This window comes from Dendropsophus ebraccatus, chromosome 8, assembly GCF_027789765.1.
Source record: "Dendropsophus ebraccatus isolate aDenEbr1 chromosome 8, aDenEbr1.pat, whole genome shotgun sequence".
NCBI classification, from domain to species: domain Eukaryota; kingdom Metazoa; phylum Chordata; class Amphibia; order Anura; family Hylidae; genus Dendropsophus; species Dendropsophus ebraccatus.
Window position 1 is genome coordinate 55,512,269 of NC_091461.1, and position 288,358 is coordinate 55,800,626.

The 288,358-nt window shown below is 42.7% G+C and overlaps 4 protein-coding genes across 6 annotated transcripts; 2 read left to right on the forward strand and 2 right to left on the reverse strand.

Moving 5' to 3' along the window:
- The first annotated feature begins 2,663 nt into the window (after positions 1-2,663).
- Positions 2,664-18,431, forward strand: DNAJC12 (DnaJ heat shock protein family (Hsp40) member C12). Its single transcript, XM_069980411.1, has 5 exons — positions 2,664-2,807; positions 6,340-6,418; positions 8,578-8,717; positions 16,143-16,332; positions 18,000-18,431. Exons 1-5 carry the CDS (start codon positions 2,727-2,729, stop codon positions 18,092-18,094), a joined length of 585 nt encoding a protein of 194 aa, XP_069836512.1. The 5' UTR covers positions 2,664-2,726; the 3' UTR covers positions 18,095-18,431.
- Positions 18,432-24,455: 6,024 nt separating this feature from the next.
- Positions 24,456-77,801, reverse strand: HERC4 (HECT and RLD domain containing E3 ubiquitin protein ligase 4). Of its 3 annotated transcripts, none has more exons than XM_069980412.1 (25): positions 77,449-77,801; positions 68,942-69,239; positions 66,484-66,643; positions 64,886-64,962; positions 64,261-64,482; positions 62,847-62,938; positions 61,932-62,062; positions 60,814-60,974; positions 60,644-60,720; positions 59,650-59,774; positions 58,792-58,851; positions 58,153-58,264; positions 56,623-56,812; positions 56,336-56,508; positions 56,041-56,160; positions 51,483-51,506; positions 48,244-48,342; positions 44,763-44,930; positions 44,534-44,677; positions 39,139-39,305; positions 36,975-37,041; positions 35,348-35,430; positions 33,317-33,500; positions 27,866-27,968; positions 24,456-24,961 (listed from the first exon to the last, which is right to left on the reverse strand). In XM_069980412.1, exons 2-25 carry the CDS (start codon positions 69,165-69,167, stop codon positions 24,753-24,755), a joined length of 3,174 nt encoding a protein of 1,057 aa, XP_069836513.1. In that variant the 5' UTR covers positions 69,168-69,239; positions 77,449-77,801; the 3' UTR covers positions 24,456-24,752. The 3 variants fall into 3 exon arrangements, with proteins under 3 accessions (XP_069836513.1, XP_069836514.1, XP_069836515.1); XM_069980413.1 differs by having other exon boundaries at positions 77,436-77,801; XM_069980414.1 differs by lacking the exon at positions 51,483-51,506 and having other exon boundaries at positions 77,449-77,797.
- Positions 77,802-103,995: 26,194 nt separating this feature from the next.
- MYPN (myopalladin) lies at positions 103,996-220,743 on the forward strand. Its single transcript, XM_069980415.1, has 21 exons — positions 103,996-104,014; positions 114,909-115,013; positions 164,713-165,657; positions 188,712-188,887; positions 189,977-190,028; positions 192,184-192,292; positions 194,685-194,750; positions 195,003-195,144; positions 197,894-197,917; positions 198,573-198,689; positions 200,476-200,833; positions 205,397-205,912; positions 208,129-208,258; positions 209,760-209,993; positions 210,628-210,777; positions 212,570-212,652; positions 212,932-213,058; positions 214,105-214,312; positions 214,469-214,634; positions 218,708-218,841; positions 220,053-220,743. Exons 3-21 carry the CDS (start codon positions 164,714-164,716, stop codon positions 220,217-220,219), a joined length of 3,903 nt encoding a protein of 1,300 aa, XP_069836516.1. The 5' UTR covers positions 103,996-104,014; positions 114,909-115,013; position 164,713; the 3' UTR covers positions 220,220-220,743.
- Positions 220,744-225,462: 4,719 nt separating this feature from the next.
- On the reverse strand, positions 225,463-225,771 carry ATOH7 (atonal bHLH transcription factor 7). Its single transcript, XM_069981844.1, has one exon. The coding sequence runs from the start codon at positions 225,769-225,771 to the stop codon at positions 225,463-225,465; it is 309 nt and encodes a 102-aa protein (XP_069837945.1).
- Between the last annotated feature and the right edge of the window lie 62,587 nt (positions 225,772-288,358).

The window sequence follows — 288,358 nt, forward strand, 5'->3', positions numbered from 1 at the left end:
TAGTAGAGTTGATGGTTGTACTGAGGTAGTAGAGAGGGGGGTGCCGTGAGATCCGCAAACCAATTAGTAATGTGCTCTGTTTTTGAACTTTCCTATAGTCTTCACACTACCTTATGCCCACTAGCTTTGGCTGAACCATACTGATGGGTGACACAGGCCCCAGACCCTGTTACCTGGGATGAGCGGAATGGTTAGGGTTTCCTAAGTACATCCGCGCTGCGAGATGGAGTTCATCGACTTTTAGTAACTTTGCTCCACCCGGATCAGTTCCTAGCTCTTTGGCTCTTTTGAGGAGACTGTCCTGCACTGTAGTGACTCCTAGTCCTTGGCGTCGGTTGAAGTTATCTGTAGGCTAGTCCTCTCCTGAAGGGCTCAGCAGCGCATCATAAAGCTTGTTTGGTGCTTCACGAAAGAGGTTTGTAAGAGCTGACTGTTCTGCATCCTACCCATGCGGGGTACTGACTAAGAACTCTCACCAACTTGGAGGCTCCTCCCCTTCCCATCCAACATGTGTGTAAAGTGTGCTGCGGTTGCGTGGAAAGAGTGCAAAGAGCTTCTGGACCTTAGTTATACCATACAGTGACATCTAGTTGTCATCTTTGGTAATACAACTGCTATAAGTAGACCACAAACAGTACAAAAAGTACAGACTTTTACGAGTGGGACACCACACTTGTGGTCACAAGAGGCAGTCTGGCCCCCAGCTGAGCTCCCTGGGGGTGTCCCGGGTATTCCCAGCAGCGCACGCACCAGAGAGCTCAGAGTGCACTGCAGCCGGGACTTCCGGCACAGGAAGCACGTGTTAGAGACACTTCCTGTGCCGGAAGTACCAGCGCCAGTGCACATTGAGCGCTCTGGTACCTGCGCTGCCGGGAATCCCCAGGACACCACTATGGAATGAATCAGCAGGGGAAGAAGAGAAGAGAACCATGATGGGGAACGAGCTGTTAGGTGAGTTTGTCCTTTTTATCTGCTTTGCACAACAGAGGGGCGATCTATAAGGGGGACAACACAGGGGGCCATCTATAGGGTTCAGGAGATTCAGAATAAGAGGGAGTGGATCCTGGTCCTTATGGTTATTTTATTAAGCTCCCTTTACTCAATACACGGTCGTAAACCTAAGACACTGCAGCATTAGGAGAAGACCTAAAAGGTTGGCTTGGCTTTGGTAGGCCTGTAGTCACAACCCCCCACCACCACACCCCCGTCGTCTCTCTTTCAGTCTCCTATCAGTAGATATGGCAAGAGTCATATAGTCAATTAGAGAGTCAGGTGTGGGGTAACTAACCAGAGAGTCCTTAATGGCATCTGACAATCCCCGACGTAACAAAGTAAACCGGCCATCCTGTCACTGCGCACCAATGACGGAATTCAGAGCAGAGCAGTACTCCTCCGCAGTACGGCGGCCTTGCTGGATGGACAGAATGCGAGATTCTGCCACTGCTGCACGATTCAGGTCATCATTGGAGTTTCATTCAGGGGCCTCAGGAGGGAGGGACAAGGCCCAATGCTGAGGAAAGCCCTGAGGGAGGGAAACAATAACTGCAACTCTCTCAGCGTCTAAGGTGAAGGGATTAAAGTGAAAATAGAGGTTGCAGGATTCTTGGAAGATTCGAAACCTATTGGGGTTTCCCTCAAATCTGTCTGGCAGGAGCATCTTAGGTTTGTGTTGAACTTCCTGGACAGGAGCAATGACTGGGGTTTGTGTCATTGATGACTGGAAAGTTGTCTGGATAAGTGTGTTTACGGGATTAGGCACGTGGGGCGCCACACCAGTGATACCCTTGAGCTAAGTAGACACCTCATCAAGGCAGTCGGTGACTGATGATTTGGTATTCATGCCTAACCACCGTGAGAGTCTGCGGTAAGGGCCTGAAGGCACTGACACCCGCCCCCCCTGTTCCTGCCTGCTTACCAAAACTGTCCTGTGTGGCAGCGGATAACTGGGCTAAAGTCTCTTGCTTGAACAGGTGCAAACACAAAACATGGACAAGGCCTATGAGCTTAACTAATTTGGTTAAAGAAGAAATCCAAGCGGCTAAAATCTTCCTATACTGCAGAGGACGCTAAGGAGGAAGGTAATTTTCTTACCTTTATCTTTGGCGCCATTTCCGTGCCATTAGCAGTTAATTCTTTATGCTAATTAGGCTTAGGTGCACTGGAGGGGGTAGTCCCGCCCAAGTACACCAAAACACCTAATTAGCATAAAGAATAAACAGCTAATAGCACGGAAACAATGCAGAGTATGAAAGTAAGAAACTTACCTTCATCCTCAATTGCCTGTGCACTATAGAGATGTACTGTATCAGAAGATGACATTTTTCTAACCTACTGACAGTTTCCCTTTAAGATTTTATTTATTTTTTTCCATCACAGGTCACAGTGTCATAGTGAAATCACATTGTGTGCTTTCAGGAGCTTATGGTGTGCTGGTTATTAGCAGTCAATGACCTCGGCATGGTACAGCATGATGATACAAACCAGCTTCATCTCATGTTGTACACAAGCAGACGTAATCAGCTGTTTTGTTTTGTGTTTTTTTTTTTTTGTTAACTATAACTCCCAGACTGCTTTGCAAATACATCAGCCTCTCCCCCTTCCAAGTGCCAATAGCAAGCAACAAGTGTGGAGCTGCCCATCTAACATAAAGGCTGGTGGAGTTCCCTGTATCATTATAAAGTGAAGAGAAGCAGAGCTGGGTGTATGCTGTCCATCCTGTCACACAGATGGAGTCTATTCTGAATAGCACTGAAGAGATTGTGGGGGAGGATTATTACACACTGCTGGGCTGTGATGAGCTCTCCACGGTCAGTGTCCATCTTATCTATTCTGCTGCATACATCTAGCCGCTCTGCATGATAATTGTTCATAATAGGAGGATATTATTATTATTATTATTATTATTATTATGGTGTAAGCCTGGACCATGTTTGCATATGTAAATATGGGTTTACAAAGCAAGCTCTAATGTGGTTGTGTATACTGTAATCCATAGTATTTGTGATGTTGCATACACTTTTATGATATATTTATCCACGCAGAAAGCCAAAGTAACCATATAACAACTGGAAGGTAGGAAGAAACAAACAATGCCCACTGAGCAAACACCATATGTATTTATTATAAATTCTGAGTATGCATTGGCACATTCTGCATGTTTTTCTGAAGAACAGAACAGATGTTCATTGGTCCAAAATGGTATCAATATCACAGTAGAAAGAGAGATTGTTTTATTATAAAGATTACTGCAAATAATATATTTATGGTAAATGTATTTCAGAGACATCCCACAAACCATCTAGTTACAGAATACAAAGTATTTTCCCTGTTCATGTACAATGTAAATGATGTGTTCTATGTAAATAATCGCATATGTATCATGGCAAGAAGAGGCAGTAATAATAGTAAGAGCATAATGGAGGTAAAAACATGTATTGTGGTTTATGTTGTTTGCCGTGTGTGGAGGAGAACTGAATATTTCTTCTTCTTTAATGTATACACCCCTCAATCGCAAATGACAATTTAAGGACTGTTTTCAAAACTTTATGGGGATGTACAGTTTTATGTAAAGATGAAAGGGATATTCTCATCTGCAGTCATTATAACATAGCTAGGACCCCCAGCTTATTTTGCTCCAGCTTCAGGGGGGTGATGTCTGGGCATGCATGTATTTCTTTCTGTTGAATTGTTTAAGTTCTGGAAAGAGAAAAGCTTGCAATAATTGGTTCTTTCTATATCTCCCATAGACTTTCATAGTGAAAGGTGCCACATGCAGGTATAAGCCCTTAATTTTAGCCCTTTAATTCAAGTCAATGTGGAGAAAACTTGCTACCCATCTAATAAACCTCATAGCTAAAGGTTTGCTACAATTGTAAGCCCTTTTGGCCAGTGATGGGCAGCCCCAGTCAGAGAGCGCCTTACTGTATACAACATGCCTTATTAACATTATAGAAAAGCAGCACACATCCCAGTTCACAGCAATGACTTCAAGCCCCATTTTTTTTTTTTTGTTGCAAAACTGGAATAAGAGCCATCCAGGAATTGGGTTTAGAGCTTTCCTTCAATCCGTTCTATCTTTCTATTCCCAGATTTTAAACATAGCAAGTATTACTCTACAGATTAATGTGGCACGACACTATGAAAAAGTCCTCGCTATTTGGTTACAATGTCTTCTACAGGAAGTGGATGATTCATTGGTCTGATTAGTATGATCACAGGAGCTATGCTAGCATCATGTTACATCCTCCTCACAATAAACAAGAGTCCAATTGAGAAAGATTTATGGTAACTGGAAAAAGAACATTGAAGTGAGCGGTGACCTGATAGGTCGGCATTCGCTTGCTCCTGCTGATCGCCCCGTGTAATAGGGGCTTTACTGGCTATACCCATATAGTTTTTGGCTACATTTTGTCAGTATTTTTTATAAAGCCCTATTAAAATCATGTCTGTGGCCTTGTCTGCACAATGGTTGAACCGTGTAATCTAGGAGGTCAGCCCCCCTTTTTGGAATTTAATAAAGCTCTAATATACAAGGTAACGATGAAGGTTGTGAATCCCACTGATTGACTCCTTATCAAATCACTTAAAGCGAATGTACCACATCATGGTATTATGTTTTTCATACAACCTTATTAACGCTGCAGCACCAGCCTGTCTGGTCCTTTTGTTAATCTTTGTTATCTGGTTCCCGATATTTTCACAGTTTTATACATATGATATTGTGGTCTTTGGTTGCACTGGAGGCGGGTATAGAGCCTCCAGTGCATAGCTATGTCCGCCCCTGGTGACACACTCATTCTGTATTCCTCCAGCCCCGGCTTCTGTGTTAGCTGCCACCCCAGTTCTGTGCGTCATCTTGCGCTGCCTATGAACTCCGTCATTAAAGAAGTTGACACATAGGCTGAGGGAACACAGAAGGTGCCCATCACCAGGAGGCGGACATAGCTATGCACTAAAGGCTCTGGGCTTCTTACCTCCAGTGCACCAGAAGACCACATTAGCATATTTTTAAAGCAGCGAATATATTGGGAATGGGGTCACTGATTAACATAAGGACAAGACAGGAATATGGAAAACTTAACATATGCATTGATGTGGTACATTCGCTTTAAGGCTATGTTCACACTATGTATAAGTACGGCCGTTGGTGCCATCGGCAACAACGGCCGTACTTTATGCGCCTGTGAACACTGCCTATTGATCTATGGGAACCCAGCTGGTGCACATCGTATACGCTTCGGCCGGGATCCCATACGCCGCCGCAAACAACTGACATGTCAGTTTTCTGCGGCCGGCATTCAGTGAATTCCGGCCACAGAAAGACCTGTCAGTTACACAGTGAAGCGAGCGGCTCCGGCCGCTCGCTTCACTGTGGGCTATGGGAAGCTCTGATGCGGGCGTGCGCTGATGCGCCCGCATCAGAGCTCAGCGGCCGAAAAGGTCATCCGGCCGGACGGAACGGCCGGTCTAATACGTAGTGTGAACATAGCCTAAGGAAGTAAGTTACTATGTTTTCCATAAATAGTTCACAGTCCCCTTTCATGTGGCTACATTTTTATATGGGTTATAAGAGGACTTGTCCCTACTTCTGGGAATAATATCTCTAGATGTAGGTTCTTACCCCTTTTCACTAGCAAAGTTATATTACCTATAAAATCTATGCAATGAGTCTTCTTTATTCATGTTATATTTAGAAAATTTACAATATGGCACATAATATACTTTCAGGTATCTGACACGATTCCTAAGGTAAATCTAGACTGTAACATGGTTCCTAATAAAGGGGTTCTATGTTTAAATACCCTATCAATAAAATATGAGTTAATAAACTGGGTTGGTGGAGAGATTTGGTCTTGTGGTGAATTGTGTTCTTACATCATTACGTTTTATTACTATGTCATATGCTGTAAATAGCTTTATAATAAGAGTGGTTGATAATTTATATACGTCAGGCTTTTTAAAAAGGCTCTGTAATAAAAATGACTCACTAAAAAAGATGAAGGATCAGAAGAATAGTGTTGAAACGCAGATCCTGGCAATGTGGTACTTCCGTCTATGTGCCTCCATCTATCATCCCCAGTGTTGACATTGGTTATTAATTCTGCAGCTTTAAACTTTACACTTGTTATCGGGTAGGTAACAGTGACTAAGGGAAAACAGGGCTCTCATAACAAAAGACTCGGAGGAGGAAGATGAATCATGACAGGCTCCTGCTGCTCTAGGGCAACAGTAAGCCAATGTCGGAAAGTGTAAGGCTCGCTCTTATTTGAATAGTCAGGAAGACGGTTATTTATATAGAGAGACGTCACAAGCAATTGACTGTGTATGTTTTTCCATCAGGTTGAACAAATTATGGCAGAATATAAAGTCAGAGCCCTCGAGTGTCATCCTGACAAACATCTTGGCAACCAAAAAGCAGGTATTTCATTATGTAATTGTTCTAACATAAAGTGCTAGTATTGTCTATATGTCAGGAACCAGACAGCAGGACAATACAAGACAGTGAGCCCTAAGCTTAGCCCCGCCCACTGTCCTCTACCTATTTGCCACAATCCGCCCTAAGATGGCGGCGAGCAACTGGGCGGCGGTCCCTGCACTGGCTAGGTGGGACACAAAGACAAGACAGACAGACAAAACACAATAAAGAATAGTCCACAGTCCGGGTCACAACAATCGGGCAACACGGTACAGAATCACAATCCAAAAGCAAGGTCAATAAACAGGCAATATGGTCAGGGGCAGGCAGCTAGCAGGGATGGTCAGAAATAGGCTAGGTTCACACTGCGTTTTCAGCATCCGTTTAACGCATCCGTTTTTTGCAAAAAACGCATGAAAAACGGATTGCAAAAAACGGATTCATTTGTGTGCATCCGTTTTTCCATTGACTTCCATTATAAAAAAAAACGGATCCGTTTTTTTTGACGGACCAAAAAACGTTGCTGACCCTATTTTTCTGGACGTTAAAAAAAACGGATCCGTTAAACGGATGCTGAAAACGCAGTGTGAACCTAGCCATACAGGCAAAGGGGTCAGAATAAACAGAGCAAGAGAAACAGAACCAGGCAGAGACAAGCTCAATATCCGGCAGTGAGAGGCAGGCTGGCAGACACTATATAGGAGACCAGAGGTCCAGTGCAGGAGCTGATTGGACCAGACCCCTAATCTCCTCAGAACACCTGGGGCAAGAGCAACCTGACTGGCAGAGAGAACAGTCTATCAGACTAGCTAACCAGCATCAGAGTTAACTCCGGAGTGGCCAGGAGTATCTCAGGCAAAGCGGGTGTGGCTGAACAAACACAGAAGGAAATAGAGCAGTGTTCAGACAAGGTTCAGGACACTGCACAAACATACAAAAAAACTGAATATCAGCGCCATCTCAGGCGCGCAGCACGAGCCAAGGGGCGCACGGAGTTCGGCACAGGCACATTCATGACACTATAGTAACCAACTCACTCCTGCTCGGAAACAGATTGGGAGCTCTATGGAATTGTCATGCTGGTATTCTAACAAAGAGCCCCATGAAAATAGCCCATTGCTGTTATGAACAGTAGGGATAATGAAGGCAACAGACTGCTTGGTATGAGGGGGAGGATGTAGAGAATTCTAGTTGGGTACCACTGCCTTATTTACAATTGTTCCCTTTGTGACATCCTGCCCTTCAAGGAACACATGTGGAACAGTTGAATTCACTAATAATCCCTTTGGAGTGCCAGTCAAGACTGACAGAGAGCTTGTACTATCTGCCTATGAGGCCAAAAGGAAAGCTTGTCATTTAGCAACCCTGGCTTTCTGAAGCAGGACTCTACAGGGACTCTCCAGCACTTTTCTTCCTCCAAGATCAGCACTGTAGGGGAACATTTGACTAGACATTACATGGATGCCATAATCTATGTAACAACACTGCACAACCAGGCTTTATCTTTAGCAGTCACCTTCCCTTATTTCTAATAATGGCTCTCCGTACTCGGAAACCCCCAGGATTTATGGTAGGGCAGAATAGTGGGACCAGTTGGCAGTCAGGAAAGACATTCGGACAAGCTTATATCGAATTCCAGAAGCAACTCCCCAATAGATGTCAGGGTCCAATAGAAGTAGTAGTAGTAGTAGTAGTAGTAGGGTAGTAGTTTTGGAGGATGGCTCAAATAAAGTGTAAAAACACCACAGGATAACATAGACTGAAGGTAATATCTGACCACAGGACACGAAAACTTGGTGGAAGCCTGCCTATTACGCCCATATCCTCAATCCACATAGTCAGGAGAACACAAAGATAGCACAGGGTGGGATTGCACTAACCAAATCAAAATAATGAGGCTTGTAGCTAGACCTTTACATAGACCAAAGCATCGCCAGAAACCAGGTACAACAAACCCTGGCACAGAACACACTGCAAGAAAAATAAACCCTGCTGCCAGGAAAAATGATATGCCAGGAACGGTCCTGCCATGCGTAACAATCTAAATGGAACCGGCCCACATGACATATATAAAGAGTCAATATTTCCTTCCATAGCATTCCCAATTTGCAGTCTGATTATAAAGATATGCGGAATCACTACCTATAATTATTATCTTGTAGTTGAAGAGTTTCAGAGACTTCAACAAGCCAAAGACACCCTAACCAACGAGGAAAGTCGAGCACAGTATGACTATTGGAGACGGAGTAAAATTATGATTCCATTTTCACAATGGGAAGCCTTGAGTGATACATTAAAAATGGTAAGTCAGCTTAAATATGGGAAGAACATAATATGGAGAGCATTAAGGAAAATTATAGTAAATTAAAGCAGGGAGCCAGGAAAGAGGATGGCGTGACTTAACCACAAATTTAATGTTTATGTGATGCAATGCTGTACGGGGTTTCTTTCAAAAACATGTTTGTAAAAACTTTTACTTCTCACGTGATGGCTAACAATGACATTCTATGGGGGAGGGGGAAGCATTCCAGCAGCACATGTGTTTGTTGTCAATGCAGAATTAGCTGTTTCACAATTATTTGTTTGGATTACATGGTTTCAGTATCCAGAGTCTTTGAACATTGCCAGTAAACATTTCCCAATCAAGGCTTTGTAGTACTCTACACAGGGGTTGTTGATTTACAATAACCTTTACTGCTTCACCTCTTCTAGACTGTGTCTTTCAAACTTTTACCTGTTATACCCAGGAATATATATATATATATATATATATATATATATATATATATATATATATATATATATATATATACACACATCTACTTTCTTGCAAAAACAGCACCACAGTTGGTTGTTAGTGGTATTACAATTAAACTCAATTTACTTCAATAGAACTGAGCTGCAAACCCACACCCATACTGAGGACATGAGTGGTGCTGTTTGTGGAAGACAGCGGACGTGTTTTTCTCAGCCAGGATAACCTCTTTAACACTGATTACAGCTCTTTTGTACAGCATAGGCTATATAGGGACTTAGTGATTCTGACTTGCAGCACTGAGGTCCTGGATTCAAATCCAACCAAGGGCAACATCTTTATGGAGTTTGTTTTAGACTGTGGACGGAAGCCCCTGGCAAAAAAACATGAAGAATGTACACACTAGTATCTTAATTGGCATCCTATAAAAGTAAATTGACCATAGAGAAAGACAGAATGTGTCTGAGGGTAAATTCACACGGGCGGATCCGCCGGGAGTCTCATGCACCGTGGAGTCTCAAATCCGCAGCTAATCCGCAGCTAATCCGCAATACACGTAGTAGTAATAATAATAATAATAATAATAATAATAATAATACGTGTATTGCAGATTAGCTGCAGATTTTGTGCGTGAGACTCCCGGCGGATCCGCCCGTGTGAATTTACCCTGAAGGTTGAATTTACACTGAACGATTATCGCTCAAAATTTTCGTGATAACGATCGCATTTGAGCGATAATGGGCTTGTGTAAACACAGCGATTGATCAAGCGACAAGTGAGAAATCGTGATCTTTCAAGAAGTTCTCAAATCGTTGTTGATCGTTCACTAAAAATTCGCACATTGCTTTGTCTAAACAGTCTTTCAACGATTCACCCTATTTGTGTGATGGGCTGAAGCAATATTAAAACGATCGCAATAACGATTTTTCCAAACGATGTATCGTTCCATTTTAACGCTGATCATTATAAAAAAGCACATCGTTATTTTGAAATTGTTAATTGGGCGATTGGGCGAATTATCGCTCCGTGTAAACGGACCATGAGATAGGGAAATTGGATTGTGGGGATAGGGAAAAGAGGCAAGTTCTGTACAGCACTGCAGAATTGTTGCCACTATATAAGCAACAAGGATAAAAATAAGTACTGGTTTTCATTAGGGACAGCAAAGCTGTGGTGCCTCGAATGTATAATTATATACTGATGCTATAGTTCACTGCAGAGGAAGCTATTTGGAATAATCATTATGAGAGAACTGGAGAACCCAGAGGAAAGAACACTAAACCCCCTCCTTGCAGATGTTTCCTTTTGGTTTTATGCAAACTAATGGTTCCATTGCTGCAAGCAAGCAGTCCAAAATGTTCAGCTTTAAGGGTTAACATTATTATGTATTGGCCAAACAACAGAAATCAAGATTAAGTAGTTTACTATTACTTCATTCTAAAGTGTTATTGCCATCTTATACACTTGTGGCATGTTCACAGGATATACCATAATGCAGGATAGGTGCAAGTCCAACTCTGTTTGCCAATCATGTGCCACCTCCTCCACATATTACCATTACAGTCTATAGGATTTACAGAAAGAGATGCACAGCCTTCGCTCTTTATTAAATTTAAAGGGGTTGGACAGTTTTTAGTAAAATTGTTTAGTGCACAGTCAGGGGCGTAGCTAGGATTCATGGGGCCCCATAGCAAAAAACTGTATGGGTCCCCATAAATCCTGTTCGCACATATACACACATTGACGCACATATACACACACAGAGGCACCATTAACATATATACAGATACGCCACTGACATACACACATATATACGCTGTAATGTGATTACACTAGTGCTGATGTATACACCATGAATAGACTGTACACAGGGAAATCATCTGATTGTAATAAGAAAATGCTGCAGATATTAATGGTGGGTTCTTTTATTAGAGCCCAGCATTAATAGAAGCTGCTGCAGAACATCTTTGGGAGCAAACACACACATATACACCAGTGCTACAGACATTGCTGACATACACACACACATATACACCAGTGCTACAGACATTGCTGACATACACACACACATATACACCAGTGCTACAGACATTGCTGACATACACACACATATATATATAGCCACAGATACATACACATACTGACATATAAATATATACACAGATACATATATACACTCACTGACATATACATATACCCACAGATACATATATACACACACTGACACACATACACAGCACTTACAGCTCCCAGGCTTCCCCCTCCTCCTCCTGTAGTCTGGGCAGATCTTCACATAGGTATTGAGGACCTTTGGGTCATGTGACCCAAAGTTCCTTCATCCCTCTCCTGTGCCGTCTGGCAGGTCCTTCTCCTCTGTTCAGCCCGCTCACCCTGCACTACAGTGAGGGGGCTGAACAGTGCAGTGGGGGTCCCTCTTCCTCTCTGGACCCCTGGGGGAGTGGGGTACCTACCATGAAGGCAGGGCAGGCTTCCTCGGGGCCCCTTCATGCAGGGGCCCCATAGCAGTCGCCTTCCCTGCCTTCACTGTAGCTACGCCACTGTGCACAGTATTAGTAAGTGTACTCAATGCACTTACAGAGAGCAGCTCCCTGTGTACCTCATATAGCTTATATCAGACTCCCCTCCTCCAGACTGGCCTGCCCTGCTCTTTGGTGATTCTGTCTATAAGATGGCTGACATGGAGGAGCATGTGACTAGGCCCCGCCCTCCAGTGTCCTCCTTAGGCATATACAGGCTAGTGGCGGACACTGGGGGTGGGGCATGGTCTCCATGTCGGCCATCTTATGGACAGAATCACCACAGTGCAGGACAACACAGCCGGGAGGAGGGGAGTCTAGTTTTAGCTCTAGGGAGGTGCAGTGAGTACAGTTAATAATTAAGAAATTACACTCATTGACACTACAACTCCCAGCAGAGACTGGAGAGACCTTCTGTGACTTAGTCCATATGGTCACAACCATCCACATTGGTGTTGATATAACAATAGTCCCCTTGGTAATGTAGTAAAAAGAAAGGATTTCCAGTGGCACTCATCCAGGTGAGTAATGCTGGAAACCCTTTCTTTTTACTACAAATACACTAACGAATACTGCACACTGGACAATATTACTATAAATTGGCCAACTCCTTTAAGTAGAAACAGCCACATAGAGTCGAAGAACAGTGCCACAAAATGTAGGACACACACCTATCATGCATTTTGGCATATCCTGTAAGATATCCATTTAAAAATATATGGAATTATCGTGCTCAGAGGTGGTTTACCTGTGTATCAAAACTGGCTTCATGAAACATGCCGCAAACAAATGAAAGGAAATTAGTTGAACTAAGTCCATATCCTTTTCTTGATCAAATACAGGAAAAAAATTAGGGAATCATCTTGGAATTAGCATTTTAAAAAATATAAGCAAAAGAGAAAATGCTTACCGACCTTGCAAGGCTAAGGCCTTGTTTAACTGACATAAATAGTCCTAACTGTCCACTGAAAAATGGAAAGGATCATAAAACTCCTTGAAATCAAATCGAATCAAATATGGAGTATGATAAAAAATGTTGGTTGTTGTCGGCTGTGAGTGTAAGTGCAGGTATACAAAAGTGGAATGGTTATACAAGGAAAACATACAGGTAGACCAGGAAAAAGATAAAAAAAATCAGTATAGAAACTTTAAAGAGACTCTGTAAGTAGATTTATGCTGTCCTATCTCAGGGTGGCATAAACTAATGACAGAGAAGCTGAACAGAATGATGTATCACTTACATTGTTCTGTGCAGCTGATCCACAGATATTTTACTGAATAAAATGGACAATAAGTAGTCCTCTCCATTATGTGCATGAACCCAGTAGTCCTCAATATTCATGAGTAGCAAAAAACTAAGTGCACTAGCTGCTGATTGGCAGTTATCTATCCATGCTGTGTATAGGCAGTCAACTGTCAATCAGCAGCTGGAGGGCGGGGGGAGAGGTGTGGCAAGAATCCTATTCTCCTGCATATTAGGAAAACAGCTGAACAGAATGATGTAATTAATACACCTATCTGTTCAACATTTCTGTCACTAGTTTATGCTTCCCTCATTTAAGGTGGCATAAACCTAGTGACAGATTCCCTTTAAAGAGATATGCCTTGAAAATAGAAAATATAGAACAAATAAAAAACCAAATCATCTGAATTAAATAATACCTACACATAAGAATGCAAAGTTACAGCAGGCTAAATTTGTGTCTGGTATAATTTTAATGAAATGTGTAAAGAAGATGCCTGATGAAAACCATTTCCCCACTCATTTATAATATGGGATTAACTGTTAGCTAAAGAACTGGGGACACGGCAATTGTTACCTCTATATTTAATGTACAATGTTAGAGAAATTTTCTCATTCCATCAATAGAATATGGTTATTCTTTTTTTTTAGGATGATAATCAATTTTTAGACGGATTTAAGCATGTTTTTTTCTTCAGAGAAGGCTTATCTACTAAGTTACATGACCAGCAATCAGTCTAAATACAATTTATGATAATTATTTATAGGTCTATATTCTGCAAAGCTGATCTGTCAAGTCGTCTCTTCAAAAAAGCTTGATGTAAAATATTGTTAGCATCAGTGATCTCACCTTCCAAAATAATTAAAGGGGTTATCCAGCGCTACAAAAACATGGCCACTTTCCCCCTACTGTTGTCTCCAGTTTGGGTGTGGTTTTGAAACTCAGTTCCATTGAAGTAAATGGAGCTTAACTGCAAACTGCACCTGAACTGGAGACAACAGTAGGGGGAAAAGTGGCCATGTTTTTGTAGCGCTGGATAACACCTTTTAGGATATCAAATGAGCCCACAGAGGTGCAACAAAGTAGTAATTTTGTTGATGATTCCATTTTTTTTTTTTTTTAACTCTATTGATCTGGAAAACCATTTGTTCTTATTTGTGTTTGAGGGATGTTTCATGAGGCCAGAATGTTCACCTGTTAAACAAATATTAATATATTAAACAAGTATAAGCTAGAAAATCAACAAAAAAAACACGGATAATAATTGTGGGGAATTCAATCATTTTGCCAGGCGTTGTAAAAACATTGATGAAGGAGTAGAAGTACATGACTGCTAGGTAAATGGATAGTTTTACAGAAATCATTAAAGGGAACCAATCAGCAGCATTGTGCGGATATGGTTCCCAGCAGATCTACTGTGCAGCTCCCTGAGGCTACCAGCCGCATCTGCAGCAGTAGCTTTATATCAGGGAAAAGTTGTTTTGCTGCAACGCGCAAGGCCAGGAGAGGGGCGGCAACTAGTCATCTGGGCAGGGAACCGCCTGTAACTAGTCATGGCTCCCTGTCTGTCAGCACGCTCTGCGGAGATGATTGACAGGCAGAGAGGTTACTGACTGGTCTCTCTGCCACCTGTCAATCATTCCAGCAAAGTGTGCTGACAGGCAGGGAGCTGTCAGCCAAGCAGCCAGCTCCCCACCCTGATGACTAGTTGCCGCCCCTCTCCCGCCCTAGCGCGTTGCAAAAAAACAACATTTCCCCAATGTAACGCTACCGCTGAAGAGGCAGCTGGTAGCCTTGGGGAGATGCACAGTAGATCTATACTGTGCAACTGGGAACCATGTCCGCACAATCATACTGCTTGGTTCCCTTTAAAATGCACCTGTCACAATCTTTAATTTTTTTTAAAGAAATCAACAGGAGTTGTGATTGCAAGCAGTTTTGCAATAACTATTATACATATGGCCAAACTGTGGTCCATGTTCCCTCTGTGCCGATATTTGGTATTTTATCTAAAATAAAAACAAAACAGGAAGTCACAGTCAATTGTGAGCTCACACAAGGAAAGACACCTAATCATCATCTAGGTGGTTTATCAGCTAAGGGCAATTAAATTAGGATAATTATAATATATTTATATTATCAGCTCTGCATGCTTACCAGGGGACAATGCTCTTTAGTTTGCAACAATCAGTCAGTATAATGTCACTGCGTGCTTATATAAGTTTATGTGCTCTATGACAAGAGAGCTGACCATACAATGCGAGTACCCCCAGGATTTTCTGCTACTAAAAGTGAATCTGCAGCAGCTGTACACATGCACAGTGAAAGGAGCAATTAGTGGCCATATGTATAACGTTGGTTTAAACATAGAAAACTATAGCGTGTATAGCAAAACTGCTTGCAATTACAACCCCTGTTAATTTCTTAAAAAAAGAAATGTCACAACCTCTAATATAGAAGCCTGAACACCCAAACACAAACATTTAACAAATTTTATGACAAATCAATTATATTTGTATCTGAAAACCAATGGCTAAAAATTTATCAAAATATAAAGTACATCTCTAAATCAGGGATTCACCGGATTATACAACATAATAAAGTACATAGGTTATATTACACACCGCTCTTTTTGTCTAAAATCAACTATAGTAATGCTAAGTTTACACAGAGTGATAATTGGCCCGATCGTACGATTAACGATTTCAAAGTAACAATTTTTTTTTATAACGATCAGCGTTTAGATGGAACGATATATCGTACAGAAAATTCGTTTTGCGATCGCTTAAGCCTATCTCACACATAGCTAGAATCAGTGAACGACTGTTTACACGGAGCGAATTTTTTGCGAACGACGAACGACGATTTAAGAACATGTTAAAAGATCAAGATGAACGATTTATCGATCGTTCGCCGCGTTTACACGTGCGATTATCGTTCGAATTCGATCGTTATCGCGAAAATTCGCCCGATAATCATTCCGTGTAAACGTAGCATAAAGTGAAGGAATGCCCAAGATGCGGTAGTTCATTGGCTGGTTTCCTTCATATGATGGATGTGTCAGGGGCTGTGGGTTTAAAAATAATGAAGTTGTATTGGCCATCATGTTGCGATGGTTATTGCGATGGGAATTTTTTATAATGTTATTGGAAAATTTAAATAAACTACTTAAAAATAAATTATATTTGTAGTCAATGCATTGGGCTGTAAAGAACAAAAAGGAAGCAATGCTGGAGGCCCCAGATAAATCTTCAGCTGAAACACATGATGACATTTCATTTAACTCGGAAGAAAAGAAAAAACAGATCAGTGATGAAAACATGGATCTACTAAAGAAAACACAAGATGATATTGATTTTCTGTCGCCCAAAAGTCCAGAAGGTAACAACACAATTATATAAAGGGTTCAATCGATGTGGTCTTTAAACTGAGGCTTGACTTGTGAAAAGTCTGTCTTAAATGTCAGGCTTTAGACTTGAATGACTACTGCTCTATAACATGTCTGTCAGGTGAAAATGGGAGTTCTGCTGCTTTGTAGTAGTAATTCAGCTACTAGCAGAACAACAGTATGAGATCTGATGCAGATGTATGAACATAGTAAAAGACTGGCTGGTCTAACCTAGTAAGAAAATGATGCTACTGCCCATCATATTCTAGTTATTATGGGTTTACAAGTGTTTCCCTTCCTTCTCCATTGCTAATATAACCACAGCATTCATGTAGACAGTAAATTCCTAAAAATCATGGATTCTATAATGATAAACCAAGAGCATAGAGAATATCTCTATTGTCATGTACATGAAAAATAAACAGTTAAACGATTATCCTACTGCTGTGGTAGAGCAGTATCTAAGAACAAGCTGAGTACTGGGCATAGATGTCACTGTGACCTCCCACCATATATAGCTGGCAATGTCCACCTTTGCGACCATTATTTCTAGTATATCCAAAAGCAAAAATTTAGCTTTTTCCCCCCAATAGTCTGATAAGAAACATTTTATTTTGGGTATATGGCTCCTACTGTATTCATAGACCCATGTGTTTCCACGGTAACAGACTACTACCGAACCCTGTGTAGTCTGATCCTGACATTATACTCTCCTGCATCCATCAGTCCCTTACTTCTTTCTAACCTACAAAATGTACTTCCAACTTTGGTTGTAAAGTTGTACTTTATACTTTAATATGATCTGTCAGCACCATATAAACCAAAAGCACCTCTGGTTTGTTTACTAGTAGTTTTGAGCAAAGAGGCTGAACTGTCCAGGATTGGTAAAGTCCTCATATCCTGAATGCTCTGCATTTGACTCCCCATGGCTGCAGAGGTTGGATCCAGCCCTAGGTAGTCATAGAATGTATCCATCTATTCTCCATCTATAATGAAACCAAGCAAGACTTTCCACCATTGCTCTTACTACATATTCTCACAGTTGAACTTTATACTGAGGCTTGAGACTGGAGTTCAGAGATGTAAAGTTTCATTATAGGTAGAGATGAGTGAATATACAGTAAAAACTAAGCAAAGCGCTTCTTCCCTATCAGTATTCTGCTCATCTTGCTGCGGCGCTTTGAAGTGTGCTCCGCTCCATGCCGCTCCTTCCCAGGTGCTGAAAAAAAAATGGATCCCGTCCTGGGAAACTGGGATAAGATTTCCAGGACGGAATCCATCTTTTCCAAGCACCTGGGAAGTAGCGACACAGAACGGAGCACACTTCAAAGTGCCGCATTAGGAGTACTGCCCCATCATCAGCCCGCTCCTTCTAATGATAACCAATGGAGCGGGAGGGCCGGATGATGCAGCAGTGCTTCTAACAGTGCACCTGAGCAAAGATTATTCCGACTGACAGTGCAGGACAGGCACCAAAGAGGTAGGTAACACACAAACCTTGCTCCTAAGTGTCCCGGCACTATAAGGGGCTATCAGCAGGCTAGATTCATCTAACCTGCTTATAGTTCCCCTTTAATATAATTACAGAATATTGAATTTGTGATGCATACTGTATATGTGCACTACCGTAGCAATTTCTTCTTTTATCATTTGATTATAGGGAACCCGGATATGACATCCTGTCTCCTGCGCTTCCGCTGGTCAGCTGAGGCTCCCTCGGATCTCCTTAGGAAATTCAGAAATTATGAAATCTAGATCTCAATACTCAATGTATTTCATTTTACATCTCTGTTAGAATGTGTACCTGTCTTATTGTAAGTTATATAAACGCTCTATGATCTGTTGTAAATTTAAACAGAAGGAAAACATTTCTACACATGAACATGTCCTATGTGCATAGACGTGTCTGCCGAGTGCACTCGTAATAACAAACACTGGTGGAGAGAGGGGGGTTTGTGTCTGCGCTGCTCTTAGAATCCAACACTTATCAGGTTATTGTAGTGTTCTTTTACTTTATGAGGCCATGTTCACACATTGTCTTTTTAATAAAATAAAGGTTATTTGATACTGAAAATAACAGCCATTATTTTCAGTCTTCAACAATTACATTGAAGTTTATAGAAACAACAGCCACTAGTTCACACAACAGCAGGAATAGTGGCCGTCGTTTGCAGTGGCCGTCAAATTAATGTTCAGGACATTTTCTTGGCAGCCATTGAGCAAACAACGCCCATTATTTTAAGTTGTTCACACTGAGATTTTTCTTTGCTGTCCTTTCACCGTCTTTTCAACAAAATTCAAAGGACTTTTCAAAACAGCCACACCCAAAAGGGTGTTAAACGCGGCCATCATTCATCCTAAACGTAAATAATGTGCCAACGGCATACCAAGTATTTTAAATAACGGCAGATTTTTGTTACTCAAATTGGCCGCTGAAAATCGTTGTGTGAACATGGCCTTAAGATGCACAGAAAAAATTCCAATTAAAAAAAGTGTAATTCTCCAAAATGGATTTTCAAGCAAGGCAAGTCTATATCAGAAGGCATAAATGGGTGTTGTGCTCATGTCAGTGGTAACACTTTCCAGTCCCTTAAAGTAACTCTGTACCCACAATCTGACCCCCCCCCCCCCCCAAACCGCTTGTACCTTCGAATAGCTGCTTTTAATCCAAGATCTTTCCTGGGGTCCAGGTGATGCAGTTATTGTCCTTAAAAACAACTTTTAAACTTGCAGCCCTGTGCCAAACGGCCGTGGCCTAGAGTATTTGTGGAGGGATGGAGAGGTTGTGCCAGCCTAATGCATACACTTTCTAGGCCACAGCCATTTGGCACAGGGCTGCAAGTTTAAAGGTTGTTTTTTAGTACAATAACTGCATCACCTGCCGAACGGACCCCAGGGCAGATCTTGGATTAAAAGCAGCTATCCAAAGGTACAAGCGGTTTGGGGAGGTCAGATTGTGGGTACAGAGTCGCTTTAACCCTCATACTGTAATGTTGTTGCCCATGAAGTGCTTTTTTTTTATTTCTGAGTTCAACAAGTGCACTTATAAGGTACAGGCCACATTTAATGTTTTAGCCCTGGGGTACAGGGAGGAATTTTGTATTGCTATTTGATTTTACCTAGTAAATTTAATCTGCAATCTCCAAGATTGCATATAATTTATTGGATGGCTACAGTAACTTGATAATAGCACTACAAAAAGTCTTAAAGTGTCACCTAATTGCATTCCACTTTATCTTGTAAAATTGTAATTTTAACTGGAAAAATGGATGATGGAAAGCATAAATGTATGTATAAAAAATTAAAGCAAATATATAATTCTGTCATTTCCTCTAAGAAAACACTCCAGGCAAAACTGAAAATCCAATCAGCCCCTGATTTGAGACATTAAAGCGGCTATGTATCCACCAACCCACCCTGCCAAACTGCTTGTACCATCTGTTGGATGAGAGTAAATCCTTACCTGTTGTGTAGGCTCCTGGTGCCTTGGTTAAAGCAAAAAATTATCTTTTAATCTGCAGCACTATGTCAAACTGGTGTGGCCTAGAGTGTATAAAATGTGTTTTAGAAAGTAGAGGCGTCGCACACCTGGGGCAAACACTTTAGGCCACAACAGTATAACACAGCACTGCAGATTAAGGGTATATTCACACGAACGGTCTCGCAGCGAGATTCTCGCTGCGAGTCCGGCAGGTCCTGGCAGTTCCCACAAACTATATACTCGCTGCGGTCTGAACGACCGCAGCGAGTATGTAATTCTACTGCCCTTAACCCTTTCTGCTCCCGGCCGGCTCCCCCGCTGTAAGCATACATTACCTCTCCTCGCTGCACGGGTCCGACGTCCTGCTCTCCCGTCCGACTAATCAGTGGCTGCGGCTGGGCAACACACTGATTGGCCAGGCGGAAGAGCAGGACGTCGGACCCGTGCAGCGAGGACAGGTAATGTATGCTTACAGCGGGGGAGCCGGCCGGGAGCAGAAAGGGTTAAGGGCGGCAGAATTACATACTCGCTGCGGTCGTTCAGACCACAGCGAGTATATAGTTTGTGGGAATTGCCAGGACCTGCCGGAATCGCAGTGAGATTCTCCGTTCGTGTGAATATACCCTAAAAGATTATTTTTTGCTCTAACCAAGGCACCAGGTGCATTTTAAAAGGCACAACAGGTAAGGATTTACTCTCATCAAATGGTTGATACTAACGCTTTGGTGGATGCAGAGTCACTTTAAGGGGAATCTCTCTGCTCCATATCAGACAGGCGCACATAGCTGCTAGAAGGTAAATAAAACAAAATGATATCAGTTTCTTTGCTTTTGGTGGTTTTCGCAGCGCACATTTCTCTATATAATCAGCAAGAGGTGTCCAGCGGTGTCCATGCATGTTTATAGGGAATGTTGTATGGACAGCTGTATACACATTACAGTACTATAGAAGTTAATATAATAAAATGGCGCTGCCTAGATATCTACCAGTCAGGCAGATTACCTCCCTCAGTTGGTCTAAAATGGGGCTCGGCTGATGTTAGAATTAGTAAATGGGTAAATTGCTCGGTGTCGATTCAGTTTCGCCAAGAGTGTTACAGTCATACTCGCTGCGAAGGACTGGAAGTTCATAATTTCTCACCAAATGGTAATCCTTGTTATATTATGTAAATATGGATTGTTTAACATGTATATGTATTTATGGTTAGTGTGTTGTCTATGTGCATTACTTTCTAATAAAGAAATTGGCAAGTAAAAGTGTGTGTTCATTACTATATATAAAAGTCTTTCAGATAAGCATGGTTATGTCCTGACCTGCATCTATTGGGTATCTATGACATACAGTATGTGGATATGCTCCATATGGCCACATGGTAATAACACGGCTTTATTGCGTATACCTGCTGCCAGCTCTGGCTACAAGAAGCAGTGTAGCCAGTAAATCCATTTTTCCATATATAAGCTTTCAATTTCTATGAGATAAAACTGTAAGCTGATGACTGGAAAGTTCCCCAATGTTTTCACCGCCTTTCCTCTAAGTGCAAGGCATGCTGGGCAATGTTTATCAACTGCTAGAGATATTTTATCTAGACAATAAAGGCTTCTTATAGGACAACTAAAGCAACAGTGAATTTACGGCAAGAAGGGTTTTGTACCCGACACAAGCATAATCCTGGCAAGATGTGGACCATTAAAATAACCCTATCTGATTGCAGAGTTTAATATCCGCAGTAGTTCTAATGCTACAGAGCTGATGGCTCATGAAGAAAAATGTTCTCTCATTGATAAGATCTTTTCAATTTAGCCCTTATCAATCTAATGGGTTTTTCTTCTTGCTATGACATCATTCATCAAAAAGGAGCGTGTGGTGTGATGGATTTTGGGTGGATAACGGATTCCGCTATGCCTTGTGCCTTACACTACATTCTTCTTTGCCATCTTAGTTACATCAATCCATTATAATGTAAAGGTATCCTCCATTTTATTTATTGTTCCTCCATAACCTGCTTTGCTTCCTTCTCTCTAATTCCATACCCCTCTCTGTCCGCTACACTTCCAGTCTCAATACTTCCTATAGGTGACTTTTTTCCTTCACTATAGCCTTTACATCTCTCATAAACCATAATTGTTTCTTCTTGCTTTTACTTTTGCTAGTTTCTCATACAATCTAGTTGCCTTTAATGTGGCTTTTTTTTTTTTGTACTGCCCACTGAACGCTCACCCCCAATGTTTTATCCCACTTTCTTAATTCATTATTTAAACACTCCAGACACCTGGTCCCTGTTAGTAAATACTAACTCTACAATGTTCTTAAGAAACTGCCCCTGTAACGGCTTCTTTTACATTCTTGCTTATGCATATGAAAAATGAATATCCATAACTACAATGTCCCCCTTTAATGACATTTTGGTAATTTCATCCACCAAGATGTTATAATAGTTCTCAGTTTGCCCTGGAGGCCTATAGATAACACCTATTCTAATAACAGACCCCTCTTTCATCTGGGGAAAAAATTAATAGAAATGACCATAAAGTAGAGTTTTTGAAAGTAAATATAACTTCATAACCGCTTTTAATTAGTAATCAAAACAAAATAGTTATAAATTCCCATCTTGTCTCTCCCCTCTGCTGTCTTTATTCACCTTCATTTAAATTGAGCTCGGCAGCAGTAGAGCTCCCTCTGGTGGTTTTCACCACCACAACACCATCAGATTCCAGATGCCTTCTACACACTGCTGCCAGTGTAATACTTTTCTATATGACCCTGCTTTTGGACAGGGTGGAAAGGAAGACAAAGCAAGAAGGTACATGCTATAAGAAGGGTGATTTTCTATCTATTTATTATTTCAGTAATCAGTTTATCATTCAGTAATGTTCAATCTTTATACATGTACAATGTACATGTAAAATGTCAGCACTGTGGAATATGCTATATATCTATATACCTATAGATTGTTATTATTCCTCAATTTGTGGTTCTCCAGGTCTGCAGCATGTTGGAGACTACAGGCATAGAAATGTCTAGCTGAAGACTGCATATTACGTGATTTTAATCCTTTACCTTTTAGGTTTTCATCAGCTCAGAGTATACGGTAAATCTTTTTTTCAAAAGTACTGCAGAGTATTCGTGACAACTGCTAGTCATTGATAACTGCTTAAAGGAGTTGCCAATCTATTAAAAATCATCTGAATAATTAAAGTGGGTGACACGGTTTAGGGTCCTTTTACATTAAAAGATTTGTCGACTACAGGGGCAGCCACAAACTAGCACCAGTTCGGGAGACCAGCACTCGTTTGCAGTGCTTTAAATAGTTTGTACAGCCATGGAAACTGACAGCATGGATATGTATATGTCTATGCGGGCAGTTTCCAGATCACAAGCAGTGTATACTTACCTTCTGTAATGTAGTATAGAGACAGATGCCAACACTACCAAAAAAAAGCTGAATGTGAACACAGGCCAATGAAGGTATGTAATGCAGTACAATATTCATAGGGGGTGCATAAGGCAGAGCAGTAGATGGAACATCCAGAAATAGAGGAAATAGTCCAGCACTCACCGATATACAGGTATTTGTAGTTTATTTCAGGTAAAAAAAAAAAACACACAGAGGGGTAGAGCAAAGGCGGCCGTCCCAGGCAAGGAACCCGCACCTCTGCTCCATTTTTTACACCTCCCTGTGTTGTTTGTAGTTTATTTCAGCTCAAACACCACAGGGAGGGGTAAAAATGGAGCAGAGGTACGGGTGCCTTGCCTGGGACGGCCGCCCTTGCTCTACCCCTCTGTGTGTTTTTTTTTTTACCTGAAATAAACTACAAATACCTGTATATCGGTGAGTGCTAGACTATTTCCTCTATTGCTGCATACTTACCCTTCTGTGCTGCATGACTGTACTGACTCTCCCGTCCTGTATTTTCATATATTAATATATTAACGTTTGGTATGGATGGGTTGGTAAAAATATGATCAAAAACCTACTTGACAAACCATCCTTACAGAAGATAATGACCAGGAGTAACAGTGCAAATATCACTCAGGCCGTAGGACAGTGAGTAAATGCATGTAGCCAGCCTCCAGTCAAATGACTAGGGGCAGGATAGTGTCACATAATTAAGACCTGGGTAGAGGTGGTTTAGCTGAAACTATTTAAATGGGTTGTCTAGGTTTAATAAAACATGGCTGCTTTCTTCCAGAATCAGCACCTCTCCCGTGCTCACACTGGGTGTGGTTTTGCAGCTCGGTTCCACTGAAGTAAATAGAGCAGAATTGTAATACCACAGACAACCTGAGGACAGGGTTGATGTATTTGCAAGAAAGTAGCTGTGCTTTTTTAAAAATCCTGGATAATCCCTTCAAAAGCAGTTCTTGGCACTGCTGGACATTAGTAGGGGGTCTGTATTTTGTGTAACTTTTGTTGTGTACATTTTTGTAACTTTAAATGATAGGTACCCTTTAAATAAACTTCTGACATGTCATAGTGACGTGTTAGAAGATTGCACCAGTCAGGGTCCGGGTGCGGAGACCCCCGCCCATGGACTTTTTAACTAATTCTAGTCCTTCATGTGTAGAGGCTTTTTCATGATCTACAGATTACACATAAAACAAATTTTAAACACAAAAATATACTTCAAATACTAAAGTAAAAACTTTGATTTATTTTCACAGAATTTTTTTTACAATGTGTTGGTAGTGTAATATACAATACAGACGTAATGAGCTGAAATACACTTGGAGAGAAAATTCAATGCTGTGTCCACTGAATTCCCAATTCATTTTAGGAATAAAGAAACCGATGGTTATATACAAGATGCTTTGCACAGCCTGTATACAGGTCTTTTGTCTGCAAAAAAACATATATTAACTCTTAATATCATCTTTGCATGGCTCAGGTACTCAATGCTGCAAAGTAAAGTGGATGTAAAAGGAAAAGCTTTATGCAAGGCTGAATCCTTGATAATGGTCAATAGCCTGTATTAGTTTTTCTTGTAGTGTCTCTTTGCTGGAGTATTTTGGGAGATCCAAGAGATTGAAACACGTGTGGGCAACAGGTAGGAAAGCTTCACCTCCACCTGTCGGCTGGATTATGAGTTTTAAACTTTTCATTCCAAGGATAGGTATCCGGTCACTACCAGTCAAAAACACTGCAAAGAAACCAAATGATACATGACGACATAGTAGAAAAATTGTAGGCAATCTGGTATATTACTGAAAGACTTTTATATACAGAGGTATAATTCATTAAAAGGGGTTAAATCTTGGAGAAGCTGTGAACCCTGTCAATGCTATGAATTAAGTAGATCTAAGCTCTAGTGAAATGTTCAGAAAACTTGCAACCTGTGCTGAAGACATCTCTTTTAGGGTAAATTCACACGGGCGAATGCGCCAGGAGTCTCACGCACGAAATCCGCAATACATGTATTATTCTTATTATTATTAATTATTAATTAATTAATTATTGCGGATTAGCTGCGGATTTCATGCGTGAGACTCCCGGCGGATCCGCCCGTGTGAATTTCCCCTTAATGGTGCCATAAAACCATACATAAGAGAAACAGATTGCTAAACTCAGGGAGAACAGCCAAATGACAAGACTGCCGGCTGCTAATGAAAGCGCTCAATGCAGTGAAGTCCTAGGTGCATTGCCCCCTGGGAAACATGAGTATGCAAAAGAGGAGTCCGTGGAGCCTCATTGAAGAGTCTCAAAACACAGGACTAGCCAGATATCCCTCCGGGAAGGACCCAGCCAAGTGGCAGCTCCTATTAGGAAACCACCAAATCCACCATATTAAGTGGCCCTATAAGTCAGTGTAATGACAAGGGATAAACCAAGGCTAGGTCACCATCCACAGACAGCTGTTTCGGGGTGTTGCCCCTCATCAGTGTGGAGCAGGATTCTGGCTAGGTGGGAGCAATGCCTAGTAGAGCCATAAGAGAAACAGATTGCTGAACTCAGGGAGAACAGCCAAATGACAAGACTGCCGGCTGCTAATGAAAGCGCTCAATGCAGTGAAGTCCTAGGTGCATTGCCCCCATACATGCACTCGGGGCTGGACTGAAAGCACCTTAGCAGCCCACATAAATAAATATGCCACTGGTAGCCTAGAAAAATGACTGTTGGGTGCCAGTGGGTTTTCATGGCAGCTGAGGACCTTCTAAAGGCCCCCCAAGCCTGCCACTATCATGTTACAAATATAAATGGCAAATGGAGTGCCAGTGAGCAGATGATTATTTACACCCTGCACGATGGCAAATGTTTAAGTATGGTGATCAAATGTGGTTTAGGCAGACCTAATAAAACCAACAAAAATGCCAAACCACTGTACTTGTAAATTCCTATGGAAAGACTTTATTAAATATCATAACATATAAATCAGAATGCCTATGTTAAAACAATGCAATGGATGAAAACCACAACTACTGAAGGAGACAATGAGACTTGACAGATCACACCAAACTGCATAAACAGTGTACAGGGGTACCTTGGTTTAAGAGCGTTTTTTTTTAAGAGCTCACAGTTTTTCAAAATTGTCACTTGGTTTAAGAGCATTGCTTTGGTTTAAGAGCTCCCTGAACTGGGTGAGAGCGTGAGTAGAGGGACATGGCCTGAACAGGGTGGTCTACAGCCCTGTACTCTGACCCAGGAAGCCTTCCTCACCTTCCAACTCATAGCAGATCCACTTCAGGCTGGGACTTACATCAGGGAACAGGACTGTGAAGGTAATCTTTGCATAGCTGTAACCCCTCCCTCCCCGGACAGAGTGCTGCTATACTGTGCCCACATCTGCCCTGCTCACTCCTTCATGCTCCCTGCAGTCTTTGTCAGCCCTTGTGTTTCCCATCCTCTCCATTACTGTACAGTAACTTATAATATCACATATTCTGCTGTTTCTGAATGTTTGTTTCATTTGTTTTACATGTTATTCAGAATAATTAATTATTTTTGGGGTGTGGAACCAATTGTCTGCATTTCTATGATTTCTTATGGGAAAATGTGCTTTGGTTTAAGAGTGGATTTGGATTACAAGCACAGTCCAGGAACGAATTATGCTCGTAATCCAAGGCCCCACTGTACAATCACAGTGAATTGAATAAAATATAGTGTTAAAGTGCAATGCTCTAACACCAAACGATAGGCTAAGGCAGTGCTTCTCAAACTGTGAGGCGCCCCCTAGTTGTTGGTGAGGCCCAGCTGGGGAGCCAGTTTTCACAAAAGCAACTATGATCTGCACAGTCCTCCAAAATCTCCATTTTAGCAACATTATTTATTTTGTACTTGCTTTATCATTATATAGAGCTTGGGAGACGGGTGAAAGGTAGCCCTAGCATTCTTTTCAGCTTTTAAATGGACTTTCAACACAGATGGCGAGACCCTGGCATCCTCTTGGTCAGTCTGCTGAGGCCCAGGCATTGCCTTGGTCTGTTGGGTGAGGCTCCAGTAGAAATAGTTTGAGAATCACTGGGCTAAGGTCTAGATGGAATCATTCATACATACATACATAGTAAATATAGATGAGCAAACCCGAGCGTGCTGCATTTGATTACCGGTGGCTGAAGTAGTTGGATGCAGCCCTAGGGAGTCCTGGAAAACATGGATACAGCAGGACTACATCCAACTTCCACAGGCACCTGTAATCAAATGGCCCACGCTTGGGTTTGGGCGAACCGCAGCGTGCTAAAGGTTCGCTCATCTGTTAATAGTAAATAGTAATCGTAAAGCGCAAAGTCACAAGCAATGATAGAACTATCGCATCACTGCAGAGCGCAGAATGAATATTCATTAGAAGGGGCGGGCCAGCTGGGGTGGATAAGTGCACTTAGAGCGGCAGCCAGCCCCTAGTGCACAAAAATGTCTCATTAACATTTTAAATGAACTACTAATAGAAATTTGTATTACAGTGCTCTGTGCGTTATAGGGACATAACAGCAGGTTAGATGCTTATTTTCCCCTTTATTCCCTCAGTGAGCTTCTAGTCCATCTTATATAGACAATAAAGGCACGAGCTGCTCTTCACAGCTCTTCAGCAGCTACATTAAATACTACTTACATAAAAACTGTTTCTTCTTTTCAAGAGGTAATTCATGGAAAACCTCCCAAAATAGTTTTATGGTAGGATGATCTGCCCAGTACTCTCCTTTATATTCCGTATGCTAAACAAAACACAAGTAGAATACAGTAGAGTTAGTGTGCAATCATATTATATAGCAATATACCTGCTTATATGCAGTTATCTAATAACATTCACAGTGTACACATAAACCATATATAAAATATAGCAGGAGAGAGATGAATGGATCTAATATTCTATGACATATATCGTAAACTATTTACAACAGCAGGTTAGAAGAGTCTAATGTGCTGGATTTTTTCCCCACAGCACAGAGGATGGTGAGGATGGAGGTAATGTTCTTACTTTCATCCTCAGCACAGATTAAGCTAAATCTTCACAGGTTGAGTGCTATTTAGCCACATGAAAAAAGTCAAACTTGTGAATGGAGGATGATTGTGGCAGAGAGCTCTGACTCTAACCAACTCAGATGATGTGGAGGACATTCCCCTGGATGGGAAGGAACAACTTTAGCCTGAAAGAGGGAAATTGATATAGAATTGCAGGAAGAACCGTCCGTTGACACCAGATGAATATGATAGGCACCAAAAGGGCTTCCATTAAAGGGGTAGTGCGGCAGTAAAGAATTAATGACAGAATAACACACATTACAAAGTTATACAACTTTGTAATGTATGTTATGTCTGTGAATGGCCCCTTTCCCCGTGTCCCACCACCCCCACCCGTGTACCCGGAAGTGTGGTGCGCTATACATACCTGTCAAGTGCCGACTCGTCTCCGAACTTCAGTCTGCGATGTCGTCTTTAGACGGCCGGGCCGAATCTCTCCGAGCATCCTGAGTGCCGTCCGCGCTCTTTAGCGTCATCGGCTGCTCAGCTGCGATTGGCTGAGCATAACTGTGCTCAGCCAATCGCGGCTGAGCATCTGATCACGCTGAAGAGGGCGGCCGTCACTCAGGACGCTCGGAAGGATTCGGCCCGGCCGTCTAAAGACGACATTGCAGACTGAAGATCGGAGACGAGTCGGCACGTGACAGGTATGTATAGCGCACTACACTTCCAGCTACACGGGTGGGGGTGGTGGGGCACGGGGAAGGGGGCCATTCACAGACATAACATACATTACAAAGTTGTATAACTTTGTAATGTGTGTTATTCTGTCATTAATTCTTTACCGCCGCACTACCCCTTTAAGAAGCCACACAGTAAAATAAGTCATGCAAACTCTAAACAGGACATGGCAGTATGACTCAAGCACAGGCTATAGTTCATAAGAAGTTCAGTAGAAGTTGTGGGGAAATAAGGAAATCCAGAAAGACAGCCACTCTCAGATGTTAAAAAAAGACAACATCTATGTGAGTAATACCTTAAAGGACAGAGTGAATTTCCATTTTTGCACTTTTTTCCTCCTCATGTTATAAAGTTCATCCATGCCTTTATTTTTTCATCTATAGACCCATATGACCATTCTGTATTTGAATGTATTTATTTTATTGTTTTTTGTTTTTTTCTAAATGGGAAAATGGGGTGATTTGAACTTTTAATATTGGATGGGATTTTTTTTTAAATAAATATATTAACCCCTTCACGTCAGTAATCTGTATATATACGTTCCTACTGCACATACCCAGTGCAGTAGGAATGTGTGTGTGTGTGTGTGTGTGTACATATATAATATATATATATATATATATATATATATATATATATATATATATATGTTCCTGACTTCAGGTGCTGAAGGATAATGAAGATAATGAGAGGCAGCTGCCTCTCATTAACCCCTTAAATGTTGCGATCCATAGCGATAGCGGCGTTTAAGGTACGCTTATACCGAAGTGCGGGGGTAAGTCACTTACCTCCGTCCTGTCGGATCGCCCATTCATGTATAAAGTCTGCTCTCAGGCATAGATCGACAATAACACTGATCTATGCTATGGCATAGCATAGATCAGTATATGCAATCTAATGATTACATGTTTTACTGTAAAATAGAAGTGTAATAAAAAAAAAGGAGAGGTTTTTAAAAGTATTTAAAAAAATCCTTATAAACCCCCCTCCCAATAAAGGTTTAAAATACCCCCTTGCCCATTTTAAAACTAAAAATATAAATAAAATAAACATATCATGTATCGTAGTAGCGTGCAGAATTGTACGATCTATTAAAATATAACATTATTGTTCCCGCACGGTGAACAGCGTAAACGAAAAATGAAAAAGAAAAAAAACAAAAAAACACCAAGACTGCTATGTATAAGAAAGAAAATTATAAAAAGCAATCAAAATTTTTCTGTTAGGCCCCCTTCATACGCCCGGAAAAACCACCCGGATTTCCTATCAGGAAATCCGGACGGATTTCCGGACACATAGACTTTCATTGGACACGGACACCCTTCCGGAATTTTCCGGAGGGCTGTCCGTTCCGGAAAATAGGACCGGATTTTTTAGAACCGGTCCTATTTTCGTCCGGAAATCCGGCCCGGACGCCCCCATAGGAGTCTATGGGAGCGCCCGGGCCCCGGACGCTTTCCTGATGCACATCAGGAAAGCGTCCGGAGTTCCACTCACCTTCCGCCTCTGCTCCTGCTGCCTCTTCATCCGCAGGTACCCCCGGCAGCCACTCGCGGCACCCAGCGCGCCCCCCCCCCCCCCCCCCCGCGGCCACTCGCGGCACCCCCGCACCCCCCCCCCCCCCCCCGCGGCCACTCGCAGCACCCCCTTGCGACCACTTGCGGCACCCCCGCACCCCCCCCATCCCCACCCCCCCGGCGGCCAGGAGACCAGGACAGGTGAGATTAAAACTCCCATCATGCCCTGCTGACAGGTCATGATGGGAGTTGTACTTCTGCAGCCTGTGGCCATCCAGGTGGCAGAAGTACAACTCCCACCATGCCTTGCTGACAGGTCATGATGGGAGTTGTACTTCTGCAACCTGGATGGCCACAGGCTGCAGAGGTACAACTCCCATCATGTACTGCAACCTGGGTGACCACAGACTGCAGAAGTACAACTTCCATCATGACCTGTCAGCCAAGCATGATGGGAGTTGTAATTCTGCAAGCTATGACCATCCAGTTTGCAGAAATACATCTCTGATCGTGTCCTATTTTTTTTCTCATCAGGAAATCCTGAAGGTTTTTCCTGATGGTTTCCTGATGGTAAAAACGGATTACTGTCAGGAAATCCTGATACTATCCTGATGACATTTAAGGCCTCCTGATCAGGATTTCCTGACAGTAAAAACTGACACGGATGTGTGAATGGGGCCTTACACCATTATGATATTAATAAAAACTAGAGATCATGGCGCAAAAAAATGACACCTTAACCAGCCCTGTAGGTGGAAAAATTAAAGCGCTATGGCTCTTAGAAGGTGAGGAGGAAGATTGTATTAATTTGACTCGAACATCGGTGCATCAATGGGCTCTGTCTTGTAGGGGTTAAAGGACAACTCCAGCGATTTAACGGCTTAAGGAAATTCCGTTTTTGCACTTTGCTTTTTCCCTCCTCGTGTTTAAAAGGCCATAGCGCTTGCATTTTTTTTTTTTTTTAACTACAGACCCATGACGCCTATTTTTTGTTAAACCAACTGTACTTTCCAATGACAGATTTCATTTCTCCATAAAATATGCTTCGAAACTGAAAGAAAATTATTTGCAAGCCTTTTTCATTTTTTGGGGGGGTGGGTGGAGGGCTTGTGTTTGCCCCAGTAATCTATTTTTTGGACATTATGTCACCTACTTTTTTGTGCACATGCAGTGTTTTTTTCAGCACTGTGCACAATAGTCATTTATGTAATGCATACCCATTTTAAGTTTGGTGTCAGAGTCATGAGACCCATTATCCTCAGTGCATACAGCGGAACCTCATGAGACGCAGCTGTGCCATGTACGTGGCATTGTGGATCCCTAGAAATACCAGGCCATTTTAAACAAGAATATGATACCTTCTGTTGATAAATTAAACCTTAGTTATTAATGGACTTTCCAGCAAGACAGTGGTCCCAAACACATGCACCCCTGCATCATGAAGTGTCGCAGGTGCACTGATGCAGCAGAGCTCAACGCTCTTTGCTCCGGGCACTGCTTCACAATGCAACAGTGCATGTGCAGGATTGGTATGGTGAAGGGGTCATAATCGTGCTGAAATGAACAGAGGCAGAGAAAGAAGCGCCAACAGGTATTGCAGGCCTAAGGCACGGCAATCCTGCCTCTTTACCCTGCCACAACAATAAAAGTTGTTTTTTTTGTAACCACCAGCAACATTTATGAAAACTGCAACACACTACTTTTTTATGAGCTACACAAAAGTACCAGTGGTTTGGGGTGGGTTATGGGGGGAAAGGTTGTTGTGGCACAGATTTGTTTAATAATTTATTTTCCATCATAAGACTTTACATGGAAGTACCCAAGATTTTGAAGTGATAGGTGGCATTTTCAAATGGTATCATGTGTTTCCTGATATATGGGTCCAATTTCAATACAAACAGCTTGAAAAATAAGGGGGCATTTACATGTTCCGTGATTACAGTCCATGCATAGAAGATGTGCTATAAACCTGAACCAAGGATCTCTCAGCATCATGTATCATGCTGGGAGCTCTGAATCAGTGTAAATCTTCAGGCTACTGATGCCGAGATGCTCCTTACTCCATTCCATAGCACATCATTTATATTTATGGACCATGCATGGTAGTGGGAATACTTAAATGGGACCTGTCGGGAGGAAAACAGGGGTCTAAATAAGCCCAGCACAATCTCCAGTGCATGGAACGAATACCAGACCAGGAATGTAGAAGGGCAATAATGAGGCTGCATGACCGCTATCTGCTCTTTTGTGTGAGGAGGAACAGGAGGAGCACTATAAAATAACCAATAACCAAACAGTTAAAAACAATAAGGATGGCAAGAGAGCCTGAAGTCCTCTAGTGGGATCTCTGCTAACGGCCCAGCACCATGTAGCTTGATTGGTAATCATCAGAGAACACCAGAATTGACAGGTTCGCCATTGGCGTTCCTCCTTGTCTACAGAGATGACAACAAGGTCACAAAGAGCATGTGACAGACATGAAAGAGTCTGGAGATGGTATTGTTAAGTAAAAGTCCTGCGAGGGGGAAAAAAAAAAAAAAAAATCACCTGCAGGAAGGGGCTTCAGAAACATAATAAAGAATGTATACTTACCAGTCTCCATGCCATCCCAACGCCGCTCTCACAACTTTGACAGCTGCAGGATGTCATTTTCTCCCGGCTTCCTGCTACCCCACAGCACCGGCTCCTGCAACGTCACAACCCGGCTGATGGATTGCCCACTCAGCCAGTCAATATCAGAAAGTGGTGAGGCAGCGCTGCAGGGCACTGGGATGACACACCTTTTATATCAGAAATCTGTAACTCTCACAATTATATACTGTAAAGCAAGTCTGTTTACTAACCTTCTCCAGTTCCTTCCAGTCATAATTTGTGTTGCCGATAACCATGGCCTGCAGCTCATTCGGTTGGAAGAGCTCTAGGACACGGCCTCCACACACCTTGTGAAAGCCTGCATAAAACGCATTAAATAAGGAAGCCACTGAATTATTGAAGACGTAGTCCACATAGCAGTCAACAAATTCTTGCCTGTAAATCAAAACAAAGCCATGAGCACAACAAAAAGCCACCCAACTTTATCTAAATTTCATTATGAGCATTTTGTCTCAAAGTACGAATTCACTGGTGGCCTTCAATGAATGACATCTGACCTCATCTCTCAATGTCCGTGATATCAGATACACGTCTATAGAATTATGAGTGGCATTTTTATATCAGTCATACTTTACACCCAGTCTTTTCTCAGGTTGTGTGCGCTATTACATCTCAGCTCCACATTCACTTCAGTAGAATAGAGCTGAAATATCAGAATCGGAGCAAAAAAGTTAGGAGAACTACTGCCCCTCCAAGCACCAATTCAGGCCTGCCGATGGAGAGCTCTGCCCCACCACCTCCTGGCCAGCCCACTCCTCTAATGATTATCAATAGATAATGAAAATCACATAAATATAGTGCTTATTAATATAGCAATGATTATAAACTACAAGCATGTATAATGATTACATTTGCAGTTAAAGTGCTATTTTTGTCTGTATAGCAATAGCTAACACTTCCAAAGAAATCTAGAATTTTCCATGTTAACAATTTAGCCAAGAAAAATATTACTTTCACAACAAACGTTCTATTTTCATTGATGACTAGACACGGAACAAAGTTCTGTAAGGGGATGATTGCTACATATGTGCTGAAGCCAGTGAGCTCAGGGAATGGACAACCCTGGATATTTGCTATAATAACAGCTATGACTATAAGGTGAAGGTCTCTGGCATTCAGACATGCTCATTAATAAACAAAGGCTATTTGTTCACACCGGTATATATAGATCTGTCATCAGTTCTTTGCATTATGACACTGAAGGGTTTGCCTGGCTATCTGAATCTTTTTATATCTTGAAGGCCTGGAATGTTAGCATTGCTGGCATATCTGTCAGCTGTGACCTCTCTATCCTTGACAAGTACATTCATTTTGGAAAAGTGACATCACTGGTAAGTTTAAGTTCTCAGTTCACAGTGGGAGAAGAATAATTTACTTTTTCTTTCATCACAAAAAGAAACGGTCAAATGATATTTGGAGCTGAACATGGGGCTTAAAATGGTCACAAATCTGATCTCTCCTCCTTAAAAGATCAGGTTGCCTTAGATACTCAAGCAGGCCAAGTTCTATACACGAGCCCTACTAAATAAAATAAGGTTTGTGCATGTAACCCGGGCAGCGTGGGATGTTATGTTTTCACATAACAATTATACTCTCCATTGCACGCATTGATGGCCAAAAAGCCAAATAGGATGCTGACGTATGTATGCATGGAGAGGCACAGGCACCACTGATTTAAATGGCCTGAATGTAGTCAGCTAGTGACTATGTTCAAGTCATTTTTCGACCATATATGAGATATGTCTCAGACTCAAAGCATGGATTGAGGCTGTCAGGCAAAAATCATATACCCTCAGAAAATGACCCGAACGTAGTCACTAGCAACCATGTTTGGGAAACTTAAATCAATAGGGCCTGTGCACAATACTGATTTCAGGGTTTTTCCTCTGCTCCTTCTGCATCCCCGTGGTCTGCATATGGTATTGTAGCATGTGTATACTGTGAACATACAACCCAAGCTATTATATACCATAGTACATATTCTGGAAAAAAATGGATCATCTCTTATTTATTTAAGAGCTTATTGTGCTGAAACCTCCAGATGTCATGTATCATACTAAGCAACCATGGGACAGGAGCCAAGTTATACCGCAGTATTAGCTCTTTGTAAACAACTACATATTAAGATCACATGTACAATTTAAGGATGCTATTTCCTTAATTTAGGGAAAGACATGGAGCAATACTAGGCTAAGTAGTGTAATCACTCACAGAGAACTTACTTGTTTTTCAGATTTACAGATGTCTCTGTACCATTAGGAATTAGTTCCCTGACTTCGGTAGTTCCAAAATTATCCACTGTAACCTGTTTAGAAGAGAGGAAAAGTCCATTGGGAAAAATTAGTTGAGTAAATGAGGTGGAGGATATTACCCTATTCTTAAAGCGCCTCTGTACCCACAATCTGAACCCCCTCAAACCGCTTGTACCGTCAGATAGCTGCTTTAATCAAAGATCTGTCATGGGGTGCAAAAGGCGGTGCAAGCCTAGGGCACAGACACTCTAGGCCTCGCCAATTTGACACAGGGCTGCAAGTTTAAAAGTTGTTTTTTAGGACAATAACTGCATCACCTGCCAAACGGACCCCAGAACAGATCTTGATGTTACCCCAGCAGCTATCTGATGTTACAAGCGGTTTGAGGGGGTTCAGATTGTGGGTACAGAGTCACCTTAAAGCATAGCAGTAAAGATTACATTTTAAAGGGGTTTATGATTTTATTGGCCAGGGAGCAATTTACTTTTACTAACCACTATTAGAAATGAATAGTGGTACTTATACCACCTAGCTTAGCCTGCCATACTTTATCTCCAATGTAAAATAAAGCACAAAAGTAGTGCATTTTGCCCAAAGCAACCAATCACAGCTCAACTCTCATTTTACAACAGCTGGTTAAAGTATGAAAGAAGAGCTATGGACTGACTTCTATGGGCAAAATACACCAGATTTAATTTCACACATATAATATTGAAGTATAGAGTCTGTGCTGCATATTAACTTCCAACATGTTTCTCTGTGACCTGTGAAAGATGGGCCATAGATCAGAGAAAAGAAAGGTTTTGACAGAATCAATGGGGGCTGCTGAAAACTGGATACATTTTTTTTTTCAGAGCCGATCCGCTTGGCAGCTCATGGGGTTCTGAATGGAAGTTGATCAGTAATGTGAGCTTGTTAAAAAGCCAACAACCCCCCCCCCCCCCTCAAAACACAGCATTAAAAAATGCTGGTATTTTAAAAACCACGCTGATCTGCAAGCTGTTATTCCAGTGCTTCCTTACTGATTTCCGACAGCCATCGGGGTCCTGCAGAACCTCCAGCTGCAACATCACATACCCGACTGATATTGGTAACTGAGGCGGGACACGGCTACAGTCAATGACTGCCTAAGCGGGCAATCCATCAGCTGGGCCATGACGTTGCAGACTGAGGAGCCGGGACCTTGACATATGTGGAACCTAGACAAAAATTACTTATGGCAGCTGTCGAGACCCAAGAGCAGTGATATGGGGGCACGGGGACTGGTAAGTATACATTGTATATTATGATCCTGCACCCCTGCCTGTCATTTGTTAGTTTTATGCGACTTCTTAGGTTTCTCTGTTTCATCTGCAGTACAGAGAAAAGTACCTGTTTATTTCAACACGTTCACAAAATGTAGCACCTGTTTCAGTGTTGATACACTAAAAATTTCAATCAGTTTCAGTTTTGAGTAGAATATCAGACACACAAAAGCTAAAGTCTGTACAGAAGAATGATAAATTAGATCCTTTTAAAGTGACAAGACTCTGGCTCCAGGACGACTTGGTGGCAGCTAAATATGTTATCAATGACATTTCCAAGAGCAGACACATACTGTAAAATTGAGACAGAATGTCTCTTCAATGTCATCTTCCATGTAGTCCAGCAGCTGTTGCATACTCCTGAAAGACAACAAGATGTCTCATTGGTTTTAATACACCACATCTTTATAGTGAATTAAATTTTGTGAATGTACTTCTACCTTTTGCATTTCACCTCTGGACCCCACAGAACCATCAACACTTGTCTCATACCTTCACAAACAAACGCTGTCACCCCTCTCTAAAGGCCTCTAGACAACTGTGCCCTCTGCCTTCTCTTCCTTTACACACAGCCCCTGCTAATATGTCCCCCCACCTCCTCCCTTAACTCTACAATGCTCTTGCTACCTCATACCCCTACTGTAGCTCCGACTATTTTGTGTACTTGTCCCCTATCCCCCGAACTCTCACAGAGCTTCCGAATGATCTTACATAATACAGTATTCTGGTCTGCCTTGGAGTCTTTATTAGTTTAAGCATCTGACCTAAAGTGAATTAATTTTGGGATCTAAACTGGGGTTTGGTTGCAACCAGTGGCGGTCTTTGGCACCAAGCACCCCAAGCGATCGCTTGGGGCCCCCAACATCCAGGGGGGCCCCCACGCCCCGCTCTTGTGCTCAAGACCGCTGGACAGGGCCGCTGCCCCGCTCGCTGCTGCCATCTGAACTGTAACTATGAGCACTTGTAATGAGCGCTCATAGTTACATGCAGTAGCACTGACAGGGCGGGAGACATTGGCTCCCTTCCTGTCAGTCACTCTTGTGGCCGCAGGAACAGTTTTCCCTGTGGTCACAAGTGGCATCACTGGAGCATCGGCGCCAGGACAAGGGGAGTGCGGCCTCTTGTGATCGCAGGGAAAACCCTTCCTGCGGCCACAAGAGTGAAGAGGAGACGCCCGGACCCAGGTGAGTATAAGTGTTTGTTTTATTGTGTTATATACTATATGGGAGGGGGAGCACACAGGGGTCTGTTTAACTGGGGGAGCGCACATCGGGGGTCTATATAAATGGGGGGAGCACACAGGGGGGCTATATAACAGGGGGAGCACACAGGGGGGCTATAGACTAATGGGACTTCACAGAGGGGTCTATATACTACTGGGGGCAGCACACAGGGGGTCTATATACTACTTGGGGCATCAGAATGGGGTCTATATACAACTTGGAGAGCACACAGGAGGTCTATATCCAAGTGGGGGAGCACACAGGGGGGCTATATACTACCGGGGGAGCACACAGGGGGCAATATACTACTGGTGGGGCACACAGGGGGTCTATATACTACTTGTGAGGCACACAGGTGGTCTATATATAACTGGGGGAGCACACAGGGGTCTGTATACTACTGGGGCAGCACACAAGGGGTCTATATAATACTGGTGGGGCACACAGGGGGTCTATATACTACTGGGGGAACCACACAGGGGGTTTATATACTACTGGAGGAGCACACAGGGGTCTATATCCAAGTGGGGGAGCACACAGGAGGTCTATATCCAAGTGGGGGAGCACACAGGAGGTCTATATCCAAGTGGGGGAGCACACAGGGGGGCTAAATACCACTGAGGGAGCACACAGGGGGGCTATATACTAGTGGGGGAGCACACAGGGGGTATATACAACTGGGGGCAGCACACAGGGGGTCTATATACAACTGGGGCAGCACACAGGGGTCTATATACTACTGGGGGAAGCAAACAAGGGGTATATACTACTGGGGGCAGGACACAAGGGGTATATACTATTGGGGGCAGCACAGAAGGAGTATATATTACTGGCGGTAGCGCACAAGGGGTATATACTACTGGGGGCAACACACAGCGGTCTATTGTTTTGGAACGCGTGTCGAGGGGGGGCCCCAGACATAACTTTGCTTGGGGCCCCAGAAATGCCAAGACCGCCCCTGGTTGCAACTCTGCCCCTATTCTATATTTTGTACCCACTGGGCTGTACTTCAGGTTGTGATCATATTACTTGATGCAACATACAATATACAACACAACAGAGAGGAAGCCAGCAGAGCTTGTAGTGTTCTCTATCCATACTACAGACTGTCAAAGTGTTTGTATGACACACTTACAACTATGCACAGCAATAAATGTGTTCAGCAGATAGCTCCCAGGGAACGTACTGCCCATCACAGCTCAATTTTGAAGGATAAAAATTAATGTTCATTTACCTGCCAACTTCTGGCATCAGCTCCTTCAAATCATCCAAAGTAGGCTTTTTCTTCAAAAGTTTCTTATATAGAGCCAAAGGGAAGTGAAGATCAACAATTGTAAAATTGTAAATTGCTAAGCCACAAATCACACCAATGAGATGGAACAAATCGCTGTCTTCAAAGGTCTGAAAAAAAAAAAAATCAAAAACGGATTATGCAACAGGAAACATAGAATGGGGAGCTCAGGTCTGTGGGTAGAAAACGACTGTAAAGCAAAGAAAAAGAAGTTGCAGACTGGAGCAGTGGAGTGGCACTGATACAACTTTTTGGCTCGGAACGGAATGAAAAACTTTTTTTCACGTTTACAGCGGCAGTGTCCACATACATAGGTTCTGAGGCATAATATGACTAAGGGTCCTATTACGACTAACGATAAGGGATCGCAAAAAAGATTGTTTATCGTTAACCTGAAATCGTTCACCATATTACACAGAATGATGGTCGTTAGTTACGGTAGTTACTCTAATCGTTTATTCCTTCTGATCTCAGGAAAACAATGGGCAATGTGCTATTACACAGAACGATTAGTGAAAAAATGCGGAACGATGAACGATAATTTTACGTTCAGATCTAAATCGACGATCAACAACATACGAACGATTTTACGATTGTTGCCTGCAATTACACAGAACGATTATCGTTAAAATTCGAATTATAATTTTCCACACGATAATCGCCCATGTAATAGGGCCCTAATAGAAAACGTGGTGGTATGCTTGGCTGGAGATGCATTTAGGACATCACCAATTCCCTTTAACCTTTTTTTCTATAAATAATTTTAAATCCTATTGAATGGTGTACTCAAGCCCTGCTCTTGTCTCTTTCTCCATTTGGCTGCCCACAGAATGTCTGGGCACCCTCCTATTTACCAAAATAATGAAGATTAAGGGTGAGCTGATGAAATGGTCTTTACATAAGGTAAAAATGTCATGGGTTGAAAGTGTCACGGTCGTTATAACTTTCAAAATCTAAATCAATAGTAGATGTGATATAAAGCAAGTTTTTCATTAACAGTTTTTTTTTGTTAACATGGAAAACACAGCACTTCCTGTTTTCTGAGGCCCCCTTCACACGTCCGGAAAATCTGTCCGGATTTCCTATCAGGAAATCCGGACGGATTTCCGGACTCATAGGCTAACATTAGACACGGACACCCTTCCAGATTTTTCCGGAAGGGTGTCCGTTCCGGAAAATAGGACCGGATTTTTTAGATCCTGTCCTATTTTCGTCCGGAAATCCGGCACGGACGCCCCCATAGAAGTCTATGGGAGCGCCGGAATCACGGGCATTTTCCTGATGTATATCAGGAAAGTGCCCGTGATTCCGGAATGGTAGAGAGCCAGGACCTCACCACGGGGCCGACCACCAGCACTGCACACTGTGCCCGGTACGACAGGGCTGGCCGGCCAGAGTGCGGTGCAGCCCGCCCACCCACTCGCCCGACCGCCCCTCTGGTACTACAGGGCTGAGTGCGGTGCAGCCCGCCCGCTCGCTCCGCTCCATCCCCCCCGCCCCCCATCCCCCCCCCCGGAAACTCACCACCGGCCCGCCGCATGCTCCGCACCTCAGACCGCTGCCGCCGCCCGGATCTCTGCACTGCACTCTGCCCGGACCTCAACCTCGCTGCCCGGACAGAGCAGGATCCAGGACAGGTGAGATTACCCCCTTAGGACTACTACTCCCACCATGCTCTGATGGTGTTGCCAGGCCATGATGGGAGTTGTAGTTCTGCAGCCTGTGGTCATCCAGGTTGCAGAAGTACAACTCCCATCATGGCTCTGCTGGCAGGCCATGATGGGAGTTGTAGTTCTGCAGCCTGTGGCCATCCAGGTACACTAGGGGCTGTGTGGGTACCTGTGATTTATGTTGGCATACTAGACCATCTCATCAGGAAATCCTGAAGGTTTTTCCTGATGGTTTCCTGATGGTAAAAACGGATTACTGTCAGGAAATCCTGATACTTTCCTGATGACATTTGAGGTCTCCTGATCAGGATTTCCTGACAGTAAAAACTGACACGGACGTGTGAATGGGGCCTGACTGTTTCCTGTTGGTTTTTGTCAGAAAACAGGAAGTCCCGTGTTTCCCAGGCCATCTGAGTGCTCACAGAGAGAAGGCAGTCATGTGACTGACGGACCCATTGAGCCGTGACTCTCTGTACTGGTCGGAATTGTGTTCTGGACCTGGATTTCTGGTAAGTTCAGCTTTGTTTTACAGCATGATAACAACAACAAAATAATGAATGTAAATTGCAAACTTGCTTTATTTTACATCTATTGTTGATTTAAACTTTGAAAGTTAGAATGACAGTGACACTTTAAAGCCTCTGTAATCTAGCAGAAAGACAGCCAAGGACCCCAAAGAGAAGATAGAAGTGACTTCTAACTGCTTTAGTCTTCTCTTTTGCCTACATAGCAACATAACAATAGTCTTGACTGGACTGACAAAGCTGCATGCTGCTGCATCACCTGTGTAGCTTATTGTCAATTTTATTCCAATCACAATACTGAAGCAAACAATGCAATAAAAACCCTGTATCTGTAGTTCAAATAAGTGGTTTCATTTGAGAAATCTTTCACACTTGGAGAGTCAGAAATTGGTTGTAAGGGGAGGTGGGAAGAAATCAGTCCCAAAGAATAGTTTAAAATGTACCTGGCATCATAAAAACCTTTTGACATGTCATAGGGACACGTCAAAAGCTTTGATCGGACCGGTTCTGAGTGTTCAGACCAATACCGATTGTGAGAATGAGCTGGGAGATGACCCCAGTCCTCCCCCGTCTCAGTGTCACGTGATGAGTCAGACTTCTAATACAAGTCTATGGAGCCCGACTCTTTTTCTGGCATAGAACGGTGAGCAGACCACACTGCAGTGCTGTCCTCTCCCGCTTGTTGTTACGATTGATAAAGGTCTAAACATTTAGAACAGGATAAATCAAAACTTTTTACATTTCTCTATGACATATCAAATTTTTTTTATGATGAACACTTAAAAGGGGAACTCCAGGTAGAGGTTAAAAAAAAAATAAAGCATAAAGCATTACTTACCTATCTATTCCATTTTTTGAAACTACAAAAAATCCATTTGTTTTGTTCGGTTTTGTGTTTCTGCACTTCCTGGTTTATCAGTTGTACACAGTACTACAGGTTCCAGAATGCAATGCTTTCCCTCAGCTGTTCATCACAGTCCTCCACCCTGCCTATTCCCCGCCCAAAGCTGTGGCAGAACATCTAGGCTGTGTTCACACATTGCAGTTTCATTGTGTTACTGAATTAATTGCAGTAATTTATGATTTCATTGTGGTCCCACCGACACAGCACACTGTATACTCTACCTGTAACACCACACAGCACCCTGTATACTCTACCTGTAACACCACACAGCACCCTGTATTCTCTACCTGTAGCACCACACAGCACACTGTATCCTCTACCTGTAGCACCACACAGCACACTGTATTCTCTACCTGTAACACCACACAGCACTCTGTATCCTCTACCTGTAGCACCACACAGCACACTGTATTCTCTACCTGTAACACCACACAGCACCCTGTATTCTCTACCTGTAACACCACACAGCACCCTGTATCCTCTACCTGTAGCACCACACAGCACGCTGTATCCTCTGCCTGTAACACCACACAGCACGCTGTATCCTCTACCTGTAGCACCACACAGCACGCTGTATTCTCTGCCTGTAACACCACACAGCACCCTGTATCCTCTACCTGTAACACCACACAGCACGCTGTATTCTCTACCTGCAACACCACACAGCACACTGTATTCTCTACCTGTAACACCACACAGCACACTGTATTCTCTACCTATAACACCACACAGCATGATGTATTCTCTACCTGTAACACCACACAGCACGCTGTATTCTCTACCTGTAATACCCCCCAGCACACTGTATTCTCTACCTGTAACACCACACTGTATTCTCTACCTGTAACACCACACAGCACCCTGTATCCTCTACCTGTAGCACCACACAGCACGCTGTATTCTCTGCCTGTAACACCACACAGCACGCTGTATCCTCTACCTGTAGCAACACACAGCACGCTGTATTCTCTGCCTGTAACACCACACAGCACCCTGTATCCTCTACCTGTAACACCACACAGCACACTGTATTCTCTACCTGTAACACCACACAGCACCCTGTATCCTCTACCTGTAACACCACACAGCACCCTGTATTCTCTACCTGTAACAACACACAGCACGATGTATTCTCTACCTGTAACACCACACAGCACGCTGTATTCTCTACCTGTAACACCACACAGCACCCTGTATTCTCTACCTGTAACACCAAACAGCATGATGTATTCTCTACCTGTAACACCACACAGCACGCTGTATTCTCTACCTGTAATACCCCCCAGCACGTTGTATTCTCTACCTGTAACACCACACAGCGCACTGTATTCTCTACCGGTAACACCACAAAGCATGCTGTATTCCCTACCTGTAAACACCACACAACGCTGTATTCTCTACCTGTAACGCTGATATTGGAATAAACTAAAGAACTTTTTGAATTTTTTTTTCTTTCCATTTCCACGCACATATTATGATCAAGCATCAGTTATCTTTGAAGTTGAGCCCCACAATAAAGCTCTGATCCTCTCTGCCGTTTAGCATCATTTACTTATGTTACTGCATAATTTTTGTGAACACGCTGCAGTCCTGCAATGACACTCCAACATGTGTGAACACAGCCCTAATTTCACTGCACACTTCTGCACAATTAGTGCAGCACATGCTTCTGGCATGTCAGAGATGGTGAATTACTCAGGAAATTGGGGAATCCAGCAAAGCCTCCTGTGACATCATGCTCTGCCCCGTCTGCATCATCAGCCTGTGCTCAGCAAACACACACACAATGTGTGACAGAGGTATAGAAGATTTGTCTCCTAAGGGGGGAGGAGCAAAAGGAGCAGGAGACTATGTGGATTAGCACAGGGGCCATTTTTTTCACTTCCTTGATTTCTATCAGTTACCAGTGTGGCAGAACCATACAGACACGGTAATACATTGTATAGACACATATATTTAACTTTTAATGTACTTTTAATAGAAAACAAGTTTTTCTTATGTTGCTCATAGGCAAAGGGTATGTGGCATGTAGTAGTATATAGTATGGTGGATAGTATAGTATCTGTGGCTTAGAGGTTGGTGTACTTCATATTAGACGTCGATGGGTAGATCTGGAACATTTTGCAGCTTCCAGAGTATGTATGTATCAGATGAGGCATTGTTTTACACGCAATTACGTTATATATGATCTTTTCAGAGTGCAGAGAGCACTAAAAAAAAAAAAAAAAGAAATCACATACCTGATCTGAAAACCAAATGAGTCTGGATTCCTCATAGAAACGGAACATTCCATACTTTGGATCTAGAAGTTCTCTCATTATGAGCAAGAAAAACTCCTTACGTACTCCACCAGCATCAACAGCTTCTTCTCCCACAAAAATAACCTGCCAGTGTCAGAATTAAGTACAATATTATTCAGTAGAAAGCATAAAGCTCGACTGTGCAAAAAAGGTTGTGTTCACACGTTACCTTCAAAGGTTTCTTGTAATCAATGTTTTTAGTTTTCCGTAAAACTTCCATAGCATCCCCCACAATGTTATCTCTGCGTACGATTAAAATAAGGCAAGGATCCACTGATTCAACCACTGGGAGAAACATGGATGAAAAATTCTGTCTGTTGGCTTGATCGACTGCCATCTAAAAAAAAAATATAGTGTGTGTTAAAGGTCATATAATAAATATTGTAATACAATACACATCAATGACAGTATTCCTATGTCAGAAAATAATATTTTTATAACGCTTTATTCCCTTCAGCAGCTTCACTGTACTATATACTTGTATGTTCAAGGTGCTGTGGAACATACTGATCAGCCATAACATTAAAACCACTGACATGTGAAGTAAATGAAAAACATTCATTTCTCTGTTACACTGGCATAATGGCAGGTGTATTAGGCAACAAGTGAACAGTAATTCCTAGTAGTTGATGTACTGGAAGCAGAAAAGAAGTGTAAGAATCAGAGTGACTCTGACAAAGGTGATACTGTGATGCCAGATGACAAGGCTTTTCAGACGCTGCAGGTCTTGTAGGTAATTCCTCATTTGCGGTGGTTAGTACCTACCAAACAGCAGGACAACCGATGACAGGGTCATGGGCACCCAAGGCTTAATGATGCACATAGGGAATTGTCTGGTCAGACAATACAGAACAGCTGAAGTAGCAGTTACAAAAAGTCAAATATATGCAAAACTGGTACAGATAGAAAACACAAATTACAGTGCAAGAATTAACTTTCCCACAGCCCCAGGAAAATTAAAAAAAAGTATAGGAGTCAAAATAGGGCAATATTAAAAACATGTTTAGATAACATGTTGGTTTTACTATAAATGAATGACGAAAAACAAACAAAAAAAAAACCTCTACCCCAAATTTGAAAAATATTACTAGACAAATAATCTTTGTTTCACATGTTTTATAGAAAAATGAAAAGTGTGACTAGAAAGTAAAATTGGTCCTGTAAAAAAAACAAAAAACACAAGTAGTCCTTATTTGGGTCTGTAAAGGAAAAAAATAAAAGTTATTATAAAAAAAAAAAAAAAAGGCTATATTCCCACACAGTATTTCTGTTTAGTATTTTGGTCACAATTTTTCAACCAAAACCAGGAGTGGATTGAAAACACAGCAAGGCTAAGTTCAAACACTCATGAAATTGTGGGCGGCTGCTATTTAAAGGGAACCTGTCACCCCCGGTGCCAGGGTGACAGGCTCCCGACCCCCCGTTAGAGCACCTTATACGTACCTGATACCGCCAGGTCCCGCTTCTTGATTCGGTGGGGTGACGGAGATATCAGCGCCTGAAGCCCGGTGTGCGCGCTCCTGAGATGAGTCCCACACTCATAGAGAATGAGGGAGCGTCGGACTCACCATAACTGGGGGGGGGGGGGGGGGCAGGAGCCTGTCACCCCGGCACGGGGGGTGACAGGTCCTCTTTAATGATGAAATTGTGGTGGGCTGCCATTTAATGCCAAATAATTATTGTTTAAAAACAGTTACAATTACTTAAACCCCTTAGCGACCCATGACGTATCTGGTACATCATGGTGCCACGGGGAGTGTTCAGCCGGTCTGCAGCCGGGCAGTGCCTCTATTAGCCGGCGCGGGTCCCGTTGCCGCGCCGGCTAATTAAGCACTTCAATGCAGCTGTGAAACCTGACAGCAGCATTGAAGTGCTTTACACTTCACAACCCTGGAGTCTAGTGGGACAGATCTCCCCCCGCGATGCGATCGCGGGGGGGAGATCTGTTCTTCTGGCTGGCCCGGGCCTCAGCGTTGCAATGATGTTGATCCCGGCTCGGCAATAGATTGCTGTGGCCTGCAGCAGGTCAAAGCAATCTATGACGGATCTAATCGATTTTTGCTGTGTATATACACAGCATTGATCTCTATGAGAGATCAGTGCTATGTATATACAAGTCCCCCAGGGGGACTTCTAGTTTATGTAAAAAAAAAGTGTTTTTATTAATAAAAAATCCCCTCCCCTAATAAAAGTCCCATTTTATAAATATAAATTAATAAATAAACAAAAAAACAAACATGTTTGGTATCGCCGCGCACGTAATCGCCCGAACTATTAATCACATTCCTGATCTCGTACGGTAAACGGCGTCAGCGCAAAAAATCCCAAAATGCAAAATTGCGCATTTTTGGTTGCATCAAATCCAGAAAAAATGTAATAAAAAGTGATCAAAAAGTCGTATATGCGCAATCAAGGTACCGATAGAAAGATCACATTATGGCGCAAAAAATGACACATCAGACCAAAGGATAAAAGCGCTATAAGCCTGGGAATAGAGCGATTTTAAGGAACATATATTTGTTAACAATGGTTAGAATTTTTTAAAAGCCATCACATCATATAAAAGTTATACATGTTACATACCATTGTAATCGTAACAACTTGAGAAACATGCATAACAAGTCAGTTTAACCATAGGGCGAACGGCGTAAATGCAAAACTCCCCGAAATCAAAACAAATGTGTGTTGTTTTTTTATTTGACAGCACAAATGATATTTTTTCCGGTTTTGCAGCATATTTTATGGAAAAATAATGCCTGTCATTGCAAAGTAAAATGGGTTTCGCAAAAAATAAGCACTCATATAAGTCTCTACATGAAAAAATGCAAGCGCTATGGACTTTTAAACATAAAATGGAAAAGGCAAAAGCGCAAAAACGACAATTGGCTTTGACCTTAAGGGGTTAAAAACAGACATTGCTTTGAAATAACGACCATAAATTGCAGCCATTCACTAAATAGTGTGTGAACATAGCCTGTGTTTTTAATACACTCCTGGTTTGGTTGAAAAATACTGACCAAGACACTGAGCAAAAATACTGTGTAGGAACATGGCTTTAAAGGACAACTCCGGCAATTTGCTTTTTTAGCTTATTTAACACACATTACAAAGTTATATAACTTTAATAAGCTATCTGGCCCAGTTCCCCTCTCTTTTGTCCAAAAACAGCACCACACCTGATCTCAGGTTGTGTATGGTATTGCAACTCTGCTTTATTCACTTCAATGGAACTAAGCCATAATACCACTGACAAACTGAGGACAAGAGAGGAAAGATTTCAGCAAGAAGCAGCTATGTTTTCCTAATCCTGGATCACCTCTTTAAATTCTAGGGATAACTTGGCTTTTGTTCATGCACTGTGGCTATTCACTCAATAAAAGACATGAACAATACAGCTGTATGTGTAATTAGTTTAGTTGCATTGTGTTTGAATATATTTGTGACTTGGATAATGATCAGACCACATTTACAATCATTAAAGAAGTAATTCTAACAGGTTTACTTACTTTTTCTTGGAACTGTATGTGTACATAATATGCATATACACACACACGCGCTACCAACCATATACATATATACAGCTTCTTTATAATACATATAAACAGCATCATTATAGTATACATATACACAACATCATGTCTGCAGCTTACCTGCATCTGGATAACGGCATCTGTCTGTAGCAGAGTTGTCTTAGCTGGTGCATCAAAAACAAATGGATAAGTACAAATTGTGAGCGAACCATCTGGCCCCTGTGCAACAGAAAGGAAGGCATGCTATAAAAATTAAATGTGTGTCCATCACGTCTGCAAATATCCAGAACCATTTATTTGAAGTTCTTTCCTGGGAATATCATGCACACATGCAGCTGTGTCACAGTGGTTTTCAGTAGTATTTTCAGTTACCATGTTATTTACCCCCCACAGGTTTTAGAGGCGAAAGGAAGTTTCTTTCATTTGTTTTATGTTTTGGTGTAATTTTGTTAAAGAGGTATTCTGCTGAAACTGGTGCAGAGCATAAGAAACATATGTTATATAGGAGGCTTGGTGAACTTGGGGTAAGACTACAGTCCTTAATGCACTGACCGCCCACCTCTCCTAACGAAAGTTCATCCAGCGCTTTGCAGTAATGAGCATACAGAAGGATTGAACTGCAGAGCAATGCAGAATCTGTGGACCAAGGTCTATAGTACCGCCCCCAGTGCACCAAAAGCCTGATTACCACCTTCACAAACCAGAGCATTTCAGGAAAGTGATGCAGAGAATGAAGGTAAGAAAACTACCTTTCTCAGCCTCTTCTTTCCTATGGGAACGTAACAGCAGTTTAGATCTTTGTAATCCGCTGTTAGTTTCCCTTTAGGCTGCGTTCACACTACGCATATTTCAGTCAGTATATGCATATTTCAGTCAGTATATTTCAGTCAGTAGATGCAGTCCGGCTCCAAATGGTAAAATCTTTTCTTTATTGTATCATTTAAAAACTGTACAAGACAGTATCTTAAACTCCAACGCGTTTCGGAAAAGCTTCCTTAATCATGGCATACAAAATAGTAAAAAACACATTTATACACATATCCCAATAAAGGTAAAAGGGGAGGAAACAAAGAAAAGAAACAGGAAAAGGCAATGCTCAATGCCAAACACCTGTGAAAACATACACATGAGATGGCACACATAAAAACCAGAGATGGATGGATAGTATGAGTGGAAATAATGCATAATGCATGAAAACGGTTAACGCAGCATGTGAATACATTCCAGAGTACATTTTGAAAAAACAGACAGGGAGCAACAGAGAAAAAGGCTGGAAATAACTTGTTAAATAGAAAGAAACGCAAGCATATACAGGAACTTGTATAAAGGTCATAAAAGTAATTAGTAGATAAAAGCCAAATCATTTTTCATGTTAAGACCTAGTGGTGAACGGCAGTCCAATTCTAAAATCCAGAAAGCTTCCCGTAGTCTGACCTGATGTAGCCAATCCCCACCCCTTTGTGGTCTGTTAACCCTCTCGATACCGCATACCGAGAGAGATGACACATCTCCCCCATGTCGCTCAACAAAGTGTCTTGAAAGGCCAGACGTGGGGCGATGGAATGTCATGCTTGCGTTTCTTTCTATTTAACAAGTTATTTCCAGCCTTTTTCTCTGTTGCTCCCTGTCTGTTTGTTTTTTCAAAATGTACTCTGGAATGTATTCACATGCTGCGTTAACCGTTTTCATGCATCATGCGTTATTTCCACTCATACTATCCATCCATCTCTGGTTTTTATGTGTGCCATCTCATGTGTATGTTTTCACAGATGTTTGGCATTGAGCATTGCCTTTTCCTGTTTCTTTTCTTTGTTTCCTCCCCTTTCACCTTTATTGGGATATGTGTATTAAATAGATGTGTTTTTTACTATTTTGTATGCCATGATTAAGGAAGCTTTTCCGAAACGCGTTGGTGTTTAAGATACTGTCTTGTACAGTTTTTAAATGATACAATAAAGAAAATATATTTTACCATTTGGAGCCGGACTGCATCTACTTGTATTCAATATATGCATCGGGAGTCGCCCGACTCAAGTCTCCGGGCTTCATGGTGGTTGGTGCTTAAACTCATGGACTAAGGGTGAGCTGATATTATCCTTCTTTTTTGCATATTTCAGTCAGTATTGTGGTCCTCATATTGCAACCAAAACCAAGAGTGGATTAAAAACACAGAAAGGCTCTGTTCACACAATGTTGAAATTGAGTGGATGGCTGCCATTTAATGGTAAATATTTGCTGTTATTTTAGAACAACGGCTGTTATATTGAAATAATGGCAGTTATTTACCGTTATATGGTGGCCATCCACTCAATTTCAACATTGTGTAAAACAGATCCTTTCTGTGTTTTTAATCCACTCCTGGTTTTGGTTGCAATACTGACTGAAATATACTGACATATATACGTAGTGTGAACCCAGCCTCAATGTGATTGCGTTATGCCCTCTCTGGGTTTGCTTTGTTGTCTAGCATTGATGCACCATAAAGAATTTCCCAGTTAAATCTCATCACTCTCTGATCTGTGTCTACTTTTCTATTGTTAGTGCTGCTTATTTTGGCTTAGGCTATCTCACTGTCCTGCCAATCCATCATAACTCATTTCTTAAAATATTTTATGCCAGCCTGGAATAAAACCTGTGCCAAGATCAAGTAGAAAAGTAAAGCCAAATATTACAAGTGACAAGTTACAATTTTCTTTTAATCACTTGATATCATTTAACTCTTGACCCCGCTTTTAATTGAAATTAAATGAGGAAATGACACAATGTTGAATATTACTTAAAGGAGAAGTCCAACGAAAGTATTGTATTGCCCCCCAAAAGTTATACAAATCCCCAATATACACTTATTACGGGAAATGCACATAAAGTGCTTTTTTACCCTGCACTTATTACTGCATCGAGGCTTCACTTCCTGGATAACATGGTGATGTGACGATCCGACTCCCAGAGCTGTGCGGGCTGTGGCTGCTGGAGAGGATGATGGCAGAGGGATGCTCAGTGTCCCTCCAGTGCCCTGCGTCCCTCAGTGTCCCCCTGCCATCATCCTCTCCAGCAGCCACAGCCCGCACAGCTCTGGGAGTCAGATCGTGACATCACCATGTTATACAGTAGTAAGTGCAGGGAAAAAGCACTTTATCTGCATTTCCCGTAATAAGTATATATTGGGGATTTGTATAACTTTTGGGGGGCAATACATACTTTAATAAAAACTTTTGCCGGACTTATCCTTTAAGAATAATATATGCACCACATGTTTGTAAATGGAGTGAATTTCCCTCTGACACAAGATGATGTTGGGAACGCCAGTTTAGGTTGTATGAATATGGCAGGGGAAACAAATGAGAAATTCCTAGTCTTACCTCAGGTAATCCCTGGTTTACGTCCTAAGAGAATGCAGTAGGGGGAAAGTGCTCATTAGTACCTGAACTCCCAACAAATCTTGCACATAAGCTTCAACTATTTAAAGCCACAAAATTCCTAATTTCTTATTAAGGAATTTATAAAGTTCACTTTATTATCTGCATTTAAAATATCATTGATAACCTTGTTAAATAAATTATACCATATCGATTACATACATTGTAGATACAAAGCATTACAGATAGATCTGTGCATGAGAAATTCCAACACTGACTTGGAATGTACATTTATGCAATGAAGGATCAGTGAATTAGCAAAACATACTTTCTAAAATGGTATATTCCCATATGGGGTAGTAATATCCTAGCCACAGGATAAAAGAGCGATGGGTGGGGGGGGGTCAACTATCTGTCAACTGCTGTGATCTTGAGTATGGGAACCCTGAAAACCCCACTTAAATGGAGCTGCGGGCATGCATGCATACCGCCTCTCAATTCATTCAATATAGGGCCACTGAAGAGTCAAATGCAACTACTCCAGATGGGAATACCCCTTTAAGTGGAGAAACATTTTAATGTTTATAACTGAACAAACTGAATTGTATTGCTACCTAATATGTAAAATCTAATAGATGGACCCGTTCACACAGAGTAAAACAGCAGAAATTACGAGCGGAACTCACACCACAGACTCCGCTCAGAATCCAGCCTGCCTCACTGTCTTAATGTGAAGTCTAGCTCTCCGCTCAAAGAATTAACAAGTCAATTCTTTAAGTGGACAGTGGCGGAGAGCGGAGACGCACAGCTCCCATGAGGCTCTCCCCTCTTACTGACAATGTTTCTAATAACAGCTACCTAAATCCCCCACTAGTCCAAGGAATATGGTAGTGGTGTTATAACTTACTGTCTTCAAATAGAAAACAGATCTGCTCATGACACAAAGCTCTTCTGTTACCATTCTTACTGGTTACTACTACCTGTGCACTCACTGTGAAAATGATTCTTTTATTCTTATACGTGCTCCATGAACACGGATGCCGTGTAGCTGGCGGGGGCGCCTTGTGCAAGATGATTAAACGTGTGACAGCTGTTTCGCAACAAAATGCTTCTACTGACCCCACTATATAGTGTGACTGGGGCACGCATGCGCTGTACTATAAAGAAATGATAGTGGATTAAAAACATAATTAACCCCTTAGCGACCCATGACGTATCTGATACGTCATGGTGCCGCTCGGGGTGTTCAGAGCGGGGTCCCGCCGGGACCCCGCTCTGAACGGCGCTCATCCCGGCTGACACGTGCAGCCGGGCAGTGCCTCTATTAGCCGGCGCGGGTCCCGTTGCCGCGCCGGCTAATTAAGCCTCTAAGTGCAGCTGTCAAACCTGACAGCTGCACTTAGAGGCTCAGGTAAACACATCCCTGGTGTCTAGTGGGTCGGATCTCCCCCCCGCGATGCGATCGTTCTTCTGCCCGTGCCGGGCCTCAGCGTTGGAATGACGCTGATCCCGGCTCGGCAATAGATTGCTATGGCCTGCAGCAGGCCATAGTAATCTATGACCGATCTAATCGATCTTTGCTGTGTATATACACAGCATTGATCTCTATGAGATATCAGTGCTGTCTATATACAAGTCCCCCAGGGGGGCTTCTAGTTACAGTGTAAAAAAAAAAGTAAAAAAAGTGTTTATTAATAAAAAATCCCCTCCCCTAATAAAAGTCCAAATCACCCCCTTTTCCCATTTTATAAATATAAATTAATAAATAAATAAACATATTTAGTATCGCCGCGCGCGTAATCGCCCGAACTATTAATTAATCACATTCCTGATCTCGCACGGTAAACGGCGTCAGCGCAAAAAAATTCCAAAGTGCAAAATTGCGCATTTTTGGTCGCATCAAATCCAGAAAAAATGTAATAAAAAACGATCAAAAAGTCGTATATGCGCAATCAAGGTACCGATAGAAAGAACACATCATGGCGCAAAAACTGACACCTCACACAGCCCCATAGACCAAAGGATAAAAGCGCTATAAGCCTGGGAATGGAGCGATTTTAAGGAACGTATATTTGTTAACAATGGTTAGAATTTTTTACAGGCCATCCGATACAATATAAGTTATACATGTTATATATCATAGTAATAACGACTTGAGGAACATGCATAACAAGTCAGTTTTACCATAGGACGGATGGCGTAAATGCAAAACTCCCCGAAATCAAAACAAATTCGTTTTTTTTTCAATTTGACAGCGCAAATGATTTTTTTTCCGGTTTCGCAGCAGATGTTATGGAAAAATAATGCCTGTCATTGCAAAGTACAATTGGTTTCGCAAAAAATAAGCGCTCATATACGTCTCTAGGTGAAAAAATGCACGCGCTATGGACTTTTAAACTTAAAATGGAATAAGCAAAAGCGCAAAAACGAAAATAGGCTTTGACCTTAAGGGGTTAAAAACAAATCACCATTATACAATGCAGTCATTTAGAGGAACATTTTAAGATCTATTTTATCATTCATGCCTGAGGCCCCTTGTGCGTTAGTGGCTATAATAAACTTAGCTTCTTCTTGCAGAAGGACTTTGTTATTGTCTCTATCACTGTTCAGATGGACTCGCTTGAATCCCATAAAACGCAGGACTTTTACATCTCCCTTATGTTCCTCTTGGACATATTTAATTAGTCTAGGTGCTCCTTTGCCTGTCCTGATCGAGCGGATGTGCTCGCTGAATCTCACATTCATAGGACGTATGGTCTTCCCCACGTAATACAGACCACATTCGCATACAATAGCATAGACCGTGTACTTAGTGCGGCAGCAGATCGTATCTCGAATATCGAACTGCACTCCTCCCAGGTTTACTGTTTTACAAGGAAGCATGTGGCTACACCATCTACAACTTCCGCATTTAAAATTACCTTAAGGGGCACATTTATTCAGCCAACTTGACCTATTGTCATCAATAAATTTACTATGTACCAAAGCGTCCTTGAGATTCTGACAGCGTCTGAAGGCTACTATGGGTCTTTCCGGGAGACATGCTGCAAGTACAGGATCCGCTCGAACCATGTCCCAATTTTTATGGATCGCTTTTTTAGCTTTCTCCGCCATGGGGCTATATTGAAAAGAAAAAACTAAAAAGCGATCCATAAAAATTGGGACATGGTTCGAGCGGATCCTGTACTTGCAGCATGTCTCCCGGAAAGACCCATAGTAGCCTTCAGACGCTGTCAGAATCTCAAGGACGCTTTGGTACATAGTAAATTTAATGATGACAATAGGTCAAGTTGGCTGAATAAATGTGCCCCTAAAGGTAATTTTAAATGCGGAAGTTGTAGATGGTGTAGCCACATGCTTCCTTGTAAAACAGTAAACCTGGGAGGAGTGCAGTTCGATATTCGAGATACGATCTGCTGCCGCACTAAGTACACGGTCTATGCTATTGTATGCGAATGTGGTCTGTATTACGTGGGGAAGACCATACGTCCTATGAATGTGAGATTCAGCGGATATTCAGCGAGCACATCCGCTCGATCAGGACAAGCAAAGGAGCACCTAGACTAATTAAATATGTCCAAGAGGAACATAAGGGAGATGTAAAAGTCCTGCGTTTTATGGGATTCAAGCGAGTCCATCTGAACAGTGATAGAGACAATAACAAAGTCCTTCTGCAAGAAGAAGCTAAGTTTATTATAGCCACTAACTCACAAGGGTCCTCAGGCATGAATGATAAAATAGATCTTAAAATGTTCCTCTAAATGACTGCATTGAATAATGATTTGTTTTTAATTATGTTTTTAATCCACTATCATTTCTTTATAGTACAGCGCATGCGTGCCCCAGTCACACTATATAGTGGGGTCACGTGTACGCTGACGTACAGTCAGTAGAAGCATTTTGTTGCGAAACAGCTGTCACTCGTTTAATCATCTTGCACAAGGCGCCCCCGCCAGCTACACGGCATCCGTGTTCATGTTGCACGTATAAGAATAAAATAATCATTTTCACGGTGAGTGCCCTCTGAATTTCCTTTCTATTTATGCATTGAATAGACAGTGTCTATTGCTATATAGAGTGAGCACCCCGTTGCACCTGGTAAACCCTGTTTGGCATTTTTAATAGAGTAGTGCCGGTCTCTCTTTCTATATGAGTTTTTTAATACTACCTGTTGCCTGTGTTAAACAGTTTCCCTCCTAAATAAGAGATGGAGAAGGGAAAGTCAGGGAGCAATGGAGATAAGTAGGTGATATGCCCAGCACTACAGGGAGGTGTTTAGACAAAATCACAGGCAGCAATTTAATAGGTCAGACAAAAACTTTTCGGGTAACTACCTATAGGAGGCGTCAGAGACACATTTTGATTCTTAAGGAGAACTTTTATACAAGTAAGAGAAAAACATCAAGAACATTGTAATGTAACTTTACGGTAGACGGACATACAAAAACACTATAGACAGTACATCAGTGACTAGTACCATTTGCACAAAATGGTTTAAGATCAGAAACAAATTAAAATTGAGAATATGTGAACCACTTACAGTCAGCTAGTCCTAACTTACCATACAAAGTGCCCGTTGTTGGATCCAAGCCACATAGTCATTACGGATATCAATGTAGTCTTGTATTTCATGTATGTAGAACTTATCATAAGGTATAATTTGTCCTGATCTTTCATTTACCTAAAAGAGGTAGGATGATCTCTTAATGTTTAAGATTTTAGAGAACCCATTAGCTTTGCTAGACGTTTTTAGCATGATAATGAACAGTATATCCATCACTTTCACAAACCACGTGTGTGTATGCACATAAAGATCTGGAATATGTGGAAGTTTTACCATATAATTGCATACACACCCTATGCAGACTCTCCAAAACCTTCAGGGCTGTATTCAGGAAGGTGTTAAAAATCCTTCTTTCCGTATGAGGAATTCCAATTTTAGAAAATTTTAATAGATGCAACACAACATCTTTAAAAAGCTGTACTAGCCGCATGAACACTGGATTCTCAAGGGTAGACCACCAGTTCTCTATTAGATAGAAGAGGTAGAAGCATTAGTTTTCATTTCTTCCTCCTTCCCTAAAAGCTATTACAAGGACCATGTAAATAATCTCTTTAACAGCAAAAACACAGTCACACTCACCTAGTACCCTCAATGGAGCCTTATCAAGGTTAACAATTGCAGTCCCAAAAGGAATTGCTAAAGAAGAAAAGTTGTTTGGATCTGACATAAGAGGGACCTCTGGTAGTGTGAGGTACAGTCTCAAAGCCTCAATGTCAGGTGGGGAACTTGGTAGTTTTGGTATGAGATTCTTTTCCAAACTAGCAGCCACCTAAATGCAAAAATACTAGACTGAGATTAAAATCAAGTCTTTATAAACTAAAGGAAAGTTGATTGCATTGAAACTTGGGCCAGAACTCGAAAAACAATAACAGAAATTTGAGCATCCAGACAAACGATCTTAAAGTGGCACTGCACATATACCTTTGTTAGGCAGGTCAGGGGCTTTTTTTTATATATAAAACTACTTTCAACAATATATTTTAGCACAGCACAAAAGAGACAGCCCAGGAACAGGAGTTTTCCTGCTCCTCGGTTCCTTGCCCTTATAAAAGACCCTTGGTCTCATTATTAGGGTCACAACCAATCTTCAAGTGTATGCTGTGTCTCCTTGTTAGAATGAAGTAGCAGTCAAGCATGCACACTGCAGCTGTTTATTCAGTTCCCATAGGAACACTGCAGAAATGCTGGCGGTCATTCACCATCATAAAAGCATGATAACATACTAAACTGCATAAAATTATGGAAATTGTAAACATACCAAAAGCGTACAGCTGTTATGTTGAGTGCACATACCCTATCCATATTCACATATCCTATCATTTGGAGTAGGAGGAACGCTATTCCTTAAAATACATAACTGATGCAGAACCTCTTAATACCAAGGGGGACTTCATAGTCATTATTAAACCAAAAACAAGTCTATCGTAACATCAAGTTTTCAACTGCCATAACTTTACTTTTATCTGTCAATGGAGCCACACAATGGCTTGTTTGCTGCTTTCTTCTGGCCACTTATTGGCTAAATATGACACATTGTATAACTGTTTTAGAGGAAGGTGGCTCTCTTTGCAGTAATCCTTTACTGCAGTTAACAGAGAAGAATCCAAATGTGAAGAGAACCCCCCCCCCCATCATAAGGAAACATGAGCAGTTAGGTCCAATAGGGTAACCCATCTACGTTCATAGGCTACTGTCCTCTTTATGTGTGAGTTTTATTTTTCACAGTTATGGGGATGATAGCCCATCGATGGTTATGTTTATATAGTAAAATATAAAGCCTCAAATAATGTCTCAGTAACACCTGAAAAGATACAATTCAGTCTAAAGTTTCCTCTATCTTTCCCCCCTTTTAATACCTCACAGATGTTCTAAAGCTTGAGGAAAACAGGGGCAATAGTGACCGGAAGTTGATCCACCCTAATCAGTTGTGATAGTTGTGTTAGAATAAGTAGCAACTAAAGTCTACTGAGACGTGTGTCCACAGAGGAGGAGATATTCTAGCAGCGCTGATTGATTGACTTACAGCAACTAATGGTTTAACACTGTGCAAATAAAAAAAAATGCTGGTGTAACTCTGTATACATACCATAACAATAACTTCAAGCTTACCTGCTGAACTGTATTGGGCTGGGCCGATTCCAAAAGCTTGTGAAACAGGAGTCTAGCAGCATTCATATCTATCCCTGAGAACTTGGCACTTGTGCGGTAATGATCATCATTGCTACAAAGTCACAAAAACAACAATGTAATAATAATAATAATAATAATTAATGTCCTCAAGCAAGTCAGAGAGAACAAGAATTAGTGAAACTTACAAAAGTTTGAATGTCTGGATACAACAGAAGCAGAGAAGTCATCATATACTCACTAACCGCATTACTCCCTTTTCTAAGGGTCTACTCCCACAAATTCAACCAGCATAGCTTTGGGGGTGACCACAATGGCAAAGTAACACTAAAGTGATGCAGACAGTAGTGTTCCTAATATGGCTAACCAAATCAGCTTAAAATATCTCATATCAAACACATAATGAGAAGAGGTGGTAAATAGCAGCCTATATTAGAACACAGGCTATAGTCTTGCATGCATACATTTTGCTATTTATTTTACATTTATGCATACATAATTCTTAATAAAGAAAATGTTGGGTTTATCATCTTGTCGGTGGTGGTACCATTCATTACAAATCACTCTTCATAGAGATGAGAAGCAGAAATATTTACAAAACTAAGTTGGTGCAATACTTACCTGGTCGAGAGAAAACTTCCATTTATACAAGCGGCAGATGAGAAGACTTTGTCAATTTCACTATTGAAACAAAAAGAAAACATACACCTATCAAGAACCTCTGAGGGGTTAGGCTGACTCAGATACCAAAAGTATTATTTTCTATGGGATCCTATTTGTGTTGTATGATTCCCTCTTGTTCTAACTTGCATAAATTTGTCTTCGTCTAGTTGCACAGACTGATTTATTTTTCTACATTTCCCCCTTAAAAAAAGTAGTCAATTACAGACTTATGGTGCACAAAAGGTGTTTCTATGTAATACCTTTGCTAGTACATTGACTGCTTGCTTGCTTGAAGTGACTCTGTACCCACTGTGCAGCTCCACCCCCCACCCACCCCCAATCTACTTATACCTTTGTGTTTCTGGTAGACTTTTTAAAAATGGTGGTGGTGCTTTTGTGAGGCTGAAAATCCAACTATTATTGGGGTCTAGCTGTGTCAAAGAAGCGGGGCTTAGAGCGCTCGTGATGTGGGGTTGCTCTCTGCTCCCCCTGGATTCCTGTTCCAACCCCAGGCCGACGGCACAGTGTAAGCTGTCACTGTGCATGCTCCACTGTTCTTCCCCAGGGCACATCTGCAGTGACGTTGTTGGTCCCATTTTGCTTCAGTGGTGTGTCCTCCTTGCGCCACCCCTGCCCCATGGGCCTGCACCGCCTCTCCTCTGCCTGTCGCCGCCTCCCTAACACCCCCCCCCCCCACACCTCCCCTAAGCTTAGGAATAAGCAAGATCAAATTAACAATTGTTCTACCCATCATAAATTATAAAATATCACAAAATAAAGGATAAATGAGTTGTATTTATTGGGCGTTTTGCTTACTTCACTATATCTAATGGAAGCCTTCCTGAAGAGAAATTCAGCCATCTTTGTATAAGCTCCTCATTTATGGTCCATATATGTCTGGAATGATTGCAGTTTCTGAAGTCATCTGGTAGGACTTGGTTCTAAAAATTAGAAATGCCACTGTTTAAAATGTAATTCATACTTCAGGTATATTTGTCAAAACAAAAGGGTAGGTTATACCTAGAAATGAATACAAGAAAATATCTATTTGGCAGTCTGCAGGAACTTACAGGGGTTGGCCACTTAATAGTAAAATAGTTCAGTATATAGTATTAGTAGGTGTACTCACTGTACATACTGACAGCAGCTCCCCGTGTACCTCATAAGAGCCAATATCAGACTCCCCTTCACTAGGCTGTGCTGTCCTGCTCTGTTATGTTTCTGCCCATAAGATGGCTGACATGGAGGAACATGTGACCATGCCCCCCCCCCAGTGTCCTCCATAGACATATCCAGGCTCAGTGGTGGACACTGGGGGGGCGGAGCATGGTCACATGTTCCTACATGTCAAGACATTTTATGGACAGGAACACCACAGAGCAGGGCAGCACAGCCTGGAGGAGATGAGTCTGATTTTAGCTCTATGAGGTACACAGGGAGCTGCTGTCAGTATATACAGTGAGTATACTTAATGTACACTGAACTATTTTACTATAAAGTGGCCAACCCCTTTAAGATACGTAATACAACAGACTCATGGAAATCTAGTAGAAACAAAGGGAAAAGGGAGGCTTGGCTGTTCATCATGTTTTGGTTAGGGTGTCTGAATATGATAGAATATTAAAACTAAAGAGTTTAATTCAAAAGGTTAGAAAAGTGTCTGAATGGTGGTGGTCCCACTGTTATGACACTCTTTTGATACATATTTTTAACTATCCTGTTGGGATTAACATTGGAGTTTAGCTGGTTAAATAAGAAAATTCTAGATAATTTAAAGAAAGTAATGACCGCCTACTGTGTTTTTGATTACCTGTACATTAAAGTAATTTGCAAAGCTTTGATCTCCGCCAGAGAAAATTTTCCTCACACAGTAGGACTCTTCTATTCCTAGAATACAATACACAATCTGCCATCAATACATGTATAATTATTTAAGCGACCAACACAAAAGAGGTATAAACCAACAAAATAACCACTTACTGTCAGGATGCTGGGAATATTCACTGTGGGATATCAGGTTTCCTTTCACAGTAAAAGGACTTTTTCTATTACACGTTGACCCAGTTCCTAGTTGTCCATTGCCACCAAGTCCAAATGAGTATATACGGCCTGACGAAGGAACAAAGGCTAGTGTGTGTTGTCTAGAGACACACAAAAAAATCTATACGTTAGAAAAAATTCTGTAACTAAAGATTTCATTGTAAATAGTAGTGCCCTATTACACAGAGTGATAATCTATGTGATCGGCACATATTTACAAAGCCTTCACAAGGCATGATCACTTGTGCAGCAGGGCCATACTCACCTACCACCAATACCCCACTATTCCCCATTGTTGAGCACTTCCTGTCTGTGTCTCAACTGATAGGAAATGACACTATTAAATCACCAGCTAAAGGGGGGAGGCAGGGTCACCATTACATCCTGCGATTGGCTAAGGAGACATAATCTGTGTGTCAAGACACAAAAAGAAAACGCTCACCAGTGGGGACTGACCTCATTAGAATGGCAGTCAGTGCTAAGGTGGGGAGGCAGGTGAGTACCAGTTTTTATTTTTAACCCCCATCATGAGTCCTTTACAGACAACACTTTTGAAAGCTTTGAAAGCTTAAAAGGGGTACTCTGGCCGGGACCCCTTTTCTGGCAATGCCTGGAGAGGGGGTGGATGAAAACAATTATCCATTTACCTACCTGGCTCCAGTGCTGTCGCTTGCATTCCGCCACTCCAGTCCCCTGATGTCTGCTCGCTTCCTGGTCTGAAACTGTACTTGAGATGTGATGTGGCAGGCCCCCTCAGCCTCTGCTGCTGAATGGCTAAGCAGGTCTGCCACGTCACATCTCAAGTCCAGTCTAAGACCAGGAAATGGCTGGGCACCGCAGCAGAAGAATGTGGGCGGCAGTGCTGCAGCCAGAAAGGTGAGTGGTGGTGTTGTTTTCACACTCACCCTCTTTGGGCATTGCTGAAAAAGGGGTTCCGGACAGAGTTCTCCTTTAACTAAGGTACTGAATATATAAAAAGTTATTGCATCTCACACGTACAAAAAAGTCTAAAATGTGTCAGCAACACTATAAACTAAAAGTACTAATTAAACATTCACCTTCCACAAGCGATTTGTGTGACAAGGTTTCCCATAAGTTCAAACACTTTCCTGGGGTTGACTTCATGGTTTGTAGAATTGTGACCAAGTTGTCCATATCCTCCAGCTCCAAAAGTAAAAACTCCTCCTTCCTAAGGAGACCAGAAAACATAATTATAAAGTAAAGCTGCATTCATCTCATCTGAAAGGGCTGGAGTGGATTTTCTTCTTTGCTGCAGCAATTAAAGAGAATTTCATTTTTATCAAGTAGGTTTATAGGGAATCTGTCAGCACCCGGGATCCTCCTGAGGCGCACAGCTCCTGTGTCATGTAATACAGGGGAGGGACGTGAATACAGGGGAGGAAACAGGGAAATGGGGGAGGGGCAGAATCATGACAAAAAGGAGGAGGGGAGGAAGCATAAAAGGATAAAAGAGGAGGAGGGAGACAAAAGCCCCTATTACACGGGGCAATGTAAAGGAGAAAACGAACACTGTCAGCGCTCACTTGCTCCTCGTTCCCACTCGCTGCTGGCGCTATTATACGCGTCAGCAGCAAGCGGGTAAGAGCCAGGGTGGCTGTGGGGAGCTGCAGGGGTGGGGGCTAGGGTCTAGCGATCATCCAGGCAGCCCATAGAGGAAAGCAGGAATCTGCTGCCGTTGCTCCTATTCCACGGAGCGACAGAAGCAGATCATTGCTATCTTAGTAGTTTGTCTTTCAATATCGTTCATGTCGGCTGATCGTTGTCTATTACATGAGGTTATCGCCGTAACGGCCAATAATCGTTTTGTATAATAGTGCCTTAAGGGTCATTTTTAAACAATTACCGATGAGTACAACAGGGCTGCTTTTGTTTTTGTTTTGTTTTTTAATATGGCCTGGGCGGAATATCCTTTAACTGCAACAAATACAGTTCACCTTAGTATGTTTCTTTACCTTTGTTAGTGCAGCAGTATGATCTTCACCACAGCAGATATGTACAATTTTCTGACTACGTAATGATTTAAGCAGACACGGACTATATCTGTCTGTAAATAAAAAGAGCAATGAGAGACAACCGAAGCACTGATTACACACTAAAAATAGTGATACACAGTTAACCCCTTAATGACCAAAAACTGGGGGGGTTTTTATTGTCACCTTCCAAGTGCCATAACATTTTCATTCTTTAGTCAACATACCTTTATGACAGCTTATTATTGCCAGGCAAATTATACTTTCTATCGGCACCATTTTAAGGCATTTATGACTTTTTCCGGAGACAAAATTAACAAAATACATCAAGTCTGGTCTCGTAATAAAATTATATTTTTCAAAACTTCAAATTTTTACATTTTATTAGTCCTACAAAGGGACTTTAATGAACTACATTGTACTACCAGTATGGTACGGTATATTAAAAGTGTCAACATAACATTGACAAGCAACCTAACTGGAGTTGCCGAAGCCAAAACAGAGTAGGCACGAATACATGGCGTACCTGGGGACCTTCAGAAGGCCCCCTGCTGCTGTAGAAATTCATCCGCACCCCAGTAATTGCATCACCACGGTGCTTATGTGGTGACAAGAGCCCAGAAACCACTTAAATGCCACAATCACAATTTGACCAAAGCATCTAAGGGGTTAAACTACAAAGGTCTCACTGCTCTTGATATATAGAGCAGGGGCCCTGTCATGCAACATCCAAATTTCTGTGATATTCTGCACAGACAACCAGTGCCAGGCTACTTTTGCCCCACATACAAAAGACGTATTTGGTAATTTAGGGGATAAAATTAAGCTCCAAAATTCCAATCCGAAGGTTTAAGATATTTTTATGAGGACATGGCACATCCATGAGTTTTGTCCATCTGCTTAACTCTGGTGTGGTGCGGCGGACATTGTTGCTGCAGAGAGGTGTCTGTGGGGTGGTGGGGCCCAGAGCAAAGAGGGCTAGGTCTAGCGGCAGTGCTGTCGCTGGACCACTAGGTTGCTACCTCAGTGGGCACTTTTGTTGATAATGGTCACTGCCCAGCACTACATCATTTAAGTAAGGACCCACACAAATTAGGAACCATAAAGTGGTGTGTGGGCTGTAATTAAAATGTACCTGGCTTCAAATGTCAGTATTAATAGTGATGAGAAGCAGAGGATCAGTGTTTAGCATGAGGTGTTCTTTTCTCTTCATGGAATTACTTAAAGGAGAAGTCCAGCGAATTTTTATTAGAGTATTGTACTGCCCCCCAAAATTTGTATAACTTTTAGGGGACAATACAATAATAAAAATTTTCAGACTTCTCCTTTAAGCAAGGTATTTTTTTTTTTAATCAACCCTACGTACAAATGTACAAAAAAAAAAAATCATTCTTACCAGTTTCATCATTAAGACCAAGTTGTCCAAATTTGTTCCGACCCCAACCAAAAACTGCTCCTGATGGCGTCAAAGCAAAGCTATGTCCTCCCCCTGAGGCAATCTGGTAAAAGGGAATCCCGGAGAGTGACTTCAATCGTCTGGGTGTTGTCTCTTTCTTAAATTCACAGCCTAGTCCAAGCTGGCCATATCTGTTGTCTCCCCAAACAAAAATTTCACTTTCTGTGGAATAAAACAAAAAGGGAGAAAATATAATTTCATTTTTTTCCAGTCCGGAGTAGTCTGGAAGCAGCCAAATGGGCCGTTTTATTCAATGTACGCAACATCCATTAGGGGTTAAAGGGAGCACCTCTTGGGAGTTATGGGAACAGTGTAGATACACACACTGCTACACCGATCATGCAACTGCCATCAACGTGAATGGGAGTTATCCACACTGCGAAAAACAGCTTTTGGATACTTAAGGTCCCAAGATAGCTGGGGCTGCTGGTAGGAGGCTGTATTCAGAGAATTAGGATGAGGTTATGATTGTGTAGTACATGTAAATATCTGAGGCACAAGAAACCATAATAATCTAACATTAATTACAGTGCACAAAAACCTTTTACTACTATTAAGATCTTACCTCTGGTGAGGGAAACTGAGTGCATATGACCACAGGCTACTTGCACAATCTGCACATCAGATAAACTCTTTATATTTCTGGGGGGAAAAAAGATTAAATAAATCTATATTAACAAATAAAATGCTATGTATAAAGTAAAACGCATTGTCATGAAATTATTGTGTAGGATATACTGTACATCACTGTGCAGAAACTGAGCTTGTGTAGAAGACAAATTACTATGATCAGACATTGAGAAATGGTGCCTCCCCAACTGTGACTAACAAGACATGTCCCGACACACCCGTACCTGTGTGAATAGGCCAGAGCTGCAGTCACAATTGTGGCTCAGTATCTACACAGAATCTACACAGCCAGTATCTACACAGCCAAATACAGCAGCAGCACAGGTAAATAGAAAACAAAATAAAAAGAATAAAGATGTAGTGCTCGCCTCACCAAACCGGACCCAGGTTTGTATCAATCCAGAGAATGCAGCAACAGAAAGCACTTCAAATCAAAGGAGTGCTGTCTGTTGCTGCATTCTCTACCCAGAACTTGCTATGCACCTAGTGCTGTACAGTGGTCTGAAGTTGGACAATGAGGGGCAATGAGTCTCAACCTCAATCCAAACATTCAGTAAGACTACAACACTCTTTATGCAGTATATACTCACACAAAAAACTTCAGCGCCAATACAGGCAATTGGACGTTATGATAAAGGTCCATGGATTTTTTTAAGAAATTTACAGGGGATTTTGTTGGGGAGCTGTGTGTGATATCAGCCTTAGTGATCATGGTCCCCCTGCACACTGCCATGTTTAGTCTGTGAAATATGGTCCATATTATCGCCACGTTTCACAAACTAAACGGATCCCTGTAAATGGGACTCTCTGTATTATAATGAGTTATGATGCAGTGAGCTCCAAAGAGGCCATAGTATCACGTGACTGATAACAAAAAGCTGTGTCTTAGTAGGGTGTTACGCTGAACATTTAAGAGCTCACAGCGTCATGATTCATGCAGTGAGAGCCATTCACATGGATACACTCAGTCTCAAATACAGAATACGGAACAAGTTACACGTACTGCACATGGCAGTTTGCATGGAACCTTAAAGGGGTATTCCCCCCAAGAGGTAAAAAAATGTAATACAAAAAATGTGTCCTGCGGGTGAGTGATGGACACAGCCCTGAGGCTCTGGACACAGGGAGTGAGCTGTAGGCTGGGGGTGACCGGGTGGCTGCTTTTAGTTAGCTGCGCTGATCACTGTCTCCCTCTGTAACAGCAGCCACCCCATCAGTGTTCTCAGTCACTTCACTGTGCTGGGACTGAGGACACGTGATGCCGTCTCGGAGGGTCGGGGCCAGGAGCAGGGAGCGTGTCTGGTTGGACTGAGAGCTGATGATTCTATGCAATCCGTGGGGGTGAATGCAGCTGGATAACAGCAACACTGTGCAGAATCCATAATAACTGTATATTGGAAAGATGGAAAGCTACGGGTGGGCAATGTATTTATGCAAAAATAATTTTGGCGAGAATACCCCTTTAATCACATACATCAAGAAAGCAGAAACAGTATATTTACGTACGTATTAAATGATCTTGAAAGTCATTACCTTGGTACTCTGACCCATTCTTCTATTACTGAGAAACCTAGCTGTCCATCTTTAGCCAGACCCCAAGAAAACAATTGACCTTTGTCGTTTAGAGCAAGTGTGTGGGCTTCTCCGCATGAGACAGCAACAATATTCTGAGCATCAAGGGCTCCAACTTGCTCTGGAAAACAGGTGAAGGCATCCGTCACACACAGGAATCTCAGTGTCTCGTCCAACATGTTAGGACAATACATTTTGCTGTAAATCTCTTAAAGCCATGTTCACATAACATACTGTGAATACACTGGGTCTACCAGCCAGAGGAGCTGTAAATACAAGCATACTTACTGTAAAGGAAAGTACAGCAGAGTCTGTCCCATGGAAGCCATGCATGTACATTGAACACATACAAAATATCACTGTACTGATTTCAGCAACCTGCTCTATTGAAGCTAAAAGGACATGGTGTTTAAAAGAGTGCTATGGCAAAAAAAACTCTGCTGTTCTTTCCCTTAAAGGGGCAAGTTTAACTAAATAAACTTTTAACATGTCAAAAAATCATTTCAAAAGTTTTGATCAGTCGGGGCCTAAATGTTTTCAGACCGGGACAGATCAGAAGAACGAGCCGGGAGAAGTCCACACTCTCCTGGCTCTGTGTCACATTGGAAGAGGGCCGCATAATGCAAGTCTATGGGGTACATCTCTCACACTGACACAGAGTACGGGGGAGTGGGGGGGAGAAAGTTGTTGTTTTTTTTTGTTTTTTTATTGAAATAAACACTAAATTTTGAAATTGTTACATGGTCCAGCCTGTGGCACTCCACTAGTGACTTCTTACACATTAGAAATCGTCCAAAGCAGAACCAGGGCTGAACAAATCCCAGGAGGGATACAGCCAAAGTTCCTAGACATTTGCTACAAGTGTCTCATTTGTCTTCTTTTCTAACCTTTGCCATGAATGTTGTTACTGCAAGGCCACTAAAAGCTACAACTCTTCAAATGTATGTTATTCTGTCTATCCCTGCTTTTAAAAAATGCCATCCCTTTATATCCAATTTTCTTAACCCTGATCAGTAACATAAGGAAATAAAAGAGAACCGTTCCTGAGCTTATCACATGAGAACAAGAGCCGAGAGTTTCCAGCAGATAAGGGGAAGTCAAGAAAAAGTCTACTGTACAACTAACTACTGAGCAACGGTTTGACTACTCTGCAACTTGGTTGTCTGGGGTGATGCCATCAATTGTGAAGTAATATTCCTACACAATCAAACAATCCACCGCTGTGAGAACTAATATAAGATTAGCAAGTGACAATCTGCCAGATCAGTGCTCCCTTACATAGCCAATTATATGGCTCAACTAGCCCTTGCTTTTATAGAAAATAATAAAGTTTATCTTAAGTCATCATGCTCCCCGATGTTCTCCTGCCTGTTTCCTGCTGACCAGAGCCACCTCTGACGCTTTTAAACCCATCTCTGAAGTGACAGGCTGCTCAGCCAATCACTGACCAAGAAAGGACAGCGCCACGGCCAGTGATTAGCTGAACGGCCTGTCACTTTAGAGACGGGTGTAAAAGCTTCAGCTATGGCTTTGGTCAATAGGGAAAAGGCAGGAGGACACCGTCGACTATGCACCTTCTACAACATGGAGCGACGCGTGGTCGGCACCCAAAGTGCTGAAAGACAAGGATCAGCTGATGATCAGTTCCTTAGCTGATAGTTGTCTTTATTACATGAGGCGATATCTGCCTAATTACACAATTGCTCTGTGTAATAGAGCCCTTAGATGACCCAAGCACATCTGTAAAACCGATCTCTTTGATCACAGCTCATATACATTGCTTTTACAAGGCTCAAGCCGTCCTCCACATACCCTCTATTACATGGGGTAATATGCAGACAGCAGCTGATGTTTTCTCAGTGGATCAAAGTTACTCCATCAGCGGTTGATCTTTGGCCATATTACACAGGAAGATGTTGCCCTGGTAAGCCAATAACTGCCCCATGTAATAGGGCCCATAGGGTTATAGGCGTTTCTGGGAAACTGTGAAAAGGTAACACAAAAGGGGGTACATTTACATGTATTGGATCTGACACTGTGTAAACTAATTTAAATGAACAGCTGAACACAGCATACGATCTGCAGTGTATACAGTATGTGTAACATATCCTATTAGCTAAAGTGATAAATTTTGGTGTTCCTCATAACCCCTCTAAAATGGAATAGTAATTTTGTGATATTATCTATGGCGGCTCTTTTGCAGGAGATATCCAAAAACAAAAAGGTTTTGGAATCACATCATCAACTCTTTCAGTACATGTCTGTAATGGACCTTTGCACTTGTAGCATTCTGCCTGAAGCACAGCGAAAATAGGCCTGTCACTATACGTTACCATTGTCGGCTTCAACAGAAAAGAAGAAATAGTTTCCGAATTGCTTACAAATCCTATAAACAGTGTACAGTAATACAGGTCCTTACCTGGCTTTTTTCTGCCTTTGTCATGACCTAGCTGCCCTAGATCATTACACCCACACGTGTAGACAGTCCCATCATCCAGGACAAAAACAGTATGTCTGCTTCCACACCCAACATCCCGCACAAGTTTGTTGGAGAAGAAGTCACATCTTCTGGGCTCTACAACGATTTCTTCATCAATTCCACCTAGTCCCAGCTGCCCGAAGGAAGCATTGCCCCAGCACAACATGATGGTTGGGATTCAGCGATATTCCAGGACCGCAGAACGACGAGCGGCTTTTACTGCTAGGACATTGGAGGGCTGCAAAAACAGAATCAGGTTAATAACAAAAATAAATTAATCATCAGTATGTAGTAATAGGAACTTGACAAATAAGCCAGCTACTGAGAAGCACAATGTTCTGGGAAATGTTACTTGCATGACAGCTCTTTTAGTCAGTAAGTTTTTCAGAACGTGACATAAATATGTGCTGGCACAAAGTGTCTAAATGCAGACATGTATCACCACAGGCCCACACGACCATATAAACTATCCATTGTACAGGGCCTATATAGCGAGCTCTATCCATTGTACAGGGCCTATATAGTGAGCTCTTACTCTACCCTGTGCCAATCGATTATTGTTTGAAAGTTGCGGCATTGCATAGTATTATATCCAGGTATTGTTTATTGTAATCACTCAGAAAGGAACCACACAAATATATAGGGGCCCTCTGTACTGCTGTACAAGCTTCATGTATTGCAATGTACTTAGACTCACACACTGCTGCTTCTAAGCCAAGAGTCTTGCTTTTGTTGCAACAGTTTCCTCTAATAGTCTGAACTGAAGCAATTCCCCGCCGGACATTGATCTGTCATTTCTCACATAGAATTCCATAACTATGATAAAAGAAGTAACCTCATTGTCAATAAACAATATTATACAGTACTGGCGTGTCTGATGTCACTTAGTAACACTTAACCCCAGGTGTGAGGTTCTCACATGACAGGTCAAGGTACACAAGCATGTGATGTTACTCCAGCAGATGATACTGTAGTCTACAAGGTCACACAATATGTTTATAAATATCCCATGTATGTACATCTCTCTCATATGATACAACGTTCTGCAGGGATTGTAACGTTATTCCAATGTGACCACTCCATCCAATAAACAGGATTGTGTTGATGCAAGGAAACCCCCCCGCTGCCCTCCTTTCAGCTGCATAGAGGCTCTAGTTATGGCAGCCCGCATCGACTGAACGTGAGGAGGAAGGAAGGAGAACCCTGGTGCACTGCATGGCTTTCTGCTCCCTACATTAAAGGATACACACCACCATAAGGAGTGTTCCGATTCAACTAAATGGGCTTAGAAGGTGGTGACTCAGAATTCCTGCCACTGCCCCGATTTAAAGCTACGATGGGAAGGGGAATTCTCATAAATGCCTAATACATTATATTTCCTCACTTTAATCACTAGAAAACATATCCTGGCATAGTAAAAGTAAGCATATATAACACACTATATTCTCAAGATACTGGCCATGTATTATTCATTCTTTAGGACATGGGATATGGTGGTAAGAGATATGGAAAGCGATATGGATAAGGGTAAGGAAAGGGATATGGTGGTAAATGGAGAAAGTGAAAGAATAAGGGGAATACTGCACTAGCTCTGCCAGAAAACAGTGGGGTATAAGAGGTCGGCCATGGACAAACAACAGAGCGAGGTGGAGTACAGATTGTGAGACCGAGACTTGTGGTCATAATATGGATGCAAAAAAGCATGACGCAAGATAGGGAGAATGCAGTCAATAGGTAGATGCATGGCAGGGGATCCAGCAGCTCAGGAATATGACAAGCCCCTGTCTCTCAGCATTCTATACAGTGTATGTATACCCAGAGTACAGAATATTCATACATAAGAGACTGCTGAAACCAGGGTGGCAGTCACCCTGTCTTCTACGAAACAACTGGTGATAACCCATTTATTCTTCCTTGGAAGGCCTAAGGAGGAACACATTTAGTTACTTTCAATATGTAACAAGAAGCTTTTTTTTTTTTTTTTTTTTTACTCTCCCTTTCAATGCAGCAATGTACTGATGTGCCCCTAAGGACTTCCCTGGTGTCATGTACATATCATAAACAGCGGCATAAAGAATAGTTTTGCTTTCACTTATCTTTCTGTTTCAGTTTCCCAGCCATTTGCAAATACATTTGCAAAAATAACCTGGATGACGAATTATCAACAATGGGAGGGAAAGACAACAATGGGAGACAAGTCTGCTGAATAAATGCATTTGCAAATATATTTAACTTGAGGAGCCTTAGAAGTATAAATTTATTAATTGAGATGGGAATACCCCTTTAAATGCCCAAACACAGTCGACTAGTGACTATTTATAGGCCATTTCCCGCACATGTATGTTTGTGGTCTGCCACACTTTTCAGTCCCACTAAACAAATTTATAAATGTGGTAAATGACCCATAAGTCGTCTTTAGTCAACCATGTTAGAGCCATCGCTGAATGGGTCCACTGCCAGTGTACATTGGCATACCTTTTTGACAGATACCAATAACGTGAAGTGAACCCAGCCTTACACTAGAGGCTGACAATCCCTCCTGACCACCTCTTGTTCACAGCAGAGGGTTTGCTGCCTTGTATAACGGTGGCGGCATAATTCTTTCTCCCATCCTGAACGGCTCACAAGTTATGTTCAGAAACAGCGACTCTGACCCCCAGCTCCATTATAAGGAGCTGGGGGTCATATGGCATCACATAGCCACAATGTTCATGAGAACAAAGCTATTGCTACACAGATACATTGTATACTGTCCTAAGGCATGGGTCTCCAAACTGCGGCCCTCATGCCTGGATAGCTAAAGCTTTGGATTTGGCTGTCCAGGCATGATGGGAAATGTAGTTTTGCAACAGCTGGAGGGCCGCAGTTTGGAGACCAATGTCCTAGGGAATACAGGCAGCCTCCCCTATTATACTGTCCTGAGGAATACAGGCAGCCTCCCCTATTATACTGTCCTGAGGAATACAGGCAGCCTCCCCTATTATACTGTCCTGAAGAATACAGGCAGCCTCCCTTATTATACTGTCCTGAGGAATACTGGCAGCCTCCCTTATTATACTATCCTAAGGAATACAGGCAGCCTCCCCTATTATACTGTCCTAACGAATACAGGCAGCCTCCCCTATTATACTGTCCTGAGGAATACTGGCAGCCTCCCCTATTACACTGTCCTGAGGAATACAGGCAGCCTCCCCTATTATACTGTCCTAAGGAATACAGGCAGCCTCCCCTATTATACTGTCCTAAGGAATACTGGCAGCCTCCCCTATTACACTGTCCTGAGGAATACTGGCAGCCTCCCCTATTATAATGTCCTAAGGAATACTGGCAGCCTCCCCTATTACACTGTCCTGAGGAATACTGGCAGCCTCCCCTATTATACTATCCTAAGGAATACAGGCAGCCTCCCCTATTATACTGTCCTGAGGAATACAGGCAGCCTCCCCTATTATACTGTCCTGAGGAATACAGGCAGCCTCCCCTATTATACTGTCCTGAGGAATACAGGCAGCCTCCCCTATTATACTGTCCTGAGGAATACAGGCAGCCTCCCCTATTATACTGTCCTAACGAATACAGGCAGCCTCCCCTATTATACTGTCCTGAGGAATACAGGCAGCCTCCCCTATTATACTGTCCTGAGGAATACAGGCAGCCTCCCCTATTATACTGACCTGAGGAATACAGGCAGCCTCCCCTATTATACTGTCCTGAGGAATACTGGCAGCCTCCCCTATTATACTGACCTGAGGAATACAGGCAGCCTTCCCTATTATACTGTCCTGAGGAATACAGGCAGCCTCCCCTATTATACTGTCCTGAGGAATACAGGCAGCCTCCCCTATTATACTGTCCTGAGGAATACAGGCAGCCTCCCCTATTATACTGTCCTAAGGAATACAGGCAGCCTCCCCTATTATACTGTCCTGAGGAATACTGGCAGCCTCCCCTATTATACTGTCCTGAGGAATACTGGCAGCCTCCCCTATTATACTATCCTAAGGAATACTGGCAGCCTCCCCTATTATACTGTCCTGAGGAATACAGGCAGCCTCCCCTATTATACTGTCCTGAGGAATACAGGCAGCCTCCCCTATTATACTGTCCTGAGGAATACTGGCAGCCTCCCCTATTATACTATCCTAAGGAATACAGGCAGCCTCCCCTATTATACTGTCCTAAGGAATACAGGCAGCCTCCCCTATTATACTGTCCTGAGGAATACTGGCAGCCTCCCCTATTATACTGTCCTGAGGAATACTGGCAGCCTCCCCTATTATACTGTCCTGAGGAATACAGGCAGCCTCCCCTATTATACTGTCCTGAGGAATACTGGCAGCCTCCCCTATTATACTATCCTAAGGAATACAGGCAGCCTCCCCTATTATACTGTCCTGAGGAATACTGGCAGCCTCCCCTATTATACTGTCCTGAGGAATACTGGCAGCCTCCCCTATTATACTGTCCTGAGGAATACAGGCAGCCTCCCCTATTATACTGTCCTGAGGAATACAGGCAGCCTCCCCTATTATACTGTCCTGAGGAATACTGACAGCCTCCCCTATTATACTGTCCTAACGAATACAGGCAGCCTCCCCTATTATACTATCCTGAGGAATACTGTCAGCCTCCCCTATTATACTATCCTGAGGAATACAGGCAGCCTCCCCTATTATACTGTCCTAACGAATACAAGCAGCCTCCCCTATTATACTGTCCTGAGGAATACAGGCAGCCTCCCCTATTATACTGTCCTGAGGAATACAGGCAGCCTCCCCTATTATACTGTCCTGAGGAATACAGGCAGCCTCCCCTATTATACTGTCCTGAGGAATACAGGCAGCCTCCCCTATTATACTGTCCTGAGGAATACAGGCAGCCTCCCCTATTATACTGTCCTAAGGAATACAGGCAGCCTCCCCTATTATACTGTCCTGAGGAATACAGGCAGCCTTCCCTATTATACTGTCCTAAGGAATACAGGCAGCCTTCCCTATTATACTGTCCTAAGGAATACAGGCAGCCTCCCCTATTATACTGTCCTAACGAATACAGGCAGCCTCCCCTATTATACTGTCCTGAGGAATACAGGCAGCCTCCCCTATTATACTGTCCTGAGGAATACAGGCAGCCTCCCCTATTATACTGTCCTGAGGAATACAGGCAGCCTCCCCTATTATACTGTCCTGAGGAATACAGGCAGCCTCCCCTATTATACTGTCCTGAGGAATACAGGCAGCCTCCCCTATTATACTGTCCTAAGGAATACAGGCAGCCTCCCCTATTATACTGTCCTGAGGAATACAGACAGCCTCCCCTATTATACTGACCTGAGGAATACAGGCAGCCTCCCCTATTATACTGTCCTAAGGAATACAGGCAGCCTCCCCTATTACACTGTCCTGAGGAATACAGGCAGCCTCCCCTATTACACTGTCCTGAGGAATACTGGCAGCCTCCCCTATTATACTGTCCTGAGGAATACAGGCAGCCTCCCCTATTATACTATCCTAAGGAATACAGGCCGCCTCCCCTATTATACTGTCCTAAGGAATACAGGCAGCCTCCCCTATTATACTGTCCTAAGGAATACAGGCAGCCTCCCCTATTATACTGTCCTGAGGAATACAGGCAGCCTCCCCTATTATACTATCCTAAGGAATACTGGCAGCCTCCCTTATTATACTATCCTAAGGAATACAGGCAGCCTCCCTTATTATACTATCCTAAGGAATACAGGCAGCCTCCCCTATTATACTGTCCTAAGGAATACAGGCAGCCTCCCCTATTATACTGTCCTAACGAATACAGGCAGCCTCCCCTATTATACTATCCTGAGGAATACTGGCAGCCTCCCTTATTATACTGTCCTGAGGAATACAGGCAGCCTCCCCTATTATACTGACCTGAGGAATACAGGCAGCCTCCCCTATTATACTGTCCTGAGGAATACAGGCAGCCTCCCCTATTATACTATCCTAAGGAATACTGGCAGCCTCCCTTATTATACTATCCTAAGGAATACAGGCAGCCTCCCCTATTATACTGACCTAAGGAATACAGGCAGCCTCCCCTATTATACTGTCCTGAGGAATACAGGCAGCCTCCCCTATTATACTGTCCTAACAAATACAGGCAGCCTCCCCTATTATACTATCCTGAGGAATACTGGCAGCCTCCCTTATTATACTGTCCTGAGGAATACAGGCAGCCTCCCCTATTATACTGACCTGAGGAATACAGGCAGCCTCCCCTATTATACTGTCCTGAGGAATACAGGCAGCCTCCCCTATTATACTATCCTGAGGAATACAGGCAGCCTCCCCTATTATACTATCCTAAGGAATACAGGCAGCCTCCCCTATTATACTGTCCTAACGAATACAGGCAGCCTCCCCTATTATACTGACCTGAGGAATACAGGCAGCCTCCCCTATTATACTGTCCTGAGGAATACAGGCAGCCTCCCTTATTATACTATCCTAAGGAATACTGACAGCCTCCCCTATTATACTGTCCTAAGGAATACAGGCAGCCTCCCCTATTATACTGTCCTAAGGAATACTGGCAGCCTCCCCTATTATACTGTCCTAACGAATACAGGCAGCCTCCCCTATTATGCTGTCCTAAGGAATACAGGCAGCCTCCCCTATTATACTGTCCTAACGAATACAGGCAGCCTCCCCTATTATACTGTCCTAAGGAATACAGGCAGCCTCCCCTATTATACTGTCCTAACGAATACAGGCAGCCTCCCCTATTATACTGTCCTGAGGAATACAGGCAGCCTCCCCTATTATACTGTCCTAACGAATACAGGCAGCCTCCCCTATTATACTGACCTGAGGAATACAGGCAGCCTCCCCTATTATACTGTCCTGAGGAATACAGGCAGCCTCCCCTATTATACTATCCTAAGGAATACAGGCAGCCTCCCCTATTATACTATCCTAAGGAATACAGGCAGCCTCCCCTATTATACTATCCTAAGGAATACAGGCAGCCTCCCCTATTATACTGTCCTGAGGAATACAGGCAGCCTCCCCTATTATACTGTCCTGAGGAATACAGGCAGCCTCCCCTATTATACTGTCCTGAGGAATACAGGCAGCCTCCCCTATTATACTGTCCTGAGGAATACAGGCAGCCTCCCCTATTATACTGTCCTAAGGAATACAGGCAGCCTCCCCTATTATACTGTCCTGAGGAATACAGGCAGCCTCCCCTATTATACTATCCTAAGGAATACAGGCAGCCTCCCCTATTATACTGTCCTGAGGAATACAGGCAGCCTCCCCTATTATACTGTCCTGAGGAATACAGGCAGCCTCCCCTATTATACTATCCTAAGGAATACAGGCAGCCTCCCTTATTATACTGTCCTGAGGAATACAGGCAGCCTCCCCTATTATACTGTCCTGAGGAATACAGGCAGCCTCCCCTATTATACTGTCCTAAGGAATACTGGCAGCCTCCCCTATTATAATGAACTGGTTTAATTGTACGGTGAAAACACATAAGCGTCCGTCTACAAAAACAGACTCCCACCTATGCCAAGGGTGTTGGGTGGGTCGCTCTTCTTCAGCGATTCACGGTAAACAACAGTTCCATGCAATGAAGGAGTCCGTCAGTATTTGATGGTGGTCAGAACAGTATGACCTGCTGGTGACACCGCTCACCAGTATACAGCGACACCGCTCACCAGTATACAGCGACACCGCTCACCAGTATACAGCGACACCGCTCACCAGTATACAGCGACACCGCTCACCAGTATACAGCGACACCGCTCACCAGTATACAGCGACACCGCTCACCAGTATACAGCTACACCGCTCACCAGTATACAGCGACACCGCTCACCAGTATACAGCGACACCCCTCACCAGTACGTAGCGACAACGCTCACCAGTATATAGAGCCACCCCTCACCAGTATACAGCGACAGCCCTGACCAGTATATAGTGACACCCCTCACCAGTACTGTACATGGAGACCCCTTACAGTGGGCTGTGTATGTGACAGCAGGGAGCGCTCACCAGTACGTAGCGACAACGCTCACCAGTATACAGCGACACCCCTCACCAGTATACAGCGACACCCCTCACCAGTATACAGCGACACCCCTCACCAGTATACAGCGACACCCCTCACCAGTATATAGAGCCACCCCTCACCAGTATATAGAGCCACCCCTCACCAGTACTGTATATGGAGCCCCCTTCTTCAGTGGGCTGTGTATGTGACAGCAGGGAGCGCCCTGCAGCCTCCCGTTATATATAGTATAAGCAGTGTGGGCACAGGGATGACAGGCAGACAGGCCCGGGGCAGCTGCTGTCACTCTCTGTCACTCATGTGTCCACAATAACAATTAGTCAGCAGCACACGCTCCCAGCTCTGCTACATCCACCGCCCGGCACATACACACACTCACCGCCACTACTCACCCGAATCCTCCACGCTCACACACTCCGGGCGGCTCAGTGACGTATAAGGTGCGCGCGGTGACCGGAGGGGAGGGGGTGGAACATTCCAGGGAGTTCTGGGTTACCGGGAGGGGGAGCCTGAGCACCGAGAGGCCTGACGTGCGTATGACGTCATCGGCGCTGCTGGAAACTACCCGAAGGTTCCCGGCTGAGTCCGGTAGTCATGGAGCTCGTCGTGTGTTGTCGGCGGAGGCTGCTGGGAACTGTGAGGAGGGGAGGAGGCTGTTCTGTCACCACAGTAAACATTAGGAAACCTCTGCCCACACAAGTTTGTGGTGGACTTCATGTTCCGGCTCCTTACTGTTTCATCCCCTTGAAGCTGAAGTGCCGGCTGAGAGACTGTGCACACTAGAGTCCCGGCTTATAGAGTGCCGGCTAACAGACTGTGCACACTAGAGTCCCGGCTTATAGAGTGCCGGCTGAGAGACTGTGCACACTAGAGTCCCGGCTTATAGAGTGCCGGCTGAGAGACTGTGCACACTAGAGTCCCGGCTTATAGAGTGCCGGCTGAGAGACTGTGCACATTAGAGTGCCGGCTAAAAGACTGTGCACACTAGAGTCCCGGCTAACAGACTGTGCACACTAGAGTCCCGGCTAACAGACTGTGCACACTAGAGTCCCGGCTTATAGAGTGCCGGCTGAGAGACTGTGCACACTAGAGTCCCGGCTTATAGAGTGTCGGCTGAGAGACTGTGCACACTAGAGTCCCGGCTTATAGAGTGTGCACACTAGAGTCCCGGCTTATAGAGTGCCGGCTAACAGACTGTGCACACTAGAGTCCCGGCTTATAGAGTGCCGGCTAACAGACTGTGCACACTAGAGTCCCGGCTGAGAGACTGTGCACACTAGAGTCCCGGCTTATAGAGTGTCGGCTAACAGACTGTGCACATTAGAGTGCCGGCTTATAGAGTGTCGGCTAACAGACTGCGCACACTAGAGTCCCAGCTTTCGGCTAGTGGCCACTTAGGGTGCCTTACAAAGAGAGATTTATCTGACCGTTTTTGAAGCCAAAGCCAGGAACAGACTTTAAACAGAGAACAGGCCATAAAGTAAAGACTGAGATGAATCTGTCAGATAAATCTGTGTAAAGGCCCCCTAAGAGACTGTTCATACCAGAGCCACAGCTTATAGAGTGGCGGGTAAGTGTCTGTTCACACTAAAGTCACAGCTCATAGAGTGGCAGCTAAAGGACTGTTCACACTAGAGCAGTGCTTCTCAAACTGTGAGGCGCCCCCTAGTTGTTGGTGAGGCCCAGCTGGGGAGCCAGTTTTCACAAAAGTAACTATGGTCTGCGCAGTCCTTTTGCTGCTTGCAAAAACCTCCATTGTAGGCTAGGTTCACACTGCTTTTTTACAATCTTTTTTTTTTTTTTTTAAATGGATGTTTTTGTGTGCATCCGTTTTGATACGTTTTTCCATTGTAAAAAAAGGATCAAAACTGATCCGTTTTTTTTTGACGGACACAAAAAGGTAGCTGACGCTACTTTTGAGTCCATTGAAAAAAACGGATCCGTTTTGATCCGTTTTTTTTTTTTACAATCGAAGTCAATGGAAAAACGGATCAAAACGCATGCACACAAATGCACCCGTTTTTTTCATCCCTTTCATCCATTTTTTTGCAAAAAAACGATTACAAAAACGCTGTGGGAACCTAGCCTTAGCAACATTGTTTTATTTAGTACTTGCTTTATTAGTATTATAGAGCTTGGGAGATGGGTGGAAGACAGCCCTAGCATTATTTTTAGCTTTTAAATGGACTTTCACCACAGATGGCGAGGCCCAGGCACCCTCTTGGTCAGTCTGCTGAGGCCCAGGCATTGCCTTGGTCTGTTGGGTGAGGCTCCAGTAGAAAAAGTTTAAGAAGCACTGCTCTAGGGTCACGGCTTATAGCGTGGAGACTAAAGGACTGTTCACACTGGAGTCATAGCTTATGGCCGCTATTACATATTGAACTTACAGAGATATCAGCAGTTTAGGTGCACATAGTGTATTGTTCACACTCTGTGATGACTTCTTCCCATATAGTATTTTTTTTTGTTGCCCTATTTTTTAGTCATGTCTGTATAAATGTACCATTACTATCACAGTATACCAGTTAGAGATGAGTGAATCTATGTGTAGATTCGGGTTGTATTTACAGATTCGGGAGGGAGGATTCTGGAGCGGCATTTGGAAGCAGGTTAGACTGGGTTAACACTGTGTTTTCAGCATACGTTTAACGGATCCGTTTTTTTAACAGTCAAAAAACTAGTGTCAGCAACGTTTTTGTGTCCGTCAAAAAAAATGGAAGTCAATGGAAAAACGGATCAAAACGGATGCACACAAATGCATCTGTTTTTGCAATCCGTTTTTCATTTGTTTTTTGCAAAAAATGGATTGCAAAAACGCATTGTGAACGCAGCCTTAGCAGACTTTGTCCTGCACTTGTCCAGGAGGGTTAGGAGCTAGGGGGTATGCTTATTCTCTGTCTACGTGATGTTATCCAGTGCTGGAAGCCACGACTGTACTGTAACTAGGGCTTATTTTTGGAGTAGGGCTTATATTTCAAGTCTTCTCCATAAACCCTGCCAAATCAAGCTAGAACTTATTTTTAGAGAAATGGTAGCTTTTGGTGCAACCTAAAAAATGGGGGGGGGGGGAGATGTGGTTAAAATGGCAGCCAGAATAGTGGCGGTGCCCCCCAGTGTGACGATATCCCCTCCTCTCTATGACCAGGCCCTGTTAATTCTAATGGAGGTGTGTCACACTGGGGTGCACCAGGCCTTTATTTGCGGCTGCATAATTAATAGAGATGAGCGAACCTGGAGCATGCTCGAGTCGATCCGAGCCCGAACTTTTGGCATTTGATTAGCGGTGGCTGCTGAAGTTGGATAAAGCCCTAAGGCTATGTGGAAATCATGGATATAGTCATTGGCTGTATCAATGTTTTCCAGACAACCTTAGAGCTTTATCCAAGTTCAGCAGCCCCCGCTAATCAAATACCGAACAATCGGGTTCGGATGGACTCGAACCTGAACCCGGTTCGCTCATCTCTAATAATTAACAAGGCGGTCACATTCCCATAGTGGGAACATAGCCTAAACTTGATGTAGGGACCCTGAGTATGACACTGTATTACTTTTCTTTTTAGATGCCATATATCTGATTAAAGGGAGGCTAAGCAGGTTAGAGTACTCTGTTATGTTTTCTTAGGGCCAGGGGTGCTGAGAATGAAAGTAATTTTCTTATCTTCACCCTCAGCGCTGTTGTCAAATCTTCTGTTTTATTGATATGTAAATTAAGCCGAGTGTTGTCACTGCAGAGCTCCTCCTTAGTGTTCTTGAGGAGGCAGCAGGCAAGCAGGGTGGATCGGGGCACCAAGGGCTGTATATATGCCCTCTCCCTTACTATCTCAGAAAATATACTTCTGAGAGGTGGGAATATAGCAAGTGACTGCCAGGAGGAGAAGGGTTGAGCCAGATTGCTTGAAGGTTCACGCTAGTGTACTGACACAGCCACGCGGCTGTGTCAGTACACTAGCGTGAACTTTTAAACAGTATTGGAGCTCCCAACATCATAATTAATCGTGATACTGGGAGCGCCGAGGTCCAGTCCGCAGGACACCGTGCACAGACCTGTTTCTTCTGACATGTGTATTAGCCCTAAGGCCACTGAAGAGACATACAGAAACATTTGATAACTGTGCTGACTTGTGGTAAAATCACGTTGATCAAATAGGATTTTCCACTTATTGCCCTTTCCCCTATGAAAGCCGTGTCTTGTGACAAACCTTCTACCTACGTGATTATCATATGATCTGCAATGTGTGTGTGCAATCTGTGATAAAGCTGTATGTTATATACCTGTATAACCTTTCCGCTGACACTGTATAAACTTTATTTGCTGTATCCATAAAGTCCCTTATAGTGAGTGTCACATGAAAAGCGCAGTCAGATCTGCAAATATCTGGTTATATTATAATAGGGGGCGTTGGGGGGTAGAGCAGACTCACAGGGGACGTCTCCTTTGATATGAGGTGTCACTTTCCCTTTTCCTCTCCATCCAGCCCAGGCCTCCATGATGATTCTTCCAGCTACAGTTCATCTCTTCAAAACCTGAGAGACAATTATCTTAGGCTCTGCGCTTTTCCTTTAACTTCCTCCCTTTTTTCCTACCTATAGGGACCCGTACAGTAGTAATTCTGCTATTTGGTGTCATGCGCAGTAAAGTGAGTAGGTATGTGGGTTGCCCCCATATAATAAAAATATCCCCTTCTATGACCCTCCCATATAGTAATAATTCCCCCTGCTATGCACCCCTCCATAGTAATAATCCCCCTGCTATGCATCAACCACCACCCATAGTAATTGTGTATAGCCCTCCTAGTAATAATGCCTCCTGTTTTGTACAGCCCCCCTTTGTAATATTGTCCCCTGCTGTATACCCCCTCATACCAGTAATATTGCCCCCTGCTGTATACAGCCCCCACCCATAGCAATAAAGCCCCCTGCTGTATACAGCCCCCACTTACAGTAATAATGCCCCAAAACAAACAAACACGTGATACATGATACTCACCTATTGCAGGAAAGCAGCAGGACCCTCCATCTGGTTCCAGTGTCTGTCACCTGGACAGAAGTGGTGTATTCTTTCCAGTGTGACACAGTGCTCTCTGCTGCCACCTCTGTCCAGGTCAAGAACTGTCCAGAGCAGTAACAAATTCCTGTTCTGTATTCCTTTCCATTACCTGTTCTGTTTGTCATTTATAAAATGTGTTACTTATCCTTTATACTAAGGATTTTCATATAGTTCTTTTATCCCCCCCCCCCCCCCCTGTACAACACTGTTTTTTTTTATGTACGAAAATATTGTATGACGTGACATGCTCTATTCTTCTTACTATGTCATCACTTGTCTTCTTATGTTACAATCTCCATGAAATTTTTCTTGATTAGATGTACACCATTCTTAATGTACCGAATTAATGCTTGTACAGTTATAACAAAAAAAAAACCTTTAATAAAATATCTTTAAAAAAAAAAAAAAAAACCTCTCCTGCTCTCCTGACTGGAAAGAATATACAACTTCCTGCAGAACGTACAGCAGCTGATAAGTACTGGAAGCCGAGATTTTTTAATTGAAGTAAATGTCAAATCTCTGGCACCAGTGAATTTGAAAGAAAAACATTTTTGGTGAACAACCCCTTTTATGATAATCGTAAGATCTACAAGCAGATGTACACCAGAACACCTACTGTAGCTTAAAGGAGAAGTCCAGCCAAAATTTATTTTTTATATGTTATTACTGATGGAAAGTTATATAATTTTCTAATGTACATTAATTATGGGAAATGCTCATATACTGCTATTTCCCTTAATTTAGTGTATCAGGAAGTGTTAGAATTATCTCTGAAGCAGTGACGTCACGACGAAAGGTGTAATTCCTATGGAGTGTCCAGCAGGGGGCGCACTATATATAGAAGTCAATGAGTACCATTCTATATATAGTGCGCCCCTGCTGGACACTCCATTGGAATTACAATGGATGTGTATGTAAATGTAGTATACAGTGTTTTTGATTGAATACATTTATGAAATACTTCCATAAATGTAAGCAATCAGTACATAACAGTAAGCCCGCCGAATCGCCGCCGTCCGCCGCTACCGAACGCACGCCGCTCTGGACTACTGAACTACTACTCTCCCCACCTGCTCATAGCATGCACAGGTGATGGGAGAGTAGTAGCTGGGTTATATCTCCGAGATCGCCGCCGCCGATGCCGCGCAGGGGAGCCGCTCATCACTTCAGCCATCAGCCCCCTCCTGCTGCTTCCTTACTCTCTGAGATATAATCCGACTACTACTCTCCCATCACCTGCGCATGCTATGAGCAGGTGGGGAGAGTAGTAGTTCGCCACCGCCGCCGCTGATGCTGCTGTGCAGGGGAGCCGCTAATCACTGCAGCCATCATCCCCCTCCGCTCCCCCTCCTGCTGCTTTCTTACACTCCTTCCTTCCTGATGGCTGACTCCCCGCCCGGCCGCCGGCACGTGTGATCGGAGAGCGGCAGCCGGGCGGGGAGTCAGCCATCAGGAAGGAAGGAGTGTAGGAAGCAGCAGGAGGGGGGAGCGGAGGGGGATGATAGTTGCAGTGCAGTTGCGGCTCCCCTGCACAGCAGCATCAGCGGCGGCGAACTACTACTCTCCCCACCTGCTCATAGCATGCGCAGGTGATGGGAGAGTAGTAGTCGGATTATATCTCAGAGAGTAAGGAAGCAGCAGGAGGGGGCTGATGGCTGAAGTGATGAGCGGCTCCCCTGCGCGGCATCGGCGGCGGCGATCTCGGAGATATAACCCGGCTACTACTCTCCCATCACCTGTGCATGCTATGAGCAGGTGGGGAGAGTAGTAGTTCAGTAGTCCAGAGCGGCGGGCAGGCGGCGGCGATTCGGCGGGCTTACTGTTATGTACTGATTGCTTACATTTATGGAAGTATTTCATAAATGTATTCAATCAAAAACACTGTATACTACATTTACATACACATCCATTGTAATTCCAATAGAGTGTCCAGCAGGGGCGCACTATATATAGAAGTCAATGGTACTCATTGACTTCTATATATAGTGCGCCCCCTGCTGGACACTCCATAGGAATTACACCTTTCGTCGTGACGTCACTGCTTCAGAGATAATTCTAACACTTCCTGATATACTGCTATTTCCCTTAATTTAGTGTATGAGCATTTCCCATAATTAATGTACATTAGAAAATTATATAACTTTCCATCAGTAATAAAATATAAAAAATAAATTTTGGCCGGACTTCTCCTTTAAAATCCTATTCTAGGTATGTCAAACAAACTATGATTTCCTTTACTGATGGCATACAGTGGGATTATCATCTGTATGGCCTTTAGAGTAAATAAACATATTCCTTGCGGTATACTGGATACTGTTATAAGGACTTGCTTAGTCTACTGCAATATTCCATATTGTTTATTTGTTTCCCAGTATACTGACATTTATCTTTCCCAAAGATCACTCTTTTGGCCTCTGTTGGGTTGAATGTACAACAAATCTTAGAAATGTATGAATATATTAACCCTTTTAAGACAGAGCCCTTTGATGCACAAAAGTCTGGGTCAAAATAATGCAATGCTCCTCCCCGCCTTCTAAGAGCCATAGCGCTTTTATTTTTCCACCTACAGGTCTGGTCAGGGTGTAATTTTTTTGCGCCATGATCTCTAGTGTTTATTAATATCATTTTGGAGTAACAGAAAAATGTTGATCGCTTTCTATTAATTTTTTTGTAATGTATAATTTTAAAAAAATCAGCAATCCTGCTGCGTTTTTTTTTCTGTTTCCGTGTACGCTGTTCACTGTGCGGGAACAATAATGGTACATTTTAATAGATCGGACAATTCTGCATGCTACGATATGTAATATGTTTATTTATTTTATTGGGAGGGGGTTTATAAGGTTTTTTTTAACACTTTTAAAAACTTTTTTATTACAATTTTTTTTTACACTTTTATTCACTGTAAAATATGCAATCAGTAGATTGTATATACTGATCTATGCTATGCCATAGCATAGCATAGATCAGTGTTATCGGCAGTCTATGTATAGAGCCTGCCTGAGAGCAGACTCTACACATAGATCGCCGATCCAACAGGACTGAGGTAAGAAGCTTACCCCCGCCTGTCTGCACATGCGATCAGGACCCGCACAGCACGGCTGCAGGGGTCCCAATCACTCAGTGACAGATGCTTGATCTGTCACTGAGCACCTTAAATGCAGCGATTGCTGTAGATCGCTGTGTTTAAAGAGTCACTGTCGTATTTTTTTTTTTTTTGCAGAAATCAATAGTCCAGGCGATTTTAAGAAACTTTGTAATTGGGTTTATTAGCCAAATCTGCCATTATCTGCATGTAAAAAGCCTTTTCCCAGGTCCCCCCCTCCTTCCTCTTTTTCATCCACTCTGAAAAATCTGAAAATTGTGACTTGTTGCAGGAGTCGTCCCCTGTCTGCTCTAGGGAGAGGGGAGGGGGGAGGAGGAAGGAGGGAGTTAGCCGGCAGCAGAAAGCAGATAACAGAGGATTACAGGCACTGAGCTGGGTGACAGCTGTAATCCGAGCTCAGACAGGTCACTGGTGACTGTCACAGGAGATATCCCTTGAGGGATTTGTAGATTAACTCTTTGTTGTCCTGTTTTGGTCTTTTCTTTAGCTCTCTCCATAGGAGAACAATGAAGACAGGGGGGAGAGCTTCAAACTGCTTTTTCATGATAAAAATGCATTTTTCGGATAATAAACCCAATTACAAAGTTTCTTAAAATCGCCTGGACTATTGATTTCTGCAAAAAAAAATTCACGACAGTGACACTTTAAGGCGTTAATGAGTCTCAGGGACAAAGATGTGAGCGGGATCGCTATCTCTGCAGCCCCCGTCAGTGTAGGAACGTATATATACATAGTACTGACGTGAAGGGGTTAACTGGATGTTACCGATTTGGTAGGGTCTCTGTTTTCTAACCATGCCTAGACAGTGACAGGCTGTGTAGGGACATAACCCTTTGAATTGCTTACATGTTTGTTGGGAGCATTTCTCTGTGTACACAAACACGATGTAAACACTGCCTTCGTAATATGTTTTTCCTTAGAGCACCTTTCCTGCAGCCAGTCATTGCATGATCAGGTCCTCTGAGGCTGAAACTGAGACATGAAACAGGAGAAAAATCACTCAGGCCAAGTTATGTGGATACAACATATCTTCTCACAAATACATGGGGTACATATGGTTGACTAACTTTTTGGGGGGTTTTGGGGATGTGAATTAAAAAAACCTGCAAACAGGTTTTCTATTTTTTTTTTTTTGTAATGTATGTTAATTGTTTATGGATAAGATAACTTGTAGGGGTAGACATTTATCACATATCCTGCGGTGTCAGTGACCTAAACCTAGGTATTGAGTAAAGATTAATGAACTTTTCAAAAGTATTATTTGGCAGGTTCACCTAACTTAAAGGGGCTCTGTACCCACAATCTGTCCCCCCCAAACCACTTGTACCTTCAGATAGCTGCTTTTAATCCAAGATCTGTCTTGGGGTCCGTTAGGCAGGTGATGCAGTTATTGTCCTAAAAAACAACTTTTAAACTCTCAGCCCTGTGCCAAACTGCTGTGGCCTAGAGTATCTGTGCCCTAACTTTGCACCACCCCTCCGTCTCTCCTCCCCACCCTCTTCATCATTAGAAATGCCACCGGCAGGATTTTTCCTATTCCTCTGCAGTGAACACTGCACAGGTGCCTTAACGATCCAGCCCATGTGCAGTGTTTACACAGCTGATAAATAGAAGAAAATCTGCCTGGGGCATTCCTAATGATGAGGAGGGCGGGGAGGAGGGACAGAGAGGTTGTGCCAGCCTAATGTATAGTCACTCTAGGCCACGCCAGTTTGGCACAGGGCTGCAACCCCAGGACAGACCTTGGATTTAAAACCGGCTATCTGAAGGTACAAGCGGTTTGGGATGGACAGATTGTGGGTACAGAGTTCGGTGGCGAACCGAACTTTAACAAACTGCACTAAAACTGTTTTACTATGGCTTGTAAAAGCCGCTAATTTTACTTACCTCTACTTGCTCCCTTGAAGTCCGTCTTCAGTGACAGTCCGCTCAGCCAATCAAAACCACCATATTAAGTGGTCTTTTCAGTCAATATCCAACTCAATTATGAGTCTGATGATATGACCAGGGACATACCAAGGCCAGGTATCCATCCACAGACAGTTGTTTCGGCGTTTTGCCTCTCATCAGTGTGGGGCAGGATTCTGGCTAGGTGACCTAGTAGACCACAAAGTTTTAAATGGTATTGTACTTAAGGGGTTAAAATATGTAAGAAAATACCTTTGGGGCATCTATTTGTATAAGCATTTCTTATGTGAGCACACACATTCTGGTTGACCAGCATCATGTAACCCTATTTCACATCATTTGGGTGAATTTGCTTTATCCTGTTTTTAGTTTTTCATATATTTATCCAGTTTTAGAGTATAGTATATTTATGTGAAACACAGGGAGTAATGCATCATTTGTATACCTAGGGTAGCGCTTTTTTTTGTTTGGTGTGATCTGGATCTATAATTTAGAAACTAGATTTGCATTTCCAGGGAAATACATAGTGCTTGAAAAGAGCGCCCTTTACCAGTGACTTCCCTTTAAGAGAAACTTTGACCCAAGGTCCCGTCCCTTTAAGAGCCACATGGGTCCCATCCCTTTAAGAGCGACCTGGGTCCCTTTAAGAGCGACCTGGGTCCCTTTAAGAGCAACCTTGGGTCCCTTTAAGAGCGGCTTGGGTCCCTTTAAGAGCAACCTGGGTCCCGTCCTTTTAAGGGCGACATGGGTCCCTTTAAGAGCGGCCCTGCTACTTATAATGGTAAAGATCATTGCTCGGTTACCATGACAATCTTACTCATGTCAGTGAGACAAAATCGTTAAGGACCTTCCATATATTACATCTTCTGTTGGCCAATAATGGACATGTGACTGTGTGAATGTTGTGATACATTGCCTGACAGGACCTTAGAGTTCCTATTGGCTGCTATATTTCAGCTATTTGCATATATGCTGTGATTGTTAGCGGTTAGAGTGTGGTCATTATTTCCAATGAGCCATCATTTTCTATGGGAAATTCGGGGTCTTTAAACGGAAAGGAAACGGAAGAAGAATACGGATTACAATATAGTGCTTTTCAAGCACTATAATAAAAGGCAAAATATGGGTGGACGACCACAGTGTGGGAATACAACAATGGTACATCCATTGTTTTCTCATAAAAAAAAAAATGTCTTGCCTTCACTGTGTTGTTGGTGTTACCAGTATGAAACACTCTAAATCAGTACATTTGCAAATCATGTAGATATGACTGCAGTTTTTTTTTCTTCACAGTTCATTACATATTACAGGTTTGATATCGCTGTTCTGACACAAGTTCTGTCATTTTCTATTAAATCACCCAATGTTTTTTTCTCTATAGTAATGTTAAGATGCAGTAAAGCTGTATGACAGACACAAACACATGTTACCATGATCTCATGAAATATGATAGTCAGTTTTGTTAACCTTTTCTATTCAGTTCAGATGTTTTTCTGATTAGTCAGATTGAGCAGTGCATATCAGATACAACCACCTGTTACAGAAAATGCAAGCACAAGTTGGCACGGGCTGAGGCTGAAACGTAGACCTCCCAATTTATACAAGCTGTAATGTCCTACAGATCCCTTCAGTTGTGTAATGTGGGGTTTCCTTACATACTGCTCTTTACCACACATTCAGAACAATTAGTAGATGTATGCCAGTGTTTTTTAAAAAAAATTTCAAATCACCTGAAGCTTTGCTTGCTTTACTGTAGGTGGCATTGCAATTTTATTAAAGCTTACTGGGCAGCACCTGACAGCAGGTGGCAGTCCAATTCACCCATTTTTATCTATTGTGTGCAGAAATATAGGTTTCTAAGTAGTAAGTAATTTCTATTAGATAAACAGTTCAGAATAATTATTGGCATGGGTATAATCATATCCATAGTAGATACTACAGGGTCTAGAGAATAAAAGGGTTGTCCGGGCTGGGCACTTAATGTATGCCTAGGGAGGGGGTGATGAAAAAATTACACTAACACAGCAGGGATTGCACTCAGTAAACCCCTCTGCACCTCCCCATTTTCTTCTGGCTCCAGTGATGACGTGTTGATGTTACAGTACATCTTGTAAACCAGGGAACTTTGACATTGGAGTATCTGTAACCTCTATGTGCTTAATGTGTGTTTACTAGAGAACTTTTTAAAAGGTTGGTTTGGCAGGTTTGCATACTTTGCCGTAAAGTTTGGGTTCCTCTAACGTTAGCACGCCTACGTTCTTGCTGTGCCGCTCATGCGCAGTACAGCGGGTCCGGTCTGCGCCGTACTGCGCACGTGCAGAAACCCTCAAACTCATTGCTGGAGATCCGGCAATGAGTTCGAGGCTATTTTGCACCTGCGCAGTACGGCGCAGACCGGACCCGCTGTACTGCGCATGAGCGGCACAGCAAGAACGTAGGCGTGCTAACGTTAGAGACAGCGCGCCTCCGATGACGCCGCCACAATTATGCAGGCTAACAACGCCCAGGGACGGTGACTACTTGCCCGCAGCTCCCCGCCCAGAGGACTACTTGGGGGTAATTTACATACAGGGCGCCGAGTTTATAAAGTACGTTTTTGGCTTGTACATTGCAGGGACGGGGGGTATAAAAGCGTGTTTGGGAAGTGTGCTGGGTGCTGCTACAGCACATTCCCATAGCTTTACATGCGTTTTTTAAGTGATTGGTTCCCTTTAAAGCGAATGTAACAACAATACATCGCTTTTCTGTTTTGACCATTAATTCAGGGATGCCTTGCCGCAGTCCTTTTTTTGAACCATTGCCCCATTCCTGCACACAGCGCTGGTCTGTAGCCAATCAACGGCCTGGCCTGAAGCACTGGGGGCGGGCCGGACCCACCCCTCTGTGACGCAGCTTCCTTAGAATCAATGGAGAAGCATTATGGAGGGGACAGGGTTTCCTCCCGCAAGGGGTGGACCAGCCTGCCTTCAGTAATTCTACCCCAGACTGCTTTTAAAAAATTAATTTTTTTTTTTTAACTAAATGTGTTTAAAATGGCTCTATTACTATCCTATAACACTTTTATTTTTTGGTCTATGGGGTTGTGTGCTCCATGATCTGTACTTTCTATCGGTACATCGCTTGCGTATATGCGACTTTTGGATCACTTTTTATTACAATTTTTATGGATTTTACAAAAAAATCTGCAATTTTGAACTCTCCCTCCGTGCCATAGGCTCCATTCTATGCTCGGGCAGATTCCGCTGTCTGCTTAAAGGATTGACATGTCAATTCTTTTGCCGAACAGTGCAATCCGCCCGAGCAGAGACAGGCAGAGAGGCAAGTGGGAGCAGCCAGGAGTGTGACTGTTCAGAGTGGGGTCACGGCACAACCCCTCTCTAAAAAAACCCCTACCCACAGCAGGACGTACATTTACGTTCTTCTGCGGGAAGAGGTTAAAGAGAGTTCCTATTTGACAAAAGCCCATCCTACTTTATAGGTTATGTATATTTTGGTATTTATGCCTATTGCAGTATATTTATCAATATTCACCTTTGTCCCACCCCAGTCACTGGCAAAATGAGCAATCCATCAGCCTGGTACGTAACAGCTAGAGGAGCTTCAGGAGACCAGCAGTTGTGAGCGAAACCCAGAAGTGGGGCATGGAGATTTTTAAGATTGGTTATTATGTTTCCACACACCCCTGACTTCCTGTAATGTTTTAGTTTCCATATGTACCCAGCGGCCATTTTGAAGGTACTCCATAGAAAAAAAACTGTAGCCCATTGTACTTCATGTTCAAGTAAAGTTACTAAGTTAAATCTTAATAGCTCATCTCCCTGTTGCCTGATTTCTGCTGCACCTAACCAATACAGAGGACATCCCTGTAATCACAATATTAGGGAGTTGGCCCCAGGGTAAACTACAAGAACCATATCACCAACTGCTAGGTGCAGCTCCCCTTTAACCTCTGTGGCAGATCTCAGTAGAAAGAATTATAAGAACTGGCCTGTGACAAGACTTTATTATTGCTTCAACTTACTCTCACCTTATTAACAGGGTTAACCCCACCCAGGAGACCTGTGGACGTTGGTGGATCACCAGTGTACAATGAGTCATTGCTCTACTAGGTGAGATTAATCCTAAAACAACTGTCAGGTGTCAGATGGCCTTAAAAACGTATCAGCCACTAGAATGTGTCATTGTCAATTACGCTTATTCTGCTGCCAGACACGGTATTAGAAATGGCCACCTTACATAACCTGGCATGTTACTAACAGGGTTAATTTCACCCAGGAGAGCTATGGAAATCGGTGGATCATTGACGTAAAGTAACTCATTGTACGCCAGTGATTCATTGCTGTCCACAGCTCTCCTGGGTGAAGTTAATCCTTTGAGACATCTGCCGGGTTATGTCATGTGGCCTATTCTAGAAAAACGTGTTTAGCGGCAGAATAAGTGTCATTGACAATCACCGCTGTCCCTGACACCTACTCAACCTTCTATAACCCTCTCTAACTATGTCTCTACCTATCTCTCTTTAGCTAGTGTAAATGTATGTGTTCAGTTTCCCGAAGCTGACCAAAATATACGGTGAAAGAAAAAGTGTGATGTTTCAAGGGGTGGCTTGCAGCCGTCTTCCCAGCTGCAAGGGATTTTGGATAACCCCTGCACCCTGGATTTTGATGTAATGTACAGTGTGCAGCCACCATCTTTTGACTGGGTTTGTACAAACTTTGCAAAAAGTTTAGTTCGGTTGCAGACTGAACTTTTTTGCTAAATTGGTAACTAATCTAGTTTCAGGAAGTTTGGTTTGCCCATTATTAATATTAATGCACAATTTACCTAGTGCAAGAAGGTATGTAAAATGAGCCTAATAGTGAATTTAAAGGGGTTTTGCGGCGTAAAGCATTATTTCACTAAATAACACACATTACAAAGTTATACAACTTTGTAATGTGTGTTATTTAAGTAAATGTCCCCCCCCCCTTACGCTAGCCCTGGAAGTGGGATGCTGTATACTTACGGAATCACTGTCGACCCGTGACAATCACGTCATCTTCAGGAGTCCGGCCGGACTGCTCCAGCCCTCCCTCATGCCGGCCCCCCTCCAGCGCGTCATCAGCTGCTCAGCCGCGTTTGGGTCAAGAGTGATTCCGTGAGTATACAGCATGGAGAAGGGGGCCATTCATTGTATAACTCATTGTAATGTGTGTTATTTAGTGAAATAATGCTTTACATCGCACTACCTCTTTAAGATAAATAACCAAACTGAATATTTACAGTATACGTGATATATTGCTATATATGTGTATATATACACTCACCGGCCACTTTATTAGGTACACCATGCTAGTAACGGGTTGGACCCCCTTTTGCCTTCAGAACTGCCTCAATTCTTCGTGGCATAGATTCAACAAGGTGCTGGAAGCATTCCTCAGAGATTTTGGTCCATATTGACATGATGGCATCACACAGTTGTCGCAGATTTGTCGGCTGCACATCCATGATGCGAATCTCCCGTTCCACCACATCCCAAAGATGCTTTATTGGATTGAGATCTGGTGACTGTGGAGGCCATTTCAGTACAGTGAACTCATTGTCATGTTCAAGAAACCAGTCTGAGATGATTCTAGCTTTATGACATGGCGCATTACATGGTCATTACATGGTCAGCAACAATACTCAGGTAGGCTGTGGCGTTGCAACGATGCTCAATTGGTACCAAGGGGCCCAAAGAGTGCCAAGAAAATATTCCCCACACCATGACACCACCACCACCAGCCTGAACCGTTGATACAAGGCAGGATGGATCCATGCTTTCATGTTGTTGACGCCAAATTCTGACCCTACCATCCAAATGTCGCAGCAGAAATCGAGACTCATCAGACCAGGCAACGTTTTTCCAATCTTCTACTGTCCAATTTCGATGAGCTTGTGCAAATTGTAGCCTCAGTTTCCTGTTCTTAGCTGAAAGGAGTGGCACCCGGTGTGGTCTTCTACTGCTGTAGCCCATCTGCCTCAAAGTTCGACGTACTGTGCGTTCAGAGATGCTCTTCTGCCTACCTTGGTTGTAACGGTTGGCTATTTGAGTCACTGTTGCCTTTCTATCAGCTCGAACCAGTCTGCCCATTCTCCTCTGACCTCTGGCATCAACAAGGCATTTCCGCCCACAGAACTGCCGCTCACTGGATGTTTTTTCTTTTTCGGACCATTCTCTGTAAACCCTAGAGATAGTTGTGCGTGAAAATCCCAGTAGATCAGCAGTTTCTGAAATACTCAGACCAGCCCTTCTGGCACCAACATCCATGCCACGTTCAAAGGCACTCAAATCACCTTTCTTCCCCATACTGATGCTCGGTTTGAACTGCAGGAGATTGTCTTGACCATATCTACATGCCTAAATGCACTGAGTTGCCGCCATGTGATTGGCTGATTAAAAATTAAGTGGTAACGTGCAGTTGGACAGGTGTACCTAATAAAGTGGCCGGTGAGTGTGTATATACATATATATATATATATATATATATATATATATATATATATATATATTATAGCCAGATATCCCTCCAGAGAAGGAAGCCTGTTGCCAAGGGGTGCCTCCTGGGGAGAACACCAAACCCCCCTGATATGTACCCCCTTAAGTCCCATTCTCTTGCTAGTATTGCAACATAAGACAAGGGATTACCAAAACCAGGCATCCATCCACAGACAGCTGTTTTGTGGTGTTTGCCCCTTGTGAGTGTGAAGTAGGATTCTGGCTAACAGGGGCAATAAAAAATAGACCATATACCTTAGACAAATCTAACCTGCTGATAGCCCCTTATTGCACAGGAGATGCACATTGCACAACCTCTGCGCTGTTCCCGTCATTTACTCCTCTGTTCAATAAAACCGTTTGGCGCACTGCCCACTCCATTGATAATCATTAAAAGGGGAGGGACGACCAGGGGCGGATTGGCTCTATGGGGGCCAGGCAGTGCTTCACATGGTCTTACCGGACCAAGGAGTAAAGGACTAACTGCATGGGAACAGCACAAAGGATGAAAGTAGGACACATACCTCCATCCTTGGCCCCACCTGCGCATTACAGAGATAGCAGGTTACATTCACTTAACCTGCTGATAGTTCCCCTTTAATTACCTATACTGATGAACCATTAATGGATTCTCAACGTTAGCGTCCCGTGTCGTCGTAATGTTGATGGAATCACGTCTTTAGCATCAGTGTTTAAGTAATCTGTAAGTATGTGTAAGTATACAGCGGCAATATTGATATACTGCTATGGAGTTTCCATGTGGATACCAATAAATGGAAATAAAAATTGTTTATATAGGTCCAAATAATCTATTCCTAGAGCATTTGTACTTGAGGTGCGGAGATGCTTTGTCCGCTAGCACTCCACAATACCTCTAGCATGCTATACTGGTTTCCCAGTCCTGAGTGATGTCACCCTGTTCAGCTATAGATCTTCATGTGGGGCAAAAAACACTTAATGCATTTCGGTGAAAGCTGGTCTCCTTTTTATAGTTGTGGCACATACAGTTGCCATCTTACAAATATCCAGATGTTATTAATTTCTTAGAATTTTGAATTCTTTTTCTATTTTATCGCCACCCTAATGATTTGTAGGTAAATGTCCATGTCCGTGCACAGTATTATTAAAATAAATTGGGATGTATATTGGGTCCATTCCCATGTATTATATCATGTTCACTTTATGTGCTGGCTATTTTGTTCATTATTTTCATAGTTTTTCTAATAGGATACAGGGTTCTCATGATACACCTAGCAGAAATTAGATCTAGGGCTAGTGTCACATCCTATCCTAGAGTTTTTCTTGGGAATAGAATTTATTGTTTTATCACTTAAATAATGTCTGACAGCAGTAAGAGCCAACGTGGGGCACCCTGCTGCCACCAATGTGTATGTGAAACTGCAGAGCTTCCCATGCCCTGGCTGTTGCTCACCCACTCTGCTCAAACACTGTAGTGCTCACAGCGCTAGTTACAGAGAGCCTCCTGTGCAGCCTAATTTGGGCCAGGCAATCCCTGCTTGCAGTTGCTATAGTGTAGAGTAGACAGTGCTTCTCAATGCCAGTCCTCATGGCCCACCAACAGGTCATGTTTTGAGGATTCCCTTAGCATTTTTCAGGTGATAAGGTGATATAATAATCACAGCTGTTATGAGACTTTTTATGGGATATCCTCAAAACAGGACTTGTTGCTGGACCATGAGGACTGGAATTGAGAAGCACTAGTGACAGAGGGCCTTTCCCAGTGTATTGGGCAAATGCATCTCAATAAATTAGAATATCATCCAAAAGTTTTTTCCAGTAATTTAATTCAAAGAGTGAAACACCTATATTATATAGAGTCATTACAAACAGAGTGATCTTATTCGAGTGCCGAACAAAACTTCACAGGAAATTTTTGTTTCAATACCGAAGTGTTAGAACACTAAGGTGTTTAGGAACTGAGGTATTACTATATTACAAACAGAGCAAACTTTTTCTAGTGTTTATTTCTGTTAATGTTGATGATTATGGCTTACAGCCAATAAAAACCCCAAATTCATTATCAGAAAATTAGAATAAAACACCTGTAAAAGCTTCCGAAGAATTTAAAAAGGTCCCTTAGTCCATTCCAGTAGGCGACACAAATATGGGGAAGACTTGACAGATGTCCAGAAGGCAGTCATTGACACGTTACACAAGGAGAGTAAAGGCCCTATTTCACGGAACGATTATCGTTCGTGATCGGCCGATATCGGCCGCTACGGACGATAATCGTCCAGTGGAATAGAGTGCAACGATCAGCCGACATCGTTCATGTCGGCTGTTCGATGCAGTCGCTTGTTTTTCAACATGTTGAAAAACAAGCGACTGATATAGCAGCGATCTGCTGCCGTCGCTCCGTTGAATAGGAGCGTCGGCAGCAGACGCTGCTGTATCCTATGGGCTGCCCGGACGATCAGCGATCCCCCGGGCAGCCCCCCCCTCAGCTCCCCGCCGCCCCCTCCCGCACTCACCCGCTCGCTGCAGCCGCGTCGAATAGCGGCGGCAGCGAGCAGGGAACGAGGAGCAAACGAGCGCTGAGAGCACTCGTTTGCTCCTCTAAACGACCCGTGGAATAGGGGCATAAGCCCTGAGAGGTCATTACTAAAGAATCTGGCTGTTCACAGAGTGATGTTTCAATGCATATTAATAAAAAGTTGAGTAGAAAGAGAAGTGTGGTATAAAAAGGTGCTCAAGCAACTGAGATAGCACAGCCTTGATAGGATTGTAAAGAAAAGGCCATTCAAAAATTTGAGGGAGATTGCCAAGGAGTGGACTGCTGTTGTTGTCAGTGCTTCAAGAGCCACCACACACAGACGTATCCTGGACAAATGTCGCATTCCATGTGTCAAGCCACTCATGAACAGTAGACAACACTTGAAGAGAGAAAGAACTGGACTGTTGCTCAGTGGTCAAAGGTTATGTTTTCAGATGAAAGTAAATTTTGCATTTCATTTGGAAATCAAGGTTCTAGAGTCTGGAGGAAGAGTGGAGAGGCACACAATCTAAGCTGCTTCAGGTCTGGTGTGAAGCTTCCACAATCATTGATGATTTGGGGAGCCATGTCATCTGCTGGGGTAGGTCCACAGTGTTTTATCAAGACAAAGTCGATGCAGCCGTCTACCAGGAAATATTAGAGCACTTCATGCTTCCCTTTGCCAGCAAGCTTTCAGGACATAGGATTTTCATTTTACAGTAGGATTTGGCAACTGTCCACACTGTCAAAAGTACCAATACCTGGTTTAATAACCACACTATCACTGTGCTTGATTGGCCAGCAAACTCACCTGACCTCCTCTGTATTGTCAAGAGGAAGATGAAAGACACCAGACCCAACAATGTGGACAAGCTGAAGGCTGCTATCAAAGCAAAACGGGCTTCCATAACACCAGTGCAAAAGGAGCCTGATCAAGTATTGAAGGCATTTACTGGACATACTTTTTATTTGGCCAACATTTCTGGGTAAATTTTTTTTTTAACATTTGGTCCTATATAATCTAATTTTCTGAGATAATGAACTTTGGGTTTTCTTGGCTGCAAGCCATAATTATCAACATTAATATAAATAAATACTAAAAAAAGTTCACTCTGTTTGTAATACAGTAATACCTTGGTGTTTAACCCCTTAACGACATCGGGCGTAAACTTACGCCCTCGCGCCCTGGTACTTAGCGCATCAGGGCGTAAATTTATAAATCATAGCAGGCCATCATAGCTTCTCGGCACGGGGGGTGGTTAACACCCCCCGTGCTTACGATCGCCGCTATAGGCTGATCAATTCAGATCAGCCAATATCGGCGATCGGAACCTTTCCGGGTCATCGGTGACCCGGAAAAAAATGGCGGTCGGTGCTGTCCGAGGACGGCACCGACCGCCATTACTGTAAAAAGTAATGGTGGTCACCGTGCCACCGGCCCGATCACCGTGAACGGCCGGCCGGCCGTTCACGGCGATCGGGCCGGTGGCACGGCGATCAGAGTCCAGCAAAATAATAAATACCTGCCCTGGACCCCTCAGCTAGGTAGCGGAGGGGTCCAGAGCAGGTATTTGTACATTACTCACCTGTCCCGGGCTCCTGATTGGCGTCTTCCGGGTTCGCGGCGTCCTCCGTCATTCCGTTCGGTCTTCGGGTCTTTCCGCCGTTCCCCGTCGTCTTCTTTCGGCTATTTTCGGCTCCAGCCTCGTCATTTTCCGGATTTTGCGCTCTGCTGCCCCCTAGCGGCTGATATGTGTAATACACTTATCAGCAGCTACAGGGATATTTTTTTTTTCCCAAATTTTTTTTTCTTCTATTTTCCGCACCCTATCGCCGCTGAGTGTTGATCAGCATCGCACGAAAGTGCGCTGCTAATCAGCAACTCCTCCTTTTTGGCGTAGGGTGTTTTTTTTCTATATTCTACTGCCACGGTCTGCTGATAAGTGCCGCACATAAGTGCGGCATTTATCAGCAACTCCTCTGTTGGCGTAGGTTTTTTTTTTATACTTACTGTAAAAAAAACACGTAAAAAACACTACATTACACCACACTACATTGAATAAAGTTTGACACTACACCACTACATGCCCCATATACTAGTCCCCATATAAAGATGGCCCCCAGGGTGTTTTCGGTGTCAGAGGGATACGTTATTATTGCCTCCGACACCGAAACAGCCAGTGAGGATGAATGGGGGGTCCTTCTTTCCTCCATTCATCCTCATCATCCTCATCATCCAGTGACATGTCTGGGGGGTAGCGTAGCGTACGCTGCCCCCCAGACACGTCTTTTCCGCCAGTACCGTCCCAATAAGAGATCACGGTATGGCGTGAAATTCTACAAACTGTGTGAGCGTACCTCTGGGTACTCTTACAGATTTAGGGTACGTGCACACTGCGGAATGGCGAAGGATAACCCTTTGTGCATTCCGCAGCTTGCACCAGCCGGCGGACTGATGCGGGCGCATGTCTCCACCCGTGTCATAGACTCCATTCTATGCACGGGCGGAATCCGTCGTCCGTCCAAAGAATGAACACGTTGGACGGAGAGCGGAATCTGCCCGTGCATAGAATGGAGTCTATGACACGGACGGAGACGTGCGCCTGCATCACTCCGCCAGCAGGTGCCAACTGTGGAATGCACGAAGGGTTATCTGTCGCGATTCCGCAGTGTGCACGTACCCTTAAGAGTGTATGTAGAAAGGGACACCCAAATCCAGCCCCCAGATGCCCCCACAATGCCCCCCCCCCCATCCTCGGAACAAGTGGAAAGATCGTCCGGGACCTGATCTTCCCACTGCTGGATAAAGGTCACCACCTGTACGGGGATAACTTTTATACCAGCACCCCCTCTTCTGGTCCCTCGCTGCCCGAGCTACTGTAGCTTGCGGCACGATCCGAACATATCAGAAGCAGTAATAAAGCCCTAATATTTAGCAGCCATGGAGCGGACCCAGCGCTTCTGGATATGAAGGACCCCGTATCGCACCAGGACAACATTTTCCAGGTGACGTCCCCCACACTGGAGAAAGGGAGACCCCAGAAGAAGTGCAGAGTGTGGCGTAACAGGGGGATCAGGAAGGACACCATTTTCCCATGTGACACCTGTCCTGATCCCCCCGGCCTCTGCATACTGGATCGCTTCAAGGCGCACCACACGTCACTGGGGTTCTACATTATCTAAATTCTGTCCCTTACTCCTATTTCAGGGGTCACGTTGATCCAGGGATTATTCTGATCGCCATTATGGAGTCGGGAAGGAATTTTTCCCCTGTGATGAGGCTACTGTCGTCTGCCTCACAAGGGTTTTTTGCCTTCCTCTGGATCAACACAGGTTGAATTTGATGGACACCTGTCATTTCCAACCTTATAAACTAATAATTGGCCTAATACCCCCAAATAAATTAGAATTGTCCCTTTTCCCCAGCTAAATAGGTATGGCCGCCATTCCCATTAGAGGATGCCATGATGCAATTACAGAGCCTCTGTGCGGCCAGGACAGTAGAAACCCCCCACAAGTGACCCCATTCTGGAAACTACACCCCATAAGGAATCTAACAAGGGGGGCAGCGGGGATATGGCCCCCTGGTGACGGCCACATTTGGGACGTGAAAATGAAAAAAATTGTATTTTTTATTTTCTCGGCACATGTTCTACGTAAGTGCCTGTCACCAGTGGGGTCCATATCCTCACTGCACCCCTTGTTAGATTCCTTATGGGGTGTAGTTTCCAGAATGGGGTCACTTGTCGGGGGTTTCTACTGACCTGGCAGCACAGGAGCTTTGTAATTGCGACATGGCCTCCATCCTCCATTCCAGCCTCTAAATGGTGCTCTGTCCCTTTGGTGGCTTGCCCTGTGCCCATATGGCACATTATGCCCACATATGGGGTATTTTCGTAATCAGGGGAAACTACCCTACACGTTTTGTGTTAATTTTCTTTTTTAACCCCTTGTGGAAATGGAAAAAATCAAGGCTAGACCAACATTTAGTGTAATTTTTGTAAAATTTTTACTCTAAATCATTAATCTTGTCATGATTTTTTCATTTTCACAAGGGGCTAAAAGATAAAAAAAAACACTAAATGTGTAGAGCAATTTTCCCTGAGTACGGAAATACCCAACATGTGGACATAAAGCGCCATGCGGGTGCAGGTTAAGCCTCCGAAGGGGAGGAGCGCCATTTCGTTTTTGAAGGCTGGATTTGGATGGAATGGATTTTAAGGGGCCATGTTGCATTCAAAAGGCCTCTGTGTTGCCAAGACAGTTGAAACCCCCCACAAGTGACCCCATTATGGAAACTACACCCCTCAAGGAATGTAACAAGGGGTGTAGTGAGCATATGGACCCCACTGGTGACGGGCACAAATGTGGAACAATGTGGCGTGAAAATGAAATATTACATTTTTTACACTATAATGTTGGTTTAGCCTTGAATTTATAATTTTCACAAGGGGTTAAAAGAGAAAAAAACACACAATATGTGTAGAGCAATTTCCCCCGAGTCCGTAAATACCCCACATGTGGACATAAAGCGCCATGTGGGCGCAGGGCAAGCCTCCGAAGGGAAGGAGCGCCATTTGGATTTTGGAGGTTGGATTTGGCTAGAATGGATGATGAACGCCATGTCGCATTTACAGAGCCCTCGTGCTGCCAAAACACTGGAAACCCCCCACAAGTGACCCCATTCTGGAAACTGCACCCCTCAAGGAATCTAACAAGGGGTGCAGTGAGGATATGGACCCCTTGATGACGGGCACATTTGTGCCATGAAAGTGAAAAAATGAAATTTTTTACTTTTACGTCACATTGTTCCACATTTGTGCCCGTCACCAGTGGGGTCCATATGCTCACTGTGCCCCTTGTTAGATTCCTTGAGGGGTGTAGTTTCCAGAATGGGGTCACTTGTGGGGGGTTTCCAGTGTCTTGGCAGCACGAGGGCTCTGTAAATGCGACATGGCCCTTGAAATCCTTTCCAGTGAAATTCAGCTTCCAAAAGCCAATTGGCGCTCCTTCCCTTTGGAGGCTCGTCCTGCGCCCGCTTGGCACTTTATCGCCACATGTGGGGTATTTCTGTACTCGGGAGAAACTGCGCTACACATTTTGTGTCTTTTTTTTCCTCTTATCCCTTTAAGAAAATGAAAAATTGAAGGCTAGAACAACGTTTTAGTGTAAAAAATAAATTTTTCTTTTTTCACGCCATATTGTTCGGAAAATCTGTGAAGCACCTGTGGGGTCCAAATGCTCACCGCACCCCTTGTTACATTCCTTGAGGGGTGTAGTTTTCTAAATGGTGTCCCTTTAGGGGTGTTTTTTAGGTTTTGGCACCCCAGAGCCTCTGCCAACCTGAAGTGGTACAGTCAGAAATGACCAAATATAACGGAGGCGTTGAAATTCACTAGGCGCTCCTTTGTATCTGAGGCTTGTGGTTGCGTCAAATAGCGCAATAGGGTCACATATGGGGTATTTCTATAAACTGCAGAAACAGGGCAATAATTATTGGGGTGCATTTCTCTGGTAATAGGTTTATAATTATGAAAAATATTGGATTACAATAAAATCTCTGCACAGAAAATTTAAATTTTCAAATTTCTTACACACTTAGCTTTTATTTCTGTGACTCCCCTAAAGGGTTAAAACACTTTCTGGATATGCTTTTGCAGAGTGTGGGGGGTGCAGTTTCTGAAATGGTGTGCTTTGTGGGGCTTTCTAACGTACAGGCCCCTCAAATACACTTTAAACCTGAACAGGTCCCTAAAAATATCTGATTTTGAAATTTTACTGAAAATTTGGAAATTTGCTGTTAATGTTTTAAGCTTCCTATTGTCTAAAAAAAATTAAAGATCGTTTAATAAATGCCGCCAACATAAAGTAGACATGTTGCTAATGCTATTTAATATATAATTTATGTGGTATAACCACTTTCTGTATACGCAAAGAAGTTTCAAAGTTGGAAAAATGCAGTTTTTCACATTTTTTCACATTATTTGGGTTTTTTTCATAAAGATTTGTTATGATTATCGACTCCAATTTACCAGAAATGTAAAGTACAATATGTCACGAGAAAACAATCTCAGAATCATCCGGATAGGTAAAAGCATCCCGAAGTTATTAATGAATAAAGTGACACTGGTCATATTCATAAAATTTGTCTCTGTCATTAAGGCCATTTCAGGCTCTGTCCTTAAGGGGTTAAACACTATGGTATTCAAACAAAGTTTCCCTGTGAAGTTCTGTTCGGTATCCCAACAAACTCAGGGGAGATAACTGTCAGCTGAACCATTGGTCAACTAACAGTAATTGAGGTGTTCGGGAACAGGAGCAGGGATTCCCATCATGATGACAGAAATCCCTGCTCTGTGTTCCCGGCAACAGAGAGAGAAGCAGGAGCGGGCGGCTGCTTCTCTCAGCTGCGGGGGACACCCTGTAAAGAAGTGGTGATACCTCTCAATATGATGGGAATCCCTACTTTTTTACAAGGTGTTCCCCCGCAGCTGAGAAAAGAAGGAGTGGCAAATCGATTTGCTATTGCCCCAACTATCAAGAATCCTACTCCACACTGACGAGGGGCAAAACCCCCGAAACGGCTGTCTGTGGATGGAAGCCTGCCTTGGCAAGCCCTTGTCATGATCGCAATACTCGCACCTTGAGTTAGACATTGACAATAAGGGGCCACCCTGGTGTTTCCCTATTTATGTTCCGATACTCGCAACCGAGTGGGACTTAAGGGGCTATTTATCAGGGTGGTGTGGTGCTCTCCCCATCATGGAGGCACCCCGTGGCAACAGGCTAGAGATATCTGGCTATCCATTGTTTTGAGACTCGCAACCGAGTCTCCACGGACTCCTGTTTTGCATATTTAAATTTTGGGGGGCATCAGTGGAGACTCTTGATTGAGTACTTCTTTGGAATTTTTTTCACTGTTCTCCTTGAGTTCAGTGATAACTCTCTGCCTACTATGCATTACACAAGGGTTTCCTCAGGATCTATCGTTCCTCCTTGATATGTACATGTTACTCTTTTGTTTCGTCCCTTACCATTTGTTCTATGCATGCCGTTTGTCTGTGCTTGTCGCTGCTTACATTTATTGTTTAAATATTTAGTTTATTGGTCAAAGAAGTTACGTATTCCTATGTTGTGTGTAGGGTTCTTATTCCATTGTGGGGTTTTTTGTGTTTTCTCCTCTTTTGCATTTTTTCAGTTATTTTTCGTTTAGTGTTATTACTCTTTGAAAAAAAATCAATTTTTACATTCCAGTAAGATGCCTTCTCTCTTTTTGGTATGACCCTAAGTCATGACCCTATAGCGTGGGATTATAATTATTGTGGGAGTTCTTATGTTTTTTTGCGTTCTATATATATTTTTTTTAATCTTGACTTTATACATTTACTTATTTTATAATTATTATTTTTTTTAACCTTATTTTGAGATGTCTTTTTTTCCTCAAACTTTGATTTCTCTGTCTCTCCAACAAAGAATCTGAGTTTGGGATAACTTCATAAGACTTACATTTGTTTCATTTAAATTCTCCCTTGTCTTACTCATAGAACCAGGAGCCTCTGCCTAAATTTGTCTAAATCTCTACATGTAGGCTATGTACACAGCCTCTACAAGTGGTGTGTACTCTTCAGCTCTTGGCATGACATTATGTTTTTTTTCCATTGCGGGATGAGGAGGGCACCTATAATTAGCATGCTAAAACGGCAAAAAAAAGAAAGCAGCCATTGCTGTCCTGACAGAGAAAGGCACGAGACCAAGGACCATGAAAGAGAGAGGAAGTGCAGATGGTGGATGACTAGTGTGACACTGTTTGGTAAGATGACATTTTGTATTAATAATAGGGGCTTACATATGAGATCTGCATTATTCAGCATTTACTCATACTCCAAAATGTGAGTTTTGTTGTTTGATTCTTATATTAACATCCATGTTATCTGCATAAAACTATTTCTAGAAACTTTAGCTAAGCTGTTCTTTGAAGTGAGGGAAGGACTGTGAGCCTGCATAACGTCTCTGTGCTATGTATGTTTCATATGGGTGTTAATGTCCCCCTCTGAGAACTCTTTGTAAGGCTTAAAGAATATTCTCATAAGATATATGTAAATGATTTCATTTATGCTTTGTGCAATACACACACACACACACAAATAAATATATGTATATGTATGACAGCCATGTCATTATAAACTGAAAGGTCATACCAATACATGCTTATAATACTCACTTACACATAGTTTCTTATCTTAAACCATAATATGTTGCATTATATTACAAAAAACACAGAAAACTGTAATGGGATTAATAATTCTAGATGAAACCTTGAGAGTATGTATATTGTTTATAGTTATAGGTTATGGGTGGAACGTTTTCTGTGCTAGTCTTCTTATATAATGTGATCTGTGGTATTTTTGTGAATCTGCTATGATCCGTCATAGCTCCATGGAACATGCATGAAAAGTTTCAGCATGCTGCATACTGTATGTATTTAGAAAAGTTGCTTTGGGTGAATAATGTGCATTGCTAACAAGGGATCAAAGGAAATGAATAGAGTTATTTTTGTAGCCCAGCAGTCTCCCTCCCCCTTGACACAAATGTTTACTGTGGTGAGGGCATCCATATGGCACACCTTCTAGTGTTTCTGTACAGAGAATTCTGTCAACTGTTAATCCACAGCAACACTTCATTTATCGCATTGGAGTGCAAGAGAGATGATTCAGATTTTATGTAATGCAAGTTGTCAGATACAGTGACAGCTTTTGCATTGGCTTGTGCATGCTTTCTTACAGGGTTCATCAAATTAAACTAGTCATTCTACAATTTTACTATTGAAACTTTGATATGTAATGGTTGATATTATATATTGCAAGCTATCTACAGTAATCTACAACTTTTTTATGTGTGACACATCATCCTGATGCCTAGCAATTTTGGTTATTCAATAATGACTGATAAATTAAAATAAAACTCCAGCAGCAGCTAAAAATACAGCTGATTGGTGTGAAGGCCCCCATCCTAGCCCTCAAATCTTACATATGTGGTGCCCACTAAAATTCTCGGCTGTTAAGCCTGACTTTATGGTGAGGTTCACGTGCTTTTCATAGCCCACCCATGTAGGAAGTGATAGTAACGTGTGCCTGTGTAATGTGCCTTTCCAACCACTACCTGGGACCTGAGTGTGCAGATATGCATCAGGGGCACACTGACAGAAGATTTACATGGATTTCCCCAATTGGCAGAGACCATCTAAGCAAGACCATGAAGCTCATCACAACAAGCAATAGCTTTATTCTCAGCATTTTCAATAATAAGTCTGTTAAACCCCAAAATAGAATTTTTTTTTATTGCAAAGATATGTTTCTTGTAGAATAATGCGTGTCACATCTTTTGAATTCATCATCAAAAGCAATAAAAATGGTAGAATGAGGAGCGATCTCATATGTTTATCCAACCTTTATATTAAATCAGTGCAGAAATGCCACCATAGATTATACTCACTCAGTGGAGGGGAGATATCCCGTCTTCCCCCAGTGGCCGGGATCACTCGTAGTTTTACTTGCAGTTTCCTTACTTAGCTACGTCCACCCGACTCCTCATTTGTAAGACCTTACGCTGTGTAGCCCGATGTGCGATCACTGCCTTATCCTTTCTTGTGATGTCAGGTAGGACTATACGTGAATTGTATACTTTGATATTAAAAAAAATATTTACATAAAGGACATAAATAAAATTGTTATTTTCTATATTAAAGTATATAATTTACGTATAGTCCTACCTGACGTCCCAAGAAAGGATAAGGCAGTGATCGCACAGCGGGCTACACAGTGGGAGGTCTTACCAATGAGGAGTCGGGCAGGCACAGCTGACTAAGGAAACTGTTTTCCCTGCAAGTAAAACTACGAGTGATCATGGCCATGTGGGGGAGACGGGATATCTCCCCTCCGCTGAGTGAGTATAATCTATGATGGCATTTCTGCACTGATTTGATATAAAGGTTGGATAAAGATATGAGATCGCTCCCCATTTTTTCTTTTTTTTGCTTTTGATGTCTAATACCGGAGCGGTGGACTCTCCAGAGGGTGAAGCGAGCCTGACCGCTCTCTCTTACCATTACGGGTGTTGCTTTGCTAGTGAGTGGTGAGGCGTCACCACTCACCAATTGCAATTGTTTTTTAAACTTTTGTTTCTCTCATCTCAAGGACAACACCGCTCCCAGAGTACGTTTTTTTGTTTTTTGTCTCACTGATCTTTAAATTTGTACCATTAAATATTTACACCTTAATTGGCTTCTTAGATTTTCAATAATGTATTAATGTGTAACACCCTTACTCATGTCTGCAGTAGCAAAACAGTTAAACTGTGTGGCCCTTGTTTAGGGTTTAGTGGTGTACTGACTAGAGCAACAAACTATGATATTCGATCACAATAACATAGGTCTATTTTGGCTCACCCTTCTATTGCTGAAAAGTAGTGTTTCCTGGCAGCCCTAGGGTGGCATCCAACTTCTACAGCGTTTGGGTTTGGAGAACGATGCTGAACCTGAACACTTTGACAGATACACTACCCAGAAGTTTCTGACAATGGCTCTAGTTCAGAAGCAGTGGATGTGAAAATAAGGTAACTGCAGCTTGAGTGGCTCATAACCCTTCATGACCTAGTTTCTGTACAGTTCTAAAGCTCTTGGTGGTAATTATGTAATGTGATCATGAGAAGTGACATCACTGTGGATTATATATCACTATGAACATACTTTTACATATAGGTCATGGCCAAGTGCAACAGAGTTGGCAATTAAAATATACTAATAAGTTGTCACTTTAAGAAAGTGCACCATATATAAATATATTATTTATTATTTACCTATAGAAACTTTTCACATTGTCACTGAGACAATTGTCAATTAACAGTGTAGTTAGCAATGAGATTAGCAAAATTGAGAACATTAACCACTAAAAGTATAAGTATCTATCGTATACATTTGGCACACAGGGGTATTCCTGTTTCAGAATATTGTAGAGATTGTACTTGCTTGAGCATGATTCACCCTAGACAGGAAGCTGTGTAGTTCCTTTGTTTTCACTATTGTCTTTAGCGCTCTGGTTTCTCCCTCTCTTTTGAGACAACACATAATCCTCTGCTCTCTCAGTAGACATGGCCGGATCTTGTTTCTGATCTCTAGCCCCAGCACCTGAGTCCTGTCAACACCTCTGACCAACCTTTACAGCCTACATCTCCTCATGATATATATCTTTATTGGAATATTTAGGGAAAAATTAAATGTGTTTACAGCATGCTGCCATGTGTTAAATGATGCCACAGACAGGAGAGTAAATAGGGAATTAACACAATGGGGGGGATTAATGAAGACCGGCGTACAAGTATGCGGGTCTTATATCAAGCACCGCCCCCTTTTCCCCAGCAGGATTCGCTAAGAAGCGCACGTCTCTGAGTGAATCCGCCCGGTGCACTAAATCTACACCTGCTTCCAGCAGGTGTAGATCTGGGCCATGATTTTCGCCTGCGAGCATGCGTAAATTATGATAAATGAGGCGCGGTAGGAGGCCAAGCCTCCTCCCTGCCTTGTCACGCCCCCCAAGCTCCCCCAGCCCGCCTATCGGGCGAGCCAGGCATACAACAGGCGTACGCCAGGGAGAAGGGGCTAATCTGCACCTTCTTCCTGGCATAGGCCTCGGGCAGACCTTTTGTAAATGTCTGCCAATGAGTTTATTGCTCAGGTGGCAGATTTGCTGGGGAGGCAGATTTTATAGAGTGGCCATAAACTATACTGTGTGCTACACACCAATGACTTCATTGACCCCATGACCTGCAAATAATAGGCGCACACAGATGTAGAATCAAGGAAGTCAGAACTGCAAACACTTTCCAGGTATTGTTATATGGTCCAGACATCACTACACTAAAAGTGATCAATGCCCCTTTATATGGTGCACAAGGTGCAATGGTAGTATGACCATGAATAAGACCACCACATATACATGAGTAGTCAAAATGCATTGACTTGTGTACATTATTAGTTAAGTGCTGAATTATTCACACACTGGTAGAATTCCCTTTTCCTTTTTTTGGTATTCCTTCTAGACAATCAAGTAGTTTATATATGCATGTTAAGATGCTCATACATAAGGGATTTCAGATGTTTTTTTTTCTGTAAGTTGTTATCTTTGCAATCTAGTTTATTTATGCTTGATGATCTGGTGTCTATCATTATAGATCTAGTGGTTTAAACTCAGTGTTTTTGTGCTAGAAATCCACTGGACATCCTGGATAGTTTGACATTGACTACGTACCTGTCATAATGTTTCCTCACTTAGGGTGGGTTCATACTGAGGAATTCTCGCGGATAATGTCCGTGGAGTTCCGCAGTATGTCGGCGCGCATTTCCGCAGGCTCCATAGACACCATTCTATGGGCCAGCGTATTCCGCTATTCGCCGAAAGAAGTGACACCGCCACGGAATCCCGCCGTTCTCAATGTGCTGCTTTGAGTGAATAAGAGGGCATGCGCTTCTCCGCTGCTGCCACTCTCCGCTCAAAGAAATGGTATGTTGCTTCTTTGAGAGAGGAGCCCGTGGAGCCTCATTGAAGAGTCTCAAAACACAGGACTAGCCAGATATTCCTCCGGGAAGGACCCAGCCGAGGGGCAGCTCCTGTTAGGAAACCACCAAATCCACCATATTAAGTGGCCCTATAAGTCAGTGTAATGACAAGGGATAAACCAAGGCTAGGTAACCATCCACATACAGCTGTTTCAGGGTGTTGCCCCTCATCAGTGTGGAGCAGGATTCTGGCTACGTGGGAGCAATGCCTAGTAGAGCCATAAGAGAAACATATTGCTGAATTTAGGGAGACCAGCCAAATGACAACACTGCCGGCTGCTAGTGAAAGCGCTCAATGCAGTGAAGTCCTAGGTGCATTGCCCCCTGGGAAACATGAGTATGCAAAAGAGGAGCCCGTGGAGCCTCATTGAAGAGTCTCAAAACACAGGACCAGCCAGATTCCCAAAGGCTCCACGGGCTCCTCTTTTGCATACTCATGTTTCCCAGGGGGCAATGCACCTAGGACTTCACTGCATTGAGCGCTTTCACTAGCAGCCGGCAGTGTTGTCGTTTGGCTGGTCTCCCTGAGTTCAGCAATCTGTTTCTCTTATGGCTTCTTTGAGAGGAGAGCAGCAGCAGAGGAGGAGCGCGCGCCCTCACATTCACTCAAAGCAGCACACTGAGCACGGTGGGATTCCGACGTTCTTGCTCAGTGTAAACAGGGCCAAACAATGAACCCATTCATTCTTCAGGCGAAAATCGGATTCCGCGTGGAATCCAAATGGAATTCTGGACGGAAATTTCCACTTTGTGCACAGAGAGATGGAATTCCCATTTTGCTTTAGGGAAAAAAGCAATGTTGCATTTACACGTGTGGAATGCTGCCCGCTTTGCAGCAGAATCCGTGAGAATTGCTCAGTGTGGACATACCCTTAATCAACATGGAGTCGCTCCTGCCACTGGATGTTGAGACAATAATGGGTGCAATCAAAAAGGGTCAGAGTGTTGAATCAGAATAGGCCTTGAGAACGGAACCTGGGTGGCTGTATCTATAGTTACCAAAAACTTTGTCAGCAAGCAACTGCACACCGATTGGGTTAGGAAACATTATGACAGGTATAGTTTAACTTTTGTTTATTACTTGTATCCTAAACAACATACACTTTTATTCAATATTTCCAATAGGATGGCATAATATTTTAGGCATGTGCTGACCATGTGGAGGGCAGCAAGCAGCCAATGATAGCTTCCTCCTCCCAGCTGTCAGCACTTTACACTGATACAAGGATCCATCTGCAAGTGCATTTCTTAACAAAAATGCACAACATTTCTACTGATTATTAAATGTTTTATTATATGTATAAAATTATTTTAACATGTATTAAATCTCTATTTGAAGTTTGACTATAAATGAAATCATATTTTCTTATATAAAAAATGTACAAAATATTAGTTAAATTTGGAAAATATGTATACAAAACGTTGCTGCAGTAAATTACAGTATATTACAGGAGTTCTCCAGTGTAAGGCTATGTTCACACTACGTAAAAGTACAGCCGTTGTTGCCAATAACCCCGAAACAACTGTCTACAGATGGGTAATTTTTACTTTTGAAGAGATGTTTGGCTTGGCATATATTCTAAGACTTCTTTATATATAGATGCTTATAGAAGTGCAATAAGGACATATATGAAGCACAAATAAGAAGGATAAAATAGGGGGGACTGTTCAAAAGAAAATTCAATGCAATGATATCCCACAGCATTTGTTCAAGAGATCTTTCAAGCTGTGTGTGGGTGAATACTTTCAGAGGAGACAAAAGTGGTTGGTGGTAACTAGAGAGTTACCAAGGTCTAGACTGTAATGGACTGGCAGCTTCATGGTCATCTGATCACAATGGGGCCACCCACAGAATGTGTTTTTCTGTTTCATTGCATTAACACTTTTAACCCCGTTAACACATTATGGCTATGTCATAGTGCCATTAAGGGCATACAGAGAGGGATCACAAAGCAAGCCCCCTCTGTACCTTGAAACTGATATTAGCCAGCATGAACCAATCGGGATCATAGTAACATAGTAACATAGTAACATAGTAAATAAGGTTGAAAGAAGACAAGAGTCCATCAGGTTCAACCTAGGAGAATCCTACTGTGTTGATCTAGGAAGGCGAAAAACCCCTATGGGGCAGAAGACAACCGCCCCACCACATGGAGAAACTCCCCCCCTCCCCCCCCCTCCCCCCCCCCCCCCCCGACTGCAATGGCAACCAGAACAATACCCGGATCAACGTATCACCAGAAATCTAATGCCCATAACTTGTTATATTATATTGTTCAAGAAAAGTATCAAGTCCTCCCTTGAACTTATTTAATGAATCGGCCATGACAACATCATGTGGCAGAGAGTTCCACAGTCTTACCACTCGCACAGTAAAGAACCCGCGTCGATGCTGATGATGAAATCTTCTTTCCTCTAGACGTAGAGGATGCCCCCTTGTCATTGTTACAGACCTAGGAGTAAAAAGACCACTACAAAGATCTCTGTACTGTCCATTCATATATTTGTACATTGTGATCAGATCGCCCCTAAGACGTCTTTTTTCTAGCGTAAATAACCCCAAGCTTGATAACCTGTCTTGGTACTGTAACCCACCCATTCCCTTAATGACCTTTGTTGCCCTCCTCTGCACCCGCTCCAGTTCACCTATGTCCTTCTTATATACCGGTGCCCAAAACTGTACACAGTATTCCATATGTGGTCTGACCAGTGATTTATAAAGAGGCAAAACTATGTTCTCATCTTTAGCATCTATACCTCTTTTGATGCACCCCATTATTTTATTAGCCTTGGCAGCTGCTGCCTGGCACTGATCACTAAAGTTGAGTTTACTGTCCACCAATACCCCCAGGTCCTTTTCGGAAGTACTTTTACCCAGTGTTTTATTATTTAGCACATAACTGTACTTATTATTTCTATGGCCCAAATGCATAACCTTACATTTATCCACATTAAACTTCATTTGCCATTTCTCCGCCCAAGCCTCTAGCTTCTCCAAATCCCTCTGTAATATGATATTATCCTCCTCTGTACTGATTACTTTACCCAGTTTAGTATCATCTGCAAAAATGGAGATTCTACTCTGTAGCCCCTCTACAAGATCATTAATAAAAATATTAAAAAGAAGTGGACCCAACACTGACCCCTGTGGTACCCCACTAGTAACTAAAACCCAATCTGAATATTTTCCATCAATGACCACCCTCTGTTTTCTATCACACAACCAGTTACTTACCCATTTGCATACGTTTTCCCCGAGTCCCAGCATCCTCATTTTGTAGACCAACCTTTCATGCGGCACAGTATCAAATGCCTTTGAAAAGTCGTCCTTGTCGGCTAATTGACAGCGGCTTTTAAATGACTTGTTAATCCCATCCCTGGTGGTACACACAATTCGATCAAGGGCGTGTGGGGGGGGGGGGTGATCTACAAATTACTGTTAAAAAAAATTAATAAATGAAAAATCCCCCCCAAATATTAAAAGTTTAAAACCCCACCCCACGCATCACGTCGAGAAAAGTTTGAATATAAATTGATCAAAAAGTCAACGTATATGCAAGCAAGCTACAAATAAAAAGTACAGATCAGGTTCTCCTGATGAAATGAGCGAAACATACGTCAGGCTGTCTGTGCTGGAGAGTGGTAAGATGTCAGTGTGGTAGGTGGTGTTCACCCACTTCCTTTTGTGTTTGGTTTTTGCTTTTTATTCCTTCTGATCAAATTTGGGCTTGTATTTATTTTTTGCTGGGCAAATTAATGGGTTTATTTTGTTCCACTATATACACTTGTGATTACTGCCCTGTGTGTTGGCCCAGCACATAAGGAGGTCATTCTATGTACATTTATAGCTTGTGTCTTACACAGGGTCTTCCCCTTTAGATTGTTAATTTATATACTTATGGTGCGTTTACACAGGCAGATTTATCTGACCAATTTTGGAAGCCAAGTCAGGAATGGACTTGAAAAGACAGGGAATCTCAGTCTTTCCTTTATGACCTGCACCCTGTTAATAGTCTGTTCATGGCTTTGGCTTCAAAAATCTTTCAGATAAATCTCTCTGTGTAAACGCACCATTAGTTTGCTTAATTTAGTCACATCTCATGGTTGTAATTATGCCATTTATCATTGGTCCAAATAAAGAAATATATGCTTCATTCATTTATTAGTTCTGCAATTTTTTCTTTGGTTGGTGTTTGTAAAAGAGTAGTCTCACACATCCGTCTGCTTGGACCTCCAACTACTAACTCCCATCATCCTCCTACCAGGAACTAACTCCTCCTCTAGGGGCTAAACTAAACCCCCGTATGAATAATGGGGCTGAGTGTGTGTGAGAGAGAAGAAAAGAGATAGGACAGAAAAGAGCAAGCACCGCAGATTGGTCAGCATATAATACATGGTACACAACAATTAACCCTTTGACCCTTTACAGCCGTGCAACAGGTTAAATAGAACAGTAGTGACATCTAGTGGGTAAAACACTATACTACATCTCCCACTTGTAAACCTGAGGGAGTGACTTACTAAGGTGCCATGACAGCACCCAGTGGTGGTACACCATATATATATAGCTATATATATATATATATATATATATATATATGCCACAAGGCGAACTGCGTAAATAAATTTCTCTTGGTTTTGCAGCATATTTTACAGAAAAAGTAAGTATCTAATTGCAAAGTACAATTGCTGTCGCAAAGTATAAGGGTTCATATGGGTCTGTTGGTGAAAAAATACAATGGCCTTTTAAACACAAGGAGGAAAAACAAAAATGCAAAGCCAAAAAGTAGCTGAGGAGGGAAGGGGTTAATAAAATAGGATAATGTATTCTGTGCACCTGTTCAGTAAGTGAAAACAAAAAGATTTCAGAGGTCAGGCCATAAATCTGAATTTACGGCCTGGTGTAAACTATTCTTATAAATGTTTCCTATCTGGTGTACAGTATTTATTTGAATATTCCATCAAACCTAAAGCAAGTAAAGTGGCAACCCTTCTTTCTTACCCTATTTAGTATAATTTCTATTTAAGCTTAGATTCTCTAATCAGAGAACTATGGAGGTATTCCCTGCAGTGCCAGAGGTATTCCGGTGTCGTCACTGACATTGAGATGGTTCCCATGTGACGCCTGTATGAATCAGAGCTCCCCATATAATTACATCTACTCCAGTGATAGCTAGACACATTTCCTAGTGGTGTGTGGGATCTACTGGTAAATGTATGTCATGTAAGTGTCACATTAATCAGTAAATACCTTCTCTGTAAACCTGTGAATGACTTCAGCATCCATAAATATTTTTCTGTATATAAAGTATAACTAATTGAGAACATGCAGCTGTCCATATTCAACACTGGGATTCTCTATCTGTGAGTGAAAGGGCATTTGTTAGGATCAGGTACATGTCATATTTATGATAAATTCCCATATACTTGACTTGCTTATAGTTGTCATCAAGTGTTCCAAAGTATAAATGTGCTAAGAACGATCTGACGTCAGTTTTATGCATCAATGTAGATGTCATTTTAATCAATGGATCAATAAAAGTTAAAGTTTTATCGATTGGTGCTGAAGCCTTTGAATTTTTTTTTTCCAGATTCTCAACTAGTACTTATACTCTTTATCACTCCTTATAGTTTTCCAATTTGTACATAAAAAAATGTTCAATGTCTGTAATTGTTGGACAACTTGTCCACAAGAAATAAAACTTTTGTTTGACAAGCCTCACATGGGTGGTGTGTTCTGTAAAGTGACAGTTCAGTTATCAGACACTTGTAACCACTGGAGGTACATAAGTAAGATTCCTTCTGAGTTCCACAAGCAGAGACCTTGAAAACTGATAAGATTTGATACCATATTATGTGCTGCATTATGAGCAGAAACAGGACACATTCACACAGCTGTTGTATAAAGCCACTGGGTGGACTATCATCTTTTCCCATACTGTGTCCATAATAAATGAAACATTTCCTGTCCCTTTTAATGAGTTTTTTCCCTTTATCAATGAAAAGGTTTGCAAGGCACCAAATAAATGATAATGTGCGTGATTCTCAAGAATATTTATTTTCAGAAAAATACTTTTCATTTATTGCCCCACAAGCCTATACTATGTGAATAGGCCTACTGAATGGATATTCTAATTTGACTAATTTGTTTTTTCTTTTTTATTAACATATAGAAAGAAGTTGTCATTGATCTGCTTGTCATTCCTTTGGAAAACTGATTTCTTGACAGATTGTGTTACAAGAGGACTACAGTTCTTCTTCCATACACCATCCCTATGGTAAATGTTTTTCCTCACTCATATCACAAATGTCGTTTCACTGTCTAACATGTTTTGTAACAGTCGTCAGAATCTTAAAGCTTATATATTGTTTTTTATGTTTATGGACTGTAATTTGCCATCATGTTTTAATAATACACTAGGGCCCCATGCACAGAGATGTATTATAGCTCTGTACCAGCTCTGAATTATATGGAGTCATAATATGGCAGCCGTAGCAGTGTGCCTCTATTCCTCTGTGTACCCTATGATTTTATACACACATTTATTCTGCTGTATATTTATGGATTAAAAAAATCAAGGCAAACTTGTTTGGTTGTCAAATTGCAAACTGTTGTCCACCAATGCATTGCTTCTGTGAAAGACCAGCACAGTATTTTGGTGTCATATGGAGGTACAGGGAGTACCTATGGTTTTCTAGCCTGCTGCTGTAACGGTCTTTACAACTTACTTCGTATGGGTTTATATTAATAAATATGTAGCCCTAATCCAGGGCTACAAGGGCACACATAACCTATCCAAACAGTACTTCCTGCAGGACATACAGCAGCTGATAAGTACTGGAAGACTAGAGATTTTTTTATAGAAGTCATTTACAAATCTGTATAACTTAAAAAAAAGTTATCTGACCCAAGTTGTTTTGAAATTATTATTTTTTTCTTTAAAGCAGATGTTACATAAAACTTAAAAATCATGCATTACACATGTTAAAGAAGTATTCCTACATCATTAGAACATGGCTTCCCAGCCACTCTGGCCTGTTTGTGGTGGCCAGGAAGCTGGAAACTGAGTTGGCTGTCCTACACAACTTAGTGTTTTAGTCATGTTTTAACTATGTGTGAAGAAATCGGAAAAAACAGGGCGTTTTTTGCAAAAGCTGGTCATATGTAATAAGCATGTTCATTATTTGGACGGTTGTTTTAATTTACAGGGGTTATTGTGTACTGTGTGTACACTGTCGTCTAATTTCCCATTGGCTTCAATAGAGCACATGATTAAATTGAAAATGCGGCCGTATTTTTACCTCAGAAATTACAGGTGTATTTTACCTTTATTTCATGGTGTGTGAACATAGCCTGAAGATCTGGTGTTTATTTTCCCAGAATCATAATATTACCTATTTTGTTTCTGTTTATTACATTGTAAGTACAGTAAAACCTCGGTTCCCAAACACCTCGGAGTTCGAACAATTCGGTTTTCGAACTAAATTTTCCCCTGAAGTTTTGCTCGGTATCCGAACAAAACCAGGGGGATAACTGTCAGCTGAACTGATGTTCAGCTGACAGTTAGAGGTGTTCAGGAACAGTGAGAGGCAGGAGCGGGCGGCTATTGAAACTTGCCGCCGTGTTCCTGCTCCAATCAGCTGCGGGGGACACCCTGTAAAGAAGTGGGGAATCCCATCATAATGATGGGATTCCCCACTTCTTTACAGGGTGTCCCCGGCAGCTGAGAGGAGCAGGAGCACGGCGGCAAGTTTAAATAGTCGCCCGCTCCTGCCTCTCACTGTTGCAGGGGATGTGGAGTGTTTTTGCACTCTGTGGGCCGGGTGCTCTGCACCTGACCCATGGAGTGTAAAAACCAATTAATCACATTTACATTGTTCCCTATGGGAACTTACAGCTCGGTTCTCGAACTGCTCGGTTCTGGAACAGCCTTCCAGAACCAATTATGTTCGAAAACCGAGGTATCACTGTAGTAGTGTGGACTTACAAGCAAAGCTTTTGCTTGCATCTTGTGTCCATCCCCATATTATGAAATAAAAAATCTAAGTGAAGTTAGTAATAAGCAAGATATTTAAATGTGACACAATGGATTCAGAGCAATCTGGGTGTGGCTTAAAGGGACATAAAAAAAGAAAGGGGTCTGAATGACCATTCGGTACAATACCGATCATTGATTTAAGAAGGGACTGTAGAAGACGCCTTTTTTCCTGTAGTAGTCACTACAGTAGTCTATAGCAGTGCTTCTCAATTCCAGTCCTCAGGCCTCACCAACAGGTCATGTTTTGAGGATTTCCTTAGTATGTCACAGGTGATATAATTATACTCAGGGCTTCAGGTATTATCACAGGTTATCTTTGTATGGGATAACCTCAAAACATGACCTATTGGTGAGGCCTGAGGACTGGAATTGAGAAGCACTGGTCTATAGCAACCCACACATTTTTCAGCCATTACTTCTACCAGAAATAGCTTCTACCAAGGATGCCACAGCTGTTGTAATCAGCTTGTTGCTCTTAGTTCCTGATTGAATTAGGGAAGTTTTCCACCAAGCGGAACAATATTGAGGCACTGGGGCATAGAAATAGAATATTTGTAGCACAGAAAATTTGTCGGCGAAAAAGTGTCTGGGTCTCTGTATGGATATTTTGTTAAGGTCCATGCATACCCCAGGAAAATGTACCCAGATTTCAGAAAATTTGGATACATTTCTGGACCTACAAGGCTCTATTAGGCATGGACATCTTTCAGGATTTTTCTTGAAAGGTGTTCCTCCTGGAAAATAGGTCAAGAAATTATAATAGCTGTTGAGCCCTATTTTCCCCCTTGGTCTGAACATAGTCAGTGAGTGACAATGTGCATGTCATTTTCCGCAAATATACGCAATTTAACTTGACCCAAGTGTAGTGACAAGCAGGCACTCTCAGTAAAATAAAAGCAAAAACGACAGTAAACTAGATTTGGGGGGGGGGGAGCTGTATTTTGAATCTAATAATTTTCTTCATTAAAGTCTAAAGAAAAACACACATTTGTGGACACATTGTTAGGCTATGTGCACACTTAGTATGCACATAGCCTTAAAAAAGATCATCCCGGCTGGCTGGATGCAGCACCGGCCGGATGATCTTTAGTGCCACAGAGTTCTGATGCGAGGTCACCCGTGCGCGCCCACATCAGAACTCATCACTGTACACTAGTATTCACTGAGAGGGTTTTCTGCAGCCGCTAAAACTGACATGTCAGTTTTCTACGGCGCCGCTAGGGATCCCGGCCGGAGTGTATACCATGTGCATACACTCCAGACGTGATTCCCTCGGCCTGCAACACAACGTAAGTTCCGTACCAATCATGGCCCTTGCAATAACGGCCGTGATTATTACAGAACTTACGTTGTGTAAACATGGCCTAAAACATATATATATATATGTGCACAGACTGACATTTTTCATACACTTTAATGCGCATTATAATTATTAGATTCAAAATAGAGCTGCATTTTATATCTAACTGTTGTAATTTGCTTTTATTTGTGTGAACATAGCCATAAACTGTGTCATTAACTGTCTTAATTTAAGACCAGTGTACGAGTATGCCGGTCTTAATAAATCCTCCTTAGGATTTCAATAATTAGGGTCCATTTACACAGAAAGATTATCTGGGATCTGGGATGGATTTGAAAAGAGGAGAAATCTCAATCTTTCCTTTATGACATGATCTCTGTTTATAGTCATAGAACATGTTAAAAGATCAAAATGAACGATTGATCGATCGTTCGCCGCGTTTACACGTACGATTATCGTTTGAATTCGATTGTTATCGCGAAAATTCGCCCGATAATCGTTCCGTGTAAACGTAGCATTAGACTGATATGTAGACACAAAAGGTAACAATTATCAACACAATATAATCTAAAAGTCAGCAAAATGTAAAGTGCTAAACAATCCAGGTTTTGCATTAAATCAATCCTTTTGAATGTTAGGCAAATCACATTTTGCAGACAATCTTTCTTAGGCAATCCTGGCTGTATCTAGTGATCGGTGGGGGTCTCAGCACTTTGTCTAGATAGATAGATAGATAGATATTCCACAAGAAGGATATGACTGCAGCACTCTCAAGTCGTGTAAAACGGTGATTTATTAGCTCATGGATACACTCAGTAGCAACGTTTCAGATCCATCCATAGGATATGACTGCAGCACTCTCGAATCGTGTAAAACGGTGATTTATTAGCTCATGGATACACTCAGTAGCAACGTTTCAGATCCATCCATAGGATCCTTTTTTCACTCACTTGCTTGAAAAAGGATCCTATGGATGGATCTGAAACGTTGCTACTGAGTGTATCCATGAGCTAATAAATCACCGTTTTACACGACTTGAGAGTGCTGCAGTCATATCCTTCTTGTGGAATATCTACATTACACCAGTGGACCGAGGTGGGACAGCTGGCACCCGATTTATAGCCTTACCAGAGTGCTGCGGTCTTATTTTGTATATAGATAGATAGATAGATAGATAGGAGATAGATAGATACTGTTTTAGAGAATGATCTGGCCCTTGACACCTCACTACCTTTAAAGATTTCTCCAAGGGTTTTTTTGTGCCGACATAATTTTGTGGCCTTTACTATGACATTTGCATACTATAGCCACTTATATTAATTGACTAGCCCTCCCTTTATATTTGCAAAATAATATCTGTAATATCTATTTTTTAGGGTCAGGAAATTTCTCATGAAAAAGAAGCTAGAGATGAGTGAGTTATTTTTCTTTATTTAACAATAACACAAGTCCTCTAAGGGACCCAAGCATGACATGTTTCACTATTCTAAAAACATATTAATATATTAATATATAGAAAACACTTTATATTCAGAATCCATACATCATGCCTACCACTATTTGAAATCATTTTCTGTCCACTGTTTGTAAAGCTCCAAAAGAAGCTTTCTGAGAAATTAACAGTTGGGACAGTTCAACTGTTAATCAAAATTTATACTCTGGTTGGTTTGATATATGTTTGCAGAGGATTTTGATGTACCATTAAAGGAGAAGTCCAGCGAATGTTTTCATTTAAGTATTGTATTGCCCCCAAAAGTTACATAAATCACTAATATACACTTATTACGGGAAATGCTTATAAAGTGCTTTTTTTCCCTGCACTTACTACTGCATCAAGGCTTCACTTCCTGGATAACATGGTGATGTCACGATCCGACTCCCAGAGCTGTGCGGGCTGTGGCTGCTGGAGAGGATGATGGCAGGAGGACACTGAGGAGGGACACAGGGCACTGGAGGGACACTGAGCATCCCTCTGCCATCATCCTCTCCAGCAGCCGCAGCCCGCACAGCTCTGGGAGTCGGTTCGTGACATCACCATTTTATCCAGCAAGTGAAGCCTTGATGCAGTAGTAAGTGCAGGGGGGAAAAAATACTTTATAAGCATTTCCCGTAATAAGTGTATATTGGTGATTTGTATAACTTTTGGGGGGGGCAATACAATACTTTGAATAAAAATATTCGCTGGACTTCTCTTTTAAGCACAATATTATAACACTGATTTTTACATACTTATAGGTCATTTACTTTATCTGCTTTCTTTTGGGCCCTCCGGGGAACAGCTTTTAACTCATAGGCCATGTTCACACAGCGTATGAAACCGTCCATTCTTTTACCCGGCTGTGTCACAGAACAGCCTGTGTCAGAGAAGATCATCCCGGCCGATACTGCAGTCCCAATTCACCATAGCACACAATGGAGAGTGCGTCCGGAGCTGCACTCTTTATTGTGTGAAATGACATGTCTGTGCAGCCGCTATTCAATGAATAGCAGCCGCACAAAACTGACATGTCAGTTTTCCATGCGGCCGGTTCTATGTGAGTGAATGGAATCCTGGCCGGAGCGTATACTGTGTGTATACACTCGGACGGGATTCCATTCATTCACATACAACGTATCTTTTGCATAAATCAAGGCCGTTGCAAATTGCAACAATGGCTGTGATTTTTGCAAAAGATACCTTGCGTAAACATGGCCATAGACTGTAAGCTCTTTTGAACAGGGCTCTCACTTTGTTTGACTTCTTAATTTGTTTCTTATAATTTCTGTCAGCGTCAGGCATGGCAACAGGCAGTCTAACAAGACACGGACAGTGAGCCCTAAGCTGACCCCACCCACTGTCCCTGCCTACTTGCCACAAGACAGTTCTAGGCGACTGGGGAGAACCATGGTGACAGTCTCTTTACTCAATAGAGTGAAACACAGAACAGGGACATACAAACAATAAATCCAAAGTCAACAATCCAGTTCGGTAACCGCGGACAGCAAAAATACAAAATCGGCAGACAAGTCGGGTAAACGAGAAAGGGCAATAAGTCAGGGCAAGCTGCAAACAGGATAGCCAGGTAACAGGCAAAGATTAGAGAAACACACAGCAGATAACAGAGGCAGTTTGCTTAGCCTAGATTGCTCTAATAGCGAGCGACTTGCTGCTGGCCATGCTGACTATTTATGAGGACCAGGACCCATTGGACTGGCGCTCAGATCCACAAAGACCCTGACTGGCAGAGGCATCTGTCAGTCAAAGGAAACACCACACTGCTCAGCTGCAGGAATCAAGCTAGCAGAGAGCAGAGTAATTCTTGCATTTCCAGGAGGCTGAGAGGCAAAGCGGGTGGGGCTGAACAAATAAAGACCAGGTTCAGTGCCTTCTGTGCCACACAACCCGAACTGAGGAGAGCAAAGGCACATTCCTGGCAAATTCTGTAACTTTTCTGAAAATGGCAACAGAAGTGCATCTGAATATCTGGTAATAAAAAAGTCTCACTTCATCAGAAGTGTCAACCAACCAATATGGTAACAGATCCTTTTCGTTGGGGGTTACAAAGTTCCCTGACTCCCTGCCATTACATTTCTTTGCTTCTACTTTGTTCTGGCACTTGCTAGACTTGGGGGCCTGCACAGCCACTTGGGGTCTGCAAAGACCTCTGCACAGTCACATTTATAGCACTTGTCACATGCTCCTCCCCACCGTTCTTCCCACAATGGACAAGACACTCTAACCTTCATCCAAATGGCTAAGCCATGCTGGCCGCTAGGCCTATTTTCAGGTCATAGCACTTTCTCCAAGCATCTAATGCAGTTTCACTGCACAGGCTCCTTTTCTGGTGCCAAAACATTAAACTATATCTAGTTTCTTTCGTTCTGCCCCAGCGGTGTTGCAATTCTGCTTTCAACACTACAATGCTCACACGCATATTGGCATCTTTCTGGGTCAATGCTGAGACCCACTCCTGCAAGTGGACAGCTGTGTGTGTAAAAGGACCCTTAGTCTATGGGATCCATTTAAGATGCAGACACTGAGCTGGGAGAGGACTGCACGGTAGTTTGGTTGTCTCCCTTCTCGTTCTATTGATCATTCAGGCCCTGACAATAAAAATTTTTGACTTGTCAAAAGTTTTTTCTATAATGCCCCCTGTAGTTAGTGAACAAACAACTATAGCCATCAAGGCTGGGAAGGAAACAGAATAAAATCAGGAGGAAGCAACTAGAAGGACTTAACTTAAAGAATACTTGTCAGTAAGAAAAACTTTTGACATGTTACAGGGACATTCCAAAGTTTTTTATTGGTCCAGGTCTCACTGCTGAGACCCCCACTGATCAGGAGAACAAGCAAGAAGATGTGCATGGTAGTGCCTTTCTTTTCTAAACTCTCAATCATCTTCATCCAGCAGCCTCATAGGCTGGTGCTACTTGAACTGAGATCCGCAGCAGATCACCATAGACGCCGCCGCAGTCGGTGCGACCGCAGTGACTATGTAGAGATCTTCTGCCTCTGCTCGATCCGGGCGCTAGGAGGAGGCTGCTGCTGTGCTCCCCCCAGGCACCCCTCCCCTGCCGGATCCAACCCCGCGCTTCCCGTGCTCCCCCCAGTCATCTCCCTCTCCCTCTTTGCTGCTTCTCACTCCCCCCCCCCCCCCCCCCGGAGCCATGCGAGCGACTCTGCGAGGGTAACCATAGCAACCCAGACGCTTCCCAGTGTGTCTGGGTTGCTATGAATTGTAATGATCTGCACTGAGACAGGGACCTGATCATTTGAATGATCTGTCAGTGTAATACTGACAGATCATTTAATATGTTATGCTTTACAGCACAGATCATGTGCTGTATTGCAATATATATGTGAAAAGTGAAAGTAAAAAAAAAAAAAAAAGCATCAAAACACACACATACATAAATAATTAAAATAAATAAATTAATTAAATACATACATACATAATAAATAAATAACTATAAATTAAATAAATATACACATTCCCCTCTCCCCTCTTTTTAATGATCCTCTATAAATAAGATACATATATTTGGTATCAGCGCGTCCGTAATGACCCCGTCTATTAACTTGTTACATTAATTATTCCACCCGATTAACACCATTAAAAATAAATAAAAAAAACTAACCAAAATGACATTTTTTTTGTTAATTCCGCCCCATAAAAAATATAGAAAAAATCAAAACGTCACATGTACCCAAAAGGTGTACCACTAAAAATGTCAGCTTATGCTGCAAAAAAAAGCCCTCACATAACTCTATTTGCGAAAAAATTAAAATATCACTGCTCTTACATTATACAAATATGCCAAAGAACACTGCAGAGACACCATCACGTGTCTCGACGTCAGTGAACTAGCCAGACCTTCCTCTGGGAAGGAACAACCAAGCCAAGGAATATCTCTCAAATTAAGGAAACCACCTAAGCAAGGTATCCACAGACAGCTGTTTCGGGGGGGGGGGGGGGGGCAAAAACCCTTAAACGGCTGTCTGTGGATGGATACCTTGCTTAGGTGGTTTCCTTAATTGGAGACATTCCTTGGCTTGGTTGTTCCTTCCCAGAGGAAGGTCTGGCTAGTTCACTGACGTCGAGACACGTGATGGTGTCTCTGCAGTGTTCTTTGGCATATTTGATTTCCCAGGGGGCAATGTTATAGAGTACACTGACGTTGAGACACGTCATGGTGTCTCTGCGGTGTTTTGGTTGATCTCCCTGAGATCAACCAACGTCCTTTTGCATGCACTTACTAGTCATTGCTCCCACTAGCCAGAAACCTACTCCACACTGATGAGGGGCAAAAACCCCAAAACAGCTGTCTTTGGATGGATACCTTGCTGAGGTGGTTTCCTTAATTGGAGACATTCTTTGGCTTGGTTGTTCCTTCCCGGAGGAAGGTCTGGCTAGTTCACTGACGTCGAGACATGTGATGGTGTCTCTGCAGTGTTCTTTTGCATATTTGAATTCCCAGGGGGCAATGTTCTAGAATACACTGACGTTGAGACACGTGATGGTGTCTCTGCGGTGTTTTGGTTAATCTCCCTGAGGTCAACCAGCGTCCTTTTGCTTACGTTATACAAGACACAAACAGTTTTTATAGTATAAATGCCATAAACTATAACAAAAGCTATATAACATGGATATCGCTGTAATTGTACCGACCTGACGAATAACGATAACATGTCAAACAGCGTACAAAAAAGGATTAACCCTTTGAGGACCAAGCCCAAAATGACCCAGTGGACCGCGCAAATTTTGATCATTGCGCTTTCGTTTTTCCCTCCTCCCCTTCTAAGAGCTCCAGCACTCTCAGTTTTCTATCTACAGGCCATGTAAGTGCTTGTTTTTTACAGGAATAGTTGTACTTTGTAATGGTGTCATTCACTTTACCATAACATGTATGATGGAATTCCAAATATATTATTTATGAAGATATAAATAGGTGAAATCGTAAAAAAGAATGCAATATGGTAACGTTTGGGGGTTTCCTGTGTCTACGTAATGCAGTATATGGTAACAGCGACATGACACTATTATTCTATAGGTCAGCCCGAACACAACCATATGCAGATTACACAGATTCTCTAATGTTATATATGTATTTTTTTTATGAAATCCTTTTTTTTGGCAATTAAATATTAATAAAATGGGCCTATTGTGACGCTTATAACGGTTTTATTTTTTCACCTACGGGGCTGTATGGGGTGTCATTTTTTCCGCCATGATCTCTAGTTTTTATTAATACCATATTTGTGAAGATCGGACGTTTTGATCACTTTTTATTGATTTTTTTTAATATATAATGTAACATAAAATCGGTAATCCGCGCACTTTTTCCCCTCTTTTCGTGTACGCCGTTTACCGTTCGCAATAACGCTTATTATATTTTAATAGATCGGACAATTACGCACGCTACGGTATATTATATGTTTATCTATTTATTTATTTTTATATGTTTTATTTATATAATGGGAAAGGGGGGTGATTTAGACTTTTATTGGGGGAGGGGTTTTGGGGTAGTGTGTTGGTGTTTTGAACTTTTTTTTTTTACACTTTTGAAGTCCCTTTGGGGGACTTTTACATCCAGTACTTTGATTTTTACACTGATGAATGCTATGCCATAGGCATAGCATTGATCAGTGTTATCGGCGCTCTGCTCATTGAGCCTGCCTGTGCAGGCTTAGGGCAGCAGATCGCCGATCGGACCGCACGGAGGCAGGTGAGAGACCTCCGGCAGTCCGTTTCAACGATCGGGACCCCCGCAGTCACACTGCGGGGGTCCCGATCGGTAAGTGACAGGGGACTCCCCCGGTCACTTACACTTAAACGCCGCGGTCGCGGCGTTTAAGGGGTTAATGACACGCGGCAGCGCGATCGCTGCAGCGTGTCATTACCGGTGAGGTCTCGGCTGCTGATTGCAGCCGGCCCCCACCTGCTATGAAGCGCGCTCCGCTCCGGAGCGCGCTTCATAGCGGGAAAAAACACCCAGGACGTAAGGTTACGTCATGGGTCGTCTGGGGACAGACTTCCATGACGTAACCCTACGTCCAGGGTCGTCTAGGGGTTAAAAACAGCTGCTAAATTGTGTTTTTTATTCGTGCCACCTCATAAAAAAATTAATTAAAAAATGATCAGGGTGTCATATGTCCCCCCTGAATGGTGCCAATGGAAACGTCAACTTGTCTTGCTAAAATATTTTGGCACTGCAAGGCCTCTGTGACATGGTATAATGGCTAAAAAAAAACTGAAATAAAAAAAAGGCTATGTCATGTTTGCGGCCTGTGGTTGAGTCAGGTGATGCACTGCGGCCACATATGGGGGATTTCTAGAAACATTGGAATAAGCAGAATAAATATTGAGTTCCATTTCTCAGTTATTATTTGCTATGTTACAGGAAAAAAATGGATTAAAATGGAATATCTGCCAAAAAAATGAAAATGTTAAATTTCCCCTCCAACTTGCTTAAATTTCTGTGAAACACCTAAAGGGTCAATAAACTTATCAAATGCTACTTTGAATACTTTGAGTGGTGCAGTTTTTACACTGAAGAGATTTATGGGGGTAACTAACATACAGGCCCCACAAATTCACTTCAAAACTGGACTGGTCCCTAAAAAAAAATCTGAATTTGAAATTTTCCTGAAAATTTGAAAAATCGCTGCAAAATTTCAAAGCCCTCTAACATTCTAACAAGTAAAAGGACGTTCACCAAATGACGTCACCATAAAGCAGACATGTTGTAGATGTTGCAGTAATAATTAGTTCATGTGGAATAACTATCTTTTTTAGGAATAGAGAGTTTTGAACATGAAGAAACGTCAATTTTTCAAATTTTTGCATTAATGTATTTTTTACAAAAAAACTACTGCGTGTATCAACCAAAGTATACCACAAACATAAAGAGGAATATGTCACGAAAAAACTATCTCAGAATAACTGCAATAGTTAAAAGCATCGCAGAGTTATCACTACATAAAGAGAAACAGGTCAGATTTGAAAACTAGGCCCTGGTCATTAGGGCCAAAACTAGGCAATGGTCATTAAGGCTGCGGAGGAAAGGGGTTAAAATAAATGTCAAACCACGTCATTAAACCCAATGTGGTTCAAACTTGTAGGGCTACTTTAACCCCTTCCCAGCCTTACAAGTTTAAATCTTTGCCTTATGTTTTCTTCCTCCTCACCTTCTAACAGCATAATGTTTTTATATTTTTTCACAGACACGTTAAAGGGACAACCTGTATTTTTTTTACTGCCTGCCTGTAGTTTACCATATAACAGAACAGAACAAAAGAAATGTTGCAAAATTTAAAAAATAATAATAATAATAATAACATGCTGTTTATTCTGGGTATGTTACAACAAAACCAAATTTATTTAGCATCACTATAAAATAAAATAAGAAATGACCCCTATGACTTTTGTATCTTAATGTTTACAGCCCATTTTATGTGAACTGTAGTCTTTATCAATACCTCACGTTTAGAGATGAACTTTTAATCACTTTTTAGTTTTTTATATTTTTTTTCTGGTTTGCAATGTGACCAAATAACATTTTTCCAGCATTTCAGCATTTTTTCTTTTCATTTACACAGTTGACTGTGCATTATTGATCCCATAACATTATATTTAAATATCTTGGACAATGGCACATGCAAATTTTACAAATCTGACTTTTGTCATTGTAGACATCAGATAGCACTCCTGTATGTCATGAGTCAGGAAGGGATTAAAGATGGATGTGTCGAAATGCTTAAGGTGGGAATACCTTTTTAAATATAGAAGTTATATTAACATATGTTAACACATATATAATAATAATAATAATAAATATTGTACCCAAGCAAACATGTCACTGTAATTTTGAAGGATAGGAGTGTAGAGGGAGAACACACTGTTTCGGGAGAGCTTGTTTACAAGGCAGTAAAGTTCCTGTTGCTGCTGAGGAATGGAAATAGGAGCTCTGAAAGATTGCACTTAGCACAAAGGATTCCCACAGAGCTGTCTTGTCTCACTGATCGCATTATTACTTTAAAGACTGTGTGGTAGAAGGTACATGGTAAATCATGCTAAAGTGTCAGGATTGCCCCATCGTCTATATGTAATACTACATATCCCTACAGCAGCTGTCTTAGCGTAAATGTCTGTCTGGCTGCAATTTTCTCTGGTGAAGTCAACTGAGGGTCCTTGTACATACACTCACAACTATTAGCTATGAGGCAACATTTACATATAATGTATGATATACCATAATAATATTATCATACTGTGACTTAAAGAAAAATGTGAAGTCAGGAAATACGCTTTTCTTTGAATCAAGTTTTTAATTAATTTTCCTGTTAATTTTCCAGCATAGTCCTCCTTATAGTCACTGGCAGGTATGCAGTGAGAGGTGACAAAAGTGTTAAAATAAGATAGGATCTTCACAATAGCTGACGGTCAGTGCTCAGCCTGCCTCTTCCTGTAGAATGACGTATGCACGGGTCACAGAGTATGCCTAGAAACCTCTTCCATTTATGCGAATAGGCTCTGCTCCAGATGTCCATGGGGCTTGTTTTAAAATATATATCTAAATGCTGTTAAAACAGCTCAGGCAAGATGGCTCCCCCTATAAAAAATGTACTAAAATTTAATTAAAAAATAAAGCTATCAGAAAATAAAAAATATAAAGATTAAACTTTTAGGCTCTAAGGAGTAAAAAAAACACATTGTAATCATACTATTATAAAAGACCAAATATTAACCCCATACCAACACAATTTATTTGTACCATAACATAAAGTAATCATATGATGAATTATCTATATTACCAAGAGTCAGAATACAGTAATGATCCGGTGCAGTTGGAGACAGGATAAACCCAGTTGATGCTTTCTATGATTGTAGTCATTTGCTATTCCTGTCTTGGCCATCTAACTTAAACTGGCATGAATACTGCAGAGTTTGCTGCCAAGATACTTTGCCGTTGTCCATTAAAGCAACTCATGACAGCCTCATAATTTTTGGATCCGCTGGAATTCTGATTGTTGGGACCTCCACCAACTGTCAGGATGGGTGTCTATTGACCCCTCTCTCTAGTTTAATATTTGCAGGAGCCACAGTGTTGCAATCTGTTGGGCCAGTATTATCAATGTTATCAATCTCTTTGGGTCAGTATTTCCATTACTGCTCATTGACTTTATTGCGGATCGTTGTATAAATACAGGGTAATTGTGATGGAACTCTGCTCCATGCGTACAGAGCGGGGCCGCGACGGCCGCGCTCTGAACCGCCACGGTCCCGGGTGCAGCTCGTAGCCCAGGACCGCGACTATTAACGGGCACGGTCCGATCGCCGTGCCCGCTAATAAAGTAATTGGATGCAGCTGTCAAAGTTGACAGCTGCATCCGATACCTTGATGCAGCCGTTCCCTTGATGCAGCCGTTCCCTGGTGTCTAGTGGGGAGGATCGCTCCTCTGGGACGTTGCCTGGGACGATGGCGCTGTTCCCGGCTCGGCACTCAATTGCTTCCGGCTGCAGCAGCCGGAAGCAATCGATGTGTCTATCTCATCGATCTATGCTGCATATCTATGCAGCATAGATCTTAATGAGAGATTAGTGTACTTATACTAGAAATCCCCCAGGGGGGCTTCTAGTATAAGTGTAAAAGTAAAAATAAAAGTGTTATTATTAATAAAAAGCCCCCTCCCCTAATAAAAGTCAGAATCACCCAAAGTGCAAAATTGCGCATTTTGGTCGCATCAAATCCAGAAAAATTGTAATAAAAAGCGATCAAAAAGTCACTTATGCGCAATCCAGGTACCGATAGAAAGAACACATCATGTCGCAAAAAATTATACCTGACACAGCCCCATAGACCAAAGGATAAAAGCGCTATAAGCCTGGGAATAGAGCGATTTTTAGGAACATATATTTGTTAACAATGGTTTAAATTTTTTACAGGCCATCAGATAAAAGAAAAGTTATACATGTTATATATCATTTTAATCATAACGACTTGAGGAACATATACAAGTTTTACCCCAGGGCGAACAGCGTAAAAACGAAAAAAAAAACCCCATAAAAGAAATGCGATTTTTTTTTCACTTTCACCGCACTTTGAATTTTTTTCTGGTTTCACAGTGTACTTAATAAGAAAATTCAGCCATTGCAAAGTACAATTAGTGGCGCAAAAACTAAGGGCTCATGTGGGTTTCTAGGTGAAAAAATGCAAGTGCTATGGCCTTTTAAGCACAAGGAGGAAAAAACGAAAACGCAAAAATTGAAATTGACAGGGTCCTCTAAGGGTTAAAGTGAGTGATGCCATTAATTGTACTGAAGATTGGTGGTGGCATTAGTTGTGTTGAGGTGTTGGCGTTGTCAGCTGAGCCCCCCACTGAATAGCTTCCTGGTGGGTTAACCCTTTACATGCTGTTTTCAGATAATGACTGTGTGCTGCCTTATGTTGATGGGCTCAAAAAAAAAGTTTATAAAATAAATTGTGATTTTAAACAAATCCCCCCCATCCCCTAAAAAAATATCTATACATTTTCTGTTGAAAATGAAGTGATTTACATACTGTATATGTTAAAAATCACATAGGCTAACAGATGGATGGACCATTTAAAGATTTACTATTATTTGTAAAAAACAAACAAAAAAAAAACAAAACATGTTATCAGTAACACCTGCTGCTATCCTGATCAAGATCTTAAAGTAGAAATGTCCTGTGTTGCCCATAGCAACCAATCACAACTCAGCGTTCAAATATTCAGTTCTGGTAACCTGAAGTCACCTGAAAGTGCAAGTGTGCTTTAATGTTCAGTCAACATTTATTCAGAACTGAAGCTGTGACATATTTAGCCTTCTTTTAACATTTCCTATATAAAGGGGATCTTAAAGCGGTAGTGCGGCGCTAAGAAATTATTCACAAAATAACACACGTTACAAAGTTATACAACTTTGTAATGTATGTTATGTATGTGAATGGCCCCCTTCCCGTGTCCCACCACCCCCGCCCGTGTACCCGGAAGTGTGGTGCAGTATACATACCTGATCCGTGTCGACCCACCCCGTCTGTAATCTTGTCAAAGTCGGCTGGCTTCGGGAAGCCAGCCGACCCCCTCCTGCCGTCCCTCATGCCCCCCCCCCTCTGCCACGTCATAACTGTGCTCAGCCACGATTGGCGGGTCGGCTGGCCTCCCAACAATGACGTCTTTGACAAGATTACAGACGGGGTCAGGTATGTATTCTGCACCACACTTCCGGGTACACGGACGTGGTCGGGGAACACTGGAAGGGGGCGATTCATATACATAACATACATTACAAAGTTATATAACTTTGTAATGTGTGTTATTTTGTGAATAATTTCTTAGCGCCGCATTACCCCTTTAATTTTTTTTTAACCTGACTCTCGTGATGTTTGTTATATCATTTAGATTTCTGTTCTTAACAAGTGTTTATTATATACATATAAGAACTAACTTTGTGCTATGTTTTTATAATAGCTAATATGTTGTTTCTTGTTTTCATGTTTACAGTAGAATTGTTTATTCTATTGCATGGCGCCTTTATACTTACTTTTTAACAACATTTGACATTTGACATTTGACATTGCTAGTTTGCCCCCTGCTGGTAAAACTTTAGTGGCTCTTCCATTTTGATTTTGTTTGAACATCTAGGAGGCATTTTCTTTCGCAATCTCCTCTGTGACTGACAGCCTTACCTGTATTATTTTGCATACAGAGATACTGTATCTGTCAGTCACTGCCCACTGGACTCATAAACCCAGAATGAGCAGACATGTAGACCAATAAATTCAAAGTACAGTGGTGCCTTGGATTACGAGCATAATCCAAATCCACTCTTAAACCAAAGCAAATTTTCCCATAAGAAATCATAGAAATGCAGACAATTGGTTCCACACCCCAAAATTAAGGATCTATTATTCTAAATAACATGTAAAACAAATGAAACAAACATTCAGAAACAGCAGAATATGTGATATTATAAGTTACTGTCCAGTAATGGAGAGGATGGGAAACACAAGGACTGACAGAGACTGCAGGGAGCATGAAGGAATGAGCAGGACAGGTGTGAGCACATACATGCAGCATTCTCTGTCTGGGGAGAGAGGGGTTACAGCTATGGAGAGATTACCTCCACAGTCCTGTCCCCTGATGCAAGCCCCAGCCTGAGGTGGATCTGCCATGATTTGGAAGGTGAGGGAGACTTCCTGGGTCAGAGTATGGTGCTGTAGACCCCGCTATGCAGACCATGCCCCTCCTCCACTCGCCCTCCCACCCAGTACAGGGAGCTCTTAAACCAAAGCAATGCTCTTAAACCAAGTCACAATTTAGAAAAACTGTGAGCTCTTAAACCAAAATGCTCTTAAACCAAGTTACTCTTAAACCAAGGTACCACTGTATATTGAATCTTTTCACTCTGTTGGCTAACATATGACTACTTAATTAATTATTCAGTATTGTCACATTGAATTTGACTTTTTGGGGCCTTATTGATACTCATTGTGTGGATTTGTTTTTGTTACCACATTTGTTGCCAACAGTAAGGAGAGGTCGCATGTTCCCCTCCCCCCCAAAAAAAACAGCGGGGGGTGCGGGAACCTAATACACAATGTATACTTCCCATTTCTGTACTCTTGCTGCGCTGCTTACCGATTTCTGACAGCCGCCAGCCTCCGGAAGCTCCTGCTGCTGCAACATCACATGCCCCATTGATGGATTGCCCACTCAGCCAATCAGTGACTGGGGAGGGACACCACTGCAGTCATTAAGTGGCTAAACAGGCAATCCATAAGCAGGACTGTGACATTTAAGGAGCCAGGTACGTGACATATCCGGATGCAGGATAAAAAATGGCTGCAGTGTCAGATGCACAATTCACCACAGAAGAAGTTACCCTAAGGGTCAGGCCATAAAAGTGGTCGGCTACAGGCATCTAAGATGCAGCCATTGGCTGCCACATTGGCTGCATTGGCCTTTAAAGTGTGTGATTTTTAAAGGCCTTGTTCCTGAGAGAGCTAATAAGTACATTTATTTGAGAATAATAGATTTTCACTAGTTAGTTATCTCTTCGGCATGAACCATACAGTGATCGATCATGTGGGCTGGCCACTTGATTCATCATGCCTCCTAAAGGTACTACAAAAAAGTGCCAATCTCGCTGATCAGCACTAGTTTGCGGCCTTGTACAGCTGAAGACCGAGTAATGTAAAATGAAATGACCCATAGTTTCTTTATTTTATCTTCCAGTATTTTGATATAAGTCAAACACAGACAATGGAGGCCCAACCACAGCCTCCTCTTTAGGTGGTATGGTCAGGCTGGAATGGCACATTTTTCTAGCGGTACTTCTCTGGCAACAAATAAGGATAGTATTCAGCTCACCTCTAATATAAGGCCCAGGCTTGACGGTCTTCACTGGTGCACTGTAATTTGTGATGATATTTTGGTTTGAACGCTTCACTAATCATACAACAAAGGAGAAGTTTCTTGATTGTCATTAATCGCATCTTTTGTGCTGACATAATAATCATTGGTAATTGTTAACAAAGATAAAGTGGTCATCTGCGAAACGCGCTTCGGAGTGTGCCAGGGGAACAGCAATATGGGTAAGACATGATAACTTATGCTATTTGTTTATGATACATGACTTTTTGGGGCTGGCGGCAATTTTATGTGTGATGTTTACAGGTTCCATTTGTGTCTAGTGAATTGTTAGTATATGCACTTATGCTCTTATAAATACAGACTTATTGGGACCTCTGTTTTTTTAACTGTTAGTTATCCGATGCCCTTTTAGTGTCACAATACATTTGTGTATGCAATCCATTTTTCAAGTAGTCTTATGACCCATATTTATTCTTATCCCCTGGACCAATGTACTGTTATCATTTTTTCCCCTCATTTTTTTATGTATGATATTTCTGCTTTACATGATTTTATTAATAAAGTAATTTTTGAGTTAAGGAAAGTAAGCTCAAGTGGTGTTTTTTGGTAAATTTTGTTAACAAATCTTTTAGTGTAAACAGTTGAAGTTTTGTAGCAATTTATCTTTTTGTGTAAATGTCTGTTGTTCAAAACAACAAATTATCGCTTCTCATTTGCTAAACATTCACTTTCACAATTGATCTGTACATGTAAAGGACCCTAAGGATCCAAAATAATATTGTGTGTAAGCTCCTCTGCAATGGTATATTCCTGCTGATCCGCACTGCTGATACATGGAGGCAGCCAGCAGTACTGGCTTCAATTGGGAGAGTGGTGCACCCTATGCAGTCAGACAGGTTGAATGCTGAAAATGTTATGTTTGTCAGCGAAAATTGAGTTTTCTGCTCTCAATTATAGTCTGTTGACTCCTTGCTATGTGTAACCAACCTCCTGATCAGAGCCGAATATACCACGAGGCAAGATGAAGATTATGCAGGCCTTGAGGCAGCGGACACCCTTGCACAGTCAGCACTTATGCATATATGATATATATGACCACTCATATAGTGCAGAGAGTTCAGCAATAGACTGATGTTTCTGCTCCTGTACACACATTCTGAGGCACACTACTCTAATAGTGTGCTGTACATTGAAATATGTGTTCTGAAGCAAGGACTCAAGTCTAAGGCCTTATTCACATTTCTATAGTGCAGCCCATAATTGCAGACCCGCAGTGGCAGACCGCTTAACGGATGTGCATCCATAGTGCTTCGCAATTCACTGAACACTTCATAGAAGATAGTGCTCCGTGCTGCAATTGCAGGTCCAAGGACCTGTCCTTTTTTTTTTTTTTTTGCAGCACAGATCATGGCTCCATACACACACATGGATGTGTAAACAGGAACATTGAAATGCATTGGCCCTATGTTCTGTTGCAATTGCAGACAGAACTAAGAATGTGTGAATGAGGCCTAATTTCTTGTTCTTATACTATACCTGGCAGAGCCACTGTCATCTGTGTGTGTGTCCTTAAGATTTTCACCTCAGGCAGCAAAGAATCCGCTGTGTCCGTCTGCAGAAGCCAATGAGCACCATTTTCAGTGCCTTCAAAAAGCACTATCAATCGCCCTGCTGGGCTGCACAAATGATCACTGCATCGTACAGCCATTTAAATATATTGCTGTCAGCCACACATCCCTGTGTGCGTTTTCCCGCTCTTCGTCTGATTGCTGACACTTTTACACAGGCAGATTATCGGCTGAAAGAGTATTTCTAGCAAAGCTTTGTACCAACAATTGGCTCATGTAAAAGGCTCCTAAGAGTCAGCAGTACCCAAAATAGAAGTCAGCAGCTAAAATGGTATCAATTAGGCAAAAAGAAAATCCACAGTGCTTAGTTTCTGAATGCTGAAGTTATAACCCACACCTAAATTTGTGGTTTGATGTGCTGTGTCCAAGCATTTAGCACAGTTCATAAAACATTGGATGTTCGCATCAGCACCTGCTTTATGTTCTTTTGGCCATGTTGATAGGTGCTATCCATTTCTTTTTCACTAGATAGTAGTAAGTATGGCATGTTGAGCCACTGGGTACGCACAGTCAGAAACACTTGCTAGTGTGCTTGGCTGAAACAGTGATCTGCAATAATGTGCTTCTCTAACCCTCCCTGAAACTTGAGTACATTCCAGATTCATGGCAGGCAGAGCCCTTCTGGCTGTCAGCAAAATTCTTAAGTGCCATTACCTGAATTCAGCCTCCTCATGCTTATCTCAGCTTCTTGAAGGTGTGGGTGTCTCACAATTCTTATCAAGATTCTTCATACTCATTTGTTATTGGAAGTGAGCAATCATGAATGCAGGTTGAACTCAATTCTCCCTGACTTTACATCATACCAAATTTTAAAGGCTGTCCATCACTTTGAAAAAATTTCTGACATGTCAGAAATTCTGATCGATGGCGCTTTGGGTGCTGAGACCCCCACACATCACTAAAAAGTATGGGCTTAAGCACTCAGCAGAGTTTTTCAAAGTGAAAGGTACACTTTAATATGTTGAGCTGTGAGTACACACTGTCAAATTCTGCGATTTTGTCATAGCATCTCTACATATCTTAAAAGCTTTTCATATTTACTAAAACATACCTCTAAGGCTGGGTTCACACTACGTATATTTCAGTCAGTATTGTGGTCCTCATATTGCAACCAAAACCAGGAGTGGATTAAAACACAGAAAGGCTCGGTTCACACAATGTTGAGTGGATGGCCGCCATTTAATGGCAAATATTTGCTGTTTTTTTTAAAACAACGGCCGTTATATTGAAATAATGGCCGTTATTTACTGTTATATGGCGGCCATCCACTCAATTTCACCATTGTGTGAACAGATCCTTTCCATGTTTTTAATCCACTCCTGGTTTTGGTTGCAACATGAGGACCACAATACTGACTGAAATATACATAATGTGAACCCAGCCTTAATCAGATGTTTAAGACAGGCAAATGTACAAACACCAGAAGTTCCACCTAGTACATTGCACAAAGTTTTCAATGATTATCAGTAGAGATGAGCGAAGCTTGCTTTATTTAGCTTTGTACAAAGCAGAAGCATTGGTTTTGAATCCCGTTGTCTTCTCGCTCCGTGGAGAAGGTGGAGCCAGCCTTCTCCACGGAGCGGGAAGACAATGGGATTCAAAACCAATGCTTGTACTTTGTACAAAGTGAAACAAAATGGGAATCGCTCATTTCTAATTTTCAGGTCCTAAATCATTTTACTTGGATCTGTGAAAACCGAGGTGCAGACTCAAATAAGGAGTATAAACATTTTTTATATATTTACTTTACTTTTATTAGTAAAAACACAAAAAAACAAAAGCATGTATAATTACTTTTATTAGTAAAAACACAAAAAACAAAAGCATGTAAACACATAAAATTTGGAAAATCAGTCATATGTAATATATATAAATAAAATCATAAAAGAGAGAGAGAAGAGAGCTTCTTCATTGACTAGTATATGTTTAACTTCTGTATATTCAAAACAGATTATATGATGCATATTGTAATGCAAGATGAGATAAGTAATGCTCTATGGCTTCCATCTTTACTTTGAGAAAGCAGATTCTCACATGGAGCACAGTCAGTGGCGTACCGGCCATGGAGAGCTGCTGCAGCTATAGGTCAGGCAGGGGGACTCAATCAAGGGCGAATGACTCCAACATTGATCGATAATGGGTGTGGTTTAGGCAACTGCCTTGGGCCCAATAATCCTTGGGGGGGGGGGGGGCGATGGCTGTCTAAACTGCCCAGTTTATCATCTCCTTTGGCACCACCTTCCACTGTATGAGCACACACATATAGTTGAAAGCTGTCAGTGTAGGCTGCAGGTAGTGTCATATCTGCTGCCTACACTGATAGCAGACCATGCCCTCCATCCTGACACAGTGTAGCCTCCAATGACATCCTCCATTTGGATCACATTGTGCTGCAGCAGCCTGGATGTCCTGCTTCTTCCACCTGTGAGTGCTCTTCTCACACAATAAAGAGCAGGGAATCATAGGCTGCTACCAGAGGGAAGTCTAGGCTTCTGGGGGCTCAAGGAGCGGCAACCGTTACATGGTGAATTAGGGCTCCCACCTATTATAGAAACTCCTCTCTTCCCTCCCCTTCTCATTTAGTTAGTCTGGTGACAGGCAGGAGAGTAATGGCCCTATTCCACGGAACGATTATCGTTCGTTTTCGGACGATATCGACCGCTACGGACGATAATCGTTCCGTGGAATAGAGTGCAACGATCAGCCGACATCGTTCATGTCGGCTGATCGTTGCAGTCGCTTGTTTTTCAACATGTTGAAAAACAAGCGACTGATATAGCAGCGATCTGCTGCCGTCGCTCCGTTGAATAGGAGCATTGGCAGCAGACGCTGCTATATCCTATGGGCTGCCCGGACGATCAGCGATCCCCCGGGCAGCCCCCCCGCAGCTCCCCGCCGCCCCTCCCGCACACACCCGCTCGCTGCAGCCGCGTTGAATAGCGGCGGCAGCGCGCGGGGAACGAGGAGCAAACGAGCGCTAATAGCGCTCGTTTGCTCCTCTAAAACGACCCGTGGAATAGGGCCATTAGGGCCCTATTCCACCGGACGATTATCGTTCAGATTATCGTTAAATCGTTAATCGTTTGGTTGAAATGCAGTAACGATTAACGACCGAACGAGAAATCGTTGATCGCTTTATAAGACCTGGACCTATTTTTATCGTTGCTCGTTCGCAAAACGTTCGCAAATCGTTCGCATTGAATAAGACATCGTTCGGTCGTTCGCAATAGATACGAACGCAATAGCGAAGAAATACGGAAGAAGAAACGATCGCAATTACGATCATAAGTAACGATTATCGTTCCATGGAAATGAGTGAACGTTTTCAGGTCTTTCGCAATAGCGGTCGTTTGAGATCGTTAATCGTTAACGATTATGCTAACGATAATCGTCCGGTGGAATAGGGCCCTAATGCCCCTATTCCACGAGTCGTTTGAAGGAGCAAACGAGCGCTATTAGCTATGAGTGCAGGAGGGGCGGCGGGGAGCTGCTGGGGGGGCTGCCCGGGGGATCGCTGATCGTCCGGGCAGCCCATAGGATACAGCAGCGCCTGCTGCCGATGCTCCTATTCAACGGAGCGACGGCAGCAGATTGCTGCTATATCAGTCGCTTGTTTTTCAACATGTTGAAAAACAAGCGACTGCAACGATCAGCCGACATGAACAATGTCGGCTGATCGTTGCACTCTATTCCACGGGACGAATATCGTTCGTAGCGGTCGATATCGGCCGAATACGAACGATATTGCTCCTCTAAACAACCCGTGGAATAGGGCCTTAAGTGTCATTTTGTCTGTTAGAGGCTGGTGCCGTCACTTGCCAGACGCCACCCTAGCCACTGGCTCCCTAGTGCCAAATATGGCCCTAATTCTTGGGTGATTATATTTGGATATATTTTATAGAGGTGTGATGGGTGTTGGAAAAATGCAGAGCCTAAGATCATTTTATGTGAGATTCTGCAGAAATAGGTCACGGGCAGGAATGGAAAGAGAACGATTCTGATCAGAGAAAACCTGTGAATCAGTGGATGTAACTGAACAGTAATTGTTTATATACCCTGTAGTGCTGGTTTATAATGCTATAGCATATATATAGGAGAATATTGGTCTCTGTACAGTGGATGTATTCTGTAATAGTATGACGGTATTATTCAGTCACAATTTGATGGTAATTAGATATGAGCGAACCTCGAGCATGCTCGACTCCATACTCCCCTGACCACAGTAGTGAGAGTTGTAGGTTGACATACTGAACCCACTGTAAAATGTATGCTCTAAGAATAAGCAACAAACTTCCCCTCAGCACACAACTGTCTGTATTAAAAAATATCTATCTATCTAACAAGATCTTGTATAAGCTTTACATTTATGGAAGAATTTGGTTATTGTTTTACTTTGCCTCAAGGATTCTACCTGATCCTTTCTCATCACATATTATAATTGGGAAAGTGAGGACTAAAGGTTTAAACCATTTTTTTTTTTTTTAACTACAGTTAACTACTAAGAGTATTGCATGTACAGCCTGCAGAACATGACCCCCCCCTTGCCCATTTCCTGCTCTCTACATTCACAGATGAAGGTCACTATCTAGTGGTATGGAGATGTGCCAGTGGGTGTGGACCTACTCTTGTATATCTCAACAAAAGACTGATGATGTTACAGTTCTATAAATCATATCACATGTCTGAACCTAGGGAATGGCATTAAGGACAGACAAGGTATTTCTAGACAAGTTATTTTGAAAAAGGTTTTCATTAGCATGCTTGAGTCCATCCGAACCAGAGCAGTTGGGATTTGATTAGCTGGGGCTGCTGAACTTGGATAAAGCTCTAAGGTTGTCTGGAAAACATGGATACAGCCAATGACTATATCCATGTTTTACACATAGCCTTAGGGCTTTATCTAACTTCAGCAGCCACCACTAATCAAATGCCGAATGCCGGGGTTAGGATGAACTCGAGCATGCTCGAGGTTCACTCATCTCTAATTTTCAACCATTATTCATTAAGAATACATTTAACCTTAAAGCAACTCTGTACCCACAATCTCACCCCCAGACCTTCGGATAACTGCTTTTAATCCAAGATCTGTCCTGGGGTCCGTTCAGCAGGTGATGCAGTTATTGTTCTAAAAAACTACTTCTAAACTTGCAGCGCTGTGTCAAATTGGCGTGGCCTAGAGTGTGTGCCAAAGCCTTGCACCGCCTCTCAGTCCATCCTCCCCGCCCTCTTCTTTATTAGGAATGCCCTGGGCAGGATTTTTTCTATTTATCACCTATGTGAACACTGCACATGTGCTGGATCGTTAAGGCCCATGTGCAGTGTTCACACAAGTGATGGATAGGAAAAATCGTAACCAGGGCATTCCTAATGGTAAGGGGGGGGGGAGAGAGAGGATGGAGAGACGGTGCAACTTGGGCACACACTCAAGGCCACGCCAATGTGACACAGGGCTACAAGTTTAAAAGTAGTTTTTTAGGACAATAACTGCATCACCTGCCCAGGTCTTGGAGTAAAAGCAGTTATCCGAAGGTACAAGTAGTTTGGGGGATCAGATTGTGGGTACAGAGTCACTTTAAACCTAGGTCCAAACCTCCAAGATTTTTTTTTGATCTTTTCAGGTTTGTGTGTTTTTGAACCCGGCAGGTTGATCTGTGTAAATGTAAACCTAGGAAGTCATCTAATGTGCTTGGTGCCTCTCTTTATAGGTTAATGTGCCTAGAGTGGTGTGACTGCCTGGGAGGTTAACTTTGAGATGACTTCAGTATAAGTTGTCCAGTCCACATCTTCTGTTCCCTGTTTTTAGGTCTATTGTGGTAATTTTTTTCTTCTTTAGGACTGAGCAATGTCTAGATGCTTGAACAGCATTAAAATTCTAGGCAGCAGGGTCTTTTTTAAACCCTATTAATGTGTGTTACGGCCGCGGCGGCGTCCCGTGCTCCGGACCGCCGCCGCGACCTCTCCATGCAGCTGCCGGGGTCCATGTACAGGGACGCGGCGCTGCTGTTAGTTCGGCCCCGGGGGGCGCCTTACCTCGCCCCACTCCCGTCACCCGCTGTGCCGGCCGGCGCGCGCGTCCCCGCCTCCTAGGGCGCGCGCGCGCCGACTGTCTCAGATTTAAAGGGCCAGTCCGCCCCTAATTGGTGTATGCACACAATCACTCCCTATAAATTGCAGCCCTGCCCCACTACAGGTGTTGGAGCTTCTACATGCTTCCCATAGCGTTTGGCCCAGCTCCCTGTTGTTCCTGACCTTAGTCCTTGTCCCTTGTTCCTGTCTTCAGTCCTTGTCCCTAGTCCTTGCCCCTAGTCCTTGCCCGCTGCCTTCCCATTGTTCCCATTGCCACCGGCGGTCACGTCTACAGTCCTCTGCCGGCACTATCTCCTGCCTACTGCTCCTGCCACGCCTCGCCTGCCGTCACTAGCAACCAAGCCAGGGGTAGCGACCTGGGGGTCGCCTGCCGCAGCAAGTCCATCCCGCCTTGCGGCGGGCTCTGGTGAAAACCAGCGGCCCCTTAGACTCCGCTCCCTGGTGAGGTTAGTGCCATCGCTAGTGACGGTCCAGTGGATCCACTACTCCAGGCGTAACCATGTGAACATTTATTACACCAATGCAATTTTTCGGTATGATCCTCTCTTAAAAAGAGAAATGTGGCATTGGTGTAATAAAGCTTCACTATTGTGTGGTTTGAAAAAGACGCTGCTGCCTTGTTCTTTATTGCTGATTTGATTTCTGAACCTTGGATCAGACCCAGTGAGGCGTTAATGCAAACATTTACTTGTGTCGGTCCTGTACTTACTACCATTTAGATGCTTGACCAGCCCCTGATTCTTATCTTATCTTTGCAAGTAAGGGTAGAAAAACACACACAGATCCGCAGCAGATCTCTTGCCGGTCATTTTCAATGAGAATACATACTCGCAGCGGGATTAACATCCCGCAGTGAGTATGTAAGTGACAGCCCCCTTAACCCCCCGCCAGCCGGTACATACTTTACCGGCTCTACGCTCCGGCTCGCTCCAGGTGCTCCTGGCTTCCGGACGTCATGCTTAGCCAATCAATGGCTACGGTGAGGCAGCACAGTGATTGGCTGAGAGGGACGTCCATCAGGGAACCTCCGAAGCAAGCCGGAGCGTGGAGCCGATGGGGGCTGTCACTTACATACTCGCAGCGGGATGTCATTGCTGGGATTAATGCTATTCTTGTTTGTTTGTTTTTAGAAACAGTTGAAGGAAATTTTACAAATGTCTGTTTTTACTGAAAAATGTTAAGGCTCACACTCTGTAAGAGACTGGCCGTTCCGTGACCCCGGCCGGTGACTCTGCTCGGATTATCCCGGCCGGTACTTAAGTACCGGCCGGATGATCTTTCCGGCCGCAGAGCTCTGATGCGGGCGCATCAGCGCGCGCCCGCATCAGAGCTTCCCATAGCACACAATGAAGCGAGCGGCTAGAGCCGCTCGCTTCATTGTGTGAACTGACAGGGTTTCCTATGGCCTCAATTCATTGAATTGCGGCTGCAGAAAACTGGCATGTCAGTTATTTGCGGCCCCACACGGGATCCCGGCCGGAGCGTGTACGATGTGTATACAATGCCTTAAAAATAAGGCATTGTTCCGCCCCCCAAAAAGTACGGCCTTACTTTTACGTAGTGTGAACATAGCCTAAAACTGCAAGTCATTGCTATGTAAATAGGGTAGTGAATGCATAAAATCTACATGACGGTATTCTTATTGGTGAATATAGTTTCAATTTCCGAGTTAATTTCCAAACTATTGCTTTCCCCTTAAATAATGGAAGTGGAAGTAACTGATTAGTTTTTGTGGGGGTAAATGTTTAGGAAATGAAGCAGACAGACAGCATATTTCTCAACTAAAACAAGCTATTGCAGGAATGACGGGCACTTGCCTGGAGTTTTCTTGTCCAATGAGGTGAATTGCTTTGTAGGCACATGGTGTGGCGTGCCCAAAATAACACAGGACCTGCCACTGACAAATGCTGCTTCTTCAGTGGTGACAGGTTGACTCAGCTACATACAATCATTTTCCCGAAATTTCAGGATAACACATCTTGTCCTCCTGGATAAGCTGCTCAGTTCAATCAGGATTGTATCATTTCACCTACTTTTCCCCTTGGACACTATCCATTAAGAGGAGACAGCCAGGGCTGGACACTCACACAGATTTCTAGGTAAATATTGAAAAGAATATATGTGTGGTTTTCCTACAACCTGTAAAGCTAGAAGAAAATCTTATAACAATAATAATAATCATAATAATAAACATTTAACCAATATCATGTTAAGATTCTGGTCATGTACACTTGTTAAGTGATACTCATGGTGATAGTACTGTAAGCTTACTTAGAAACCCGCTTTATAAATACACTGTAATAGGTTTGGAGCATTTCCCTGGCAAACACTGCACTAAATGGGCTTTGTCGGTGCTGGTAACAAACCTTACCCTTCAGTGCATTTGCTACTTGTTAACAATATTAGTTAATGTAATTAGCAACCAAAATATAACTCGGCTTCCTTTTATTTTAATAAAGACTGACTTTATACTAGGCTGTGTAAAATGAGCCTGCCGATTATATTTAGCCCAATGTGATTTGCACTGTAGATTAGAGTACACAACAGCTGCAGTGGTCGTATAGGAAAGGGCAGAGCTCCTGGGGACTCAGTCCTCTTCCTTCTCCAACAGAGCCATGATTAACAGCAGCAGATGTTTGGCCTAGGTAATGCAGCCTTTATTAAAATAGCACCACTCCCATCATCATCATCATCAAACTGAGCTGTGTAGGATTGCCATTCACATGGATTCATTTCATTTTGGTTGCAGGGAAAAAAATATGCATATATGTCAATATAAAAAAAGTGCAATGGATAAAAGTCGGCGTTGTATAAATATCAACGGGCTCCAAAGATGAGCGCTCATGTCAGGATAACCGCTAAATATCCAACCAGCAAAAAATGACTATTGTTATTCATTATAGGTTTTACTGTGTGCTGCTAAAGCAATGCATTGTGACCAGTCATCAAATTACTTACCATAAATACTGTAAAAATGTTTAATTGTTATTAATTTATTTAACTATTGCTCATGTGGGGTTTTTCTCCAAAATATGTATGACATTATTAGTTGGACCAGAGTAACATATTAACATTCTGGTGTTTTGTGTTCTTGGTTAAAAGTTTAAATAGGAGGGAATGACATATACAGGAAGGTGCAATAATAATACAATATGCATACATACATATTAGGGGCATGGAGCAATGTAGACTTCACACTGCATTCACAACGTCTTTGTGCCGTATGTTCCTTTCTATAGCTATTACACAACAAAAGGCCAAAGAGTGGCACTTTGGCCTCCATTTGAATGGTATACATGGGGGTTTGCTGTATGGTATAGCACTCTTTAATACCACAGTATAGAGTAAAAACATATACAACACAAGAAACCCAGTGTATGATGTATGCTATTAAGTGGCATTCATCATATGTCAGAGAAAAACATTAGAGGGTTTTATTTCTTATCATATAGATAATTCTAATCAGTGGGATATCTACTGAATATGAGACTTGATTGGAACTTAAAGTGTCACTGTCGTATTCAACAGTCTAAATCAACAGTAGATGTGATATAAAGCAAGTTTGCAGTATACATTCATTATTTTTTATTATCATGCTGTAAAACAAAGCTGAACTTACCAGAAATCCAGGTCCAGTCCCCTGAAGGCAGCTTCTTAGTTTTGTCCTGATTGAAAAAAAGAGACTAAACACAGGAATTCCGGACAACAGTAAAAAGAGTCACGGCTCTATGTGTCCATCAATCACATGGCTGCCTTCTCTGGGAGTGTTTAGATGACCTGGGAAACACTGGACTTCCTGTGTTTAGACTTTAAAAAAAAAAGTCAGAACACAGGAAGGGACGTGTTTTTTATGATAACTAAAAAATAATTAATGTAAATTGCAAAGTTGCTTTATATCACATCTACTTATGGTTTAGATTTTGAAAGTTATAACGATTGTGAAACTTTAACTCTGCAAAACACTGATGCTAGGAGGCTTCTGCACAGGAAGAAATCTTGAAGGTGTCATGATGTTTTGATGAGCACTGCAAACCCCTTTATTTTGCAATCATAGGGGGTCCTAGGGGTCAAACCTTCACACTGTTTTAAAAGCTGAAAAAAAAAGGCCAATAAAAACACCATGGCATTATTTTTACTAAAGTACCAGTGGCCTGATGTTACCTGGAAGTCAATGGAAGTTTATGATCTGCCACAGGGGGAGATTTATCGAACTGGTGTAAAGTAGAATTGTCTTAGCAACCAATCAGATTCCACCTTTCATTTTTAAAAGAGTCTGTGAGGAATAAAAGGTGGAAACTGATTGGTTGCTAGGGACAACTAAGACAATTCTACTTTACACCAGTTTGATAAATCCCCCCCCCATAGTGTTTTTCTCTCCTCTCTGGTGCTTTTAAAGCTCTTTGGCAATTTTTCCAAAACACAGAATGTTTTTTTTCTCCCACAGACTTCTATAGGAATGTTTTGGTCATCTCAAAAACACCATTGCTGTGGGTACAGCATTTTTTTCTGGCATTTTTGTACCCTTGTGGTCCAGCAACTATGCCACGTGATGGCAGAGGAAAGGAAGTTCAGCTATCTTGGTGCACACAAAAATGCCTTAACCACCAAAAAATTGTTCACACATAAAGTCAAAAACACATTGGCAATTTTTGGAAGCCAGAAAATCGCCTCAAGAAAACCAAGTGTGAGGGCTCCCATAAGCTGACATAAACTACTTTATAATGCGAAAAATTATGCCTTGTATAGTCTTTATATATGCCTTGTATAGTAATATATTGTGATTAACATAACTTCTTTGATATAGATATTAACAAATATTCAGATTTCGCATTTATATCTCACCAATTTTATGTGTCACTGTAGTATTCTGGATAATGAATTGTTTACAGTTGACAGAAGTTCTTCACACTTGAAAATTCAAGTTTAACATAAATATCTTTTTATTTCTATTTTACAGTATCTAAGTAAGAATGATTGTTGCATGTAAATGGTCATTATTGGATCCATTTCTTTACCAATGTTAGGGCCCTGCCAAGCAGCTATTTAGATCTACAGTTACTGGACTCTCGACATAGCACAAGGACAAGAGTAATGCTATTTCTGGAAATAAGTTTTTTTTATCTCAAATAACCTCTTTATTATTTAACCTTAGAGTCAAGATGGCTTTGATCATCACTGGTATCTTTTGTGAGGGGAAATTAGGTAGATTCCAAAGGAATAAACTGAATTGAATAAATGAATGAAATATACACAGTGCAATGTGCAAAATGTTGAGTTGTATGTCCAAGCCATTTATTTAGGACATATCTCCAACATAAAGCATTTAAATCACACAGTCATATTGTGGTGCTTGAAAGCTTTAGAACACTTCAGAATTTTTTTTTTATACAACAGCATATATTTGCACTAAAGTCCTACAAGTAGATAGACAGACCATGGCAAACAAATGAGTCAAGTATATTAGACTTGGACATTTTATTTGACATTTACCTTTACAATTTGCTGGTATAATTTAAATTTACATTTTTCCATCAAGGATGGCAAGCAATCCTGGCTGAGATATAGGAATATGTGCCAAAGCCATGATACTACCACCAATGTGTTTACACATGAAATTAATTTTTTTACTGGAATGCAGTGTTGTTTTCTCTTCTTGCTTCTCATTTAAAGGGGTTGTCCAGCCAAAACTGACTGATCATCAGGGGGCGGACAGATAGCACTGATGATGATCAGCTGTTTGCACTATACAGTAAATGGAGTTTGATTTTGTTCATTGTGCAGCAGTGGTACCTTATAACTGCTGCCCAGCACAAGTGAATAGCTATTAGATAACGCATCAGCCCAGATACCCAGATGATCTTTCGCAAACTGCAGACAGGCAGCAATGTTATTTTTGAAGAGCAGCAGCTTTCTCCTTGCAATCCTGCAATGCACAACATTGTTGTCCTTTTTATGGTGAACTTGTGAACATAACATTACCTAATGTGAGAAAGGCCTTTAGTTGCTTAGAGATTACCTTGGATTTCTTTGTGACCTGCAGATTATTATACACCTTTCTATTGGCATAATCTTTCTTGGTCGACCAATCCTGGGGGAGGGTAATAATGGTTTTAAATTTCCCTTATTTGTACACAATCTATCTTTCTGTGAAAAAGTAAAGTCCAAACTTTTTAAGAGAGGGTTTTGTAACCTTTTTTCAGCCTGATGATAATCGAAAACACTTCCACAAACATGTTGTAAAGATCAGACTTTGGTAGATCCCTGTTCATTAACCAGGTGCTCACACCTGCTTACTGTCAGGAAATACTGATCAGAAAGTGTTCAAGATATCAGTATTTCCTGAAAGTGAAAACTGAAAAGAAAAAAAAAAAGAAAAAGCTATATTGACCTGCTGCAGCTGCTCTCCTCCTTGTGTGTGGCAGCACTGGGGGGAGTGAGCAGCTTCTTATGGCCTGAGGCATAATGCTGCCTCCAGCCCAAGAGTGCTTGTCAGAATGGAGAGCCTCATCCTGGCCATCACAGCACCACATTAAACTGTATATGCTCCTGATCAGGAACACATACGGTTAAAGGGCCACACGCAACACCTGGCAGCACTTGCGTAGGTGCTCACACCACTCCAGGGTGCCTAGCAATGCATCCAGACTTTTGGACAGCTCCAGATGTGGATCTAGAGGTTCCAGAGTTTTGGACAAAAATAGGACAATTTCAAAAATTTCCTGACTTATTTTCTGGGACCAACACCCTTCAGGGAAAAAAAACTCACAACAGAATGATGTCCATGACTAATAGATCCCTATAAAATAAGGAATTTCACAGACATGTGCATAACGCCTAATGATTCTCTTTGCCACTCACAGATATGGGATATTGGGTCATTTTCCTCATTTAAAAAATGTCCATGTGTAATGTTTTACTCATTTGTTTGATTTCATTTTCTTTAACTACTTTAACGACTTTACAGGCTCTCTAAATAAATATAAATTCAGATTCTTCTAGGCTTTTGTAACGCCCGGAGTAGTGGATCCACTGGACCGGCACCAGCGATGGCACAAACCTCACCAGGGAGCGGAGTCTAAGGGGCCGCTGGTTTTCACCAGAGCCCGCCGCAAGGCGGGATGGACTTGCTGCGGCAGGCGACCCCCAGGTCGCTACCCCTGGCTTGGTTGCTGGTGTCGGCAGGCGAGGCGTGGCAGGAGATGGCACAGGCAATAGTCTGCAGATGAGAGAGCACGTGACAGGCTGGACACGGGAACAGGTGGAGTGACAGGGGAACAGGAACCAGGAACAGGGACTTGGGACCAGGTAACGGACAGGACTCAGGAACAGGGACTTGGGACCAGGTAACGGACAGGACACAGGAACAACAGGGAGCTGGGCCAAACGCTATGGGAAGCATGTAGAGGCTCCAACCCAGGGAACAGGGCAAGCTGGGATTTATAGGGGAGTGATTAGGTGCAACTACCAATTAGGAGCGCACTGCCCCTTTAAATCTGAGACAGCCGGCGCGCGCGCGCCCTAGGAGGCGGGGACGCGCCGGCCGGCACAGCGGGAGACAGGAGCGTGGAGAGGTGAGGCGCCCCCCGGGGCCGAGGTGATAGCAGCGCCGGGTCCCCGACTATGGACACCGGCTGCTGCATGGGGCAGGAAGCGGTTGCGGCGGCGGCCCGGAACGCGGGACGCCGCCGCGGCTGTGACAGTACCCCCCCCCTTTGGCCTCCCCCTCTTTCTTGACTGCAGATGGCACAGGAAGCCACAAAGTCTTTGACATCTTGAAACAAACTGGACCACCAGTAGTGGCGAGAGATCCGTTGGCCGGTCTTACGGACTCCAGGGTGCCCGGCCTCCAACGAGGAATGACCCCACTTCAAAATACCTCTTCGAAGCGCAGGGTGAACATGAGTCTTTCCGGGGGGTACTCTCCGAAGCGAGGAGGTGACGACTGGTGCTAGGCGATCAGGCGGTAAAACATGGCAAGGGACTGTGGGTCTGTGAACGAGGACCTTCTGTAAGTTCTCCCGGTGGTGAGAGGACCCGACCTTAGTCTTGGGTACGGAGAGAGGGTACACCTCGGCAGAGAAGGCATCCGCCGAGTCTTGGTCTTCTGCCGGTAGGTCGGATAGAGGCTTGGCTGGGACAGGAAACGACATAGTACACTTGGTCTGAGGTGACCTGAGACACTGGTTGGAACAGTCCTGACCCCAACTGAGAATCTCCCCGGTTCTCCAGTCCAGTTGAGGGGCATGTTCTTGCAGCCACGGGAGTCCCAGGAGGACCGCGGGGGAAGAATGGGGCAGGACGTAGAAGGATATCTCTTCTTGATGTAAAGGACCCACCTGGAGGACTAAAGGTGCGGTCTGGTAGTACACACGGTCGGTAAGAATTTCGCCTGTGACCGAGGAGATAGTCAGGGGCCTGGCTAGTCGGGTCACGGGTAGCCGCCATCTTTGGACCAATGTTGCCGCAATAAAACTGCCTGCTGACCCAGAATCGAGGAAGGCAGTAGTCTGATGATTTCGTCCTGAGAGAGTCCGGATGGAAACTGGCATAGACAGACTTGGAATGGTGGCATTCACACCTAGGGACACCTGTCCCACCGGACCTAGGTGCGAGCATTTTCCGGATGTTTGGGGACGTAGGGGACATCCCAGTCGGAAGTGATCGGAACCACCGCAATAGAGACAGAGATTCTGCTCCAGGCGCCGGATTCTTTCATCAGGCGTCAGGTGAGCCCGTTCCACCTGCATAGGAATCTCAGGAGAGGGTTGGGACATCGAAAGGTCAGGATTCTGGAAAACCGGCGCCAGCTGGGGATGGCGACGGGAACGGGTTAGTAAATGTTCATGCCGAACCTCCTCCTCCCTCTCCGAAAAACGAGTATCAACTCGGGTGGCCAGTAGAATGAGTTCGTTCAGGGAGGCAGGCAGGTCTCGGGCAGCGAGCACGTCTCTCACACGACTAGACAGGCCCTTCTTGAAGGTGGCCAATAGGGCGGCCTCGTTCCAGTCCAATTCGGCTGCCAGGGTGCGGAACTGGATGGCGTAGTCACCAACAGAGGAGCTGCCTTGAGAGAGGTTGAGGAGAGCAGTCTCGGCTGAAGAAGCACGGGCAGGTTCCTCAAAGACGGAGCGAAACTCGAATAGGAAGGCCCGGAGATTGGCAGCAACTGGATCATCACGGTCCCACAGTGGCGTGGCCCAGGCCAGGGCTCTACCTTCTAATAGGCTGATGATGAAAGCCACTTTAGAGCGCTCGGTGGAAAACTGACTACTCAAAAGTTCAATGTGCATGGTGCACTGAGTCAAGAATCCTCTGCACAACTTAGAGTCCCCAGAGTACTTGGTTGGGAGGGCCAGTCGGAGTGAAGAAGAAGCGTCAGGAGGTGGTGTGCGCTGGGCAGTAGTCTGCTGCTGTAAGGCGGCAGTGAGTTGCTGGATCTGCTGTGACTGTTTCTGGATTTGTTGCGCCTGCTGAGTGACCACTCTGGCGACGTCACGGAGATCGGGTACCTCGCCGGGATCCATGGTTGGAGCCTACTGTAACGCCCGGAGTAGTGGATCCACTGGACCGGCACCAGCGATGGCACAAACCTCACCAGGGAGCGGAGTCTAAGGGGCCGCTGGTTTTCACCAGAGCCCGCCGCAAGGCGGGATGGACTTGCTGCGGCAGGCGACCCCCAGGTCGCTACCCCTGGCTTGGTTGCTGGTGTCGGCAGGCGAGGCGTGGCAGGAGATGGCACAGGCAATAGTCTGCAGATGAGAGAGCACGTGACAGGCTGGACACGGGAACAGGTGGAGTGACAGGGGAACAGGAACCAGGAACAGGGACTTGGGACCAGGTAACGGACAGGACTCAGGAACAGGGACTTGGGACCAGGTAACGGACAGGACACAGGAACAACAGGGAGCTGGGCCAAACGCTATGGGAAGCATGTAGAGGCTCCAACCCAGGGAACAGGGCAAGCTGGGATTTATAGGGGAGTGATTAGGTGCAACTACCAATTAGGAGCGCACTGCCCCTTTAAATCTGAGACAGCCGGCGCGCGCGCGCCCTAGGAGGCGGGGACGCGCGCGCCGGCCGGCACAGCGGGAGACAGGAGCGTGGAGAGGTGAGGCGCCCCCCGGGGCCGAGGTGATAGCAGCGCCGGGTCCCCGACTATGGACACCGGCTGCTGCATGGGGCAGGAAGCGGTCGCGGCGGCGGCCCGGAACGCGGGACGCCGCCGCGGCTGTGACAGCTTTTAACTAATAGAAGACCCAGAACAGACCCCTAAAAACTCAGATACCAGATTTCTGAAAAAACTCCAGACTAGACCTCCAGACCAGACCACACTCATCTGATTACAGACCCCAGAACACACACTCGCAGTTTACAGACCACAGACCAGACTCTCCTTTTATTTTATAGAGACAAAACCAGATCCCCATCCATGGACAGACCTTATACCAGTCCTGTGTTTATAGATGCCAGATGGGACCCCTAACTAGCCTATTACAGTCCTAAGACCAGTCGCTCAGATATTTATCTTTCCCCATTCCTCAATGTGTCAATTCAACACATCCTAAAATAAAGTAATGTAGCAAATTAAGAAAGTTGATCACACACTCCTCTTCTTTGTGTTATGGAATTTACCAAGATAGTAGAACCTTCCTTTAGTGCTTACTTACCTCTGTTCTTCACCCTTCATGTAAACCTATGTTGGCCAAGCCCACCACGTAAGGTGTATGGGGCTCTTATGAGGTAGGGGTCAGGCATGATGGAAAATCACTGCCCAACCCTTTGTTCCTGGAGAGATGCCAAAGCAGACCGGCTGAGGCTTAAGGTGGCCATACACCTTAGACTTATGTTGTCTGAACCTGTCGCTCAAGGCTATGCCAAACATTCCTGTGTATGGGGAGGACAGGCGGCGGGCAGGTGACATTGAAGGTGTATGCCCATCTTAACTCCCTAGCAGATGTAAGAATTTTTTTACAACTTAAGTTGTGAACCCCAAAATAATCACCAGTTGGTGGCATTACTAATGGAGTTTGTCAGAATGTGGTTTATTTGTTCTAGAATTAGCTATCAAATACTTTTCCCCATATACAGAAAATTGGGCTATCTTTTTTTGTCATCTTCTTTGCTCAGAGTCTTGCCTATGTTTTTTTTTTTTTTTTGTCTTTATGTCTAACATTTGTAATATTTGGGGTTTAAGAGGTTTAGATTAGCATAATTAGAGGCTAAAAGGTTTATACAACAGCTACTACTGGTCAACCGAGAAAAATAACAATCCTGACATTACTTTGATACAAACCTTGAATTGTTTTATATGGATATCTTTGGTGGAATTTTTTAATCAGTTGAGAAACTGATATTGATATTGTTATCTGAATATAATAGTCCAGGATTTGTACAGTAAGTCTAGGAACAGTAAAGTGTGCCTGTCCATCAAATTCTATATTGATATAGAATAACAGGTTACAGTATTGATAACACTGGAAACATCTTATGTTATCCCTAGAATCTTAAGAAGCTTTATGAAAAGCCACTGAATTGTATGCAATAGTCATAAAAAGGATGTTTAGCCCAGGTTTGATAAAGGCATATGTACTGTGTGTGTGTATGTATATAGCCATATTTCATTGTCCACATTAACGGTTAAAGAGGGTGTTTGTGATTTATTTGCTACTTTATATTTTTCTTGAGCAATCCTTAAAGGGGTTAACCCATAATTAAATGTTGTAGTCTTTCTTCATGATCGGTGATAACTAACTGCTCAGTGCAGTTCTTACCGATGGGACTGTGAAAACAAAGGTTGGAGAGTCAAAGTGCATACTTGCATACTTGGCCATCACTCCATTTACTCTACATGCAACTTCTGAATATAGTTAGGATCTATACTTGGCTATCTTCAGATTTTACATAGTTAGTGAATGGAGTGGTAGCCAACCATGTGTGCTGTTTAATTCACTCAGGGGTCAAGGACCTACATTTATTGATCACTGGGTGTCCCAGTAGTCAGACCTCCACCAATCAGTTACGTATCATCCTGTGAATGGGTGATAACTTTTAATCTTGGAATAGACCCTTTCAAGGGATATTCCAGTTAGGAAAGAGTTAACCCTGTTCAAATCCTACCCCTAATCTAAGCTTGTTTGTAATAGGCTCCTATTTCATGAATTGGGCCTTTTGTCTGTATCACATGCTGATTCGCTGTGAAAAATCCCTACTGCCTGGTGCACTCTGTCTTCACTCCTCTGTCCTCCCTTTCCCTCTGTAACACGTCTTCTGTAACCCCCATTCACCACTGACTCACACCTATTAGTGTTTCCTGTAAGAAGCATAAGTGAAACAAGCCAGTGGGAGGGGGGTACCAGGAAGTAGACTTTAAGGTGCAATGCATTTTGCATAGTCTTCTGGATGGGTGCCATGATGTAAAACTGGGATCATTTGTAAAGGTTTGAGTCTGGGGCAAGGAGCCGCAAAGACAAGCGAGAAAGGTGTCAAATGATTGGTGGGGGGTCGGTGAGTGCACCTATATGCTTTTCGTGCAGTTTATTTTGTATTCGATCGCTGGAATATTCCTTTATTTATTTATTTTTTTGCATTTCCAAACTGTTGCTCTGAGTATATTATGTTAGTCACTGCAGGCATTGCATTTTTTTATGGAAAATTGAGAAGGATACTTGAATGGTAGCCCATATTACAATGGCTGGTGTTTGTTTAGTAGATACATTTTGAGACTTATTGTATGAGAATCTGCTCATGATAAATACATACCCTGGTGATACTGCTCCAAATTTTGGTTTGTGTTTTCTGTTTAACCCTTTTACTGGGGATGTAAATTACAAATTGACATATAAGTGTCAAATTCTGTGCAAAAATGCCACCAGGATCTTGAAGTTAGTCAGCTAACTTTGGCACTCAACTCAATAAAGACGAAACATGTTCTGTATTACAAAAACAGCAGTCTGTCTAGAAGAAGATAGTCCAGAACAAGAAATAAAATGTGCAGCTTTACTATGCTGATCAACCACTACTAGGGTGGAACTATTTCCCTTGGAAACTGCTAGGTCAGTAATAAAGTCCAATAAAGACCCCCAAGGAGAGGATGGAATTGACAAAGGCTGCAATAATCCCATTGATGAGGCACAGGGAGTAATTTAGTGTTTATGGAATGTATTTGCAGTGCCAGTGAGTCCATCATTTATTTTTAAACGTTTGGGACACCTTTTCCTGTGGATGTAAAAGCGAGTCACTGTGTTCTTTACCTCTGTTCTATGACATTATTTTGTGCATTTCCCTAGTATTATGATGGTATTTATATTGCTGTGCTGTATCACTACTTCACCTTTAGCCATTAACTGTAACATTATTGTGCGTGTATTTCCCCTGCTCCATAAACTCTCTGTGCGCGTTATTCATTGGGCAATCTAAAACTATGGCTTTGTGTACTGTTTTTATCATTAAATGGCAAAGGGTCCAGATATTCTAGTGTTTACTATGCAATATAAAGAATAAAAAGTTCCAATTCACTCTCAAAGTAAATAACAGGTTCTTTTTCAACATATGTTAGGCAGTATACTTAGCTATAGCATCATTATGTTTGTTATTCCTGTTTTGTGATGTCACCGTGTATTTTTAAGGACATAGAAGTATTACGTGCATAGGTTGCTGTCACACCTTGGAATTGATGACTGAGGTGGCCACAGTTGAGTTCTGGAAACTTTGTTGTTTCAGGATAAAAGTCTAACAACAATTTAGCAATGTCCAACATACTATTTGATTGCATGTAGCGCACTCTCAAAAATGTTGCAATTGCGGTTATATATACCCATTTAAAGGGTATTAAGTAGAGTAATTACTATGCATATTTCTGCAGCGGCAGGTGGTAGAAAAAGAAAATCATGCTTACCTTCCTCGTTCACCCGCTGCAACAGATCTCATGCTGCTTGGTACCTCTAAACAGCACTTACAGGGTCAGCACAAGTACTGTAGTTTTTTGCTCAGTCAGTGGCCACAGCAGAACTGGTCTTCTTGAGAATTGCAATGGCAGGGGAGCAAGGAAGGTAAGTATACTGTAGGTTATTCCCCATTACCACCTGCCTGAGTAAGAATTATACATAAAAATTACTTCCCAGAAACCTCTTTAACAAAATGCTGTCAGTAAAATCTTTCTGCTCGCTAGGAGGCATGCCAGGTATCAGACTCTTTAGAGGCTACTTCTATCCATCCTCAGATTCCACAAAGAAGTTTACAGTATGTTCCCTTTAATACTAGACTACATGACTCCACATTCAACAAAACGCACAGCAGGTGACAGTTCCTCTTTAATAGATATGACATGATGCCAGTGAGCTGCTGTCATTTCAAATATGTGGCTGTTCCTACCTTTATCAGTGCTAAGACTGCAAATGTCATTGAGTGACAGTAACACAAGAGAGATGGCACCTGTTATATGTGAACTAATTAAAGATTTTGTGTTGGAAGAAAAGATGTGAGATGGCTTAGACTTAGTGACAGCAACTGTGTTCTGGGTATGACATTGTGTTAGCGCAGTGCTATGTAAACATTTGTTTGCAAAAGGGTCTAAGAAGTTTTAAAATGGATAAAATCTTCTGAAATACAAATTGAGAGTGTGAATTATTCATAGGTAATGGGGGATACAAGTACAAAGCACATTTAGTAATGGAATTAAACATTGTTTTCTCTTTATCTACTCAGCTGCAACTCTAGTTAACTCTTACTTCAGAATTCCAGCAAACAAGTAATTTAACCAAAATTGTCACAAACAAATGATATACCAAGAGCTAAGTAGTAGAGGAGCTGTACTGCACTGAATTGTGGAGCTCCACTATGCACCTGTGAGTCAGTGGAGCTGTGCATATTGTACTAAACAGTATGGCAACTTTTTTACACAGTCCTTTTACTCTTAAAGATTTTTCAGCCATAGACGCTCATTTGCAGTGTCTGCAGTCTGCACGGTCGATCCATGTATTGAAAATCCATGAAAACTGACAGCACGGGTATAACCTTTCTGTCAGTTTCCAGATAACACAGCAGTACATACTTACCTAGTGTGCTGCTGCTGTGATCCGGCATCCTCTTCTCCGGCCCTCCTGTCCAGTCGCTGTCTTCAGGCCCTGCCTCCTTTGGCTGTCAATCATTTTGGATGAGGCTGCAGCCGGAAGATGCAGGGGCTTTACAGGAGAGCCGAAGAAGAGGAGGCCAGATCACAGAAGGAGTATACTAGGTAGGTATGCACTGCTATGTGATCTGGAAACTGACAGCACTGATATATACATATCTGTGTCATCAGTTTGCCTTTATTGTTATCAGCCTCACATCCCCTGTTTACACAAGAAGATGTGCTTCCGATAACGATATATTTATAAGCCTGTTCTAAAGAGGTGATCGGACAAGGATTGGGCGTTTTTTCCGGTCCTCAGCTAATTGTGGCTTCCATTTATCAAATTCAGATCTTTTGAACAACATACCTATAACAAGGCCCATCAAGTTCTGATGGGATGGCAGTGAATGATTCAGCGATATTTTTCCATTAAATATGATGGCATCTGTCACAGTGTCTCAAAACTAAACAAATTATTTAATTCTTCCAATAGATCCAACCACAACCTTCTTTTACAGAGCAATCTGAGAAATGAAAGCTGAGCTGTTATTGATTGCTATGGGAAAAGCAATTTGGACCATTGATAAATTTGGGCCATTATGTAGATGTTGCATTCACTCAATGGACAAGGGATGGTGTAAATTTCCCCATGTACATGACCCTGAATTTATGTGTCTCATGCCGTTATGGCATACTGCGCTTTCTGCATTAAAAAAAGAAAAGCAAATTGACTTAACCACCCGAGAGAAAGATGATTATTAGATGACTGCAAACATTCAAAGATGCCTTAAAGAGTATTGGTGAACGGCATGGCTGCCGCATGCTCTCTCTGACTATATCTCCTGTCATCATATACCTGATGACATGTCAAAAATTATTTGTAATGGCAGTGATAAAGGTGCCTCCAGATTGACATAATTAGACTAAAAAAAAAAAAACTTTCACGTACCAGTGGAGGAAGAATGAGTAACTTTGTACATTTGGGCTATGTTCACACTATGTAAAAGTACGGCCGTTGTTGCCAATGGCAACAACGGCCGTACTTTGTGCGGAGGGGAACATAGCCTATTGTCCTATGGGATAACGGCCGGAGCATATACACACCATATACGCTCCGGCCGGGATCCCGTGTGGTGACGCAAAAAACTGAGATGTCAGTTTTCTGCGGCCACAATTCAGTGAATTGCGGCCATAGGAAACCCTGTCAGTTCACATAATGAAGCGAGCGGCTCCGGCCGCTTGCTTCATTGTGTCCTATGGTGGAGTTCTGATGCGCCCGCATGAGAACACTACGGCCATAAAGATCATGCTGTACCGGCCGGGATGATCTGTGCAGAGACCGGCCGTTCCGTGACCCGGCAAGGGGTCACGGAATGGCCGGTCCTTCACGTCGTGTGAACATAGCCTACGGTTGAAATAAGATCATACAAAGTCTATAGATAAACCATACTTACCATGTTGTCTCCTCATATTTGTTAAACTGTTGTGATTGCACTGAATGTCTCTAAAAGAGACTTTTATGACATGTAAAACATTTTATTGGTGGCCGCTGGATTCTTAGACTGCAGTAGTCTGACGAGAAGACCTGTTCTAGTAAACAGCAGTTAAACTGGCCCATTCTTTGGATTGTTGGGAGTCTTATTTGCCCATTCCCACCAATCATACTATTATTTATGGCATATTCGACAAATATGTCACAAAATACTTATTGGACCAGCACCAAATATGTTTGAGAAAGCATTCACTTACAATCAGAAGCAAAATCTAGAAATATTGGCAGCTTTCTGTGTTGATAACCTATGACCTATTTTGAAACAGTCTTCAGCGTACACTGTATTATTTGTACAGTAAGGACTATCATAACACCATCTGTAAGCTAACATGAATATCAACATTCATCTTGGATTTCCATGACTTTGAAACATAACCTTTTTAAAATATATTAGGGTAGAGGTATTAAACTGGTGTAAAGTAGAAGTGCCTCAGTTGCTCCTAGCATCCAGATTCCACCTTTCATCCCTCAAAGACTCTTTGGAAAATGAAAGGTGGAATCTGATTGGTTGCTAGGGGCAACTGAGCCAATTCTAGTTTACACCATGTTTGATAAATCTCCCCCCTTGTCTTTCGTCTTTGTTGTGAAAATACTTGATGGTTCTTACATACTTTTAATATTATATTTTGATATCCCAAGGGAAAACTATAATTATTTTTTTAAGATCTCAGGGGGTCCCAGAAGTTTAACCCCCTCACATTCAGATAGCTATACCCTATCCTGAGGATTTTGAGATACAAATACAGCTGAGAAATTGGCCATCAGTGCACACACTGTATATAATATTAGTCATAATTGAGCACGACCAACCAAATAATAAACATGCTTTTTCTCACCTGTTCACACGTTGTTTTGTTTTTACTTAAAATGGTGATTGTATTTTACTGTGTGTGAACCTAACCTCAAAGTTTTTAGTTCTCATATATAAAGAAAATCTGTATTCATAGAAAAAAAAAAAAATATATATATATATATATATATATATATATATTCTTCTGAGGCCACACACAGTAAAGTAATACAAAAATACAGCTCTCATTTGGTAAAAATACTGGTGTATTTTCAATGTAAGGCCATGTGCACACTTTGTAAGAGACCGGCCGTTCCGTGACCCGTCACGGAACGGACGGTCTCTGAAAAGATCATCCCGTGTATACGCTCAGGCCGGGATCCCATAGATCATAAGGCAACATATCTTTTTGTGAATAGTACGCCCGTTGTTACTGATTGCAACAACAGCCTATTAATGCGCTCCACTGAAGTCAGTGGGGTATTTGCCAGCAGTGCGCACACGATATAAAAAATGAACATGCACAATATTTACGATTTGCTTTTGCAAAATACAGCCGTTTTTCTTAACCTGTTCACACACTCTTTTATTTTCACTCAAAATTATAGTTGTATTTTTATTTTATTTTACTCTATATGAACATACCCACTGAATAAGTAGCTGTGTCCCTTATTAGTATGTCAATGTAACATCTTTGTGATATTATCTGTGTGAACATAGCCTGAAGGTGTATGAGCTGCACCCCAGTTTGCACAGTTATAAGTGTGATAGCAGAGTTAAATCCAATAGGAGAGATTTTCATGCCTTTTTGTTATAAGTGTTGTACCTTATTTCCAGTACACAAAACCCCAGTAACATCCAGTGTACCACTGTAATTGCCACTGCCACTTTAAAACTTGCCCTTTACATGGGCCAATCACCAGGCAATACAATGAATGCTCATTCCTGATGATTGACCCTGTGTAAAAGGGTTGATGTATGAGAAAATGATGGATTTGATGACTGATCTAGTATTTTGTACACACCTAAAATTACCATCAATTTCACATCGCCCTGTGTAAAGGTGGTAAGGGGGGATGCGTGCATGATAGTAAAGGACCCATAAGCAGATATGTCAGATGCTTGTAATTTTCTCTCCGCCATCCTGTGATTATTATAACAAAGAAAGTGGATGCTCTTTCTGTAATGTAAGTTTTAGAAAACAGTTTCCATCTTATCATTAGTCAAAAAAGCAAACATTTACATGCTTATCGTAACTGCACTCAGGCTGCCAAAATAATCACGTACCTAGCTTCCTTTCATCTATATGTCATCTCAAGTTCATGCTTAAAGCTTACGGCAGATGTCTTTATATATCAGAGAAAGGGAATTTGCACAGTTGGCCTATTCCTGTCTTCAAGTTGCAACTGGTGTAAGCAGGGCCGCCATCAGGAATTTCGGGGCCCCATACAACCAAAGTGTCTGGGGCCCCCACATTAATAAAAAAAAAAATTGTGTGTTCGACCCACGCCTTGCTGGGAGGTATAATTTGGTTCAGATCAATTCTAGAGAACTGGGTCATATACCCCATTTTTCCCAGTGGCTTAAAATGTAACCTCTGTTATACGGTTATAAAATTGTAGAAACTAAATGTGATCAAGGTGCAATTTAAATGTCGCCATACAGACACTTACTTGTATAGCTGCCTCTTGTGCTCTGTATGCAGTGCATTATATTCACCACTGCAACGTACAATTTATAGCGTGTCTACAAGCCCAGCGGGGCTCATTATGATGGAGACTAAAACTTATACAAGTATTCCTGCATGGGGTAGGGGTTCCCCTGTATTCAGAATGCTGTTGAGTACTAGGCAATGCCCCGTTTGGGGTTATTGAATTTTGAGGGTCTGGGGGGCTGTTTGATTTGTATATGTTCAACAATATCCCCCCCCCCCCCCCGGTATGCTCACTAACATAGAATATGTTGATAAGGCTAATATAATGAGGCTGTTCCATGTTAGTGAGCATATACAAATCACACACCCCCCCCCAGGCAGACTAGTTTAGCTCACCCAAGCCAGTGATAGCGAATACATGGCGGTGAGAACGCTTTCTAGGAGATCCTGTTTGTGCAGCAGAGGTGTCTTTATCCTGCTCTGCATAGACCCTCGAAATTCAATAATCCCAGACGGGGCATTGCCTAGCACTCAACAGCATTCTGAATACAGGGGAACCCCTACCCCACTCTTGTATAAGTTTTAGTCTCCATCATAATGAGCCCCGCTGGGCTTGTAGACACGCTATAAATTGTACGTTGCAAGGGTGAATATAATGCACTGCATACAGAGCACAAGAGACAGCTATACAAGTAAGTGTCTATTTGAATTGCACCTTGTTCACATTTAGGTTCTACAATTTTATAACTGTATAACAGAGGTTACATTTTAAGCCACTGGGGAAAATGGGATATATGAGCCAGTTCTCTAGAATTGATCTCACACACAGACACCAGCACACATGTATACAGACACCAGCACACATGTATACAGACACCAGCACACATGTATACACACATACAGACACCAGCACACATGTATACAGACACCAGCACACATGTATACAGACACCAGCACACCAGGGCACAATGAAGTTTGAACTTCTGCAACCTGGAGAAATCACCTGATATCACCTGCAGTCCTATGTAACACCACATAACACAGTGGTATCTCTGAGTACAGATAATGTAGTAGATTTCACCTGCAGTCCTATGTAACAGCACAGATAACACAGTGATATCTCTAAGTATAGATCATGTAGTAGATGTCACCTGCAGTCCTATATAACAGCACAGATAACACAGTGATATCCCTCTGAGTACAGATAATGTAGTAGTCACCTGCAGTCCTATGTAACAACACATATAACACAGTGATATCCCTCTGAGTACAGATAATGTAGATGTCACCTGCAGTCCTATGTAACACCACAGATAACACAGTGATATCTCTGAGTACAGATAATGTAGTAGTCACCTGCAGTCCTATGTAACACCACAGATAACACAGTGATATCTGAGTACAGATAATGTAGTAGCTGTCACCTCGGGGCGCCCCTACTAAATGATGTTCTACAAAATAAGAAAAATGTCATACAGGGACTCAAAGGTGACGTCTTCTTTGATCTGAGGCGTCACTTTCCCTTTTCCTCTCCATCCGGCCCAGACCTCCATGATGATTTCTTCCAGATATGTTTCATCTTTTCAGAACCTGTGAGACAAACAATTTAGGCTCCGCACATTTCTAGCAGCTTCCTTTCCTTTCTCCCTCCTGTAGGCTCCCATAGTAACTGCGCTGTTTGGTGTTATGTGCAGTAAAGCGAGTAGGAATGTGGGATGCCCCCTGTATGTAGGATTCCCTGCTGTGCCCCCTGTATGTAGGATCCCCTGCTGTGCCCCCTGTATGTAGGATTCCCTGCTGTGCCCCCATGAACTAATAATGCCCCCAGAGGTGGCCCCCATGAACTAATAATGCCCCCAGAGGTGCCCCCATATACTAATAATGCCCCCAGAGGTGCCCCCCATGAACTAATAATGCCCCCAGAGGTGCCCCCATACACTAATAATGCCCCCAGAGGTGCCCCCATACACTAATAATGCCCCCAGAGGTGCCCCCATACACTAATAATGCCCCCAGAGGTGCCCCCATACATTAATAATGCCCCCAGAGGTGCCCCCACATACTAATAATGCCCCCAGAGGTGCCCCCATACACTAATGCCCCCAGAGGTGGCCCCATGAGATAATAATGCCCCCATATACTAATAATGCCCCCAGAGGTGCCCCCATACACTAATAATGCCTCCAGAGGTGCCCCCATATACTAATAATGCCCCCAGAGGTGCCCCCATACACTAATAATGCCCCTAGAGGTGGCCCCCATGAGATAATAATGCCCCCATATACTAATAATGCCCCCAGAGGTGCCCCCAGAGGTGCCCCATACACTAATAATGCCCCCAGAGGTGCCCCCATATACTAATAATGCCCCCAGAGGTGCCCCCATACACTAATAATGCCCCCAGAGGTGCCCCCATACATTAATAATGCCCCCAGAGGTGCCCCCATATACTAATAATGCCCCCAGAGGTGCCCCCATACACTAATAATGCCCCCAGAGGTGGCCCCATGAGATAATAATGCCCCCATATACTAATAATGCCCCCAGAGGTGCCCCCATATACTAATAATGCCCCCAGAGGTGCCCCCATATACTAATAATGCCCCCAGAGGTGCCCCCATACACTAATAATGCCCCCAGAGGTGCCCCCATACACTAATAATGCCCCCAGAGGTGCCCCCATATACTAATAATGCCCCCAGAGGTGCCCCCATACATTAATAATGCCCCCAGAGGTGCCCCTAAAAAAACAAACATCCTACTCACCTTATCAGCGCTGTGCAGGCAGCAGCTCTCCTCCTCCTCTTCTGGCTCCATCTTGCGAGCCGCAGGGACGGGACTTCCGGCAGGCGTGATGACGTCACATCATCACGCCTGCCGGAGAGGTCACGTCCCGGCCTCCCATAGGCTGCTGGTATGAAGTGCCGGCAGCCTATGGGAGAGAATACAGGAGGAGGACGCTGACAGGTCCTTCTCCTGTATTCTGATCGCTTTAATGTTCCGCCCGCTCAGTGTGCGGGCGGAACATCAAAGCGATCAGTGCACCCCGAGAAGCTGCGCGGCCGCAGATTCTCGGGATGCTCAAAAACAGGTGGCAAGGGGGGCCGTGCGGGCCCCCCTAGCGTAGCGGACGGGGGGGCGGCGGCCGGCGGGCCCCCCCCATGTCTCTTAGGGTCCGGGCCCCATACGGCAGTACCAGTTGTACTGCCCTATCGGCGGCCCTGGGTGTAAGATTTAAACAAGATTAATAAGAGGTTTTTTTTAATTTCTGACAATCTTATGCGTGAATTCACACACAAGAGTAAGACCTTAAAATATATATTTTATTAATTAATAGCTTAAAAATTCATATTACTCCTTCATGCAATGCATGTGTCTCGCATGTGTATTTTATATATTGCTGGAGAGCTCATGCATATATTGTCTAGTGGTTTAAGGGGTATTCCCATCTCAGCTCATATAGTTATACTTGTAGGACTCGTCAAGTTAAATATTTTCGCATATACAGTACATTCATTTAGCAAACGTATCTTTTCCTTGTATGTTGATCTATATCTTTATCACCTTGGTTTTCATATGTGAATCCATAGTAACACTCTCCTCCTCTAACAATATCATTGGTTCAATGTGTTTCCTGCTTTTGCAATAATCAGGAGCTATTTTAAACTCTGGGGACTAGTGTTAAGCGGACTTATGAACTGTTCTCTGAACCCGAACAGCTCAGTAGTTGACTCTAGGCGGATGGAGAAGTCTATGGCTATATACATGTTTTCCAGGACTCCCTAGTGCGGCATCCAGCTTTTGCTCTTGCTGGAAGTCAAATGCCGTGCATTCAGGTTTGGAGAACGTTGCCGAACCTGAATAGTTTGTCAAGTCCAATCAACACAGTCTCTGCATGTCTTTTGTCTTTATTATTGTATTTAGTGTATTATATATAAAGCTCATTACATAGTAGTTAATGTATTTTACCCACTCATAGTGCTTCTACTGATTTAATGCATATATGCATGCGTAGCTTGCTCAAAGATGCTTAAAGGGGCATTCTTAAATTTTCCCAAACCAACTAGTTATACAGATATGAAAAACTCAAGCCTTCCAGTACTTATCAGCTGCTGTATACCCTGCAGGAAGAGGTGTATTCTTTCCAGTCTCACATGGTGCTCTTCTGCCACCTCTGTCCATGTTAGGAACTGTCCAAATCAAGAGAGGTTTTCTTTGGGGATTCGCTACTGCCCTGGTCAGGTCCTGACATGGACAGAGATGGCAGCAAGGAGCATTGTGTCAGACTGCAAAGAACACACCACTTCCTGCAGGACATAGAGCAGACTGGAAAACTTGAACTTTTGAATTAGAAGTCATTTACAAATCTGGATAACTTTCTGACACCAGTGGGTTTAAAACAATTTTTTTCTCTGGAGTACCCCCCTTTAAAAGATAGAACATAATGTGTGTGAGTTGTTTTTTTAAGCAAAAATATTTTTATTCTATATTTTCTTTTTCTTTTTATAACTACCCATCTTAAGTCAATCAGGTTACTGGATATCAGAGAACGTATTCCAAGTATGTATGTATAGTTACCTGCATATGAACAAAATATGTTAGGACATCGACTAGGCCCACAACTCTTGACTAGGCAGTGGATAGAGCATTGTGTTCTTATAGCACATTAAATTGTATTCAGTTGTTGAAGTTATACCTCACTCCACATTCTGGCCCATGAATTTCACTAGATAGCTGAACTTAAAGTTTTGTCTAAACTTGCGTAACAGTACAAAGTTGTTAATTGGGGGTACAGTTCCTTACATTTAATTCTATATACCTTATGTCAAAAGCAGATAGTGATCAGATTAATATGCCATGCACTTCAACATATTTATAGTAAATAAAGAATGAGCCACCATTTTATTCACATGGTTGGTCCTTGTTGTTTTTATCAACAGCATGCAAGACGATAATATAGAAGACTCTACGTCTATTTCCCAGCTTCTCAGAGAGAGCTACTTAGCTGAATCTATTACACATCACGAGAACAGTGAACAGAGCTCCGCTATCTCCTCCTCCCACTCATATCATCATAGTTCCAGCTCTGCCAAGGTTGATGAGTTAGGAGGAACAGATGACTTTTCTGATCTTTCTGCCTTCTTAAGCCAGGAGGAATTAGACCAAAGTGTACATTTGGCGCGACAATCAATTGATCAGGATGGACAACAAAAAGAGGTGCAGTCTGTTCTTAAATGCCCGCCCAGAGAACTGAAAAAACAAGCCAAATCTTCCGTACGATCATCTGTAAGCACTCCAAGCAACCCAACAGTTACTGACCAAGAACAACAATCAAACTTTCATCAAGAACATGTCCTTAAAGGTTCCCGGAACTCAGCAGACGACACTAAGGATACGAAAAAGCAACAGAGAATAAATCCTTATGGAACTGAGACAGAATCTAAGAAAGAGTTTCTAAATAAAGCAGCAGATTTTATAGAAGAGCTATCTTCACTATTTAAAGCCAACAGTTCGAAGCGGATCAGGCCTAAGACATTAAAAAGTCGAAGTAGGAAACGTGATTTAAAAAATGCAGCTCCTGTAGAAGACATCTCCAATTTCACCAGTCAGTCAGAAAATCGAGAGAGGCCTCTCTGTCTTCCAGTGGAGACAGAAATAGATGCTACTGTCTCGGAAGAACCAGAAAGCTTGGATTCCGTAGAACCAGAAGTTGAAAAGGAGGTTTCAGAAGAAGGTGAAACCAGCACCAATTGCTCTTTTTATGTTGAAGAGACGATTGGGCAGCCTCCAAATTTTATTCAAAAATTAAAAAGTAGGGAAGTTACTGAAGGAAGTAAAGTGCAGTTGGATTGCATTGTGGTTGGATTTCCAGCTCCAGAAGTAAGGTATATACTTTAATGATTTTTTAAGTGATATTAATCATACAACAATAAGTGATAGATGCCATCCAGTTATACAAAAGTATATTTTGTGAGTTCAAGGCAATTAGACCCCTGGAAAAACTAGAATAACTCCATATAATCATAAAAATTTTATAAGTTATGTTTAGTGCTATGTGAATATAGTGCTTTGCTTAACTCTGTAAGGAAAGGGTCCACAAAATTAACAATGTTAGGTAATGCCGTAGTTAAAAAAAAACGAATATCTAAAAATTGTGGGGGGTTTTTCAATCCACCTTAAGGGTACAAACCCACACACCGTATACACAGCAGATACGCAACAAATACGCAGCAGATTTGTTGGTACAGATTTGATGCTGTGTTCAGTTATTTAGATCTAATCTAATCTAATCTAATCTAAACTCTTAGGCTGCGTTCACACTACGTATATTTCAGTCAGTATATGTATTTTTCAGTCAGTATTGCAACCAAAACCAGGAGTGGATTAAAAACACAGAAAGGATCTGTTCACACAATGTTGAAATTGAGTGGATGGCCACCATTTAATGGCAAATATTTGCTGTTATTTTAGAACAACGGCTGTTATATTGAAATAATGGCCGTTATTTACTGTTATATGGCGGCCATCCACTCAATTTCAACATTGTGTGAACAGATCCTTTCTGTGTTTTTAATCCACTCCTGGTTTTGGTTGCAATACTGACTGAAATATACTGACTGAAATATACGTAGTGTGAACATAGCCTAAGAGTATGTTCATACAGTACAGAGAACTGCTGTTGTTTGGCACTCAAAAGCAATGGCCGCTGTAGTGAGTGTCAAACAATGTCTGCATTGAAATCAATGAACAAAGGCCAGTAATAATTGACATGTCAATTATTGACACGACCATAGCAAATAACAGCGGTTATTCAATACGCTGTGTGAACAACAGCCATTGTTTGCATTGACTTCAATGCAACACATTTCTCTATTAATTGAAAACAACGGCCGTTCTTGTCATAAACAATACGTTGTGTGAACATAGCCTAAGAATGAAATTTTAGTATAGGCATCATTCAGTATTAGAAAAACATTTTACCTGGAAACAGTGCCAGTCTTATCTTCAGCTTGTGTGCGGTACTGCAGCTCAGTTCCATTTACATGAATGGAGCTGAGTGGTAATAAGACACACAACCTGAGAACAGGTGTGACCCTGAATTTAGAAGAAAGCAGCTTTGTTTTTCTAATCTTGACTAATGCCTTCAAATGTGTGCTAGCTCAATCCCGGTTCTGCAATGTCTATTAAGTGAAAAAAAGAACACTTGGTTGGTTTGATAATGAAATAGAGTAAATACAAAGAAAGCTTTATAAAAATGAAATCTTGACTATTCACTCTAAGTAACCTTGTACTAACACAAAAACAGATAACAAAAACACATCAGTTACATGATAACTTCCAGGCGGGTCGGCGATGACTGAGAAATAAGAAGGGGTTTTAATCTACAGCACCTGTTGGGTAGTGAGTCTTCAGTGTCAACATTTCAGATGTACAGTAAGCTGGACTAGATAGGTTTATTGCGAAACCTTGTGTCAGTCAGAATTCTTTCTTTTATTAGATTACAAATAAGATAAACATCGTGATCATATTTTACTGGGCATCATCGGGGGGGGGGGGAGCATAGCTGCTGAGTAAGGGAAGGAACTACACAGGATTAAACAATCGCATGTTATAGAATCCAAGTCCAGTTTCACATGTACTGTGTATAAACAGTCTTTCATTCAGAGGCAAGCTGGCGTTTCTCCCCGTGTGCTGCAACGTTTTGGGGGCGGGCCTCCTTACTCATGTGTAAGGGGGCCCCTCCCCAAAATGTTGCAACCTTTTGACAGGTCCCTTACTGGCCTCTCTGCCTGTCAATAATTCCCTCCGAGCGCACTGACAGGCAGAGAGTGGTGACTAGATATAAGCAGGGAGCCGCCCAGATGGCTACCTCCCAACTGCTGCCTGTCACGTGCCCGGGGAATAAACTACTTTTTTCCGGGTATACAGCTACTGCTGCAGCCGTGGCCGGTACGTGCTGTGGCTGCTGCAGGAGCTGTATACAGCAGTTCAGGGAACCATATCAGCCCAATTGGGCTGATTGGTTCCCTTTAACCCCTTAACGACATAGGGCGTATATTTACGCCCTGATGCCGTTAGGGACGTTCAGAGCGGGGCCGCGTGGCGACCCCGCTCTGAACCGCAGCGGTCCTGGGTGCCGCTTGTAGCCCGGGACCGCAGGTATTAGCGGGCACGGTCCGATCGCCGTGCCCGCTAATAAAGTAATCAGATGCAGCTGTCAAAGTTGACAGCTGCATCCGATTACCGGACGCAGCATCATCCCTGGTGTCTAGTGGGGAGATCGCTCCTCCGGGATGTTATCCCGGAGGAGCGATCTCCGTAACTGAAGCCGGCCGGGGACCGCTCCAAGATGGCGACGTCCCCGGCTCGGCACTCGTTTACTTCCGGCTGCAGCAGGATCTATGAGAGATCAAAGCACTTATACTTGAAGTCCCCCAGTGGGGCTTCTAGTATAAGTGCAAAAGTAAAAAAAAAAAGTGTTGTTAATAGTAAAAAGCCCCCTCCCCTAATAAAAGTCTGAATCACCCCCTTTTCCCAGGTTATTAATAAAAGTAAACAAATAAATAAACATGTTTGCTATCGCCGCGTGCGTAATCGCCTGAACTATTAATTAATCACATTCCTGATCTCGTACGGTAAACTGCGTAAGCGCAAAAAGATCCCAAAGTGCAAAATTGCAAATTTTTGGTCGCATCAAATCCAGAAAAATTGTAATAAAAAGCGATCAAAAAGTCGTATATGCGCAATCAAGGTACCGATAGAAGAAAGACATCATGGCGCAAAAAAAAACTGACACCTGACACAGCCCCATAGACCAAAAGATAAAAGCGCTATAAGCCTGGGAATGGAGCGATTTTAAGTGATGTATATTTGTTGACAATGGTTTGAATTTTTTACAGGCCATCAGATACAATATAAGTTATACATGTTACATATCGTTTTAATCGTAACGACTTGAGGAACATGCATAACAAGTCAGTTTTACCCCAGGGCGAATGGCGTAAAAACACATTTCCCCCAAATAAACAAAATGCGTTTTTTTTTTTCAATTTCACCACACTTTGAATTTTTTCCTGGTTTCGCAGTGTACTTTATGTAAAAATTCAGCCTGTCATTGCAAAGTACAATTAGTGACACAAAAATAAGGGCTCATGTGGGTTTCTAGGTGGAAAAATGCAAGTGCTATGGCTTTTTAAGCACAAGGAGGAAAAAACGAAAACGCAAAAATCGAAATTGGCTCTGTCCTTAAGGGGTTAATTTACAATTTCTCTGCCCAATCCACCCATGTTCCCTAAATCCTCTTGTAACATTATATTATCCTCCTCCTGTGTTGATTACTGTATTTTTTGGAGTTGAAGAAGTGCTGGACTAAAACACGATCACCGTTTTTGGTTAAATGAAAATTGGGGAAAAAATTTAACATTGTTAAAAAAATTACATTTTAACAATGTATAGGTCAGTGGCAGTCTGTTATGAACAGATAACAAGAAACAGCAATGAGAAAACATTGTCAAAATTTTGATCGGTCCAGTGTTCAGACCTTTGACCAGTCATGAGAATGAGCAGGGAGAAGTCTGCACTCAGTGCAGTCCTCTCCTGTCTCTGTGTCACATGATAAGATGGCCCTCATAATGAAAGTCTATGGACTTTTTTTACTGACACACTGCGGGAAGAATGGTTCTCTCCCTGATCGTTCTCACGATTGGTCAGGGTCTGCACCCTCAGAACCAGACCGATCAAAACTTTTGACGTCTCTCTGGCATGTCAAAGGTTTCCTAAACTGACAGTGACACTTTAAGAACCAAAGAAGGAAAGGGGGTATATGTACCTTATTATATGTATCTTCTTTTCTGTAACAACAATATGTTGTCCTGTAATGGCTGCTTTTTATTAGTAGAGGTATTGAGGCAGAATAGGAACATATAATTGCTTTTATAAGCTAAATTCACACTAAGTAAAAAAAAAAAGAGAGAGAAAAAGCTTTTTTGTTATAAAATAACGTCTGTTATTGCTGCATCTTAATTCACCTCAGTGCAGTGCACTAAAGTAAGAGTAGTGATGGCTGCCCAATGCACACAGTAAATTTCATAACGTCAAAATAATGATCATGACAATTATTTGTGAACGTCTTTTGCAAACAAAGGATGTTCTTTTTTCACTGTCCTTTCACTGCCTTTACTTTTAATGGACTATTTAATTAAAGACACACCGAAAGGGCAATCAGTCTATCTAAATTAGAATAATGTCCCAACAGCAGTCATTGTAATGACGAGCGTTTAAAACACGAAATGACTGGCGTAATTTGGAACTCAAAATGATGGACATCATTTAAAAAAATAATGCACAGAGAAGAAGAAACGTCATGTAAACATAGCCATAGAGTATATTTTGATTGACAGCAGAGCCCATTTCTGCCTCTGTGTGGTACATTCCAAGCTCTAAGTCACTGCATGGCGGCAACAAATCTCGCCTGTACTCTCTATTTGGCTATGTTCCCACAACGTTTATAATTTTTAAAATGACGACCGTTATTTTGAGGATTGGCCACCCCTGCAATAACAGCTGCTGGTACATCATTCCAGTTTAGATCTACAAATTGGCCTTTGGGTGTGTTTTTAATCGAAAAGTTGATTTTAATTGAATTTAATAGTAAAATCAGAGAAAGAATGGTGAAACAAGAAAAACTGTGTGTGAACAACAAAAATAACGTCTGCTGTTTGCAAAAGGTGTCCGAAAATAATTGACATGATCACTATTTTGACACCCGTGCAGACAACGTCCATCATTTTATACATTGTATGCATTGGACGTCCGTCATTCCATTGACTTCAATGCATAGCATTGCAGTCAGTTAAATCGCTGCAATAACGGTTGTCTTTTTTAATACAAAAAGTGTCCGCCTTTTCTCTTTTTTTGACATTGTGTGAACATAGCCTTTGCATGCAACATAATTTTTAAGGTATAATAAGATACCCTTATTCTATAAGACGCACTGAAATGTTAGCCTTATTTCATAAGACTGGGCCCCTAAAAGTGTATCTTAAAGCGACTCTATACCCACCATCTGACCCCCCCCATACCGCTTGTACCTTCGGATAGCTGCTTTTAATCCAAGATCTGTTCTGGGGTCTGTTAGGCAGGTGATGCAGTTATTGTCCTAAAAAACAACTTTTAAACTGGCAGCCCTGAGTCAAACTGTTGTGGCCTAGAGTGTCTGTGCATTAGGCTAGCACAACCTCCCTGTCCCTCCTCCCCGCCCTCTCCATCATTAGGAATGCTCCAGGCAGTTTTTCTACTATTCCTTACGTGTGTCAGCAAGGCACATGGGCTGGATCGTTAAGGCACCTGTGCAATATTCTAGGGGCATTCCTAATGATGAAGGGGGTGGGGAGGAGGGACGGAGGGGTGGTGCAAAGTTTGAGCACAGATACTCCAAGCCACGGCCGTTTGACTTAGGGCTGCAAGTTAAAAGTTGTTTTTTAGGACAATAACTGCACCACCTGCCGAATGGACCTCAGGACAGATTTTGGATTAAGAGCAGCTATCTGAAGGTACAAGTGGTTTTAGGGGAACAGTTTGTGGGTAGAGAGTAGCTTTAAAGTCAGAAAAATATGGTATTTTACATTTTAGCGTCATCTATTAAATATTTAACTTCTACTCTGTAATACCTCTACAATATAATTAATAAATATATTAAAAAGAAGTGGACCCAATACTGAGCCCTGTGGTACCCCATGTAACTGTGACCCAATCTGAGCGGTTTCCATCAACAACCACTCTCTGTTTCCTATCACTTAGCCAGTTACTAACCCAATTACATATATTGTCCCCTAGTCCCAGCATCCTCATTTTATTTACCAAACTTTTAGAGGGCACAGTATCAAATGCTTTTGAAAAGTCCAGATGCACAACATCCACAGCCTCACCCAGGTCCAAACTATACCTGACCTCCTCATTAAAACTGATCAGGGGGCTGATTTGCTGATGAAGCGGCCCTAAATAGGGGATGAGGCTTGCTGCTTATTGATTACAGTAAGATTTAGTCTGGGGACTAGAGGAGCAGGATGCTGACAGGTCCTGCTCCTCTATTCTGTTCCTTTTGATGTTCAGCCTGTTCACCCTGCACTACAGTGAGCGGGCTTAATATTACAGAGGCGAGCCAGTCTCCCTCACCGGGCTCCTCTTAAGCTGAATCGGCTGCACGTTGCGTTGTGTCCGCCACTAATTTAACCTATGGTAGTTACAGGTACTGACCCATGGTGAGTGTATGAGGGAGCTGAAAAGCAGTAAAGCAGCAACTAGCATATTTACTAGAGAGTGGGATACAAGCAACAAGACTGGACCTTTGGGCTAACAAGATGACTTAATCACAACAGGTGAGCTGGATGACCATGCTCTCTCTCTCTCTCTCACTCTGACACACACAGGTAGTGGATTTTTCATAGTTTTTACTTTCTTAATTACATTTTTATTTATGGGATATACTGTTTTATTGTTTTCATTGTCCAGCATGGGGAACTAAAAAAAACAAATGGTAGTGACAGTGAATGAGTGCTGGAGCTGCTGTGCTGGACTCACTGTCGCCAACTGGCTTTAATTCCTGATGACCTAATCTTTTGCCAGGAAAGTGAACAAGATCATTTAGTTCACTTTGAAGATTAGTTCATTTTGAACTGATCATTTAGGAAACACCCATCACTACAGTATAGTATTGCCTAGAAAACCCTCAAATAATAGCCCTTTATAATAAAACTGGATACATACATATTATAAATGTACACTTGGATCTGTCTCCCCATTGTGTCAGTAGTACACAGGCGGTCGTTCCTTTTCCTAAATTCTCTAGCCAATCGCATTACAGCACATAACATGCTGCTCACTGTTATAGCATGACATAGCGCTGGTGAAAGTGCACTAAACATGCTTACACTGTGCTGGTGGTTTACATAGTACACTATCATAGATGGCATGTGGAGAGAGAAGGGCTTACTGATACACTGGATTTGCAAGGTGCTGTGTGAGCAGAAATGCAAGAAGCAGCACCACAGGGAGCACTGAACAGGCTGCACTGTGCTGGGGGATGATCTATACAGTCCACTGCTATAGATGACACATGGAGAACAATGAATACTGATAGACTGTTTTAGGCTATGTTCACACATAGGGGGACATTTATTAAGTCCGGCGTTTTTTTGCGTTGGGCTCAAAAATGTCTTTGCATCACTGTTGCTTTGCAGGTGTTTGGGAATAAATTTATTTGCATCTGGCCCCTCTGTGGCAAAAAAACTTTTTTTGGTTTGATAACCCCCCCCCCCTCCCATCCCCCTTTAATTTGAGACATCCAGTAAAAATGATAATTTTCTAGCAGGCAGGGCGGGGGGAACATAATTAACAAGCTCTACTTATGCTACGTTTACACGGAACGATAATTCGCTAGATCGTACGATTAACAATTTCGAAGTAACGATTTTTTTTAATACTGATCAGCATTTAGACGGAACGATATATCGTACGGAAAATTCGTTTTGCGATCGCTTAAGCCTATCTCGCACATAGGTAAAATCGGTGAACGACTGTTTACACGGAACGATCTGCAAATTTTTTGCGAGCGACGAACGACGATTTAAGAACATGTTCAAAGATCAAAATGAATGATTTCTCGCTCGTCGTTCGATCGTTCGCTGCACTTACACGTACGATTATCGTTCAAATTCGATCGTTATCGTGCAAATTCGCACGATAATCGTTCCGTGTAAACGCAGCATTACCTCATACCGTGCCTCCACAGCATCGCCTTACCGGCAACTCCTGGATCTCCGTAAGCAGCGATGTCACAGCTGTGATGGATTGTCCATTCAGCAAGTCAGTGACTGAAGCAGGACACCACTGCAGTCACTGATTGGCTGAGTGAGCAATCCATTAGCCGGGTTTGTTATTTTCCCTCGAGTTATAATGACATCGGTACACGGGGGAAAATGAATTCCATGTGGAGTCCCAGAGTCGTAATGCAGTGCTGTGGAGGCACGGGGAGAGGTGTGTAGTGCATGTTTTGTTTCCCCTGCTGGCAAAATATAATTTTTACTGGACTTTAATTAGTGCTATTTATGCAGTGATTTTGACAGAAATAACACAAATTAACGCTATGTGTGAACATAGCATTACTGGTGGTAAAGAGCCATTTTTAATAAAAGAAACGATTTAAGAATTTTAATAATGACATAAGCCACCCAGAGTGTGTGTGTGGAGGGGGGGTTAAAACAACAGCGGCTATTTAAATACTTCTTTACTGTCGTGTGCTATTAGAAATCATGATAGTTATAGCCTATCTTTAAGATCATGTTTCTTAGCATTATTATTTATTATAATTATTTTTACATATCACAAATTCCAGGTATAAAAAATGGTGCATGAATATCATATAAACAAAAATTATTGCACCTGATGGTAACTGTTTGCTATATTAATGCCTTTCCATTTAACTTGTTTCCTCATTACATTCCTTTTTGTAAAAAGTATTGAAGAAATTTTGTAAGGCCTTATTCTCACACTCTGTAATCCACAGTGGTAATAGAGTGTGAAGCTGCGCTATGGCCTTGCGCCCCCCCGCCCCACCCAACACCACCCACCCCCACAGCGTTACGTATCAATATCATGTCAGGACAGCTGAAAGTGTTTAAATCTTTGCAGGACTTTACTGACACAGCCATGGATTACAGAGCGTGAGAATAAGGCCTAAGATTAGTTAAAGCATTACATTTGTTCTATAAACTCATGCCCATTAACCCCCACAGCATGAGGGCATAATGGTACGTCCTGATGTGGATGGGGGCGTTCAGAGGGGGGTTGCGCTGTGATCCCAGGTGCTATCCACAGCCCGGGACCGCAGCTAATAGCCTTTTAAATGCAGCTGTCAAAGTTGACACCTGCATTTAAAATACATATTTTCCCCTTCCCTTGTTCCTAGTTAAGGGCGTTGCCCCCCCCCCCCCCGCGCGATCGTAGAGGAGCGGTCCCCGCATCTTTACCCAGCTGGGGTCTGCGCCGTAATGGCGCTGATCCTGGCTCGGCATTCTATAGAATGCCTATCTTATTGATCTATGCAGTATATCTATACTGCATAGATCTCAATGAGAGATTAGAGCAGTCATACTAGAAGGGGGGACTTCTAGTATGTGTGTAAAAAAAAATATGCTTTTTTATTAATAAAAGATCCCCTCCCCTAATAAGTTTGAATCACCCCCCTTTCCCCATTTTATAAATTAAAATAAATAAATAAACATGTTTGGTATCGCTGAATGCGTAATCGTCCGAACTATTAATTTATTTCATTCCTGATCTCTCACGGTAAATAGTGTAAGCGCAGAAAAATTCCAAAGGGCAAAATTGCGCATTTTTGGTAGCATCAAATCCAGAAAAATTGTAATAAAAAGCGATCAAAAAGTCACATATGTGCAATCAAGGTACCGATAGAAAGTACACATCATGGCGCAAAAAATTACACCTGACACAGCTCCATAGACCAAAGGATAAAAGCGCTATAAGCATAGTAATAGAGCAATTTTAAGGAACATTTATTTTTAAAAGCCATCAAATAAAATAAAAATACACAAGTTACATATAGTTGCAATTGTAACAATATGAGGAACATGCATAACATGTCAGTTTTACCCTAAAGCAAATGGCTAAAACACAAAACCTCCCAAAACTAAAAAATGTGTTTTGCTTTTTTTTTTCAATTTTATCACACATTTAATTTTTTTCTGCTTTCAAGCATACTTAATGCAAAAATTAAGCCTGCCATTGCAAAGTACAATTAGTGGTGCAAAAAATAAGGACTCATGTGGGTCTGTAGGTGAGAAAATGCAAGCATTATGGCCTTTTAAACACGAGGAGGAAAAAAAACAAAGCGCAAAAAAAGGAAAATTAGCCCACTCCTGAAGGGGTTAAACTTATGCCCATTTTTACAGTTAATTTAAGGACGGAGCGAGTTTTCATTTTTGTGCTTTTGTTTATTCCTCCTTGTGTTTAACCCCTTAGTGACCGCCATGCTGCCTTTTCACGGCGGCCACTAATGGGCTTTATTCCGATGCGTACGTCTTTTAACGGCGGGCGCATCGGAATAAATTACCGCCCGGCGGCGGCTGCAGGACGGGTGATCAGCGGTCAGTGTGAACGCTGACACCCTCCTGTAACTGCCCGGAGCGGAGGATTCTCCGCTCCGGGCAGTTTAACCCATTAAATGCCGCTGACAGCCATGACAGCGGCATCTAACGGGTCCTGGTGGATCCCGGACGACGCCGTGGGTCACTTACGTGATTGCGATGTCCCGCGGCGCTGTCCGGTCCTCCGATGTCTCCATGGTGATCCCGGGGTCCTAATGAAGGTCCCCGGCGTCTCCATGGAGATGCCTGATGCTGACAGGGGTGGCCGTGGCTATTGCCTGTCAGCATGAGGTATGATACAATACATTGCAGTACATCAGGTACTGCAATGTATTATATCAATGATCTAAGTATTTCACACTAGTGTACAGTAATGTACACTAGTGTAAAAGTAAAAAAAAGTGAAAAAAAATGTGCACCAAACACAACACAGCCCCCCCCAGCCCCCCCCCCCCAATAATAAAGATGCATTACATTCCCCATACCCAATAAAACGTGACATAAGTGATCAAAAACACAAATCATATACATATTTGGTATTGTTACGTCCGTAACGACCAAATCTATAAAACTATATCAATAATTATATCGCACGACACACGCTGTAAAAAAAAAAAAAAAAACAGTACCAGAATAGCTGTATTTTATCAATCCACTTTAGAAAATACGTCATAAAAGAGATCAAAAAGTCATATACATAAAACACTTGGTATCAATAGAAACTACAGATCTTCCCGCAAAAAATAAGCCCAAAACCAGCTCTGTCGCGCAAAAGATGAGAACGCTATGGATCTTGCAATGCGGCGACAGTTTTTGTGGGTTTTTGCTAGGAAGATAGTTTCTATTGCGCCAAAGCGGTAATATTTAAAAAAACCTACACAAATGTGGTATCGCTGTAACCGTAGCGACCCAAAGAATACATGTGTTATGTTATTAGTGACCACCGATACGGATTTTTACAGCGATCACTAATGGGCTCTATTCTACTGCCATCAGCTCTTTATGGCGATGGTGCAGAATAGTGCAGCGGCGCCGGTAATGCCCGCAGCCCCCTCCTCTCAGCTACCGGAGGTAGCTGCTGGGTTGGGGCAGAGTGTGGGGTCAGTCCCGGCAAGTCCCCTCATCGGCGATCGCCGTTATTATCAGTATAACGGCGGCCACCGGTAACAGACATTGCCAGCGCAGCTGAACGCTTTCATCTCTTCTCACCGTGAATCCACAGTGAGAGGAGATGAGAACATGTCCCCCCCTGTCCCCAGAATTAACCCTAGTGACCCTCCTCTCCCAGGGCGGCCATTTGATCCAAGATGGCCGCCGCCATCACTGTTCACAGTGATGGATTCCTAAAAATGATCAAAGCTTCATTCTCATTCTTCATTCTTCATGGGGCAATGATCGGTGACCACCCGGTGTGGTCCCAGTACAAGTGATCAGCGGTATATACTATATACCACTGATTGCTTGTTCCAAATGGTGCCGGCACTTTTTTATGCCTGTCACCAAAGTCAAGTGCCCTGGATTACCCGTAACCACCCTGGATTACTTGTAACCACCCTGGATTACTTGTAACCACCCCAGATTACCTGTAACCACCCCAGATTACCTGTAACCACCCCAGATTGCCCGTCACCACCCCAGATTGCCCGTCACCACCCCAAATTGCCTGTAATCTCCCCGGATTGTCTGTAATCTCCCCAGATTGCCCGTATCCACCCCAGATAGCCCATAACCATCCCAGACAGCCCATAACCACCCCAGATTGCCCATAACCACCCCAGATTGCCAGTCACCTCCCCAGATTGCCTGTCACTACCCCAGATTGCCCGTAATCACCCCAGATTGCCTGTAATCTCCCCAGATTGCCCGTAATCTCCCCAGATTGCCCATAACCATTCCAGACAGCCCGTAACCACCACAGATTGCCCGTAACCACCCCAGATTGCCACAGACTGCCTGTAACTACCCCAAATTGCCTGTAACCACCCCAGATTGCTCGCAACCATCCCAGATTGCTCGCAACCACCCCAGATTGCCCGTCACCACCCCAGATTGCCTGTTGCAACCCCAGATAGTCAGTGAACACCACCAAATTGCCCGTCACCACCCCAGATTGCCAGTGAACACCACCAGATTGCCCATCACCACCCCAGATAGCCAGTAACCACTCCTAGATAGCCAGTAAACACCCCAAGATTGCCCATAACCACCCCATACAGCGAGTAAACACCCCTTTATTGCCCGTAACCACCCCAGATTGCCCATGACCACCCCAGATTGGCACAGACTGCTCGTAACCACCCCAGATTGCCCATAACCCCACCAGATTGCCTGTTGCCACCTCAGATAGCCAGTAAACACCCCAAGATTGTCCATTACCACCCCAGATAACCAGTAAACACCCACATATTGCCTGTAACTAAAATGACACTCCTTCCCTTCTGAGCCCTGCTGTGTGCCCATACAGTGGTTTATGCCCACATATGGGGTACCATTGTACTCAGGAGAACCTCCGTTACAAATTTTGGGGTGCTTTTTCTCCCCTGTCCCTAGTGAAATTGAGAAATTTCAAACTAAGCAAACATGTTATTGGAAAAATTCTATTTTTTTTCATTTTTGCGGTCTAGTTTTGAATACTTTCCTCCAATACCTGTGGGGTCAAAATGCTCACCACACCCCAAGATGAATTCCTTGAGGGGTGTAATTTCCAAAATGGGGTGACTTTTGGGGGGGTTCTATTCTGTAGACATTACAGGGGCTCTGCAAACGCACCTGGCGCTCAGAAACTTCTTCGGAAAAATCATGCACTGAAAATGCTAATTGGCACTCCCTTCCTTCTGAGCCCGGCTGTGTGCCCATACAGTGGTTTATGCCCACATATGGGGTACCGTTCTACTTAGGAGAACCTGCGTTACATATATTGGGGTGAGTTTTCTCCCCTGTTCCTCGTGAAATTGAGAATTTTCAAACTAAACAAACATGTTATTGGAAAAATTCTGTTTTTTCATTTTTACTGTCTTCTTTTGAATACTTTCCTCTAATACCTGTGGGGACAAAATTGTCACCACACCGCAAGATGTGTTCTTTGAGGGGTGCACTTTCCTAAATGGGGTGACTTTTGGAGGGGGTTATTCTGCTGACACTACAGGGGCACTGCAAACGCACCTGGCGCTCAAAAACTTCTTCAGCAAAATCTGAACTGGAAATGCTAATTGGCGCTCCTTCCCTTCTGAGCCCCGCTGTGTGCCCATACAGTGGTTAACGCCCACATATGGGGTACCGTTGTACTCAGGAGAACCTGCGTTACATATATTGGGGCGAGTTTTCTCCCCTGTTCCTCGTGAAATTGAGAAATTTCAAACTAAACAAACATATTATTGGAAAAATTCTATTTTTTCATTTTTACTGTCTTCTTTTGAATACTTTCCTCTAATATCTGTGGGGTCAAAATGGTCACCACGCCCCAAAATGTATTCTATGAGGGGTGTATTTTCCAAAATGGGGTGACTTTTGGGGGGGTTCTATTCTGCTGACACTACAGGGGCTCTGAAAACGCACCTGGCGCTCAGAAACTTCTTCAGCAAAATCTGAACTGGAAATGCTAATAGGCGCTCTTTCCCTTCTGAGCCCCGCTGTGTGCCCATACAGTGTTTTACGCCCACATATGGGGTACCATTGTACTCAGGAGAACCTGCATTACAAAATTTGGGGTGCATTTTCTCTCATGTTTATTATGAAAATGAGATACTTTAATCTTAACAAATATATTATTGGAAAATTTCTATTTTCCATTTTTTTCCGGCCTAATTGTGAATACTTTCCTCCAGCCCCTGTAGGGTTAAAATGCTCATTATACCCCTAGATTATTTCTTTAAGGTGTCTAGTTTCCAAAATGGGGTCACTTATGGGGGTTTCCAGTATACAAGCCTCCTAAATCAACTTAAAAAAAGAACTGGTCCCTAAAAAAATCAGTTTTGGAAATTTCATGAAAATTTTATAATTTGCTGAAACATCTCTAAGCCCCGTAACACCCTAACACCCCCGTAACAGTTAAATATGTTTACGAAATGAAGCCAGAATAAAGAGGACATATTCATAATGTGACTTACTAACTAATTTTTGTCATGTGCTTTTTTTTTTTTTAGAAGCAAAGAATTTCAAAGTTCGTAAAGTGCAAAATTTTAAAAATTTTCATTATATTTTGATGTTTTTCACAAAAAACACACAAGACAGTGACCAAATTTTGCCACTAACATAAAGTACCATATGTTACGAAAAAAAACTATCTCAGAATCGCTAGCATACGTTAAAGCATCACTGAGCTATAAGCGCATAAAGTGAGACAGGTCAGATTTTGAAAAATGAGCCTGGTCATTAAGGCTTGGTCCCTAAGGGGTTAAAAGGCCACTGCGCTTGCATATTTTCCCCTACAGTCCCACATGAGCCCTTATTTTTTGTGACACCAATTGGGTAGCCAGTGGAGGGATTGGCAGAGGCAGAGGCAAAGCAAGGGGAAAGGTGGATTAGTCGGAGTTAAGGATAGACTGGAGGGGAGCGAGGGAGTTAGATGGAAGGCCAGAGAGGAGGCTATTACAGTAGTCCAAGCGGGAAACAATGAGAGCATGTATCAGCAGTTTGGTAGAGTCAAGGGTGAGAAAAGATCGGATTCTGGAAATGTTTTTGACGTGAAGGCAGCAGGAGGTGGTCAGGGCCTGAATATGGGGTTTAAAGGACAGGGCAGAGTCAAAGGTGACCCGAGGCAGCGGACTTGGGGGACAAGGGACAGAGTGCAGCCATTGATAGTGATTGACAAATTAGATGGCAGGGTGGAGCGAAAAGGGGGAAAGATGATAAGTTCTGTTTTTTCCATGTTGAGTTTTAGAAAGCGGGAGGAGAAGAAGGAAGATATGGCCGATAGACACTCTAGAATCCTGAATAGCAGGGAGGTGACATCTGGACCAGATTTTATTGGGGGAGGGCTTTGGGGTATTGTAATAATGATTTTCACTTTTTTTAAAAACACATTTTAAGTCATAGGCGTTCTGCTCATTGAGCCTACCTGTGGCAGACTCAATGACCAGAAATCCGATCGGACCGCACAGAGGAAGGTAAGAGACCTCTGGCAGTCTGATATAGCGATCGGAACCCCCGCAGTCACACTGCGGGGTCCCGATCGGTAAGTGACAGGGGACTCCCTCTGTCACTTACACTTAAACACTGCGGTCACGCCACGTTTAAGGGGTTAATGACACGCTGCAAAGCGATCGCTGCAGCCTGTCATTAACGGTGAGGTGCCGGCTGCTCACTGCAGCCGACCCCCACCTTCTATGAAGCGCAATCCGCACAGTTTTCCAGGGCGTACCAGTACGTCCTAGGTCGTCTAGAGGTTAAAGAGACAGAGATTAGTGTTTTCAAAGCATCTTTATAAAAGCATTCTCATAGAGATGCATAGAAACCACTAACTTCTGGCCTCTTTAGATTTGGGACAGCTAGAAAAGAGGCCATGTGGACATCGGCGAGATTTGAATGGTGTCGGGGCAGGGAAATAACACAGCGATATGGGAAAGCAATCATGCCAGGTGAGTATACGGATGAGCCTGCAGCCGGGACCCAATAAAGAAAAAGCGGAGTACTTCTTTTATCCAGCCACCTTAAACAGGTTGGTTTGCAAACTAAGACCATGGACAACAGTCACACTTTTCAGAAGATATCACTATTTAAAAAACTATTAAAGGGGTTATCTGGGTAACAAAAACAATATTCTAAACAATCCCCCTTCCCAATACCACCCTATTTCTAAAATACATGTATCACCTTGCACCCTTTCCCTGTTTTTTTTCTCATTCTTATCGACTCTAGTTGTCAAAAATCCTCTACACTCGGTGCTCCGCTCCCTCTTCCCCCTCCCTTTGTGGTCTGAGGACATGTGATCTTCTCTTTGGGGGCAGGGTTAGCTTGTCTATTGACCTGGTAACCTGATTTCCAGGAGACATAATCTGCATCATCTCCATGCACCTGTGCTGCCTCCATAGACTTACATGTGTCCCTGAGTCTAGGTCTCTGTAATATAAAAAGTTCTAGTTCTATCACTGATTGCTGTCAGTGAATGCAGGCATATGTACCTGTCTTTGTGTCACAGATCTGCATATTGTGTTATAGATGTTCTTAGAGTCTGGATGGAACTAGAATGTTTTCATTCACAGTCAGCAAGCAGAGATCCAAACTTAGGGCCCTATTCCACGGGCCGAGCAGGGCCTGATCAACGATGTAAATGAGCGCCGATCTGCTAGATCGCTGCTCGTTTACTGGGCCTATTCCACGGCCCGATGATCGTTGAGCGAGGGCTGCAGGGACATCGTTACCGATGTCCTTGCAGCCCTTGCAGCATACATTACCTGTAAGGTGTTCTCCTTCGCTCTGTCTTCCTTCCCGGGTCCCGATCATCGGCTGATTGTTCTCTCTATTCCACCGATCGATAATCGGCCGAATGGGGCCGATTCAGACGATTATCGTTCCTGCGGAATAGGGCCCTTACACTTTACCGCCCACCCCTTGCTAAACAGATGCTCCTTATGCAGCACATAGCTACACCATGCGCTAGTATGGAATAAATACTGGGGTAATGGGTTACAAAATCAGTGAAAAAACAGTCCTGTGTTTACTGTGCAATAGTAATGCTAAAAGTGGGCAAGAAAGAAAGCTAAAGGGGCAAGTACACAAACGGACCAATCAGGGAGATGCATGATGGGAAATGTAGTTTCCCATCTTGGTTATAGATCCGCTTTTAGAAAGACTTGTAACTCAGGAATGGCAGCAGCTAGAAAGACAGGAGATGGCTCAAAATACTCAGGGGGACTTGGTGAGTAAGACCATTTAAGACTAGCATTACATTTTTCATTCCTACAGTAGGTGGAAAACTCCTTTAATGTCCCTTTCTACAAATGTTTTTCTTTTTATTAGAATGAAAAAGCACCTCTAGCTCAACTGCATTAAAGAAGTGTGGGAAAATAAATTTTTGAACAAGTACTGGGGAGGAAAAAAGAAATAACGTACTCTTACCTCCCCACTCCAGCACTGGTGGCCACGCACCACCACTCTGGTCCCCGGGTCCCCAGCTTCTTCCTGGTCTGAGCGGGGACCCAGGTCCCACCTTGGCTGCTGACAGATCACTAAGCGGACCGCACATGTCACAACCTGACCAAGAAGCAGCTGGGGTCCCGGGGACCAGAGAGGCGGTATGCTGCCACCAGTGCTGGAGTGGAGAGGTAAGAGCACGTTATTTCTTTTTTCCTTCCCAGCACTTGTTTAAAAGACCTATTTTCCCGAACTTCACCCTTAAAACTTGGTCAAGCTTTATTCAAACTAATTTAAAAAAAATACAAACATCCTGGGTGTTTTAGAGTCTGAGCCCTGGTCTTCCATGCATTTTTTAATTTTTCATCCATGGCATCATTTTAAAATATTTGAATAAATCTTGACTGCTGGAGCTGTTTTTTCATTCCTATCAACTTGTATTTCCAACTATAACTTGTATTCCTACTATAAAGAAGGTGGGTAATAAAATAGCTATTGTTTGCTGCAAATTAGTAACTAGCTTCAAGCTTCTGATTAGACTAGGAGCCTGTTACAGCTGCAGACCTCACAAGATAACACTTTTATGCAGACAAATGTTCTAGTGCTAATTCCAGTGCATGTACTAGACCAGTAAATAACTCAATAACTTAATTTGTAGTTAACAAATATCCTTTTTAGGCCTTTAGCTGTTAACTCCAGGAGCAAGCTGTCTCTCTTTCTTGTAGCAATAAAAATGTGAAAATGTTTGTTGCTAAATAGGTCCAAGCCAATAGATTACTTGCAGTCCAAATATAACTTGAAATAGGGTTATATTTAATTTGCATAAATACCTGCAAATACTAAGGGTTTACTAATATGAACTCCTAGGGCTCAGTAAACATACGGTTGGTCCAGGACACTCAGCTCATGTGAAACTGGCATCGGATGGAATTTTATTAACATACTAGCAGAGCACACTACACTACACATATTTTTCATGGCTTTGTCAAACTTTTCTTGAACGCCACAAGCAAACAATGAGATAATAATGTATGTAAATATACCCACGTGGTGTCAATCTTGTGATATTTCTTTTCATTAGACTTATACAGTATCTGTAAAGAGTGGCCTCTTGAGGATGTGATGCATTTTGACAGCTGTGCCTACTAATGAATCTCCAGGCTCCAGCCGCCAAAAGTCAGATGACCAGTTCTCTTGATAAAAACAAAAATAAAGCTCATCTAAGAAACACTCCAGATAAGAGGCTGCACAGAAAAAAAAACAGCACATGCTACACACAATAATTGTATATACTGTAGTTTCTGCTTGCAGAATTTGAAGACTTTACATTCCATGTCTTATATAAAACAATTTTGACTTCTTTATTAGAGAAGAACACATTAACAGTCACAAACATATACATAATTTACGGGAGTATTCCCTTCTAAAACATATATGGCATAGGGTACAGGATATGCTATAAATGTCTGAGAGATGCTAGTCTTACCTTTGAGACCCACACCTATTTTATGATTGGCCTGGAATCTGGCCTGGTTGAATTCACTGGAGGTGGTTGGAAGGCCCAAAAGACAAAAAGTTCAAAGCAGGCCATTTTATGCAGTTTGCACAACTCCTATTGATGTTAATGGGAGTAGTTTAAACAGTGTAGCACCATGAACCCATTGGGCTGTTTTTAGCCTTCCTACTACTCTGACGGCCACAGTCAGGCGAGAGGGAGCTGGAGGGCCCTGAAGCTAGAGACAGAAGTGGATGCCAAAGGTGGGACCTGCATCTATCAGCCATTAATGGCATATTCTGTGGCGTACCTTAGTGAAAGGTAGAGAAATTATTGTCATACATAGCTTACCCTGGTACTATCAGCAGTTTGCTGCGGGATACAAAACCCATGCCCATGAAGATCAGCTAATCATCAGGTTGGCTTCATTCTAAGGTGGGATTTTCCAGTTGGGAAGATCCTTCAATAATCACCAATTAACTATTAATACTGCACAAGGGCTGCAGGCTTCCAAGTAGCAGCTAAACAAACATCAATGACTGAAATGAATTCTAGTGATTAATGTGCTTATACAAGCACTATGTGACAGACTGCTGCATCAACAGAAGACAGTACACAAATAAATCCAACTCTGCTGTAATTAGATACTGATATATGAAAAGCATAAGCAGTCTTCACATAACACGTCTAAGTGGTTGGGTTGTGCTGGTCCAACACACATCACTGATTCCAGGAGGTCTGAAAAGAAGATTATTTTATAATAAGGACATTAATATGTGTGTAGTTGTTGCATACAATAAGCATTGACCAACATGTTTTAAAACTTGTATTCCCTTACGTAACATTGGCATCACAACGGATGGGTATTATCGCCCCTGCAAGCCCCTGAGACAAAGGAATATTTAATGAAAGTAATTAACAAAGTTTTAATCCCTTCCTACAGGAAGTGTATATGTAGCCGCCTCCCACCTCCACAGTCTTTTTTTACATTGTTCCTATGTAGCCCTTTGGGAGTATATTCCCTCCTATTACTAATTTTGTCTGTTGTCCTTTAACGTTTGTGTCTTCCTCCCTTTGAACCCTTAGAAGAGGCGGACTATAAGTTTTTAACGTTTAATTTTACGCTATTGTTGGTCATTACCTCTACCAAGAGGCTGGGGGAACTTCAAGCTCTTGGGTCAACTCCCCCTTATGTTGTCTTTCTTGAAGAAAAAGTCATCCTCAGATTCCTTCCTTGATTTATTCTCAAGGTGCTTCTGGATTTTTGCTACTTCAGATCCAGGTCAAGATGAAGTGAATCTTTCCTTATTGGATGTCTCCAGAGCTGTTAAGATATATTTGGATATAGAGTGATCCTTTCGTAAAGAAGAAAATCTGGTTCTGTTTTCTGGAAAAAATAAAGGGTAGAAGGCCTCCAAGCCATCTATCTCCAGGTGGATCTGCGACGCCATTGGTCTGTGCTACACTTCAGCTGATTTTACAAGAGCCATTGCTACTAGTTGGGCTGAATGGTCTTTGGTGCCTCTGGAGACAATTTGTCAATCTGCAACCTGGCCATCTTTATCTACGTTTGTTAAGCCCTACAGACTTAACTCCATTCTGTCTAAGACGGCTTTCACTAAGTCCATTCTAAATGTTGCTGTACAGGGTAGCCCTCCCATTGGGGACAATACTTGCTAATTCCCTATATGTTGTGATGTCAATGGGACGCAGGGCCGATTCAAGGGTTTCTGCCGCCTGAGGCAAACCTCAGGCGGCCGCCCCGAGTGATAGCCGGCATCCCCCCGGAAAAGCCCCCCCCCCGACGCCGACGCAGCAGCAGCAGCCATCTACTCACCTGTCCCACACCGCAGCCGGCCCGCGATCTCTGCTGTCTCCACATCCCGTCAGGTCCCGCGATGTCACCCTGCAGCTGTCACGGACCTCCAGGCTGTGGTGAGTGAGTGGGGTGATCGGGTCCCGCGCGACCCGATCACCCCAGCGCGTCCCCCACCTACCCCGGGCACTCACCACAGCCTGGAGGTCCGTGACAGCTGCAGGGTGACATCGCGGGACCTGACGGGATGTGGAGAGCGCGGGCGACGGGACAGGTGAGCGGCCGCTGTCATTTTTGTTAAGTGATACTTAACAAAAATGACAGCGGGGGGGCATAATGCCACCCCCTGCCGGACCGCAAATTCTGCCGCCTGAGGCGGAAGGCTCATTCCGCCTCATGGAAGAAGCGGGCCTGATGGGACGTAAGGGAAACTAAAATTATTAAGTTAATTTGTTTTCCCTAAGGCCCATTTGCTTCACAAGTCTCCCTCCCTGTGTTTTGTATTTCTTGTTTACGAGACTGTGTGGGTTGGGAGACGGGCTCTATATAAACTTCCTGTAGGAGGGGATTAAAACTTTTTGTTGATTGCTTTCATTAAATATTCCTTTGTCGCAGGGACGATAATACCCATATGTTGCGATGCCAATGGGTCTTAGGGAAAAGTAACTTAATAATTTTAGCATCATCCTGGGCACAGTAGAGGAAAATCAGAATTTCATAGAATTACAATTTTTCTGAATTATTGTATGTCAACTTCTAATTAGAGCCATGTTCATGAAGGCTTTATGGTCACATATGGTGTTCCTCCTGCTCTACATTATGAAGCCATAGTAATTGTGTGTGCCACACAGTGAGACATTACAGGGGGAAGATGCCGGATGACATGACAATGTACAAGGGCCCCTGTTTACTGTTATTAATGTTGTTATTATAGAATGCACAGGGTATATCATTACTTAAACATAGTTTTAGCGAGTGTTCCTCTGTTCTCTTTTCAACCTTGTAGGCTATGTTTTTATTAGGTCTAGTTTTCACCTTTAGAAACTGTGTCTACTAAGATATCTTATAATGTTTTGTATTTTTTGAACTAATAATATAAGCCAGTATGAGGCATAATACAATATAAAAAAAATTGGTAATATTTATGGTATAGTATTCAGGGTGCGTTCACACATACAGGATCTGTAGCAGATCCACAGCAGATTTGATGGCCCAGATTTGATTTGCTTTGAATCTGCAACTTCAAATCTGCTGCAGATCCTGTCCATGTGAACACACCCTAAAAAGAAAAAAAACTGTGTCCGCAATAAAACTTTACTGTGCCCAGATATAACCTAATGGGGATTATGAAATACTCTTCTTCAACAGTATCCATCCATGCTACTGTACCTGCTGAACGGCCCAATGAAATACTGCTCAAGGGACACTTAAAGGGGTTATCCAGCGTTAAAAAAAAACTCTTGTCTTATCACTCTTGTCTCCAGTTCAGGTGTGGTTTGCGATTAAGCTCCATTCACTTCAATGGAACCAAGTTGCAAAACCTACACCCAAACTGGAGACAAAAGTAGGGCTGTCTCTGGAAGAAAGTGGCCATGTTTTTCAAACCCTGGATAACACCTTTACAGAGTAAATTTTATGCTTATCAGTCTCTCTCTGCTAATTATCCAAGAGTGATTGTGACATTTTTCACTTATAGATTAAATCTATATTATTAAAGGGGTTATCCAGCACTACAAAAACATGACCACTTTCATCTAGAGACAACACCACTCTTGTCTGGAGTTTGGGTGGGGTCCTGCAACTCGGTTCCATTAAAATGAATGTAGCTTAACTGCAAACCGCACCTGAACTGGAGACGAGTGGTGCTGTTCCTGGAAGAAAGTGGCCATGTTTTTTGTAGTGCCCAATAATCCCTTTAAGAGCTTTATACATTGATAGAAGCATAAATACCAAGTCCTTCTTGTAATGTTAGCATCAGAAATGCTGGATTTATGTGCAGACTCTCTGAGTTGTGACGAGCAGCCAATGATATATGGGTCCTGTATTTTGCTGACAGATCTATGAAGCAGGCTTAACATTCCTCCTGCAGGATATTATTGGACCTTAGCTGTGTGGTCTGTTAGCTGTACCTAGTAAATCATTCTCACATACAATAGAGTTCATTTATCAGTGTGTTGCAAGAAGCTCCTACAGCTGTCTCAATAACATCCTGACATGTATGTGTACCAGTGTAAGATAGGTACATTCTGTATACTGCAAACAAGAACCAGTATGACCAGTATATTGCCACTGGTAAAGACAAAAATAGATTTAGTCCTATATCTTATTTTCTAGTTTTATCACTGTCCTAGTTCTATGCAATTTAAACATGTTTTACCCATTTCCTTATTACAGGTGGTACTGTGAAGGGAAGGAGCTTGAAAATTCTCCATACATCCAAATCCAAAGAACGGGAGATTTGAACACTTTAATTATTACAGAAGCCTTTGAGGAAGACACAGGACGTTATTCTTGCTTTGCATCTAATATTTATGGGACGGACTCAACATCTGCAGAGATATATGTAGAAGGTAATGTTCTACACACACATTATATGTGCCTATCTAATGAATCAAGTTATTCCACTGTTAGCTACTGGCCCAAACAAATATATTTCCTGCGTGGCAATATGCATAAGTCTATAGACAATTCTTACAATAGGTTAAATATAGACAATGGTTGGTCACAGCACGTAGACAACAGAAATGGGCAAGGGCACGAGGTGCTTTGGGTGATATCACATTTCTCTCCTTATGTAGTGAGTGATCTTTGGGTGATTTCTTTACATTTTTATTCTTAAAGGGGTGGCTCCCTCTGGTATTCCCTATCCACAGGAGAGAATTATGTACTCAGCTATCTATGACAGTTCATATAGAGAATAAATGGAGCAGTGGTCCTCATGTGCCACTCTCCGCTTCATTCTAAGGGCCAGGTCACACTGAGGAATTAGCACTTATTCCTCACTGAAAATTCTGTCCAAAAATATAGTGCAGAGCCAAATTCCATTGAGTTCAATTGAATTTGCACTCTGCAGTTCACACAGCGGAATTTGCGCACAGAGTTTTTCGCGGCAGATCCGTTTCCCGCCAGAAGAATTGACATGTCAATTCTTTTGGCGGATTCCGCTGGCGGAATTCCATTAAAATGGATTGAACGGTGAGTTTCTGCTCTGAAATTTTTCACCACAGAATCAGCATGAAATATGCCTGGAATTGGAAAAAATTTATGAACTTGATTAAATGGATTTGCGTGGAATTCCGTCAGAGGTGATTCCAGGCGAAACACTTTCCTCAAGGAATCCGGCAAGAACTCTTTCCATCTGGAACACTTTCCTTGCTGATTCAGCACTGATTCCTCAGTGTGAACTGGCCCTAAGAGGAGGCTGGGTTCCCAGCCCCAATGGTTAGACCTCCCCCATGATCATTTCCAAAATGGAAACCCTCTTTAAGTTAGTAATTTCCAACTGAACCAAAGTGATCGTCTACTGAGACCTTAATAAATATTAAACCAACCTAGCTGCCAACACTGAAACAGTAGAGAGCATTCGAGTGTGTAGCATCATAACCAAGACAGAAATTGCTCTACAATGTGCTTTAGTCACTTTCTTTTTTTCATGTCAGGTGCATCTTCATCTGAGTCTGAAGGTGAAACCAGCAAGACTGACATGGATCAGTACGTATGTGTTGTTCAGAGTTGCTTTGTAAAATAGTATATATTTTATGCAGACAGTTAGATGATATACCACACAGTTGTCAATTGCCGCCCTCAGCTGTCATAACTACAATTCCCATCATGCCTGATGTCCATGCATGATGGGAATTGCAATTTTGCTAGAGCCTGTGGGCCGCAGGTTTGACTCTGGGAGTTCTGGGGGTATAAATCAGTATTAGAGCATGTGTAGTTATACCATCAGAGCTTAAAATTGTTGCAATAGTAAATGCTAATTTCTAATAAATGATTGAGAACATGATATATTTCTAGAAACAATGGTGTGAACAAATTATTATTGGTCAGAGCTAGTTTTATTAGGATGAGCCATCACATCTTGTCATCTAAGAGCTTTGCATCACTGTATAACAGTTTCTGAAATCTAGCAAGGACAGCAAATTGGGACTTGTTTTACGTGTTTAAATGGTACTGGATTTGAATCTTAAAATAGTTGAATATAGTTAAAATAGTTAAAATAGCTTTTATAATCTTCCAGTTATAGATACACATTCTTTGCTAAGTCATTTCTTTGTATATAAATGATACAATTCCTTCTGTCCTTAGCTTCCGCTAGATGAGCTTACTGCATGCAGTTTTATTGTTATATTAAGTGTATAAACAATGGGGAAGGTGATGGTGGTAGTGGGGTTATCAAGCTGTCTTAGGGTAGCTTCACACACACACCGTATCCCAGCGGATTCGCAGTAGATTTAATCTAAATAACTGAACACAGCATCAAATCTGCACCATCAAATATGCTGCTGATCCTTCACGTGTGAATGCACCCTTATAGTAAGATTCTCTTTGTTGCCCAAAGTATCTAATCACACCTCATTACGCATAAATTTCATTTATCAGAGCAATGTAAGAAATGAAAGATGTGAAAATCTTACTATAAGGGTATGTTCACACTGAGTAAATCAGGCGGAGAGTTCCGCCGTGGAATCCAGCCTGCCTCAGTGTGCCATAGCCTGTCAATAAGAGAGCGTGCACTCCTCCACTGCCGCTGCTCTCCGCTCAAAGAAGTGAACATACCCTAAGTGCAATACATTTGCCCTAGTATGTTTGGGTTTACCTGGCACTGACACTTGCTCTGCTGAGAGGCTTTTTTTTTTTTCAATATAATGATAGTGGATCTTATACTTATATTTTCCAGATGGCATATCACAATCTGTAATACTGAATGTATAAAAGAGTAGATTCAGAGCCTTAAAAATTGTGAATGTAGAGATCATACAATGTATACGTTTTCAATTCAATTAATTGTGATTAATTTATGCCTCCCCCTGGTGTCTTTATGATTTCCTCTCTAAACCTCCACCTAATGTGTCCACTGCCATTGGAGACACATGGGCAGTAGCTGCGCCAGACTGCCTGGATCTTCTTTTATATGGGCATCAGAGTGATTGCTTCTTAGCACATGTTGAAAAGCATCGATTAGCCGACATGCACTATTCTGGCCGATTGTGGTAATTTAACACATTGAAAAATTACGATGTCTGCTGCGCATCACTCTATGCAACAGGAGCGCCATCAGCAGAACGTCACTGACTTCAATGGGGTGCCCAAACAATCTAAGGATCATTTGGGTGAGTGGCCCCTCCTGCTCCTCCCCGGGAGGGGGAAACAAGCGCTGAGCTGACAGGTCGGCCGTTGCTTCCCCGGCGCATCGGCCCATGTAATACAGCATTTAAACTCCCTCTAAAATCTCTGCAGCGACCAGAAAATGGCTGTCTACTGAAGCTACGCATCCAACCTAACAGAGCCTGAGAAAATCCCTAAATCCTAGGGGTTTGCACACCCTAATCCAGGTGTGCAAACCCCTTGCCTGGAGAGGACTGGAAGCTGAAAAAACTAAGTAAAGGGTCTGAATACTTATGTACTTGCAACATTTTTGACTCTGTCATTATTCTCTGTTTTCACTCTGTCATTACTGAGTACTGAGTGCAGACTAATGGAGGGGGGGGGGACTTTTTGGCAGAAATTTTTTTTTAACACAAAGCCACAACATAACAGTATGTTGAAAAAAACACATTCTGAAAGCACTGTATAGTCTATCTAAATGGTTTATCAGCTTGGAATAAAATATTATCATTGTCCCTGCTGTATTGTTATTAAGGTCACAAAGTGAAAATCTGGAAGAAGAAGAATCCAACCCTGCAGACCTCCAAGAAAGAATTGTTCCAATCACTGTTATTCAGCAGTCACAACCAACAGTAAACCAACAGGTGAGAAAATAATATTTTTACAGCTTTATTTTATAAATTCTAAATATTAAATAAAAAAAGTCAACAGACAAACAAAGTTATAAAATAGTCAAGAATAAAGGCACAGCAGAAAAACACAACAAAGAATATGGATTGCATGCCCTGCAAACCACAGCAGAAAATCCACTTATATACAGTATTAGGCTGTGTTCACACAATGTATGTTTTGCATAAATTTTGTGATTTATACAAAACATATGTTGTATTGGAATGAATGGAATCCGGGCCTGAGGGTATAGACATAGTATACGCTCCGGTCGGAATTCAATCCGGCTGCCAGAAAAACTGATGTCAGTTTTCTGCGGTCGCTATTCATTAAATAGCGGCCGCACAAGACATGTCAGTTCACACAATGGAGCGGTGAATTGGGATGCATCCGAATTCAAATTCACCAGAAATTAAGATCTTCCGACCGATACTGCATAACCGGCCAGGATGATCTCCAGTAGCCAGCTGGTGTTTTACAATGTGTGAACATGTCCTTACAATGTAACACTATGGGGGACATGTATCATCCGGCGTATTTTTTTTTTCGGCGTAAAGAGCCGATTTGCAAAGATTTTATTCGCAAATTGGCCGTTTTGCGAATAAAATATTCGCAAATCGGCTATTTACGCTGGGTACGCCGGGGGCGGGGAGGGGGTGTGGAGGGGGCAGAACGGGTGCGCGGAGTCATAGTCCGCGCGATTTATCGCCGAAAACCTACGCCAGCTGAGGACTGGAGTAGGTTTTTGGGCGTGCGCACCGGCTCGCACAGGATTTATGTAGCAGTCCGCTTCTACATAAATCTCCGTAGCACCGGAGATGCAGGGGCATTTTTAAGTCCGGCTCAGAAAACGCTGGACTTAATAAATGTCCCCTATGTGTATTGTACTATACTATGCTGCTAAATTCTTTATGCACAATCCACACCAAAAACCTGCTACAGATATAATGGCCCTGATTTACTAATGTGTTTCTGTCATCAGATTTTACTAGTTTTTTTCCCTGTTGTTTGCTTGTTTCACCTTATTTATATAAGATACATATTTATCAGATACGTTTTGATGTGTTTTCCTTTCTAGAAATCAGTCACCCCTAGTGTGGTGGGAAGGTCGGGTTAATTTAATTTTGTTATTAAGAAAACCTAACAAATTTACTAAGGGCAATAAAGATATTTGTCTGGTGGTTTGGGGTACTAAAATACTGAGGTATAGGGCTGTTGAGAATAGGACGATCTTAGTGAATGATACACGATTGGGCTGATTTACTGAGATTGTCTGGTTTTCAAGAACCCTACCCCTTAGCTTTTTAATTTTCAAAACTGCCAGAGATTTATTACTGTGTCCTTTTCCCTTAGTAAATCTGGAAGGTTTATCACATGACAAAAATAAAACCTAACCTTCACGCTACAATGGGGGTGGCTGATTTTTAGCATTGAAAACCCGTGAAAAAACGGTTTGCCCAATAAATATGTTGGGTACGGCGGGTTTTAAATGCAAAATAACAAGTGTGTTGGGTTTTAGAGATTTTTGTAGTGCACAACGTTAGTAAATATGGTGAAACAGGAAACCAACAGGGAAACACATTATTTAATCAGCCCCAATGTGTTTGAATGTGAGCAAGGAAAAAGCCTGTCTTGTCCCAGCACGGCCTCAATAACTCATTTGACTCATCTTGGCTTTATTTGTAATAAAGTCTAAATTTCACTTACGTTGTATATAAATTGTAACTTTGTTATTTTAGCTGTATTTTTTTTTTGTCCAAAGATATTATTACAGTATTTTCCTGCGTATAAGACTATTTTTTAACCCAGTAAAATCTTCACTAAAGTCAGGGGTCGTCTTATAAGCTGGGTGTCATCTAGGGCAGGTGCTGAAGAGCTTCGGAATCGGACTGGAGAATCTGTGGTCGCTGCATTCGGTGGGGCGAGATGAAAAACAGCCGCATCCCCACCATATGCGGAAACCGTATGAAGGGCGGAGCAAGTTGCAGGCATCCGGGGTATGGAAAAAAGAGATACGGCATAGTGGCGCTGTACCCAGAAAAACACACCTTATTTACCCGCCTGGCCCACCTTGTATCCTGCTGGTATTACTGTACCTCCTTCTCTGCCTCTCAGATCTTGCTGATGTCTTAAGTTTTTGTTATTAATTTTTGTTTGGTGTGTGTTGTAAGAGGGGTAGTCTTGTACGGTGAATTTATCCCAAACTCTCTATTTTAACTGGAAAAGTTGGGGGTCGTCTTATACGTCCAGTCGTCTTATACGCCGGAAAATACGGGTATCTTTTGAAATCCTGTAAATTCCTGTTGACATGTCTCCAGAATTTTTTTGCTATGGGAGTGAAGTAGAATTTTTATAATTTATTCACAGAGTTCGACTACATACCTACAAGGGCTAGACGGAAAACCAATAATGGCCGCCCCCGTTTTTACAAAGGTAAAATATCTATCTTTCGTATTTTACCTAGTGTTTGCTGTTATATAAGTAAATTATAAGCCAAATAAACATCAATTCCATAATTATATTTAAATTATTCTATTTATATACATTATTGCATGTGCTTCATATGAAACACCCTGATGTTTTTTTTTTACATTTCTTTAAAACTATTATATTATTGACATCATGCAATATTTTAGAATTGCCCTATCTATATTATCCTGTTTGCACTTTTTAACTTTCTTCTAGTCATTGCAAGACATAACATCCTCTGAAGGTCAATTGGTTGTATTTGAAAGCCGAGTCAAAGGGTCTCCTTCTCCAAAGGTTGAATGGTACAGAGAAGGAACATTGATTGAAGATTCACCAGATTTTCGAATTTTACAGAAAAGTAATTTCCTTCTTATATTTGGTTTTCTTTAATACAGCATTCACACAGCTATCTATATCCCCTATATATATCCCGAATATGTCCTACATCCCTATATTAATATTATATGTAATGTTACAGAAAAGCCAAACTTGGCATCACAAGCTGTTAATGCATTAAAACAAACAAACTACAAGTGGTGAGTTTATAAGTGACTGCTTTGAAATGACCTATACCTACCACATTAGGAGATTAGAGATAAGTGAGTACTAAAGTACTTAAATGCTTGTTACTTGAGTTGAGTATTTTCAAATACTTGAGTGCTATATTTCAGTAAGGAATACCATTAAAGTCTATGGGAGACTCAACCATTTTTAGGAGCCTCCTATTAGTCAGAAGGGAGGGTGTCTGGAGCACCTCAAAATCGCAGAAAATGATGAAAACTCCACGGAAATGGAATGGAAATAGCACAGGGAGCATGCATAGATGTATCTTAGACTCCCAGGCTTCTGTATTAAAAGGACTTTTGGATGAGAGGGGGCAATATTGTAGACCAGCCTGTGCTGCAGGACTATATAAGATCTATCAAACTAAGATATATAAGAGCTATCAATCAAGTGCCAGGTCAGGGGCCAAAAAGCCACTCCCACAACATCTCCTGGCATTACTTTTGCAACATCTCCTGGCATTACTCCTGCAACATTTCCTGGCATTGCTCTTACAATACCTCCTAACATTACTCCTACAACACCTCCTGGAATCACTCCTGCAAACCCTCCTGGCATTGTTTCTGCAACACCTCCTGGCATTAATTACTCTTACAATACCTCCTAACATTACTCCTACAACACCTCCTGGAATCACTCCTCCAATTCCTCCTGGCATTACTCCTGCAACACCTCCTGGCATTGCTCTTACAACACCTCCTAACATTACTGCCTACCACACCTTATGGAATTACTCCTTTGGCATTTCCTGGATATACTCCTGAACACCTCCTGTAATTACTCCTGCAACACCTCCTAGCATTACCCTTACAACACCCCCTAACAGTACTCCTACAACACCTCCATGAATTACTCCTACAACACCTCCTGGTTATACTCCTGAACATCTCCTGGTATTACTCTCACAGAAACTTCTAGCATTACTCCTACATTACCTCCTGGCATTATTTCTACACCTCCTGGTTATACTCCTACAACATCTCCTGGCATTATTTCTACAACACCTCCTGGTTAAACTTCTGAACACCTTCTGGTATTACTCCTACAACACCTTCTGACATTGCTCCTAAAACACCTCCTGGCATGACTTCTGCTATATACTAAAGACATGGCACATAATATATGTTTGAATACCTTTTTATACTGATGTATATCCGCTGTGGGTGAACCACTGTTTTCCATAAAACCTAATAAAACAGGAAGGAGTGGCCCTGATCTAGACCCTTGTCTATTAGCTTAAAGTCATACATTCAGTATTGGAGCCAAGCACAGGAAAAAACTGGATTACTAACCATTACTATCTGTATACCATTATCACTATTCCGTGGAATACTGGTATATTGTATGGAATATGAAAAGGACTATTGGGTGTTTGGTGAACCTATTCGAGCATCAGGAGACCTGGTCTATATAAACCCAGGTCACCTGGTATAGCAGGATGTGTCAGCTCCATTTTTACTCGTACACCTACTGTGTGAATAGCGAATAGCGAGCTCAAACAAGCATGTTTGCTCATGCTCTATAGGAGATACCTACAATGGTAAAGGAAAAGAGTCTACAACATTTGTAGCAGGTTGCACTAAATGTATTAAACAGCACAAGCCACTGTGATAAATATCACTCATCTTCATACTGGCTGAGAGTAGCAAGTCTGCCATAAAGTATTTTACTGAAGTCCTTATAGAATTAGTTTTAAAGGGGTTGTCCGGCGATAAAAAATTATTCACAGAATAACACACATTACAAAGTTATACAACTTTGTAATGTATGTTATGTCTGTGAATGGCCCCCTTCCCCGTGTCCCACCACCCCCACCCGTGTACCCGGAAGTGTGGTGCGCTATACATTACCTGTCACGTGCCGACCACGGTCTCCGATCCTCAGCAGTGACGTCTTCTTCGGGAGGCCAGCGGATCTTCCCGAGTGCCGGCCACCCTCTGCAGCGTCATCCGAAGCTCAGCCGCGATTGGCTGAGCATAACTGTGCTCAGCCAATCGCGGCTGAGCGGCTGATGACGCGGCCACGCGGCTGAGCTTCGGATGACGCTGCAGAGGGCGGCCGGCACTCGGGAAGATCCGCTGGCCTCCCGAAGAAGACGTCACTGCTGAGGATCGGAGACCGTGGTCGGCACGTGACAGGTAATGTATAGCGCACCACACTTCCAGGTACACGGGTGGGGGTGGTGGGACACGGGGAAGGGGGCCATTCACAGACATAACATACATTACAAAGTTGTATAACTTTGTAATGTGTGTTATTCTGTGAATAATTTTTTATCGCCGGACAACCCCTTTAATAGTTGTATCAGATGCAGAAGTAGGGATATAAGTTACATACATCTAAAATAACACATTTCTGAAGTATGTTGTAGTATCATGAAGCTGCTCTATGGTTTGTGGTTACTGAATCTCGAAGTTAGAATATACAAATATGTTGACGTTTTATAATCTCATGTTAGTAGGTGGGTCAACGTTACTTGATTACCAAAAAAATTGGCTAAATTCACAAAGCTGAACTCAATTCTTGTTCTTATTTTCTTCTAGAGCCTCGATCTATGGCTGAACCTGGTAAGTGTAAAGCTATGAGTATAAAGTACCTTATTGTGTTACGCTGTCTTGGGACACTTCATGTGCTAAATATCACAGGGTTTATGAATCTAAACATACAGTGCCTTCAGAAAGTCTTCACACCCTTTTACTTTTTCACATGTTGAGGCCTTGTGCTAACATTAAAAAAATCAAGTTTTCCATTATCTGCACTAAGTACCCAATAATAAGAATGTAAAAACATTTTTACAAATTTACTACAAAGAAAAAAAACTAAAATTCTGCATAGACATAAATATTTAGATCCTTTGCTATGCCACTTGAAAGTTAGCTTTGAGGCCTTCCACTTTACTTGATTTATTTGAGATGTTTCTACACCTACATTGAAGTCCACCTGTGGTAAAGGGGCTTTAACTATGTACTGAGTAAAGGGCGTGAATACTTATGCAATAGTTTAGTTTTTCCTTTTCAATAAGATAAGTTTTCACTTTGCCGTCATAGGGTACTGAGTGCAGAAAACATACTGCATACTTTCCTTATATATTGTAGGGCTGAAGGGGGCCAGCTTGTGAAGATGACAGCAGACTTGCAAAGTTTAGCGCTGTAAAATATTGCATATTTATGCTAGCAAATTTGCACATGTAGTTATAAATGATATTTCTGTTTCATTTAACAGAAGAGATATGCACTTTAGTTATTGCAGAAGTCTTTTCTGAAGATTCTGGCATGTTTACATGTACAGCAAGTAACAAGTATGGCACCACTTCTAGCACCGCCTATTTGACTGTGAAAGGTAAGTAGCAGTAGAATTAGAATGGTATAGCACACTACACATTGTCCTTTTTAGGCTGGGTTCACACTATGTATATTTGAGGCTGTATTTGTGAGGCTGTATAGCAACCAAAACAAGGAGTGGAGTGAAAACACAGAAAGGATCTGTTCACATAATGTTGTAATTGAGTGGATGGCCGTCATTTAATGGCAAATATTTGCTGTTATTTTAAAACAACGGCTGTTATATTGAAATAATGGCCGTTATTTACTGTTATATGGCGGCCATCCACTCAATTTCACCATTGTGTGGACAGATCCTTTCTGTGTTTTCAATCCACTCCTGGTTTTGGTTGCTATGAGGACCTGACATGAGGACCAAATACAGCCTCAAATATACATAGTGTGAACCCAGCCTCAAAGTGGAACTCTGGCCAAAATATTTGCAGGCAGGGGGTGGGGGAATATAATAAAGAAGCTCTACGTACCTGTCCCCATTGCCCGCAGTGCTGCGTCACAGAGCTACTGACCACCACTGGGCTCCAGTATCTCCCTTGTTCCAAAGTCGCCACAAACCGGCTCAGCCAGTCAGTGACTGCATTGGTATCCCACCCCAGTCACTGACTGGCTGAATAGGCATTCCTGCCCCCGGGTCATGATGTTTCAAGAGTGGGAAGTCCAGGAGCCCGGTGGGGGGTCAGGGATTGGTAAGGCAGTGCTGCGGGGGCATGGGGACAGGTAATTAGAACTTTTTGAGCTTTTAATTAAAGGGGTAGTGCGGCGCTAAGAAATTATTCACAAAATAACACACATTACAAGGTTATACAACTTTGTATTGTATGTTATGTATGTGAATCGCCCCCTTCCCCGTGTTCCCTCATCCCCGCACGTGGACCCGGAAGTGTAGTGTACCATTCATACCTGACGCGCGTCGTCCCCGACCCCGATCTTCTGTCAACAACGTAATCTTCGGGAGGCCGGCCGAATCACTGCAGCCGTCCCTGATGCCGGCCCCCCTCTGCCGCGTCATCGGCTGCCCAGCTGCGATTGGCTGACCATAATTGTGCTCAGCCAATCGCGGCTGAGCAGCTAATGACACGGACGCATCATCAGCTGCTCAGCCGCGATTGGCTGAGCACAGTTATGCTCAGCCAATTGCGGCTGAGCAGCCAATGACGCGGCAGAGGGGGCCGGCATCAGGGACGGCTGCAGCGATTCGGCCGGCCTCCCGAAGATTACGTCGTTGACAGAAGATCGGGATTGAGGACGACGCGTGTCAGGTATGAATGGTACAATACACTTCCGGGTCCACGTGCGGGGGTGGGGAAACACGGGGAAGGGGGCGATTCACATACATAACATACAATACAAAGTGGTATAACTTTGTAATGTGTGTTATTTTGTGAATAATTTCTTAGCGCCGCACTACCCCTTTAAGTTACCATACCCCCATGCCTGCACCTAATTTGTCATCTTGGCTGTACTTTAAAGAAAGTCAGAGTATATTTAAATTACATTTAATACAAAAATAATTTACCCACATTCGGCAAAACATTTCTGCAGCTACTTATGCATTTATTTATTATAACAGCTGATGTACGTGGAAGTAGCCACATGTCCTATATAGGGCCCTTTTAATAAGTTGCAATACAAGGTATAACATTTTAGCTAGGATTTGCTGTATTTGCGCATGCATAATGAAAAAGAAATGTTGTTATTATTATTTCAAAATTGCAAAAAAATTGAAAATTTGCTACTTTTAAGTAGAAATTTATTTATATAAGTCATTTATTATTTTGTTTACCCAGGTTCCACAGAAAATCTTGCTAAACCTCCCTTAACTATAAGCACAATCAATATAGATGCCTTTAAAAGGGAACCTTTGCCCTCCACACCACCACCAATTTTAGTGGAACCACCCCCAAAGCCTAAACTAGAGGGGGTTCTAGTGAACCACAATGAGCCCAGACCAAGCTCGAAAATTGGCCTAAGAGTTCATTTTAACTTGCCTGATGATGACAAAGGAAGCGAATCATCATCTGAAGAAGGCGTCCTGGGGGAAAGAAATTATGGATCAAATAACCAGGATATGTTAAATGGTCAGTCATACTCAGCATTATCTGGATCTATGAAAGAGCCTCCACCAGTATTTGCAAAGCCAAAACTGTAAGTACAGTAGGTTTTCTAGCATATTATTTTCATTTTGTATGATAAACGTATATATGTCAAGGAATTCACTGCCATAATATTTGGTTTTGGTTTTTTTTTTATTAAATTGAGCAAAGATTGGAAGCAAGTGAGAATATATTATTTTACTGAAATAGTAGTAGATGTATGGAACAGAGATGAGCGAGTAGTGAAATATTCGAATTTCGAGAATTCGAATCGAATAGGCACTGATATTCGACTATTCAAACGAATATTCAATGCCATTATAGTCTATGGGAAAAAAATTCGAGGCACTTGGAAATCCAAATTCGACCACTTGGAGGTCACCAAGTCCCCCATGAAACCTCCCTAAACGATGCCAACACCTCCGGAATGACACTGTGACATCAGGGGGAGCATGCCTGGGTGTACCCAACACCCCAAAATCGCAGTATAATGCCACTCTCCTCAGTTACGAAGGAAAAATATTTGCGAACGCTTTACGAATGTTTACAGCAATATTCACACATTTCCTTCATATTTTGTGCGCAGTGTTACATACATGATTCCAATGTGCGTTCGTAGAGCATCACGTTATTCGCGAGTATCACGCCTTATGCTGTACGAACGCTAGGCCGCAGCAGAGCAGAGATTAGGCAACTGGCACTATAGGTATAATGTGCCTTTTACTGGGCAACTGGCACAATAGGTATCATTTGCCTTTTACTGGGCAACTAGCACAATAGGTATCACGTGCCTTTTACTGGGCAACTGGCACAATAGGTATCACTTGCCTTTTCCTGGGCAACTGGCACAATAGGTATCACTTGCCTTTTACTGGGCAACTGGCACAATAAGGTATCACGTGCCTTTTACTGGGCAACTGGCACAATATGTATAACGTTTACGTGCCCTTAGTGGGCTAAACCAGGGACACTATAAGTCACTTGTACACACAGGGTACTGGAATGAATACTGATGCTGATGCTGTTATATTATCTATGTCTTAGCACTGAGAAGTGCTTTGGATTCAAAGATGACCTTTTTCGCTGGATCTTAGCCCTGAAAAGGACTTTTGAGTTCAGTAGTAAGCCTGCCTAACCAAAAAAGGCTACTAAAACCTCCCTACTCAAGATCTCTCCCTGGCTAGGTTGAAAGCGCATCTGCGGTTGAGAGGTGGAAGTCAATTATTAAAGGGGTAGTGCGGCGCTAAACAATTATTCACTAAATAACACACATTACAAAGTTATGCAACTTTGTAATGGTAGATGAAGTGTCGGATCCTTGGGGTAGGCGGGGACCACAGGAGCCAGAATGACGGCGCTTCACGGCTTCAGGTTTAATGAAGTAAAACAATGAATTTTAATGGTCTCATAAACAACGCGTTTCAAGGCATAAATTGCCCCTTTGTCAAGTAGGAGAGACATAGTGTATCATAGGCAGAGGCAGGTATGTATAGAGCACTACACTTCCGGGTCTGGTGTGGGTGGGGGGAAACACGGGGAAGGGGGGCGATTCACTAACATAACATACATTACAAAGTTGTATAACTTTGTAATGTTTGTTATTTAGTGAATAATTGTTTAGCGCCGCACTACCCCTTTAAATATTTGAGGTCATGTGGTTTAGCCACCCAATGAGGGTAGATGCCGTTTTCGCGCTGCGCGCGTACTCCCAGGGTCCCTCACTGCCTCCCTGCATGGTGATTTGCTTAAAAAAAAAGCGCCAAGTGCGATGGGAGGGCTTTCAAATGTTTCCCACGTATTCGTCTACTCGATTGTATTCGAATCTTTTGAATACCGCAATATTCGATCGAATACCATCTCGATCGAATCGTATTTGCTCATCTCTAGTATGGAACAAACACTCAGCAGATGTGGTTGGTAACTCCTAAGTAAGTGCATTACAGCATGTCTGGGTTACGCATACACAATATCTGTTCTAAGATTAAAATACAAAGGAAATATTGTGAGATCAGACTAGATGGATTCCACCAATCTTCCAATCTTTTTTTCCAGTCAGGACCACTTGTTTCCATCATTTTCTTTTATTTCCCAGCTGAACTTGAGTAATTTACAGGTAGGTGTAATTTTCCACCAAGTTACAATACGTGTCAATGTATCCACATGTGGGAGATTTATAAAACTTGGTGTAGAGTGAAACTGGCTCAGTTGCCTCTAGCAACCAATCAGATTCCACCTTTGATTCCTCACAGACTCTTTGGAAAATGAAATGTGGAATCTGGTTGGTTGCTAGGAGCAACTGAGCCAGTTTCACTTTACACCAGGGGTCTCAAACTCAATTTACCTGGGGGCCGCTGGAGGTAGAGTCTGGGTGAGGCTGGGCCGCATCAGGGTTTCCACAAGAAAAGCTCTTACAAAAACATTCCAATGTCATCAAATGTAATTATTATTATTCAGATTCAAATGTCTGTATTGACAGTTCCTTAACATTTAACTTTCTGAACATGAAAGTTACATCAGGTGACTCACAGGGGACGTCTTCATTGATCGTAGTTCTTCCCTTTTCATCATCTTCTCCTTCTCTCCTGGGCCATTGTGAGAACTTCTTCGAGCCACGAATCCACAGAATCTACCAGAGAAACATATTAGGCTCCTCACTCTGGCACCATCCTCATCTCTCTACTAACTGCACATCTGTATTGGCCCCTTTACAGCCTCATTTAGTAGGTAGGCTGACTCTATGTGATCCACCTTATAGAATATGCCCCCCTCTGTGTACAGATGGCCCCTTGCTCAGTCTTCCATATAGATGACCCCATGTGCATCTCCTTGGGAGACCCTCTCTGTGTAGTCCCCCTATAGTAGATGCCCCCATGTAGTCCCCTCCTTATATTTCCCCCCATATAGATGCCTCCTTTATATTGCTCCCCTTATCTCCCCCCCCATATAGATGCCTCCTTTATGTTGCCCCCCTTATCTCCCCCCCATATAGATGCCTCCTTTATGTTGCCCCCTTATCTCCCCCCCATATAGATGCCTCCTTATCTCCCCCCCATATAGATGCCTCCTTTATGTTTCCCCCCTTATCTCCCCCCCATATAGATGCCTCCTTTATGTTGCCTCCCTTATCTCCCCCCCATATAGATGCCTCCTTTATGTTGCCTCCCTTATCTCCCCCCAGATAGATGCCTCTTTTATGTTGCCCCCTTCTTAACTTTTCCCCCATATAGATGCCTCCCTTATCTTTCCCCCCAAATAAATGCCCCCCCCCCCTCTTTGTAGATGTTGTCCCCATATCTTGTACCCCGCAAAGTAGATAAAGAGCAAAACAAAAAAACAACTCACCTAACACATCGATCCCACGTCGCAGCTCCCTTCTTACGGACGGCCCCCGGCTGATGCTGCCTCCCTGCGGGTGTCCCCGGGATTCCCGGGCAGCACGCGCACCAGGGAGCTGTGTGCGCCGGGCTGTTACTTCCAGGTTAGCGCTCCCTGACTCGGAAGCAACAGCCGCTGCGCACACAGCTCCCTGGTGCGCGTGCTGGCCGGGAATCCCGGGGACACCCGCAGGGAGGCAGCATCAGCCGGGGGCCGTCCAACACAGACTCTTGTGACCGCAAGCAAAACACTGCTTGCGGTCACAAGAGTGATCGATCAATGGGCCGGGCGGCGGAGGGGGGCCGCCGGGCAGTAAAGTGGTGGGGGGCGCAAACTTGTGTCCCGCGGGCCGCAGTTGGCCCGCGGGCCGCGAGTTTGAGACCCATGCTTTACACCATGTTTGATAAATCTCCCCCATAATCTTTATATCTGTTGTTATGTTCCAATACACTCACTATAAAGCTACAAAAGTGTTCATATCTCCAAATATTTGTATACATTTAAACCTCCTGCACACAAACAGCTGACCGCAAAACTACTGATCTGTTGGCATGGATGGCCCATGGAGTGTCAACCATGTGTAAAATAAAATACATATGGACATATATATTTAATTTGCTACTTTATAAAATGTTTATATTGTTGGAGATACAGTTATTCAATCTCAAATGTCCCGCTCAGCCAATCAGTGCGCTGCCCCGCCATGGTATCTGCTGCGGATCTGGGGTGTGTGAATCCAGCCAGAAACTGTCCAGGAAACAGTAGCTGCTTTCTTTAAAAATAAGTGTGCCACAGGTGACCTCAGATTATGTGTGGTATTACAACTCAGCTCTATTTACTTTAGTCTAAATGAGCTACAATACCACCCACAAACTGAAGACAAGGGTGCTATGGTTTCTGAAATGATAAGAATGTTTATTCTAATACTGAATAACCTCATTAAAGGAAACCAATCAGCACATTTGTGCTTACTGAGCTCCAAGAATGGCTGTACGCACCTCACAGCCAGGTCTACTGTGGTTTTGAGGGGTTAAAATGCATTTTAATACCGCCTATGAGGAAGAGGGAGTGCCACGGCTTTGTCTCAACATGTTTTTTGCATGGGAAGGTGGTTGTCATTTACATTCGCTATATGCTCAGCAGTCATAATAGATCACATCTGTAATGTCAACCATTGTCTGTGTATACAGTGATGTCTTTATAGCCATTTTGATGAATCACATTTGTATTCTGTATACAGAGATGCTATGAAACTACAGCAGCTTCATAATCAAGTGATGAATGAGCAGCAAGTTCAACCGTCAGCTCCTAATGTGATGGCAAGAGATGTCCTTTCAAGCCCTGCCAATCAAAATTCCTCTACTGCTGCCCAACCCTATATGTTCTCTCGCCCGCAACAGTTCCTGACAAGTTCTGATTCAGTCAATACATACCCAGCTTCTACGATTAACACTGTTTCTCAGACAAGACCGTGGGCAGTAAGCACACCAAGTACTTCCAATATTTCCTCTTTTTCATCTCCTTCATCCTCCTCTGTACAACCTCAGTACAATGTGAATGAATCCATATTACCTATTGCACCTACTATACAGCCCAGTTGGAACCAATTCCAAGCACAAACTGTACCTGCAATCCCTGTTTCTCCACCACGGATTCAGAATCCTGTTGCATTTCTTAGTTCTGTTCTTCCTTCACTTCCACCTACCCCTACCCCGACAGTAACAAATTCAATGGGTCTACCAAAGAGCGCAGCCTCGTAAGTTTACTATTTTTACGTTTCTCACTATAGAGAGACTATATAATCTGTCCATGAGCAATTGTGGTGTTTTTAATGTGTCAAGTCCATGCTGAATTCTGAGTGCCTAAAGATACAAGCCTGGAGCCCGTGGCTGAGTCTGCCTATCAGTAGACTCTTGTGACAACAATTCCAGTCTGTGTTCTCTGATTGTCAAGAATGTCAAACTGATTTTCACCAAGGGACACGTCAGCCTTATTGTTGCCTTTAAATGGCCATTTGTAGTTGTAATGTAATTGTAAAACTGTATAGCTTTACTTATACAGTCTTACAATTACAGATGGCTGTTTTAAGTAAACCAAAAGGCTAATGTTAAATAAACTGAGACACCATATCAAAAATAGGTATATGCCCCCAGTAGGTAATTGCCATCACATTATGTAGGTGATGTACCAAAGAGGTAGGTACTTCACCCCCATTAGGTAGTTAGTGTTAAATAAATTAAACAGAAACCCCTTATGCTGCTTTATTTATATCTCAGCCTAAAGGAAATACCTATCTCCTGCTTCAGTGGACCTTGCTCATCCAGATAATAATATACTGTTTTCATAAGACAAAACCTTTAAGTATGAATACCATGAGTTATATACCAATCTTCCTGTTCAAAACTGGACATGGTTTGGAAGCTAAATCAGCTATCTTATGCAGTTTGTGTATCTCCTTTTGACATTAAAGGGATATGCACAAATTGGGCAGCACCCAAAAAAAGATCCGTCTTTTTTTTTTTTTATAATGAAAGTCAATGTAAAAACTGATCCAGACGGATTGCACACAACTGCATCCATTTTCGCATCTGTTTATTTTCATAAAACGTATGTGTTAAACGAACTGCAAAAATGCAGTGTGAACCCAGCCTTATGCAAATTGTGTAAGACAGCTGATCTGGCTGTTTTCTTCCAATCATCTGCAGCAGGCTCAAAAATGTTGGAGGTGGCCAATAAGTCATCTTTTTAATTTGAAAATTCCTTAGGCTAGTTTCACATCTATAGGATCGCAGCGGATTTCATGCTGCGAGTTCCAAAGCAAAATCCGCTGCGATCCTGTGTAGTGTCATTTTATATAGGTTTGCATAGGATTTTTCTATAGGTTTTATACTTGCAGCAGATTTTTCATTCTGCTGCGAGTATGTAAAGCCCCGTCTTGTGCGATCCTGTACCTGTGAAACTAGCCTTAAAGTAATCTGGTATAAATCAAAGAAGGATATTACTGCACTTGTCTGTGCAGTTTTTGTTACCCATATTCATTCCAATGGAGAGAATGCAATACATTTTTATACAAATTCAAACACAAAGTATTATAAGCCAGCTCATCTGGCCAGGATTACCTCATTCTTCCAAACTGCATGCTGTTCATTTTTTATGCATTTTAAGCTTTTAAATTTAAGATTAAGTCTAAAAAATGGAAAGTGTGATGTTCAATGGTCAATGTTGTGGTGTATAACCTTGGGTTATACATCATGTGGATGTTACCAAAATCATACACCTGCCTAAATATTGTTGCAGGCCATGCATATACCCCTTCATGGCTACCGTATTCCCTAACAGCAATGGCCTTTTTCAGCAGGGTAATGTACCCTACCACACTGCATAAAAAATTCAGGGATGTTTTAAGGAACACGGTAAGTATGTTGACCTAGCCTCCTAATTCCCCACAATTCCTCCAAAATTGCAATACAATTTACCATCTGTGGTATGTGCTGGAAAAACATGTTTTGAGCCATGAAGAGCCCAACTTGCAATGTTAATCTTTTCCATAAATGTTAGCATGGTGGGGACTGGCTGCTGGACACTCCATTAATAGGAACAAGGGATCCCAATCATCCTTTTTTCCTTTAGCTGTCAGTGTCATAGACTTTGAATGGAGCAGCTACTCCATTTAGACTCCTCCTAGTCATATCCTAGGTCTCAAAGTTTTACTATAGTACTATAATCTATATAATCTGTGTTGGCTTTGTAGATTTAAACACCAATGTTTCTGGTAGTAGCAAATCTCCATATTGTCTTGAAAATACCATAGTGATCCATTAGATAGTAGATTACAGTTGCTGAATGAGTTGCTGCCTGGTTAAATAAATTCCTGTATGTCCTTATCCAAACTGGTTTCTCTGCCCTGTTTACAACCTCATTCACTGGTCACACAGGTACTTCACACTTCAATGTATACCATTTTCCTTCTAGACCTTTTGCTGGCACACCAAAGAAAAATTCAAAGTTAGTGCGGTTTAGTCCACAGGATCAAATACAAGAAAGCAAGGATAAAGTTGTACGGGAATTAGAAAAGAAGCTGACGTTAAGAGAAGATGTATTTGTACTGCGGCAGCAGGTGTGTGGTCTATATGAGATATATATATATTTAAGAAAAAGTGTATATTTTGCTTCTATATGCCTTAAAGCGTAACTGTCATTTCAGGGTCATTTTTCTGAAAACATTAAATATCTATAGTACAAGCGATTTTAAGAAACTCTGTAATAGGTTTTATGTACTAAAAGAGTTTCCTTCTGTAGTGAAAAACCAATCTCCCAGCCTCCCCCCTCACATCAGATGAAGCAGGATTTCTGTCTCCATTATGTGGCTATGGAGAGGGGAGGGGCTGTTAGGAGTGACTGAGCACAGAGGATTTCTGCAAAGCACAACCCCCTGCAATCTTCTCTCAGTAAGTTCATAGATAAGCACTGACCTTTCTGACACCTGAATTTAGCGTTTTAGGTGCCCAGAGAGTCTACAAACAGCTGACCTTCATGTCACCTCTTCCTGCTCCCTCATCTCCCTCGGCCCCTCCCCTCTTCATAGGCTTACAATGGAGAGAGCAGAACCCGTCTTCACTGGCTTCTCTGTAATGAAGACGTGTTTGCCTGATAATGCACAGATAAGAAGTCAGGGGGGGAGGCTGGGAAATTGCTTCTTGAGTACAGAAGGAGGCTTTTTTTGGCTGATGAAACCTATTACAGAGTTTCTTAAAATCGCTTATACTACTGATTTCTGCAATAAAAAAAAAACATGACAGTTACGCTTTAAACATATCATTATAATACCACTTTTTATAAATGTGACTTTTAGAGATGAGTGCAACTGAAGTTTGCTTGAGTCCGACCATTCGGCATATGAATACCAGTGGCTGAAGAAGTTGGATGCAGCCCTATGAATAGCAACAAAAACAGAAAAAGGTGATGGTACTCGCAATGATCGGCACTGTCCCAAGAATCCAATTACACTACACAATATAGGAAAAAGATGTAAACATTGTGCTTTTAGTATAAAAACATCTTTTTCCTATTTTGCATACTGTAATTGGATTCTTGGGACAGCGCCGACCGTTGTGAGTCACCTTTTTCTGTTTTTATTGCCACACACACATACGGGCACCCATTTTGGGAGTATCCCATTCATGGTACCATCAGCTTTGCAGTCCCTTGGTTTTTCCTTACCACATCTCAACCCACCAGTGACTGATGTTGCTTGGAAATTAATGGTACCCCACCAGGATGGGGGGAAATATGCATAAAGCCCAAAAAGGACTCAAGGTGGGCTTACCATCATTCTTCCTAAAATTCTTGTCCCTCCACGGTGAGGCACGAGTTGTTTGTTTGTTTGTTTTTTGTTTTGTTTTTTTCTTCTATTGCAGCCCAAGGAGTCCTGGAAAACTAAGATACCGCCAATCTATGTTTTCCTGGACTCCCTAGGGCTGCATCCAACTTCTCTAGTCACCAGTAATCAAATGTCGAACAATCAGACTCGAGCATTGTTGCAAGTTGCGCTCATGCCAAGTGACTTTCACTAAATTAGTTTCTCACTGTTTGGGCTAACATAGTCATACTTACAGGAATACAAGATATCCAGTTTTGAGCAGAGGTTGATGAATGAGATAGAGTTTCGCTTGGAGCGTACTCCTGTCGATGAATCTGATGATGAAGTCCAACATGACGAGATCCCCACAGGAAAGTGCATCGCACCAATATTTGATCGTAGACTCAAGCATTTCCGTGTCGTAGAAGGTGCATCAGTCACATTCACATGTAAAGTTGTCGGAATACCCATACCTAAGGTGTGTCATTTCTTTACATAAACATTAAATATGTTTCTATCAACTATAACCTTGACAGGTATCCATTTTAATCACTAAGAACAGTGACTGTTGTACACATACTCTGGTAACCGAATCATCCTAAAATCATATGGGCATTATAAAGACACTTTGTAGTAAACAGATATGTTTGGTTTTGACGCGACAAACCCTGTGTACAATAGGCATGGTCCTAAGTGGAATGTCTTCAGCCCAATGGTATACAACTAGTTTTAGTAAAGGTCCACAGTCAAGTGAATGTCCAAGCTGAACACCAACAGTAAAAATGTCAACATGTTAGGCTAGGATCACACTGCCTCAGAGGTTCTGCAAAGCCGAACCAAGGAACACAAACAGAGCCCCGGGGACCCTATTGAAATTAATGGGGTCCGTCAGGTTTTCCACTTGTATCCAGTAGTGTAACAGGATAAAAAGCTGTCACCATTTATTATTTTCATAATGACAACAATCAGGGGGACAGAGCCTGGGGTCTGTGGTACTCCGAAGCTCCCATTATGGTTGAATTAGGAAACAATTTTTCATTATATATGTATTAACTTCAATTTGGACACAAACTGGTAAAAAATATGAACCTGTCATTAACTCTGTGTTTTAGGTTTATTGGTTCAAAGACGGAAAGCAGATTTCAAAGAAGAATGAACATTGCAAGATGAAAAGAGAAGCAGATGGGACGTGCTTATTACATATTGAATCTGCTACCAACGATGATGACGGAAACTATACAATCATGGCTGCAAATCCTCAGGTACCAGTGTACATAGCACTTTGTATAGTTCCAGACCTGTGCCCTTTGTAATAATTCAATGAAGTGCAAAACATCAGTGGTGGTAGAAGAAGAGGTCCAGGTATTGGCACCTAAGACAGAAGGGGCTGATGTTTGATTCCTTCTCTATCCCCCTTTCCATATCTGTTAACTTCAACAGAAAACAGGGGCAATGGCAGCATCACCTACAACTAGAGTATTAGTGCTTTATTATATGGTGGTGCTCAGTACAATTGTAGTATGTCTACTTTATCATATGCAAATAAAGAGTCTATGGCACTCACCAGTTCTCTTCAGTTTCCTTTATATCATCTTCATAGCAAGAATTGCATGAAACTGGAGTCACATATCAAAGATGTTGGCCTATATTTCTGCACAAGTAAGCTACCTGACCAGAAAGCAAATACTATACCTATACCTATAGATTAGCCTACATTATAGAATCACAATCCTACATAATTATAAAACATATTACAAACATTGTGAAAATTTAATTTTCATCTTTAAGACCAAGGGTGCAGAATCCACCTTGACTCCACTAACTATAAACATTTGTCTGTCATTACCATTCTTCTGATTATATCATCGTTCATACCCTAAGCTATGATCTATCATTATTATGTACTCCCCTTGTATGTGAAATGAATCTTGGCCTACCTGTTCTAAGTGATTAAATATATTTGCAATACCATTTATATAAAGTGTCAGAAGCAACATGAGAAAATATTACTTTGCTGAAAGAGTACTAGATGCTTGGAACAAACTTCCAGCAGATGTGGTTGGTGAATCTTCAATAACACAATATAAACCTGCCTGGAATAAACGTATATCTATCCTAAGATAATAAGAAGGGAAATACTAAAAGGGCAGACTAGATGGACCCAGTGGTCTTTTTATGATGACAATCTTCTATGTTTTTATATTTCATATGTTTTTTTCCTATATAAAAGAACTTACTGGGGCACTATAATGGGTTACGGGTATAGGTAGATAGCATTTGTTTCCTAGTGGTTGAGGGATCTCCTGTCAGGTCTTTAAAATGTGTGGTGTAAAGCAGAATTAAGGATAGTTGTAGAGTGCTGTGGATTCTTTCTTTGCATATGGTTTATAACCCTTTGTTTTCTAACCATGACGGCATAGAAAGTCCTTCCTAGCATTAAAGGTGATAAGTTGACCCTCTCTAAAGGGCCATAGCAGCAACATATTGTGCCTCTATGGTATCTTCGCCTTTGTCAGATACAGAAATGAATGATAACATATTATAAGCAGTGTTAAATATGGCCACTAGGTGATGCTGTTGTCACATCCAGTTTTAATAGAGAACCCTCATCACTGTACAACTGTGCCTTACTAAATATACTATTGCATTTATGCAGTAATAAATAATTTTAATTTTTAAACATAAATAACTATTGCTAAATAAATCAATAAGATCCAAATCGGAGCTAGCAGGAAGTCCATTATTATTTAGTTGTATTTTAGGGCTTGGCTTTTTATAGATGGGAATCACCACAAATTAGGGGAAGAATATGTTTAATGAGTTCAGGAAAGATCACAGTCCAAGGTTTTCACTGAAAATAAATATATCATTTATAAGTAATTAAAGGTCTTCTCTGGAACTATACAATGTCTTCTCTAGAACAGCAATGGCCTCTTCTTAGAATGTGAATGGATTATTCTTCCTCCTCTAAAATTGAACACTTTAGAAAAAGAAACATGATGAATGTGTCTTGTTTTAGTAATATGCAGTGTCTGACACAGCTGTGTTTTACAGGGAAGAATCAGCTGTTCTGGACATTTACTTGTGCAGTCAGCACCGCTGCGTCCACGCTCTATTCCTACAGTGCTCTCTCATAGGTATCCTCTCTTTTTGCTATTTCTTATTTGTCTTTGCCACAATCATCCTCTGACTTGATGGGGATTTATATTCACTACTAAAATGTATATAATTTAACAAAACACACTAATAGCCAGGTATTGCATGGCCTTTCTAATAGCATACCACTACATGAATAGTATAATGGACCGGCTCATTGTCTCATTTCTGTGTGTGATAAGAATTGGACCTTTCTTATGCTTTTCTTTATACAATTATTAATAGTTTTTCCTGCTCCTAAAATAATTTGCGCTTTCCAGAGTGAGACCTCGCGTGCCAGAGGTGGAGAGTGAATCGGTGCAGGAGAGGTTCTTCCGGCCGTACTTTCTCCAAGCTCCTGGAGACATGGCAGCACATGAAGGACGCTTATGTAGGCTGGACTGTAAGGTACAATATAAGAAAGAAGATAAAATATGACTTCAGAGTGTCTGATCTATTGTGTGCGCTGATCATGAAGACATGTGTTACTCTACTTATTTTGCCTCCTTTTTGCGCTACTCTACAGATACCATAGAGTAACACATGACTGCATGGTCAATTTGTTTAGTTTAACCATTTAAAGACATAAACAAAACACAATTATTATTTTTTTAGCTCTGAGAAACATTTAAGATTTGTGACCGACTGTTCCCTCAAAGTTCTTAATTTTAAACCTTTTTGCAGTACACACTTATAAGAGCATGCATAGGTAACACACAAGACCCACCTGTATGTGCATGTTTATGGGGCCTACTTTTTAACAGTAAATAATTTTGTTGATCATGCCATTATGTTAATTTGGAGAGATTGGTAGAGGAAAACTTTCCAGAGTAACTTTCAGGTAAACTTTCAGAATTAGTTGTCGGGTGTACAGCAGCATTATTTCTGGCCATAATATGACTTGCAGCCTGCATTTTCACCAGATTTTAGATCTTATTTTCATTTGTCTATGGGTTAGTGAGTAGAGGACATATCACCAATATATTGAACACACATAGAGGGGGGATCCTGCTCTCTCACATCTGTATAGCACAGCTTTTAGAAAAAAAACAAAAAACAGTAGTATGAAAAGCTTCTAGAGCAGGGCTGAGCAGTGTAAGGTGTGAATATACCAGGGGGTGACATATAACACTCACTACAAGCTGCAACCATGTCACTACACCTCCTCACCCATTATCTCTATAGACTTCTATGTGCAGCTGCAGCCTAATACTTTAGTGATCTGATCTATCTTAAGATTCACAAGCAATTTCTGCAGAATGAATGATGGGTTTAGGAGGGAGGGGGAGCAGGAAAATAAGAGGAGGAAATTGCATTTTTCTTTGATAAGTTGTATTACAAAGACTCTAACATTCTATTGATTTATGTGAAGGTTATAGGAAATGTAGCCCATTTCAATGTTAGGATCTGAGAAATGTTTTATTCTTGTATTTCCTTATGGCATGTACAAACAGGTCAGTGGTCTGCCAACACCAGATATCATGTGGCTTCTCAATGGAATACCTGTGAAACCAGATCTCACCCACAAAATGCTGGTCAGGGAGAATGGAGTCCACTCACTTCTTATTGATCCCCTTTCCCAAGCTGATGCCGGGACCTACACTTGTATTGCTACAAATAAAACGGGACAAAATTCATTTAGCCTGGAGCTTACTGTGATGGGTAGGTCTCAATGTCATCTTTCTTATATTAACATGGATTTTTCTAATGAATTCACGGACGCAGGTTTGAAACATCTGTGGAAAAATACTGTGCACGTTCTGCTTATCTAGCTATTCTATCGGATATTAATCTGTCCTTTTTAATATACATATATAGCAAAGGAAGTAAAGAAAGCACCCATGTTTTTGGAGAAGTTGCAGAACTGTGGTGTCCCAGAGGGTCACCCAGTCAGGTTGGAAAGTCGAGTTATTGGGATGCCTCCTCCAGTTTTCTACTGGAAGAAAGACAATGAATCCATTCCAGCCCACAAGCCAAGAATAAGGTGCCGTGCCCTCTCTGCTGCCAGGCATGGTGTGCTGTATTCAGTGTGCTTCTAACTGAAGTGCTGAACTAACTGTGCTCCGGCTGCTTCTGATGATGATGATGTCCTGTACTAACAGAAACATTCCTGATAACAAATTGCCTTTAGCTGTATTGGGGGCAATTCACATCTATGACTGCAACTGTGAATACTTAGCTTATCTTTTAACAGCATATCAGCTAAAAAGTCATATTGGAAATGTCTGTAAAGAACCATGTATAGAGCTTGGCTGACCATCAGGGGTGCACCTACCCTTTTTTCTGCATGAGCAGGAATTAAACGGTGTCCCTACCCCCTCCTGCACACACCTTCATGGTGCAATTTGTCAGTACAGGCGGTAAAATTCATACATAGAAACAAAAAAGTTTTTTTGTAGACAGCTCACCTCATATATACTTGCTTTCGAGTCTTAGAAGGGAGGGCACACGGATTTCCAAGTGTGAAGAATGCGCCGTGATGCCAACCGTACAAGGGGAAACTCCCAGGGTACGGACCTCCTCAGTGGAGTAAAATTTTTAATCGCCATGAATTAAAGGATTCCTTTTAAGAATTTTCTTTTTGGAGTGCTGGAAGAATTTTTCTTGTTGTCCTTTGTACTGTTGGTAAAATTCATAGTTGTGGAAAATTCTTTGACAAAACCCAAGGTAGCACATTTAAATTAGTTTTTTTTTCCTTAGCAAAAAACAGTGCTATATTTAGTGGTCATTGTAAGTGAAATTTTAAATGAGTTAGGTATCTGGAGTCAAGTATTTTACTGACCTTCTCTGGTTCCAGCGTTGTCTGGTGGTCTAATCACTAGTCTGTGACTAAGCTGGCAGGACATGAGAGTGCAGGGATTCTGTTCAATGGACAGCCAGGAACAGGTGTGTGGTCAGTAACCCATATGGACAACCAGGAACAGACGTATAGTTACTAACACCCACAGCTACAGTAATTACATTTTCAACAAGCACTCAAATATACACCATATATACAGGGCTGTATTAACAGCTGCTGCTGCCCTAGGCACTAAACCTGAAGACGCCCCATCTACACGCACCTATTAGCGATACCAGACCTGACCAATACCACCATACCCCCCACCCCCCAGGAAAAGACACCAGATTTACTGGGAAGTCTGAAAGGGAGGAGAGAAACAAAAAAAATAAAAACAAAAAAATTAGTTTTTTCTGTCCCCCTGCTCCCTGGTGCTGCCCCCCCTCCAAGGTGCTGCCCTAGGCACTGGACCACGGGTGCCTAGTGGCTAAATACGGCCCTGCATTTATATATCATGGCCACATCAGGTGGTGGGCGATCTTTTTCCCTCTGATCTAAATCTACAACGAGGTCAGGAATAAGAGGCTCATTCTCTTTAATAACATGCTACAGACCTAACTTTGCACATCAGATGCTTGGGGGGCATAATACAGACAACCAACACACACAGTTAAAGTTTATATACTAAAATGTGAGACGTTATCCTCCCTAATACCAGTACATTCCCAGCAGATTTATTATCACTAAGGATAATGCTACACTTGCTCATGGCAGACATAGACTATATGTGTGTGACCGACATTAGAATCCAAGCCCTATTTGTCTATTATACATGCAGAGATCAGGGAATTAGAGCAAAGAGGCATAGTGGCTGAGGGCACTGCGGACTGTGGACTACACCTCTATAATACTTTAAGGCCACAAAAAAGAATTTTTGGGGTGGATTACAGCCATAGGCTATGTTCACACAATGTATATGTTCGTAAAATTATTATGAGAATGTACAGTACGTTGCATTGCTGTTTATGGGATCCCGGTCAAAGCGTATACACATAGTATACACTCCGGCCGGCATCCCTAGCAGCGCTGCAAACCACTGACATGTCTGACAGGTAGAAAACCATGTCAGTGAACACTATAGAGCGAGCGGCTCCGGCCACTCGCTCCAATGTGTGCAGTGGAGAGTTCTGATGCAGGCGTGCACGGATGAGCCCGCATTAGAACTCTGTGGCTTGAAAGATCAACTGCAGTACCGGCCGGGATGATCTTTTCAGAGACCGGCCGTTCCGTGACCCGGCTGGGTCAAGGAACGGCTGGTCCCTTACAGCATGTGAACATGGCCATAGGCTGTATCCATGTTTTCCAGAACTCCATAGTGCTGCGCCCAACTTCTTTAGCCACAGGTAATGAAATGCTGCACGCTTGGGTTTGGGCGAACGCTAGCATGCTCGAGGTTCGCTGATCTCTAATGTTTACTTATTTATATCACCATAATATTAGTAGTGGTAGTGTTTTCTCATTCAAGTAAATATGACAAGGTTGGCATTTTGGATTACTGGGCAAAGTGGTGGGGTCATGTGGTGTTGGTTTCTAAAAGGGTGGAAGTGGCATGGCGGGTGATTCCCCTGGTAAACTTGCCCCGCAAAAAAAATTTAATATTTTCTAGACGTTGGCAGCAAGCTGTAGGAGCGATGTCAGGAGAATTGTGGATTGGGTCAGACACTGGCGTTCAGGTGACAAAATATAAAGGAAAAAGAAAAGACACAGCACCCTATAGGGTGACAAGTTTCAGTCTCAATCAAAGTGTCTAGTAGTGAATGCACACTTGCCTTCTCAGGTTGTGCATACCACGGCCATATTTAACGCATGAGACTATCTACCAAGGCTTCAGCTCCAGACTCAGCTTATCTGTATACCCATGGTGATACAGTCCAGCAAAATCCAATATGCAAAAAGACAGGTAACTCTGTGTAGGCCGTAGATGCAAAATACAGTTTAATAAAAGTCCATAAAACAATGTGTTTCGAGGATGCAGCCTCTTCCTCAGGTTCCCTGTCTTTTTGCATATTGGATTTCACTGACATTAAGGTGTCCTCAAGGCAGTCATTTCAGCTGAAGGCAAGTGAATGAGCTGACAGAATTTTGATGGGACACCCTTTCTATGACTGGATTGGTCTTGTTCACTTTTTGTTTTATTGAAATCTTATGAACAAAATGCTGATGTGAATGTTTGTTATAACATTAATAAAGGCCTTCCGTGGCTGTTTAACCCTTGTCATGCAGAGTGGTGTGTTTATCCTTTTACTATTTTGCTATTTTGTATATCCTTTCTTCCCAGAATTCCCAGTGGAGAAAGAATAACATTTAAGTCTTTATGACGCTCTCCTCAAGGAAAAGTAGTTACCCTTAGGGACTATTAGCACTCGCTTACTGAGCCTTACTAGCGTTAACAATGTCTGTGCAGACTTTGCCTTGAGTGTAAAATAACAAAAACTTTATACATACCTCTCCATGCTCCTCGGTGTTCTCCTCACTTCTGACCCCTGTCCACAGCCCTAACCTCTAAGCTAGTCTCTTAAGTGACAAGCTGATTGGCCAATCACTAGGAGAGATTGGCCAGAGCAGTGCTCCAGTATAGGAGCTTCTAGGAGAGTGCAGACAGTGTGGAGAGGTGTGCATAACATGCTCAGTTAGTGGCCGATAATTTTTAGGAAGGCCAAAAGACGCAATCACTCGGTGAACGTTTTTATCAGCTGATCGTTGTCTTCATTACACAGACCTCTCCATTGTTGCGTGAAAAAAATAAATTTCTAAAAATCTTCAAGAATTAATCTAGCTGATTCCAAGTAAATATCTGCACAAACTTCCCAGCAGTGGACTCACTGCCAGTACTAAGATTTTTTAGGGCTTATGCCCATATCTACATTTTTTTCTAGCTATTGGCCAAAAGAACTTAATCCCTGTTACCAGTCACTGCAGTTCAACATGGCAGAGCTGCTAGATACTGCAACCCACCTCCTTGCAGCACATGCAGATAACATAGCAATATCCACTTTCTCAAATGCTAAATAGCCTTTTGCCTCCAATTCACAACATAAGGTTAGAATCCTGCATAGAAAAGTAGTTAATTCACTCCTCTTACAACCTGCATGAAACCCAAGCTTCTTTCTGAATTATTACTGCTTTGTGGAGCGTTCTCTAAACAATCACAGATACAGTATGTGCAGACTAGACTGTATGTTTTCATTAGTTTATGTAATTTTTGTGTACATTTTCAGTATGCATCAAGACACTACTGGATATGTGTGCCTTCTAATCCAGCCGGCCAAGAAAGAGGATGCTGGATGGTATACATTGTCAGCAAAGAATGAAGCTGGAATTGTATCATGTACAGCTAGACTTGACATATATGGTAGGTTTACATGCAGTTATCAGAGCAAAAAGCAAAAGTGAATGTTTTTGTTAAGTGAACCTAAAACCATTTAAGATATAATAGATCAGCACAGTACCACTACAGTAAAAATGTTGGATAATGCAGTGCTCGTTCAAATAAATATGTTTCGTGTTATGCAGGGCGAGTATAGTAGAGTTAAGGCCATATTACATGGGCTGAACTGTTAGATCAGTGCTTGCTAGCTCTTCATTCCCAGCTCGCTGCCGGCGCTATTACACGTGCTGACAGCGAGTGGGTAAGAGCAGGGAGACCGGCGCTATCATTCTATTTTTAATTTCAACATGATGAAAGACAAGGATCAGCCGACATCAAGCATGTTGGCTGACCGTAGCCTTTTAACAGGAGCTATTACACCAAGTGATTATTAGCCGTAACGGCCGATAATCAATTGGTGTAATGGGCGGCATTTTGTAACCTTTCACCACTCTGCTCAAGAGATAAGGATCCTGAACAGGGGACCTCTGCTCTATTTACTCAGAATTATACTAATAGGCTATATGGAAATATTTTTTTTAAATTATGTATGATTGCTAGGGGTTCATCTGCCATACTATGTTGTCTCTTATCAACTTCACTCAACTTATTTGGGAGGACCCTGTTTCAGATTGCAGCTATCTGGAGGGGTCACAGGAGTCAGACCAAACCAGATTGGAAATGGTTGGCATAGCCTGGCAAAATGCCACCCACTTCTTGCCAAATTAATGTACCTCTACCTGCAAAATGCGAAGTACTAGGTCACCTACTAAAAGGGGGACTAGGGACTACCACCCTCAGTGCACCCATCTGGCCACTCCGCCCCTTTTAATTAATATATGGGGCAGTATTCTGCAATCATGTCAATCCTGCACTCATCACTGCAGATGAGCCTGGGCAGATCAATTCATTTGGGGTGGTATTCCCGCCCCAGTGCACCAAACCACCTCATTAGCATATGCAAAGTACACAAAAACAGCGCTAAGGATACAGGTAAGAAAACTACCCCCATCCTCAGTGCCCTGATGCTTTTAACCTGCTGATAGTTTCCCCTTTAAAACTTTGAATCTTCCAGCCATGCACTCTATGCCAGTCCATTACCACAAGTAGTGATGGCATCACTGCATTTATTTTATATTTAGGCAGTCATAGTATTAAACCAGATTCATATAGTAACATGTTCTTATGTTTTATAGCTCAGTGGCACCAGCAAATCCCTCAGCCAATTAAAAAGATTCGATCTGCTTCTTCTCGCTACTCAACATTCTCTTCCCCAAGCTTGGATATTCTCAACTCTTACCCAGAAACACCAGTGAGTTTCATGTCACAAGCCCGTGATGTGGTAGAAAGTGAGGAGCTGTGAATTCAACTGGCTACAGTAAAAAATAAAACTGTGAAGAAATTAAAGCCGGAAAGTTTACAAATTATTTTTCATTTTTTTTTAAATAATCTATTGAGTTTTCTGCCCATGTCAAATAGTAACAATGTGGAAAGTATTTATACTTGTTATTGAAAAATGGGCCGGGTAGGCACCACAGCCCAGCCAGAAAGTGAAAGGGGGTTACAGCCTATATGTCATTTGTATAACTTGTGCGCACCATTAATACACACAGATTTGGGTAGCTGTGTCACTATCAGTGTTATCAGTTTGACTTGTAGGACCCTATTTAATTATTTATGTTCTTAGACAGTATGAAGATCAGTAGATGTTCTATTAATAATAAAACACGTATCATTTGTATTTGCCAGATTCACTGTTATGTAGTGAGACTGACACTGTAGATGCTTTAAGTTATTTGTGCCATAGCCCAAGTGTTTAAATCCTTCAAAGCTTGTCTATATTGAAAACAAACAGCGTATTGTTGAATAAAGTGGCAACAAAATATATTTTTAGACTCTTTTTATGATCGCCTGGTTTCTATCCAATAATCATAGTCTTCTGCATTAATATTTCACATCTGTTGTTATTTGCAGCTATACTGTTACAACTCTGGTGAGGTAAAGACTGCACAAGTAGGAAATCCCTGTTTTAAACAACTTTGCTTCATGTGCTAGCCTCTGTGATTTCTCAGGTATTTTTAAATCATCTAATTTACCACAAATTACTCCTTACACCATTAAAAAAAAAACTAAAATCTTGTCTAAATTCCCTGAAAACTGCTGCGCACCGCCTGTTGTTAGGGGAAGGAGCAGCAGAAAGACCAGGATGGTACACAGGAAGTTGGGTTGGGGCTTAGCTAGTGTTATACAGTGGAGTGAGACCCTGAGCTGTGTACATGCAAATTGTGAGTCTGCCTGCCTCTTCCAGAAGGTCAAAGCTGTAGCCCAAAACATCAATGCTGTTTCTGAAAATCAAGATTTCTTTATATCTCAAAGGCTGGGTGTACATGTATATTTACCATTTCAGTATTTTTTTTTCCTATACAAGAGCATAGTAAACTAAAAGTAACCATTGCAATGTGTTTTACTTATAACATATGAGAAACAGATCGCTGATCTCAGGGAGACCAGCCAAATGACAACACTGCCGGCTGCTAGAGAAAGCGCTCAATGCAGTGAAGTCCTAGGTGCATTGCCCCCTGGTAAAAAACATGAATATGCAAAAGAAGAGCCTGTGGAGCCTCATCAAAGAGTCTCAAAACACAAGACTAGCCAGATATCCCTCCAGGAAAGACCCTGCCAGGGGGTGGATCCTGTAAGGAAACCACCAAAACCACCATAATAAGTGGCCCTATAAGTCAGTGTAATGACAAGGGATAAACCAAGGCCAGGTATCTATCCACATACAGCTGTTTCAGGGTGTTGCCCCTCATCAGTGTGGAGCAGGCTTCTGGCTAGGTGGGAGCAATGCCTAGTAGAGCTATAAAAGAAGCAGATCACTGATCTCAGGGAGACCAGTCAAACGACAACACTGCTGGCTGCTAGTGAAAGCGCTCAATGCGGTGAAGTCCTAAGTGCTTTGCCCCCTGGGAAACATGAATATGCAAAAGAAGAGCCTAATCAAAGAGTCTCAAAACACAGGAGTAGCTAGGTGGGAGCAATGCCTAGTAGAGCCATAAGAGAAACAGATCACTGATCTCAGGGAGACTAGCCAAACGATAACACTGCCGGCTGCTAGTGAAAGCAAATTGTGAGCCTGCCTGCCTGTGTTTTTTGTTGTGTTTTTAACCTAAGCACTACGTCCAGTGTCTGTAAGAACAAGCTAGACACTGCAGACATAGCTTGGTACAGTTGACATTACACCTATACGTGGGAGATTATCAGACAACAGCTAGCACTGGATGTATTGTTGTTTTAATCATTTTTGAATCCATATAATTCTTCCTTCAAGGCCTTTAGCCCGAGGGTTTGGTGTATTGATTTAGTAGTGGAACCCTGGACCCACCTGTGAGAGGGGTGTATGTCAGAGCTTATGAAAAATACCTTGACATATTTTTCATTCAGTAACCACATAACAAGCTTATATGACTGCCTACCCTTACAAAATAGTCATGTAATCAGCTGGTGTGTGAGACAGACAGGACAGTCAATGCAGTCATCAGCCATTTATTTCCTCTCACTTGCAAAAGAAGGGTTCCTCAGGCTTTAAGGCCCTATTCACATATCTGCAATTCTGTCTGCAGTTGTGGACAGGTGTAAATAGAAAATAGGGTCAATGTATTTCATTGGTCCCATTCACACATCTGTTAGTGTGTACAGGGCTCACCGCAAAAAAAAATAAACAGAACAGGCCCTAGTGTGGACTGAAATTCCTCCACGGACACAATTAAACCTTCATCCATAAATAGTGACTAAATAGTTATTACCCACACTTTTTTAATTTTGCGGATCATCAAAAAATATGAATGCAATACAGATGGAAATTTGTGGATTGCTGATGAAAAAATACACCCTTAAGGGTACAAACCCACTTGCCGGATCTGCAGCGAGTCTCCTTGCTGCGTTTTTGCAGCGAGACTCGCTGCAGATCCTGGCCCTATACTTTCAATAGCAGAGAAACTCGCAGCAGGGATGTACATCCCTGCTGCGATTTTGTCTGCAGCCCGCCCCATTAACCCCCCGGCCGCCGGACATTATACATTACCGGGTCCCCGTTCCTGCTTGCTTCGGGGCTCCCGGTGTCTTCACGGCCCGCCCGGCCAATCAGTGCGCTGCGGCAGGGCAGCGCACTGATTGGCCGGGCAGAACGTGCCGGGAGCCGCCGAAGCAAGCAGGAGCGGGGACCTGGTAATGTATATCCTGCCCGCAGCCCCGGCCGCCCCCCCCGCAGACCCGGCCGCCCCCCCGCAGCCACGGCCACCCGATCGTCCCCCCGCAGCCCCGGCCGCCCGATCGTCCCCCCGCAGCCCCGGCCGCCCGATCGTCCCCCCGCAGCCCCGGCCGCCCGATCGTCCCCCCGCAGCCCCGGCCGCCCGATCGTCCCCCCGCAGCCCCGGCCGCCCGATCGCCGGGGCTGCAGGGGGGCGTGTAAGCGATCAGTGCTGCGGGGGGACGGGCGATTGGGCGGCCGGGGCTGCGGGGGGACGATTGGGCGGCCGGGGCTGCGGGGGGACGATCGGGCGGCCGGGGCTGCGGGGGGACGTTCGGGCGGCCGGGGCTGGGGGGGGACGATCGGGCGGCCGGGGCTGCGGGGGGACGATCGGGCGGCCGGGGCTGCGGGGGGACGATCGGGCGGCCGGGGCTGCGGGGCTGCGATCGGGTGGCCGTGGCTGCGGGGGGGCGGCCGGGTCTGCGGGGGGGCGATCGGGCGGCCGGGGCTGCGGGGGGGGCGGCCGGGGCTGCGGGCAGGATATACATTACCAGGTCCCCGCTCCTGCTTGCTTCGGCGGCTCCCGGCACGTTCCGCCCGGCCAATCAGTGCGCTGCCCTGCCGCAGCGCACTGATTGGCCGGGCGGGCCGTGAAGACACCGGGAGCCCCGAAGCAAGCAGGAACGGGGACCCGGTAATGTATAATGTCCGGCGGCCGGGGGGTTAATGGGGCGGGCTGCAGACAAAATCGCAGCAGGGATGTACATCCCTGCTGCGAGTTTCTCTGCTATTGAAAGTATAGGGCCAGGATCTGCAGCGAGTCTCGCTGCAAAAACGCAGCAAGGAGACTCGCTGCAGATCCGGCAAGTGGGTTTGTACCCTAAGAGTCGAAAACATTATTATTTTAAAAACTAATGCACACCGTTGTATTATGGCTTAGGACAACCTCCAAGTTATATGGAGCTCTGTTATGGCTTTTACAGACTTTATTGGGGCCCTATTCTCTGTACACCTCCAATATGACACAGAGGCAGAGACGCATTTAAGTCTCTATGCTTTTTCTGAAATATATGTGACATATTCCACATGTCATAATTTTATAGAACCATTTTTTCTTTAAAAGCAGCATTTCTAGTGGAGAATAATTCTGTACTATGATGCATAATACAGCCCCATACAGCTGCACATAAAGCACCTATAGTGTTTTCTACTGGGCCCCATTGACTTCATACAGTCTGAATGCATGAGGCCTTACTTGTAAAGCTGTAATGGTGACCTCCAAGTTCTTCATTGTGAGCACCCAGACAAACAACTCTCCACAGCTCAGCTGGGGCCCTGTTATAGTGACCTTGAAATCTTTTATAGTATAGAATAAAAGCATTTTGGAAGCACAGACAGATATATGAGAGGTACCATGTGTTTCCTCTATCTAACAGTGTCAGCAGTTTGGAATGTGAATTGCAGCTGAAAGATTCCTTTAAAGGTTGCCAGTCACTTATCAAAACTCTTGACTTGTCAAAAGTTTTCATCGATCAGTATCTGGGTATTCAGACCACCACTTATTATTACAAAGAGCCAGGAGAAGCATGCGACTATAAACTTTACTCCCTGGTTTCATCCAATCTCTGTTAATGGCCCCATAGACTTATTATGACATATGTCTACAAAGATTGCAGTGAGCCAGGGGCTAACACATCCAGCCATGTGCTTCTCACAGCTCATTCTAATGACTGTTAGGGGGCTGGACACCCAGACTATGACCAATCAAAACTTTTAACATGTCAAACTTTATCACATGACAGAGGAACTTTAAATGACACCCTGCAGTTTTACTGCTAATGTCATTTTTTTACATAAAAATAAAGCAACGTATAAAGTAACCAAAATTTTATTTAAGAACAAAAGTAAAAAGAAAATCAAATATATCCTTTAAAACATTCAGTATTTCAGTCAAACACCATCATTTATTGCATCATACCTAACAACAATGGTTTTTACATATTGCAACAAATTCTGTATCCCTTAATAGCTGTTACATTGTAACTTACTATGAATGCAGTCATAGCCTAGAAGTTTCTACAGAGCTACTGCTTAAGATTAGTGCAATTATACAAAACAATTGATGCAAAAAATACAAAACACAATATAGGCTGTAAAAACTTTACAGGAAAATATCATTTACATTACATTGTAAGACATAAAAGCTTAACGTTTAGAGAATTGTTTCCACCTTATCTGTAAGACAAGTTAATAAGGAAATTTCTCATAGTCCTTGCCTGTAACAAGACGTTTTAATCACCTGTATCCACTGTATACTTCTTATTCTTCATCTTGTTCACACTCAAGTCCAATTCAGTTTAGTGGGAAAAGGATTCTGTAAGGAAGTGATCACATGCGTCTGGAGACCCAAGTCCAAGGTAGTTCTGACAGTGGTCTTGATGGAATTGTTCATAGTGATGAAGTGTAGACCAGTCCCCTTCATCCCTGTATCTCTCTGCCTCTGAAAGGATCTTGTTCAGAGCCATGATGTAACTGAGAGCCATCTGTAGAGTCTCATACTTGGAGAGCTTCTTGTCCTCTCCCCACTGTGGCACCACTTTCCTTAGGCTGTCAAAAGCTGTGTTCAGTCCTTGCATCCTTCTTCTCTCCCTGGCATTTGCAGCCATTCTCCTCTTTGTTAACCCTTCCACTCTGGCTGGTATATTCCTGAGTGGGCATTTTGGGGACCCCTTACATTGCGCATGACAATCTTCAGTGGAATCACTGTCTTGCATTGAAGCAGATTTCATATCTTCAACCAAAGTTCTTGCCCTGGAGTTAGAGGTTAACAGCACAGCTAGAAAAGCCTTAAAACATCCTGAGGATCCTGTGATATGTGTGTACAGTAATCCTTGCTTCGCCGGTCTAGTCTATAAATGTGAATTTCCTAGGTCCTCCTCAGTGATAAAGCATCGACCAGTGCTTAGTAAACTCACAGTGGACCAAATACCTTCATTAATAATTTTAAGATTCTGTCTGCAAAAGTCCAGCATTTATATAGTGTATGTAGGGGGCTAAACAGATGGTGGCAGGTGGGCAGGCGTCCCTAAGCTCCCATACCAGCTCATTACCACCCTGGGAACTATATGCTAGGATTCTGGGAAATATATCAAATGTGTAAGTATACAGCATGTATCTGCTGGAACGCTTACGTGATGCTGCCCAGGCAGGACTTGGCCATCTGTACTGATGCTACTGGTACAACACAGTCAGTGAATATTCATTATTAGCTAATAATTTAGCCATGAAGCACATTCTGTGCAGGCCCTTGAGTCTATTGTTCTATGCCACTGATTACAGTCCACAGGTCATGTGACTCTTGATAATACAATATAATGGAAATAATCAAAGAGATAAGTCTGTTTTGCTGTGTATCTGTGTTACTGTACGTCTTTATAAACAAACTAAAGTGTACATGGAAGTTGTGGAGTGTTCAGTCCTTGTGATATCAGAGGGTATATAGATATTTACAGTGGATAGTTATTGGGTCACTTGTAATCATTCCAGTCTTTAATTGAGACATCAGGACTATTGTCACTGGTCGGACTCCCAAACATTGGAGTTTACTAAACAGATCATTAGCCCTCCGAGAAGATGTAACATGTGAAACGAGGCTTCATAATCCCACAACAATAGATGCACTTGAGAAATAATTGACTTCAACAAGACAGATGTTCAATTGAGGTCATTAATCAGATGCTGAGGCCCTATACGCTACAAGTAGCAATGCAGATCAGTTGCTGTTCTATGTACAAACAGTTATTAGAATTAGAATATCAATCATATTTTACGGTGTCCTGTTTCATTTATTAGGTTTACAAATATTTGTTAAAGATTATAATAGACTAGTATTGCTTTTCTGAATCTTCTGAACTTTTGTCACTTAATATTCTAAAAGTACAAATTTAATGGATTAAAGAATGTTTTCCAATAAAGTAAAAAATAAATAGATCTGCAGAATAGTTAAACAGGAAATGAAATGTTTTTCTGTATTCATACACATAGCTAATAGACCTTTATTCTCACCAATAATGAACAATACTTTTGTGTAGATACAATGAAAAGTTGTTTAAAAAAACAAAAAGTACTTATATAAGGGCCCATACAAATAGCATTATTACAGCTCCATACTGTACAAAATGGAGCCACAATTGAGCTGCCATAAATATGTATGAGGCCTCTACTGTACTGTCTGATTTTGTATTCTAGACTCTGCGTGTATGGAAGTATTCTCCCCTAAAAGCATTACTTTGTGTAAGGAGTAATATGGCCGCCAAGCCTTGCCATATTGTGCAAAAGAGCTTAACTGGTTTAGCTATACTGGTTTTTACCTTTAGGCCATGTTCCCACACAGTATTTTGGTCAGTATTTTGCAACCAAAACCATGAGTGGATTAAAAACACAGAAAGGCTATATTCACACACTGTTGAAATTGAGTGGATGGCCGCCATTTAACCCCTTAATGACAAGGGGCGTACATGGACGCCCCTGCAGCCTGGGCCTTGGCGTAAATGTACGCCCCGCCAGGGTACCGGGCTATGGAGCGAGCTCACGAGCTGCGCTCGCCCCATAGCAAGTGAGGACTGGCTGTTATCTGCAGCCAGGCCCTCACCCTTATTGGTGGGCTGCTGCGATTACGCGGCCACCCGCCATTAACTCCTTAAACACCACAATCGCGGTCGTGGCGTTTAAGTGTAAGTGACCGGAGCATCTCCGGTCACTTACCGATCAGGACCCCCACAGCATGTCTGCAGGGGTCCCGATCACATGGCCTGACTGCCGGAGGTCTCTTACCTTCCTCCCTACAGTCAGGTCTTCAATCTTCTGATAGAGTCTGCCACAGGCATAAGATCACAGATAACACTGACCCCTGCTATGCTATGTTATGTAATCCAAAGTATGTATGTAAAAGTTCCCTAAAGGGACTGTAAAAGTGTTAAAAAAAAAAAAAAAAAAGTTTTAAAAAATGTCCCAAAGTCCCTCCCCCAATAAAAGGGAAAATCACCCCCCTTCCAATTTTATACATAAAACACATAAAAATAATAAAGCTAATTAACATATAATATACTGTAGCGTGCGTAATCATCTGATCTATTAAAATAAAACAATATTGTTTCCACACGGTGAACAGCGTGAACAAAAAGCGGTAAAAAAATGCAGAGATTGATTTTTTTTAAATTACATTTTATGTATAAAAAAATTTATAAAAAGGTGAAAAAAATTAATAAATAGGTGAAAAAAATTAATGCGCTATAGGAGTTACAATAGGGCCATTTTAAATATATACCTGTTTGCAAAAAAAAAGTTTTACTGCAAATAAAAATAGTAAAACTTTAGAAAATCTAGTAAACATGCATATCGCTGTGTTCAGACTGACCTGTAAAATAAAGAAAAAATGCCAGTTTTACCGTAAAGTGCATTACGTAAACATGGAACCCCCAAAAAATTTGCGGAATCGCATTTATTGACCCAATAATTTTCGAAGAATTTTTAACTCTATAAATTATATTTTAGGGGTTCCGTCATTCATTTTATGGCAGATTGAAAGACACCATTACAAAATACAACAGGTCAGAAAAAAAAAGTGTTATGGGTCTTAGAAGGCGAGGAGGAAAAAACAAAAACACAAAAGTGACAATTGGCCCTGTCCTTAAGGCCATTTCAGGCCCAGTCCTTATGGGGTTAATGGCAAAAAAAGGCCGTTATTTCAAAACAATGGTTGTTGTTTTAAAATAACAGAAATAATTTGCCATTAAACCCTTAACGACATCGGGCATAAATGTACGCCCCCGCAGCGTGGTACTTAACGCAAACGGACGTACATTTACGCCCAAAGTTTACCCGATCGCTGTGTGTAAACACACGGTGATCGGGTAACGATGGCTGCTGTAACTTACAGCACGCCATCTTAGCTTGTCGGCACGGGGGGTGGTTAACCCCCCCCCCCCCCCCCCCCCCGTGCCAACGATCGCTGTAATTGGCTGATTTATTAAAATAAGCCAAGTACAGTGATTTTCCGGTTCCTGGGACATTGGTCACCCGGGGCCCGGGAAATCAATGGTGATTGGTGCTATCCAAGACAGCACCAATCCCCTTCAGTGTGTATACTGAAGGGGGCCATGGTGCCACCCTCCCAATAGCGGCGATCTAAGTGAAAAAAAATACTTTTCTCTGCACCCCTCAGTCTGAGAGGTGCAGAGAAGGTGTGTGTGGTGTGCGAGCACCATACTCACCTGATCCCAGCGCTGGAGTGAAGATCTGCGGTCCTTGGTGTCCTCTTCAATCTTCGTTGGCTGCGTTCGGCTCCCGACGGATTTTCTTCGGCAATCTTCGTCCAGGTACCTTGTACTGCCCCCTAGCGGCTGATTAGTGTATATAATACACTAATCAGTGGCTTTGCAGTGAAGAGGTAGCTTCTTTTTTTTTTTTGAGCCCTTCTGCCGCTGAGTGCTGATCAGCATCGCACGTAAGAGCGCCGCTGATCAGCAACTCCTCTTTTTTGGCGTAGGGGCTTTTTTTCCCCCTTTCCCCCCCCTTTTTTTTCTATATCCTACCTCCACTGTCTGCTGATAAGTACTGCACATAAGTGCAGCATTTATCAGCAACTTCTTTTTTGGCGTAGGTAATTTTCCCCCCTTACTGTTAAAAACATGTATAAAACACTACATTACACTACACTAGCCCACAGTACACATTACATTACTTGAAATAAAGTTTTACACTACACCACTACACTACATTACATTTACATCCCCCCCATATACCAATCCCCGAATAAAAATGTCCCAGAGAGTGTTTTCGATGGAGGAGGCATACGCGCTTATTGCCTTCTTCTTTCCTCTATTCATCTTCATCATCATTATCATCATCATCAGTGATTATGACTTTCCACCTAGGCGTCCAAAGAGGACGCCTCGGGCTGCCCGCCAGACACATCATCCCATCCCGTCCACTGCCCCCCAGACACGTCATCCCATCCCGCCTCCTCCCCCCAGACACGTCATCCCATCCCGTCCCCTGCCCCCCAGACAGGTGACCCCCATCCCGCCCCCTGCCCCCCTGACAGGTGACCCCATCCTGCCCCCTGCCCCCAAGACAGGTGACCCCAGACCCCCAAAATTATCAGCCCCAGATTCCTGGCTTTGTGGCAATGGCGTGAATCTAAATTAACCCCACAGGTCTCAGAGAAATAGACTTTTTCAAGCTCTATTTCTCTGATGACCTTGTAAATTTGATGGTGGCGTAAACAAACCTGTACGCGCACCAATTTCTAGCCCAGAACCCCTCCTCTTCTTTTGCTAGACCCATGGCGTGGACCCCTTGTGATTCAGCCGAAATGACAACATTTTGGGGGCTCCTGCTGCACATGGGCCTAGTAAAAAAAAAACACAATTTAGCAATACTGGAGTGGGGATATTATGTATAATACCCCACTTTACACTATGGCTATGGGATGGTTTCGATTCGAAGCCCTCCTAAAATTCTTGCATTATAATGACAATGCAAGGTGCCCCCCACGAGATGATCCCTCGTATGACAGACTGTACAAAGTACAGCCGGTCATAGAGCACTTCCCAGCCAAATTTACTGAGATGTATATCCCAGAGAAATACATCTCAGTAGATGAGTCCCTCCTGAGCTTCAAAGGAAGACTCCATTTCCGCCAGTACCTTCCCAATAAAAGCTCACGGTATGGCGTGAAATTATACAAACTCTGTGAGAGTACCTCAGGGTACACTTACAGATTTAGGGCCCTATTCCACCGGACGATTATCGTTCGCATAATCGTTAACGATTAACGATCTCAAACGACCGCTATTGCGAAAGACCTGAAAACGTTCACTCATTTCCATGGAAGGATAATCGTTACTTATGATCGTATTTGCGATCATTCTTTTTCGCTATTTCCTCGCTATTGCGTTCGTATCTACTGCAAACAACCGAACGACGTCTTATTCAATGCGAACGTTTTGCGAACGAGCAACGATAAAAATAGATCCAGGTCTTATAAAGGGATCAACGATTTCTCGTTTGGTCGTTAATCGTTAACTGCATTTCAACCAAACGATTATCGTTTAGATTCAAAAGATTTAACGATAATCTGAACGATAATCGTCTGGTGGAACAGGGCCCTTAGAGTATATGAGGGTAGGGACACCCAAATCCAGCCCCCAGAATGCCCCCCCATCCTCGGAGTTAGTGGGAAGATCGTTTGGGAACTTATCTTCCCACTGCTGGATAAAGGTTATCACCTGTACGTTGATAACTTTTATACCAGCACCCCCCTGTTTCGGTCCCTCGCTGCCCGAGCTACTGTAGCTTGCTGCACGATCTGAAAAAATCAAAGAGGCCTTTCAAGTCATCCGGTTAGACAATAGATGCAAAGGGGGGAGAGCAAGGCCTATGCCTGTGAAAATATGTTGTTGGTCAAATATAAAGACAGACGTGATGTCCTTATTTTGACCACAATTCACAGGAATAGCACTGTTCCTGTACGTGGTACCACAAACGTGGTGAACAAACCTGATTGTGTTCTAGAGTACAATCAGTATATGGGAGGAGTTGATCTCTCAGATCAAGTCCTCAAACCATATAACGCCACGAGAAAAACCAGACGGTGGTATGAAAAGGTGGCCGTATATCTGGTACAGACAGCCGGCCACCCGGGGAAATTCCTTGAATTCTAGGAAGCTGTGATCAAAGCCCTGATATTCGGCAGCCACGGAGCGGGCCCCAGCGCTTCTGGATATAAAGGACCCCGCATCGTACAGGGACAACATTTTCCAGGTGAAGTCCCGCACACTGGAAAAAAGGGGAGATCCCAGAAGAAGTGCAGAGTCTACCACAAAAGGGGGATCAGGAAGGACACCATTTACCAGTGTGACACCTGTCCTGATCACCCCGGCCTCTGCATAAAGGATTGGTTCAAGGCGTACCACACGTCATTGGAGTTCTAAATTTTCTAAATTCTGTCCCTTATTCCTATTTCAGGGGTCACGTTGATCCAGGGATTATTCTGATTGCCATTATGGAGTCGGGAAGAAATTTTTGCCCTGTGATGAGGTTACTGTCGTCTGCCTAATGAGGTTTTTTTTTGCCTTCCTCTGGATCAACACAGGTTTGATGGACTCTTGTCCTTTTCAACGTTATAAACTAATAATTGGCCTAATACCCCCAAATAAATTAAAATTGTCCCTTTTCCCCAACTAAATAGGCATGGCCTCCACTCTTATTAGAGGCTTGCCATGTTGCATTTACAAAGCCTCTGTGCTTCCAAGACAATAGAAACCCCCCACAAGTGACCCCATTCTGGAAACTACATAAGGAATCTAACAAGGGGTGCAGCCGGCATATGGCCCCCTGGTGACAGGCACATTTGTGCCGTGAAAATGAAAAAAATTGTATTTTTCATCTTCACACAACATGTTCTACATGCTCACCGCCCCCTTTGTTAGATTCCTTATGGGGTGTAGTTTCCAGAATGGGGTCACTTGTGGGGAGTTTCTACTGTCCAGGCAGCACAGGAGCTTTGTAATTGCGACATGGCCTCCATCCTCCATTCCAGCCTCTAAATGGCGCTCTGTCCCTTTGGTGGCTTGCCCTGTGCCCATATGGCACATTATGTCCACATGTGGGGTATTTTCGTACTCAGGGGAAATTACCCTACACGTTTTGCATTTATTTTCTCTTTTAACCCCTTGTGGAAATGAAAAAAATCAAGGCTAGACCAACATTTAGTGTAAAAGTGTAAATTTTTACACTAAATCATTGATCTAGTCTTTAGTTTTTCATTTTCACAAGGGGTTAAAAGATAAAAATTTACACGAAATGTGTAGCGTAATTTCCCCCAAATACAGAAATACCCCACATGTGGACATAAAGCACCATGCGGGTGCAGGGTAAGCCTCCGCAGGGAGGGAGCACCATTTGGCTAGAATGGTTGGCGAATGCCATGTTGCATTTACAAAGGCCCTGTGTTGCCAAGACAGTGAAAGCCCCCCCCCCCCCACAAGTGACCCCATTCTGGAAAGTGCACCCCTCAAGGAATGTAACAAGGGGTGCAGTGAGGATATGGACCGCTTGATGATGGGCACATTTGTGCTGCAAAAATGAAAAAATGAAAATTTTCACTTTCACGTCACATTGTTCCACATTTGTGCCTGCCACCAGTGGGGTCCATATGCCCCTTGTTAGATTACTTGAGGGGTGTAGTTTCCAGAATGGGGTCACTTGTGGGGGTTTACCACTGTCCTGGCAGCATAGGGTCTTTGTAAATGCAACATGGCCCTTGAAATCCATTCCAGCCAAATCCAGCCTCCAAAAGCCAAATGGCGCTCCTTCCCCTCAGAGGCCCATCTTGCGGCCGCATGGCGCTTTATGTCCAAATGTGGGGTATTTCCGTACTCGGGACAAACACAACGTTTTGTGTTTTTTTTCTCTTTTAATCCCTTGTGAAAATGAAAAATTCAATGTTTATTTTTATTTTTACACAACATCATGCATCTAGTCTTGACATTTCTCATTTGCACAAGGGGTTAAAAGAGAAGAAACAGAACTAAACCTGTAGAGAAATTTCCCCGAGTACGAAAATACCCCACATGTGGACTTAAGGCGCTATGTGGCCGCAAGACGAGCCTCCAATGGGAAGGAGCGCCATTTAGCTTTTTGGGGCTGGATTTGGGTAGAATAGATTTCGAGGGCCATGTTGCATTTAAAAAGTCCCTGTGCTGCCAAGCCAGTAAAACCCCCCACAAGTGGCCCCATTATGGAAACAACACCCCACAAGGAATGTAACAAGGGGTGTAGTAAGCATATAGACCCCACTGGTGACAGGCACAAATGTGGAACAATGTGGCGTGAAAATGAAATATTACATTTTTTACACTAAAATGATGGTTTAGCCTTGAATTTTTCATTTTCACAAGGGGTTAAAAGAGGAAAAAACACACAAAATGTGTAGAGCAATTTCCATAAATACCCCACATGTGGACATAAAGCACCATGTGGGTGCAGCGCAAGCCTCCGAAGGGAAGGAGTGCCATTTGGATTTTGGAGGCTGCATTTTGCCAGAATGGATGATGAACGCCATGTCGCATTTACAGAGCCCTCATGCTGACAAAATACTGGAAACAAGTGACCCCATTCTGGAAACTACACCCCTCAAGGAATCTAACAAGGGGTGCAGTGAGGATATGGACCCCTTGATAACAGGCACATTTGTGCCGTGAAAGTGAAAAAATGAAATCTTTCACTTTCACGTCACATTGTTCCACATCCATCACCAGTGGGGTGCATATGCTCACTGCCCCCCTTGTTAGATTCCTTGAGGGGTGTAGTTTCCAGAATGGGGTCACTTGTGGGGGGTTTTGAATGTATTGGTAGCACGAGGGCTTTGTAAATGCGACATGGCCCTTGAAATCCATTCCAGTGAAATCCAGCTTCCAAAAGCCAATTGGCACTCCTTCCCTTGGAGGGTCGTCCTGCGCCCGCTTGGCACTTTATGTCCACATGTGGAGTATTTCCGTACTCGGGAGAAACTGCCCTACATGAAAATGAAAAATTGAAGGCTAGAACAACCTTTTAGTGTAAAAAAAATGTTTTTCTTTTTTCATGCCACATTGTTCTGAAAATCTGTGAAGCACCTGTGGGGTCCAGATGCTCACTGCACCCCTTGTTACATTCTATCTGGGGTGTAGTTTCCAGAATGGGGTCACTTGTGGGGGGTTTCCAGTGTTTTGGTACCCCAGAGCCTCTGCCAACCTGAAGTGGTACAGTAAAAAATGACCAAATATAACGGAGGCGTTGAAATTCACTCGGCACTCCTTTATATCTGAGGCTTGTGGTTATGTCAAATAGCACATTTGGGCCACATATGGGGTATTTCTATAAACTGCAGAAATGTGGCAATCAATATTGGGGTGCATTTCTCTGGTAATAGGTTTATAATTATGAAAAATATTGGATTACAATAAAATCTCTGTACAGAAAATTAACATTTTCAAATTTCTTACACGCTTAGCTTTTATTTCTGTGACTCCCCTAAAGGGTTAAAAAAAACTTTATGGATGTGCTCTTGCAGAGTTTGGGGGGTGCAGTTTCTTAAATGTGGTGCTTTGTGGGGCATTCTGACATACAGTCCCCTCAAATACACTTTAATCCTTTCCCTCACAAGGACGTAACTGTACGTCCTCGCGCGGGTGCGGGCGTTCAGAGCGGGGCCGCGCGGCAACCCCGCTCTGAACCACAGCGGTCCCGGGTGCCGCTTGTAGCCCGGGACCGCCGGTATTAGCGGGCACGGTCCGATCGCCGTGCCCCCTAATACAGTAATCAGATGCACCTGTCAAACATGACAGCTGCATCCGATTATCGGATACAGCATTTCCCTGGTGTCTAGTGGCGGAGATCGCTCCTCCGGGACGTTGTCCCGGAGGAACGATCTCCGTTACTGAAGCTGGCCGGGGACCGCTCCAAGATGGTGCCGTCCCGGCTCTGCACTCGTTTGTTTTCGACTGCAGCAGCCGAAAGCAAACGAGTGCCGATCTCATTGATCTTTGCTGTATATCTATATATACGCTTTGAGAGATCAAAGTGTATTAACTAGAAGTCCCCCTGGAGGGGCTTCTAGTATATGTTAAAAAAAAAAAAAAAGTGTTGTTAATAGTAAAAAGCCCCCTCCCCTAATAAAAGTTTGAATCACCCCCCTTTTCCCAGGTTTTAAATAAAAGTAAATAAATAAATAAACATATTTAGTATCGCCGCGTGCGTAATCACCCGAACTATTAATTAATCACATTCCTGATCTCGCACGGTAAACGGCGTCAGCGCAAAAAAATCCCAAAGTGCGAAATTGCTCATTTTTGGTCGCATCAAATCCAGAAAAAATGTAATAAAAAGCGATCAAAAAGTTGTATATGCGCAATCAAGGTATCGATAGAAAGTAAACATCGTGGCGCAAAAATTGACACCTCACACAGCCCCATAGACCAAAGGATAAAAGCGCTATAAGCCTGGGAATGGTGTGATTTTAAGGAACGTATATTTGTTAACAATGGTTTGAATTTTTTACAGGCCATCAGATACAATATAAGTTATACATGTTATATATCGTTTTAATCGTAACGACTTGATGAACATGCATAACAAGTCAGTTTTACCCCAGGGCGAATGGCGTAAAAACACATTCCCCCCAAATAAAAGAAATGCGTTTTTTTTTTTTTCAATTTCACCACACTTTGAATTTTTTTCTGGTTTCGTAGTATACTTTATGCAAAAATTCAGCCTGTCATTGCAAAGTACAATTAGTAACGCAAAAAATAAGGGCTCATGTGGGTCTGTAGGTGTAAAAATGCAAGTGCTATGGCCTTTTAAGCACAAGGAGGAAAAAACAAAAATGCAAAAATGAAAATTAGCCTGGTCCCGAAGGGGTTAAACCTGATCAGGTCCCTAAAAATATCTGATTTTGAAATTTTACGGAAAATTTGGAAAACTGCTGCTAATGTTTTAAGCTTTCTATTGTCTAAAAAAAATGAAAGATAGTTTAATAAATGCCGCCAACATAAAGTAGACATGTTGCTAATGCTACTTAATATATAATTTATGTGGCATAACCATTTTCTGTATAAGTTGGAAAAATGCATTTTTTCACAATTTTTCACGTTATTTTGTTTTTTTTCATAAAGATTCGTTATAAGTATCGACTCCAATTTAGCAGAAATGTAAAGTACCATATGTCACGAGAAAATAATCTCAGAATCGGCTGGATAGGTAAAAGCATCCCGAAGTTATTAATGAATAAAGTGACACTTGTCATATTCATAAAATTTGTCTCTGTCCTTAAGGCCATTTCAGGCTCTGTCCTTAAGGGGTTAAATGATGGTCATCCACTCAATTTCAACAGTGTGTGAACATAGCCTTTCTGTGTTTCCAATCCACTCCTGGTGTTAGCTGCAAAATACTGAGCCTATGGCTATGTTCACACTAGGTAAAACAATGGCCGTCGTTTAACATGTTAAGCCGGCCAATACTGCATTATCGGATGAACATTGTTTTAAAATCATTGCAATCCAGGTGCTTTATAGGTGTGATGGAGAATCAATTAAGCAAAACAGACACATTTTGAATTATTTTCAGCTGCTTTTGTATGACAAGAACAGCCACTGTTTTAACCAGCAACAAGGGCCGTTCTTGTCATAACAAATACATAGTGTGAACACAGCCTAAAGGGGTATTCCCATTTGGCAGTGGTATGACAAATCCTCACACTATAAATGCCAAGTGCCACACTGACAATCACCTTCAATTAAAGAAAAGACAACATAAAGAACAAATATTACAATTTTATTTATAAAGAAAAAATAACAATAAACAATTGTGAAGCCTAAAAACCTGATATAAAGGATAAGCAGTATAACACGTTGTACAAAAGACAAAACCTTGTTCATAAAACAGAAATAAGAGCAGGGTCCCATCCTCTGAGAAAGTTATGTTCAGTGAAATGTGTGTTGGGGTTTAAAAGGGGTTTCCTATCCCTTCACCAACTCCTTTAGCCTACTGAGGAGTTACATTTGGTTACATTTTACATTTGTACTCTGTATTAATATTCATTTACAGTTCTACGTCATCTCTAGTCTTTGTTTTTTCCACCATTTATAACTTTATGTATAACTTTTGCCCTCCATGCGTCTATTTACTATTGGGAAATGTATCTGAACTTTTTCACATTCTGCTGAATTTGGAAAACCGCAGAAAGAAAACCTCTGTATGTCTCCATAAGAAATCTCAAACAGAGTACAATGGAGTGCTTACTAGTAACTCTACAGCACGTTTCCAAGGAACAGCTACGGGTTTGTGTCTGGACTCCCAAACTCTTGAGTTTAGTAAACAGATCATTAGCCCTCCGAGAAGATGTAACATGTGAAATGAAGCTTGATAATCCCACAACAATAGATGCACTTGAGAAATAATTGACTCCAACAAGACAGATGTTCAATTGAGGTCATTAATCAGATGCTGAGGCCCTATACGCTACAAGTAGCAATGCAGATCATTTGCTATTCTACATTCAAATCTAGTCAATTACTTATATCACAAAGCATGCTTGTCATTTGTATTTGTGTTTGCTTATGTCATGCATAGTTAATGCAGTTTATGCCCTTTAGTAACACTTTTTTCCACATAAGACTAATATATTATAAATCTCTTTTTTTGAAAATACCATTGTATAGCATAGAATAGATGGATTATTTGTATGACATCCAATGTATTAAATACTATACATATAAAAGCCCTGCACCGCTTTTAACACTATGTCTTTGAGTCCGTAAAGCAGAAACTAATTTGCTAATCCCCATTAAAAAAAAGGGACAGAGAATATTCTCAGTCTATTATAGTTCTATAGCATTGGCCATCCAAGCTGTGCGCAAGTATTACTATATCTTCCCCAACGTATCCACTCACCGATATGATGGTTATTTGGAATAATAGTGACCAAGATACAAAGTATGTTGCCAAAAAGACACCAATAGGGAATTTGAGGAAACCAACCTATGACATGATTCTTCTCTTAAAGGGGTTGTCCGGCGATAAAAATTATTCACAGAATAACACACATTACAAAGTTATACAACTTTGTAATGTATGTTATGTCTGTGAATGGCCCCCTTCCCCGTGTCCCACCACCCCCACCCGTGTACCCGGAAGTGTGGTGCACTATACATTACCTGTCACGTGCCGACCACGGTCTCCGATCCTCAGCAGTGACGTCTTCTTCGGGAGGCCGGAGGATCTTCCCGAGTGCCGGCCGCCCTCTGCAGCGTCATCCGAAGCTCAGCCGCGATTGGCTGAGCATAACTGTGCTCAGCCAATCGCAGCTGATGACGTGGCCGCGTCATCAGCCGCTCAGCCGCGATTGGCTGAGCACAGTTATGCTCAGCCAATCGCGGCTGAGCTTCGGATGACGCTGCAGAGGGCGGCCGGCACTCGGGAAGATCCGCCGGCCTCCCGAAGAAGACGTCACTGCTGAGGATCGGAGACCGTGGTCGGCACGTGACAGGTAATGTATAGTGCACCACACTTCCGGGTACACGGGTGGGGGTGGTGGGACACGGGGAAGGGGGCCATTCACAGACATAACATACATTACAAAGTTGTATAACTTTGTAATGTGTGTTATTCTGTGAATAATTTTTTATCGCCGGACAACCCCTTTAACCATGAAAAAAATATGGTACCTCATCATGAAGGTGAATACTGTTTAAGGAGCAAAGTATTGATAGGGAATAGGAATTAGTACTCATAGCCTCCTCCACGTTTGATATGATTATGAATATTTTATAGTATGTGTATCCCCCACCCCAATAAAAAAATAAACTAAAGTTCTCATTTAATGTTCCTAAAAATGTGGTTATTTATGTTTCATCTAATGGCACAAGAAGTGTTAGTTCTGTTATAGGGGTAATGCCTTTTTTTTAAATTCAGTGATGGTCTAGTACATCAAAGAATTTAGAGAAGGAGGCATGACAGCTACAATTGATTGCCTCCAGCCATCTAGCAATTAGATGCATTGTATATATGAGGAAGGCATTATAATATATAGATTATTGGACCACAAGTGTACACACTTGTTACAACCCGCAGTGCTAAATAAGGAATTCATAAATAATTCAGTACATCAAACCTGCCAATTCATCCTTAAGTATACTATAGTAAGTAAACCACTAAGATGTAAGCATTGACATAAAGACAAAAAACACATGTGAACAAGTCTTCCTTTTTTTCAAGATGCTTCAGTAGGTGCCAGGAGTACATAAAATCGCTTCTCAAGATTTTTACAAGGATTACACCTTTGTGTAATTCATCATTTGTTATGTACAGAAATTAGGTTACTTTCATGTAGCCATAATACCCTAAGATCCTAAGGAGATGTTACATAGGCCAATATGGGGAAATGCAATGACGCAGATGAGCACCAATGTAGGTTTTTTTGGCTATAATTTGACAAAGCCCACACAAAAACCAGGGATAAGGACTTTTTCCGCTTCTCGCCTGAACGCTGAAAATTTTACATGTGCCAAATATCGGCCAAAGAAGCATTTCTAGGAGCTCTACCTGCCAATAAACAGTCTGTGTAAAAGTTCTGTTCAGTAGAGGTCCAGGTAAGGAGGGATGCCGCTTTGAACCTTAATGCTTATGCGCATATAGCCTGCATAGTGGTATAAGGAGTCCCTAGAGTTCCTTATTATTGATGACCTTAGAGTGGTTGCTGTGTACAACACGAGTCTATCACAGGCTCAGCAGGAACTCTGTATAGAGAGCGGATACCTATCCCAGCAAAAGATCATGATTATAAAGTACAAATTACTAAACCCCAGTGATCACACAACTGACATACGTAGAGGGGTGGGCCAAAGTATTCATTCCATTGGTAGCCCAAAAAAAACCTACACAAACCTATGGACCCTCAAATTATTGCAGAGTTAAAGGACAACTCCGGCCAAAACTATTTTTTAATATGTTATTACTTATGGAAAGTTAGGCAAATTTCAAATGTACATTAATTATGGGAAATGCACATATAGGGCTATTTTCCTTAATTTAGTGGATCAGGAAGACTTCAGATTCTCTAAAAAAAAGTGATGTCACGAACCAGGGGTGTAATTCCAATGGAGTGTCAAGCAGGGGCGCACTATATATAGAAGTCAATGAGTACCATGGACACTCCATTGGAATTACAATGGATGTGTATGTAAATGTAATTTACAGTGTTTTTGATTGAATACATTTATGAAATACTTTGGGGAGCAAGTGTCCTTACTCCCCAAAGTATTCCATAAATGTAATCAATCAGTACATTTGGATATCCATCACAGTAAGCCCGCCGCTCTGGACTACACTGAACTACTACTCCCATCACCTGCTCATAGCATGAGCAGGTGATGGGAGGTGTAGTAGCTTGGTTATCACTATGAGATTGCCACCGCCGCTGATGCTGCCGAGCGCCGCTCATCACTGTGCAGCCATCATCCCCCTCCGCTCCCCCCTCCTGCTTCTTCCGGGATCCGGCAACTTTACACTATCTGATGGCTGACTCCCTGCCCGGCCGCCGCTCTCCGATCACATGTGCCGGCCGGGGACACCAGGAAACACCGGGAGCCAGTATGTGTGATCGGAGAGCGGCGGCCGGGTGGGGAGTCAGCCATCAGATAAATGTATTCAATCAAAAACACTGTATATTACATTTACATACACATCCATTGTAATTCCAATGGAGTGTCCAGCAGGTGCGCACTATATATAGAAGTCAATGGTACTCATTGACTTCTATATATAGTGCGCCCCAGCTGGACATTCCATTGTAATTACACCCCCGGTTCGTGACGTCACTTTTTTTTTAGAGAATCTGATGTCTCCCTGATCTACTAAATTAAGGAAAATAGCCCTATATGTGCATTTCCCATAATTAACGTACATTAGAAATTTGTCTAACTTTCCGTAAGTAATAACATATTAAAAAATAGTTTTGGCAGGACTTCTCCTTTAAATGCAAGTTTAAGGCTATGTTTACATGCTGTGAATGACCGGGCGTTAATTCATTGAATAAAAGGGTAGTGAATTAGTGAAAACTGTCTGGTTTGCACTGCAAGAATATATTCATTGCTGATCTGCAATAACCAGACCTTTGCAGACACCATGAAACATCAAACAACATGTTCAATGGTGAAAAATACACATGTACAGTGATGGTACCGAACCGTGTGTTTACACAGTGTGTTTACCTGGAAATCACCAGATGAAGCCTACAATGTTGACTGCCTTAAACAGGCTTAAAGGACAACTCCGGCCAAAACTATTTTTTAATATGTTATTACTTACGGAAAGTTAGACAAATTTCTAATGTACATTAATTATGGGAAATGCACATATGGGGCTATTTCCCTTAATTTAGTAGATCAGGGAGACTTCAGATTCTCTAAAAAGAGATGACGTCACAAACCGGGGGTGTAATTACAATGGAGTGTCCAGCAGGGGCGCACTATATATAGAAGTGAATGAGTACCATTGACTTCTATATATAGTGCGCCCCTGCTGGACACTCCATTGTAATTACAATGAATGTGTATGTACATGTAATACAGTATACAGTGTTTTTGATTGAATACATTTATGGAATACTTTGGGAAGCAAGTGTCCTTGCTCCCCAAAGGATTCCATAAATGTAATCAATCAGTACATAACAGTAACCCGCCGAACCGCTGCCCGCCCGCCGAACCACCGCCGCTACCGAACGCCCGCCACTCTGGACTAGACTCAACTATTACTCTCATGGTGATGGGAGAGTAGTAGCTGGGTTATATCGCCGCCGCTGATGCTGCTGCTGATGGGCGCAGGGGGAGCCGCTCATCACTGTGCAGCAGTTATCATCCCCCTCCGCTCCCCCCTCCTCCTCTGGCCAAACTTTACACTGACTAGCGCCGATCACACATGCCGGCCGGGGACACCAGGAAGCACCGGGAGCCGGCATGTGTTATCGGAGAGCGGTGGCCGGGCGGGGAGTCAGCCATCACATAGTCAGTGTAAAGTTTGGCCGGAGGAGGGGGGAGCAAAGGGGGATGATAGCTGCACAGTTATGAGCGGCTCCCCTGCGCCCATCAGCAGCATCAGCGGCGGCGATATAACCCAGCTACTACTCTCCCATCACCATGAGAGTAGTAGTTGAGTCTAGTCCAGAGCGGCGGGCGTTCGGTAGCGGCGGTGGTTTCAGCGGGCTGGTGGGCAGCGGTTCGGCGTGTTACCGTTATGTACTGATTGATTACATTTATGGAATGCTTTGGGGAGCAAGGACACTTGCTCCCCAAAGTATTCCATAAATGTATTCAATCAAAAACACTGTATACTGTATTACATTTACATACACATCCATTGTAATTACAATGGAGTGTCCAGCAGGGGCGCACTATATATAGAAGTCAATGGTACTCATTGACTTCTATATATAGTGCGCCCCTGCTGGCGATCCATTGTAATTACACCCTCGGTTCGTGACGTCATCTTTTTTTTAGAGAATATGAAGTCTCCCTGATCTACTAAATTAAGGGAAATAGCCCTATATGTGCATTTCCCATAGTTAATGTACATTAGAAATTTGTCTAACTTTCCGTAAGTAATAACATATTAAAAAATAGTTTTGGCCGAACTTCTCCTTTAAGCATGTCTGAGGTTTGTGTGTGGATTAGGGTGGGGAAACATGGCACTGTTTGAGTCTGATAGACAAGACAAGAGGTATCTGGGTATGCTCTAAGGGCCCTATTACATAGGGCAGAATTAGGTAGATAGTGCCATGTAATAAATACTACAATTAGCCAAAGGGCTGATCGCAGTCTTTCAATATAATAAAAAATCATTGGCTGCCGGCCATGCATCACTCTGTGTAATAAGAGGTGCGCCGTTGACGGCTGATTGGGTATAGAAAATATTAAAGATGCCCTTACCTACAATGACAGGCTGCTGCGCCAATGAATGGCCACGGTGCTGTCGCATCTTGGCCAGTGATTGGCTCAGTGGCCTGTCACTGCAGAGAGGGGCTCGGTAGTGACAGCGGTGGCTGCGGTGAGTGGGGTATCTCCCAGCAAGGTTGGAGGACACTGGGGAGCATGGGCACAAGGGAACATCTTTATTACTTTACACCTTGAGGCTGGGTTCACACTACGTATATTTCAGTCAGTATTGTGGTCCTCATATTGCAACCAAAACCAGGAGTGGATTAAAAACACAGAAAGGCTCTGTTCACACAATGTTGAAATTGAGTGGATGGCCGCCATATAACAGTAAATACCTGCCATTATTTCAATATAACAGCCGTTGTTTTAAAATAACAGCAAATATTTGCCATTAAATGGCGGCCATCCACTCAATTTCAACATTGTGTGAACAGATCCTTTCTGTGTTTTCAATCCACTCCTGGTTTTGGTTGCAATGTGAGGACCACAATACTGACTGAAATATACGTAGTGTGAACCCAGCCTTAAAGCAAGGGCTGCACAAACATCGCTAACAATTTCTGTGCAGCACTTGCCATCTAACAGGCTCTGTAAGTGAGTACTGATCTAGCACCAAACTAGCGAGCTGTGTACAAACTTCACTAAGTGACAAATGACATCTTATTTTTTCCAGATGATAATGTAATCTTCCAGGATGACCATGCACCTATCCCACACTGCTTAGTGTATTGGATCTTTGACAAAAAAATAGGTAGTGGAAATCAGCTCACCTCCCCGTGTGTCCGTTAGGGTCTCGGCATATGCAGGAGGGTGCACGGTTCCTGGCGGTGGCTGTCCGTCGGCAGGTAAATGGTTTGCAAATTGTGGCCAATAAGATTTCTCCCAATGCAGGTATATGCAGGTGGGATAATTGTGTGCAATCAGTAATCAGGTTCTGTTTGTGCACTGCCCAGTCAGTATAGCAACTAGTTCACACTACAAATTGTGAGTTTGCTGAGCGTTATGCTGCAGTGTGGCTATATCCGCAGTTGCAGTATAATGAAGAAGATGGGGTATAAGGTGTAATAGAATATAGTTCACATTGGGGCGTGCTTGTAATGATAGCGGCATGGTCCCATGTTCATAAATTAAAATGTGAAATTCTATCATATGTTGGATGACCAAACTGCATAATGTGAACACTGCCCTGGATGCTAACTTGTGAGATATGTTGGCAATATGTATACATAAATATAGACAGAAAGGGAATGTACCCTCTGTTGAATGGATAAAACTATGGATGTGAATGAATGTGAATATGTATATAAACAGGGGATACATTTAATGCTGCATAACATAAATAGAATCTACCCTCACCCTTTAGCTGATCACCCTCAGTTAAATACCTCACCCTTTATCTCCTGGGACAGTCACCACTGACCTGTCTGAGCTCAGATTACAGCTGTCACCCAGCTCTGTGCCTGTAATCCTTTGATATCTGCTTTCTGCTACAGGAAATGCTAACTCCCTCCTTCCTCCTCCCCCCTCCCCTCTCTATAGGAACAGACAGAGTGTGACTCATGCAACAAGTCACAATTTTCAGATTTTTTGCAGTGGATGAAAAAGAGGAAGGAGGGGGGGGGCTGGGAAAAGGCTTTTTACATGCAGATAATGGCATATTTGCCTAATAAACCCAATTACAAAGTTTCTTAAAATCGCCTGGACTATTGATTTCTGCAACAACAAAAAAAAAAAAAATACGACAGTGACTCTTTAAGCCAGTCTTCTTTTGTCAGATGACTCAGGTTGCTCAGCTCTGTTTTACAGAGTCAGTTAGACATCACAGGAGACAAAGTGCATCATGGGAAAGCCCAAATCAGGAAGTAAAGAAAAAATGAAGCCACCAACTGGAGCTTTAGGGACCTGCAAACAGCGGGAAATTCAAACAGATACAGACTCCAGAGGAATGGTAAATGTAAAAACTATGTTTGATTGATTGTTTTTTTTTTTTTTAAATCAGCGCCGGAGTACTCCTTTAAGATACCTATTACTTTGTATAGAATAAAAATGAACATAGGTCTCTGGGGACAGAACCTGGACCACATCAACTTGAAATCTAATGTTTGTAATATAATATTGTTTCATTCTTGGTTAACTACTGTAGTTCCTTATAGATTTTCTTTATTCCAGTGGCCCCCAAGGAAAGGAAAAGGATAATTCTTCCTAAAGGAAACTCAAAATATGACGTGTAAATCAGTAGCATTCAAATTACTAAAATCAATGATTTATGGCTTCCCAGTGGAACGTGTAATGTAACTCCTAACACATATATAATGGAATAACTACCGGAATTATTTTATTAGTGTGTATCAATAAACCTACTACAATATTACAGGAAATGCATATAGTAAGAGAGTGTCATATAGACAGATATTAACATACTGAAAAGAAATCACAGACCACATCCTTCTACTTTTTCTTCTATATGGCTGTAATGAGGAGCGATAGGGCAGCAGCCCCCATAACACACAGGGATTAGGAGCAGCGGAGTACAGATGCAAAGGTTTCTACACATCACTGACTCAATGATCTGGCAATGACCTGCCTGCCATATGCTGTCTGCTTTGCTAACGCTGCCCTACTACTGCATCATGGCTAATGGGCGACTCGACTCTATAATAATAAAAAGACTTAATCCATTAATGGACTAGAGCAGTCACTTTCTATTAATGAATCTATTTAATTACTTTGAATGGATATAAATTATTTATTGTATGTTATTGTATGTGAAGGCAATGAGCATGTTCAGAACAAAGAGAAAAGAAGTGATGAGGCACATTAGACATGTAGAAATGATATAACAGAATCCTATGAATTTAGGATTATCACAAATACAATAAAAAAAGATCATACTATATTGCAGAGTTTTTAGTATCTCAGTATAATCAGATCATTCAAAAAGGCTAAAGAATGCAGATTTGTAAGATGGATATTGACATATAGTACAATCACAGTAAACATCAGGTACAATTAGATCTATAAAATGAGAACTAGATCTGGGACCTTTCATACTGCCTATTAGCAAGTGTGCATTGGCTTCTGGTATTTTATAGGCACAGCTCACACCTAAACCTACTTCGCCTCAGCCAATGTTCTGTTAACTGCTTGAGACCCTTAGTCAATCAACCTGTATCTGACCTGCAAGGTTCCTGTGTAGTGCAAAGGTGGTATACTGTTTGGCTGTTTATTTTGCATTTTTTAGGTGGTCTAATTTATGGTTTATATCTCTTTAGAAAGTCTAGGATTTATAGATCTATCATTTAGTCCATATTTAAGGGTCTGGTTTCTGTATTTATTCTGGGGTCTGGTTTGAATCATCTGGTCTAGGGTCTGTATTTATTTTTATGAATGTACTTATTTTGGGGTCTTCATAATTTAGGGTTTTGGGACTGGGTTACTGAAGGAGGTTTGCAGAGTTGTCCCTAAGCCAGTTCTGTGTTGTCTTGGCTTTGTGCTTAGGGTTATTGTTTTGTTGGAAGGTGAACCTTTAGCCCAGTCTGAGGCCCAGAGCACTCTGGATTAGGGTTTCATTAAGAATATTTCTATACTTTGCTCCATTCCAGCTTTCCCTCAACCATGACTATTCTTCCTGCCCCAGCCACTGAAAAACACCTGATGCTGATGCTGCCACCACCACTGTAGGGATGGTATTGGGCAGGTGAAGAGCAGTACCTGAATTCCAAGATATGACAAGACACTTAGAAGTTAGGTCAAATAGGTCAATTCTGGTGTCCTTAGACCAGAGAATCTTGTTTCTCATAGTCTTTTAGGTGTTTTTTTGCAAACTCCAGGAGGGCTTTCAAGTGTCTCTTAGTGGAGTTTTCTTCCTTACCACTCTGCCATAAAGACCAGATTGATGGAGTGCTGTAGTGATCATTGATGCTTTGGATGTTTCCCTCATTTGCACACAGGATCTTAAGAGCTCAGCCAGACTGATCATTGGGTTCTTAGTCACCTCTATTTCCAAGGCCCTTTTCCCCTATTACTTAGTTTGGTGGGGCACCAACTCTAGTATGCCTCAGAGTTATTTTAAACTTCTTCTATTTAAGAATTATGGAGTCTATTGTGTTCTTAGGAACTTTCAGTGCGACATTCATTTTTGTCCCCTTCTCCAGCTCTGTGCCTCTGCACAATTCTGTCTCTGAGCTCTACAGGCAGTCTTTTCCACCTCATAGCTTGTTTTTTGTTCTAATATGCATTGTCAGCTGTGAGACCTTATATAGACAGTGATGTGCTAAGTCAAGTCCAATGAGCTGATATAATAATAATAATAATACTAATAAGAATATAGCGCCAACAGATTCCACAGCGCTTATTTAAATATATAAATACATTACAGGTTATATATTAAGTTATAAAATGAATAAATTAAAATACCAAATTAGTGACCTGCTCTCAAGAGCTTACAGACTAGGATGACTGGGAGTAACACGAGAGGCAACAAGTGCTTTATTTATCAATGTTCCAGTCATTATACATGGAATCTCTAAGTGCCTATAGGCGGCTGGGCAAGCCAGTCACAAGCCATTTTCTAAGCTCAGATAACAAGCACAGTGTAACTAGCACCGAAGAAGTTATAGAGAGGATGGAGAGGGGATAGCAAAGGGAGACGAGATTACGAAATGTTATAAGCGTGCCTGAAGAGATGGGTCTTCAGGGCACGCTTAAAACTGGGGATGTTGGAAATAAGTCTGAGGTCTTTGGGTAGGGAGTTCCAGAGAACTGGTGCAGCACGAGAGAAGTCTTGGAGGCGGGAATGAGAAGTTCTGATTAAAGAAGAGGTTAGTGTGAGGTCATTTGCAGAGCGCAGAGCACGGGAAGGATGGTAGGTGGAGATGAGGGAGGAGATGTATGCAGGGGCAGAGTTGTGGAGAGCTTTATGGGTGAGGGTGAGGAGTTTGAACTGTGTTCTATATTTAATGGGTAACCAGTGGAGTGACTGGCACAGGGGGGAGACATCAGTATAATGGCTGGAGAGGAAGATGAGTCTGGCTGCTGCATTCAGTATAGACTGGAGAGGGGAGAGCTTAGAGAGAGGAAGACAGATATTACCACAAATGAAGGTGTGGAAAGATAATAACAACTCCACTTAGCACAGGACTGGCTTTTTGCCACCCTCTGGATTCTGCCCCCTCAATTATTGGTAGACAATATCTGTCTGTCCTCCCTTCCCCATGTGCTGTCATTCTCCATAGAAATAAACATAAGTATGGGTCCATTTACTCAGAAAGATTATCTGCCAAAGATTTGAAGCCAAAGCCAGAAACAGACTATAAACAGAGATCAGACCATAAAGGAAACCTAACATTTCTCCTCTTTTCAAATCCATTCCTGGCTTTGGCTTCAAATCTTTAGCAGATAATTTAGTCAGATAATTCTATGTAAATGGTCCCTTACACAATGTTTTTACAATGTCTTTTGAAACATTTATATCCAGAAAGTCTGTATTAAGGATCTGTATATTTTACAACAAGAACAAGATAAGTTGATATCTGACAATGAAGCAAAAAAACCCTTTTCCTAAAATTTTTTTTAGAAGTTTTCCTGTACCATTCATAGTATTCAATCCTATTTTTTCCTATTCTATAGTACATATACAGCCTTTATTCAAGTATCTTACAAACAAACCTGGACTAATTTATCATACATAAGAAAATGTACTTTTTAGGACAACTATGGTTTTTGTATTTTTTGGTAAAATTAAAAGTTTTGAAGCTAAAACTTTGAAAAATAGCCTAGATATTCTGCATATCTCAGCAGCTTGAGCTATTCTGCATATGCTTGCCTATATAATTAGTGTTCCTTCTGTACTTGTCTGCAATTAGCACAACGGTGATTAATAAAATTACTCATCAAGCTTAATAGAACTGCAAAATAAGGTATAATTAATTTATCATTAATAAATCATGGCTTAATTACATTCTCTGTTGATTACGACCATATTTTCCACAACATATTCCACCTGAGCTCATGTAATTTGTCTGTGCCTTATAGACTAGAACTGCGATGTCCAGTAAAATGACCAAGTAAGACGATTATGTGAATACAAATGTGGTGCACGAGATCAACAGACTGGAAGAAAATAGATCTCTTTTTTTGTGCATCTACCTTCATGTTTATGGTACTTTTACACGGAGCGATAATTCGCCCGATCGCATGATTAACGATATAACGATTTTTTGTTTATAACGATCAGCATTTAGACGGAACGATATATCATACAGAAAAATCGTTTTGCGATCACCTAAGCCTATCTCGCACATAGGTTAAATTGGTGAAAGACTGTTTACATTTTTTGCGAACGACCAACGATGATTTGAGAACATGTTGAAAGATCAAAATGAACGATTTCTCGCTCGTCGTTTGATCGTTCGCTGCGTTTACACATACGATTATCGTTCAAATTCGATCGTTATCGTGCAAATTCGAACGATAATCGTTCCGTGTGAAAGGACCATTAGTCAGTGGTCGTTGTGTTGATTTTCTAAGAATTTTCCACCCATTGTACAGAAATGTTACTCTTGTACCAAGTACAGTATATGCCCAAAACATATTCTTCAATACTTTGCTTTTGAGATGGCAAATTAGAGAGATTGGTAGGGGCATAGAATTTAGTTCCTAAAATGCTCAAAACCTACAGTATTTGAATCCCAATTAGTTTATTTAGCCCTCAGGTAGCGCACAGACCAGACCACCTGAATGTAGAAAGGCCATAGACCAGATTCCCATAAACTAATATAGACCACAGACTAAGTTAAAGGCTGCTATATACAGTACACAACTAATATATATCACAGACCAGGCCCCCTAAAAAACAGACCCCACTTTAAACCTCAAATATAGATGACCCCCCCCCCAAAAAAAACACTTTTAAATATTTCCTTATACCAAATCCTGCCAGTTAATTAAGAGAGCTGATATATATATACACAGTGGGGGAAACAAGAATTCGATACACTGCCGAATGCAATTAATTTGCATTTTTTTGCATGAGATAAGTATTTGACCACCGACCAACCAGCACAAATTCTGGCTCTCACAGACTGGTTAGTTTTTTTTTTAAGAAGCCCTCCTACTCTGTTTGCACTTCTTTGAACTTGTTACCTGCATAAAAAAACACTCAATCATTCACACTCCAGTTTGGCCAACACCAAAGAGGTGTCCAAGGTCACCAGGGATAAAACTGTAGACCTACACAAGGCTGGGATGGGCTACAGGACAATAGGCAAGCAGCTTGGTGAGAAGACAACTGTTGGTGCAATTATTAGAAAACGGAAGAAACACAAGATGACTGTCAATCTTCCTTGGTCAATATCAGAGCTCCATACAAGATCTCGCCTTGTGGGGTAAGGGTGATTCTAAAAAAGATGAGAAATGGCCCCTGGTGTGGAGGGTACTGGGGTTATAATGGGGTGGTAGTGTTAGCCATTATACGAGCTAACACTAAGCCCCGACTTAGTAATGGACACTGCATATTAGACAGCTTCCTAATAGGCGGGGTGTTTTTATTTGAATAACAAACAATGGGCAATCTGCCATGAATGGCCGTTGTTTGTATAGCGTGTGAACATAGCTTAAAAGTGTCGGTTAGATTATAGTCTATGAAGCTCATTGGAGATAATTTGGAGTGTGTATTGAGCCAGGGAGTGAGTAGGGTTCCGACCCTAACCAGTCTAAACTTTATACATCTTGCGCAAACATGTCAAAAGTTCATTCAAATGACAGTAATTCGTAAAGGGTACCTGTCACCAAGTTAGTTTCTCCAGAGTGGTAGTCAGATATAGCTGTGCTAGGAGATCAGGTATTATTTTTATTTTAATCCCTTCACGTCAGCCATATATATTTATATATGTTTCTGCTGCAAATGCCCTGTGCATCAGGAGTATATATATATATATATATATATATATATATATATATATATATATATATATACATGTTCGTGACTTCAGGGGCTTTTTATGTGTGCTTGTCATTTATTAAAGTATTGTATTTCCCCCCAAATGTCATACAAATCACCAATATACACTTATTACAGTAAATGCTTATAAAGTGCTTTTTCCCCTGCACTTACTACTGCATCAAGGCTTCACTTCCTGGATAAAATGGTGATGTCACAACCCGACTCCCAGAGCTGTGCGGGCTGTGGCTGCTGGACAGGATGATGGCAGAGGGATGCTCAGTGTCCCTCCAGTGCCCTGTGTCCCTCCTCAGTGTCCCCCTGCCATCATCCTCTCCAGCAGCCACAGCCCGCACAGCTCTGGGAGTCGGGTCGTGACATCACTATTTTATCCAGGAAGTGAAGCTTTGATGCAGTAGTAAGTGCAGGGGAAAAAAGCATGTTATGTGCATTTCTCGTAACAAGTGTATATTGGTGATTTCTATCACTTTTGGGGGGAAATACAATTCTTTAATAAAAATTTTCGGTGGACTTCTCTTTTAACCCCTTAAGCGCCGCAATCTATAGCGATCGTGGCATTTAAGGTAGTCAGTGACAGGACAAGCACCTGTCACTGACTGATCAGGAACCATACAGACTCTCAGGCAGACTCTATGTACAGATCACCGATAACACTGATCTATGCTATGGCAAAGCATAGGTCAGTATATGCAATCTAATGATTGTATGTTTTACAGTTAATAAAAGTGTAAAAAAAAAGTGTAATAAAAAAAGTCTTAAAGTGTAAAAAAAAACACGTATATAACCCCCAATAAAAATTTAGTATATCTCTGTGCCCATTATAAAAATAAATATCTGTAAACAATAAATAAACATATTATATATCGTAATGTGTGGAATTGTCCAAACTATTAAAATATAACATTATTGTTTCAGCGCGGAAAACGGGGGGGGGGGGGGGGGAGGGGGGTAAACACCAGGATCGCTGATTTTTTAAAATTATATATCAGAAAAAAAATTATAAAAAGCTATCAAAATTTTTATTTTAAGCCAATATGATATTAATAAAAACTAGAGATCATGGCGCAAAAAATTACCCACCAACCAGCCCTGTAGGTGGAAAAATAAAAGAGTCATGGCTCTTAGAACGGGAGGAGGAAAAATGCATTAAAGGACAACTCCCATGAAAAACTTTTTTCCAGTAATTGAAGCACATTACAAAGTTATATAACACTGTAATATACTTCAATCACCTATCTGTCCTCCTTCCCTGTCTTTTCTCCCCTCAACCCCCACCAGGAAGTGTAAGAAACTCCTTCATACCTAATTACTGTCGTCACCAGTCTCCTCTCTCAGCTCCTTCTAGTGACGATGAGTCATCAGCAGGAGGGCTGCTCTAGCTCCTGTCACACCAGCCTCCCCCTCCCCTGCCTGGTCAGGTGACTAGGCTTGCTCAGCTCCCATTGGCTGAGCAACTGTAAGCCATCTGTCATTCTGCAACTCAATAATGACTCGTTACTGACTCCAGGCACATAACCAGCTACAGGATCCCCTCCCCCATACTCCCTCCTGCTGCCGAGTGGACTTGTCATGTCACTTGCTTATCTTTCTCCTCACTCCCGGCATGTCAGCTACACAGACGTCTTATCTCTCCCCTGCTGCCCTGACCTAATCCTGCAGAATGTACACTACAGTGAGGTGACAGTATGTGTGTGCAGCTTCAGTGTGTGTATATAGCAGCCTGACTGAAGAGAGCCAGAGAGGGGGTCATGTGTAGTGTATGATGGGAGTTGTAGTGCATGGAGGGGCAGGCACTTGCAGTGTCACAGCAGGGGGCTGGCTTGTCACAGCAGCCAAAGTGCATCATGGGAAGCTGAAACCAGGAAGCAAGGAAGAAATGAAGAACAAGACTAGAAATCAGAAGGTACACAGACGGTGGGAAATTCAAACAGTGACAGCTCAGGAGGGATGATAAGTATAAAAGCTAGGTTTCTGATTGGTTTTTGGTTTTTTTCCTTAGCACGGGAGTTGTCCTTTAATTTGACCCGGAAATCAATGACCTTGGTCATAAAGGGGTAAAAGAAGTTTCACAAAACTGAAAAAAAGCAGGGGGGTGCAGGACAATAATGAACATAGCAATCTTACCTCCTGCCTCTAGTGCCGCTCCCAAGTCCCATTGACAGCCAGTGATGACCTGCAGCTCTCCTAGCTGAAACGTCACCTATCCGGCTGAGAGATTGCCCACTTGGCCATTGACATCAGGAACACCGCAATTGCTCAGCCAGCCCATAACATTGCAGCTGGAAGAGCTGTCAATGGGACCCAGGAGTGGCGCAATGGAGAGACAGGGACAGGTGAGTTTACTTGTTTATTATTTTCTCACACCACCTGTCTGACTTTTTTCATTTTCGTGCAACTTTCTGTTTACTTAAAGGGGTTATCCAGCGCTACAAAAACATGGCCACTTTCCCCCTACTGTTGTCTCCAGTTTGGGTGGGGTTTTGAAACTCAGTTCCATTGAAGTAAATGGAGCTTAATTGCAAACTGCACCTGAACTGGAGACAACAGTAGGGGAAAAAGTGGCCATGTTTTTGTAGCGCTGGATAACCCCTTTAATAGGGCTCATGCACAGAATTCAGCTGATGTGGGACGTATCCAAAACATCTGCATCTGCACACCTCTCCGAAGACATTAGTCAAAGATACATCCCAAATTTTGGGGATTATTGCTTTTGTTAATGCGGGCTCCAACACTTTGCCTGTATTGGGCCCAAAAATTCCTGATGGTGGCCCTGCTGATGACTACACTAGTATCTACATGCTTCAACAAAAATACAAACAAAAATACCTTATAGTTAAAAATGTCGAGAAATATTTAAATTAAGTAGTAAGAGTCCTGGTCCCTGGTTACATCACTTCTTGTTTTCCACCTTATGTCCCTACATGTAAATGTGACTTAAGCTGTTGCATTATTTTGGTGTACTCGGTGCTGTTGTATTCAAGATAAAGCAGACCATTATTTAGGGCACACGGTTGATGGCTTTTAGAGAACTCTGCTTCTGAATGATAACAATCCTACAAAGAAAAGCTTTAGAACAAGACAATGAATGGCGGTTTTGTTTTCAGGCCATGCCCCTGACATGTTGTTTGAGATACACGTTGTACACACGCATTATGTGCGTATGGTGTTTGATAAAGGAGGCATAAATGGAAGTGCAGGTTGTAAATTCATTGTACCACGCATTGGGGTAATGGGACTGATAACATTTATAGATTATGGCCTCTGACTTTTACCAAAAGAAGCAAAAAAATAACAAACAAACTAAATCATGTTGGTTGTGACAAGACCTTCTATGACGTGTTACTAAGAAAAAAATAAAAAACTGGTGTTTTTCTGTAGATCGTGGGCTGAAGGAATTCTGTTTTTGTCCATATATTGTTTCTTAGGACTAATAATCAACAATCTGTAAAGAACCTACCAAAAGAAAAAAATATACTAGCACATTTCACCTATAGCTACTCCATTTCCAATGCCTTTATTTTCGGTCGGGGTCCTCTGTTGGCCCCATGACTGCCTGTAGTTTATCTGGATAGCAGATACAGAAACTGAGGGATGAGATAGGAGCAGGCAGCTACTGGGAAGGTTACATTCACATGTCCATAGAGCTGTCCGTGGACCAGGGCAGGACTGGGACTGAAAAGCAGCCCTGGCACACACACCCCACCAGCCCACATACAAGTCTCCCTGCACCCATTGCACCAACTGTGCCACGCAGAAAATTTTTCAGATATAATGAGATACCAGGTGTACGCAGGTGCTGAAAAGTATTATCACCCTGCAGACTATATAAGAGTATACAGCTGTGATCAGACACAAAATACAGAACAATTATAGATCATCTGTTTGCTCTCCTGTCATCTGTTATATGATTCATACTAATAAAAGCCACAGTATTCTACTCTGTAAACTATTCTTCAGGAAAAGCAGAGCCCCAGGAGAGTTTCATCTTATGGCCATGTTCACACAACGTATGTTTAGCATAAATCACGGTCGTTGTTGCAATTTGCAACAACGGCCGTAATTTATGCGAAAACATACTTTGTGTTGAAATGAATAGAATGCTGGCCGGAACGTATACACACATTAAATAGCGGCCACACAGACATGCCAGTTCACACAATGGAGCGTGCGGCTCTGGCTACATGCTTCATTGTGTGCCCCCGCATCTGAATTCACCAGAAATGAAGATCAGCAGTAACACCGGCTGTTCTGTGACCCGTCCAGGTCACAGAATGGCAGGTGTTATACCATATGTGAACATGGCCTAAAGTTACACTACTGAAATAATCCAGGGGCCTCTTTCCTCCCTACCTTTGTATTGTGCAGTTCCCCTGTTATTCTTCCTGGAAATTGTTCCCCTGATCCCTATACACTGACCCATCCAATCATAACTGACAGTATCAGACTGTGGGGACACATCCTATTAAACAGAGGATTGGTAACAACCAGATGTCAGTCAGGCCTGGGATACACAGAGTGTTCTAGAATGTTCTATTCTTGTGTCACTCTTCATGTAGACCAGGCCTGAGAGAACAACACAAAGCTCTAATGTAGGATTCTCCAGAATTGTTACCTCATGGGGGGGCACAGATATTTCCTATAAGAGATGTCAGGAGAGCGGATAGTGATGGCTGGGGACTCACAGGGGACGTCTTCTCTCATCCGAGTCATTCTCCTATCCCAGATCATTAAGGAATGACCCCACACCCCTAAAAAAATGAATACTGGCTGGTGTAAACTGCCCACAGCAACCAATCACAGCTCCTCTTACATTGTACCAGAGTTTAAAGCTGAGCTGTGATTGGCTGCTGTGGGCAGTTTACACCAGGTGTATATTTACACCCTTTCATAAATCTCCCCCAATAACTACACAGTTTAACACCTCTTAACCCTATTCTTTATAGTGCACCAACTCCCTACCTGAGGATGAGATGCACTATAAAGGATGGGGGGGAGCAAATAACACCGCCATACCATGACGTTATATTACCACCACCTAATGACTAACAGTCATACACTATATGCAGACCATTTATACCTCCATACAGTCAGCATATTACAGCACAGTTACAGTACACTCAGTGACTCTTCTCTGATTGGCGTCTTCCTCTTTGGTTGTTTTCCCCACTTGGCCCCGGCTGTCATGATGACGTCTTCTGGTCACCACTCATCTTCACCGAATCTGTCAGACACATTAGGCTCTGCACTTTCATAACACCAGCTACCCACCTCTATACAAGCTGCCCATCCATAGTGCCCCAAATGGTTATAACGCCCCCTCCTGTAGCCCATGCAGTATTAAATCAACCTTAATTCCAAAGTGCTACTATAATAGTGTCCCAAATAGTATATCTCCCAATAGTGCCACCTATAGTAGGTAATCCCTCCATATACTAGTTAAAGCCCCTTTCCTCTTACCTGATGTTTGTACATCACATTGCTAAATAAATCTGTACATTAGTATGTTAGGAGCCCTGTGGGCGTTCCTGGGCCCCACTACACCATTTGCCCCACTTATACGTAAGACTAATTTACAGATTTTTTAGGATTAAAGTTCAATATTGCCAGTCCCGGCAATATGGTGCTGTCCCCCTTCGGCAGCTCTGAGACGCTGTCCCCTAGGATGGGGCTGGGTAAGGAGTAGCAGGTTAGGGTGAGTCCCTGCAGGTGTGGGGACCGCTTTGAGTCCGGCAGGGGTGGGGGGTCTTTCACACTGGGGGCCGCTCATTATACCAACTACTATACGGGATGCTGGGAAAACTGAGAGACCCCATTATACAGGATGCCAGGGAGGCTGAGAGACCCCATTATACAGGATGCTGGGAAAGCTGGTGACCCCATTATACAGGATGCAGGGAAGCTGAGTGACCCCATTATACAGGATGCTGGGAAAGCTGAGTGACCCCATTATATAGGATGAAAGGAAAGCTGAGTGACCCCATTATACAGGATGCCAGGAAAGCTTAGTGACCCCATTATACAGGATGCTAGGGAATCTGAGTGACCCCATTATACAGGATGCCAGGGAAGCTGAGTGACCCCATTATACAGGATGCCAGGGAAGCTGAGTGACCCCATTATACAGGATGCCAGGGAAGCTGAGTGACCCCATTATACAGGATGCCAGGGAAGCTGAGTGACATCATTATACAGGATGAAAGGAAAGATGAGTGACCCCATTATACAGGATGCCAGAGAAGCTGAGTGACCCCATTATACAGGATGCCAGGAAAGCTGAGTGACCCCATTATACATGATGCCAGGGAAGCTGAGTGACCCCATTATACAGGATGCAGGGAAAGCTGTGTGACCCCATTATACAGGATGCTAGGGTAGATTGTGAACCCATTATACAGGATGCCAGGGAAGCTGAGAGACCCCCCTTATACTGGATGCCAGGGAAGCTGATTGACCCCATTATACAGGATGCCAGGGAAGCTGAGAGATCCTATTATACAGGATGCCAGGGAAGCTGAGTGACCCCATTATACAGGATGCCAGGGAAGCTGAGTGACCCCATTATACAGGATGCCAGGGAAGCTGAGTGACCCCATTATACAGGATGCCAGGGAAGCTGAGTGACCCCATTATACAGGATGCCTGGGAAGCTGGTGACCCCATTATACAGGATGCCAGGGAAGCTGTGTGACCCCATTATACAGAATGCCAGGGAGGCTAAGTGACCCCATTATACAGGATGCCAGGGAAGCTGAGTGACCCCATTATACAGGATGCCAGGGAAGCTGAGTGACCCCATTATACAGGATGCTGGGAAGCTGAGTGACCCCATTATACAGGATGCAGAGAGGCTAAGTGACCCCATTATACAGGATGCCAGGGAAGCTGAGTGACCCCATTATACAGGATGCTAGATAAGCTGGTGACCCCATTATACAGGTTGCCAGGGAAGCTGTGTGACCCCATTATACAGGATACCAGGGAAGCTGAGTGACCCCATTATACAGGATGCCAGGAAAGCTGGTGACCCCATTATACAGGATGCTGGGAAAGCTGAGTGGCCCCATTATACAGGATGCCAGGAAAGCTGAGTGACCCCATTATACATCATACTAGGGAAGCTGGTGACCCCATTATACATCATACTAGGGAGGCTGAGTGACCCCATTATACTTACCACCCTTCCAGTTGTCCATGGCATCTTTCCTCCTCTGGCCCTGTGTACTCTGCTGGTGGGCGTCGGGGCTTACCGCAGAGGGGGCGGGGCTTAACGGACTTAACCGGTAGTCGGGACTATTGGCAACTATGGAGAGGGGTCGGGGACATGGTTCCCAGGCTGTGGCTCTGCTCCGGCTGAAGGATGCGCCCGGTGCATGACGTCACTTGCCTGTGCCGGCCTGGGATGCTACTTTTCTCTCAGCACAGGGGGCCCTGTATGTATTCCCAGAGCGAGGCTGGGCCCAACAGACAGCGCCACCCACTGCACACACAGCAGGCTTCTCCTCCTCCTGCATCAATGTTATGGTGCTGGCAGCACAGTGTGCAGTGATAAGTGTGTGACAGTTTGGTGTCCGGCAGCGGCCCTGTCTCCGGCAACAGCCCGAAGCAGCTAATTAAGCAGGAACACTGCGGGGGCTTAATCAGCTGCTTTGGGCCGCTGTCGGACACCAAACTGTCACACACTGTCACAGCCCGGCGGCCCACAGACTGACAATCTGGGCAGCCCAGCGGGCATTTGCCCGATCTGACAGATTGCCAGTCCAGGCCTGCCGTGGACCCGCAGCTACCAACAGCAACAAAGACAATAAAAGAATGTGTTCATACAGTCCACAGTTCAGTTTTCAGTTCTGGTAATAACCATACCGGAGTCATTACAGTTTCAGGCTATGTCCACACAGTGTTTAAACGACGGCCGTTGTTTGACATATTCCTGCGGCTGATATTACCATATTGGCCACAGGCACATCTTTTAATTTTATTTGGATTGCAGGCACACTTGAGTTTAATGCAATGTTAGGCTGTCAAAATGGCCATACATTATGTGAACAGAGTATGAACAACGGCCGGAAATATTTGACATGTTAATTATTTGCGCGGCTGTACTTGAACAACGACCTTCAGGGCTCCAGATGGCGACCAAAATGGTCGCCAATGCGACTGATATTTTGCAAATGGCGCCCAGATTTATTAATCTGGGCGCCATTTGCGACTGGCCCCGGCGGCGGCGCGCTGTCTCTTTAAGATGCGCGGCTGATGCGCGGCTGCCGGGGGTGTCCCGTCCTATCCCCGGCAGTGCGGCGCATCAGTGAGCTGCCTGGGGCCCTGACTTCCGGCACAGGAAGCGCGAGTCAGAGACGCTTCCTGTGTCAGAAGTCACAGCCCCGGCGTACAGGGAGCTCACTGATGCGCCGCGCTGCCGGGGATAGGACGGGACACCCCCGGCAGCCGTGCATCAGCCGGGGACAGCGTCCGAAGAAGAAGAGGATCGCCGGGGGAGCGGGTTGTCAGGTGAGTTTGTGTGTTTGTTTTTTTTAAATATTGCTTAGCATAGAGGAAAGGGAGGGGGGGGGCATCTATAATGGGGGGAAGAGAAGGGGGGGCATCCATAATGGGGGGAGAAGAGGGGCCATCTTCAAGGGGGGGAGAGGGGGCTAGCTATAAGGGGAGGGGGTATCTATAAGGGGGGGAGAAGAGGGCATCTATAATGGGGGGGAGGAGGGGGCATCTATAATGGGGGGGAGGAGGGGGCATCTATAATGGGGGGAGGAGGGGGCATCTATAATGGGGGTAGAGGGGGTCATCTATAAGGGGAGGGGGTATCTATAAGGGGGGAGAAGAGGGGGCATCTATAATGGGGGGGAGGAGGGGGCATCTATAATGGGGGGGGAGAGGGGGCATCTATAAGGGGAGGGGGTATCTATAAGGGGGGGGGGGAGAGGGGGCATCTATAAGGGGAGGGGGAAGGGGGCATCTATAATGGGGGGAGGGGGCCATCTATAAAAGGAGGGGGGTCATCTATAAGTGTAGGGCAAACTGGCTGCAGACACTGGGAGATAGATATATGCACAATTATTATTATCAGGGCCCCTCAGGTGTCTGTATTGTAGGGGGTCACTTGCATTAGTCACTAGGTGAGAGATATATCTATTTATATACACATCTTGTGGGGGGTCACTATGGCTGCAGTCATAAGTCTAGCTCAGTATGTATAGACTGTTGCAAGCTTTTAAAGGGAACCTGTCACCCCCGGTGACGTGGTGACAGGCTCCCAACCCCCCGTTAGAACCCCCTATACTCACCTCATCGCGCCGGGTCCCGCTTCTGAAGATGGTCGGGTCACGGAGATCTCAGCCGCTGCAGCCCGGCGCGCACACTGAGAGATGAGTCCAACGCTCATAGAGAATGACGGAGTGCTGGACTCTCCCGTCATTCTCTATGAGCGTTGGACTCATCTCTCAGTGTGCGCGCCGGGCTGCAGCGGCTGAGATCTCCGTCACCCGACCATCTTCAGAAGCGGGACCCGGTGCCATGAGGTGAGTATAGGGGGGTTGGGAGCCTGTCACCCCGTCACCGGGGGTGACAGGTTCCCTTTAAGTTCAAGTTCAGAAGAGTAAGCCTCATTAAAAGGCTAGCCAAGTGAGGCTGAAGTACTGAGTCAGACTGTATATGGTTGTCAGACTGTATATGGTTGTCAGACTGTATATGGTTGTCAGACTGTATATGGTTGTCAGACTGTATATGGTTGTCAAGTTGCAAGTTTCCATGTTGAACATTTTCAAACTAAGAAAAGAAAGGATCTAAAGGAGGAGGAGGCTGCCGTGGCCTCTGCACACAGTAAGTCCCATGTAACATAACATTAATTTTACATGGTTTAAAATGTTGGCGACCAAATATTATATTTGGCGCCTAAATTTTTCATGTTAGGAGCCAATGGCTCCTAGGTAAATTTTTTAGTCTGGAGCCCTGACCTTTGTTCAATACCCAGTGTGTGAACAACGGCCGTTATTCCCAATAGGCTTCAATGCAGTGCATTATTTTAAAACAAGAATGGCTGTTTTTTTCATTGCCAAAGACAGCAGTTCTTGTCTTATAAAATACACTGTGTGAACATAGCCTTAGGCTATGTTCCCACAGCATATTTTTTGCGTGAAAAAGTCTATTTATAAAGATCATTAATGCCATCTGTCTTTATCAAAATGGATGGATGTTTTACACATAACAAAAAATGTGAAAACATAGCCCAGGTTCACACACTGTCTTTTTTGCCTATTTGAGAGCTTTTTTGGGGGGGGGGGCATCCATAATTTTGAGGCCAAAAAAACGTCTGATTTAAAGTTATTTGGCCTTAAAATGACGGACGTCCAAAAAGACAGGCAAAAAAGAAAGTGTGTGAATCGAGCCTTACAGGGATCAGTGCTCGGCAGCACCATTTTTCTTCATACAGGTTTCCGGATTTGGTCCTAGTCTTTGAAGGGCTTTCGGAAGGTGGCAAACTGCAAGCCTGATGTTATTAATATAAATATGCCATCATTGGAGTTGGCCATTACTGGCCAGTGTACAGCCGGCACAGGTGAGCACAGATCTTTTTGAAGATGCACTAATTTATTCAAGCAGTCACAGCACATGTGTTTTTTCTGGAAGCAGTAGGTTCAGTTTCCTGTGTAGTGGTAGTGCCAAGGTAGTGCAGCCACAACTGCCAAGTTAATGCAGCGTATTGCTTATTGGCGAGGTTGCCAGGTGTCTGCCCCCCCCTGCCTGCTTAAGCCTTGGTCCTGACACAGTTGCATCTTGCTAGTGCTGCTTACAGTGCTAGCAGTACGGAGACTCCTCTGATATATTTCTAATGCATGTTAGGATTAGAATCATCATTCTCATAAATATCCAGGTAGGGATCCCCTCCTTGTCTATTCTTTTCAACAGCTTTATTAATAATGCTCTTTGGCAGCCCTTTCAACATACAATTAGATTAGATTTTCATCAGTCTCCTTCATATTAACAAATCCGCCGCATATAACCGTATACCAGTGGATTCTAAACTGAGTGACCGGAAATGCTGGGAATTGCAGTGTATAGAAACGTCTGTGAACCACAAGTGTCCCTCCAAAAAGTTGGGAGGTATGGAGGAAGGGCTGACTGCAAAGTATTATGGGGAAGCTTAATGTCATGTGTTTTCAGTCATCATTATCAAAAACTTGGATGAGCTTTATCAACCTGCCAGAGACAAAACACAGTCTGATTCGCCCATAGCAACCAATCACAGCTCACCTTTCATATCTTAACAAGCTCTTATAAAATTAAAGCTGATCTTTGATTGGTTGCTATGGGCTTCTATAGACTGTCTAAGTTGTGCATGGCAACCAATTACAGTTCAGCTTTTATTTTACCAGAGTAATTTGAGAAGCAAAAGCTGAGCTGTGATTGGTTGCTATGGGCCACATCAAACCATATTATTTAGTGTTCTTAGTGTGGCCTAACCATAGGCTGTTTGCTTGGTCACAAGTGTGTTTAGTGACCTCTGCAGTAGAGTGCATCACCAGTCATTAATGGGTTAATGCTTCACATGTGTTTACCTGCAGTAACCATGGAAACCGTGCACTGTGATGACAAGCGCTTATGTCATAAAGAAGGTTCCATAAAGCCATGCACCGCGCTCTGATCAGTGCCATCTTGGATGCGCCAGAGGACCTTGAGCTTGACTACGTTACTGCCCCCTACCCTTGATGAAATTTGGAGGTTCTAGCAGGGAAAAGGGGAGGTCTGCTTTAGACTACCCCATCATCAAGTCTCCACCTTCTTGAGAAGTGGATCTGGATCTGTGGGGGAAGAGAGATACATCCACCCATTCCATCAATAAGGTGACAGATTCTGCAGTCAAATTTCTTTAACATCCAGTTTATTATATTTGTAGTATGGTATTACCCTCTAAGCCCAGGGGAGGGGCAGCTCTCCAGCCATGGCTCCCTCCAGGTTTCCCCCACAGGGGTTTTTTCCTTGCCTGAGTGCTGGAGGGTGACTCTTCGTGAGTCGGGGGTCTGCCATTTTCAGTGTCATGTAATTTTAAATAAAATTGGGACCCTTTGACACCAGATTACAATGTGTTGTGTCTTTATTTTGCATTCTTTTGTTTAACTTATTATAGTTGGGAGTTGGGGGTCCATTTTATATTGCAGAGGTATAAAGCTGGACATCTGCCTGCTACACAGATCTATCACCTGCACAATGAGTAGAACTCCTGCATGTATGTGCGTATCCCTGGATTAAATGGACACTGAAATCTTGAAGAAAAAACATGCATCGTAAGGTTTATACCTACATCTGTAAGGTTTGTCAAAAGGTTTTTTCAAGTGACAGGGTCACACCAATCATAGCATATCATAGCAACATTGACATCACCATGAATATACATCATATATACAGTATGTTTCAGGGAAATGATAAAATCATGGATTTCACCAAACCCCTAAGAATTAGATATATGTATCATGCATGTGTGTACTATGTATGCATATAGGTAATGTGCAATTCTTGATATCTGTGTATGATGCGTGTATATATTGTACATATTTGTATGTAATATGTATGTACACCATAGGGGAGATTTATCAAAGGGTGTAAAATTTAGACTAATGCAAACTGCTCACAGCAACCAATCACAGCTCCTCTTTCCTTTCACCAGAGCTAAAAGCTGAGCTGTGATTGGTTGCTGTGGGCAGTTTGCATTAGTCTAAATTTTACACCCTTTGATAAATCTCCCCCCTTATGTTAACTTATTAGTAACTCCCATACCTAAACCTGCTGGGGAATCTCTTTGACTCTTTGTATCAGAGAATAAACGCATTTTCTATGCTATGGAAGCACAGACAAATATTGTTAAGGTACTATGTGTCTTCTTGAACTAACAGAAACAATGTTAGCAGTTTGGAACATGAATTGCAGCTGACAGATTCCCTAAAGGAGAAATCTCTTGAAACTAAAAAATGACAGGAAGGCAGGGGGGTGAGTTAGTGTAGGGACTCATGTGAACCAGGGGACCTGCACGTGGTACATGAGGCAATATGGTTTGATCAAATTATATACCAGCATCCTGGTGTTGGTTTTTAAATGAAGCCGATAGGCATTAGTGTCAGCCATAGGTGTGAGGTGCAGCGCTCCTTTCTCTCCTTGTCCGCATGTTACGTTTCTCTCTTTTCTGAGCGTTAGCAGTCCTGCTGTCAGACCCACGTGACCGCAATCAGCAGGAGGCACCTGTGCACACATGACTATTACCTCCTATTTTTCCCATTCTACCTGCAGGAACAATGGTGAGTGATAAGACCATGTTCACATTTGTGTTGCTTGGTGGCAGCTTTCTCCGCCGGTGGTGCCTGCTGGGTTTTGGGGGGGCCCTTGGGGATTGGTCCTGTGACATTGGGGTTGCAGGGCCGTTCTATGGCCTCCCTTCCCTGTTTGTGCTCGCTTTGCGGGGTTAGCGGTCGCTGACTGACACAGTGGTGAGTTAGTGTAGGGACTCATGTGAACCAGGGGACCTGCACGTGGTACATGGGGCAATATGGTTTGATCAAATTACATACCAACATCCTGGTGTTGGTTTTTAAATGTAGAGGCATTAGTGTCAGCCATAGGTGTGAGGTGCAGCGCTTCTTTCTCTCCTTGTCCGTATAAAAAAAAGTATACTTACCAGTCCCTGTGCACTGTAGTGCTGCTCTTGGGTCTCTCTCACTGCTGCCAGAAGTCATTTTTGCCCAGGTTCGGTGTATGTCTCAGCCCTGGCTCTTCCAGCTGCAATGTCAGGGAGCGGCTGATGGATTGCCTGCTCAGCCAGTCAGTGGTGTTCCGTCCCAGTCACTGATTGGCTGAGTGGGTGCTCCATCAGCTGAGTATGTGACTTTGCAGCTGGAGGAGCTGTCGGATATCTTTAAGGAAGCGCTAGAGCGCACAAGAACAGGTAAGTATACTTTTGTTATTATGTTCCTGAACCTCCCTGCCTGCCTGAGACTTGTTAGTTTTATGACGCTTCTACTTTAAAGAAAATTAAGTGGCACGCTAAGCTAAGTGACTGACAAGTTATTGGCAGTAAGCTAGCATTGCTGGTCATATTCACAGCTCTGTGCAAAGTCGCTATTGTAATGTGAAAGGTTTGACGCTGGTCATATCTGGTATATGTAGGGTGGGCACCTAGAATTAAATTCCCTGCTGGACCCTAGGTACCCCAGTCCGACATTAGCCACACCTGCAATGTTAGTGACACAGACAGCTTCCCCAAATGCAATGTGTATTCTAATGCTAACATGCATTCAAATACACATCAAGGGAAGGTCAGTATCGCTAGAGCTCCATGCAGCTACACTAGTGATATGTAACTCTCCTGAGACAGGACTGACACAGCCATTGGAGACAGCAAAAGGGCAGTGTCACCCCTAACTGCTGCCACTCAATGTAAAAATGTAACACAAAAATATACAAAGTTATAAAACCTTATTAAAGACATGTAAAAAAAAAATCTTTAATGTATTATACGATAAAGATGAACTTGCACGCTGATTTAATTTCGTTTTGTGCATTTCTCCTTGGAGTTTCCATTCTTCATGTGACAGAGGACATAGGGTGTACATATACTTGTAGGGTATACACATACTTATTTAGCCCTAGTTTGCTTAATAAATGATTCCATTATTCCAAACTAAGTGAAAACTGTATATAAGAAATAAGCAGAACATTGGACACCATGTGCTCTGATAACAAAATCCTATTTTTATTGGGAGCCTATTCAGAGAATAGGAATACCGGTTTGTCCTTTCATAACCCTAATGATCATGACAAAGGATATAAAATTAATAGCAGGATTCAAGAGGAACTCAGCAGAAAAGCAATAACAGGAAAACCTCAAATGAAATATATGTAGCCATGCTGTCACTGGAGCAATTGGTTTCAGGGAAGAGATGAGGTACTTTGCTTGCTTAAGTATTCGAAGCACTCTTGAGACAAAGTCAAGGTCAATGAAGAGAAGCCTCAATAATTCCAACATTAGAAACACAATGCTAGAGCAATGCAGACGAATGTGGACATAGTGCTAGCTTGTATGTCTACAAATTATATGCCTTCAGTTTGTTGATTTTTATTTGTTATTGGTTTACAGTATGCTGTAATGATATGTGTTGCCTTGCTGTACACGTCAGTATCCGATTAAAATGGGATGCTGTGGTATCCATGAACGGCTAGGTACAGGCATAGTAGACCTCCAGGATTAAGAAAAACACAAAAACAGCACCACATCTGCTCTCTGGTTGTGTGTGGTACTGCAATTCAGCTACACTTACTTCAGTGGAACTGAGCTGCAAAACCACTCCGGCAGCCATATTTTTGAAATTCTAGATAACCCCTTTAATGGCCTGAATGTAGTCAGCTGCTACTTTTGGGTCATTTTCTAAGCGTATATAAGTTTTCAGTGGACCCAAAAGTGTTGGTTGCTGCGCTTAAAGGTTTGAGTCTAAAAACGTATACATTAGGAAAATAACCCAAACATAGTCATTAGCTGACTATGTTCAGGCCATTAAAGTCTATGGGGGACATTTATAAAGTCTGGCGTTTTTTGTCCCCCCAGCGCCCGGAGCTCTGAGGTTTTATGTAGAGGTGCACTGCCTCTACATAAATCCTGTGTGCTCGGAGCCCGTCCATGCGAACAATATAAAACTTCCGCCAGAAAAATTATAAATGGGGCGCATGCAGAGGCTGCACCCCCTCTACGTGCAGACACACACACCGTTACGCCCCCTCCCCACCCCTCTGGTGTAAGTGGTGCAGAGAGCCAATTGCGAATAGATTATTCGCAAATCAAGTGTAATTTATTCACAAGTGGGGCTTTTGCACCAGAAAATGCCCTGTGCGCTAATTAATAAATGTCCCCCTATGTGCTTGTCCGTGCACAGATTTATCAGCATCCTATTTTGACAGGACAACAGGAAAAAAAATCATGATGTTAGAGGGGATATCCAGGATAAGGAAAAACCTAGTTGTTTTCTTCCAAAAGCTATATCTGTTTTCAGGTTGTATGTGGTATTACTGCTCGGCTTTAGTCACTTAGGCCCCAGGTACACATGAGGAAAATTTCCTGATAAGAAATCTGGATACATTTCTGGACCCATGGGGTGTTTTCATACAGATATCCGGCGCTGATTTCCTATAGAAGCCTATGAGAGTGAGGAGCCGCTCTGTTCCCCCAGCAATACAGCTGTGCAGCAGGTGAGTATAGGTTTTTTTTTTCCTTCAGTTTTTTACGCTCAGGAAATACTGATGGTTTCCTGAAGCCTCCTAAAAGAGTTCCTGATCAGTATTTTAAAATGGAAGTAATTTGGAGAATACAAAGTAAGCACAGTGTTGCCTTATATTCATTTTTTTCATAAAAACTTTTAAGGTACATGGTAAATATGACACTATCTATACTGTACTATGAACACCACGCTAGTATTACCACAGTTACAGTGAGCCATTTTGTAAATATGGACATGGATATAGGATGGTTAGTCACTTGGGGATACAGTGTTTGCATGTGACCCTCATATTCCAGAGTAGAGAATCTGCTTAAAAATATTATTAACAATATATTGGTCATCAGTGTCTTATCAGCAAATCAGTGACCAGCCAATTAATACAGGTCTGGCACCCCAGAGAAACAAGCTGGTTATGCTAGAAGAAGTTTCGGTAATGAAACCAAATTTGAAACCAAATTTGTTTAACACAGTAGGAGTGGAGTGCAAGCACTGATTATGTAATGCGCACGCTCCATTCACTGATCTCAGTAAACTGATATAACTCAATAGAAGTTTACAGTGCCCAGTCTGTGAATAATATGGACTGTGTTTTCACTGGTCCCAATGAATTCCTATAGGCACCCAGTTACTTGGTAAACTGGACACTTGGTTGGCAGCTACAACAAACAATCACCCACAATCAGCCCTCCTCTCCACTCCTCTCCTCTCTGTCCCTATATCACTCTGTTAGTCTCTTGCTGTGATCCTGCTCTCTCCTCCACACAAAGCTGACTGGCCACCTCCGAAAACGGACCACACCACCTTATATGCAGGGTGAGAGGGAGGTTCTGACATCACAGAGGGGCCTGCACCTGATTGGACGGGATTGTGGTTAATTGCTTTCTCCTGCCCAGTGATGCTCAAGACAGCATGTGTGGCTGCCATTTTGTTTTCTTGCAAATTTACTTAACAAGTTGGTGGGAATTTGCTCAGAAGAACAAAGTGGATTTAGAGCCCAACTTCGCTCATCTCTAGTCCTGACTTTGACAGATGTAAACAGAACCTGCTCATCGTTTTTCTTTTCTTTATCAGCCATTATGATAGTCTGTTCTTTATAGGCATCCAAATGCCTGAATTATTTGACTTCAATTTTGGCAGGAGTGTTTATAATAATAATAATGATGCTTTTATTTGTATAGCTCACACATATTCCGCAGCACTTTACATAGTTTTGGCCAATTATTGCTCCCTGTCCCCATTAGGGCTCATAATCTAAATTCACCTATCTGGATGTTTTGGGTGTGGGAGGAAACTGGAGTACCCGAAGGAAACCCACACAAACACGGAGAGAACATACAAACTCTTTGCAGATATTGCCCTTGGTGGGATTTGAACCAAGGACCCCAGTGCTGCAAGGCTAACCACTGAGCCATCGCGCTGTTTAGGAAGCTTTTTGTTCTTGATATTAGCCATACCAATCAATCCCATCTCAGCATTCATTTCTTAAACTGCTCTGGTAAAATCAGCTGAGCTCTGATTGGTTTCTATAGGTGAATAAGATGCAGTTTTGATAAATCTGCCCTGGTGTGTAACTTTATATAATAAATCAGTATATAACAGACAATAAAATGAGGGCCTGGATTGGTCTCCTGGGCACCCATGATAGAACCAATCCAATGAACAGACAGACTGACACTATATTTGGACAGCATTGGGTAATTTTTCTAGTAAAATATAAAAACCATTATTAAAATGTCATAACACAGCCCTTAAAAAAAATTATAACAAAATGAAGGTAATTAGTGTTCCTGTGTCTGAAAGCCTCCAAAATAATAACATTTATCTTTACAGTAAATCTCTCTCCAGAATAAATCACATCATTTTACACCTGTTTTAGGAAGCTATGTTAGTCAGATACAGTCCTGCTGGTTGCTTGAAGGATATCAATATTAACTGCTGCCCCTGTACTATCATCGCAGACAACCTGTTTTCTAGAATTGCTTGTTCTGTCCTACAGACAATAGCCAGTATGAATGACACTATAAAAAGACCTGTGCACTCCCAGATCTGTTAGTGTTGGAGCTGAGTCTAATCTATATCAGAGCTGACCTGTGTTCAAGAGCCAGCGACATAAAAAGAAATATGAACCCTGCCAAGCTGAGAAGCCGCACAGAAAATCAGTTCAAAGCTCATGAAGAACAAGAAATGGATAATTTAGGGAAAAGGGCTTGGGATAACCCAGCCTATGATGGTTCTCCATCTCCAAAGATCAAAGCAATATACAATCCCAAAACTGTTCTGGAAAACCCATATGACAGTATGGACAATTTGGGAGACCCACCACCTTACCAGGAGCAAAAGGATCATAAGAGGGGTAACCTGTGCTCACTATGCTGTGCCCACATTGTCCGGGGGATTAGAGGTAGGTATGAGATTTAACCTAGCTCGGGAAGTCAACCCTAATTCTTATATGTAATTATTTTCTTTTTCGTTTTAGAACTATAACTTTTATTATGTGTATTCAGCTGGTGAAATCTAGAATATAATGTATGCATTTGTAAGAAAGGCAAAAAGAACATTCAGAAATAAGCATAAAGAAAATATTGAAAAGATAAGATTAATTACACTTATATAACGGTGTTATGAGCAATTGTCAGCAATAGTTTCATGCACTGTTTTATTAGTTTCATGAGTTCTACTTAAGTTGTATTATTAACTTGTGGACAAAGTTGTCTGTAGACCATAGCCTAGGCCTTTAGTCATAACTTTGTCAGTGATACATATGGGCTTTTATTCCCCATCGGTTTGATGTGTGTCCTCTGAGTCAGCACTTCAGCTCCAGCTCAGTTTTCTATATTTCTGTGTTTTATCTTTACCTTGAAATTATCTCTAAATTATATTTATTTCTGAATGTGTTTACTTGATTCTTTCTAAATTATTATTAGTGGATTGCTGCAAGATTTTCTCTCGTGTATTGTGTTCTTTAATGGGTTTTCTAATTTCAGAGCTAAAATCAATATGACAACTATAGCAATATAATTCTAACATTCACTGAAATTCTCATGCTAGTATTTCTTACATTATATAAAATAAATACCTATTTCTAATAGAGAGGAGAGGGGGCACGAGTCATTCATGCAAAATATATGATAGCTTAATCCTCAGGCAACAATTTACTGGGTATCAATTCTGATAGCCTATGTTTAATGTGGATGTTTAATTTGACCAATAATAATTATTACTATTTTGTACTACTAAAAAACTTTGTGGGATTATTTTACTGTACACATAAACTTACACACTCAGATCTTACCTGTATAACAATAAGATCAACCAGTCAATATTTCCCCAAAAGACTTGCATAGGTTTGTTAAGCAACCAGAGACCCACAGTCGCTCAATTAGATAGATCACACAATAATTAAGCATTTTGACCAATCATAAGAGTAGATTTTCCAATCAGTGCGATATCATGGTGATTAAGGACACCTGCCCAGGGATCTTCATTCTTACTTTTCTGGTCTTGGTTTAACTAAATATAATGATTTGCAACAGTGCATTTACTGTATGTAAAGCTTCCAGAAATGTCTACAACCTACTATTCGGTATATTAGCATATATGATATCCCAGTGAAGGCATTAGACTTGGTAATTATAGTAACACTGTAGTAAGGCTATCACGGAACTATTGTACCATACAGTAAAATGTAACTTTTATTCAAAATGCATTAAAAGGCTACTACAAACAAATTCACAGGGTCCAGGGGAGATGGTGTAAGATAATCAGGACACAGGGTCAGAACAAGTGCCTCAGATGGAGCCAGTTTATCCATTGACCTCACCAGTGGTATCAGTTGCGTGGGATTTATCATTATTATTTTCTTGTCCCCTGCCTAATCTGGTACAATCAAGGGGAAACCTGTTGGGGTATTTTTTATGTATTTAGGGATGTTGTTCATGCATATTTTTCTTGTTGTTTTGTTATGGTGTAAACTGCCTTTGTAACTGTTTTGCCCTTTTTGGTGTTTGGATATTTACCTCCTTACCATTGACGGTCCTCTTCCTCTTGTGGTTAGTCTAGCACAATCTATCATTTGCTCTGGACTTTGTGAATATTTTTGTAATAGGTACCACATTTTGAATAATTTTTACATTTTATTGTATGGTACTTTGGTTCAGGGATAGCCATTAGGCAGATATCAGCAGTAACGTCTAAGTTATTAAGCTTCATGATTATATTATTATCTCAATTAGATAAGATGACCACACAAATAACATAAAAGTTAGTTAAAGCTGATGATTTTGAACATTTTATCTGACCATTGTTTTAAAATGAAACTAAATCAATTACTGTATACTAAAAAAAAAGTGATTGTTATCATGGAATTGCTTTCTTCCATTGTCAGCTAAAACGGCATTGACATTGATGTCATTGCCATGACTGGCCAATAATATCCTATCCTATTAGAACTCTACACAAGCATATTGCAAATATGTGATTGATCTGTCATGTGACATGTTGTTAGTGGGATCTTTTATATGAATTATGCGATTTTCTATTGACCCCTTTCTAATTTTATGTGTATGGTCAGTTCTGTGATCTATCAGGAGAAAAGCATAGGGTAGTATATCCAAAAGAGTGGGCCAAAGTGTATTCATTTTGTTTTATATGTATACACCTATAGGTTATAGACCATATATCCAAACTGAGTCCCTAGAAGAAACTCAGCTGAAACTGCACATTGAGGTCATGGTCTGTACTGTCATTCTTTAGCTGTCTTTCACTTTATAGGATACTTGCTGTACAACGTTTTTGTGATATTTTTTCGATTTTATAGATTCCTGGTATTATAAATCACTAATTGTCCAGTTTATTAGGCATAGGGACTGTATTACTTTGATTATTGCCTGGTTATCCATAGTCAAACGAAAGTGTGGATCTGTTTGCAGATTACTATGCTTGTATATGTGTGTACTAGTAGGCAGATTTATCAAACCTGGTGTAAAGTGAAGCTGGCTCAGTTGCCCCTAGCAACCAATCAGATTCCACCTTTCATTTTCCAAAGAGTCTGTGAGAAATGAAAAGTGGAATCTGATTGGTTGCTAGGGGCAACTGAGCCAGTTTCACTTTACACCATGTTTGATAAATCTCTGGTGTCTAATATATTGTAATCCTTATGTTCTATATTCCATTTTTTTTTTATGTGTTTTTATTGGATGTTCATTGAATTAAGCTTGTTTGATGGTGAATTACTTTACCAGTGCAACAATACCTAATGATGGTGTTTTCCTGTTATTTTATGTGCATTTCACTTGAATGATGGCTGAATGATGGTTTCCCAGTATGGCCAGCTTATCTTTATCGTACATTTAGCCCATTAGTGCTGTAGTACTGCAGTGAGAATAGAGACTTGCTTGCCAGTGGGAGGACATCTTGTTTGCACAGGACAGAAGCCAAGGTTTTGACTTGGACAGATAAACGCCATAACCCTTTGTGTTCGCATATATCAGGTCTTTGTTGCACTTCAGTAACATCTGCTCTTGTGCAGAATATAATTCTCATAATAAATACTGAAGGTTGCTTTTTGAAATTCAATACCAATTGCAATTTGTATAAAAAAGAAATCCTGCATGAAACATACAGAATTATGCAAAATTACATTATCTTACTGTACTGAAAGGGAGTCTCAGCAGTTCTGAGCCTCCCAAACTGCAGACAAACCCTATACATAGGTCAGGGAGAGGATAGAATGAGACCTGCTGGTCCCCCCGCGTGAAGGGTCCAGTAGGAAGTTTTTGTTAGGTGCATGGATCTGTATTGAATTTCTTTGGCCACTCCTATTAGAAAACCACAAAAACTACAAGAGGTGGTACCTAGGAGAAGAACCCTCCTCCAGGGCAAATGCCATTGTCCTACCCAGAAGACTAAATAATACTGTGCTCAGAGACCAGGTATTATTCCACTCCCCTCCAGAACTTTTGCTTGGCTATTGGCAGCTTTTATGGCTCAAAATCAAAACACCCTTTAAGGGTAGCTTCACACGTACCGACTCGCAGCGTTAATAACGCTGCGAGTCGGCTAGGTCCTGGCAGATCACTGTCATTACATACCGGCAGCGGTCTGAACAACCTCTACGTGTATGTAATTCTGCCGGCCGCTTAACCCCTTCTGGTGCCGCCCGCCTCCCGCTCCGCTCTGTATACATACCTCCTCACTCCACGGGGTCCCGGCGTCCTGCTCTCCCGCCCGGCCAATCAGTGGCTGCGGCAGGGCAACACACTGATTGGCCGGGCGCGAGAGCAGTACGCCGGGACCCTGTGGAGCAAGGAGGTATGTATACAGAGCGGAGCGGGAGGCGGGCGGCATCAGAAGGGGTTAAGCGGCCGGCAGAATTACATACACGCAGCGGTCGTTCAGACCGCTGCGTGTATGTAATGACAGTGATCTGCCAGGACCTAGCCGACTCGCAGCGTTATTAACGCTGTGAGTCGGTACGTGCGAAGGCACCCTAAAGGAGAAGTCCAGTGAAAATTTTTATTAAAGCATTTTATTGCCCTCCAAAAATTATGCAAATCACCAATATACACTTATTACGGGAAATGCTTATAAAGTGTTTTTTTCCCTGCACTTACTTCTGCATCAAGGCTTCACTTCCTGGATAAAATGGTGATGTCACAACCCGACTCCCAGAGCTGTGCAGGCTGTGGCTGCTGGAGAGGATGATAAGCATTTCCTGTAATAAGTGTATATTGGTGATTTGTATAACTTTTGGGGGCCAATACAAAACTTTAATAAAAATTTTGCTGGATTTCTCCTTTGAAGTTATTCCAATTTTAGAAAGTTATGGATTATTGCTAAGATATGTCACCACTTTATGATTGGTGGGCAGGTCCAAACCCAGATAGAACCCACATAATCCTGAGAATAAAGCAATTTAGTTTTCCTTGCACATTCCTTGCAGACTGATTCTGCAGAAAAAATCTCATAACAAGGAGTCTCTTCTATCTCAGGATTAGTTGGGTGAGATCCTAGTGATATGACATGAGATAAACTATAAACTATATTTTATATTCAAGGTGTACAACCTAATCCTTTCTGTAGCGGCATTGCTAGGTAACTGAGCACTTGCTGATAGATTTCCTTAGATTTCCTCGAGTGCCAAGGGTGTCTATGGCAGGGCATGTTCAACTTAATTTTAAGGGATCCATGTAAAAGAAATGGGTTATCCAAAACGGTGGTGAGTGTAAATGGCTTGCCTAATCAACGATATAACACTGGTTCCAGTCTATGCTGTTCACAAGATGACTAGCTGGTCCACATAGCAAACAGAAGCCACTTGTTCAATATAACCTTATCAGAATCAAAATTGGTGTGTCCTAGAGTTCTATTAAAGGGGTTATCCAGTGCTTCAAAAACAGGGCCACTTTCTTTCAGAGATAGCCCCACTCTTGTCTCCAGCTTGGGCGGGGTTTTGCTGCTCAGTTCCATTGAAGGGAATGGAGCTTAAAGAGTAACTGTCATTTTTTTTTTTTATTGCAGAGATCAATAGTATAAGCGATTTTAAGAAACTCTGTAATAGGTTTTATCAGCCAAAAAAGCCTCCTTCTGTACTCAAGAAGCAATCTCCCAGCCTCCCCCCCTGACTTCTTATCTGTACATTATCAGGCAAATCCGTCTTCATTACAGAGAAGCCAGTGAAGACGGGTTCTGCTCTGTCCATTGTAAGCCTATGAAGGGGGGAGGGGCTGAGGGAGATGAGGGAGCAGGAAGAGGTGACATGAAGGTCAGCTGTTTGTAGACTGTCTGGGCACCTAAAACGCAGGATTCAGGTTTCAGAAAGGTCAGTGCTTATCTAGGAACTTACTGAGAGAAGATTAGAGAGTGTTGTGCTTTGCAGAAATCCTCCGTGCTCAGTCACTCCTAACAGCCCCTCCCCTCTCCATAGCCACATAATGGAGACAGAAATCCTGCTTCATTTGATTTGAGGGGGGAGGCTGGGAGATTGCTTTTTTAGTACAGAAGGAAACTCTTTTAGTACATAAAACCTATTACAGAGTTTCTTAAAATCGCTTGAACTGTTGATATTTAATGTTTTAAAAAAAATGGCCCTGAAATGACAGTTACGCTTTAATTGCAAACCGCACCTGAAGTGGAGTTGTGTTGAAAGAAAGTGGCCATGTTTTTGTAGCACTGGATAACCCCTTTAACAAATAGACTTCTGGTCCACGCAGCAGTGTTGTATCAGGGTAACAGAGTTGCCTAATAAAAAAAATGGAGCAGAGCAAGCTGTTGTCAGGTAGGGAAAAAAACCTTTTTACTTTATACTTTTATAACATTGGGATCTATTTTGTCTAATTTTAACATAATTATGAAGACCCTCCTGAAATGTTACTGGGAGAATGTTAAAGGACAAGACCGGACAGACCAGTTTTTCCCCACAAGTGCTGGGGAGGAGTAGAATAAAAGAAATAATATGCTCCCACCTCCCTGGCTTAAGCGCTGGTGGCTGCATACCGCTGGTCCGGCCCCAGGATGCCAGGCTGCTTCCTGGTCTGGATGGGAACCTGGGTCGTGATGTGTCAGGTCTGCTCAGCCAGTCAGCGACTGAGGCAAGACCCTGCTATGGCAGCTGATTGGCTGAGCAGACCTGACACTTGACAACCTGAGTCCCCACTCCAGGAAGCGGCTAGGGACCCCTGGGACCGGACCAGCGGTATGTGGCTACCAGTAATGGAGCCGGGGAGGGGAGAGCATGTTATTTCTTTTATACACAATAAGAGCAAACGAAGATCGCACAGCCTGGCTCCCCAAGTAGATCCTGGACGGCCAAACCAGCCAGACATTCTGTGGTGCTCAGTCCATGAAATAACAGCGTTGCAAATAATCCAAAAGAAGAGTATGACGGCACTCACTCCGGCTTTATTTAGGCATAGTGAAGCAACAGGGGAGAGAAGTCGGGTGAGCGCAGTTTTGTGGCTGCTTCCGCTTTGTGAAACCCTTCCCAAGTGGGTCAAAGCGGCTGTAGCCGCGAAACTGCGGTCACCCGACTTCTCTCCCCTGTTGCTTCACTATGCCTGAATAAAGCCGGATTGTTGATTCACATTGGTGAGTGCCGTTCTACTCTTCTTTTGAGTTATTACTTTTATCCTCCCCGGCACATGTGAAAAAAAGAGGACTGCACGGACTTCTCCTTTAAGGTGACCAAGATATGGTCTCAAACACTCCAAACTGTCAAAGCATTCACTTTAAATCTACATGCATATAAATATAAAAAAATATTTTTTTTAATATTTGCATCACTTATTCTTAGCTAGGTAACAATTGCTATAATTGTAGTAACTAGCAAAAAATAATAGCATTTTTGGGGAGGGGGATTCAAGTAGGTTCCATAAACATCAGTGAGTTTAATGAAATTTCCCACAACAGAAGCAGAAAGCTTTCAGACTTTATCATCATAAACACACAGATTGTTACTTTAGCCTATTACTGGTTGGAAGAGCCACATTGTTTGAATGTCTATGGACAACTGTGTGAATATCTCATAGAGATAATTAATATCTCATACTGAAATCAAAATGAAGCAACTTTCTAAATTGTATTCATTAAAAATTTCCAATCATTTATCTGCTACTCAAATAAAGCTCACACAACAAAGATTCTGAGGAAGGAAAAATAATAACATTTTATTAAAGAAGACCTATGAAAAAATGTTGAAAACCTTTCAAAGTTACCTATCATTTAAGCAAACTTCTGACATGTCAGAGGTTTGTATCAGTCAGGGTCCGGGTGCTGAGACCCCTGCCAATCGTTAGAGACAAGGGGCAGACTGCCTCTTCAACTCTGTCTCACTGCTGAAGTAGCGGTGAACTAAATTATAATGGAGCCCTATGGAGCTTTCGGTAATCGCTGTACCGGAAGTTCCATTAGGCTCCATTATAATTCCATTTACCGCTACTTCAGCAGTGAGACAGAGATAAAGAGGCAGAGCATGCGCTGCTGCGCATGTCTGCCCCTTTATTCTAATGATCGGAGGGGGTCTCAGCACCCAGACCCTGACCGATACAAACTTCAGGAGTTTGTTTAATTGATAGGTTCCCTTTAAAGCATTAATTACATTCCTAATAATGGTCAAGGATAGCTCATTTTCTTTATCCTGAAACAATCGTTTCATCACAGCCATATCTTCATAAGCACAGTTTATTTGTTTTCTGCCTTCCCACTGCAACTTCGGGTCTTTTGAGTTCCTGAGCTTCCCATTCATGCAAATATTTCAAATGATATAATCCTATAATAAAAGCTTTAGTTACAGCAACAGAGATGTGTTTGACCTTCAAAGACTGTACACAAGTAAATGGTCCCTTCTGTAGCAGTATGGCACCGCATGCTCACATTAGGAGGCCATTATGGAAAAGGAAATCAAAGTAAAAGATAGGAAGTGCCGAAACTAAAGAAGTTAATGGTTTTTAGATTTCATTGCTTAATGTATAACTACTAGTCATAGCTGTACTTTCTCCTATTCATAATATAATGCTCTAACATCATATTCACTTTCATTTGACTTTTACCTGCTTGACTTGTAATACTATAAAAACTGTCCTCATGTTGCCTCTCGGTATCCATAAATCTGTATGTGGAGGTCAAAGCCTTTTTTATATTTATGACTTTAATAAAATCCTGCTCTCTCAGATGGTATTTATCTGAAAATAAATTAGCCCAAAGGCATTAACTCCAATATTGGAGTTGATGCATCAATGCCCAGGTCGTTTTAGGACATCATCTTATGGGATCATAATGATCCCATAAGCTGATGTCCCTATATCTGCCCCCTCTCCACTGTCCCCTGCTGCTGTCATAATATTGTGACAGCGGCAGGGGAGAGAGAGGAGGGGGCAGAGCGCATGGCCACGTGCACAGCACGCGCCCTGCCTTCCCTCCCCCTGTCGGCCTCCGTAGACAGGAAACCGGAAGCCTGAGGCTTCGCAGAGCCCCGATGGACACCGGACAGAGAATTCTCCCTCTGTAGAGGGAGAATTCTCTGGAGCCCTATAGATGCTGCAGTCATGCTGACCGCAGTATCTAAAGGGTTATCTCTCAGCAACGGAGCAGGGCAACAGTGCTGAGAGTTGCGGCGGGCCTCTAGCATAGGCTGCAGCGATGTTAATTTACTGTGTAGTGGCGGAAGGGGGTTAAGTTATTTCATGAAAGATGTTGTAATTGACCAAGTAGCATTCAATAGGTATCATGAACGACAGAGTACATATACTTATATAAGTAAAAGTATAATATCCTAGGGGTGAATGTAATAAAGTACTTCCTTCAGGTTAGGGCTACTTGGTGACTTTGGCTTCGCCATGGGTCAAACATGGGTCTTGTATCTTTTTGGTCATGGCCTCTTGTGGGTCACAGTATAGCCCCATTTACTTACATTAGCTGTGATACAATATAATTCCTGATGTTCACCTGTGTTACCAGCATTGTAGCCAAAACCACCCCTGTAGCATATAAGGCTTTATTCCCACTTTTTCCAATTTAAAAGAAAAAAAATTCAATCACATCCCGTCATTTACCCATAGGTTTCTGTTGGTCAAATGTATACCAAAGGACTGTCCTTTTGATAGAAGTTTTAGCAGTCCAAAGCAGATGTCTAGTTGTAAGCGTAAAACAAATATATGCATGTCGGTACCTAAAATTAATGCTTATCAGCTATTCATCATCCTCAATGCTAGATGCTTGGTTACTGCTTTGTTCTGCTCATAGTCATTAGGTCAGTCCTTTATCTACATTTTGATGGCCTCCATCCCTCATTTCTGCCTTTTCAAAGCTCTTTGCTCTTTGCCAAACCAATACTTTCCTTGATTCAAAGGAATAGGACCACCTCTACATTTTGTTCAGTATTTGTAGACCAAAACTAGGATGTGGTCAATCAGCTTTTTGTGAGAGCCAAAACGTGTGTCCTGCCGTGGGAAGCGGCCTGAACATTGTTACTAGTTGACTATGCTTATGCAGTTAAAGTGAATGAGGCCACTCTATGTGCCGATATACAGTGGTGCCTTTGATTACGAGTATAATTAGTTCCGGGACCATGCTTGTAATCCAAATCCACTCTTATACCAAAGCAAATTTTCCCATATGAAATCACTGATATGCAGACAATTGGTTCCACAGCCCAAAAATAATGATTTTATATTTTAAATAACATGTAAAACAGATGAAACAGGGGGGGCGTGGCGAACCGCCGATGAGAGCGGCAGCATAGAAGAGGAGCTCCCGGCCATCCAGCTACATCCGCAGCCAAACCTTGCACCCACAGCAGCGACTTACCTCCGTGCATGGAGAGGAAGATCAGGGGGACCCCCGGACCATCCTGTGAGTGCCCCGAGACGGACCCCGGCCCCCCGGTGATCCCCCCGGACATCACACGTCCGGCAGTGGTGCTGCGCCCCAGGCCTCGTGACACGTGGCGACGGGATCTTCTTGGCCCCAGCGGTCCGGGAGGTCCATCGAACCGGGCCCTGGGCATATCCCGTCTCCGCCGCTCTCGGAGACCGACGCGGTACAGCGGCCGCCGCCACAGCTCAGACGGAGCCACGAGTGAGGCCGGGAGAGGGAGTGAGGCGCCGCCATCTTGCGGCCTATACCGCATGCCTCTATTGCGACACAGCTCCGCCGGCGTTCCTCCTGGGCCTTCCCCTGCCACCACAGGTACTATCCCTGACACATTGGAGATCTGTAGGGACCCCGATCCCTCTATATCTCCCCACCCTCTCTCCGTACCTGGGACCCTGCTCAAAGACATTGCCGTTTTAAAGGGCCAGCAGCGCATATCTCAGTACATGATGGCTGCCCCTACTAAATCTCAAAAAGGGGACAGGGTGAAGCGAGGAGGACAGGCAATAACATCTAAGTCATCTGAGCCACATACCCGATCTGCCTCACATAAGGAGGCTGATTGGCCTCACACTGACTCTGAATCCGAGACTTCGGTGGTGGGGTCCAGGTCTCAGGGGGAGATGCATGACATACTATCTCAACTCCCTACTAAGCAGGACTTTAAGTCCCTCATTTCTGAGGTAAAGGAAGCCTGTAGGGTGGAGATTGCGGAGGTCCGGAAAGATATACAGCATATATCCCTGAGAGTTGATACCCTTGAAAATGACCATGACTCCACCAGGGACTACATCGGCGCCTTGTGCTCCACTGTTTCCACCCAGGCTCTTGCACTCGATGACATGCAACGCCATATTGAGGACCTGGATAACAGGGGCAGGCGCAACAACATCCGCATACGGGGCCTCCCCGAGGCTACACAAGACACCGATTTGATGGACACTCTTGAAGGCCTGTTTAACACCATATTAGGTGAGCCACCCAGTCACAAAATAAAATTTGACAGGGCGCACCGAGCTCTGAGACCTAAGCCTACCAATGGGTCACCAAGAGATGTTATCTGTTGCCTACATGACTATGCCATCAAGGAGGCAATTATGGCAAAAGCGCGCTCCCTCCGCGAGTTGGACTTTGATGGTGCAACATTACAACTCTACCCCGATTTGTCGTGGATAACGTTGCAGAAACGCCGCCTCCTCCGTCCACTCCTAACTACTCTGCGGGACTATGACGCTACGTATCGGTGGAACTTTCCATTTGCCCTATCTGCCCGTAGAGATGGCAGATCCGCTGTTCTCCGTAACCTCGCAGACCTTCAGAAATTCTGTGATCTTCTGGACATTCCTGTTCCCAAGATCTCAGATTGGACTGTTGCACCTCCACCTCCTCCCCCTCCACCGGTGTGGCAGTCTGCACGTCAGAAGAGGAGACGTCCTCGCTCTGGAGAGCCTGGACCCGGCCCAGAAGCAGACCTGATTAAGGTTCCATGAGACCTCTACAACGACCCGCTGTGCTCTCTGTAGCCCCCTGATGGTCCTCTCACCCTGCTGCCGAGAGGCCCTGTTTTTCTCCTTTTCTTTTTCACATGGCTTATTTTAGAATTGTAAAGTTCCTTCATAGCTGGATGGCCTGAGTTCTCTACCTGAAGTTGTACATCACTATGTATCTTTTGTTGGTGATTCCTTCCCCCCCCCTAAGGGGATACTGTTGCTCAACCTTTTGGTTGTGTTTTCTACGGTGTTCCACACCGAGTTTCCATTACTTTTTCTGTTCTTCCCCACTTCCTGGCATTATGTACCCAGGACCTGAGCCGAGTGCTTTGAACCCTACGGGGTTCCTGTTTTGTTTGTCTTGTGTCTTTGTTGTCCTTGTCGATCCTTCTCCCCCCTTTTGTCCCCTTCCCTTCCTTTCTAGGGTCTCTGCCGCGGAGATTGCAATACTGGACATGACCCGGCCAGGACTTGTCAGCCATAAGGTATTCTCTGTGTGGGTAAGCCATCTCATTTGCTTGGTCGTTTCATCATGCTACCCATATGGCTAAGTGTGTGACATTAAATGTGAAAGGCCTTAATTCTAATGTGAAACGTAGACTAGCTCTGCGGGAAATGCAACATGCGAAGGCTGATGTGGCATTCCTTCAGGAAACTCACTTTGATGGAGCTGCTACGTTTGCCTTTGCTAGGCATGCCTTCCCCACAGCCGTTGCCGCATCTAGTGGCTCTAAGCGAGCTGGAGTAGCGATTCTCTTTTCCCGCTCATTTCCCATCCAAGTCTCCTCCTCCTTTTTAGACCCGGGAGGTCGCTTTGTAATAGTGGAAGGTCATCTGCACGGGAAGCCTCTTATATTTTGTAATGTTTATGCCCCCAACAAATGTCAAATCCCCTTCCTCCGTAGGGTGCTCAATAAACTCGCAAAATACCCCCCGGCCCCCAGAATACTAGGAGGCGATTTCAACTTGTCCTTCTCTGAGAAGTTGGATAGACACTCGGTTTCGGGTCGTCCAGTGCCTGTAGACCAGGCCAGACTGTCTGCTGAATTCCGTAAGCTTATCCGCAAACATCATTTATTTGATCTCTGGCGTATTGACCACCCTACGGAGAGGGAATACACATTCTATTCACACCCACACCGCGTGCACTCTAGAATTGACTACTTCTTTGGTAATGTTCCTACTGTACGCCTCCTTGAAAGCGCTTCTATTGACCCGATTTCGTGGTCGGACCATGGCCCGGTGTTGGTGTGCTTTAAAAGTCTTAAATCCCCCACCCGCCAGTGTCACTGGCGCTTGAATGAGAGCTTGCTAAAATACCCACTTTCCCGTGATTCAATCAAAGCATGCCTTTCCACTTATTTTTTAGAGAACAGCGGGACAGTTACCTCTGAATCGACTCTATGGGAAGCCCATAAGGCTGTTATCAGAGGGCACTGTATAGCCCTCAGTTCGCGACAGAAAAAAGACGCCCAATTGGCCATGCACGCTGCCAAATGTGACATTCAAACCCTAGAACGCTCCCTTGCTCAGTCCCCCTCCCTTCGGACATTGAGGAAACTTGTAGCTGCGAGAGCCCGCTTAAAAGACCTATCACTATCTAAAGTTGAAAAGCTGCTTGTTTATTCTAAACAGCGATTCTATGAGAAGGGCAACAAAGCACATACGCTACTGGCAAATATGCTCAATGATAGGGCGTTGGCCCAGTCTCCTCAGGTCCTAAGGGACCCTGGTGGGCGACTCCACTATAACCCTGCTGATATATCCTCCATTTTTCTGCAGTACTACACTGACCTATACTCACTACCTTCTACTCTACCCTCTGACCCAGATGCTCGCTCTCGGCGTATTGGGGAGTTCCTGTCTGCCTGCAACTTGCCGACTTTGTCTGCAGATGCCTTGGAAACCCTAAATGCACCTATTACGGAGGAGGAGCTATCAGAAGTACTGAAATCCCTCCCGTCGGGACGAGCACCGGGGCCAGATGGATTCACATACCTCTACTACAAAACCTTTTCCTCTGAGTTATCCTCTCGACTCCTGTCCCTCTTTAACTCTTTTATGCAAGGTTCCCCTATTCCCACAACACTGTCCCACTCCTACATTACACTTATCCCCAAGCCCGGTAAGGACCCTTTAGAATGTGCCAATTACAGGCCTATTTCCCTCCTAAATTCAGACTTTAAAATTTTTACTAAGCTACTTGCCACCCGCCTAGGTTATTGGCTGCCATCACTTATCAATGCCGATCAAGTGGGTTTTGTGCCTGGACGACAGGGGGGGGATAACACTCGACGTGCGATTGATGTTATCGATGCAGTTAATCAGCAGTCGGAGAGGGCCCTGATACTTAGTTTAGATGCTGAGAAAGCGTTTGACCGCCTAGGGTGGCCATTCATGTTTGAGACCCTCCGATGCTGTGGTTTTCGGGGACCCTTTCTGACTGCGATTGAGGCCTTATACACACGACCTACTGCTGCTATCAAATTCCCACATATGATGTCTGGGACCTTTCCAATTCGGAATGGCACCCGCCAGGGCTGTCCGCTTTCTCCTCTTTTGTTCGTCCTTTGTATCGAACCCCTGGCGGCGGCCATCCGGAATTGCCCAGACATCCGTGGTGTATCAGTCCGAGGCAAGGAGTCCAAAATCATGCTTTTTGCAGATGACGTCCTCCTCACCTTGTCGTCCCCTCATACGACCCTACCGGCACTCAGGGCCTTGCTCTCCCAATTTGGAGTACTTTCTGGGTATAAAGTAAATACCTCTAAATCTGAAATCATGCCCCTCAACCTCCCTAGCTCCACGATAACACACCTTCAATCTGTCTTCCGATTCAAGTGGTCTGAGTCCTCTATTAAGTATCTGGGCATCCGGCTTACTCCTACATACTCTTCACTATACGCGACCAACTATCCTGCTCTTTTTAAAGAACTTAGGGCCCTTCTGGCCAAATGGAACTCCCATTTCATCTCCCTCCTGGGTAGAGTGGCTTCGGTCAAGATGACGATCCTCCCGAAGTTACTTTACTTCTTTGAAACTCTCCCGGTGCGTATACCACTATCCGAGATAAAAACCCTACAGCGGGATATTTTCAAATTTATTTGGGCGGCAAAGCGGCATCGTATTCCCGCTTCGGTTATGATGAGTAGTAAGACTCAGGGAGGCCTCGCAGTACCTAATATCCTACATTACTATTATGCCACTCATCTGCGACAAATTACTGCATGGTCCAAGTACCTAGCCTATAAGAAATGGGCTGAGATTGAAAAAATATGGCTAGCACCTTTCCATCCCAACTCCTTTCTCTGGCACCCCTCTCCGCCTTCCTTCTCCCATTTAAACCTCCTTGGCCCCATTAACTTTACTTTGCACATCTGGTCCATCTGCTCCTCCAAATTTAAACTCTATTCCAAAACGTCCCCTTTAAATTCCTTCCTTCTCTATCCTGACTTTCAGCCTGGTTTACAATCTCATATAGTTAGACTATGGGGCTCCAAGAAACTGTTCCAGTTCGCCGACATGGTAGACCCACTTACACGCACCCTTCTCCCCTTCCACAGGATTGTGGACAGATTTGAGCTACCGCCCTCAGAGCAATATACCTATTTACAGATCCGCCATTTTATGCTGTCTCGCCTGGGATCCCTCACAGTCTCGAAACCAACTGCCTTTGAACAATTAGTGAGAGGGGGCGTTTCTACATCAGGGTTGATATCAGATATCTATCGAATTATTAACTCACCCTCTGATGGCTCCCAGGCTAGACATCACTATATGGATAAGTGGGAGGCGGTATTGGGCAGGCAGCTCCCCCCAGAGTGTTGGGATGTGATATGGGACAGGGCGGCAAGATCCTCCATCTGCACCACATATAAGGAATCCCACTATAAGCTGTTAATGCACTGGTACCATACGCCTGAGCTCCTCCATAAACTAAATAATGCTATCCCCCCACAATGTTGGAGGTGTTCAGGTAGTGTGGGGTCGCTCCTCCATATATTTTGGGATTGCCCCCTTATCCGCCCATTTTGGGTAGAGGTTTGCAGACTGGCCTCGACAGTCTTGGGTGCTACCATTGCTAGGGACCCTGGAATCTGTCTGTTGAACTTGTTCCCAAAGACCCTCCGGAAAAAGCAGGCGAAGTTGTTACTCACTATCCTGACAGCGGCCAAGTCCTTAATTGCTCGTGCCTGGAAGCAAACATCCCCTCCTTCCCGGCCTTGTTTGCTCGCCAGAATCCGGGAGTTGCGTTCCCTAGAAAAGCTTACTGCTTCCCTTAATAATGCCATTGATAAATTTGAGTCCATATGGATCCTTTGGGATTCCTTTGATATGATTGCCTCTTCTGGCAGTAGACCCTAGTTTCCCTGTCCCTCCCACCTCCCCTCCCTTCCCTCCCCCCTTTTCCTATCTCCTTGGTGTTGAGTCCTGTCTTAGTTTGTCTGTGTTGTCTGTTTGTCAAAAGGTTTTGTTATGGGGCTGTAGTTTGGTTCCACTTTTTGTCTGAGCCATAAGTAACAGGTAGATATCATCAGACGACAGCTGCTGTATTATCTATGTTTTCTGATTATCCTTGTAGAACTATGCTGTGCCGCTATGGTCACAGAAGAACTAGGTGCTGCCACTATTTCTACCTACTTGTGCCTGATATGTTTATACTTATTGCTGGTACCTCATCATATTGCTGTTTCTCACATTATCCTGTACATGCCCTGTAATTCTTTGTTCTGTTTGTGCAAAAAATTTTTGAAAAATCTTTGCAATAAAAATTACAGTTATAAAAAAAAAAAAAAACAGATGAAACAAACAATGAGAAACAGCTAAATATGTGATATTGTAAGTTACTGTACAGTATAGCAATCAGCATGTGGAATATAATGTGTATTAACTGCATAAACCTGATAACACAGCAGCAGTTTGTAGATACAGGATGGAACTGCAAATCCCAATAATGCAGTAGTGTAGTACAACAGGCTAGAATAGAGAAGCAGGGCTGCTGTCAGAGGTCTGTGTGGTCACATGACAGCAATGGGGAAGGGGGGGTGTTCAGCATGGACCAATCAGGACTGACAGAAACTGCAGGGAGAAAGGGGTTACAGCTATGGAGAGATTACCTTCACAGTCCTGTCCCCTGATGTAAGCCCCAGCCTGAAGTTAATCTGCTATGATTTGAAAGGTGAGGGAGACTTCCTGGGTCAGACTACAGTGCTGTAGACTCCGCTATGCAGACTATGCCCCTCCCCAACTCGCCCTCCCACCCAGTACAGGGAGCTCTTAAACCAAAGCAATGCTCTTTAACCAAGTCACAATTTTAAAAAACTGTGAGCTCTTAAACCAAAACGCTCTTAAACTAAGTTAATCTTAAACCAAGGTACCACTGTACTTCTAAATCCAATTTTGGATGCCAACATATATTTGACACGTGTGAGCAAACGCATGTGATGTTTTGAGCCCTTACATGTGCTTTTTTGTTTTTGTTTTTTGACTTATTTGCAATTGTAGTTTCTGTTAATGTATAGTTCTATGACATGTTCCTAAAACTGCTTATACAGAGGAATAAATTGTGTAAGTACAATAAAAATAAATGAGTAAACAACTACAAGCATATTATAACAGGGTATGATTTCCGTTTTCTGGCACACTGCATTTAGGATCCAGTGAAGTAACTATAAAGACAGATGGATGTAAATCTAGAGATATTTCTATAGTGGGATGGATGATGGGAAAGAAGAGAGAAGGTGAAGGGCAGTTTGACCTCTAATTGCTGTTTCGATTATTTGATCAAACTCACTGACTTGCTTGCAACATTAAACATTAAAGAACTGATAGAAGCAATTGATTTCTCCATTCAAGAACAAAGAATGGCAAAAAAAAAACAATACAAGGGATATGATGAGGGATAGTAGGGTTTAAAGGGCCAGGTGTAGACAAATGAGGTTTTAGTTCACCTGTTTGTTTGTTTTTTAAATAAACTATGTGAGGTTCAGATTTTTACACTTTACCCAAAGAAAATGAATCTCAAGGGCATGTAGCGAGGGAATTGTGGGTAAGAACAACTGCCTAAAGTTGAGAACATATGCCATGGCACTGAATGCAGGATGCTGGTGTTGCATCAGCTGGTGGGCCCTTTTGTGCCTCATGCGCTCCTGTCATCTCTGTTGCCTGGGGTGGGTGGAGGGGATCTGGGCCAGGCCGCGGGGGAGCTCCGTCTAGGGGATCCGTGCTGCGATCCTCCTCTAGATCGCGGCACGGATTGTGTGAATAAGTCCTAACAGTACTCTGACAGGATGTGTGTAGATAGTTTCTTGAAGAACTTCTCCTATTCACATAAAGATATAGCTTTATATCTGACCGCCTTTTGCTTACACAATATTGGAGACCAACTTGTGAGGTAGTACGAGCCCTTGGCCTTTGTCTCTAGGTTGAGCTCCCACTGAAGACTATGCCCAAGTGCATGAGCGAGTGTCAATAAGGTGCCTTAGCTCTTAGCCTCTTGGGCATCAGTCCCTCTTCCTTTACTTTGGGGGTGACTGTCCTGACTGTAAAAATCCTCGGTGTAGATGAGGGTTGTCCTATTGTCTGGTTACCCCACCTCTTAGGTTCAGCACTGCATACTGGCTGTCTCAGCATACAGA

Excerpts from the sequence above, each read along its gene's own strand:
- MYPN (XM_069980415.1), top strand. The coding sequence starts at position 164,714 with ATGCAAGACGATAATATAGAAGACTCTACGTCTATTTCCCAGCTTCTC. Across the intron at positions 214,313-214,468 it reads CCTGGAGCTTACTGTGATGG|CAAAGGAAGTAAAGAAAGCA; the intron begins GTAGGTCTCAAT and ends ATACATATATAG. Across the intron at positions 218,842-220,052 it reads AGCTAGACTTGACATATATG|CTCAGTGGCACCAGCAAATC; the intron begins GTAGGTTTACAT and ends TATGTTTTATAG.
- ATOH7 (XM_069981844.1), bottom strand. The coding sequence starts at position 225,771 with ATGGCTGCAAATGCCAGGGAGAGAAGAAGGATGCAAGGACTGAACACA.
- DNAJC12 (XM_069980411.1), top strand. The coding sequence starts at position 2,727 with ATGGAGTCTATTCTGAATAGCACTGAAGAGATTGTGGGGGAGGATTAT. Across the intron at positions 6,419-8,577 it reads TCTTGGCAACCAAAAAGCAG|TTGAAGAGTTTCAGAGACTT; the intron begins GTATTTCATTAT and ends ATTATCTTGTAG. Across the intron at positions 8,718-16,142 it reads TGAGTGATACATTAAAAATG|TCAATGCATTGGGCTGTAAA; the intron begins GTAAGTCAGCTT and ends TTATATTTGTAG.
- HERC4 (XM_069980412.1), bottom strand. The coding sequence starts at position 69,167 with ATGTTGTGCTGGGGCAATGCTTCCTTCGGGCAGCTGGGACTAGGTGGA. Across the intron at positions 64,483-64,885 it reads CTCAGTTTCCCTCACCAGAG|AAAGTGAAATTTTTGTTTGG; the intron begins GTAAGATCTTAA and ends TTTATTCCACAG. Across the intron at positions 35,431-36,974 it reads CATTCTGTCTCAATTTTACA|GTTACAGTGGATAATTTTGG; the intron begins GTATGTGTCTGC and ends TCTTCTAAACAG.